The 288,358-nt window shown below is 42.5% G+C and overlaps 1 protein-coding gene across 1 annotated transcript; it reads right to left on the reverse strand.

Moving 5' to 3' along the window:
- Window positions 1-28,798: 28,798 nt before the first annotated feature.
- LOC124805307 (cytochrome P450 6a2-like) lies at window positions 28,799-148,289 on the reverse strand. The gene is made up of 7 exons (XM_047265823.1): window positions 148,226-148,289; window positions 96,071-96,421; window positions 85,449-85,791; window positions 65,754-65,990; window positions 51,993-52,214; window positions 37,851-38,102; window positions 28,799-29,198 (listed from the first exon to the last, which is right to left on the reverse strand). The coding sequence occupies exons 2-7, from the start codon at window positions 96,404-96,406 to the stop codon at window positions 29,017-29,019; spliced, it is 1,572 nt and encodes a 523-aa protein (XP_047121779.1). The 5' UTR covers window positions 96,407-96,421; window positions 148,226-148,289; the 3' UTR covers window positions 28,799-29,016.
- Window positions 148,290-288,358: the final 140,069 nt, after the last annotated feature.

The following is a 288,358-nucleotide window of genomic DNA, read 5'->3' on the forward strand; positions in this document are numbered from 1 at the left end:
TTCGCGTGGGATCATGAGCTAACTTCTCGAAATAATTTTCAGAGAATGTGTTTAGCCCAATTTCAGATGGTGTTTTGTGTGTACCTCCGGAATTAAAAATGTATTTTCGTAAACATATCAAGCGTACATTAAAGTCACGACCAACTATGATTGTATGAGTCGGGTACGCGTTTGAAATCATACTCGAGATTTATTCGAACATTCCAGCAATTGTGTACCTGAATTGGGAGGTCGGTAATAGGATCCAGTTATTGTTTTATTCTGGTTTCCTGCAGTGACCTCTGCCCATAATAATTCAGAGGAACCATCTACTTCTGTTTCGCGGCAAGATACACTACTTCCAACAGCAACATACACGCTACCGCTGAACTTTGTTTAGACTGTTCTTTCGGAACACCGCTAGGTTCTTCGCAGAGATTTCGGTTGAACTTATCTACGGCTTAAACACTAATTTTCGCAACCAAGTCTGTTTCTCTTTAAATGTTATTCTTTTACTTTTATGGACGAGTTCCATCGATTTCATATAATCCGCTCAGGTGAAGTCCTACGAGTATGGTGTTTAAAATCGGTAAGTCAGATTGGTTATACATTCCATGATCAACTAATAAGTCTATCGCAAGGTTTTCTGATGAAAATGAGAGAGAATACGTCCCGTTAAACGTCTTCTAGCGTATTACTTATTTCCACTTATATGCGAGAAATGACAACGACTAGACTATCTGAGTTCCATCTTATCCAGACTACATATATGAAATGATATTTTTCTTAAAGTTTTTAAGTGGGTTTCCTGAAACTGAATAGCTTTAAATTTTGAAGAAAGCGCATTTGATTCAGGTTTGTACTGTAAAACATACCCGTTCTATTAAGAATGTATTTCGCCACTCCCCTAAGCCACGGAAAAAAATCCACAGATAAAGATAGGTTCCAATCTCTTGTGCGTGCTCATTGACGAAAACTTAAATTGTAGGAAGATGGATGTACAGCACATTTGCTGAAACGTTCAGGTTTAACCGACTATTGCATTAAGAAAAACTGACAATATACTTTCATTCACTAATATCCTATGGAACAATATCCAAAGGTAACTAATCGATAGGCAAAAACAAGTCATTTCACAAGAGAAAGCAGTTATAAGCATACGTGGAGTTTATAAACATTCATCTTGCAGTAATGGGTTTAAAATATTGGGCTCAATGTAGATGAAAGCCGGAAGAAGAACACAAAAGGGAATTCAAGTGAGCGAACCTTACCTCGGCTGATCCCGGTGCTGCTTTGATGAAGTGCGGCTGCCTCCGCCGTACGCTATAGCAATTCCTCTCTCACGGCTCTTTAAGAACAATAAACAGCGTCTTTCGCGAATGTACTTTGGACTTGTTGATAAGGTGATATGCAGGCTTAGTACAGAGCTCTTATTGCAGATAAATGGCATCTGATTGTAGTGAGCACATAGTGGGCGTGACTATGCAGCTATCGCGATGTGTCACTGCTAAATAAAGAATTTCTCGCCAAGGCTGACATCTGCTTCCCAGATGAAGTGTGATTCGAAGGACTGTTGGCTTGATTTAAACCAAGTTCCGGATTCTAACATACATATAAGCAGTGGATTAGTTCCCTGAAATCACAAACTGTCACACAACTTTTTGTAAGAACCACCTCTTTTTGTTGCAGGTATGATCCTTGATTGATTGCAGAAGATACTGGACACAAATTACAGGACAGAGTATTCACTCAACATGTTTCATCAAAGCCTCCATTTACGCCGGGATCCAAAATATCTCTCCCCGGAAGCGATAAAAATGTCATTAGTGTGTTGTGTACTGACATAACAGTCGCAAAGCAAAGTTTACCTACATACCACAACGATATGTTGGAGCCATGTATGAGAAACTGAACGCAATATTAAAGAAAACCACAGTATGGTTTATATGTTGCACCGCGCACAACATCAAAACACAAACCCGGTCTGGAAAGACAAAACCACCAGAATGAGATTTTCACTCTGCAGCGGAGTGTGCGCTGATATGAAACTTCCTGGCAGATTAAAACTGTGTGCTGGACCGAGACTCGAACTCGGGACCTTTGCCTTTCGCGGGCAAGTGCTCTCCGCAATATCCTTTATTTCAGGAGTGCTAGTTCTGCAAGGTTTGCAGGAGAACTTATAACACTACCGTCTGCTACTGCTATACCATAACCTTAAAGCAGGAAGCAGGTCGTGAAATATTACTATCTAGTTAAAACAATTATGGTACAAAGCAACAGAGCAGTGTTACCCTCTGAGAGGAATTTTGTTGTGTTGACCGAGTTGTACCTAACAGGGGTGGCTTGTCGGAAATGAAAGTCAGAATTACGTAAATATTTGAACAGTAACAAACAAAAATTATTGCCTATCTGCACTGTTTAACGGATAAAGAAAACGGTCGCCAGCCTAATTGGCAAGAGAATGATTAACATTCTTGTTCAAGAAAATAGTTTTTAGTAACTTTAACGGATAAACACAACCTATACTTTGTCTGACACATACATACGTTTACGGTAATATTGAAGCTAACATCTAGAGCAGCACAAATTATTGGCAAAAATATAACAGATACCGAAACACACTATTACGTTCAGGCCATGGTCAAACTGAATGGTCTTTATAACATTACTATTAACATTCACTGCAGGATCATGAATTGGACATAGGTTAAGTCTCTCCCAGTTAAATACTTTACTATTTAAAATGAGAGTTAATTGGAATAGACTAACAGATTGCTTCTCACTATCTTTTGAATAAATAAATTATGGTTTTCATAAATAGTGGTCTTCCCGTTACTTGTTACCTAGCATTAGCACAATAGACGAACTGTGGATCCGGTTATACTGTTAATATGCACTTCCAATACACAAGACAGACAAACACTTAGCAATCATGAACATATAATTTTCTCCTATTGCAGTTTTCCACTTTTACTACAGTGAAACACAATGTTGACAAAATTGCAATAAACTGACTCGCCTTTAAGAATTTATTACAGGCAGAAATATGATCATTTACTAAGCAAAACATTATAAGCCTCAGTTTTAAGAGCTATTAATCTTTAAAAGAAACTGCAAATTGTCTTTATTGCCACAGTCTTCTACATGCAAGTAAATGATTAAATAGGAGACATTGAAACTCCACAAAACTTTAAATTTGACTGTTTCTATCTCTGGGCGGCTTTCACAAGACTACATTATTACCTCCCACAATTTCATTAAACCCACGGTAAATCTGAATACTCCATTCTGATTACCAAAGATCAAACATCATCATTTAATGTTTTTAGGCTTTCATTTTTTCCACAAACTAGGACGCTCGGTAATCGTAGTTCAAATGGAGAGGAACCTGAGAGGTGTAATAGGGAGAAAATCAAGGTAGGTACATGAATTCAGTTATAGGTTACCTTATGTTTGTGCACGCTAAAACATCCAATAAGCTGATCCTTCACTATTCATTATTATAGCATTCCGATACAGTGATTGCGCAATGTGGTGGCAATTGCATGTTGGTAGGTGGATTTGCAGGCAGAATTACTGGACTCTGCCCCATCTTGGTGGCGATGATGGATACCAATTCCAGAATCGTTCCAGCTATTTAGCCATCCATTCGAGGCATTGGTAAGCGGCAGGAAAAGCCTCTCTCGGAACCAGCACAATATACAACTTTTGCCTGGGAAGTGCACAGTTTGGTAGCTCGTCCCCGACTGACTCTTGGTTTCACCTTTCCTACCTAGGCCAACCACAATTTGCGCGCGCTACACTGTTCCGTTCCCGACGGGAACCACTATACTTTTACCATACGACATAATTAAGAACCCTAAGTGAAGGTCAGCAGTTTACATAACAGAGAACAACCATTTTCAATAAAACAGAACATTTGCATATATTGGTAGCTCTACACAAAATTATTTAAACAAATTCCAAACGTATACAGTAAGTTTTTGTCTCCCTCCAATTGGAACAAAGAATTTAAATGACAGATATACTACATTGCATAGAATCAAACCATGACATCAGAGTTTTAACAAAGACAGGAGTATACAATTTTGTGTAATCGATTCAATCAAACACATTTACCGAAGCTCAACGAAGTAACATTACATCAAAGCAAAAGGCAAAATAAAGCCGTACAGCATTAGAGTTATGATGTTACAAGCTTCTGTAAAGTATGGAAGATAGGTGACGAGGTAAAGTAAAGCTGTGAGGACGGGGCGTGCGTCGTGCTTGGGTAGCTCAGTTGGTAGAGCACTTGCTCGCGAAAGGCAAAGGTCTCGAGTTCGAGCCTCGGTCCGGTACACAGTTTTAACCTACCAGGAAGTAACAAAACCACCGGTCAAAAAATAGGCATGTCTATATAATACCAATAGTAACGATTGTGAAAAATTCTGCATAGGCCAAATGGCAAGTACTTCAACATAAAATATCAAGAACACTTAAGAAATAGTGAACGTTAACGAATAAAAAAGGCTATAGAAATGTTGCACATACCACCGAAGGGCGTCTATGTAAAACATGTACACAGTTTATGACTGATGACAATGTAATTGAAGAAGAAGCTAGTGAAGAGGAAGAACATAGTAGTGATGTTCTTCGTAGTACCTAGAAAAATAGTATGATGCAGTACGAGGGTGTAGGATCACTTCTGTGTGGGAGTTGGGTCACCGCGATGTGGCGCAGTCATGGGACTGACCGTTGACAGCTCAGGAAGATGTCATCAACAGTCAAGACATTTTGTTAACACTCTTTTGACTACAACTGATGGCGTCTCAGTGGCAGCGGCGATCACACCCTGTAAAGCCGGAAATGCATATGCTCCTATTTCCATTAATTGTACTGCAAATTTAGCAGGTGTGTTGAGTGCCGCTCCCGCGAGTTGCCGCGCTTTCGGGGTTTGGCAGCACGTAATTGCGCTCGACTTGCTACGATAGTTTCTGACACGGTGTCGCGGACGGGAAGCATTAGCTGGCGCACATCAAGAGCCCGTTTCGTCTGGTGACCGTGTCGAGAAGGAGGCGCGCCAATATCCAGCTTCTGCAACAGCGACGGCCGACAATGAGTGACTGTCGCCACCTCACCGATCGACGACTGCAAACCTCCAAGCAACCAACAAGGAAGACTGGAAGCACGTAAAGTTTTAGAACTGTATGGCAGACCTCAGCTTTTCAACCTGTTGCATCACAAAAATACAGCAACTTAGCATGAACCTTTGTTGCTCATTGTCACAATTGCATTACCAAGTAGGGTCCTTCCCTTTTCTGAAATGAACCCGAGTGTCGTTGAAATTCATACGCCAGCATTAAAGTAATATCATTCTATTTCATTGCTTTAATTTCGGAGTTCACTTAAAGTATTCATAGCTGGCTACAATATTTGGATTACACAAGCAGAAATTAAGAGTGCGAGTTTTGTTACCATATTTTAGCATACCTGTGACTGCAGCTAAGCTTGGTACGTACTAAATTTTACTATTGTTAATTGTTCAGAATCATTTAATTCAAGTTCAAAGTTAAATCTCTTATTTCTAAATCGCGTGGATTCAAGTAGCTTTTGAAATGATTGTTGCGGTAGCCCAAGACTAACTTTATTTTATTGAATTTCGTAGTGCTTCAGAAACAAAGTTCACTATTAATTTCAATTTTCCGCTTTTATTAATTCTTTTGCTAAATTAAGTCAGAGTGTAGCTAAATTCATACTTCTGACAAACATTCAGTTTTCACACAAAACGTGTCAACCTTCAGATGCCACGCTTTTAGTGATAATTATATGTGCAATAACCTTTCTTGTTCAGTTATTATAGTAGTTGTCCTTAGGACTGGCGACCGTAATTTTCCCCAAATCTCAAATATCTAATTAACGCCAATTAATTGCTAACGTGACGACCGCACATTTGCTTTCTTTATTAATTTTACCCTTTTCTCAAAATTGATTTCCACCAATTTCATTTGCATTTTTCGTTTAATTTAGATCAGGGCCGCACAAACACGGAAAACCGCACGCGTACAAAGCGAGGTGCAGCGAGTGCCTGCAAGTGCATCGGTTCAACTCGGCATACTTCGCCTCAACTCGGCTTGCTAGGTGAGGCCGACGCTGTGCGCTGCCAGACGGCTTAGTCAACATTGGAATACATAAGCGCAAGACAGTTACCGGAATAATGGAACCATCCGCTCCAAAAAAAGGGAAAATTGCCGGAAGTCAATTTAAACCGGAATGGTAACCCCCCTACTTTTTTGTACGTTGTGACGATAAAGCCAAATGTCTAATCTGCGGTACAATAATTACGTGTGTCAGAAAATCGTCTAATGAAAGGCACTACAGCAAATTGCATTCAGAAAAGCATAGTGATATAACAGGGGATACCAGAGAGGAAGAATTACGGAAGTTGCAAACTCTTGCAGAAGAGAATTCTGTATCTACAAACGAGGTTTGTTGCAAGTACTTTAGCATGTATATTTTGGTTAAAGGTCATGCGAAACGAAATAACATTTGTTTAGATTCCTTAGTTTTCGTTTTCGCATCAATTATTTCTAACGTATCTTTTTTTCTCTTCTTTAGGGTGAAGAAGATGAGGGGTGTTGCGAAAGGACTCTCAGAGCAAGTTACAAAGTTGCTCTACGTTTAGCAAGAGCTGGGAGGCCATTTATGGACGGGCCATTAATAAAAAACATTATGATGGACGTAGTAGGGACAATGAATCCCACATTAGCTCCCGCGTACAGCAGAATACCACTTTCCAGAATGACAATACATCGGAGAATCAACGACATTGCTGAGAATTTGCATGAACAACTGGCAGCCAAAATTGAAAACTTCCTAGCGTACTCCATCGCACTTGATGAGTCCACGGATATTAACGACACGGCTCAGTTAGCAATATTTTTGCGTGGCGTGGACGACGACCTACATGCAACGGAAGAGCCTCTGGATATGATTTCGTTGAAGGACACTGTTACAGGGGCGGATATCTTAGCAGCTGTTGAAATGGCAGCTGAAGGAATAGGACTCCCTTGGGAAAAGCTGTTTTCCGTAACCACAGACGGGGCACCAGCAATGTGCGGTAAAGCAAAAGGGTTTATTGGCCTACTGCGGAAGAAACTTAACATGCCGAATTAACCTTCCGTTCATTGTTTTGCACACCAAGAGGCTCTTTGTGCGAAAGTTATCGGTCTTCAAGATGTGATGAAGGTAGTGGTGCGTATCGTGAACTATATTCGTTCTCATTGACTCACTCATGGTCAATTGAAAGACTTTTTGATTTCCTTTGAAGAGGAGTATCCAGATATTCCCTACCACGCTGAGGTGCGCTGGCTGAGCAAAGGGAAAGTGATTTCCCGAATTTTTCGACTACGCCACACTGTGGCTCAGCTTTTGGAGAGCCAAGGACGTCCGGAGCCACTTTTTCATGACCCTGAATTGGTAGCTGATTTAGGATTTTTAGCAGACATTATGGCTCTCCTAAATGATTTAAGTCTGAAACTCCAGAAAGAAAACAATCTCATCAACGATATGATCAGCAGAATAAACGCTTTCCAGTATAAACTGAAGCTCCTCAAAAACAACCTTTCAGTGAAAAATACGCAACACTTTCCTGAACTAGGTAAGCGAGATATAAATTGTACATTTATTAAAACAGCCTGATTTTTATAACAGCTCTAATCAAAACGGTACTATGTTTTTGTTTGACTGCATCTGTGCAGGAAGGACCGCGCCTTGAAAAATACGTCGAGGTGCTACAATCTCTTGAAAATGCGTTTAACGACTGATTCCAGGTAATGTGCCGGTATATGACATACAGCTAAATAAAGGAAATTGCGTTACAAATGCAAGTGTAACATTACATTAAAACCAATAGTACGCATTACATGTTTATTAAAATCTATCAGCCGGCCGAAGTGCCCGTGAAGTTCTAGGCGCTGCAGTCAGGGACCGCGTGACCGCTACGGTCGCAGGTTCGAATCCTGCCTCGGGCATGGATGTGTGTGATGTCCTTAGGTCAGTTAGGTTTAACTAGTTCTAAGTTCTAGGGGACTAATGACCTCAGAAGTTGAGTCCCATTGTGCTCAGAGCCATTTGAACCATTTTAAAATCTATCGCATTTTAGTACTTCAAAACAACGGCTTACATTACTTTCATTTATTAACAAGGACTTTGTTATTGTTTCAGGAAATTACCTATCTGCAGCCAATTCTCGATGTTTTTGTGAAACCTTTTTCGATGGATATTCAAAGTGCGCCTTCAGATTTACATTTCGAACTAATTGATTTGCAAAGCGATGTCCACCGATAGGACGTGTATTACAATACAAAAGATTTGCTCCACTTCTACCAGAATTTGCCGAAGGAAGAATTTCCCAAGTTACACATAGAAGCAGCGAAGATTATTTCTACGCTTCTTTCCACTTATGTATGTGAAAGGTTTTTATCTGTTTTGTCTTGTACGAAAACTAGATTGTGTGCGAGTATTTCTAATTGTAATTTAAAAAATTCTCTCAGCATTGCTGTCAGCCAATCTCTTGTTCCAGATCTTAGTAGCATAATTGCAAATAAAATAAAGAGCACATAGGAAGATACATTTGTGTTGAAACCAAATTTAAAATTGTTACCATTACAGTTATTATATAAATCTCTTTTGTGCCGGTATACCAAACTAAGCTCTCCACTTAGTGTACATTAGTATTTGGCAATGACGAAGACAACAGGGTAAAGGCTTTGAGACAGGTCGAGACAGGCGGCGCGAGCGACACAAGCTAAGGAAGTGAGAGGCAGGGCTGTTGCGCAAAGCCGAGGAGTGGGGGGTCTACACCGTCGTCAACATAGCGCAGCCGCCTTCTGCACTCTGCACTGTGCGATGCACCGGTGCATGCACCTTGTGCGGCCCTGCTGTAGATGTAACCCTTTCCTCTCTCTTTACCGACAGATTAACTTCGGTGACGATTGCTTTTCCCAAATTTCCATTAGGTACACGCGGTTTAATTTTTCACTGGCATTAAGGTCGATAAGTGGGGGGGAGGTTACAACCCCTTCGAGCACGTGGTGAGGCGGGTCCTGGCGGTGGCAAACTTATAGCTGACTCCAGCATCTTATGAAGTAGCGAGCATCGCCATCACTGGCACGTGACCACCCGCGGATAGAGACGGCAGTGGGTGGCAGCCTCCGATGGTGGAACTCCTGCCAGCGAGTGACGGTATGTAGTGCCTAGGCAGCCGCACCATCGCAGAAGAGTGGCCGCCTCCATGAAGCTGTCGTGCCACTGCTGGAAGTGTGCCAGGAGCAGCATGCCGATGGAATAGTCGAAAGAGGAGGACCTGCACTGGCAGATGGTGGAGGCCTGAGCTTGTAACGGCTGCTTGCTGTCCCTTATTGCCTGGTCGTCAGAGTGACCCTACAATCTCCGTGGGCGCTTCTGGACTGTGTAACGGAACCTATTAAAGGCTTCACTTTACCGAAGTATGCGATACCCTCCAAATTCAACCAGTTTAACGAGTATTTATGATTATAAATAAGTTATTGTGTATGTTAACATTGATTGCATATCATGTCTCTATAAACAGTCAACCCATTAAATTATACTGAATGACTGACCCACACAAAAGTTAATATCACTTGATCACTGATACAGCAGATGTCATCATGTAAAAACACTAAGTTCATCTTAAATAATTAATATGAAGTACGAAAAATAGTGGTCAACTTACGTATTTTGGATCTCCTTAAATAAAAATCACCCAGTGGAACCTATTTGTTCACTAGGACCGTTTTCACTCAGTATTCACGTAAACACTCCTATTTTAGACAAAAACCAATGTAATTCTTAATAATTCGTGTTATTTACTTATTTATGCAAATTAGAGGAGTTAATTGACAAACTTCTAAAAAACGGTCTTTTTGTAACAAAGAATTATTCTGTCAAGTCAACAAATCTTTCTGTCATTTTAATAACCTGTTAAATTATGTCACTCGATATAAATTAATAACTTTTCTGCACAAATTACGATAACAGATGTACATGTGACTAATAAACTATATCTCTTTTTAGTAGTTCTTTGGCAAGGTTATAGATACAAGCAGCAAGAAGGGTCGGGAGCGGAGTCTGAATGTCACTTTGGTAACGTGTATGTGTGTTATTGTTCGAGGTGGATAAACATTGCAAAGAGCATGTAATAGAAGTGCTACTTTGTGTTGTGTCATTGTCTTTGGTGGCCAGTGGAATTAAGATGGCCACCAGAGTAATAAATATTTGAAGTTTAAATATTTGTTGGTTTCGCTCATTATTTATCATCAAAAGCACATCAAAAACACGGGACCTCGTATTTTTACCCCTAGACGACCAGATTTAGAGCCAGCATTACCATCGAGACACAGCAGCGATCCAGCAAGCAGCAGCGATTACCAGAATGCATTTCAATGGCGCCAACCTAACATCAAGTGCTAACAACCTCCGTAAATGTGAGTGAAACAGTGCGATTATAGCAATATCTACGACTAGGCGACCATTATAACTGCTAATCCATGACTCCCACGTGCAGTATCCCTGTTATGCGGACGTGATGTTTCTGCTTTCCATTCAAGTAATCTATAGCCTGGCAGCGTGGTAACGTTTCGCCTCGCCCTGGAAGAGCTTCCTTTTACCCCGGCGGTTGTAGTACGGTCGTGCTTGGCCTGGTCGCCTAGTGCTGCCTAGACAGACCCCAGCGATGCAACTTTGATTGCTGTGCACTACTGTGGGTGAATTTTTACTGTCTGTGGTAATGCAAAAAGAGTAGTAGTGGCGTTATTACATCTCCCCTCTTCGGAAGACCCGGCCCCTGGTTATCCTCTTCAAGCCAGTCTGCATCACAAGTCAACATGCATGGACAGAACTTGCAATATTCTAGAAGTTTCCATTGGATACAAGTGGCTTGAATCATAGCGTACACACGCTGTGAATTTACTGGTTTATCCTTTCGACACAACATATAAACACTCCATAATTGGGGTTGTAGAAAAATATCCGCTACCAGTCAGAGTAAAAGGTTGTTTATTCGTCACCCGACCGGTTTCGGGCTTGCGCCCATCTTCAGGTGTTTATACATTCATTTACCTGTTTGTACTGTTGGAAATCACTGTATAAATACAAAAAAATTATCTGCTGTGGCTACACAAATACAAGTGGGACAATTGTAAGTGGTAAGGCAAAATTTGTCGAAAATATATCTGTACTTAGAAAAAGATGAAGCACCATTATTACAGTTATGCTGTGGTGATAGTTCTGCTACTTAGTTACACACTTATGGTCATTTTCGTGTCCATATATCATATATAGCTCCATATTACCAGTGTAATATGGAGCTATACCTGCTACTTAGTTACACACTTATGGTCATTTTCGTGTCCATATATCATATATAGCTCCATATTACCAGTGTAATATGGAGCTATACCTGATATATGCACGTGAAAATGACCATAAGTGTGTAACTAAGTACCAGAACTATCACCACAGCATAACTGTAATAATGGTGCTTCATCTTTTTCTAAGTACAGATATATTTTCGTCAAATGTTGCCTTACCACTTACAATTGTCCCACTTGTATTTGTGTAGTCACCAGCAAATAATTTTTTTGTATCTATACAGTGATCTCCAACAGTACAAACATGTAAATGAATGTATAAACACCTGAAGATGGGCGCAAGCCCGAAACCGGTCGTGTGACGAAAAAACAACCTTTAATTGTGACTGGTAGCGGATATTTTCCTACAACCCCATAAAGGAACAGTCACGGAGTTCGACAGCATCCACTATGGATAAAATTCACTCCATAATTATCGTAAGTTCTCCTTTTCAGCTAGTAGTTTACATTTTCCACTCTCGCTCTCAACAATAGACGATTCCTCATGATCAATTTTTTTTACACACTTTACATCTGCTACTTTCTCTTATGCCTAGTCGTGTCATCTGGGCATCTCTCCTCATGTCGATTAACCATGGGCTGCATACCCTGTACGATGGTGCTTTGTGTCACCTTAAATATTAGTGAATGTGTCTCTTAATACTGTTTATACAAGGGTCACTCCAAATAGAAATACACACCATTTTTTTTAAAATCAATCTTTTATTCTACATGTTTGGAAGTTTTACAGTGTGTAGATACATCCTTTAGGAACAATATTTTAATTTCTCCTCATAATTTCCCTCCCTCTCAACTGCCTTACGCCATCTTGGAAACAACGCCTGTATACCCGTATGGTGAAATTCTGGACCAACCTGTTGGAGCCACTGTTTGGCAGCGTGCACAAGGGAGTCATCATCTTCAAACCCTGTTCCATGAATAGAGTCAGTTTCCCAAAGAGATGATAGTCACATGGAACCAGGCCAAGAAAGCAAGGCGGGTGTTTCAGTGTTGTCCATTCGATTTTTGTGATCGCTTCCATGGTTTTTTGACTGACATGTGGCCGTGCATTGTCGTGCAACAGCAAAACATCCTGCTTTTGCCGATGTGGTCGAACACGGCTCAGTCGAGCTTGAACTTTCTTCAGTGTCGTAACATATGCATCAGAATTTATGGTGGTTCCACTTGGCATGATATCCACAAGCAAGAGTCCTTTGGAATCGAAAAACACTGCAGCCATAACTTTTCCAGCAGAAGATGTGATTTTTTTTCTTGGATGAATTTGCATGATGCCACTCCATTGATTGCCTCTTCGTCTCTGGTGAAAAATGATGGAGCCATGTTTCATCACCTGTCACAATTCTTCCAAGAAATTCATCTCCACGATTCTCGTACTGTTCCTAAAGTTTGCTGCATACCGTTTTTCTTGTTTCTTTGTGAGCCACTGTCAACATACAGGGAACCCACCTGGCACAAACCTTTTCTGACGCCAACACTTTCAGTATTCTGCAAACACTTCCTTCCCCTATCCCAACGTAGCGTGATAATTCGTTCACTGTGATGCGTCTGTCAGCAGTCACTAATTCCTTAACTTTCTGCACATTGTCTCGAGTGTGTGCAGTACGAGGCCTGCCGCTGCGAGGACAATCCTCAATATTGCCGTGCCCGCTTTCATCACGTAACCTGCTTGCCCACTGGCTAACTGTACTGCGATCGACAGCAGCATCTCCGTACACCTTTTTGAACCTCTTGTGGATGTTTCCCACTGTCTCGTTTTCACAGCACAGGAATTCTATGACAGCACGTTGCTTCTGACGAACGTAAAGTGTATCAGCCATCTTGAAGACATGCTCTTACGGCGCCTCTTACGGGAACTTACTTGAACTAAGTTTGAAAACAAGCAGGAAGGATGTATCTACACACTGTGCGCTTTTCACACATGCAGAAGGAAAACTGTGTTTTTACAAAAATAGTGGGCATTTCTTTGGGAATGACCTTCGTATTACGATATTCATACACACAACAATATTCACTCTCTCAATTTCCACTCTCTGTCACTCACACACGATCGGCGATCCCATCTGCTGAGGTCTGTACTACCAGTGGTTCACTTGGTCGTTTGGCTCTACCCCACCGGCAGAAACAAAACAGCTTCAGAGCTACAAGGGTACCGTATATTGCGACATTCAAGATCACGACCATATGACGTTGTTTCTGTCGATACTGCTGCACAGTCTCCATCATCTGTTCTGAGGAGGTACGCCCTTCTTGGGTCGTTATTAGGTGATTCAGGGACTGCATTACGACGGGCGTCAGGTTGTCATTGAAAGAGCTCCAACTCCATGCTGCAAGGGGTTCTATCGCTTTTTCTGGCGTGTACTTCTGTGGCTGGGTTATGTTCACTCTGGTAGTGCCGATACATCGGCGGATGTGTGCAATGTCGTTCCCCGTGTGTCACAAGCTCTTTTGTTAATTGACAACCACTTCTGTGGAATTCTAGTCTCTTCACTTCGGTAAGCCAATTTACCGGGTAAGCAAGAGTTTTGGAACACCGAACTTTACGTGGCCACTTGTACCAAGCAATCAAAACGCACATGTAGCGATGCTTGGTCCGTCTGAAATTCTACTGTCGCTGTCTGATAGAACAGAGGTAAATTTTGCTTGCGTGGCTCCACAGTGATTTGCAATTTAGGTGGCCACTCCTTCTCCACTGTCTGAAACTCACTGTGATAGTGTTCTCGTGTCGACAAGGCTGAACTATGTTGTTAGTGTATGGCAGAGTGAATGGCTTGCTGCAGATTTTCCATAACCATTCCTGCACACAAGACAGCGTCAGCCAACAGTTGCAATAGATTACTATTTTCACCCTCGTATCGAACATATCCACTCGAGTCTGTACACTTCGTAGATCACAGTTCATGGTGTAAACCGTTGACTTACATATTCCGTCACGTCAGTCGTCAGTTTCCATTGCATGCTTGTTTTGTACATCACCTCCTTCTCCAGGCGTGTCAAGTGCATGGTATGCCAGTACACTACTGTGTGGTTAGCCATGCTCACTCTCCCATGATTCCGTTTTGCTCGCTTTCGTCTGCAGTACCACACATTTTTTTCAGTAGCCTTTGTCCAGCATCTAACCGACCTCATTGCACAGTTCGCGGCATCACGTCTATTGTTTGCTCCATCTGAACCTGTAGGGGCTCGTAAGATTCGTGGAATCTGTCATATTCCGCCATTAGCTTTCAAATATACCTGTGTTCTATGATTCGCATCGCAAGCCTGCAAACACGTCCCCCACTTTCCTCGTCTCGTTTCTAAATCCATATGGTGCCTGGCGCACATATCGAATGACAGTTTCACGCTCACACTCTTCGTCACACCCCTTGCCCTTTCTCTTCGTCGTGAATGGGGATCCCAGTGGCAAAGAATGTGGAGCACCTTTAATTGGTCGTAGGAGCCCAACATGAACTATCATTATTCCAGTCAGCAACTGATGCTCAGTATTTACAAGTGATCTTGTCTTTATCATCTAGGAAGGCCCCCAGTATTTGATCACGTTTTCGTTGTAACTGTTGACAACACTATCTGTTGAAATATTCTTTACTGTAGTAACCTCCCTTTGCACTTCGCCACTATCTGCTGCCATTCCATGGCTTTGGTATCTACTTTCTGCAATCGTTTCCCTACTCCCCTCAGTGTCTTGGAGACGCTTTTAGCTGGTTCTCTTTCTTCACCAATCTTCAGTGTGGTCGCTTCGGATGGTGAGGCATCTTCCTCCTGCACATCAGATAATAAGGGGATAACCGAGAACCAGTGTGCGGTGTGAACCCCAGTCTGGTCACTTCAGATGGTGAGGCATCTTCCTCCTACACATCACTTCATGAGGGGATAACCGAGAACCAGTGTGCAGTGTGAACCTTCGAGTTGTTAAGCTGCCACTCAGGTCGTTTTGGTGAGAGTTTACATGGTAACACAACATCGTATCGACAGTATGAGGCATATGGTCCATTCTACCAATAGCTTACTGATGCAGCTCACAAGTCCACAATTTTCAAACCCATAGCAAATGACACATATTTTTCACAAGAATTTAACATAGTATTTGTCCCTGGATCTATGGTGACCATCTAAGGTACACCAAACTTGAGCACTCAGTTGTTAACCATAGCTGGCACCACCATCGGTGCTTGCTGATTCAGGCTGGTGATGCTTCCCATGTACCATGAAATGAGATCAGTAATTGATGAAATGAAATGGTTTCCAAATATAGTATGGTTAAACAGACCTCTGACATCCATCCCTATGATTTCGAATGGTTTTCTTTCTTCTGGTATTCTTTGTAGTGGTATTTGTGTATGGCTCATCTCTGTGCACACACTGCACGCAATTCTTTATATGTTTCTCCACACTTTCTCTCCTCCCTTCCCAACAGTACTATTCTGCTACCCTCCACTTCATGGCCACCGAATTTCATAACCAAATAGCATGTGGTCATGCATTCCCATAAGACTTCTTTCCTACGCTTTTCTTGCACTAGGATATGTGGCCCTAACCTAGTTGTCTTACACAACAGTCCATCACACATACTGAACTGTAGCTCCATTATATACTGCTTGCAGCCAGAATTAGCATTTCTGCTGCTTGCCATACAGCAATGTTATGTCCCAGTGGTACCTTATGTGCTCAGTCGATCCACAGTTCCATACTCCTTGTGCAACTTCTGCACCACTTCGTAATCAAATCCACTCATCGTCAATGCTCATCTTGTGAGCTTTCTAGAAAGGTCGTTTAAACCCAAAAACCACTCCAGAACTGTAGGATCTGTAACCGCTTCCCATACATATCATTTAAGTACGTAACTCAATGGAATAATCTGAGTATCTCCTTCTCTATCATGGACTAGTTCTTCACGGCTTTACTCAATGCTTGTGAAGTGTCAAACAAAGGATATGCCTCACGATTTACCACCTAACTTAAAATAAACAATAATGACTGAACAGAACGGTCATGTGATAGTACAAACTGCTTTTGATAGTCTGGGAAAACCAGCACTGGGCTTGATGTCAAAGGTATTCTCAAATCCTGAAAAATGATTTGACACTTTTCATCCATTCAATTTTCATGCCCCTTTTCAACAGCGCGGAGAGTGACAGTACTTTATCTGTGAATACCATCACAAACAACCTATACTTCAGTGAGAGCCTAAAAACTGTTGCCACTCTTTACCTGACTAAAAAACTGGGAAAACCTGAACTGCTTCTAGAAATATTCTTATAAGCAAAAATGGCGCTTTCCCGTACTCAGTGTAAGAGGCATAGCTCACAGCCTTTCAAAAGCCTCTTTCAATCGCTTCATATCCCTCGAGAACACCATTATATAATTCAGGTACACTAAGTATTCTGACATTTTAACACTCTCACTAATCTGAAGTGTTGCTGGCGCATTCTTCAACATGAATTGCATCCACTGATATTGATGTTGACCCCAGGGGGCTGAATATTCCGTCTTTTGCCGGTCCCCTGGAGTCGCCTCTAACTGTTGGCATACACTCCTCAAATCCATAGCATATAAAATTCCGCTGTCCCAGATTATCAATTATCTTATTGATATTGAATATAGAGCACGGACTAGATACAGTCTTACTGTTACGATGTCGATAGTCACAGCTGAGTCTACATTTCTTACACCTAGCTGCCAGCTTTTTGCGCATAACCGTGACAACTCCTCCCCATAGACTACTGCTCTCTTCTGCTATTCCATCAGCTAAGTGCTGGCTAGTGTCATCGTCCATAATTGGTTCTAAATGCTGAGGTATACTATAGAGTTACCAACAGACCCACGTTTTGTTCTCTGTAAGAAACCCCTGTTGTATCACAGGTGTTGCCAGCAAAGGGTCCCAAAGACAAAATAGATCCTTAATCTCTAGGAGTAATTCACCCATCTTTAGTCCATCCAGTCGTTCCAGACGTTCAACAGTTTTATGTAACGCAGTTTCATTAATGGCTTGCGTCTTGTTATGATCTACATACGATGTTCTCCAATCATCTTCTTCCAGGATGTCTAAATGCATTACTAACAGTTATTTTGTTACTTTCTCTTTCACTGGCCCTATTAAACAGTAGATATCTACAGGCAGTTCAGTTTCTATACCCATCCAAACTGACTTCCCAGTGACCTCTAGCGCAGTACCCTGCGAATAATGTCTTAGTGTTTTTGTACAAAGTTATATCGATTTGTCCGTTGTTAGATGCGTCTCGCAATAGTATTTCGCTAGCGGCAGTTTCCTCTGGAAGGAATATCGCCCGTCTAAGTTCCAGCGTATGTCGCCGAAGGTCAGTTTTGGCATACCGGTAATGATTTAGTAGAAAGTCCAACCTGGTGATCACTCCTGTCTAGAGCCTGTGTATCGGGAGAATGACTCATGCGTGCACAGTGACCGATGGTCTGAAGCGGATTCAGTCGAGTACGTTGTTGTAATTTTCACCTGCTAGAGGACAGTAATACAGATTGAAATTGGAGAAACAGGTCAAGAGAATGTTTTAGTGGATTGTTCTGTTCATGTCTTGAAGGCTTTTTTGTTTATTTATGATTTTACAGATTTGTATACGCTTTTAGTAGTCTGAATGATGCGTGAATGTGGTCTAAAGTAAATACGTAGATCATTGTTCTACTGATAAACGCATTACATACCAGCGTGAGAAATTTTTAAGACAGTGTGAAAGCAGACGGCGGGGAACTTTCTATCACAATGTGTTAAGAAAGTTTATAGTTTAACGAAAGCTAATTCGAGTGCAAATGAAAATAGTTAATAACGTAAAGTATAAACAAAATACCAGAATGTTAAATAATTATTTCGGAAGAAAGCATAGGTCGAAAGTGTGTTATTTGTTGATTGGTTAGACATGAAAAGCGCGGACTAACGCTGGAGAATAATGTTCTTCTACTGACCTTAAAGAAAACTGACCAATCAGAATGGAGTATTCTTCGCTCATCTTTCCTCTTGGAGATAGAGAATGCTTACAGCAGTCTAAGTAGTAGGAGCCCAGCCTTTCAATGGTACGGTCTTGTGTTGTATGAGCTCCGAAGGAAGTTACAGTTTACCCGTTTTAGTTGCGCTACATGCCTCAAAAGTGCTTTAAAATGAAGGCATATTTATTCTGGCGTGTATTTTTAGAAAGTATGGATTTTGCGTACGAGAAAAGACAGTAATTCCGCGTGGCATATTGAGCAGATCGATGACTAAAAACTTGGGTGCATCAGACACCAATAAACTTAATAGTATGACGAGCAGTTTCATTTAAGAAACATCCGTGCTTAGTAGCTGTTCAGATTTCGGGAAATACGTTACCATAAACTTGCTAACGTGAATGAAAGGGTTTGTGCATGACTGTGTTAGGATTAGCACGGGCTTGGCAGTGAACGTGTAATTCTTGATTTAAGAACATACTGAAGTGTTGCCAGTATTTCCACCTTTCATTCAAAATAAAGATCTTTTCCCGATTCTTAGAATAGGTGCGTTGTGTGCTCCGTGGTGCGAGTTGCAGTACTGTAGGTTCCTGCTCGGCTTTCCTACCGGCGACCTGCTGCAACGAGTTCATAGGTAGGTGCAGGTAGAGGAATCCTGCAGCGGGACCATGCTGCAACCTTCACTTACAAGAGGCACAACCTCCACACATTGTTCAAACTGAGCGCCTAAACATAATTCAGTACTACTGATCCTAATGACTTTACATCATTTGATTCCTCTCCATGCAACCTGTAGCATTTGTGTTTAACCGCTTTCGACCTATGAGATCCCAATTTGGAAAAGCCACATGTGCACCGGTGTCAAATAAAAACATACATACTAGCTCTTACCAACCCAACTAAACGACATTTCGCCTCTACATACATATGTATAGCATCAAAGCATAACAGGAAGGCTGCTCGGTAAACTTGGAGACCCTTTTGCGTTTAAGCTTTGTCCGGTTCTGCATTGCCCATTCCCACCACCACTTCCATAACTTCATTAATAATGTCCACTCACACCATTCCTACCCCAGTAGGGCTGGCTACATTGCTTCTGAATAAGCTTTGAGCGTCCACACCTGTAATACTTAACGTTAGTGGGATACATATCTCGTTTGTCCTCCACCTCTGTTGCTGTATCAATTTCCTGAAACTCTGTAACTGACGTAACAGCTCTGTACAGGTGTCTGTGGCATCCATTCAATCTTGTCTATAAATATAAGATGACAATCCCCTCAAGATGGCAGTGAGTGCCTTAAGTTTAACTGCTTAGATAACCTTATTTGCCTCATCATTAGTGTTTGATTTTTTGCAGTATGCACCAGTACTTCGCACCGGTACCTCTGATGAAAAAGAAAATCAGAACGGCATATATGGAGATATATTAAGACAGAAATTTTTGGAAAAAAGATCTTGGAACACTTGCAGCTTACTTTGAGTTGAAAAACCCAGATGCGATTAAAGCATTTCTTGAGCATGTTTTTGACAGTTTGTAACACCATGGATCTAATGCTGTACTGATTTATTTTGCTTTTGTTTCATTTAATGTTACATCGTTGAACTTCTGTAAATGTTGTTTGATTGAATCGATGACACAAAACTGTATACTCCTTTCTTTGTAAGAACTTTGATGTCTTGGTTTGATTCTATGCAATGTAGTGTATCTGTCATCTAAATTCTTTGTCCCATTTGGAGGGAACAAAACTTACTATATATAATTGTAATTTCTGTGTGAATAATTTTTCATAGAAATGTCAATATGTGCAAATGTTTTGTTTTATTTAAAATGTTTGGTGGTTGTTATGTAAACTGCTGACCTTCACTTAGGATTCTTAGTTAGTCTGTATGTAAGAATTGTTGTGGTTCCCATCGGGAACGGAACTGTGTAGTGCGCGCAAATTGTGGTCGGCCTAGGTTGAAAAGGTGGAACAAGAGTCAGTCGGGGACGAGCTACCAAACTCTGCACTGCCATGTTAAAATTGCATATTGTGCCGGTTCCTAGAGAGGCTTTTTCTGCTACTTTCCAATGCCTCTGATGGATGGATAAATAGATGGAACGATTCTGGAATTGGTATTCATCATCGCCACCAAGAAGAGCCAGAATCCAGCAATTCCGCCTGCGAATCCACCTACCAACATGCAGTTGCCACCACATTGTGCAATCACTGTAACGGAATACTATAATGATGTACAGTGAAGGATCAGCTTACTGGATGTTTTAATGTGCACAAATATAACTTATAACTGAATTCATGTACTTACCTTGATTTTTTCCCTATCACAACACCTCTCAGGTTCCTCTCCATTTGAACTATGATTACCGAGTGTCCTAGTTTGTTTAAAAAAAAATGAAAGCCTCAGAACATTAAATAATGTTGTTTGATCTTTGGTAACAAGGGAGTGTTCAGATTTACTGTAGATTTAGTGAAATTGTGGGTGGTAGTAAATGTAGTCTCGTGAAAGCCTCCCAGTGATGGAAATAGTCTAATTTACAGTTTTGTGGAGTTTCAAAGTCACCTATTTAATCATTCACTTGCAAGTAGAAGACTGTGACTGTTTCTTTTAAAAATTAAAAGTTCATAAAACTGGGGCTTATAAAGTTTTGCTTAGTTAATGATCATTGTGCTGTCTGTATTAAATGCTAAAAGGTGATTCAGTTTCTTGTAAATTTGTCAACATAGTGTCTTACTGCAGCAAAAGCCGTGAATTGCATTTGTGGAAAGTTATATTGGCTTGCCAAGCACTTGTTTCTTTGGGTTATTGAAAGGGCATATTATTAGTGTAATAAGATCCACAGGTTATTCTTTACCACTATTTATGAAAACAATAATATCTTTATTCAAAAGACAGTGAGAAGTAACCTGTTAGTGAATTCCAATTAACTTTCATTTTAAATAGTAAAGTGTTTAACTGGAAGAGACTTAACCTATGTGCAATTTATGATCCTGCAGTGAATGTTAACAGTAATGTTATAAAGACCATTCAGTTTGAATAAGCCTTGAAAGCAATAGTGTGTCTCGGTATCTGTTATATTTTTGCAAATAGTTTGTGCTGCTCTAGTTGTTAGTTCCAACCTTACCGTTAACATAGGCAGGTGTCAGAGTTCATTGCATGGTAAATTATAGGTTGTGTTATCCGTTAAAGTTACTCATACCTAATTTCTTAAACAAGAATGTTAATCATTCTCTTGCCTAATTAGGCTGGCGACCGTTTTCTTTACTCTCCAAGCAGTATAGCTAAGTATAATATTATTTGATACTGTTTAAATGTATACGTAATTCTGACTTTCACTTTCGATAAGACACTTCCATTAGGTACAATACGGTCAACATAACAAAATTCCTCTCAGAGGGTAACACTGCTATGTTGCTTTATGACATAATTACTCTAACAAAATAATTCTGTTTTGCAAACTGACTCCAGCTTCGAGGTTATGGTATAGCAGTAGCGGACTGGAGTGTTATAAGTTGTGAGAACTTTGGTGGAAATTGTAGCAACAAAGCAGTGTATCCCACAAATTAGCTTCGATTGAAAAGTACCTTCAAGACATTTCCAGTGTTATCTAATAAATGTGAATCTGACCGTTACTGACAGCACAGCCTCTCTACTATCAATAACTGTTTCTTCATTTCTTAAAAGAGTAAACTCCCATATCACTTGTGAAGACATCGTTATTTTGCGATAGATATATGTATATTTATCTTGTTCTTTTTTTTCCCGTCTGTTCATATATCTTTGATGTTGTAGCGCATTTTTCTTTTGTCCTATAATATAGAGATAAAAGTTGTTTTCTAGATGTAATATGCAACTGGAAATTATTTCTTTTTTGTAAGTAGATAAATATGTTTAGAGTTTATTGATTGTGAAAAGCTTTAATTTTTTTTTGTGTTTATCGTTTACTGTAATAAGTTTGGTAGAAAAGAGTTGTGTGAGGATATATGTAATTTGCTTTGATGTTGTATAATCTGTGGGCGAGAGTATTGAGAAAGAGAGAGAGAGAGCAATATGATAGTCGATCCAACAAAGGGAGTGTGTGTTGTTGGGTAGCTAGAGAGGCGGACACATGTTTTACTGTGGGAGTTGTGACTTTTACGAACTGGTGAAGATTGAGTTTAGTGGCAAGCGTTGTACGTTTTGAATGACTGTTTTGTACCAGTACGTGATATGATAATAGTGAGTGTAGAAACTGGGCGAAGTAAATACTGAGACTGTGCCGTGAGACGAAGTAACTATGACAATGCAACCGAGAATGGGCGGTATTGTAGCTTTGTGTCAGTGAATTGAACTGCACTTGTATTTTGACTGTGTTTTCGTACACTCAGGTACTGTGAACTTACATATTTATTCGCCTTTCGATGAACTGTCGGACGCCTATAATCAGTAACAGTCGTTATGAAATTATGCGAACTGTCTATTGTGTGTGAGTACATTCCTGCCCAGGACGGTTTTTCGCGATCGCGGCATCATAAAACGAATTGACTTTCTATAGAATTCGCCGTCGGCAAGTTTTATAAACTGTGCGTGGCATAAGTAAACTTAAATAGTGTGTGCCAGAAACATTAATACTGTGCACATACGGACATCTGTAACAACTATTACATCGACCAACCTGTGGCCTGCAAAACGCTACTGTAATCAGATTTGCAGCTTAATGAATACCACCGCCCGCCCGATTACGAGGAAAAATCATCAGCTGCAATCACACGACCGTGGGAGCAGATCTCAGCGTTTCACCAGGACCAGCCAGCTGCCGTCGATATCGCGAATATCGTCGCAACACACAAGATGAGATTTAAAAGCAGCGCTCTCCTCTCGAAGACTCAAAATTATTGCAAACAATTTTAATTTCCTTTTGGCTGACATACACGTAATATTTGTCTTCTTTAGAATAAAAGTGTTCCCCACGAAGTTGACTTTCATTAGCAGTAGCCATTTCCCTTTTAATTATTTCCACTTTTATTGTTTTTTTTTTACATTTTAAATCCGCTGCCGCTGCATGTGTATTTTTTTATAACTTTTGGAGGGTATGTGTATAAATTCGTGTGCCGTAGCATTTACCAGAAGTATTGTAATGCTTTGCTACTTGGACAAGGGCGCCCGCCATTAATTTCTTAAACGTCGAGCAATGACAGTGAAGCTCACTTGCTGTTGGTGCTAACATTCTATAGTGGGTAATTCAAAGGTGGGTAGCTGTCAAACCACACGGGTTGTGATTACTTTGAATGAGAGTCGTATAAACTTGTGGGTTCATCACTCAAGTTTGGCTTTCTTTTGTTTATTGATGTTAGAAACAAATTTTTTTGTCAATGTCCTTAAATCATATTTAATATGGTTATTCTATGCTAAATTGGGATAAATGCACGGCCAGATATTGTGTTGGGAAGTAAAATTTGGAGAAACGTCTATTTAGATACGGCTTGATTTGGACTGCATTTGTTAACACGGTATTTTTCGGGTATTTTAGCGATACTTAGTGACAGGGTAGAATCGCAGTCGTCACACACTTTGCGTTACTATCTTTACCTTCTGTACCATTTAGATTTCAGCTTTTATGCCATTATCAAGTACTATACTAAAAGCTGTTAGTCCCTTATTATGTCATATCCTTTGGGGAAGTCCAAAGCACAATGAAAAGACCAACACTTGTCTTTAAGATGTACAAGTCGTTAAGATGTACCGTGTCTAATTCCGTGAAGTATGTTTCTGAGGCTCACCAGTGCTTTTCGCACAACAGCTGTAGATGGTGTACTGGTAATTGTCATGATATATCTGACGAATATCGTGCTACATTCCAGGGCAGCGCTGTATTGATTGGGACCTGAACAATAAGATGGTGTGTATATGAGACCATATGAACTCATATTACTGATAAAAGATATTTGAAAGCCTGTAAGTTTGAAGAATGGCGGAGTGAGACCGTGGAAACACTTGAAGGCTGGTATACAGCATATTTCCAAGCACGAGGAATGATCGTTAGCTACGTGATATTACGCCTACTCGAAGTATGGTGCGCCAATTAACACGTCACGGTTCACTTCCGAAACATCTGCATCGAGTGGCGTGTAGCAACACACCAACCTATCAATGCGGATATGAAGGCTCCGCTGATCGTGTCGTTTTCAGATGCACCCTTATTCAGGTAGAGAGAACCTGCAGATAATTAGACTACTGTCTGTATGGACTAAAGTTCATATATGTGTACACTGAATGTGTAAAAGGCAGCTCCTTAAATTTCAGTCTGCAAGACTAAGTGGGCGATGTGAATATCAGAATAACGTCAACAGATCACAAGAATCGTTACCCCCAGTATAGATAAAGAGAGGCATATATAAATTTAATGAAGAGAAACATTCCAGTGTGGGCAACGTAATATAGTGCAGCAACAACAAGTATAGAAGTAGGTACACGAGTAATTAGTCAACAAACCTCGAGTTATTTTCGGACTGCCAGAAACGTATCTAGTAATACCTCTTCAATTCTAACGTGAGTAAACTCCATTTATTTCATATTATTTTTAACTGATTCTTTTTTTCAATATTCTGCTTTATATCTTCATTCGTATTACAAATGGTCGTTATTAATATAATTCATTACTGTATAAATAATACAAAACATTGTATGTCACCCTGATTATTTAATTTGTACGACCTGCTTAGAATTTCCAGATAACAGGTCTAAAATTCGTGGTAATAAATTGAACTGAATTGAACTGAAATTGAGTCTATTTGTCGTGCTGATGAGCTGTTTCCTGCTGCGCTTGGTACAACAGTTTCGTGGCCTGGGAGGCTCGTCACAAATACTTTACGTAGTAATAGTTCCGTTTTGACCCTACAGTGGGAACATTGGAGTGCTTGGCCCGATCTACCTTGTGTTGCCCGAACAGTCCCGATGCTGCAATTCGCATCCCGGCTCGTAAGTACCTGCTGACTGCCCTCCATGGTTCTGGGTAAACTGCTAGTTTTGTGGTAACACCCATAATGAAGGAGTGACATTACAAGCGCCCAGGCAGACATTGACGTCAACTGGGTAGAACTCTAGATTCAGTTTCTGGAGATCTCAGGTTCAACCTGGGATATTGCGGAGATTTTTCTCATTCCAAATCGTCACCGGGACAAACCCGCGTTAAGTCGGCCTGTTATCAAACAAGGAGTGAGGGTCTGTCCTGTCAGAAAAACGTAGGCGGGGCGGTGGATCCGCCAATCTCCAGCTCCTAGTGCCATGGCGTAGAAAGACTGCATCCTGTCAGCCGTCAGGTCAATAGGCCGGTCACGGGCTTGGACCACAGACATTACCTTTTATCCCTCGCCAAATATTTTGAATTAACATAGTGGATAACATGGTAGCATTGTCCACAGCGTCTTCAAGTTAACTGTTTTGATAAACACACGACCTTCTGCAGCCATCGTCCTAGAAACCAACAACTCTCTTACCTGAACAGGAGCACTCTTCTTCTCTACCGGAAATCTTGACGTTCACGAGACACAGTCAGGCTGTCGTTGTCCAAAACACAAACCAGAGGCGTTACTGATTTCGTTGTCAGAAGTTCCACCAGCCGAACTGATCAAACGATCTTAAGTGGAAGCTATTGCCAGAGGTAGATTTGGAGAAAGGACGTCAGATGACTGTAGACAAACACGTTGTCGTCTGCTCAAACAGGACGGACTCTTATTTTCACTAAGTGGATCAACAGTGGACACTTAAAAAAAAGTATTGTTTCATCTCTTAGGAAAGAAAATAGGGAAGATTTAAGCAGTTTCTTCTTTAATGAAACGTAAAGATGGAGTACTCACAATACAAGAACTGCTTTTCACACAAATTAGAGGATATAGAGGCTGCCGAAGATACTGTTCGCAGGTTCGAATCCTGCCCCCGGCGTGGATGTGTGTGATGTCCTTAGGTTAGTTAGATTTCAGTACTTCTAAGTTCTAGGGGACTGATGACCTCAGATGTTAAAGCCCATAGTGCTCACAGCCATTTGAACCATTTTTTAACAATTATTTCTCAACACAACCTCCCTGCAATCCCACTGAAAGATTTTCAACCTGCTTATGACCACTCTGAACGCACAGATCAAAAAAATGGCTCTGAGCGCTATGGGACTTATCTTCTGAGGTCATCAGTCCCCTAGAACTTAGAACTACTTAAACCTAACTAACCTAAGGACATCACAAACACCCATGCCCGACGCAGGATTCGAACCTGCGACGTAGCGGTCGCGCAGTGCCAGCCTGTAGCGGCTAGAACCGCTAGGCCACCGCAACAGGCCGCACAGAACATTTCCCAAGGAAGTTTAAAGGTGACTGTTTCATTTGCTACGAAACTTTTCTAGTAATAAATGTGAATGACACTGTGAATTTGATAATGTAGTCAACCTCTGTAGTATCCTTTTAAGTCAGTTCCTGAGACCACGGATGTTTGTCAGATAAGTTAATTTTAGTTTGTCAGAGTAGCAGTCAGTGTTTGGTACAAAGTCTGGCTACGTACTTGGTTTGAAAACGATGGAAGCTGGCCTGCCGTGCAGTGGAGGTTGCAGCACTTTGGAAGGATTTTGTAGTAATGTTTTGATGACAGATACTGAGTAAGTGGAATTGTATTAATGGAGAAATTATGTAGTCCTCCATGTAAGGTAATACAGTTTTTTTATATTTGTAATTGTGTAGTTTCTTATTGTTGCCGCGCGGGGTAGCCGTGCGATCTCTGGCGCTTTGCCACGGTTCGGGCGGCTGCTTAACATCTGAGGTCATCAGACCCCTAGAACTTAGAACTAATTAAACCTAACTAATCTAAGGACATCACACACATCCATGCCCGAGGCAGGATTCGAACCTGCGACCGTAGCGGTCGCGCGGTTCCCGACTGAGGCGCCTAGAACCGCTCGGTCGGCTAATTTGTCTAGTTGTGAGAACTTTATGTAAGCGTGTATTATGGTTATAGCTTAATGAAGCATAGTTATAATTGGAGTCTTTGTCTTCAATTATCAGTCGTTAAGTTTTTTCCTCATTTTCCATTCTCTGCCTTTATGAATGTGTTTGCATACTCGCATTGCAGATCACGAGTTGTGTGCTGCAGAAACTCCTTTACGAAAAGTAATAAGATGCCTACAGTCTTGCATTGCACATTGCAAGTACGTTAAATGAAATTTGTGTTCTTGACAGTTTCATTATTATCTTAATAGTAACAGGTTGCTGAACAGACGAGCGTTCCTTGCGCACAGGTAGGATAACAAATTTAATTACCACCAAATTTCAAGTCTACTGTAAGGCACAGTGATCGTCAGTCTTATCTCTGAAAATAACATATTACTTCAAAGGCTTAATATTGGCAAATGATATCAAAATAAGGTTCTATCTTGTGCGTTTTCCAGCAGTTTTAGCAGCAAGTCAGATGGGTTAAATGTTACGTTCATTTTTAGTGTAATTGAGTTAGTAATTGTGGTACACTCATTGTTTGCAAGACTGAAGATGAAGACTGACAATATTCAGGACCAACATTTTAATCTGAGTCATTTCTTTTGCAGTTAAACAGCATATGTAAATTTCATTGAAAACGATTGCTCTCTCGCAGTTGACGTACTGGCTAGCTTGGATTTCGCATCGTACAGCGTTAGCTTCACATACTTTCGTTCAAAAAATTAATTTTAACGTAATTCTGTTGCCCTGCACTGATATTTACGTATTTCAATATCAAAATTAGTTTAGTACGAATTTTTCAGATGCCAGCCAGACGCGTACAAACATGAGTTTACAAAACTAACAATTAACTTTCAAAGTTACTGTTTCCATTATGCAGATTACACCTGAGATACCAAGAAGTCTCTCCTCACAACTAAAAAGAAGTGTGCCTGCTGCCGACCCAGTTTTCCACCACACTGATTTGGTTCCTTTTGTAGACATTACCCAACGCTTTTCAAAATGGATTTAGGAGACAAGTAGACAAGTGGCAAGATATATAATCTTCGCTTTATCTCTTCTTAGAGTTCTAACATTAACTGAAATTTTATCTTGATTCGGGCCGTTTAATCGCAGAATCGGTGTTCTGTTATATCGGACATTTTCCTTTCAAGTCGTACGAGCCGAAGTGGTCTACTATATTTCCATTTTGACTCCTGGACGAAAACTAACTTGTTCCTCATTCGTGCATCATTCCTAAGATCAAAACAGGTCTCGCTGATGCTGCGTTTTCTTCATACATATCCGTGCAGGATTGTCTGGAACACATCAGAGCGTGACTCATCTGGCTAACTAATCTGTAGCCATGTGTGTCAAGAATGAACTATCTTCTGCAGGTTTTTGTAGAGGGATTCACCCATATTTTACAAGTGAATTCCTAATGTTGTAAATACAAATACTATTTACAGGTTTTGTTAAAATATGCCACAAAATTATACGGTATGTAGTAGCAGATTTATTCATTTTTACAAGCGTGTGTTTTCCACATGCGGAGGTATAGACAACCACAAATCATATCCCCGTAGGCATATACATGGCATCCAGTGTCATTGTTGTGGGTGGAAAGACTTTTTACAGCCTTTGCACCGAACAAGGACAGACAACAGGAGTAGTGTACGTGTAGACGACACGCCAGGTCAGACTCGGCTCGGGGTCCTCATCCTGCGGCGAGTCTAGGCCGGTGCAGCCTCCCTGCGCCGCGTCACCCTGAGGAAGACGCCAGCCACGGGCGCCATGACGAATGACAGGGGTGCCAACCTGGGCGGCACTGCCGTCTCGTCGCACGTCTGGAAGCGGAACTTCTGCAGCATCGATGCCAGCCCCACCTTGGTCTGCAGTTGGCCGAACCGCATTCCTGTAGCAGGTAGACGAGACCGCGACCAAATTAGAACACAGCAGAACAAGAGCCAAAACGTTGAATTATATCTTAGAATATCCCTCAAGAACGTAAAATCATGGACTGTAACCATTACTCAATAGCTGTACCGCTGCTAATTAGGGAACCTCCCCATCGAACCCCCCTCAGATTTAGTTATAAGTTGGCACAGTGGATAGGCCTTGAAAAACTGAACACAGATCAATCGAGAAAACAGGAAGAAGTTGTGTGGAACTATGAAAAAAATAAGCAAAATATACAAACTGAGTGTCCATGTGCAAGATATGCAACATCAAGGACAGTGTGAGCTCAGGAGCGCCGTGGTCCTTCCTTTGAGTAATGCTGAATCATATCGACCCCAAGACTATATTATTCCCGGATGAGACGTATTACCCACGCACTAAAACTAATGCAATGACGTGGCTTCGTCGACATGCACTGCATTATTTGTTTCAAGACGGCACTAAGGACATTTTAGACTTTTGGAACTATTTGCAGGAACGACATTGCAAGATCTTCCGTAACACAAAGTATCGACAATATTTTTCCAATTATTTGTGGAGTGCGTTCCACGACCCTCCACGTAGCTGGAACATCACGGGTAAGAAAAGCTAAAATTACGAGACGATGATAGAACACTACACAGTACAACGTGGGATCAACCTTGGTCATTACGAGAAGTCATACCTGGATGATACAGCAGACGGAGAGTTTCTTCGAGAACCCTCACACTCTGTAGCAGTATTTGCCCCATTTCCTCTTTTTGTCCCCGGAGCGAAAAGGTCTTCGCAGTTTTTGTTTCCCATCCGGTGCAAGATGTAGCACTGGATAATGGTGGTATGGATTCCATCTTTCAGTTTTGTTTCATGGTTTCCTTAGCTCCGCACTTTGCTCTATTTCTTTATGCCTTTTCCTACATCTATTAGCATGTTTTTAGTTATGTGCGTCCCCAACTCGACGCAACGAGTGCACTTACTACTTTTCAGTTCCTTACTGTTAAAAAATAAATACAAATAATAAAAAAAATTAAAAATAAATAAATGAATAAATAGAATTAAAAAAATTCACAATAATACACCAATTGCATCCTTTGTACCATATCACCAGGGTGGGAGGGAGGAGACATCGTGGCCAGGTCTTCGGTCGCAACCCCTGCCCACCTTGCCTCCGCCACCTCACTCCACTACCTGATATATATATATATAATAAAAAAATAGAAAAAGCGGTCCAAAAAAAAGAAAAAAAATGGCCGCGTTGTTAGCGTGACGAGAGGTTCTTGGTTCAAGAGTGAAAAGTTTAATTTTTTATTTTCAGACAATTATCAAAGTTGAGGCACTCACACATAATAAACTTCGCTCTCCAAAATTCCAGGACATGTTCAGATTTGCTTGGACATATGCAGGATTTGACGGTCTACACACGGAAAAATTTGAAAACGTTAAAAACATATGTTTTGACAGAGCACAGAGAAAACTGTGCGACTGTGGAACTGTTGCATTCATTTGTTGCAGTTTGTGTGACAAACGCTTATGTTTTCATCACTTTTTTGGGAGTGATTATCACACCCACAAGAAAACCTAAATCGGGCAAGGTAGAAGAATCTTTTTACCCATTCGCCAAGTGTACAAGTTAGGTGGGTCGAGAACACATTCCTGTCATGTGACGCACATGCCGTCACCAGTGTCGTATAGAATATATCAGACGTGTTTTCCTGTGGAGGAATCGGTTGACCTATGACCTTGCGATCAAATGTTTTCGGTTCTCATTGGAGAGGCACGTCCTCTCGTCTACTAATCTCACGGTTTTGCGGTGCGGTCGCAAAACACAGACACTAAACTTATTACAATGAACAGAGAGGTCAATGAACGAACGGACAGACATAACTTTGCGAAAATAAAGAAAGTAATCTATTCACTCGAGGGAAGATTTGAACCAAGGTCCTCTGGTTTCACAGCTGCTCACGCTAACCACGGGACCACGGCGCTCCTGAGCTCCCACTATCCATGACGTTGCTTATCTTGCACGTGGATTACTCAGTTTGTATATTTTGCTTATTTTTTTCATAGTTCCACACAACATCTTCCTGTTTTCTCGATTGATCTGTGTTCAGTTTTTGAAGGCCTATCCACTGTGCCAACTTATAACTAAATCTGACGGGGGTGTGATGGGGAGGTTCCCTTGTAACATGAGTGATCTAGTGAGCAATATTAGTGGTGTTGAAAGGCAAATGAAATCTCTAACTCGATATAAGACATCAGGGTCTGACGGAGTACCACAACTACGGGTGTTAATGAAAAGTACGGCCATATGAGGTATCAAATCTCATTTGTGGCCAGACGACCGTTTCGTGGTTAAGACACTCACTGGATGTTATCACACATAAATATTCATTTTGAAACGTGGAATAACGTCTGGCTGTCTTTTTTATGTATTAACTATCTGTTGAACAGTGTTAATATCACTATAGATATTGTAGTTTGTAATGAAGTACTATCCGAAAACAGTTGCGCAAATGTTTAGCCTGGCTTTGATAACTGCACTAAATTTCGTGCGTACAGCCGCACAAATTCAGCTTCATCTTGTAGCATTACAGACGTGTGTCATTCAGTCATCTTAAGAGTGAGCCACTCCAGCACTCGTCCCGTCCTTTTAAACCCGCAGATCGCGCCACTGCGCATGGGGTCACAGGTACACAAGACGCCAGAGACGTTTGATCGGTGGCAAAGAGGTACAATATCTGCGTGAATTATGTTTGTGGCTCCCCGGTCGATCCACGCTGTGTTATCGATGTATCAGTGTGAGATACACTGTGGCGACGTCTTTTTAAGCTTATAAAAAACTGACAGATTCCACGATTTAGCAAAGCTGAAGCCGCTATATCTCTAAATCTATAAATTAAATTCGGTTCCAACCGAATTTCAGTTGCTTCTTTCGCTAGTGAGTCCCAGAAAGATGAAGTCGAGACTAATTTCGACGCCGTCGTACATCATACAGTGCCCAATGCCAATACAGTGCTCTGCTACCTATGGTGTTCTATGCATCTTTCAAGGACTCACGTGCCCTCAGTCCGCTGTATAATTGGCCACGCTCACACTGTGTCTTGTAAACCCCAGGCTTCCGAAGCACCAAATCGTTTTCAGTGGAACCCAGAAGTGCTGCTCTCTTGGGTGAAGGGCAAAAATCACTCTTGCCTTGTGTTTGCTGAAGTTACGTCCAATTATTGGTGGACCCCATTTTTTAGGAAGCAGTGGACTTCAAACTTTGAGTGTCTTCTTACGCATTTCTTGCGCCCACCGTTGGTTTCATGCATAGAGCCGTACGTATCAGCTGGGTAGAATCGGCATCGGTTTCAAAAACTCTGTTCAAGTGAAGACGCTCGTACTCCAAACTGCTCTCACCAGCAGTTATGTGTGCTCTGTGTAAGAGAGTCCTGAGAACACTCATCGTCTGGGAAAGACATAGCAACCATTTGCACTTAAATGTAAATCGGTATGCGTCATTTTTCGATATACTACATGTCTCAAAGTGGCATCATCTTTGCGTCGTACAAAAACATCAAAAATGGGAATCATTCCTCTTTTTCGATTTTCGTGTCTGTGTCTGGAATTCAGGTGTTTAAAAATTCTTGTAATTTATCTTCACCATAGAGCGACACTACAAATCTGTCATCAACATAAGAGTAAAATGCTCTGTGTTTCAAGCTTGCAGATTCCAGCGCCATTTCCCCGAAGCCCTCCATAAACAAGTTGGCCACAAGGGCAGACAAAACAGACTACCCTTGACGACATCAGTCTTTTTAAAAAAATTCTGATTAAATAAAAACTAGTTTCAAGTCTTGTTATGTTTAAACAAAGCTGAAATCCCTTTATCAGTCCGCAGCTCGTGGTCGTGCGGTAGCGTTCTCGCTTCCCGCGCCCGGGTTCCCGGGTTCGATTCCCGGCGGGGTCAGGGATTTTCTCTGCCTCGTGATGACTGGGTGTTGTGTGATGTCCTTAGGTTAGTTAGGTTTAAGTAGTTCTAGGTTCTAGGGGACTTATGACCAGAGATGTTGAGTCCCATAGTGCTCAGAGCCATTTGAACCATCCCTTTATCAAAGATTTTGCCGATAACAGATAATATTCCGAATGGGGAAACTTTGTGGACAAAAACAATACTCGTACATCGAAACTGACTAATATACCAGAACTGCTCACTCTCAGTGATTTTGGTTTTCCAATGAAGTCGGCAGAGTTACGTTTGTGATGAACACCTTTTCGCACAGTAGATCTTAATAACGACGACAACCGTCTGGCACAGTCATACGTTGAAGAGACAATGTTTCTCACTATCGGACACACATGAATTTCTTCCTTATGGATCTTTGGAAGACCATTAAGTGTCGGAGGAACTGCACCACTTGAAACATGAAGATGGACAGGTCTTGATACGACTGGAAATTGGGGTAAGTGTTCACACGTTTCTTTGGTTCAGTGAAAAGCATAACTGAGTTCCCAGATGCCTGACGACAGACATCAAATATCCAACGAAAGCCTACTTACAAAGTTTCCAGAACCAGTAGTAACGCTTAACAACGCCCATGATGAGCCCGGTGATTGTGTGGGAGCAGAGCTGTTGACACATCGACCACCATCGCAGACTATAAAGGCATATGTGGAAAGCAGTGGTCACAGCCATCTGGATCTCTCTCTCTCTCTCTCTGTCTCTCGCTCTCAAACACAAACACAAACACACACACACACATTCAGTTGTCACGCAGCTCAGTGTTTTACTGTCCATTAAAAGGAAACAACGAGTCAGATATATCCCATCTTGTTCTCTGCATCTCCTATCTGGTACGAGTAAAGGTCAATATTTGAACCCCATCTGGTTCAAGGCAAAATGGACGCTAAAATTAAATACTTTCATATCTAAATTATCCTTATTAATCAAAATACACGTAGAACTCAGGATCTAATTTGAAGGTTAATGCTCACTTGGTAACGAGCTATGTTTGATCTTTGCATGACGCGTATTTCAAAGTACAGTGGAGCCACAGATTAAATATTTCCACAATTAAATAGCTTGATTTGTTGTTGTTGTTCTATAACTGTACAAAACACTCGTCATCTAAAATATTACGCTATAAGCTAAGCAGGCAAGACTGTGGTAGTTGACAGATCCAAAGAAGTAAATGGGCATTCATAACTCAATTAGAACTCGAACACCAGAAGCTGACAGTGTATGAGTCATAATCTAATAGTAGGTATGGCCTGAAGCGTGCATTACTGTGTAATTTACAGCTTGAGACACACTTGATGCCTGAAACATGACTGTCGATTCTCAGATTAAGTGCCACAATGTTATTCCAAGTTTTAAATTATCTGTGTTATTATTCTGTATCAGTGCAGAGGATGTATGGTTAAAATAACATGCTAAACAGGCAATACAGTAATAGTTGAGTTAGGTACTTAGGCGTAAACGAGGCTCAGTTGCCGGATGTACTAAAACGAACTTTCATAATCTGTCCAGCACAATTTTAGCGGAGTTGAGGTTGATGCAACATATTCTGCACTTGAAAAGTGTAAATGTCGTCACTGACTCGCTAATAGTGTCTTTTATTGCTTTTGACCTTGAACTACATGCGACTGTGTTTCACTGGTGTACAGAAACGGACTATTGAGGAAGGCTACGACATTTACTAATAGGATCTATTGTGCCACGGTTCTCTAAGGGACTTAACTATATTCTCATAATCAAATGCTACATACTACCAGTATCCACATCACGTTTAGCCACCAAATTCCAATTTTCCGACGCATTAGACCAACAGGGTATAGTAAAAATGACGCATATTGGCGAGATAATACATTGTGGCATACAAACTGTATAATTTCGTAATACACAATTATTTGTTCAGAGTGCACTAGTTTGCTTATATGAAAGATAGTTATGGAGAATGTTCCACACACATATATGATCATGAACGAAAATTCAATCTTTGCACGAAAATAAAGTAGCGCTTGAAAGTTGCTATATTTCTTATCAAAATACGTGAAGATTTCTTCTATGCCTTTACAAAACACGCGCACGTCGTTTATTGTACTACCTACCTAAGCACTCCGTCTACAGGCCACAAGTGGCCCATCGGGACCATCCGACCACCGTGTCATCCGCAGTTGAGGATGTGGATAGGACGGGCGTGTGGTCAGCACACCGCTCTCCCGGTCGTTATGACGTTTTCTTTGACCGGAGCCGCTACTATTCGATCGAGTAGCTCCTCAATTGGCATCGCTAGGCAGAGTACAACCCGAAAATGGCAACAGCGCATGGCGGCCCAGATGGTCACCCATCCAAGTGCCGGCCACGCCCGACAGCGCTTAACTTCGGTCATCTGACGGGAACCGGTGTACCAATACTGCAATGCCGTTGCCTACTACCGACCTAGGTTCAGGTTAAATTGCCGTTGTCAACTGTTCTTCGACCTTTGTGGCACACTTTAGAGAACCAAAAATTGTATTATTTAACAAATCCGTTAGAACAATAAGTGGTTCGCGTATTGGCAGTATTCAGAAAAGACTTTCAAAGCGTTTACATCAGTCAACATTATCCAAAATGTTTTCTAAGTCTACAGACGCCATAAAAGTTGATTTATCCCTTACCTCTAGGACAAATTGCTAAATCAGTATTTTGTCACATTTTCCTACCATTTCCAGGAAATCAAACTGTGTTTACGTAATTAGTGGCCAAAAGATAGAAACTTCATACCGACTTACTCAAATATCTGCAATAAGAAATGTATCTCAGAGCACACTAAACTAAGACATTACATCAGTTTAATTTAATCAGAATGCTTCTATGAATCAGAAACACATATGTTGAACGGGAAAATAGGAATTGAATACCCTGAGAAAAAGGAGCGCATGATTGTAAGAAAAATTCTCAGACTGAAATTTGTAGACGAACAATACCGACTCAGAAGCACACAGGAAATGAATACACTAATATCTATGGTGACATTATAAGACAAATGTTAACGTTCAATGTGCACATTAAAAGAATGAACCGAGACTGACTTATAAAACAAATAATCGAATTCTTTGACAACTAAAGTAAGGCCATAACGGATGTGATAAAATGAGATCACAACTGATCTGAAATTGACAAGAGTGACACCAGACTATGTCCAACACCTTATTTCCAAGACCAAAATTCATAAATGGCAAGCTGACCAAGAGGGAAAATCAAAGATGGGAACTTGAACAAAATGATCTGGAGAGAGGAAAAAGGCCAGCAGAAAGAGAATGGAAAAAATGGAGGGAAAAACGAACCCAACGACAACCTCTATGTATTACGCGTAGTATTAATGTGCTCATTCCGAAGTTATAATAAAGCGACAACTTTGTTGGGGTGACTATTCTCTGCAGCAGTTACACAAATATTCGTTTTATAAGTTGAAACTAAATATTTTTGCTGCTGTCTGTCCTTTATTTATCTATTAAATTTATTTGCATGTTCATAAATAAATATAGATTGCACCAATGAAAAGGCGTTTTAATTTACATAACGAATATTTGTAAATTGCACATGAAGTTGTTATTACTATGACTTTACAGTATAATAGATGAATTTGTGAACGTTATTTAGTTTGTTTAGAAACTATGTTGTTAACTCAATATTAAGAGACTTGAAATTTTTATTTTAAATTAGTTAGATATTTGTGGAAAGTAACCACGTGAGTTCGAATAGCCTGTAGCCAGTGAGCAAAGAAACAAATAGAACTGAAAAAAATAGAAAGGACTTTACAATATAATAGATGATTTTGAATTTGTGCGCGTTATTTCGTTTTTTTGGAAACTATGTTGTTAACTCAATATTAAGAGACTTGAAATTTTATATTTTAAACTATTTAGATGTTAGTGGAAAGTAAACACATGAGTTCGAATAGCCTGTACGCAGCGACCAAAGAAACTAATATAATATAAAAAAATAGGAAAGCCTTTACTGCAACATGTTTTCCAGGTGTATATTACAGGTCCAAAATGGAAACTTCTCCGTACGTGAATAACTGGTACGTAAGTTTAAATTGATAATTGTCAAGTATTAAAGCTGAAATAAAATTCAGGGCTACTGTTAAGTCCACATATTTGGTCTTCATAATATTAATTTATAGCTTTATTTTATTGCGTATGTGTTCTGCTACGTGTTGCCTTACTTGAACTCTTGTAAAGCCAAATGGCTCTGAGCACTATGGAACTTAACTTCTGAGGTCATCAGTCCCCTAGAACTTAGAACTACTTAAACCTAACTCATCTAAGGACATCACGAACATCCATGCCGAGGCAGGATTCCAACCTGCGACCGTAGCAGTCGTGCGGTTCCAGACTGTAGCGCCTAGAACCGCTCGGCCACTCCGGCCGGCTGTAAAGCCAAATCGTCCATTTTCCAGTACTGTATTTTTCAGTTCTCTCGGACGGAAATACTCTTTAAAGGGTCATTTGGTGAGGAACATGTTTAGTGTGACGAATAAAAGTTATTGGCGCAGCCACATGTGTGTAAATCTTGTGTCATTTAATATTCCAAAACTGTCAAAAGTGAAAACAGTCTTCGAGAGCAGTAGGACAGAGTGTAGTACAGTTGCGGGCATAGACTTACCAATGCAGTTCCTCGGTCCCTCTCCGAAGGGAAGGTAGGCGTTGCGGTTGATGCTGGCTTTGTTCTGCTCGCTGAACCTTTCTGGGTCGAACTTGTCGGGCTCGGGAAAGTACCGGGGGTCGCTGTGCAGGCCGCACACCGGAATGAAGACCCTGGTGCCGGGTTCGATTACCGCGCCCGACCCCGGCAGCTTGTACGGCACTTCGCACACGCGGTCCAGGAACGGCAGCGGCGGGAACATGCGCAGCGTCTCTGCAAGGAGGATAGTGGGGCCTACTGAGAGCCACACAGAGACTCCACACAGAGAAAGACGCGCCCTTATTGCTAGGATCACATTGGGGTATTCTATTCCGCACAGCGTCTACCGTTATCTCCTTTTGTTGACCAGATTGTCACCATCCACATGTGTAATGGTAAACAGATGTGGCTGAACGGTCAGTTTACTACCATTTACCTGACATTACCATAGGACGAAAGTTCTTGAGCGGATGTAAGACAGCCGTCTACGAAATAAAATCAAAATTTTCTTCAGTGTCTCCACGTCAGAGAACTTAATACAGCAAATTCTCAAACAGACAGATCGTCTGCAGATAGTACAACGATAGGAGACCTGCAGTTGCACCTGTTATCCCTTCACAACAAGAGAGCTTTAGAAAGGCTCTCTTACGAACTTACCTGAAAAGATCTACGTCTCCGTGATATTGCAGAAATCCGTGAATGTCTTAACCGGAACTCCTCTGTATTTCGCTGTCCAGAATATGCATCTTATCTGGATAATTCTTTGATTCACTTCGTTTATTTGTAGACTCCACTCGACATTATTCGAAGGCTTTACATCTTTAAAACAGTCTAAGAACAATTTTTAATTTTAGATGAAGAAGAAGAAAGGGTGAATCACGCGTCCTTTGGATACGTCAAACATAAGTTTCGTTTCACTACTTGTCTTCCCGTCAGCTACTAGTTAATGTAATACCTCTGAAGGAAATCCACGAGTCTGGACGCGTGGCTGAGGTGATATCTCATATACATGAATTTTGATAGGAAGAAGAAAATTTTTAAGAAACTGAAAGTTTACTTTCCGCTTCGTTCGCGTGCGGCAGTGTGACCGAGACCCGGTAAATAATACCGGAACTTGGTGTGTTAATGCCCAAAAGAAGAGTTTCATTACCGCTAGGCCTACGGGGTACATAGAGCAACACTTACACGTCAGCATCTCTATTAATTTTTTGTAGTGTTATAATTTTTGTGTGAGCAAGTACTAACAAATAATGTGTGACCGAGCCAGAGCATTCTTTTTATAATGCTAACGTATTCCGGTTAGTAGAGCCTAGTGACGATGTCACAATTTCAATTTACTTTTTTTATAAAAGTAAATGTGCACGAATAAAAGCCAAACGTTGTGCTGACAGGCCAAACGATGGTACCAAATAATTATTTTATTAATGAAATTGCAGTTTGACTTATCTCTGCTTTACTAGCGTTCCGACAAGCTTCTCGTGCTTTAGCATGTATGAAAACATGTAATATAATTATACTCACAAAAGCAATAATTCTATAAACAGATAACTGATAATATTAAAAAATATTTCAGCTGAAGGCGTTATTTTCAATTTAAAACAATAATTTTCTGATTGTGAGATTTGTGTGACAGTCTTATTTGTTTTGTTTTGTATGCTTAAAAGTAACAAATTTTACGCATCTTAACAAATTTACGTACCGGTATATCCCTTTCACAATGGTCGTCGTCGTCGACGTCGTCGTCTTCATCATTTCCGCTTCCTCCGGCACCGAGCTAGGGTGGGACATTAATTGTACTTCTGCACTCTCCTCTGTCTTTCTATCAGTTCTTCTTCTAGAACTGTTTTGTTGCAGTTTATATTTATTCTTCTTAAACCCTCCTTCACTGACTCAATCCATCTTATACTCTACATCTTCCTCTATGCCCCCCTTGCCCTCCGACTTGATCTCCGTTATTGGTTCAAATGGCTCTGAGCACTATGGGACTTAACAGCTGTGGTCATCAGTCCCCTAGAACTTAGAACTACTTACACCTAACTAACCTAAGGACAGCACACAACACCCAGCCATCGCGAGGCAGAGAAAATCCCTGACCCCACCGGGAATCGAACCCGGGAATCCGGGCGTGGGAAGCGAGAACGCTACCGCACGACCACGAGATGCGGGCAATCTCCGTTATTCGTTTCGGCATTCTTCCATATTCCATTCCAAACCATTTTAACCAGTTCTTCCTAATTCTCTGAATCTTTTCTACTCCAGTTTCGTTCCTGACATTTTCATTGCTCACTCTTGTCTTTTCTCGGTTTCCCTAACATACTTCTTAAGGATTTCATTTCAAGATGATGATGTTGGGTTTGTGGGGCGCTCAACTGCGTGGTTATCAGCGCCCGTACAATGATCCAATCTGTGCTCAGTCCAATTTCGCCACTTTCCTGGATGATGAGGAAATGATGAGGACAACACAAACACCCAGTCATCTCGAGGCAGGTGAAAATCCCTGACCCCGCCGGGAATCGAACCCGGGACCCCGTGCTCGGGAAGCGAGAACGCTAACGCGAGACCACGAGCGGCGGACTTCATTTCAATGGGCCGGATTCTACTCCTCTCTTTTGTTATCACTGTCCAAGTCTACCCTTTTGCTAACTTCATTCTCTGTTCTTTCATTTTTCATTATCACAATACAAGTCTCTATACTTTTAGCATCATGTTCCGTAATGCTGATATGTCCATTTCCGTCTTTCTGTCCTGCGGGTACCAACATAGTCCCGATTTTCTGCACACTCCATTTAATTCCATATCTCGCAATTTTTTTCATTTAGGAAGACTATTATTTCTTGTATCTCCTTATTGTCGGCTGTTCACACCACAATATCATCGGCAAAAAGCAGTAACTTCATCTCATTTTCCTATGAGGTTCTTTTGTCTCTTTCAAAGTTTCATCCATCATCACCGTCAATAATAATGGTGACCCCAAACTTCCTTGTCTCAACCTCATAACATTCCTGAACCACTGACTTCTTCCAACGTGGGTCTGGACATAGGTAAAGCTTTAGTCATATATTGCTTGAAGGCTTTTAGTTGTTTGTATTCCAAATCAATTTTTCTCCAGGATTTCCTATCCCTTTCCTCTGAGGATTCTATCGTAGGCCATCATCAACATGTCAAGAAATGTCATCAACAGATCTTTCCCCTCCCTACGTCCTTCCATCAACTGTATCATACTAAAGATTTCATGCACTGTCGATATACCACGTCTAAATCCGTACTGATCCTCTTCTAAAAGACGTCCGCCGTATTTCTTCAATTTTCTTTCCCATATCGTTTCCATATCTTTTTCTGCTTATGCCATGAGTGCGAACCATCGATAGTTATCAAATACTTTCAGGTCTCCCTTTTTGGACACTACAATTATCATACCGTTTTCCCATTCTTCCGACAAACATTTATGAGTCCATATGCATCTTAACAACATTTAACAGTAGTTTTAAATATAATCTAACAATGATTATAGAATTCTGAAGCGGTTCACTCCATGTTTCCACTCTAATATAAGTCACAAGTCAGTCGGATTTAATTTACTGCGCGTCACACGTCTCTTATAACTTCTGAGACGCTTGAAGACTCACAGTGATGGCGTGATTTAAACTCTGTACGACAAACAGATACACGTCGTGTCTCTGCATATAGACTGTTGAAGGTTTTTAGTGAGTTGACCCTAAATAACGAAAAGTGTGAGGTCATCCACATGAGTGCTAAAAGGAACACGTTAAACTTAGGTTACAAGATAAATCAGGCTAATCTAAAAGCCTTAAATTCAACTAAAGAACTAGGTACTACAATAACGAACAACTTAAATTGGAAGGAACACATAGAAATTGTTGTGGGGAAGGCGAAACAAATACTGCGTTTTATTGGCACAACACTAAGAAACTGTAACAGATCTACTAAGGAGGCTGCCTACACTACCCTTGTCAGTCGTCTTTTAGAATACTGTTGCTTGGTGTGGGATCCTTACCAGATAGGACTGACGGAGTATATCTAAAACGTTCAAAGAAAGGCAGCACGCTTTCTATTATCGCAAAATATGGGAGAGAGTGTCACAGAAATGACACAGGATTTGAGCTGGGCGTCATTAAAACAGAGTCGTTTTTCGTTACTAGGGAATCTTTTCACGAAATTCCAATCACCAACTTTCTCCTCCGAATGGGAAATGATTTTGTTGACACCCACCTACATAGGGAGGAACGATCACCAAGATAAAATAAGGGGAATCAGAGCTCGTACGGAAAGATATAGGTGTTCGTTCTTTACGTGCGCTATACGAGATTGGAATAATAGAGAATTGTGAAGGTGGTTCGATGAACCCTCTGCCAGGCACTTAAATGTGATTTGCAGAGTATCCATGTAGATGTAGATGTAGATTTCATTATTACAGGCGAGTACTGTTTCAGGTAATAGCTAGCATGGGTGGTCAGCAACAGCCTGAAGAGGTTGTGAGGTCGTTGCATTGTAGGGTGTGCTGATGAATAATTCTTATTTTTTTTTTAAATTGGGTACGTTTACTATTTAATTAATACTAAAATTAAGTAACCAGGCCATAGCGTGAGCAAATTCATGTGGTCGATGAGAGACCTTGTCGCCGAATGTGATCTTTGTTTGATTTCCTAAAACCGATTGAGTGATCTGGGGTAGTGGTTAGCACACTGGACTCGCATTCGGAAGGACGACGATTCAAACCCGAGTCCGGCCGTCGTGATTTGGGTATTCGGTGATTTTCCTAAATCGCTTCAGGCAAATGCTGGGATGGTTCCTTAGAAACGACACGGCCGATTTTCTTTCCGATCATGCACTCATCCGAGCTTGTGTTTCGCCTGTAATGACCTCGTTGTCGACGGAACATTAAACACTAATCTTCTCCTCCTCTGCTCCTCCTAAAACTGAAGGCAATCAGCGACACAAAAATTGGATATGAGACGGTAGTAAGGTTCGACCTCGAACCGAAGTCACAGCAGTCTTGTGCGTTATACGCGATACTATGCGAACAACTAATTGTATGTGTCGGGCCACGTGAATTTGGTGCGCAATGGCCTGATTTGGATCTTCAGCACCAATTAACTCGTAACGGGCGTAACGTATCGATTTTTTTCTCTCAACGATTATTTCTTAGCACAACCTACTCTGGTAGTCGTGTACAAGCTTCCCAGACTGTTTCTGACCAGCCTGTATACACAATGACCGAGAAACGTTGCAACAACTCCAGGGGGTTGTAGAAGGTTTCTTGAGGAACAAATCGCAATCTGTGTACAGAAACGTTACCCAAAGACGATGCGGGGCGTCGAAGTTACAAACGCCGGCGCCTGCAACTAGCTCATTCCTTCAGCAATAAAGGTGCGCAGACAGATTGTATGCGAAATGTTTCGTAATGTTGTTTGTTGCTCAGTGAACACGACTGATTGCCTCGATCGCCATTGGAGAAGATTGGACTAGCTGCTGTACAGAAAGTCCATTTCTCCTATTGATGCGATGCTCTTCTGTCTTGGTGGACCATAGTCTCGTACATAGGTTTCTGTCCACTTGTAACGGAACTGAAATGATGGTGGGCTGACAGTAATTTGGAGCCCGCGCGTCGGAAACGGGCGCGCTGGTGTGAGACTGCCAGGGAGTGCACCCTGATGCCATCTATTGGCGAAACTGGGAATTAGCGCTGCCTCTCAGACAATGCACTAAGCTCTCGGAGTCAAATGTATTCTTTTTCTTGGTAATTATAAGTTATTACTGTATGATTTAATGTTATAAAGCGCTAGTAGTAAATTATTATGACTGGTATGAACTCCAGGGTAATAAATATAAATATTCTTAAATACTAAATGATTTCGGTGAAAAGGTGGTAGGGGAACGCCCCCACTCTTGGTGATACGAGCGTAGCTAGAGGTAGCTGGAGACACAGGGACTGAACAATGGAATGGCCTGGGGAGTGTTGACGTGACCGGACATGCGTAACTGTGCTCACGCAAAAGTGATTGTGCAACAGCGAAGAGGCGAATATCGTCGCCGTTTGTGGAGTAGAACGCGACGAATGGTTGTCGAAGCCGTCTCTATGCCACTGGGGCTGATTGTAAGAGTTCCTGCGCCCAGATTTTATGGCGGACGTGCAGTAGCTTATACGAGTGCTACAGCTCGTAGTTCCAGCCGCCATTGAGGGCATGAGGCGTGAAGAGCTGCGTTAGCCACATGCATCTCACCACCAGCACCGACACGTCTACCCAAGGCAAGACTGCTTGCAATTGTTAAGTCGAACTTTGTATAAATGTAAAAGGAGAATACCAGTTTTCTTTTGTGCAAGTGCAGAGGACAGAATATAGTAATGAGTAAAATTGCGACGCATGTTGTTCATTGTAAAGTGTAGTAACCTGAAACATAGTGTAGTGAAATCAGACTGAGGCCACCACCGCCTCTTTCATTTACAATTCTTTTGGGTGTAGAATACTTTAGCGTATAAGAATGTTGAAAAGAGCAATGGTCACACCAGAATGAGTCGCCTATTTATAGTTACTTAAATTTTTCTGAGTAACCTTTCAAGTAAAGTCACTTAACTAATTCTATATCAATTGTCCAAAGAGTAATATCCAAAATCATTAAATAAGTTGAAGGATAGAATTTTGTTAACCTAAGTTGCATAAGTTGTCTTGGTGGTAATTACCAAGCCAACTCACAGAAATTGAGAGAGTATTTGCTTTGTAGAATCACCTAGAATGATCAGAAATAGTAATATTCAGAATTAAGTTTAAATTCAACTCAAGCCATTTCACTTTGAAACGAGCCAAAAAACTGATTTATTCTTTTGCTCCTTCAGAGCTGGCGACCGTAGTTATAAGTATTTTCAGGAGGATTCGACGGTAAGTCTGCTGCTCTCGTCGTGCTGATAGGATTATCTACTGCTGCTAGCAGTGGTGATTGGATACATAAGCTCACTACCAAGTTAAGTGGGTCAGGTAGGCAGTGTTACCGTGTGAACTGTAGGGCACTGTAGGCCGTGGATCGAACCCGTTAAATCATCACAGCTCTTTGGGAAATAGTCCGGTTAGGAGTGTACTAATCATTAGGTAAATACTGGCGAGTAACGGTCAAAAATGTATACGCAAGTGAATTTAGCAAGGTCCATGTAGCACCTAATTAATGTGGTGCAATGGCGAGGGTAGGAGTGGAGTAAAAGTGAGCTGAGCTTGTGGCAGCTGTGCTGCCTTCAAAGATTAATAACGTGAATCCACTACTACCTCTTACCATTAGGGCTGAGCTATTTACGGTTAAAATACGTAGCAGTAAGCGCAAAGGCGTGACAGCTACAAGTCTGTATCGGCTTTATACATACGGAAGTAGGAAGCGGGTCATTCTGTCAGTGGAGGGGGTTAAAACAACCGAGTCAGTTGAGAACATACCCCATTTACTGATGGAAAGATTCGGCGGTTCGGTCGCACACTGTTTATTCTTCTTCTGGAAATCTCTAAGACCTCCAGTTCTTATGGGTACACGGAAGAAAAATAAACGACAGACGGAAAAATTTGTCCAAAACTGTCCACCAAGTCAACAGAGTGTCACATTCATAGGAGACGAAGCCTGTTTATGCCGCAGCTAGCTCCATCTTCTCCACTGTCGAAGGTGGCACTCAGTCCCAGTCACTGAATAAGAAACATCTTTGCTGGACCTTCCGCCTACTGTACCTAAGAGTACCAACTCAGATTTGTTGCGAAAGGGGTGGCCTAACCTCAGGCGCCGGCATCTATAAATACGACGCTCTCTAGCGTCGCTGGATGAAGTTCGCGGACGCTGGTCGCTACCCTCGACTTTTTCCTCAAGACACCTTCTAAAGCCCTTCTGAGTTTGTCTCAACAGTCCTGGGACACCCTTTATATACGAAAGCGTTCAATAAATGCCACACATTTATTTTTCCTGAAAGCGGGTTGGTTTTATTCACATTTCCAATACATCATATTATTCCCCATTGTTTTGACTACAAAATCCTATCTTTCAACATTTGGTTCTGCGCAACCACCTGAGTGATACCACTCCACTGGTGACCTCAGCACCAACTTGTTGTATCAATAACTTCCCCATCATCTGTATAATGCTTCCCACGGAGTGCACCCTTCATTGGGCAAAAAGTCGGGAGGTGCGAAATCCAGACTGCAGGGCGGATGAAGAAGAAAAGTCCAATGAAGTTTTGTGAGCTCCTCTCGGGTGTGCAGACGTGTGGGAGGCCAAGAAGTTCGTTTGCATTTTTGTGGCGACGAGCAGGCTGAAGTCGTTTCTTCAGTTTTATGAGTGTAGCATAGTAGACTTCGGAGCTGTTCGTTGCACCATGAGCAAAGACATCAAATGGAATAGCCCCTTCAGAGTCTCCGCGGAACGTCGACATCGCATTATTGGCTGAGAGTGAGGCAGTGATCATAAGGCCGTTGCAGCATCCCTGAATAAGGAAGTTAATAGGAATATAAAAAAAGGGAGGAAGGTTTATCTGTTTAGCAAGAGTAATAGAAGGCAGATTACAGACTACCTAACAGATCAAAACGAAAATTTCTGTTCCGACACTGACAATGTTGAGTGTTTATGGAAAAAGTTCAAGGCAATCGTAAAATGCGTTTTAGACAGGTACGTGCCGAGTAAAACTGTGAGGGACGGGAAAAACCCACCGTGGTACAACAACAAAGTTAGGAAACTACTGCGAAAGCAAAGAGAGCTCCACTCCAAGTTTAAACGCAGCCAAAACCTCTCAGACAAACAGAAGCTAAACGATGTCAAAGTTAGCGTAAGGAGGGCTATGCGTGAAGCGTTCAGTGAATTCGAAAGTAAAATTCTATGTACCGACTTGACAGAAAATCCTAGGAAGTTCTGGTCTTACGTTAAATCAGTAAGTGGCTCGAAACAGTATATCCAGACACTCCGGGATGATGATGGCATTGAAACAGAGGATGACACGCGTAAAGCTGAAATACTAAACACCTTTTTCCAAAGCTGTTTCACAGAGGAAGACCGCAATGCAATTCCTTCTCTAAATCCTCGCACAAACGAAAAAATGGCTGACATCGAAATAAGTGTCCAAGGAATAGAAAAGCAACTGGAATCACTCAATAGAGGAAAGTCCACTGGACCTGACGGGATACCAATTCGATTCTACACAGAGTACGCGAAAGAACTTGCCTCCCTTCTAACAGCCGTGTACCGCAAGTGTCTAGAGGAACGCAGAGTTCCAAATGATTGGAAAAGAGCACAGGTAGTCTCAGTCTTCAAGAAGGGTCGTCGAGCAGTTGCGCAAAACTATAGACCTATATCTCTGACGTCGATCTGTTGTAGAATTTTAGAACATGTTTATTGCTCTAGTATCATGTCGTTTTTGGAAACCCAGAATCTACTATGTAGGAATCAACATGGATTCCGGAAACAGCAATCCTGTGAGACCCAACTCGCTTTATTTGTTCATGAGACCCAGAAAATATTAGATACAGGCTCCCAGGTACATGCTATTTTTCTCGACTTCCGGAAGGCGTTCGATACAGTTCCGCACCGTCGCCTGATAAACAAAGTAAGAGCCTACGGAATATCAGACCAGCTGTGTGGCTGGATTGAAGAGTTTTTAGCAAACAGAACACAGCATGTTGTTATCAATGGAGAGACGTCTACAGACGTTAAAGTAACCTCTGGCGTGCCACAGGGGAGTGTTATGGGACCATTGCTTTTCACAATATATATAAATGACCTAGTAGATAGTGCCGGAAGTTCCATGCGGCTTTTCGCGGATGATGCTGTAGTATACAGAGAAGTTGCAGCATTATAAAATTGTAGCTAAATGCAGGAAGATCTGCAGCGGATAGGCACTTGGTGCAGGGAGTGGCAACTGTCCCTTAACATAGACAAATGTAATGTATTGCGAATACATAGAAAGAAGGATCCTTTATTGTATGATTATATGATAGTGGAACAAACACTGGTAGCAGTTACTTCTGTAAAATATCTGGGAGTATGCGTGCGGAACGATTTGAAGTGGAAGGATCATATAAAATTAATTGTTGATAAGGCGGGTACCAGGTTGAGATTCATTGGGAGAGTGCTTAGAAAATGTAGTCCATCAACAAAGGAGGTGGCTTACAAAACACTCGTTCTACCTATACTTGAGTATTGCTCATCAGTGTGGGATCCGTACCAGATCGGTTTGACGGAGGAGATAGAGAAGATCCAAAGAAGAGCGGCGCGTTTCGTCACAGGGTTATTTGGTAACCGTGAGAGCGTTACGGAGATGTTTAATAAACTCAAGTGGCAGACTCTGCAAGAGAGGCGCTCTGCATCGCGGTGTAGATTGCTCGCCAGGTTTCGAGAGGGTGCGTTTATGGATGAGGTATCGAATATATTGCTTCCCCCTACTTATACCTTCCGAGGAGATCACGAATGTAAAATTAGAGAGATTAGAGCGCGCACGGAGGCTTTCAGACAGTCGTTCTTCCCGCGAACCATACGCGACTGGAACAGGAAAGGGAGGTAATGACAGTGGCACGTAAAATGCCCTCCGCCACACACCTTTGGGTGGCTTGCGGAGTATAAATGTAGATGTAGATGTAAATGTAGATGTAGATGGTTTTTTTTCGGAGGAGAGACGGTGTGGAGCCACTCCATGAATTGCCATTTTGTTTCCTGTGGAAGTGAAGAATCTTGTCACGACCAGTCTCGTAATCGGCCACCAATTCCACATCGATGATCCTTCGTTGCTCTTGATGGTCTTTGGTCAGGTGGTGAGGAACTCAGTGGACACACCTTTCAGTGCCCCAGCTAACGGACGATTGTTTCAGCACTACCAACAGAGACGTGCAGTTGGACTGTGAGGTGTTTGATTGTGATTCCTCGACCACCTCGAACGAGAGTGTCCGCACCTTCTAACATTGTAGGAGTCACAGTTGTGGGTGGCCAGCCAGTGCGGGAGTGTTCGGACGGGTATGTGGACTTTATTGCGATGTCGGCAGACGCCTCACCCAACGTCTCACCTTGCGTTTGTGTACTGCCAGATCTCCTTAGACTTGCTGCAAGGGCCATAGAATATCTGCGATGCCCTGCTTTTCTGACAAAAGGAAAGTCAATGACAGCTCTCGGTTTGGAGCGCACCTTCATTACAGACGCCAATTTGAATGCTGCGACCGGCCGTAGTGGCCGAGCGGTTCTAGGCGCTACAGTCTGGAACCGCGCGACCGCTACGGTCGCAGGTTCGAATTCTGCCTCGGGAATGGATGTGTGTGATGTCCTTAGGTTAGTTAGGTTTAAGTATTTCTAAGTTCTATGGGACTGATGACGTCAGAAGTTAAGTCCCATAGTGCTCAGAGCCATTTGAATGCTACGAATAGCGATTATGCTATAGGGGCTGAAGATGGAATATTATATGATGACCCACAACAAATCCCACATTTTTTTCAACCGAAATTGGCCCAGGAAACCATGTTGCATTATTTATTTAACGCCCCTCGTATATTACCTAGTCCGACTATGATAGAGAGGACGTAAACGTAAAAAACAAACAGAAAATATACGAGACTCACTCTTCTAGCAGGTAACTGTTTCGTAATGCGATCTGGCTGTGTGGAACCAGTTCCAATAGTTTCGATGTTTTCACATTAGTGAACGGCACATACGCTAATTACCAAAATAACACTTCTAACAGGATTTATTGTGTACTGTGGTCACTGCCACAGACGATAGTAAAAAAAAATTTATTGATAATTTTACTTCAGGTAGTTCAAACCATATCGAATGGTGATGCATGTTTTGTCAGCTGCAGTCGTATATAGGTCTGACAAGCAACTTGAAATACAGTCTTAGGCTGGTGTCTTTGTTTAGCGTGGAGGGGTGTCGAATATCTTTGCAACTGATATGCTAAGTTCTGTTACAGATTTGTTTGCCAGGTTTGGCAACATGGTAAAAGCATTAACTACACTACTGGCCATTAAAATTGCTACACCACGAAGATGACGTGCTACAGACGCGAAATTTAACCGACAGGAAGAAGATGCTGTGATATGAAAATGATTAGCTTTTCAAAGCATTCACACAAGGTTGACGCCGGTGGTGCACCTACAACGTGATGACATGAGGAAAGTTTCCAACCGATTTCTCATACACAAACAGCAGTTGACCGGTGTTGCCTGGTTAAACGTTGTTGTGATGCCTCGTGTAAGGAGGAGAAATGCGTACCACCACGATTCCGACTTATAAAGGTCCGATTGTAGCCTATCGCGATTGCGGTTTATCGTATGGCGACATTGCTGCTCGCATTGGTTGAGATCCAATGACTGTTAGCAAAATATGGAATCGGTGGGTTCAGGAGGGTAATACAGGACCCCGTGCTGGATCCCAATGGCCTCGTGTCACTAGCAGTCGAGATGACAGGCTGTAACGGATCGTGTAGCCACGTCTCGAGCCCTGAGTGACCCGATGGAGACGTCTGCAAGACAACAACCATATGCACAGTTCGACGACGTTTGCAGCAGCATGGACTATCAGCTCGGAGATCATGGCTGTGGTTACCCTTGACGCTGCATCATAGGCAGGAGCGCCTGCGATGGTGTACTCAACACCGAACCTAGGTGCACAAATGGCGAAACGTCATTTTTTTGGATGAATTCAGGTTCTGTTTACAGTATCATGATGGTCGCATCCGTGTTAGGCGACATCGCGGTGAACGCACATTGGAAGCGTGTATTCGTCATCACCATACTGGCGTATCACCCGGCGTGATGGTTTGGGGTGCCATTGATTACACCTCTCGGTCACCTCTTGTACGCATTGACGGCATTTTGAACAGTGGACGTTACATTTCAGATGTGTTGCGACCCGTGGCTCTACCCTTAATTCGATCCCTGCGAAACCCTACATTTCAGCAGAATAATGCACAACCGCATGTTGCAGGTATTGTACCGGCTTTTCTGGATACAGAAAATGTTCGACTGCTGTCCTGGCCAGCACATTCTCCAGATCTCTTATCAACTGAAAATGTCTGGTCAATGGTGGCCGAGCAACTGGCTCGTCACAATATGCCAGTCACTACTCTTGATGAACTGTGGTATGGTGTTGAAGCTGCATGGGCAGTTGATCCCGTACACGCCATCCAAGCTTTGTTTGACTCATTGCCCACTCGTATCAAAGCCAGAGGTGGTTATTCTGGGTACTGGTTTCTCAGGATCTATGCACCGAAATAGTGTGGAAATGTAATGTCAGTTCTAGTATAATATATTTGTCCAATGAATACCCGTTTATCATCTGCATTTGTTCTTGGTGTAGCAATTTTAATGGCCAGTGGTGTATGATATGTAAGAGGTCTACCAGTCAGTTTCTAAATACTGTAATCTTTGTGGCAAGAAATTACGAGTTCATACTCATGTCCCTCTTAGACCCCACCAGAGTCTTTGACAATATGTCCTACTTTCCGAACTTAGTACCCTACATTTCTCGCCAAGTGAAGTGCAGTTGTTTCGCTCGCACCTGACGTCAACCAGCATGCGTCATTTTCGGCACTATAAAGTCACAATAGAGGCAGGTAGTTTCAGCTGTCCCCCAGGGTTCAGTGTTGGGTCCCAAAAGTATCTGAAATGTCATTAGTTTTGCACTACTGCAAATGCTACATGTACGCTGATGATCTCCAGTTCTCTCCGCGAAGGCAGCTACCGAGAATCTCAATGCCGACCTATGTGCACTATGAAAATTGCGGAACATATAGGGCGAAAGCTCAGCTCATCCAAAACCAGGAGGTACTGGTTGGTCATTAGCCAGAAATATCTCGAAATCCTACGTCTTTAACCCTAAACGGTAGAAATATCAACTACCCTCTTTCAGCAAATAGTGTAGGGGTAATAGTTCTTACGTAACTATGGTAAGGAAAGGTACTGTATATGTGAAACCCTGCTCCTATATAAGAGATGGCCTAATGGTCCTAATAAGATCAGGTCAAATAAAAAAAGTAAATGGAATTAGCACTGAGCTTGTACGCCGTGAGAATACATTAAAGTTAGTAGTCGCTTTTGGGGATCGCTAGCAAAAGATTTGTTTACTTTTTCGCTGCGATAGAGACCTCGTGTTTTGTGGTTGGAGACGCACCTGCCACGATCTGGTCGAGGTAGGTCATGTCCTGGATGGCGTCGTAGGTGATGGCGCCGCCGTGCTTGCGCACGACCGCGTCCACCTCCGCCCGGACCCGCTCCTGGACGTCCTGGTGTACCGCCAGCTCGTGCAGGCAGAAACTCATCGTCGTCGACGACGTCTCGAAGCCCGCCGCGAAGAACACGAAGCACTGCGCCGTCATCAGCTCGTGCGTGAACTCTGCAAACAGGAGGCGGCATCTGTATCGTACCAGGAAAACTCAGCTGCGACGATTGGTGGACTCCAGATAGAGGGATGCCAAAGGAGACACGTTTGGCTGACGAAGGTACAATATATGAAGTCTCCAGTGACAATCATAACTCAGTCTTAAAGAAATAAGTGTCAGAAAACCAAAACATATTGTGGTGATACCTATTAACGCTGTCAGTGGCAACGAATTTAGCTTCCAGACCCTCAAGGTTGACACAGGAGCTGCAAGTGGTTGTAGTGAAGCAAAAGCAGATACCCTAAATCCTGTTTTCAAACTTTCCTTTACTGAGGAAAATCCGAGAGCACTATTCAAGTCTGATCGCTACCCTGCTGCAGATATGATACACTCAAAAATGAATGCTTCCGTTTCTGGATGTTCTGGTGTACAGAAAGGATGATGGGACACTGGGACACAGTGTTTATCGAAAGCCTACGCACAGGGACTGTTACCTGCATGCTTCTAGCTGTCATCCATCGTTCCAGCGTACGGGGGTCCCGCAGACGTTGGCGAGAAGAGCTTATGCCATTTCAGACGGAGAAAGCTTGACACAAGAATTGGACCATCTCAAGGTTGTGTTCAAGCAAAGCGGCTATACAGATAAACAGATCCGTCGTGCTTTCCAGTTTGGACCTTCGCCTAAACCACCAAAAGATACCTGCAAATCGGTGGCTTTTCTACCTTTTGTTGGGAGCATTTCCTCGAGGGTAGGAAGAATTCTAAAAAGATATCATATCAAAAGTATTTTTCGTCCGCCAGAAATGATTAGAGCACGTCTTGGCTCTGTTAAGAATGACTCTTGTTTGAGTAAACCCGGTATGTACAAGATCCCTTGCCACTGTGGGAAGGCTTATATTGGTCAGGCTATCTGGACCATTCAGAACCAATGTGTTGAGCACCAGCGGCACACACGTTTGCTTCAGCCTGAGAAACCTGCAGTGACGGAGCACTACCTCACTGAGGGACACAGAATGCTGTACGACGAGACACAAATGGTTGCCCCTGCTTCTCGCTATTGTGACTGTGTTTTAAAAGAATCCATAGAGATTGGTTTATCTGATAATCTTATTAATAGCGACAAGGGCTACCTTTTAAGTAAGACTTGAAACCCGGTGTTATCAGACATTAAAAAACAACGGTCTGTGTTTCGATCGTCGGAATAATTATTAATTTTTGATAGCGATATCTCGATTTCGCCTCTTTCCACCACTGGTGGCACGGTATGTTTACTTGCGCTACAGGGCAGTTACGGCACCTTCTCACGCACGCGTTGTGGGTCTTCTGCGGCCTATATAGGGGCCGCCGCTTGCGCTGAGAAATCAGTTCCGGCGAGATCGTGTACCAGCACTCTCACCTGAAGATGGCGGCCAGTTGGAACGCTGAAATATTGTGTCAAGATGACGTTATGATCCGGCTGCACACCCGAGAAGAATATTATGAAATGTTCATATGGCAATGATCACTGGGAGACCCCCACCGAGTTACAGCTCTTTTCAGTTGACGCTACACTGGGCAGCTTGTACCTCGATAACGATGAAACAACAGTGAACACAATACAGTGTCCAGTCGGGAATCGAGCCCCCACCCCTTGCATGGCAGTCAAATGCGCTGACCAGCTAAGGCGATGTACAGTGATTTACTGTAGCTATTAGTGTCCCTGCAATTGAGCGACAGTTGAAATCTTTAAAATCCAACAAAGTTTCAAGACCGTTGGAGTCTCCTGAGATTCTATACAGTATTTTCCACTGCGTCGTTCTATCTTTTACCCATAATATACCGTAGACCCCTAGACCAAACAACACGCTACCAAGTGGTTGGAAGAAATTACAGTCCACACCCGCTTACAAGAAGGGTATCAGGGAATGCACAAAACTACCGTCAAAATGTTTGACATCTATCTGCACCAGAGACTTAGAACATATTCTAAGCTCCAACTACGTTTCATTAACAGAATGCCATTCCAGCCAATATGGATTGAGTAGGAACTGTTAATTCGAAACTAAACTCTAACTCTTAACACACAGCATCCTGGATAACGTGGATCAACGCTGGCAGGTAGATGCAGTACCTCTTAATATACGAAAAGCATCTGACACAGTACCACACCAACCTTTATTAACGAATGAACTGTAATGCTGTGAGAAGAGAATGGCCTGGGCTGGTGGTTCTACGCTGCAGGAGGATCGTGCCGTAGATGATGAAGGTTTTTTTTTTTTGGTCATCAGTCTACTGACTGGTTTGATGCGGCCCGCCACGAATTCCTTTCCTGTGTTAACCTCTTCATCTCAGAGTAGCACTTGCAACCTACGTCCTCAATTATTTGCTTGACGTATTCCAATCTCTGTCTTCCTCTACAGTTTTTGCCCTCTACAGGTCCCTCTAGTACCATGGAAGTTATTCCCTCATGTCTTAGCAGATGTCCTATCATCCTGTCCCTTCTCCTTATCAGTATTTTCCACATATTCCTTTCCTCTCCGATTCTGCGTAGAACCTCCTCATTCCTTACCTTATCTGCCCACCTAATTTTCAACATTCGTCTATAGCACCACATCTCAAATGCTTCTTTTCTCTTCTCTTCCGGTTTTCCCACAGTCCATGTTTCACTACCGTACAATGCTGTACTCCAGACGTACATCCTCAGAAATTTCTACCTCAAATTAAGGCCGGTATTTGATACTAGTAGACTTCTCTTGGCCAGAAATGCCTTTTTTGCCATAGCGAGTATGCTTTTGATGTCCTCCTTGTTCCGTCCGTCATTGGTTATTTTACTGCCTAGGTAGCAGAATTCCTTAACTTCATTGACTTCGTGACCATCAATCCTGATGTTAAGTTTCTCGCTGTTCTCATTTCTACTACTTCTCATTACGTTCGTCTTTCTCCGATTTACTCTCAAACCATACTGTGTACTCATTAGACTGTTCATTCCGTTCAGCAGATCATTTAATTCTTCTTCACTTTCACTCAGATTAGCAATGTCATCAGCGAATCGTATCATTGACATCATTTCACCTTGTATTTTAATTCCACTCCTGAACCTTTCTTTTATTTCCATCATTGCTTCCTCGATGTACAGATTGAAGAGTAGGAGCGAAAGGCTACAGCCTTGTCTTACACCCTTCTTAATACGAGCACTTCGTTCTTGATCGTCCACTCTTATTATTCCCTCTTGGTAGTTGTACATATTGTATATGACCCGTCTCTCCCTATAGCCTACCCCTACTTTTTTCAGAATCTCGAACAGTTTGCACCATTTTATATTGTCGAACGCTTTTTCCAGGTAGACAACTCCTATGAAAGTGTCTTGATTTTCCTTTAGCCTTGCTTCCATTATTAGCCGTAACGTCAGAATTGCCTCTCTCGTCCCTTTACTTTTCCTAAAGCCAAACTGATCGTCACCTAGCGCATTCTCAATTTTCTTTTCCATTCTTCTGTATATTATTCTTGTAAGCAGCTTCGATTCATGAGCTGTTAAGCTGATTGTGCGATAATTCTCGCACTTGTCAGCTCTTGCCGTCTTCGGAATTGTGTGGATGATGCTTTTCCGAAAGTCAGTTGGTATGTCGCCAGACTCATATAATCTACACACCAACGTGAATAGTCGTTTTGTTGGCACTTCCCCCAATGATTTTAGAAATTCTGATGGAATGTTATCTATCCCTTCTGCCTTATTTGACCGTAAGTCCTCCAAAGCTCTTTTAAATTCCGATTCTTATACTGGATCCCCTACCTCTTCTAAATCGACTCCTGTTTCTTCTTCTATCACATCAGACAAATCGTCACCCACATACAGGCTTTCAATTTATTCTTTCCACCTATCTGCTCTCTCCTCTGCATTTAACAGTGGAATTCCCGTTGCACTCTTAATGTTACCACCGTTGCTTTTAATGTCACCAAAGGTTGTTTTGACTTTCCTGTATGCTGAGTCTGTCCTTTCCGACAATCATATCATTTTCGATGTCTTCACCTTTTTCCTGCTCCCATTTCGTCTTAGCTTCCCTGCACTTCCTATTTATTTCATTCCTCAGCGACTTGTATTTCTGCATTCCTGATTTTCCCGGAACATGTTTGTACTTCCTCCTTTCATCAATCAACTGAAGTATTTCTTTTGTTACCCATGGTTTCTTCGCAGCTACCTTCTTTGTACCTATGTTTTCCTTCCCAACTTCTGGGATGGCCCTTTTTAGAGATATCCATTCCTCTTCAACTGTACTGCCTACTGCGCTATTACTTATTGCTGTATCTATAGCGTTAGAGAACTTCAAACGTATCTCGTCATTCCTTGGTACTTCCGTATCCCACTTCTTTGCGTATTGATCCTTCCTGACTAATGTCTTGAACTTCAGCCTACTCTTCATCACTACTATATTGTGATCTGAGTCTATATCTGCTCCTGGGTGCGCCTTACAATCCAGTATCTGATTTCGGAATCTCTGTCTGACCATGATGTAATCTAATTGAAATCTTCCCATATCTCCCGGCCTTTTCCAAGTATACCTCCTCCTCTTGTGATTCTTGAACAGGGTATTTGCTATTACTAGCTGAAACTTGTTACAGAACTCAATGAAGACGGTAGCCGAATATTTTGACTCTTGTTGACTGTTAACCAGAGACAGACAAAGCCTTCACAAGCTGCGATATAGCCCGCAAATGCCAGAATGCCATGTCATTACTGAGACCGGCCATAGTCGAAGGAATTTATATTGTGATCAAAGACTGGAATTAAAAAGAGAAACATTTCTACAACAGAGTTGTAGATGGTCATTACTGATTGAAACCGGTCATCTTCGAGGAACTTTATATACTGATCAGAGACTGAAATAAAAAAAAGATTTGAAGGAGTAGTGTGCCTGCAGTAAGCAGATGACGGGCTATAGTTGCACAACCCTCCAGCCAAGCGCACCAACGTGGACACACTGCTGTAAGTGCTTCTCGAAGAGGCAGTCCTATAGCAAGCAGGATTGGCCACTAGCGCATTCTGTTGTTATTGCCGAATTACGGTGTCGTGGTAGCGATCCAGCTCAGATGGCTGGAGCGGGGCAGGCTGGTGGCCGGCCTAACCAGAGCAGGCCGTGGTATCTGAGTGACGAACCCTGGACAGGTGGGTGGTGGGGTGCTCGGTCTGTCGACGTCAGACGGGAGCTTGGGGTACCGCACTTCGTACCTCGGATCATGAGGTGATGACAGGACATCTGCAGGTGGTCTCGTGGAGACGGTGACAGAGTGAAGCTGACCTTATGGTTAGGCCAACAGACAGTGTCGGTGGTTCGCCGCCTGGGTGCGTCCAAAGAGTATCGGCCACCCAGTGGCAGGGGCTCACATTGGTAGGCGTCGAAGTGTAGCCCACTTATGATGACGACGTGTTCGGTTGGCTCATATATATACAGGGTGTTACAAAAAGGTACGGCCAAACTTTCAGGAAACATTCCTCACACACAAATAAAGAAAAGATGTTATGTGGACATGTGTCCGGAAACGCTTAATTTCCATGTTATAGCTTATTTTAGTTTCGTTCTTCCACTTACGCTCAATGGAGCACGTTATCATGATTTCATACGGGATGCTCTACCTGTGCTGCTAGAACATGTGCCTTTACAAGTGCGACACAACATGTGGTTTATGCACGATGGAGCTCCTGCACATTTTAGTCGAAGTGTTCGTACGCTTCCCAACAACAGATTCGGTGACCGATGGATTGGTAGAGGCTGACCAATTCCATGGCCTCCACGCTCTCCTGACCTCAACCCTCTTGACTTTCATTTATGGGGGCATTTGAAAGCTCTTGTCTACGCAAGCCCGGTACCAAATGTAGAGACTCTTCGTGCTCGTATTGTGGACGGCTGTGATACAATACGCCATTCTCCAGGGCTGCATCAGCGCATCAGAAATTCCATGCGACGGAGGGTGGATGCATGTATCCTCGTTAACGGAGGACACTTTGAGCATTTGCTGTAACAAAGTGTTTGAAGTCACGCTGGTACGTTCTGTTGCTGTGTGTTTCCATTCCATGATTAATGTGATTTGAAGAGAAGTAATAAAACGACCTCTAACATGGAAAGTAAGCGTTTCCGGACACATTTCCACATAACATACACTCCTGGAAATTGAAATAAGAACACCGTGAATTCATTATCCCAGGAAGGGGAAACTTTATTGACACATTCCTGGGGTCAGAAACATCACATGATCACACTGACAGAACCACAGGCACATAGACACAGGCAACAGAGCATGCACAATGTCGGCACTAGTTTAGTGTATATCCACCTTTCGCAGCAATGCAGGCTGCTATTCGTAGAGATGCTGGATGTAGTCCTGTGGAACGGCTTGCCATGCCATTTCCACCTGGCGCCTCAGTTGGACCAGCGTTCGTGCTGGACGTGCAGACCGCGTGAGACGACGCTTCATCCAGTCCCAAACATGCTCAATGGGGGACAGATCCGGAGATCTTGCTGGCCAGGGTAGTTGACTTACACCTTCTAGAGCACGTTGGGTGGCACGGGATACATGCGGACGTGCATTGTCCTGTTGGAACAGCAAGTTCCCTTGCCGGTCTAGGAATGGTAGAACGATGGGTTCGATGACGGTTTGGATGTACCGTGCACTATTCAGTGTCCCCTCGACGATCACCAGTGGTGTACGGCCAGTGTAGGAGATCGCTCCCCACACCATGATGCCGGGTGTTGGCCCTGTGTGCCTCGGTCGTATGCAGTCCTGATTGTGGCGCTCACCTGCACGGCGCCAAACACGCATACGACCATCATTGGCACCAAGGCAGAAGCGACTCTCATCGCTGAAGACGACACGTCTCCATTCGTCCTTCCATTCACGCCTGTCGCGACACCACTGGAGGCGGGCTGCACGATGTTGGGGCGTGAGCGGAAGACGGCCTAACGGTGTGCGGGACCGTAGCCCAGCTTCATGGAGACGGTTGCGAATGGTCCTCGCCGATACCCCAGGAGCAACAGTGTCCCTAATTTGCTGCGAAGTGGCGGTGCGGTCCCCTACGGCACTGCGTAGGATCCTACGGTCTTGGCGTGCATCCGTGCGTCGCTGCGGTCCGGTCCCAGGTCGACGGGCACGTGCACCTTCCGCCGACCACTGGCGACAACATCGATGTACTGTGGAGACCTCACGCCCCACGTGTTGAGCAATTCGGCGGTACGTCCACCCGGCCTCCCGCATGCCCACTATACGCCCTCGCTCAAAGTCCGTCAACTGCACATACGGTTCACGTCCACGCTGTCGCGGCATGCTACCAGTGTTAAAGACTGCGATGGCGCTCCGTATGCCACGGCAAACTGGCTGACACTGACGGCGGCGGTGCACAAATGCTGCGCAGCTAGCGCCATTCGACGGCCAACACCGCGGTTCCTGGTGTGTCCGCTGTGCCGTGCGTGTGATCATTGCTTGTACAGCCCTCTCGCAGTGTCCGGAGCAAGTATGGTGGGTCTGACACACCGGTGTCAATGTGTTCTTTTTTCCATTTCCAGGAGTGTATTTTCTTTCTTTGTGTGTGAGGAATGTTTCCTGAAAGTTTGGCCGTACCTTTTCGTAACACCCTATATATATATATATATATATATATATATATATATATATATATATATATATATATATATATATATCTGGTAATTTCCCTGAGAACTGGATCACTGTCAGGAAACTGTTGGTATAACGAAATGCTGAATCTACTGGGTGTCATCGGTGTCCTGAAAATGCAACAGGTTCATGTCCAGACCTGTACCATTACAGTACGGTAGGTTTTCTTCCTGGCCAACAGAAGTCTACCGGTATCAAACTTAGGCCTTAATTTCAGGGAGATATTTCTGAGAATGTTCGTTCGAGGATGGCTCTGTATGGTAGCGAATCATGGACAGTAGGAGCACGGAATCGGAAGAGAAAGGGTCCAGATTTTGCAGAAGAACGTTGGGAGTGAGATGCAGCGATAACATAAATTAGGAGGTTCTCCGCAAAATTGGCGAAGAAATGGACGTATGTAGAACACTGATAAGGGGAAGGGACAGTATGACAAGATACGTGTAACGTCATCAGGGAATAACTTCCATGATACTAGAGGGAGCTGTCGAGGGGGAAGACATTTGAATACACCCAACAAATAGCTGGGGCTACTATGATATGAAGGTTTGAATTTTGGGGATGGCGCATCAAATCATGACTAAGAAAAGAGAAAAAGAAACGAAAAATAGTTATCAAACGGAATCTGTGTCTGGCTTGAAGATCTCTTGGCAGGGAGGAGGCAGTGTGTTATTTTGAATGGAGAGTAATTAATGTACGTAGAAGTAAATGAAGGCATAGCTCAAGGAAGTTTATTAGAGCCCTTGGCCCTATGAACAGGTGCTGCAGGAACCACTATAATAAGATCAGACTATTTGTAGTGCGCAAAGACGCAGTTAAGCAGTGATTCGTCGGAAGCATTAACGCAAATGCTGGTTAATGGAAAGTATCTCCTCCCATTTACATCACAGCTTGTTGAAGAAAATATATGTAGATTCTGAATGGTATGTCTCGCACTAGTTGAGGCACAATGAGGACACAATCCAGGTAAACAGTATATGACTGTGTATTTAAAAGCGCATAAACCAAAATAGTCCTCCTTTGGGGAAAAGTAAATCACTACAATAATTTGTGAAAGTTCGTGTTTAGCATTCAGCTTATACAAGTCTTAACATAGGGTGAAGGCCTTAAGGGAAAAACAGTAAGGGTTTAATTCACTCGTATGTATAAGAAAATAACACAGTGAAAATTGATACGAATTTCTTTGTCATCTCCGATATAGAAGCTGTGTTCTGCTGATTATGATGACCCTGGCGGGTGGTATTGTTTAGTGTTCCCTTAAGTCATTTTTCTGCAAACGCATTCAGAGACTTGGGGTTACTGACACATCTAATTTATTAGTTGCCTTTGAAACCTCTTTCTGGTATAACTAGTAACAAATTTCATTGTCGGGTAGACAAGAATCATATCTGTAATAAAAACTGACGTTCCTCCATAAGGTGAAGTTCATGAGCACTCTGTGCTCGTCTTGTCCAAGTTTTAACGTGTTGTTGTTGTTGTGGTCTTCAGTCCTGTGACTGGTTTGATGCAGCTCTCCATGCTACTCTAAACCGTGCAAGCTTCTTCATCTCCCAGTACCTACTGCAATCTACGTCCTTTTCAATCTGCTTACTGTATTCATCTCTTGGTCTCCCTCTACGATTTTTCCCTCCACGCTGCCCTTCAATACTAAATTGGTGATCCCTTGATGCCTCAGAACATGTCCTACCAACCGATACCTTCTTCTAGTCAAGTTGTGCCACAAACTTCTCTTCTCCCCAATCCTATTAAAGCTGCATGCCCTCGCGAAAAATTACTGCTGTAGTTTCCCCTTGCCTTCGCCTTTCGCAGTAGCAGCGCAGCAAGGCCGTTTTGGTTAGTGTTACAAGGCCAGATCAGTTAATCATCCAGACTGTTGCCCCTGCAACTGCTGAAAAGGCTGCTGCCCCTCTTCAGGAACCACGCGTTTATCTTGCGTCTCAACAGATACCCCTCCGTTGTGGTTGCACCTACGGTACGGCTATCTGTATCGCTGAGTCACGCAAGCCTCCTCACCAACGGCAAGGTCTGTGGTTCACGGGGAGGTTTTAACGGGTAAAGTAGTTTAATAGCAGGATACACTTCACTGCAGACTGAAATGGCTGTTCTGAAATTGATGAAATAATGCGTTAGGGAGGGGTACTGACTATCCCCATTACCATGCGATGCTGTTTCAAAGAAAGTGATAACAAAATGGCAAATGAAATTAATTGTTGCATCTGCCAGCAGATATCTCCAAAACTAAATTCACTCCCACTGCCGATCACATACTATGACATCGCATTCCCGACGAAGCAGTCTGAAAAGTAGATAAGCTATATCAAATAGTGACAATAAGTGAACTCCAAATAATGCACCAGAACTCGCAGAAATGGGATTAGATCGGAATTCAACAGGCGTCCTTTAATCACTCACTTCGAAACGAGACCATAAAAATTCTCTACCACACAGGTCAAACCGTTGGCATTGTAACATTCTTGTAAAGACAGAAGTATTCCATACGTCTGAAACTATGACAGTTACTGGCAGATCTCGAATCACAAACGTCGAAAGAAAGAGGAAATAATTACCAGAAAACTCCAAAGGCAGGACTTGAAACAGCCGATTGTCGCCACACGTAGAAAATGTGGAGGCCAGGAAACTCGCTCAACCATTCGAATCATTTATAGAGTTTGGACGACTGATAACAATGAAATGAGAAGGATTTCCAGTGTGCATAAAGTATATTTTTCCTTGCACTGGTTTTGGAACATTTTAATTTCAGCGTAGCTTGAGCGTCTTACATCTACAAATCGACTCACACAAAATATCTGGGTGTGAGCATTTGGTTTTGGAAGCTTTTTCGGAAACTTCTTGCTATAACTTTGCAACACACAAATATTCATTTATGAGCGGAAAAATGCTCCAGTCGGAGCAGAAATAAGGCGAATATCTTCCAGTTTAAAGGAGTCAGACAAAAAAGTGGGCAATCAGCTTCCTCAGTACTAATCCTGCCATCCTCACCAAAACTGTTGGCATGAGAATGTTGTCGCTCTCTTTTATCACATTACATTCTAAATCCTTTTACTCAGATTTTCTTTGTAGTTGAGCCTTCAATGCAGAATCTCCCTCTCACTGCCACTCTCCATGCGTGTATCTCCCATCATCTCCCTTTTCTCCCATTCCTTACTGGCGTATCCCACTGCCACTGTCTCCTGTCTCACTTACTCTGCCTACTTTTATGTTTCCTACCGACTACCATTATCTCCACTATATCTTAGCAGCTCAAAAATTCTGGTGAGACCAACATGTTTTTCATCTATGTGCACGTGGTTAAATTTCTTTCCAAATGTGGTCTTCCCTACACCTATACTTTGAAGTCTAGAAGGCACCAGACACCGGAATGACTGAATGGTCTCCACCCATCTGTATTTCTGGCTTCCAGTCTCTACTTTCTCTTTTCACGCCACTGCTTTTATCTTCATTCACATCTCTTTCTCCTTTACTGCCACCAACTCTCATTGACCATCAATAAATGCTCTCTCTTCTCCTTGAATCCCACCCCTGTTGTGCTCATCAATCTTCCTTTCATTTCACTATCACACTCTCTTGCCACCACTATCGCTGTCTCCGCTCTCTTTCTCTCCCACTGGCACTGCCTCCTCTCTCTTCCATCGTCGCTGTCTTTCTGCTTTCAGCACAAAAAAGGTCGAATATGTTAACATCCAAAAAATTTTGGTGAGGAAGACGAGATGGGAAGTGAAGAAGCTGATTCCTCGATTTTCTGTCAGGGTCTTGGACAGGAACACATTTGCCTTTTTTGTTCTCTGATAGAAGCATTCTTCAGCTTATTCCCTTCTTCTCCCTGCTACAATAGGGTTTTCAGATTATATAAAACGAGTTCTAGATGTCATTAAGAACCGCGCGGGATGAGCAGAGCGGTCTCAGGCGCTGCAGTCATGCACTGCGCGGCTGGTCCCGCCGGAGGTTCGAGTCCTCCCTCGGGCATGGGTGTGTGTGTTCGTCCTTAGGATACTTTAGATTAAGTGGTGTGTAAGCTTAGGGACTGATGACCTTAGCAGTTAAGTCCCATAGGATTTCACACAAATTTTAACATTTTGTCATTAGGATTTCGACAATTTATTTGTACATTAGACACATTTCTGTACTTTGCTACAAATAAACAACAAATAAGTACTCATAAATATATGGCTAACACAAAATGTTTTGCTTACCATTTTTTTCTGGACACTTTACTTACCGATGGCTATTGATTGAAACGGCTCAAATTATGATTTTTTTCTTAAAAGAGAAAAAAATATTATTAGGAGTATTTTACTGAATTTGTAACAGTTTTACATCACTTTTGGCAGTTATGTTCAGCTCTGTAAAGACATTTTAAGACCTTTTTACCCCTTTTTTGTCACTGCATTACCAGTTTTCACATATTTGTAAAGATACGAAGTGCCCATTACACAGGGACTGCGCATCATGAAGTTCTATTGGTGAAAATATTGTGACTAAAAACGTTGTGTGATGACTTCAGAACCCTTTCCATAGCTTCACTATGAGAGTTAAAACTACATTCATGCCTCAGACCGCATATTAATCTGAATTTTTTTAGTGTGTAAGTGCGGTACTTTTGTACCTCTTGATATGGGAAACGAGTAATGAACTGAAAAATGTTTCAAGATTCCACGACAATATCATTTCAAGAACATATGGCATAAAGTTCTACGGTTTACCATGAACAGAATTTACAAAAAATGACATCCCCACAATTGATACTTATGAAACCCAACGATATTGGTTTTTCTGGTGTATCTTGGTAACGGATAAGGATTTGTACTCAAGGTTTGAAGAACATATATTGAAGGTTTGAACCGTTTGCTACGGTTACGCATTGAAATAATTGCGCCTCAGAGAGCAAAAACGGCTAAAATTCGGTTTTTGCGGTCTTCTGCATATGTGCGGTAACTTTGAATCTCTGGATTTCGCTAATGGATGATCAAATCGGAAAAAGATTCGAAGGGCCCCGGGAATATCGCCTTCAGAACGTATGGTAACAATTTCGTCGATCAGTCATGAATAGGATTTATAGAAGTGATAATCCCCACAATTAGTACTTTTCGTATACAGAAATCGTGGTGTTTCTGGGTTTTCTCAGGAAACGCCAGTGAAAAAAATGCTGCTTTCATAAGCCGTCTAATGTCTACCCTTGAAATACACTTAAAACAGAATCAACACTAGACTTGTACAATTTGTCTCGGCTGGAGGAAGTGATGTTTAAATTTTGACCCTGTGCTGCAGGATAACTATAGATCGCCCGTTCTTTCAATATGTATACAAATAGTTGCTATGCCATGTAATGCCCAAAACACTTGCGTCATTATGTGTGTGATCAATAGAACCCGAGATAGGACCAGTTGAAACTCACATTTTCGTGAGCGGCTTTTTGGAACATGTTTGGCCGTACACTGTCGTGCACATACCAATTACAATTAGAGTTTTTCACCTTGGGGCAAAGACGTATGTAAATGTTACCTATACAAACTTTCATCAAGATCAGTGACGGGAATCGATAGTAGTACTTCCTCCTCGGCGTAGGATTTTGTCTTAACTGCAGCCACGCAAGGTTCAGATGGCCCCCGTAAGGGACACTGCAGAATGGCACAACCCCCTGTGTGACTGTGGCACAGACCACACCACGTCATTCTCGACGCCCCAGAGGTGGAACAGGACACCACATCGGGTGGCATGTATGAAATGGATCATAAGTACAGAGATGATAGTCCATAAAGGATCCGCAACCATTTTGAAGTAGAACGGTTGGCACTTCTTGAACACTTCTCGCTGTTAATGCAGTAGCTCTCAACAGAAAAACGTAATGAGAAGACTGAGCTATAAATTGCTACCAAGCAAAGTTTCACAGTGCTTACCAATCGATTCCTCGGTCTGCACAAGAGCGTGGGCGTCGCCGTCCAGGTGTCCCTTCTGCTTGAGCTGGATGAGCAGGTCGAGGAAGTCGTTCCTCTTGAGGTCTTTCTCCAGTCGCTCGTCGACTGTCTGGCGCACCAGCTCGAGGAAGAAGTCGGAGACGGCGTCGCCCGTGAACTTGGCTTTGAAGCGTTGCAGGAACGGCACGCCGCCGTAAAGGAAACGAAGGGCCATCGTACCTGAGGATGAATTCAAGTAAATAGTTCGACACCTTACGCAAGGCAAGGACATATCCGCGGGCTTGGACTTCACAACGCTAAACCTTGCGCAGTATCGATAAAAAGGGTTTGTAAGAAAATACACTGCTGGCCACCGTAAATGCAACACCAAGAAAGACAAGAGGTAGCACAACAAAATTTATTTTGTAGATAACATGTTGACCAAGTATCAAATGATTACGTTTACAGACGTCTGTGACACGTGGTTCCCGCCAGAATCAGTAGCCAGAGTAGCCGCCATCGTTGGAGATCACCGCTGCCACACGTCTCGGCATTGAGTCAAAGAGACGTTGGATGTGTTCCTGGGGTACAGCAGACCAAGCAGCTTCCACACGTTGCCAAAGATCATCTGGTGTGTCAGCCGGGGATGTAATCTGGGTCACTCGTTGAGCAAACATGGACCACATGTTTTCTATCGGCGAAAGATCCGGAGAGCGAGCCGGCCAGGGAAGCAATTCAATCTGGTTATTGACGAAGAACCTTTGGACAATGCGTGCCACGTGTGGTCGCGCATTATCATGTTGAAATATGGCTGTGGCCGAGCCCTGAAGGTAAGGAAGGACAACTGGCTCCAGCACCTCGGATATGTAGCGCCGGCTATTTAAAGTACCGGCAATGCGTACTAGAGGCGTGCGAGAGTAATATCCAATACCGCCCCATACCATAGTACCCGGTGCAAGACCAGTGTGGCGGTGCATAATGCAGCTGTCCAGCATCCTCTCTCCACGGTGTCTCCACACTCGAATCCGACCATCGTGGTGCTGCAGACAGAAGCGTGCCTCGTCAGTAAAGACAACGTCATTCCATTCTGCCGTCCACATCCGTCTGTCATCACACCATTGGCGACGGAGACGTCTGTGGTTCTGCGTCAATGGTAGACGAAGCAATGGACGTCTTGCGGACAGACCACTCTGCTGTAAACGGCGTCGAATGGTACGCGCAGACACTGGATGATGCGTTACAGACGCAGTGTGCTGTGCTATGGTTCGGGATGTCACTGAGCGATCCGTCACTGCCACGCGCACAATTTGCCTATCAGCACGTGCAGTGGTGCACCGAGGTGAATGCGATCGACGACGTCGGTCCGTCGTACCCTCCTGCATCCAACGGTCACATATCCGCATTACAGTTGTTTGGTTTCGTCCAACACCACTAGCGATTTCTCTGTATGATAATCCACAATCTCGCTAAGCCACTATCCTTCCTCTGTCGAACTCGGATACTTGATCAAACGATGTTCGCTGTTGTCTACGAGGCATAACTGATCGTCTTGTGAAACAACCACAAGGTAAACACACGTGCCGAACGTACACTCGTCGAAATCGCCAAGCCTTAAATGGCGCTATGAGGTGGCGCCACAGGCGCGCGTGATGTGCGTCTGCGCTGAAATTCTAATCAGTTGCATATCTCATCGCTGCAAACCCATGGCGTAAATTTCACTTGATTCGGATGCTTCCTTCAGGGTGTTGCATTTACGGTGGCCAGCAGTGTACTTTCGTGTGCACATTTACGACACATAACCGCCATACCGTTATCACATTTACGGCAAATAAAAGCACCAGACAAAAAATTTAAACCACCCGCCATAATAACGCGTAACATGTACCATAAGTACCTGTAGAAAATGACGATTATACGCCATAGACCTACTAGGTAGCTATGGTTCACAAGATATTCCAAATTGTCCTGAATATTTCCTTTGGGATTCTAGTTGGAGATTTAGTGCTCTAGTCAAGTACCGTAGAATGCCTGGGTGACTATCGAATCAGCGATAATGAAAAGTTTGAATCCTCACTGAGAACAAAACTTTACCACAAAGTGAAATTAAACTCTAGCCATAATTCCTTTATACACATGAAAATGTCTATGATCTTGAGAGTTAATATACATAAAGTAAGAATTAAGTACGCACAATGGGTAAAATCCAGACAGTGAAATTATCTTAAAAAAGAAATGGAAGGAACTTCTTCTGTAACAGGCAGGCTGGACAAAAAGCGGCACAAAATGCAATAACAGTACAGAAGTACATATAGAATCCACATTAAATACTGGTAGACGGGACATGCCGTCAGATCAGTGCAAACTTCGACAAAACAGAGAAGTGTCAATTAAACAGGCATGTTTCACTTGGGAAATCTTATGTACAGCACACATAGTACCAAGACACAGACACGGTCTGTGCACTCCATCCACAAGAATTCTCCAGGCACCAGGAAGAAAACCAAGTGGAACACCTCTGTCACCTTCCAACGTGTAGTCAGTACCGCTATCTCCCTGTTGTCTTCCTGACTCAATGACCACCGTGTTCGTCTGTTGCTGCCTAGCCCTCCCACTTACTGTTCGGTAAGTGCGAGAAGGACGCGCTTACAATAAAAGACTGCAACTTAACGAGACTTGGGAGAATCCCGAGGCTGTGGTATGTAACGTAGCATTGTACGATCTCTTTACAAATCTGTATCAATATGAAGAAAATCTTGCATTTGTTTCGGTTATCGTTTCGTAAATATCAAGCTACGTCGTGGCTTAGTGGTAAGCGCACAGGATTCGCATTTGGGAGGACGACGGGTCAAACCAGAGTCCGGTCATCTTGATTTAGGTCTTCCGTAATTTCCCTAAATCGCTTCAGGCAAATGACAGGATGATTATTTTGAAAGGGGGCGGCCGACTTCCTTCCCCATCCTTCCCTAATTCAATATAACCAATGACCTCGCTGTCTCGTCCTCTGTCCCCAATGAACCAGCCAACCAAGCGACGTCAGTTGTGAACGATTTGGTCCTAGTTAGGTAATTTGCGTATGATCTTTCTTGCCGTACTTCAGACTCAGCGTGGCGTGTTCCGTTGAACATCAAGGAACATTTGAGAGTAACTCGTGGATACCTGCGGGTCAGTGTGACTATGTAGAGTGTGAAAATCATTCTTGTCGGATTGGTGACTTCTGGATGCCTTCGTGTGGAGAACTTGTAGTAAAAACAGACGTTCACTACCAACAATATTATATTAACACTAAATACAGACCTGACAGCCATTTTGCAACGTGTTCAAGAAGCAATAAAGCCTAATTAATTGAACTTTGAATCATTTAAAGCCTGAAATGAGGCCAAAATGACTGATCCATCAAATGTAAGAGCACCGAGTCCATTAACACGACGCAGTACATTGCATCAAAAATTACCAGCTGCAGTCATAAATATAATTATAATCCAACACTTCATTCCACCACAAATGTCTACACTTACTGAGAGATAAATGATTTTATGTCACACAAGAAGCTATGTATCCACTACTGGCATTGAACTATAGCCATAGTCTAACAACTGAAATGTTGTTAAATACTCTATCATCTTATGTTTATACGTCTACGGCTGTCGAACCAGATCGTTATTAGTGAATCGATGTATTAACTGTGGTAACTGCTGATGAAGGTGTGCTAGAAGCACAAATATCTCGGCATTAATGAGATATCAAATAAAAAATTACAATAAGTGCTGTTGGGAGACATGACATGAACTGTCGATCACGATACGTATTTTAGTTATAAAATCATTGCTGTAGGTATAATGGTAGATTTGTTTGTAAGTCGAAGTGTTGTACGAAGTGTGTAACTTGGTGGGGAGATGCTGGAGCACCCACTGGCTCAAGTGTTATGACCTCGGTGTGTTGGTAGGGGAAAGGTGCTCTTGGGAACAGGAGAGATGGAAGGGAAGAAAGGACACGTCGGTCGAGGTGGAGAGACTCTAGTTTTCCGCCATCTGACAGCACGGAAGAGTGCGGTGATTTTATTTTAAGATGGGACACTTTGGATCGCTTATTTGATCTTAGTCAAATAATAAAGCAATTGTGGCTACATCTGTGATCTCAGATAAACGAGATGCATCCACTGACACAACAGTATTTTCAATATTTTTAAAACTTCAGAAGCTAATGTTTTAAAGTGACTAAATGTTTTCGCTATGAATATCTGAATTAACAACTTTTAGACGATTCATGTGGTTACAAGAAACGATATCTCAGACCATAGCATTTCACTGTCGCATTCATCCCACAAAACTACGTATCTGTAGCTATTTTATTTCTTGATTTATTACGTTTCTTTTTTATCTATTCATTATGCAAACGTCTGTCACACGCAATATTCTACCCAATAACACAACAAATTAATGCAGCATAAATACCTCGTATCATGCCATGCTTGTGTGGTTATTTAAGGAATATTTTACTATTTTTCTGGTAATTTTATTTAATTGTTGATTACAAATGCTATAAAAAACGGCGGTTATTAAAAGTGGTGAATTACTTGTGTTAGCTGACATAATTAGAGTGCCAAAAGAAGCTGTCAGGCAGCTAAAATAAGTATCTAAACACTGTTTAGTGACCATTCATTATCATCTAACATGAGTCCACTTGTGCAAGAATACTAACTTATTTATTCGTAAGCAGTTCTTTATTTCTTATTGTTGTGAATATTCTGAGTGTGTTTGAATATTCATAACATTTGTCTATCTAAATATTGTGGTAATATATTAGTTTAGTTCTAGAAGTGGTCAAGTTGAGTCAAAACGTGTCTGGAGAACTAAAGAGCGATGTACTTTTTTGGTGATGAAAGCCTTCAGGCGAAGGAAAAGTAGGCAGTGAGAGAACTGCTGAAGTCAAGTGGTCAGGTATTTTTCGAATGATGCACTCAGAGGAGTGATTCTGGACACTTTTCGTTTAGAAGACAGACCTGCCTGAGGTACCATGTGGTCTTTCATCGCGATCGATTATTGATTCTGGGTGGTGAAGAGCCCAGTAAGTACTGTAATAATTGAGAACACATAGAGTGTGAGTTGCTACTCATGTCTCGCTTGTGTTAATTTGTAAATTATTATGTTGAACACTGAAATATTTTGAGCTGGTGAATATTTTGTGTATTGTGATCACGAAATTGACTTAGTTTTCATGCGTCCTCGATTATTTACCCACGTGATTGTGCTAGCATTCTTGTAACACTATCAACGTAACTCTACTGCATTGTGTAAGTTTATTATCTGTCTGTATTTTACCTGGATATCATGGGACTACTTTCTGTTATTTGAGATATACTTTCATGAATAAAAAGTATTCGAATAGTTTATATTATCTACATCACTACAGATGTTAAAATAGAACCTTTTTTTATTAAATTATTCATTTTGCTATTATCTTATATTTCTATGTATTTGATTAATTCGCAATTCTAGCCGATGCATGGACTATTTGACTGCAGTATCACAGCTTCAGATGGTTATTTGCAGAGAGTTAACTGCTGGGCATAAAAGCAGACGTGAGTGGCTCGACCCCATAACTACACTGAGCTGCCCTTTGTAAACAGAGTCATGTATAACTCAGTTACCTACGTTATGAGGAATAACAGTTAAGGGCAAAACTGTTTGCTCATATGGAGAGCTGTTATGAGAGCAACCACTCAGGAGGAAACGGTTATGTAACAGCGCAGTTTGGGAATAATTTCATCCCTGTGGTCTCACTTAAGACCTTTTAAAAACGAGACAAAGCAGCACTAAATTCACAAGAAACATCTTTACATTCCCCGACAGAATTAATCATAAACAGCGCAAAACAATTATAAAACAGTCACCAGGAATATTAATTTGATCCCGTAAATACATTTGAACAATGTACACTCTCTTTTACAGATAACTAAAGGCATCTCAAGTCCCAATCAGAAATCTTGAAAGTCTAGAAGAGAATGTAAATCAATCTGCACTCCTCAGTCTTCTGTTGCCAATCATCACATTCTCCATGCAAAAATGTGAACAATCTTAATTTCTCTCAGCTGATGCGCCCTGGAAAACAAAAAAATTTCGTAAAATTCTGACTAAAGTGACAAATCGATTTAAGTTAATTATACACACGATGTTCCCTACGATAATCATTAATCTGTTACAACAATAACTTTACCCACAGGTAATAATCTACATCCCAAAATCTCAAGCAAAGTAAAGAGACTCCTTCATCATCAGTACACCACTCTATCCCCATATATTAATTACTGTTGTATAGGGCACAACGAAATCCATAATCAAAATTTAAAGTTGCTTACGCCCTTAATGCATGCAGTGAGGTGTGTGCACTCTGCACTGATGCGACCAGCCTCCTCTTTCTTTTTTTGGCAGCGACACTGCTACGAATGGTAATGAATCTGGCACACCAGAGAAGTCTGTATATGATCTACATGTAAAACTGTTGTGAGCATCAACAGCTATGGCTTAATGTTCATCAGTACGGTCATCTCAGATACCTGTTATGGAGCTTGATATTGGTGACGAATTTCTTAATTTTTTTCCTTCTGTGTGAAAGAGATTGCTAACAGTATCTGCTGACTTATGTGGTACTCCAGTAGTCTAGCACTGTGCTGTCCCATTCTCTCCTGTCCTTCGAGCATCTTCATACTGGCTTTCTGTATGTGCTTCCACTTTTATCATAATGTCCTAGGATAATTTCGCACTGGATCCCGATTGCTTACTACCTTATGTTTCAGCTTTTTCCGACCATATACCATGCCTTATGGTGGTAAACCTGTGTTCCCTGGAATCTTAGATTTACAAGATCCCAACCATTGTCATGGCTATTCACATAGTGGCTTGGTGTTCCTCCTATTGTTTAATGTGCATACTGCATTCTTCCATTTGTCTGTGAGGGTCATGGACTGCTCATCAACTTGCAGATATGCAATACATGACGCAACTGTGTCATCAGTTCCCTCATAATAGTGCTGCTCTGCTCCTTGACAAATTTATATTGAACACCATCTTTAGTAAGCAATTATTCACCATGGACCCTGCTGCCGTATTTGCTCACATATCATAATAAACAATCTATTATGACACGAATATAATGGTTCACTGATGGTGTTTGTGGAAAAGGCTCTAAAATATCCATTTCTATCATTTTAAAAGTCCTGCTATCTTCAAGCAACGTTTGCAGTGGAATATGTTGATAGCTTAATTCGGCCTGATTCACACAAGGTACTCAGTTTTTAACATACTTCCATTTGTATTCTTTGGACACAGCACCAGTACTTTTCAGTATTTTGTTGCTATATAGTTCTATGGATCCATAATAGCTAACAAACGATCATGTTCTTTTTTTAACACTTGTTCTCATAATACACAAAATGGACCTTAAGCCTTTGAAACAGTTTTATTGTCCCTGTTCATGGCATAATTCTTTTTTAAAGAAATGACTGCTTTCAGTTCAACATCAGTCATCTTCAGATCTGATTGTATCATTTACAAGAGTAAGCTGGCCAATTATCAGCTAAATTTACATGTTATATAGTATAATAAATTTTATACGACGTACCACGTAAATTTTGGTGATTGTTTCATGGATTACTCTTTTAGCTGCTGCAATAAGGGGTGAGGATTGTTCATCTTGAACCAAAAACTGTCATTTTTTTTAAAATTTAAAGCAGTCAAAATGGATAATAAGTCTGTTTTCATTCAGTGAATATAAGTTCTATCTCCAAGAATGTTATATGAATTTTTGCAAAGTTTATTGTCTTGCATTATACACCATCATTTGTGTAGAACAGTGGTTGTGTCTCATAGAGCTCACACTCCTTGTCAGTAGCTTGTGCTCCTTCTCACCCCACATTGGTGAGACCTACTGTCAGCAATACGCTAGTCACTATATCACCATGTCAGTTCATTCAACAACATGTTTTATCTTCATTCAATGCCACATCCATTCCATATGTAATTTGTTAGAAATAAGCCAGTATGGGAGGTTGCACTCATGGTCTAGGGGTAGCATATTTTAATAGCAATCAAAATATCCTCACTCCTGCATTCGAGCCCCACCACTACTTAGGTTTTGAATAATAATCATCAGCAATGGCGGCTGAAGACTTCTATCATATGCTGAGTGGTACTTAAGATACGTAAATAAATTAGTGAAATCAATGTGAAGTGAAGTAGAAATTAGAAAATAAATGAAATACGTAGTTTAGTTTAGAAGAGTTACACACTGGCAAATAGCGGGCAGAGCAGCAGAGGCATTGACCGTGAAGTCAGCATGTTCAGGAGAAGCCATCGCCCTCCCCACATAAGCGGAAGCTGTCGATTCAGCCGTAAGGGCATCGCCCCACCGTCTCACGTGTTTCTCAATTGTCACATGTGACCAAAGGCCCTCGCCTACATTCCAAGAGCCAATGATTGACGTTAAGAAAATTCTTTGACAAGCTTTCCAACGTGACGGAAGAGGCAATGACTGTGAAGTCGTTCACCTCCAGTGAACTGAAGTAAATAAATATGCGAGATGCAGTGGGCCCGACAGTAGTTCTCAGTTCCAGTACAGTTCAGTCGGTGCTGAAGGCCGTCATGCAGGAAGAGACTACATCGTACACAGAAGCACCAAGTCCGCCGCTGTAGTGGAATAGCAAGCAGCAGCCCCATCGCCAGAAGACAGAAGTTAGAAGGTATTTGAAGACTGGTTTTTACCTGCCTGGGTGACTCGTGAGGATGGGAAGGAGACAGCCTCACATCAGCAGTCACCTGTGAGCTGGTGATGAAGATCTGACAGCTGAAGACTGGCAAGCTGGAGTCCGTTGTTCGAGTCCGGGACACTGGTCTTCCCCCGCCACGCCGCTCCACTGGCCGACGCACAACACTGTCACACGTTGCCGCATAGAGAGAGAAACACTGTGACGCCACATCCAAGGTATCACCATCTGATTCACGACTTCGTTCTCAATAATGAAACGGGCCACCGCAAGATGCGCATCTCCAGTCAACTGGGCGAAATGGCGACACTAGATACACACTGCCAGGCGTAATCAGACGCCACCGCTGCCGCAGGATAAGGCTTCACAGACGACACAGCTGCCGCTCTCCCAGCCAGATCAATCCAGTAAGGAAACCATTGTACAAATCTTTCAATAAAAGTTATCTTATGTAAAAATGTTGTTTCACTCTACCTCATACCCGAGCCAAGGAAGAAACCACCCTACCCACGTGTTGTTACGAGAGAAAAAGTAATTTATTTAGTGTTTTTCACCCTGACATAATGCCTTAGAATCAAATGCCCTTTGCAGTAATGCCCATCCTGACAATTGACTAGCATCAAAAGAGGTCATACAGTTACACATAAGAGGTCACCATCGTTCAGCCAGCACAGAGGAGGCGGAGGAGCAGACAGAGGTTGAGGGCACTCTTTTGTCCTCTGGGTTGAAAACTACCCCTAAAGGCAGAAGAATCAGCAATGATCAACAGCATGAAGACGCAGAAGGCAATAGAAACCATTGCATTAAGGAACATCTACAGGACATGTGGCTTGTAACTGAGGAAGTGTTATGATGATCTCTCCATTGGCAAAAGATACCTGAATAGTCCCCTATTTGCATCTCTAGGAGAGGACACGAAGGGGGAGATGATTATGAGAAAAAGATTGAATACCTAACTAAAGATTAACGTCCTAACAGAAGGCGCATGGAATGTCGGAAGTCCAAATGTGGTAGGAAAGCTAGGAAGTCTGAAAAGGAAAATGCTTATGGTTTGCCTAGTGCTGGTAGCAATAATGTACAGAAGAATGGAAAAGAAAATTGAAATTGTGTTGGATGAGGATTAGTATAGCTTTAGAATAGGCAAAGGCCCCAGAGATACAATTCAGAAGATTCAGTTCAAAAAGGAAGTAAGACTAAAAAAAGAAAACCAAGACACATTCAAGGATTATCGACCTTGAAAAAGCGTTCGACAGTGTCAGATGGTGCAAGATGTTCGAAATTCTGAGGAAAATGTCGGTAAGCTATAGGGAGAGAGTGGTAAATACAACTTGTACAAGAGCCAAGAGAGAATAATAAGAGTGGAAGATCAATAACGAAGTGCACGGATTAAAAAGGGTATAATACTGGAATGTAGTCTTTCGCCCCTACTGTTCAATCCATACACCGAAGAAGAAATAATGAAAGTAAAACAAACGCTAAGGAATGGAATTAAAATTCAAGATGAAAGGATATCATTGAAATAATTCGTTAATGACATTGCCATCCTCCGTGAAAGGTAGCAAGAATTATATGACTTCCTGAATGGCTGAACAATGTAATGAGTACAAAATACGGACTGAGAGTAAATAGAAGAAACATGACAGTAATGGGAAGTATCAGAAATGAGAACAACGAGAAACTGAAAATGACGATTGTTGATCATGAAGTAGATGAAGTTAAGGAATTCTGCCACCTAAGCACCGAGATAACGAATGACGGATGGAGCAAGGAGGACATTAAAACACAGGCCTTCATTTGATGAGGAAATCTCTGATAATGTAAGCGTGGAGCACAGAATGGTGTATCAGTGAAACCAGAACTATGAGAAAAACAGGAAAGAAGAGAATCTAAGCATTTGAGATGTGGTACAACAAAAGAATTTTGAATGTTAGGTGGGTTGACAAGGCAAGGAATGATGAGGTTCTCCAGAGAATCGGCGAGAGAAGGCATATATGGAAAACACTAACAAGAAGAAGGCACGGGACGGTAGGACATCTATGAGGCATCACATAATAACTTTCATCGTACTAGAGAGTGCTGTAGAACATGAAAACTGTACAGAAAGACAGACAATGGGATACTGTACGGGTCTTCAGCCTGAAGACTGGTTTGATGTAGCTCTCCATGATACTCGGTCCTCCACGAGCCTCTTCACCTCTGGATAACTGTAGCATCCTGCATCCTCCTGAATGTTCTTACTGTCTTCATGTCTTGATCCCCCTCTACGATCTTTACCCCCCACACTTCAGCTGAACACTAAACTGGTTATCCCTTGATGTCCCAGAATGTGTTCTACCAACCAAACCCTTCCTAACGTTAAGTTGTGCCACAAGCATCTTGCCTCCCCAATTCTATTCAGTATCTTCTCATAATTTACGTGATGTACCCATTTAATCTTTAACATTCCTCTGTAGCACCACATTTCGAAAGTTTCTATTGTTTTGGTCTAAACTGTTCATCGTTCATGTTCCACTTCCATATATTCCTACACTCCCGACAAATACATCCAGAAAAGAACTTTTGAACACTTAAATCTGTATTCGATGTTAGCGAAATTCTCTTCTTCGAAATATTTTTCTTCATCCTGTGTCCTCCTTTCAAGACAATGTTCATTGTATTCAACAGCTCTTACAAGCGCTTCGCGATCTCTGACGAAATGACAATGTCATTAGCAAATTTTGAAGTTTCATTTTTTCCCAGAGCTTAAATTCCTACTCCAAATTTGCCTGTTGTTTCCATTACTGCTTGATCGATGTACAGATTGAATAATATTGGGGACAGGCTACAAACCTGTCCGCTCACTTCTCAACTGCTGTCCCTAGACTCTCATTACTGATTTTTTGTGTCTGTACAAGAAGTAAATAGTCAAATTTATAGCGAAACTACCAGCCACGTAGGTCTAAACTGTTTTTTATTTTATTTTAACGAAGTCTCAGCGTCCTATAGCCCGTTCGAAAACAATATACCCGCTTTGTTACGGAATATTAATAAACATTTGTGATCATATTTAGTGTTAAAACTAATTTACGAAGTCTCTATATGTATAGGCTAGTAACAACAGTGTCTTTCGACTATTGAAAAGTTTATAATTAATGTGAAATTAGAATCAGAACACTCTTTACTAGAAATTACTAATAAAGAGCAGATACTTAATGTTCTACACTCCCTGTTCCAACGCTTCATGACCCTCGGTATTATCATTTTCAATACACACATTAGGAGGCTTGAGGTTCATATACACTCCTGGAAATGGAAAAAAGAACACATTGACACCGGTGTGTCAGACCCACCATACTTGCTCCGGACACTGCGAGAGGGCTGTACAAGCAATGATCACACGCACGGCACAGCGGACACACCAGAAACCGCGGTGTTGGCCGTCGAATGGCGCTAGCTGCGCAGCATTTGTGCACCGCCGCCGTCAGTGTCAGCCAGTTTGCCGTGGCATACGGAGCTCCATCGCAGTCTTTAACACTGGTAGCATGCCACGACAGCGTGGACGTGAACCGTATGTGCAGTTGACAGACTTTGAGCGAGGGCGTATAGTGGGCATGCGGGAGGCCGGGTGGACGTACCGCCGAACTGCTCAACACGTGGGGCGTGAGGTCTCCACAGTACATCGATGTTGTCGCCAGTGGTCGGCGGAAGGTGCACGTGCCCGTCGACCTGGGACCGGACCGCAGCGACACACGGATGCACGCCAAGACCGTAGGATCCTACGCAGTGCCGTAGGGGACCGCACCACCACTTCCCAGCAAATTAGGGACACTGTTGCTCCTGGGGTATCGGCGAGGACCATTCGCAACCGTCTCCATGAAGCTGGGCTACGGTCCCGCACACCGTTAGGCCGTCTTCCGCTCACGCCCCAACATCGTACAGCCCGCCTCCAGTGGTGTCGCGACAGGCGTGAATGGAGGGACGAATGGAGACGCGCCGTCTTCAGCGATGAGAGTCGCTTCTGCCTTGGTGCCAATAATGGTCGTATGCGTGTTTGGCGCCGTGCAGGTGAGCGTCACAATCAGGACTGCATACGACCGAGGCACACAGGGCCAACACCCGGCATCATGGTGTGGAGAGCGATCTCCTACACTGGCCGTACACCACTGGTGATCGTCGAGGGGACACTGAATAGTGCACGGTACATCCAAACCGTCATCGAACCCATCGTTCTACCATTCCTAGACCGGCAAGGGAACTTGCTGTTCCAACAGGACAATGCACGTCCGCATGTATCCCGTGCCACCTCACGTGCTCTAGAAGGTGTAAGTCAACTACCCTGGCCAGCAAGATCTCCGGATCTGTCCCCCATTGAGCGTGTTTGGGACTGGATGAAGCGTCCTCTCACGCGGTCTGCACGTCCAGCACGAACGCTGGTCCAACTGAGGCGCCAGGTGGAAATGGCATGGCAAGCCGTTCCACAGGACTACATCCAGCATCTCTACGATCGTCTCCAAGGGAGAATAGCAGCCTGCATTGCTGCGAAAGGTGGATATACACTGTACTAGTGCCGACATTGTGCATGCTCTGTTGCCTGTGTCTATGTGCCTGTGGTTCTGTCAGTGTGATCATGTGATGTATCTGACCCCAGGAATGTGTCAATAAAGTTTCCCCTTCCTGGGACAATGAATTCACGGTGTTCTTATTTCAATTTCCAGGAGTGTAAAATTTCCGGTGCACCTACGATTGTGAAGTATTCCTTCTAACTATATGATCTAGTGGATGTCGATATGTATAGTGTAGGGATACAGATACAGATAAGCTGATTTACCATAAGATCAGCGGTCGTTATAAGAATGCATACATGCTACAATCTCAGCATCGATGACGATATGTTTTAGGCCCTTATGACTGTCTGAACCTCAATTGCTTATTTATTCCTAGACATGTTGTCAGTTTGTTATGTTTTAGGCTTTCATATTCCAGGATAAGACTGATTATTGTGAGTTCTCTCGTTTTTCTTTCACTGTTGTGATATTATTTTACGTGTAATACATCATGCATTCTTTATTGTAGGATTGGGGGAAATCAAACAGACAGATTAGTTTATCGTGTGTTCTATTGTGTTAGACATTAAGTTTGGAATTCACTTGTATCATGCTGTATATGCGCTGGGATTCGCTGAAATTGACTGAAATATGTATTTTAATGCTATTAAGAATTTATGCCCACAAAATCTCCAGCCACTGTCCTCTCTCATCGTTTCTTACACCACGGTATTAATGAGCAAAATGAGTAACGGTTGATTTACTTAGAATATACTACAGTTTTCTCCTATTAAGTCACTGTATGCCAAGGAAATACGCTAAATTTTGATGATACTGCTGTCTGCGAAGTGAGGATGAAACTGTTATTAAATATAATGTTCAAGGAATGGTGGGTACAAAACTCGAACATACACACTCATCGTTCGCCTGCTAAGACCAAAAGTCGATAGGACCTTCCCATTTACGGCTGTCCCATAAATTCTCAGCATTCTGTTGTCCAATGATGGTCCAGCCATTTTGGTTTGTTGCTTTGATAGTGATAAACCCAACACTACGACATGGTTAATATGAAACTGAGGAAGTAAGCTATACTGAGATGCCAGAGTTTCAACAATTGCGATGATGTTACCCCCATCTATTTGTATGCGTTGGCCGCTCTCAACAGTGACTCACTGATATTGTAATCATAGGATACTACGTTTTTTTCGTTTTGTGACGCGCATAGTAAGTCAAAACGCCAGTTAAAACAATGGACAAAGTCTGGTGCATGTGCACCGAAGAAGCCAAAGACCATGTTGTCAGAGGTGATGACCATAGCTTTTTGAGATTCCCAAGAAATAGTCCTCGCAGATTACTTGGAAAAAGCAGAACTAACGGACTCCTATTATGCTCCATTGCTGGATCGTTCGGAAGTTGCGTTGGCCGAAAAAAGACCAAGGTTGGCGCGCGTAAGAAAGCGCTCTTTTATCAGGATAATGCACCATCCCACACATCAGCGAAAGTGCATTAATTGGGCTCTGAATTGGTTCTTCATCCACCCAATTCGCCAGACTTAACCCTAAGTTGCTGTTCCTTATGTATATAAACGATTTGGGAGACAAACTGAGCAGCCGTCTTCGGTCGTTTGCAGATGACGCTGTCGTTTCTCGACTAATAAAGTCATCAGAAGATAAAAACAAAATGCAAAACGATTTAGAAAAGATATCTGAATGGTGCGAAAAGTGGCAGTTGACCCTACATAACGAAAAATGTGAGGTCATCCACATGAGTGCTAAAAGGAACTCTCTAAAATTCGGTTACACGATAAATCAGTCTAATCTAAAAGCCGTAAATTCAACTAAATACCTAGGTATTACAATTACGAACAACTTAAATTGGAAGGAACACAGGAAATGTTATGGGGAAGGCTAACCAAAGGCTGCGTTTTATTGGCAGGACACTTAGAAAATGTAACAGACATACTAAGGAGTCTGCCTACACTACGCTTTTCAGAAAATGTAACAGACATACTAAGGAGTCTGCCTACACTACGCTTTTCCGTCCTCTTTTAGAATACTGCTGCGCGGTGTGGGATCCTTGCCAGATAGGACTAACGGAGTACATCGAAAAAGTTCAAAGAAAGGCAGCACGTTTTGTATTATCGCGAAATATGGGAGAGAGTGTCACAGAAATGATACAGGATTTAGGCAGGACATCATTAATCGAAAGGCGTGTTTCGTTGCGACGGAACCTCCTCATGAAATTCCAATCACCTACTTTCTCCTCCGAATGCGAAAATATTTTGTTGACACCGTCCTACATAGGGAGGGACAATCACGGTGATAAAATACGGGAAATCAGAGCTCGTACGGAAAGATATAGGTGTTCATTCTTTCTGCGCGCTATACGAGATTGGTATAATAGAGAATTGTGAAGGCGGTTCGATGAAACCTCTGCCAGGCACTTAAATGTGATATGCAGAGTATCCATGTAGATGTAGATGTAGATGTAGAATGGATGTGAGCAGGTGCAGCACCTAGTTAGTCGTGACCTCTTTAATATTTGAACTGTTGAAATACACTCCTGGAAATTGAAATAAGAACACCGTGAATTCATTGTCCCAGGAAGGGGAAACTTTATTGACACATTCCTGGGGTCAGATACATCACATGATCACACTGACAGAACCACAGGCACATAGACACAGGCAACAGAGCATGCACAATGTCGGCACTAGTACAGTGTATATCCACCTTTCGCAGCAATGCAGGCTGCTATTCTCCCATGGAGACGATCGTAGAGATGCTGGATGTAGTCCTGTGGAACGGCTTGCCATGCCATTTCCACCTGGCGCCTCAGTTGGACCAGCGTTCGTGCTGGACGTGCAGACCGCGTGAGACGACGCTTCATCCAGTCCCAAACATGCTCAATGGGGGACAGATCCGAAGATCTTGCTGGCCAGGGTAGTTGATTTACACCTTCTAGAGCACGTTGGGTGGCACGGGATACATGCGGACGTGCATTGTCCTGTTGGAACAGCAAGTTCCCTTGCCGGTCTAGGAATGGTAGAACGATGGGTTCGATGACGGTTTGGATGTACCGTGCACTATTCAGTGTCCCCTCGACGATCACCAGTGGTGTACGGCCAGTGTAGGAGATCGCTCTCCACACCATGATGCCGGGTGTTGGCCCTGTGTGCCTCGGTCGAATGCAGTCCTGATTGTGGCGCTCACCTGCACGGCGCCAAACACGCATACGACCATCATTGGCACCAAGGCAGAAGCGACTCTCATCGCTGAAGACGACACGTCTCCATTCGTCCCTCCATTCACGCCTGTCGCGACACCACTGGAGGCGGGCTGCACGATGTTGGGGCGTGAGCGGAAGACGGCCTAACGGTGTGCGGGACCGTAGCCCAGCTTCATGGAGACGGTTGCGAATGGTCCTCGCCGATACCCCAGGATCAACAGTGTCCCTAATTTGCTGGGAAGTGGCGGTGCGGTCCCCTACGGCACTGCGTATGATCCTACGGTCTTGGCGTGCATCCGTGCGTCGCTGCGGTCCGGTCCCAGGTCGACGGGCACGTGTACCTTCCGCCGACCACTGGCGACAACATCGATGTACTGTGGAGACCTCATGCCCCACGTGTTGAGCAATTCGGCGGTACGTCCACCCGGCCTCCCGCATGCCCACTATACGCCCTCGCTCAAAGTCCGTCAACTGCACATACGGTTCAAGTCCACGCTGTCGCGGCATGCTACCAGTGTTAAAGACTGCGATGGAGCTCCGTATGCCACGGCAAACTGGCTGACACTGACGGCGGCGGTGCACAAATGCTGCGCAGCTAGCGCCATTCGACGGCCAACACCGCGGTTCCTGGTGTGTCCGCTGTGCCGTGCGTGTGATCATTGCTTGTACAGCCCTCTCGCAGTGTCCGGAGCAAGTATGGTGGGTCTGACACACCGGTGTCAATGTGTTCTTTTTTCCATTTCCAGGAGTGTATTACCGGTGACTGATTATAATTTTTTCCGATATCGCTTTGACTGTGATACACTCATCTTTGAGCAATACAGCCTTCGCTTCTTGTGCGATCACTAAATTTCGTGAGGTATCTGAACTCTGACCTAAGCTTTTAGACTGGAGATTTTAATGTGTTGCAGAGTGGCTGTTTCACACCTCTTTTTTCCAGTTATCAGCCAGCTGTTGGTGTCTGCTATCTTATTTTGATATCTTTCACTGTCTTTACTATTTCTTATCTTAGTTTAGAACTGACATTGAGATCTTCGTTACTTTTTTTGCAAGTTTGCATTATCTTGCCTTTCTGTACTCTCTTTACGTTTCTATTCGGAGTTCTCCTTTTAGTCATTTTATGAGATTCCTCTACCAATGTCTCATTACATTTTGCTACCGACGGTGAAGATGTTGCTTTTATGCGCCCTCAGAAAGTTAGCATCATAATCACCACTATCCTGCGATTACCGTTCCTTGACAAGGAGATGGAGTGCCACTTCGTCCGTAGACACTCGCACCTCGTACATCATACTGGAAACGTCTGCTGTGTCACACGATCTTCTATTGGTGTCACAGACTTCCTCCAACTTAGCATGGATTGATTCAGTGCTGAAAAAGACGGTCGTGCGAAACCCAGCTCGCGCTATTCGTCCACGAGACTCAGAGGGCCATAGACACGGGTTCCGAGGTAGATGCCGTGTTTCTTGACTTCCGCAAGGCGTTCGATACAGTTCCCCACAGACGTTTAATGAACAAAGTAAGAGCATATGGACTATCAGACCAATTGTGTGATTGGATGGAAGAGTTCCTAGATAACAGAACGCAACATGTCATTCTCAATGGACAGAAGTCTTCCGAAGTAAGAGTGATTTCAGTGTGCCGCAGGGGAGTATCGTGGGACCGTTGCTGTTCACAATATAAATAAATGACCTTGTGGATGACATCGGAAGTTCACTGAGGCTTTTTGCAGATGATGCTGTGGTGTATCGAGAGGTTGTAACAATGGAAAATTGTACTGAAATGCAGGAGGATCTGCAGCGAATAGACGCATGGTGCAGGGAATGGCAATTGAATCTCAATGTAGACAAGTGTAATGTGCTGCGGTTACATAGAAAGATAGATCCCTTATCATTTAGCTACAAAATAGCAGGTCAGCAACTGGAAGCAGTTAATTCCATAAATTATCTGGGAGTACGCATTAGGAGTGATTTAAAATGGAATGATCATATAAAGTTGATCGTTGGTAAAGCAGATGCCAGACTGAGATTCATTGGAAGAATCCTAATGAAATACAATCCGAAAACAACGGAAGTAGGTTACACTACACTCGTTCGCCCACTGCTTGAATACTGCTCAGCGGTGTGGGATCCATACCAGATAGGGTTGATAGAAGAGATAGAGAAGATCCAACGGAGAGCAGCGCGCTTCGTTACAGGATCATTTAGTAATCGCGAAAGCGTTACGGAGATCATAGATAAACTGCAGTGGAAGACTCTACAGGACAGACGCTCAGTAGCTCGGTACGGGCTTTTGTAAAAGTTTCGAGAACATACCTTCACCGAAGAGTCCAGCAGTATATTGCTCCCTTCTACGTATATCTCGCGAAGCGACCATGAGGATAAAATCAGAGAGATTAGAGCACACACAGAAGCATACAGACAATCCTTCTTTCCACGAACAATACGAGACTGGAATAGAATGGAGAACCGATAGAGGTACTCAGGGTACCCTCCGCCACACACCGTCAGGTGGCTTGCGGAGTATGGATGTAGATGTAGATGTAGAACTTCTGGTCAGATTAAAACTGTGAGCCGGACCGAGACTCGAACTCGGGACCTTTGCCTTTCGCGGGCAAGTGCTCTACCAACCGAACTACCCAAGCACGACTCACGCCCCGTCCTCACAGCTTCATTTCTGCCAGTACCTCGTCTCCTACCTTCCATACTTTACAGAAGCTCTCCTGCGAACCTGCAGAACTAGCACTCCTGAAAGAAAGGATATTGCGGAGACATGGCTTAGCCACAGCCTGGGGGAAATTTCCAGAATGACACTTTTACCCTGCACTGAGGTACTGGCAGAAGTGAAGCTGTGAGGACGGGGCGTGAGTCGTGCTTTGGTAGCTCAGTTGGTAGAGCACTTGCCCGCGAAAGACAAAAGTCCCGAGCTCGAGTCTCGGTCCGGCACACAGTTCTAATCGGCCAGGAAGTTTCATATCAGCGCACGCTCCGCTGCAGAGTGAAAATTTCATTCTGATTCAGTGTATTTTCCATTCAACAGCAGAAAAACGGAATATCGCACAATATTCTACTTTACCAATGGTCTCTGGCGTTTTGTCTGCCGGTGAGCTACGGTACTGGGGTACAGGAATTTTAACGTGTGCCTGGCCTGTAGACTTGGTGATGTCGACAAATATACGGTTCCACTTACTCTTTCTAGGCTTGAACATTTTTCTGCCGATTTCCCGAAACGTCGAGTCAGGGTCCTGGAGCGCGTTGCACTGCAGGCCGAAGGCGCAGGTGCCGATGACGTCAGTGGAGAACTTGGCGAGCGCGTCGCGCATCTCGAGGACGGCGCCGGCGCCGTGGGCGTCGGCCAGGGCGGCGTCGGTGCTGGCCTGCAGCTGGGCGGCGCACTCGGCCAGCAGCGGGAACATGGCCTTGATGCGGCCCGACGTGAATGTGGGCGACAGCTTGGTGCGCAGCGGCCGCCACGTGCGGCTGCCCACGTGGAACAGGTTCAGCGCCATCGGCGTCGTCCGCGCATCCGACACCTGGAAGCGAACAAAGAGTTGCGTGCGACTACAGTGGGCTGCGAGAGCGCTACAGGTTGTTGAGCCCCCTAATGGGTATGAGTTTTCTCCCCCTCGCGACTTATGCAATCCGCGTGTAAGCATATCTGTGGAGTGTAGGTATATGTCAGAGTTTTTTTTTTACATTTGTGATATTGTAGATGGATAGCTCCCTCACGAGCGTTGCATAGTTGGCAACGGAAACACAAGTTTCCGACAGACGCCGATACAGGCCGCACGATGACCCGGAGGAGCCAGTGACGCACACCTGCTGAGTCACAGCTTCAGAAGCTCCGATTACGAGTGCCCTATGCCGCCGCAAAATACGAGGGTCACTCCAAAAGAATTGCACACTATTTTTTAAAAAAATACATCTTTTATTCTACATGTTTGAAGGCTTTAAAGTGTGTAAATACATCCTTTAGGAACAATATTTTCATTTCTCCACATAATTTCCATCCCTCTCAACTGCCTTACGCCATCTTGGAACCAGCGCCTGTGTATCCGCACAGTGAAATTCTGGACCAACCTGTTGGAGCCACTCTTTGGCATTGTGCACAAGGGAGTCATCATCTTCAAAATGGTTCAAATGGCTCTGGGCACTATGTGACTTAACATCTAAGGTCATCAGTCCAATAGAACTTAGAACTACTTAAACCTAACTAACCTAAGGACATCACACACATCCATGCCTGAGGCAGGATTCGAACCTGCGACCGTAGCGGTCGCTCGGTTCCAGACTGAAGCGCCTACAAGCGCTCTGCCACACCGGCCAGCTCATCATCTTCAAACCTTGTTCCACGAAGAGAGTCTTTCAGTTTCCCAAAGAGATGATAGTCACATGGAGCCAGGTCAGGACTGTAAGGTTCGTGTTTCAGTGTTGTCTGTCCGAGTTTTGTGGTCGCTTCCATGGTTTTTTGACCGACATGTGGCCGTGCATTGTCGTGCAACAGCAAAACATCCTGCTTTTGCCGATGTGGTCGAACACGACTCAGTCGAGCTTGAAGTTTATTCAGTGTCATCACATATGCATCAGAACTTATGGTGGCTCCACTTGGCATGATGTCCACAAGCAAGAGTCCTTCAGAATCGAAAAAACACCGTACCCCTAACTTTTCCAGCAGATGGTGTGGTTTTGAAGTTTTTTTTTTCCTTGGGTGAATTTGCATGATGCCACTCCACTGATAGACTCTTCGTCTCTGGTAAAAAATGATGGAGTCATGTTTCATCTCCTGTCACAATTCTTCCAAGAAATTCATCTCCACCATTCTCGTACTGTTCCAAAAGTTCACTGCATACCGTCTTTCTTGTTTCTTTGTGAGCCACTGTCAACATCCTGGGAACCCACCTGACACAAACCTTTTTTAATGCCAACACTTTCAGTATTCTGCAAACACTTCCTTCCCCTATCCAAACGTAGCGTGACAATTCGTTCACTGTGATGCATCTGTCAGCAGTCACCAATTCGTTAACTCTCTGGACATTGTCTGGAGTGTGTGCGGTACGAAGCTTGCCGCTGAGAGGACAATCCTCAATATTGCCGTGCCCGCTTTCATCACGTAACCTGCTTGCGCAACGACTAACTGTACTGCGATCGACAGAAGCATCTCCATACACGTTTTTCAACCTCTTGTGGATGTTTCCCACTGTCTTATTTTCACAGCACAGGAATTCTATGACAGAACGTTGCTTCTGACGAACGTCAAGTGTAGCAGCCACCTTGAAGACATGCTGTGACGCCGCCACTCACGGGAACAGGTTGGACTAAGTTTGAAAACAAGAGGGAAGGATGCATCTACACACTGTAAAACTTCCACACATGCAGAATGAAAACTATTTTTACAAAAAGAGTGCACATTTCTTTTGGAGTGACCCTCGTAGTACGGCCGACGGTAGCTTCACGGTACAGTCTCAGTTGCAGTCTTCAACAGTGTCAGTCAGCCTTCGGCAGTTCACTCGCGCATTAGTATCGCGACCCTTACACTGCATGACGCTATGTAGTTTTCTTCCCATAGCAGCTGGACTTAATTCCTGTTTGTTCTTTTGTAAAGACTTTTCGCAATGCTTGGAGCACGTTACAAACTATGGCGTCCACACACTTTGTTTAACAGGTGAATGTAACTACGGATATTAGGGTTTAGATTATGATATGTTCTGCCATCATTGGGGATGCTGTGACGCAGACGGATAGCGAAATTCTGCATCAACCGCTGAAGTTTCAGAACATCGGTGTTGTCGATGGCCTTCTGAATGGCTGTTTTCAGCTCAACAGTGGTTTTGGGGTTATTGCTGTACACCTTGTCTTTAATATAGCCTCACAAAAAGGAGTCCAATGTGTTCAGATCCGGCCAGTGACCTCCGGGTACCCCAGAATCTGGTACCCAAATTGCTATTGCGCGACGTCGAGCACTCTTCAGCTTCTACGAGGTCAAGCTCCGTCTTGCATTAACCACATCTTGTCGAAACCTGAGCCACTTTGGATAATGGGTATGAAATCATCTTCCAAAACCTTCATGTACCGATAGGTAGTCACCGTGCCATCAAGGAATATCCCACCGATTATTCCATGAATAGGCACTGCACGCCACACAGTCACCATTGAGGCTGAAGAGACTTCTCAGTCCCCCAAATGCGCCAACTTTGCTTGTTGACGAACCCCTCCAAATGAAATTGGGCTTCGTCGGTTAACTTGACCATCCATACGCACACTAATTCCCAGCATGCTCTTCTGTCAGCCTTGCCGTTTGAACTCCTAAAGCAAACCGTTCAGAAGTTATGACAATTTTAGTTCATACAGTTCAATAATTGTCACCCTGTATGCTAATAATTTCTGCTTCTATCCAGCTTCCATGCGCTGACAGCTGCTGACCCGCTCTGTAGTCCATCTCTTCTTAGGGTTGTGTACAAAGTAGTATTCAGCAAAATCATTAGTCCATCCCACGAGATCCTGAAAGTTATCGTCAAACAAAACTTGCCCTTCAATAGATATGGTGAACATACGTTAACACTTGCATATATCAGAAGTCAAAAAGTAAATGTTGGTTCCTCAAAGCACAATTAGCTTAAACAAAAACTTTCAAATACCACAAACGGATCGTCACGGCTTCCGATGAAACCTGTACTGGTTTTAACTGAGAGATAATGTAACTGATTTCTTGGTTTCGAGTCCAGAATTTAGCACACAATCTTGACTACATCTCAGCTCTAGAACAACAGCGGCTCCATCTAGAAATATTGTTACCCATTTGATGAAATACACGTTCAGAGATTGTCACGGCTAAGCTGTCAAAGCCAGAAAGATTGCTGTATAATAAACAGAGCTCTGCAAATTCTGCTATGCTGCATTATATGGCCCAGATTGAGCGAAAATATATTGTTGGTCTCCTGAACACAGTTCCGTTTGTCGTATATTTATTTATTTATTTATTTATTTATTTAACCTGGCAAGATTAGGGCCATCAGGCCCTCTCTTACATCTAACCAGGCATTCTACTTATTTTACATTCGTATGTTTTAGTAGGCATCTTAAACTACATCTAGTACAAAAAGTGAAATAAACAATTTGAAAGGTACACCTGGAAAAATACATACATATAGAGTTTATATTCTTAGGTCACAAGTACTGTTATAATTAGACATTATTGAAGAGACAGATTTTAGATAGGAGTGCTGGCAGCAGGGAGTATGAGGGAGACTCATGGTGAAGGGAGGAGCAGAATAGAGACATGATGATACATAATTAAGGAAATATAAAGGAAAAGAAGATTGCGTGGCTAATAGAGATAGATGAAGAGGAAGGCATCTCAGGAGCAAGGTAGGAGACGCTAGCTTTGCTATTTGACAGATGAGGGCATTGTCCGTGTACATTAATTTTGTGGAGAACTTTGTGAGGATGGTAGTAGGAAATGCTTCAACTTCTTCTTAAAAGCAGCAGGAGATCGAATTTTGCGCAAGGTAAGGGGCAGTTTGTTCCAGAGGCGGACAGCGGCAACTGAGAAGGAGTTTGCAAAAGTTTTTGTTTTGTGAGTGGGCACCGTTAAGATACCAAATAAGAGTGACCTCGTGTTTCGATTATGATGACATGACAGGTTTTTAATCTCTGAAGCAAGGTACTGGGGTGCTTGCGCGACGAGGAGTCGGTGGAGTAGACATAGAGTGTGGTAGTCACGCAATTTGTCCGGCCGCAGCCACCCTAGCTCGGAGTATGAAGCACTAACATGATCATATCGGCGAATGTTGCAGGTGTAACGCACACAGGCATTCATGGTTAGCTCTAGCCGTCTTTTGTTTTCACTACTCATGCCTTGTTGAATCACGTCACAATTGTGGAGGTTCGGTAGAACGAGTGCTTGCACGAGCTGGCGTTTCAAGTCCTGTGGAAATATGTTCCGAAACTTTTTGAGAGCATAGAGACAAGCAGACGTCTTTCGGCACATTGCGACTGTATTCTCCGCCCAGTTGAGATGCTCATCCAAAGTTACACCCAGGTTCTTCACTGTTTTCTGATTTGGTATTGGAGTACCGTCGAGCAGATTAGGAGGTAGCCGTTCGCGGAAATCTGAACTTATTAATTTCTGATGGGCTATTAAGATTGCTTGCGTCTTTTCTGCATTTTGTTTAAGCCCCAGGTTTTTCGCCCATGTCACTACTGAAGACAGATCATCATTCATCTGAGCGATTGCAGTGTTTACATCTTCAGGTCTGACGCTTAGGTAGAGCTGGAGGTCGTCGGCATAGAAATGATATTTACAGGAGGACAGAACCGACGAAATATCGTTGACATACAGTCCTGGAAATTGAAATAAGAACACCGTGAATTCATTGTCCCAGGAAGGGGAAACTCTATTGACACATTCCTGGGGTCAGATACATCACATGATCACACTGACAGAACCACAGGCACATAGACACAGGCAACAGAGCATGCACAATGTCGGCGCTAGTGCAGTGTATATCCACCTTTCGTAGCAATGCAGGCTGCTATTCTCCCATGGAGACGATCGTAGAGATGCTGGATGTAGTCCTGTGGAACGGCTTGCCATGCCATTTCCACCTGGCGCCTCAGTTGGACCAGCGTTCGTGCTGGACGTGCAGACCGCGTGAGACGACGCTTCATCCAGTCCCAAACATGCTCATTGGGGGACAGATCCGGAGATCTTGCTGGCCAGGGTAGTTGACTTACACCTTCTAGAGCACGTTGGGTGGCACGGGATACATGCGGACGTGCATTGTCCTGTTGGAACAGCAAGTTCCCTTGCCGGTCTAGGAATGGTAGAACGATGGGTTCGATGACGGTTTGGATGTACCGTGCACTATTCAGTGTCCCCTCGACGATCACCAGTGGTGTACGGCCAGTGTAGGAGATCGCTCCCCACACCATGATGCCGGGTGTTGGCCCTGTGTGCCTCGGTCGTATGCAGTCCTGATTGTGGCGCTCACCTGCACGGCGCCAAACACGCATACGACCATCATTGGCACCAAGGCAGAAGCGACTCTCATCGTTGAAGACGACACGTCTCCATTCGTCCCTCCATTCACGCCTGTCGCGACACCACTGGAGGCGGGCTGCACGATGTTGGGGCGTGAGCGGAAGACGGCCTAACGGTGTGCGGGACCGTAGCCCAGCTTCATGGAGACGGTTGCGAATGGTCCTCGCCGATACCCCAGGAGCAACAGTGTCCCTAATTTGCTGGGAAGTGGCGGTGCGGTCCCCTACGGCACTGCGTAGGATCCTACGGTCTTGGCGTGCATCCGTGCGTCACTGCGGTCTGGTCCCAGGTCGACGGGCACGTGCACCTTCCGCCGACCACTGGCGACAACATCGATGTACTGTGGAGACCTCACGCCCCACGTGTTGAGCAATTCGGCGGTACGTCCACCCGGCCTCCCGCATGCCCACTGAACGCCCTCGCTCAAAGTCCGTCAACTGCACATACGGTTCACGTCCACGCTGTCACGGCATGCTACCAGTGTTAAAGACTGCGATGGAGCTCCGTATGCCACGGCAAACTGGCTGACACTGACGGCGGCGGCGCACAAATGCTGCGCAGCTAGCGCCATTCGACGGCCAACACCGCGGTTCCTGGTGTGTCCGCTGTGCCGTGCGTGTGATCATTGCTTGTACAGCCCTCTCGCAGTGTCCGGAGCAAGTATGGTGGGTCTGACACACCGGTGTCAATGTGTTCTTTTTTCCATTCCAGGAGTGTATAAAGAAAACAAAAGTGGTCCTAAGACTGATCCTTGTGACACCTCCGAGGAAACATGTTTCCAGGAAGATTTTTCATTTACGCAGACAACACATTGCTGTCTGTCTTTTAAGTAGCTTTCAAACCATCTCATTGCACTATCAGAGAAATTAAGCTGTTGCATTTTTCTGAGCAATATGTCAAAGTTAACAGTGTCAAAAGCTTTGCTGAAGTCCAGTAGCGTCAATAGGGATGATGAAGCTGCAAGAACGTGTGATTAGTAATCAGACCAAGTGGAAGATCTCGTGGGCTACGTGCTAAGGTGCTAACATCTCAATAGTAGCAAATGAATTTCCTGTAAGGAAAAAATTTGCTCTGCTAATTATTATGGTAAGGGAAGGGTTTAGCCAAGTATACCTGCATATCTGTTAAGCTCCATTTGCCAATATCACGATATTTCTACTTGGTGCGTCGGGAGGCGCCAGGAAAAGCTAGCTGCGCTGTGCATTATGTCATCTGATCCATTCCACCATACCACCATCCAGTACGACTAAGTGCCTATTGGCGGGTTTTCTTTCTGCTCCCTGAATTCACCTCTCTCGAACAAAGCGTTTGTCGTCTTACATATTTGTCAGTGTTATATACATAAGGAAATCAGGCATGTGTCGGGGTAATACTGTGACAAAGTGGGAGGAATGGAGTGCAGCGCATCATGTGAACTTGCAACAATTCTAATACAACTAGCATCACGGAGACTTTTTGAAGGCATAAAACAAGCAGAGCAGGACCACAATGGCTGTGCAGGCCAGCTCCTATCATAAAGTAAGAGATGCAAATAAAATTGTTTTCATAATACGCACCACAGCCTACAAAATTTCAAAGTTACTGATGATGATCCCAAACCAAACAGTTGATTAATTAAGAAGTCGTAAAATTTAATTGAAGCGTTTATACAGCTGATTAACTTTTCTCAAGCAACAAGTTCCACCGATGGATTGCGTACTAGAGGACATATTGAATGGAGAGGGTGACGTAATTTCGACATGTACCAATTGCTTAACGTAGGAAGTGCTCAAGATGGCGAAATATTTCTCATCGTTGCATTTTAATTTAAATTCAAAACATGCGGTGGCAGAGGCATACAGTTCCCCCAACGATTCGAAGATCTGGTGCCTAAACATATGTTCGAAACTGAGAGAGCCGGCCGGTGTGGCCGTGTGGTTCTAGGTGCTTCAGTCTGGAACCGCGTAACCGCTACAGTCGCAGGTTCGAATCGTGCCTCGGGCATGGATGCGTGTGATGTCCTTAGGTTAGTTAGGTTTAAGTAGTTCTAAGTTCTAGGGGACTGATGACCACAGATGTTAAGTCCCATAGTGCTCAGAACCATTTGAACCATTTTTGAACCTGAGAGTCAGATACACTGTGCCACCCGTTGTCGTGAGAACGGTTCCTTTGCCCCTGCGTGTCATGTTGGCTGGGGAGACCCACTTGTTGACTGTGGATGCACAATAAACTGCACCGCCTGAGTTTATAAATAGCACAGGGAGCCATTCACCAGGTGAATTCGGACTGACAAGTACACATCGCAGATAGTAGGAATGTGGCAGTTGCTGCCATTTTGGTACGCAGGCGTTGTCTTCCATCAGCTTGCGAGCGGCCTTATGTTAAGATCGTTGAGTTTGGTCAACAAGTGGATGTGGATACTCTCAGTTTTGTTTTTACATCGGATTTCCATTTTTATTTTTGTATTTTCGTTTTTTAAATTCTTTGTCCCGTGGCCCTGTCCCGTTGTACTATAGCTTTTCAACTGTCAGTTTTCTTTTAAATTAAAGTGTTAACTAGGTGATTTAAAAGCTGCCCCGAGAGGATTTCCGATGTCTTCCAAGTTCAAGGACATAATCTGAATTAATCCATTAGAAATGGTTTGTGGAAGCCTGCCACAGTGAAAATAATGGGGTCTTTTACAAGTAACTGTCCTGCTACCAGTCACGATGTTCCTTTGTTTATATTTTGCACAACATGTTTCAGAAAGTAATTCCCATTTTCAGTTTTGCTTTTCTTCGTGTACTACGCCACTTTTTCGTAAAGTCTTTCATGTTTGTAGTTCTGCATTGCACTGTTGACTTTATGTTTTCTTATGGTTCGTTTTTGCAGAGTCTCACAAGGATGTTAAACATCACACACGATTTTCTGTGCACAGTGTACACGAAGACAACCAAACTTATTCAAACAAACGTTAAGAAAGATTTTTCGTAACTATTTGTTCATGTCAGCAGCTGTTCTCAATGTACACTGTGCGCGGAATATTGTGTGCGATGTTTAATACGCGTTAGATTCTGGACCGTAAGAAAACTTAAAGTAAACAGAACAATCCAGAACCGCACACGTGGTATACAGAGAAAAATATACTTGAAAATAGAAAGCATTTTGCAAAACGCGTCGTGTAAAATATAAACAAAGGAATAACTTGGCTGGTAGGAAAATGTTATTTCTAAACGAACCTAGGAACAGAAGGTCAGAAGGTTAGTACTATCTGTCTGATAAGGGAACGGTGTTAGGTAGTGAATTCCAAAGTTTTATTCATATCATTCTTGAACTATCGACCAGTAGTTTCAAACTGACTGTGCTTTGTAAATTATCTGTCCACACGACGTGGTGTTCTCGCTGGTTTTGGTCATGCTTTGCTTCAGTATTAACGACACTGTTATGAAATTGTTGGTAAGTATCTAAATTACATTGACCAATTTGGATTTTCTCTTTAATATGTGCTCTTATTTGAGACATGAGGTCACCAAGGTTCTTATCTAATAATTTTACAACGGAAAGCCGGCCGGTGTGGCCGTGCGGTTTTAAGCGCTTCAGTTTGGAACCGCGTGACCGCTACGGTCGCAGGTTCGAATCCTGCCTCGGGCATGGATGTGTGTGTTGTCATTAGGTTAGTTAGGTTTAAGTAGTTCTAAGTTCTAGGGGACTGATGACCTCAGATGTTGAGTCCCATAGTGCTCAGAGCCATTTGAACCATTTTTTTACCACGAAAACGTTTGAAAACTGACATTGACGCAAAGCATGTTTGGCGACAAAAATAAAGGTTTAAATACCAGCCACAAGCGTTTGAATTGGTGTTGTTGTTGTTGTGGTCTTCAGTCCTGAGACTGGTTTGATGCAGCTCTCCATGCTACCCTATCCTGTGCAAGCTTCTTCATCCCCCAGTACTTACTGCAAACTACATCCTTCTGAATCTGCTTAGTGTATTCACCTCTTGGTCTCCCTCTACGATTTTTACCCTCCACGCTGCCCTCGAATGCTAAATTTGTGACTCCTTGATGCCTCAGAACATGTCCTACCAACCAGTCCCTTCTTCTTGTTAAGTTGTGCCACAGACTCCTCTTCTCACCAATTCTATTCAATACCTCCTCATTAGTTATGTGATCTACCCGTTTAATCTTCAGCATTCTTCTGCAGCACGACATTTCGAAAGCTTCTATTCTCTTCTTGTCCAAACTATTTATCGTCCATGTTTCACTTCCATACAGGGCTACACTCCATACAAATACTTTCAGAAACTACTTCCTGACACTTAAATCTATCCTCGATCTTAACAAATTTCTCTTCTTCACAAACGATTTCCTTGCCATTGCCAGTCTACATTTTATATCTCCTCTACTTCGACCATCATCAGTTATTTTGCTCCCCAAATAGCAAAACGTCTTTACTACTTTAAGTGTCTCATTTCCTAATCTAATTCCCTCAGCTTCGCCCGACTTAATTCGACTACATTCCATTATCCTCGTTTTGCTTTTGTTGATGTTCATCTCATATCCTCCTTTCGAGACACTGTCCATTCCGTTCAACTGCCCTTCCAAATCCTTTTCTGTCTCTGACAGAATTACAATGTCATTGGCGAACCTCAATGTTTTTATTTCTTCTCCATGGATTTTAATACCCACTCCGAATTTTTCTTTTGTTTCCTTTACTGCTTGCTCAATATACAGTTGAATAACATCGGGGAGAGGCTACGACCCTGTCTGGTTTGAATTAGGTATCAGTTAAACAGAATGAAAATTTGCTATGCAAACCTGATAGCGGCTGGGGAAGTGCGCGAAGTCCTTGATGAGGACCAGTTTGACCATCTCGGGGTCTCTGACGAGCAGAGCCGGCTTCGCCTGGAAGAAGAAGCCGACGACGGGGTGCGGATCACTGTCGTTGTAGAGACGGCCGAACACTTCGGCGTAGGACTTGCGCATGAGCACGAAGTCGCGCATGTTGCCGAAGAAGGGCTCCGGCTTCAGGTAGGGGACTCCCCGGCGCGCCCAGTAGTCGAACTGCGCCGTCACGTGACGGTAGACCACCAGTAGCAGCAGAGCCAGGCCCAGCAGGACCTCCGTGCTGCCGTCCTCCAGGAGCAGGCCCATGGTTGCTGGAGAACCCTGGAAAAAGGTCCGTTATGAAGTCAGTAGACGAGACCGTGCCAAATCTACATATACTAGCCTCATTACTCTATTATCTACCAGAAATGCTGAGAAACTAAGTGAAATACATGTTAATGTCAGTACAGCTTAGGAACCGCTGTGATGGCTAAAACAGCACCGAGGTCCCATATCAGATGTAATGCTTCAGACGGCATATGTCACGTAGGGCACAATTAGCCAATCGCAAGGTCGTAATATACCGCAGATACCTTGAACAAAATGCTATGCCTCCCAACTGAAAAAAAGCGCAGTTCACACCCAATGCGAAGGATGGCAGGAAAAGTGATTCACAAAACTACTGCCCAATACCTTATCCAATACCTTATCATTCTGTTGTGCGCTCAAACGTAGCAAAACTAATCTAACATTATGATCTCTCTCATGCCAACAAGGACATCAGCCATGTGAAACAATGTGGTATCGATAGCAACGATGCCACGGCGTAGGTGAAAGTTCTTAACGGCGGTAGGACGTCAAACGGTCCGACTTGGAGCAGGAGAGTCACCACAGGACATTTCAATTTCCACTGTCTATACTTTTAGAAATACATTTATAAAACCTTGTCAGCATGACCAGGAGGCATTCAGAATTCACACTCTTAGCATTTAAATGTCCAGGGTCTATACTTTTACAAATAAATTCATAAAAATTTGTCAGCATCATCAGGAAGGATTCAGGTTCAAATGGTTCAAATGGCTCTGAGCACTATGGGACTCAACTTCTGAGGTCATCAGTCCCATAGAACTTAGAACTACTTAAACCTAACTAACCTAAGGACAACACACATATCCATTCCCGAGGCAGGATTCGAACCTGCGACCGTAGCGGTCGCGCGGTTCGAAACTGTAGCGCCTAGAATCGCTCGGCCACCCCGGCCGGCGGAAGGATTCAGGATTCACACTCATTGCAGTGGAAGTTCTAAAACATAACAAAATAAATTTTTTTTTGCTAGTGAAAATTCATCCCCTTTCACTTACTAATGGCAGCATTTGTTGCTATAGGTACACTTTTCTTCATAAATAAGAGAAATTCTGCGATGGATTTTGCGCAGCATACAAACCATACTTAAAGATAAATGAAACTCTAGAATTTTCCAAATCTATTAAAAACTGTGGTAAAAGTTGAGGGAATTAACTACAAAATTTGTGTTTTTTATAAACATGAAGTTTAAAATACAATAGCTGATTGGTTTTTTCGTAAATTAAATAAATTCTAGAGTTTCATGCACCTGTAGGTATGGTATGTATGCTGTGCAAAATTCATCGAAGGATCTCTCTAACTTATGAAGAAAAGTGTACCTATAGCAACAAATGCAGCCATTAGTAAGTGAAAAAATAACGAATTTTCACACGCAAAAAATTTTTATTTTGCTATGTTTTCGAACTTCCACTGCAATGAGTGTGAATCCCGAATCCTTCCTGGTGATTCTGACAAAGTTTTGTGAATTTATTTCTAAAAGTATAGACCCTGGAAATTAAAATGTCCTGTGATGCCTCTGCTGCTCCAAGTAGGCCCGTTTGACGTCCTACCCCCCCTTAAGTTGGCACTGCGACAGACACCGACGGCAGCGCCACCTAGCCGGCTCTGGGGAGCTCTTCGAGCTCCGCTCCTGATTCATCCCATTTGATTCCGAGGAGCCGACCTAGCAATTTATAATTTTTCTATTTCACAGTGGGCGAACCACTACTTGTACGCAAAGTTAAGTAAAGGTGATTTTACTTCACACTGCAGTGCCGGGAGTTTTATCACACCTGCTCCTCCTAGCTTCGTACCTTCGGCCTACCTTTCAGTTTTCAGGAGCAGACCCACGCGCCGCCTTCCATGCTGGATACAAAAAACGTAACATGCGATTTTCTCATATGACGTCCTGAAAGCCATGGAACGAGGCAGCCATGTAGGTAAAGCATTTCTTGACTTGTAAAAAGCATTTGCCTCAGTACCACAAGTACCATTGCTGTTGAAAATTCGATCTTGTGGAATATCACTCGAAATTCATGACGCGATTGACGATTTATCGATATTGATGATGCAGCATGTTATCTAGGATGAGAAGTAATCGACAGATACAGAATCCACTTCTGATGTACACCAGCAATATATCTTGGAGTCCTTGCTTTTGGTATTGAATGTTATATACCAACCAGGCAGTATGGATAGTATCCACAGACTATAACTAAACAATGTGCACAAAAAATCAATCAGCTGCTGATGAGGTTTCAAACTGTTGCAAAGATTGGTGACTAGCTTGAATTATTCGGAAATAGAAAAAGTGTCCACTTCACAAAATGAGAAGTGACAGTTCTGTATGACTACAATATGATTGAGTCACAACTGGAAAGTATAATATGTTGTAGGTATATGAAATGAAACGATCACACAGGTACAGTTGGCTAAATTAGGTCGTATGTACTGCAAACATTGATATGGGAAACCCCTTAACACAGACGCAAACTATTCCATGGATGAGAACCTCAAAACTTTTCCCGGCGCAGTGTACTTTCCATGAAGTTTCAGGATTTCAGCAGGATAACTTCGACTTCTTGCCTCCTTATTTCGTCTAACAACCGTTCAGCCATCTTCATGTGAGTGTTTTGCACTAGAGAGGGACTGCCACGATTTTTTTTTATTTTTATTTGCAGCATCTGAATCCCATCGACGAGTCTGTAGTTGCCACTACGCATCACAAATTAAGGACGTCTTCCGGACGTTGTTGCATCGGGCACATTTTAAGTCTGATGGAGATACCCTCACAAAGCAGCTCGAACTCCTACAGTCATTACTCAACGGTAATGGATATTCTCCACAGCAGGTCAACATAGATTCAAAGAAGAAGAAACGTGTGCAACCACAAGATAAAGAGAAGGAGAAGGAGTCTCTCTACGTCAGGGCGTTCCACCTGTACGTCCGCCATATTTTGTCGAAATTAGGCAGAATCTGAAGTAAACATCGTGTCAAAGTAATCTTTCGCCAACCTGCAAGGGCTTGTGCTGTTCTTGTTTCGGCAAAGAACGAGGGAGGGCTGGAATCTACAGAATACATTGCCAATGTGGCAATGCCTACATTGGTCAGACGACAAGCACCGTGGGTGAAAGATGCACTGAACGTCAACGTAACGCTCGCTCTTCGCAGCCCATAAGTCAGACATAGCCGAGCATTGTACATCCACAGGACATTCCATGGGTTATTTTACCACGCCAATCTCTGTCTCAAGGAGATCTTCTGGTATTCAATTACTAAGGAATCAGTGGAAATAACTTTAGTGCATGATTTTATTATCGTGATGCCGATTTTCAACTGGAGAAGGGCTGGCACTCGGTGATTTCTATGATTTATTCACAATGAAAACATTTTATGACCAATGACATGTGTAGTGACAGCTAATTTTATTAATTTTGACATCTGAATTTCAACTCCGCGAGCACGCTCCCGAGCGTATGTGGTATCACCATTACGCATCTGCCCTCGTCTCAAAGATGGAGGACTATTTGAAGATAGTGTGAAAGTCGACAGAGGTCTGTTATGTAGTGGCTGCCTTGGCACATGCAAGTCCGCGCCACTTTTCAGCACAAAGTGAGCGATATGAACTAGCAAACTGCAGTGCAAAACACTCACCCGAAAATGGCTCAATTATTGTCAGCCGGAATATCTTGACTAGAAATAGAAGTTATCCGGCTGCAGTCCCGAAACCTCACGGAATGATTCGTGTATGAGTACTTGTAAAAGTTAAAAAAATAGTTTTAAATCAGGACTCCATGAATGTACTAAAGCCCCTCCCCCCACATTGCTCCTTTACATTTTAAGAAGGCAAGATTCTTCTAGTTTCAGCGTGGACAGAGGCATTTAGCAATTATTCTCCATGTACCCCGTATGTGAATGGAACTATATATATATACATATATATATATATATACACATATATATATATATATATATATATATATATATATATGTGTGTGTGTGTGTGTGTGTGTGTGTATGTGTGTGTGTGTGTGTGTGTGTGTGTTTGTGTGTGAATGTACGATCCATATCTCCTCCTAAATCATTTGTTGGATTTTAAACAAATTGGGTACGTATATATTTGGTAGCACACACCATCTAGACCAGGGCCGGCCAAACGCTGCACAGTGTGCAGACGTGCGGAAGTGCTGCACATGTGCGACAGCGACATCTGTTATTAGACATGTGTCCTAAATGAACGGCAGCGGCTCCACTTCCCTGTTTATGTGGTACAAGCAAGAGCGCAACATATCCAGTCTCGTTTACGCCTGGCGACCGTAACCTTAACAGAGAAGTAATGAGAAATGGCAGGTACTGTGAAAAAGCAAAGGACGGGAGATCTATGTTCTCAGTCGTTTAAAAATGACTGGGAACTGCGATTCGTTTTTGTAGTCGTTGGTGGAAACTCACAGTGTTTGCTGTGCTGCCGAATAATAGGCGTCCAGCGTAAGTGTTCAATTGAAAGAAATTACAATACATATCACAAAGACGAGTGTAGTGTACTCAACAGTGAAGAACGGCAAGCAAAATTAAATGCCCTTCAGAAAATGGATGAGACACATCAACTCGATTTTACTGTACGTCAAAGTAACTGATACTTCTTGAACTCTTAGTTTGTTGTGTTACATTTATGTCTGACTTACTGTACGCTGTACAATGTACTGTTTTCAATTTTCCCGAATGACAATCACACTAAATCTTCACTGCGAGCAAGTTTTAAAATCGCATTAAGAATTGCACAATCTGGGAAACCCTTTTCCGAAGGGGAGTTTGTGAAAGGGTATCTGATTAATGCTGCAGAACTTGTGTGTCCCACGAACGTTAGCAGGTTTCAAGAAATCGGTCTGTCCAAACAAACAGTGACAAGACGTATCAGTGCTATGGCCAGAGATCTGCACAGGCAGCTAATAAATGAGGCTAAATACTTTGTTGCTTTCTCTGTTGCCCTCGATGAAGCAACAGATCTTACAGTTACAGCCCAGGTTGTGATATACATACGAGGTGTCGATAACGCACTTTGTGTAACAGAGGAGCGACATCTGTGCGTAGAAACATGCACTACCTGAACGCTGACGGCTGCGCCGTGCGCGCTGTGACCTGGAAGTTGCACATGTGCAAGAGCACCGCACGCGTGCAGAATTTCTGGCCGGCCCTGATCTAGACTGTTCTGCATGAGTAGAATCTCGCACATGTAGTATCAGAATGTTTTCGAATGGGTATACGGCTGAGGAGGGAGAGGGGAGGATAGATGGATAACAAGATGGCGAGGGAAGAGATAAGTAGTGAGAGTGGAAGAATGAAATACGAAGGTAGGGGTGGAGACGGAGGAGAAGGGAGGAAAAGGGGTGGTGAGGGTGGAGATGGAGGTGGACAGATGGAGGTAGGTGGATGAGACAAACACAGAGAAGACAGGATGAGATGGGAAGATAATTTTATATAATTTGTTTACATTATTGCTTAGTACATAGCTTCACCATCGCACCCAAGAAAAGGTTTTGGCAAGAGTTTGAAAAGTATTTGTGTCACGTATTTGTTTTTAACATGTATAATAGCAACAAATTTCTCCCAAATTTAACAAGTTCGTAATTTATACGGCATAAAAGCGAAGGATGTTCTTTTTATTATTAGTAATAAACTTTAAAAACTACCGGCAGAAGTAAAGCTGTGAGTACCGGGCGTGAGTCGTGCTTCGGTAGCTCAGTTGGTAGAGCACTTGCCCGCGAAAGGCATAGGTCCCGAGTTCGAGTCTCGGTCGGGCACACAGTTTTAATCTGCCAGGAAGTTTCATATCAGCGCACACTCCGCTGCAGAGTGAAAATCTCATTCAGTAATTAACTTTGTTGTAATATTGTGAAACAGGTCTGCTGTTCATGCCTATAAATTAGGGATACAGTGTATCTTTCTGTCGTTTCCACCAGCATTGGGTAAGTCCGCCTCTCTGTTATTATTTTATTATTTCTTTGTGGAGTATCTCCCCCCTCATGTTATGCCTTCCTTCAACAGCCTTATCGTGTGTTGGTTCCATCTCTGCACTTACAAAACAGTGTCACGTTTGATTCTGGCAGCCTATGAATGACTGTCCTATCCTGGGTTGAATGTTTCCTAAAGCCAGTCAGACTGCAAACCAATCCACTTGGGGTGACCCTCAGGAACACGACTGAAAAGAAAATTTAATCCATGCCAAAACATAAACGCTTTTATTTAAATGCTGATTTGGGAAGGGGTGTCATAATGCCCCGTGCTCCTTCGCAATCTTGACCCCAGTTAGAACAGCGCTTGCCACTGGATGATATATCAATCGCTATGTGAGACTGTCACGATACGGCACTGCTCCGGCAACATACTTGTTTGCGATGATTCGCGATCGTCAGCCTGTAAAAGTACCGCGATCGATATTCCTGCTAGTGAGCTGCCTAGCAATAGTCAGTAGCTAGCGAGACTTAGCTTCTAGAATTTTCTGCTGTCTCCACCACAGGGCATTTTCGTGTCACTATGACAATGCGATTTAGTGACAAGCGCACCACTGAAGTAGTGGGGCAGACTCAGTCGAGTGGTCACGTAGTGAAGGAGCTGTTGATGATCAGTGCGAGAAGTTGGATTATGAAGTGTTTAGTAGCGCACTGAAGTTGCGTTGAAAATGTCAAACTGTACCTGGTCGTTTTAGAGTGCATCAGTTTTAACATTTGTCACTAATATCACAGTGAATGAGCGGTAGTGTTTGGCTGTTCCATTCTTTGAAGGTGAATAAATTAAGTTAAACGACATCGTCTTCTATTCCGTAGGAAGCTTACTATATTTTGTGTCTGATATTTTAGATAGCGATTACAGTTATGACAAGAATTGTCAGGCTATAGTTTCGTTCTTTTATGGCATCATGGCTCAATTCAGTCTCTCCAAGTTGCCAATCATTAGGAACGCCAAAGCTTAACATTTAGAAGTAAGGGCGGCATAGTTCTGCTTCTTATTGTTCACAACATTTGATAGGATACCTTACGTCATTTACTTTCCTTCTGTTGCATTCTTGTTCCCAATTAGTGAACAATTTGTAATCTAACCATCCTAGTGTGCGCAATACTAGAGCACAATAGGAATAGTGATTAAGTGAAGTTTTTTTCTGGAAATGTACATTAGATTGGCTGAGACAGAGTTAAAAAAATCAGTGTTCTGTTGACTCATTACTTTTTATTCCGGCTTGGGAGACCGATGGGGCCTAGTGCCTAATGGTGTTACTGTATATGCTATATGTGGTGCGTTCAATGCACTCGTTGTACGACTAGGCATAGATGTGAAGCTAGAGGTGAGTACTCACTGTGTTCGGGAAGTATAGAGCAGATCTCAAACCTACAGTTCCCACAGATAGCGAAATCCTCACGTTGAATAAGAGTATAATAATTCAGAAGTTACCACTGCGGTAAATTTAGTCAAAATATGAGTAGCTTTGTTTTCTGAAAATTTAAAGAGTCAAGCCTTCTGAAAATTAAAACTACTACGAATGTGAAGTGAATTATTTTAGTGTGTAAGGAGGAGACTCCTTCTATATGAGTTTGTTGACCATCATTCATTATCCACTTTGGTCAGGCAGGTAGGATGAACAAAGCAGTCAGATGGATATATGAAAGAAAATTATCGTCGAGGTAACTGTTTCGGGACTGTCAGCTGGTGCGCAAGGTGAAGAGACAGATGCTGCGTAGTTTCACTGTGCGGTTAACACTTGTGAAGGACAAGGCCACCTTGTGTACAGAGATAGCTCAACATACCTGTTTTATGACTATGCTATCTTATCTTTGAAAACTGTGACATAATCGACCGATCTCAGGTAACGACCAGCTATCAAAACCAGTGGTGCTGAGCCTATTGAAGGAAAATTGTAATTTTAACTGTGTTGCGTATCGATATTGCTGTAAGATTCTACACCTAGCCGGCCCCTGTTAATACTTAAAACCGAAACGAGATGTTATAAATATGGGCGAATTGTTGTAGGAATGGTGCTGTGTGAACGTTCATTTATTCAGTATTGGTAAGTAAATAATCTATTAAAATCAAATTATTACAAAGTTTATTGGACTTTAAATATAACAAACTAATCGTTTCTATGACTTCAGCTGGAGGGTTGTCTTCATTCACACGCTATATACCGTGCCTCAATGAAAAACATATGTTTTAATCTTACTTTAAAATCAATATGTGAAGCTTTCTGTAGTTAAAGACACACATTGCGCAAAAGAATTTTGTAAAAAACATTGTCGTTTTCTTCCGTTACGACGCGAAAATTTAAACTTTGGCACAAACCAAAAATACTGTAACTGTCTGCAGGAATTAGTGAATAGTTCTCTCTGTAGAGATACATTCTTCATGTGTTCAACAGAGATGCATCAGCACTTGCTGAACTGGGAAGGAGCAGGCCAGAGAGGGACAGTTTGCTGTTTTATTCAAGTATGTGTCAGTGTCACATAACGCCAGAGGAGGGTGCAAAACAGGAGGACTAAATAACCATAAACACACTTTCCTGCTTCGGATCACGTTGAAGCTTCGTTGAATGGTTTTGAATTGTCCCTAGCGGTTCCACCCTGTATCCCAGACCAAATATTGTGGTTATGCTACATTCAAAAGTGGCAGCAACCCCACTACGTCCTGTGGGAATGGGTGAAGAGTCTTCATGTTTGCATACTGCACTGCAAAATGTCGTTTCCGGCCGATAAAACGCCTAAGTGAATGTCACAAGTGAATCTTTGGCTTCATTAATGATTTTTATGCCACCTCCTGAGGATTTTTCGTGTAAATTCAGAGTGTCAGTGTGCCTGAAATGTTTCCCTCAGCCATCTACAAAAATCGCGTGAATTAAACATGTGCGTCACGGTTCTGACATCCATCGAAGAGCCGTCAAGAAATGGGGTGATATGCAGGTAAGGGGAGAGGGTGATGAATACCTTTATATCTTGTGACAACCTGGCAGAACTGTGGTGAGATTGGTGCCAAAGCGACACGAACTTCTGGTCTCTGGCCACTTTTCAATCATTTATGCTGTTTGAAGCGTCACCTAACCCGAGGAAGTCCTTTCAGGCGCTACGCTTTTGCATCATTACCGAGGAGGGCTGTAGGGACATTTCAAACTTTTGCATCGCAGCGTGGGAAAATGTCGGAATCTGAGAAAAGTGCCCTTTCAAGTCCTTTGCTCAGTGTTCTTAGTTTGCCAATAAATGAAACAGCTAGTCTGTGCTTCGGTGCAGAGCAATTCGCCAGATACCTTAATGCAAAGGAATGAGCCGAAATCATTTCGTATACGCCCATATTAGGTAAGAGCACTCTCTTTCGTGACAGGGGATGACGAAAGAGGCGCAAGATTGCTAAGGTCTGATTGTGACCATACGTTCTCCACATGGAAATTCCGCGCAGGACGCTGAGAATGCTCCAGAACTTATGACGACATCCAATTTCCAGAAAATATAAAACTCTACAAGTATGTGAAGGTACCTGTGAGCCTAGTGGATGAATTCCATAGGAGTTAGGTGACGACGAAAGAAACCGATCCTGATTCCGAGCCTAGTTTTAGCGAAAAAAATAGGTAGGAAAACATTTAAAGCTCTCATACTGCAGTACAAGCCTGTATATGAATCAGCCTATATTTGTGTGGTTACGAAAGACATCCTAAAGACTGTCCCAGTAGGCAAGGACTCGGACTACGGGCGTCACAATGTCTCGATTGTCTGTCAGGAGGACAGTGGTTCAAATTGACAGCCAGCCATCCAGATTTAGGTTTATGTGATTTCCCTGAATAGGTCCAGGCAAATGCCGCGATGGTTTCTTTGAAAACGCGCGGCCGATTTCCTGCTCCATCCTTCAAACATTCTGAGCGTCTTCTCCATCTATAATGACCTCAATGTCGACGGGACGTTAGACCCTAGTCTTTCTCTCTCCCTTCCTTCGACCGGCGGACGGCGGGGTAGGAAAGAGGCGTGCAGGGGGCGATGAGATATTCCAAACGTGAGCCACCCTTTAAGGTTTAGATAGCTTACTGAAGATTAAACTACAGCTAACCATAAACACCGGATAACGCAGTCAGAGCTTAATTTCTTGATAAACTGACGCGACAAAAAATTTGTCACACCAGTGCCCACGCATAGATGCATCGTTCAGCCGTTACAGTCGGCGCAGCGACAGAGTAACGTGCAACCTCGGTGCCCACACTGCCTCTACGTGAACACAAGACAATACCGGTCATTGCAGACATTTATTTTTCAAGTGGACATTGCACATATATCTGGGTAAATGTAAGAACGTGAGAGAGTCGCAAAAAGGGGAAGTTGTGTTTGACCATGGCCATGGCCGTACGATGTGTGACGTTGCTGGATTTGTTAGTATTTCGTGGCGAACTGTTCAACGTGTCGAGAAGCAGTGGTGTAACACATTCTCATTATAAACACGACGCCAGTAATTTGGACGGAAAAAGATCCTGACTGAAAGGGAATAGAGACGCGTTTCAGAGGTTGTGTATCAAAATCGCTTCCAAACTCGACGTTATTTGCTGCAGGCAGTGAATGAAGGTCCATCGCTACCTGTTAGCGAGAGACGGGAAGTGTACGAAATGAACATTTGGTGTCGGTCACCTCGCAAGAAGCCGTTTGTCACAAAAGGTACATAAAGGCGACAGTAAACTTCATCGGGCTGGAAGAATATGTGGTTTGTTTTCTGAACACACTCCCACCCTATCACATGTCTATTGGCTCGCAAAGCAACTGACTGGAACAAACAGATATTTTTGGGGTATGTTGGAACAGCGAGTAAAGCCCAGACATCAATCCTGTTGGGGGAACATCAGCAACTGAGAATTATACTAGAGGTGGAAAATAGCGATCCAGTTGTAAAGTTCTTTTATTATCGCACGACCGGTTTCGGGAACTTACAAGCCCATCTTCAGGTGTCGTAACTTGGTGCTGTGGCCCCCGAACGCGGGACTCCCTGTTCTGCGCTCATAGGTAGCACACCGCGCATAGTACACGTCCACCACGGCCACAGCACCAAGTTATGACACCTGAAGATGGGCTTAGACTGAAACCGGTCGTGTGATAATAAAAGAACTTTATAACTGATGCGCCATTGTCAACCTCTGGCAAGACATCAATATCTCCACAATTTGGTGAAACTGTGCTATAAAATCCCAAACGAATAGTTTGACCTCAATGCGACGTACCTGCAGAATGTTGTAGACTCACTCGCTAATTTAATACAGGTGGTTATCAAGTCCAGGGGCGGAATTGCGCGGTTAAATGGTGCTTGTAATGATCTCTCTATAGGTTATATTGTTGGCCGGTGAGTTTAGAAGGCTTTGCTTTTTCCCAGGGTCAGTACGCGCGAGTATGTCATATATATATCACTGTGTCTTTCACCCGTTTATCTCTGTGAATGTATTACTCCTGATTACGACACGGTAGATATAGTGCGGCTTTTGAATACGTAGTATTGTATCGATTTTCTGAAGACAGTTTGCTTAAGGTACTCATGATAACCAACGTCCTTAACGTCTGTTTGCTGCACATTTCTTGGGCACCCTTTGAGTTAGAATGTGACAAATTTTTTCGAGAAAGCAAAGCTCCTCTGCACAGACAAACACAGATTTAAGAAACATCGTTTACGCGAAACTCGGCTTGCCCTCCTCTCATACGATAGCCTGCGAATCATCAATGAAGGGTAACAGGTAGATCCCATATTCCTGGATCTCCAGAAAGCATTTGGCACAGTGCTACGCTGCAGATCGTTAATGGAGGTCCGTACATACAGAATAGGTTTTCAGATACGTGACCTGAGCAGTTTTAAAGTAATAGGACCCAGTACATCGTCCCGAACGAGGAGCGGTCCTCAGAGACAAGAGTGCTCCAGGGAAGTATGAAAGCAACGTTCTTGGTCTCTACATATGCAATGGTGAGCAAACCTTAAGAGCCATGGTAAATTCTTCATATTGTGTCACTAACTAGTAACATAGATTTATGGAACTTAAACCATATATGGAAAGCACTGAAGAGTAGTACAGAGGATAACTGAAAGCAAAACACAATGAGACGAACAGAGATGATATTTCATTCAAAGTGAATAATTACACTAACGTGGCCGAGTGGTTCTAGGCACTACAGTCTGGCAACGCGCGACCGCTACGGTGGAAGTTTCGAATCCTGCCTCGGGCATGGGTGTGTGTGATGTCCTTAGGTTAGTTAGGTTTAAGTAGTTCTAAGTTCTAGGGGACTGATGACCTCAGCAGTTAAGTCCCTAGTGCTCAGAGCCATTTGAACCAATTACACTAACGTCATCACGATTTATGATGATCCTCTGGACATTTCAAAAGCGAGAAATGGTTCTTAATAGGATGTGTGATGATCATGGGCGGAAATCCATTTTCTGCAACGTGCTTCTGCCGGTGGAAGTGAGGGAGGGGTGAGGGGAACATTAAGGGGCTTTTACTCGACTCATTAATGAACACCTGATGGCAAGAGGGATTTTACAGCCATAAATTTTGACTACAGTCAACCGACATATGCATTTTGTTACCTCAGGCAATAAGTTCACCAACTGTATTATCTTGAGAATAATCAATAATGTTAAGCTCAATGCTTTACGCTTTTAACAACAACATTTGTAAAAATTATATTAATTTTCTGCACAGGAAGGCTTCACGTAGCCCTAAGCCAAGAAACAGTTCTGGTTACGAAACAGTCACCTGGTGGCGGTCAAATTGGTAACTTCTGTATCCTCTCTCTCAGAACTACCGGGGCACAAAAAACTTTCAAACGAGCAAATAGCAGCTGGTTCTACCGCACAAAAACATCATATTTTCTTATATCAATCCAAACTTACATAATGAAGGAAAACGAAGTCAAAATTAATATTAATTAAAATTGGGGAGGAACGAGGAGACATCTTATCATTGCAACGAAACGCCAAACTTAATTAGGCACAATTCCTGTAACATATATAATAAAGAAGACACAAATCAACAGTAGAAGGAAACTCTAATGTGATGCAAACATGGCCAAAAGACACCACTCACGTGGACAACTGAACGATAGTCAACAAAACAACTTAAAGCCACATCACTCACGCAGTGATGAATCCAAGTACCTTGCATGCAACATGACTCAGTACTGTTGCACAACCACTGTCCACAGTGTTGCCTAGCGCTGTTAACATTCACTCTGGGTAAACGTCACAGCTGCAGCACCACACAGCAGTAAAGAGGAACACAGACCAAAATCCTCTCGCAGAAGGCATGACAGGTTCTGCGCAAAAACGTGACGTCACTCTGACAATCACTGGAGTGGTCGCTATTTGTTCACAAGTAACAACAGGCACAAATCATGCTAGTATCTTCCCACCACTTCCGTACACATCTGGATGTAACACGCATAGCACGAACCTGCATCCCCTACTTCGTACAGAGCAGTGCGAAGCTGGCAGGCAGAGGGGCTGCAATCATTATGAAGCAGGCCAAGCACTGTATCGTGTGTGAGATACAGAGGTGAGCTAGTGTGCCAGGACTGACCCCAGTTCACAGCTAGTAAGGCCACGTCACCTTAACGCGTCTGCGCGTAGCGCGCAAGTATTGTACCACAATTAAATAGGAAACTAAAAATCAAAATTTATGTTTAAAACTTTGTTACAATATAATTTAGTGCTATAATCTTCCAAATACCGAGTCTTTCTGTTCTAGACTTAATCGTTTACGTAAAAAAACCGTTTTAAGAGAAAAATAAGTTGCGCTATGTAATGAAGGTAGAAAGCCAGAATTTGGTCAGAAGGTACAGTTAGAGCTCATAAATGTAGTGTCGCGGAATAGTAAAGAGTTGGAAACCTGGAATATTGTCAAAGTTTCGTTGCCTATGCCGAGAGCCAGAGGCAGTAGGTTAGCCAAGAGGTAAGAGGATTGCACAGATATGGAATGTGTCGCCACGCAGGGGCAATGGCCTGGTTACACACAACAGGCGGGAGAGAATTGCTTAGCACGCGGCTATGTGTTAGATGGAGACTTTTGTAGAGTGCAAGACAGAGGTATAGCGTCAGCTGTACTGCATTTCACAACTTCGCGTAAGTCTGTCGCAACAACACGTGACACCTAAGGGGCGAGTGCGAAGGATGAATCAGCAGTATAAGTGGAACGAATGCGGTCATTACAAACGAGCATGTCGTCAGGACGTCGCTCGTGCTTCCTTTAAGCACGCCAGCTTCGAGAGCAACAGGACACTCGCACTCGCAGTCAGACTTGCAGTTAGATGTGTACTGGGTCGCTGCGTAGCGCTCAGCTCTGTGATCCACATGTTAATTTTTATTAAGGAGATGTTGCAGTAAGGGCGGCCCATCCAGCAACAGATGTGAGGGGACAGTGCCAACTCTGGCCCTCTCTGCTGCCGCTGTCAATCATCAACCCAGCATCAGCAGACATCGCAGCAGACTCGCTCGCCGCCAATGCTCACCACATCAGTGAGCCGTAGTCGAGATACCCGCCGTCACAACCGGGTGAGCCGGCGACACTGGGGGACTGCAGCCCATTCCACCCGTCCACTGCGGACATGCCACCAGGAGGAGTAGGGAAGAAGACGGGGTGGGATAGAGTACAATCCGCACTATGAGAACGCCTCTCGTGCCGACAGCGTCTGGACGCCAACCCGGAGCCTCCTGCTGTCTGCAGCCGAGCCAGCCGGCCAGCCAGCTGCCACCAGCCATGCGTGGCCGAAGTACGCAGTAAGGACATTCCGTCGCTACATCACAGCACGAGTTGCTGCCCTAGCAAGACTGTGCGGTCCGGAGCTGGCGTCATCACTACGAGTCAGCGAGGACTCGGGAAGGTCATTGATATCACCAAGCCACATTGTACTCGGCAGGAATAAAAGTGTTATGAATTAACAATGTTTCTTTCGCGTTTCTGACGCTTCTAAAACCATTTCCTAGCATCCTGACAACTGGAGAGGTCACCGCTCGGCCATCCAGTCCACCGTAGGCGACCAGGACCACCGGGGCGCCTACAGATTTGGTGTCAGAAGTCCTCGCACCCACTGCCTACAGATTTGGTGTCAGAAGTCCTCGCGCCCACCACCTACGGATTTGGTATCAGATGTGTTCGAACCGCCCACTACAGCACTGGCCTGCGGATCTGGTATCTGGAGTCGACACCGCCACTGCAAGACAGACACCACAGCGTTGGGGTCAGAACTGTCGACTCTATGGAGCCTTGTGGTAAGTGCACGAGGCGATTTTTGCTAATAACTATGGATGCACGTTGTTTGTTGGGAGTGCACTTCGTGAGACCTGCGGAAACAGCAGATTTATCTGAGTTTAAGGGAAACAGTTGGGAAACGTACTTGGTACCAATCAAATGTACTGTGTGTAATTTAACGGGGCGTGGGGAGCCGTGCACGAAGTTTGTACCAGTAGAACGTTCAATTTGTAGACGGTTTGGTCACGCAGCGCACAATTGTAGAGAGCGTTGCTGGGCAATAACAAGGCGGGAGGAGTAATTTTGTTTAGTTGTGCATTGTGATTCTTGTTTGTCTTCTTGTGTGCAGTGCTCAACTGTGAGAAAGGAGTTGAGTATCTAGTGTAGTTATTGTTCAGACGAGAAAATTCAGTATAGAGTAAGTCGTTGGCGATTTGCACAAATCATGCCCGAAATAAGATCCATTAGTATTGAAGTGGGTATAGCTGCTCTGACGAAGCAAGTCTCAAAATTGTTAGAAGAGAATGCACAGCATAAGTTACGTCATGAAGAATTAATGACGCAAATGGAGATCTTGCGTTCGGCGCAAGAGTCGCAAACGAGTTCAAGTGAGTGCAAGTCAGTAGCAATGACCAACCTTGCAATAAATATATCCTTCAGTAGCTAACCTGATCACACCTTTCTCGGGTAAAACAGCAGATAATGTCACAGCGTTCATTAACGATGTTTTGGCAACAGCTGCAATGAGGAATTGGTCGGACGTAACTACGTTACGTATGGCAAATTTGCGACTTGCGAGGGGAAGCCATAACGTTCGTGATGTACCGTGACACGCATAGTAATGTGAGCACTTTGGAAGAACTGGCAGATGGGTTACGACAAAGATATCGTAAGTAGAATAAAGCAAGATATTTTAGGGAGAAGTTAGCTAATTTGACACAGAAGGTCAATGAGACGGTGGAGTCTTTTTCAGATAGGAACCATGGACCTTGCCGTTGGTGGGGAGGCTTGCGTGCCTCAGCGATACAGATAGCCGTACCGTAGGTGCAACCACAACGGAGGGGTATCTGTTGAGAGGCCAGACAAACGTGTGGTTCCTGAAGAGGGGCAGCAGCCTTTTCAGTAGTTGCAAGGGCAACAGTCTGGATGATTGACTGATCTGGCCTTGTAACACTAACCAAAACGGCCTTGCTGTGCTGGTACTGCGAACGGCTGAAAGCAATGGGAAAGTACAGCCGTAATTTTTCCCGAGGGCATGCAGCTTTACTGTATGATTAAATGATGATGGCGTCCTCTTGGGTAAAATATTCCGGAGGTAAAATAGTCACCCATTCGGATCTCCGGGCGGGGACTACTCAAGAGGATGTCGTTATCAGGAGAAAGAAAACTGGCGTTCTACGGATCGGAGCGTGGAATGTCAGATCCCTTAATCGGGTAGGTAGGTTAGAAAATTTAAAAAGGGAAATGGATAGGTTGAAGTTAGATATAGTGGGAATTAGTGAAGTTCGGTGACAGGAGGAACAAGACTTCTGGTCAGGTGACTACAGGGTTATAAACACAAAATCAAATAGGGGTAATGCAGGAGTAGGTTTAATAATGAATAGGAAAATAGGAATGCGGGTAAGCTATTACAAACAGCATAGTGAACGCATTATTGTGGCCAAGATAGATACGAAGCCCACACCTACTACAGCAGTACAAGTTTATAAGCCAACTAGCTCTGCAGATGACGAAGAAATTGAAGAAATGTATGATGAATTAAAAGAAATTATTCAGATTGTGAAGGGAGACGAAAATGTAATAGTCATGGGTGACTGGAATTCGAGTGTAGGAAAAGGGAGAGAAGGAAACATAGTAGGTGAATATGGATTGGGGCTAAGAAATGAAAGAGGTAGCCGCCTGGTAGAATTTTGCACAGAGCACAACATAATCATAACTAACACTTGGTTTAAGAATCATGAAGGAAGGTTGTATACATGGAAGAACCCTGGAGATACTAAAAGTTATCAGATAGATTATATAATGGTAAGACAGAGATTTAGGAACCAGGTTTTAAATTGTAAGACATTTCCAGGGGCAGATGTGGACTCTGACCACAATCTATTGGTTATGACCTGTAGATTAAAACTGAAGAAACTGCAAAAGGTGGGAATTTAAGGAGTTGAGACCTGGATAAACTGAAAGAGCCAGAGGTTGTATAGAGTTTCAGAGAGAGCATAAGGGAACAATTGACAGGAATGGGGGAAAGAAATACAGTAGAAGAAGAATGGGTAGCTTTTAGGGACGAAGTAGCGAAGTCAGCAGAGGATCAAGTAGATAAAAAGACGAGGGCTAGTAGAAATCGTTGGGTAACAGAAGAAATATTGAACTTAATTGATGAAAGGAGAAAATATAAAAATGCAGTAAATGAAGCAGGCAAAAAGAAATACAAAGGTCTCAAAAATGAGATCGACAGGAAGTGCAAAATGGCTAAGCAGGGATGGTTAGAGGACAAATGTAAGGATGTAGAGGCCTATCTCACTAGGGGTAAGATAAATACTGCCTACAGGAAAATTAAAGAGACCTTTGGAGATAAGAGAACGACTTGTATGAATATCAAGAGCTCAGATGGAAACCCAGTTCTAAGCAAAGAAGGAAAAGCAGAAAGGTGGAACGAGTATATAGAGGGTCTATACAAGGGCGATCTACTTGAGGACAATATTATGGAAATGGAAGAGGATGTAGATGAAGATGAAATAAGAGATATGATACTGCGTGAAGAGTTTGACAGAGCACTGAAAGACCTGAGTCGAAACAAGGCCCCCGGAATAGACAACACTCCATTGGAACTACTGACGGCCTTGGGAGAGCCAGTCCTGACAAAACTCTACCATCTGGTGAGCAAGATGTATGAAGCAGGCGAAATACCCTCAGCCTTCAAGAAGAGTATAATAATTCCAATCCCAAAGAAAGCAGGTGTTGACAGATGTGAAAATTACCGAACTATCAGTTTAATAAGTCACAGCTGCAAAATACTAACACGAATTCTTTACAGACGAATGGAAAAACTAGTAGAAGCCAACCTCGGGGAAGATCAGTTTGGATTCCGTAGAAACACTGGAACACGTGAGGCAATACTGACCTTACGACTTATCTTAGAAGAAAGATTAAGGAAAGGCAAACCTACGTTTTTAGCATTTGTAGACTTAGAGAAAGCTTTTGACAATGTTGACTGGAATAATCTCTTTCAAATTGTAAAGGTGGCAGGGGTAAAATACAGGGAGCGAAAGGCTATTTACAATTTGTACAGAAACCAGATAGCAGTTATAAGAGTCGAGGGACATGAAAGGGAAGCAGTGGTTGGGAAGGGAGTAAGACAGGGTTGTAGCTTCTCCCCGATGTTGTTCAATCTGTATATTGAGCAAGCAGTAAAGGAAACAAAAGAAAAATTCGGAGTGGGTATTAAAATTCATGGAGAAGAAATAAAAACTTTGAGGTTCGCCGATGACATTGTAATTCTGTCAGAGACAGCAAAGGACTTGGAAGAGCAGTTGAATGGAATGGACAGTGTCTTGAAAGGAGGATATAAGATGAACATCAACAAAAGCAAAACAAGGATAATGGAATGTAGTCTAATTAAGTCGGGTGAGGGAATTAGATTAGAAAATGAGGCACTTAAAGTAGTAAAGGAGTTTTGCTATTAGGGGAGCAAAATAACTGATGATGGTCGGAGTAGAGAGGATATAAAATGTAGGCTGGCAATGGCAAGGAAAGCGTTTCTGAAGAAGAGAAATTTGTTAAAATCCGGTATTGATTTAAGTGTCACGAAGTCATTTCTGAAAGTATTAGTATGGAGTGTAGCCATGTATGGAAGTGAAACATGGACGATAAATAGTTTGGACAAGAAGAGAGTAGAAGCTTTCGAAATGTGGTGCTACAGAAGAATGCTGAAGATTAGATGGGTAGATCACATAACTAATGAGGAAGTATTGAATAGGATTGGGGAGAAGAGAAGTTTGTGGCACAACTTGACCAGAAGAAGGGATCGGTTGGTAGGGCATGTTCTGAGGCATCAAGGGATCACCAATTTAGTATTGGAGGGCAGCGTGGAGGGTAAAAATCGTAGAGGGAGACCAAGAGATGAATACATTAAGCAGATTCAGAAGGATGTAGGTTGCAGTAGGTACTGGGAGATGAAAAAGCTTGCACAGGATAGAGTAGCATGGAGAGCTGCATCAAACCAGTCTCAGGACTGAAGACCACAACAACAACAACAACAACGGAAAATTAATTCCCAGACCTATGAATTATCTGGTAATCCTGATGCTGATCGTATATTACTACGAGAGGCAGAAAACAGAGCCCTCGATGTATTCCTCAATGGAATTCCTGCAGAATTTCCTCGTAGGGTTAGGATGGGGAATCCTGGGGATTTAGCTGCAGCATTGCATATTGGAACGCCTCTGCAGGAGATAGACATTGCAACAAGGGTTCACAATGATAAACGCATCTTTGCGTCGGAGAGGAATTGTTACCCTTGTGGGAGGAAAGGTCACGTGAAGGCTGAATGTAGAGAGTGCTATGCTTGTAAACGCTACGGTTACAAGGCGAATGAGTTTCGTAGTAAGCAGAATGGTAACGGGAATAAACAGGAAAAAGCGTTAAACGGGAACGGGAGTGTTTCATCCGTCGGAAGACATTCCCAGTAAGCAGAAGTACGGTGAAAACTAGTACAGAGACAGATTGCTGCTTGATGGGTGTTGTATGGAATAACATATGTTAAGTTTTAGATTGATACAGGGGCACATGTATCTGTTGCTAGTCCAAACCTCGTGGGTATGAGAAGACTAAGTACTCCTAGGTATAGATGACGTGGGGTAGGGAATAATGAGTTGCAATCATTGGGTACAAAACAGCTCGTTTTTAAGATTGGAACTGTAGAGTTTTAAGAACAAATGGAAGTGTTTCCAACTGTGGGACAAGGGTATTCTGTGATTCTCGGACTGGACTTCTTCGATAAACACCACGCCAAAATTAATCTTTCACAGCGTACAGTTGAACTTAGTGGAAACTTGTTTTCAATGGGTACAACAGCTTTAAATTTTTCTACGTCGCGAGGTGCATCCGTTGCTAATATGTCACAAATTGAACCGCGTACAAGGGCATCACAGATGATTATGCAAGTCAAAGTGCCTTCGGGTGCAGGGAAGTTAGTTTGGCTGTCAGTAGGTACCGATGTACCACACCAGAGACTATGTGTGGTGGAGCCATTGCAGAGCAATGAAGCATTGGATGAAATGCATTGTTTTATTAGGAGGAGCGTTGCGCGAGTAACGGATGTAAATGGGGAACTGATGATTCCGGTCAGTGTAGATAATTTTGGGGCAGATGAAGTGGATCTCCCAAAGGGTTTAGTGGTGGCAAATTTGTAAATACTCGACGATGAGGATGTAGGTGAATCCCAAGGTGATTATAGCGGCATCTGTACTACGTGATAAGATTCGTCATTTGGAGAATGGTGATCGGAAAGCTATGGAAGCTTTGTTATTAGAGTATTTAGATTTGTTTAATTCAGAAGGTCCATTACCAGCAACTCCTATTACACATCAGCGTATACCGACTGGCGATAGTCCGCCGGTCTATAGAAAACCATACAGGATAGCGATACACCTACAACCACTAGTGGAAGAATTTATCAATCAACAGCTAAGGGACGGCATTATAGAGAACAGTGAAAGCCCGAGGTCTGTCAACATAGTGGTAGTTCCTAAGAAGTCATTGAACGGTACTAAAAAGGATAGGTTTTGTGCGTTTTTTGAACGCACGAACTGTAACAGATGCGTATCCAATACCGAATATCACGGAAACATTGGATAACCTAGGTCGGTGTAAATATTTTTCGACACTAGATCTAAAGAGTGGGTACCATCATATAGAAGTAAATCCCGAGGATAGATCGAAGAGAGCGTTTACAACAAGCCGTGGTCACTTTCAGTATCGCAGAATGCCATTTGGGTTGAAAAACGCTTCTGCTACTTTCCAGCGTCTGTTAGATGGTGTGCTTTGGGGACTGAAACCGAAGATTGCTATGGTATACCTTGATGATATTGTTACTTTTTCGCGTAATATAGAAGAGCATGTAGAACGACTGAACGAAGTATATAGTAGGCTAAGAACGGCAAATCTTACGCTTAATATCGAGAAATGTCAGTTAGCTCAGACGCAAGTGACTTATCTTGGGCATATTATCACTCAGGATGGGGTAAGAACGGATCCTCGTCTAACGTCGGCTGTGCGTGGTTTTCCAGTACCACAGACCACTAAACAAGTTCAGCAATATGTCGGTTTATGTAATTACTACAGACGATATTTAAAGGGGTTAGCGGAAATTGCACATCCATTAACGAGATTGTCAAAGAAAGGTGTTAAGTTTGAATGGACAGCACAGTGTCAGGAGGCATTCGAGAAGCTCAAAGAGATACTAACATCAGACCCAGTGTTGATACTTCCTGATTTGGAACAAGAGTTTATACTATCTTGTGATGCTAGTAATATTGCTGTAGGTTGTATTCTTTCTCAGAGGGTTAATGGACAGGAACATCCAGTGGCTTATGCATCCAGGCAACTGAATAAGGCAGAGAAGAATTATTCAACTACAGAGAATGAAATGTTAGCAGTGATTTACGATATCTCGTAATGTCGCTGTTATTTATATGGGCGTAAGTTCAAGGTGATTACAGATCACGCAGCATTGAAGTGGTTGTTGGGGTTGAAAGATCCTTCGAGTCGTTTAACGAGATGGGCACTGAAACTAAGTGAATTTGACTGCGAGGTAATTCACAAACCAGGGGTAAAACATACGAATGCAGATGCGCTTAGTAGAAAAATAGCAGCTGTACAAGTTGCGGGCACAAGTGAGAAGGAGTGGATAAAGGCGCAAGCCACTGAGAGAGAGTGTCAATTGTTCCGATCACAACCGCAGTTTGAAATGCAGGATGGGTTGCTTTTCAGGAAGACGATGTGCGGACTACGCGTCATAGTACTGGAGTCGCTCAGGGAAGAAGTGTTTAAACAGCGCACGACCATGTATTGTCGGGTCATGGTCGTAAAAGAACGACTGATAGACGGGTAGCTGAAAGGTTTTGGTGGAAGACACGTCGCAATGATGTAGAGCAGTATGTGCAAAATTGTATACCGTGTGCGCAGAGAGCAGATTTAAGTCATCAGACAATTCAGTTACAGAGATTACCTGAAGCGGATCGTCCGTTCGCATTCATCGGATTAGACGTAATCGGAGCATTTAAGAAGACCCAAGTGGGTAATCGATACGAATTAACAATATTAGATCATTTTTCCCGATACCTGATAATGGTAGCTATTCCAGATCAGAAGGCAAGCACTGTTGCGCAAGCCTTAGTAAATAACGGGCTGCTGAAGTATGGTGTGCCTGATACTATAATTATAGATCAGGGTAGTAACTTTATATCGGAGCTGATGAAGCAGTTATGCCGTTTATTGAATGTTAAGAAATTGCGGACAAGCCCATTTCATCCTCAGTCGAATGGACGAACAGAAAGGGTTCATAGGACGTTAGTTAAGATGATTAGTCATTATGTAAATTCAGAACACACGGATTGGGACGTGTATTTAAATCTGTTGACAAGCGCATATAACACGAAAGTTCATACAGGAACGGGGCTCTCGCCGTATGAGGTAATTTATGGTCGGAAAACGCCATCACCATTTGATGTGCTCAAACCTCAGGTAGGTTCACAGGATGAGTCAGTGAAGAATTTCGCAAAGAAATCGAGAGACAATTGGCAAAGGGTACGGCGAGCTAATACTAAAGCTTTGAAGAAACAAGAGAGTATTGGGCAAAGAACATGTAAACTGCCGCAATACAGAATTGGTCAATGGGTATTGTTGGCTAATCCTTATGTTCCGAAGGGTAAAACTAAGAAGTTTTTGACGAAATATTCTGGACCGTATCAGGTAAATGAAATAGTGTCTCCAGTGAACGTAAAGTTGCAGTTACCAACCAAGTCGTCAGTAGTTCATGTGAGTAGGATTAAGCCGTTTAAGGGAGCAATGGATGCGTTACCGTAGATTCCTCCAGCAGTAACAAAGGGTGTGAGGGTACCGAAGCTAAAAGAACAGCAGATGAACGTTGCTTACGCACTTAGGTCTAGGGATAAGTAGATTAAGTGTCCTCGGGGAGGAGACAAAGTCGAAAGTGGATTGGGAACGACACGTATAGGTAACATGGAACAGGGGATACTGAATGTCATTAGAACAGTGCGGGAGTTGACGTCAGACCTGGAACGGTATGCAGCAAATACCAGGAAAGTATTGAATGGGGATGTAGAGGCTATACAGGCGAGATTGAGCCGAATAGACGGGAAAATACAAGTAGCAGCTTTATTGAGGGCATTAGCAGACAGGATGGATGATGCGCGTGTCGAAATGGAAGCTTTATATGAAGCTATGTATCACGCAGTGCATAGGCAATTGAGTGCCACTTTGTTAGGTCCAGATCAGATGCTGAAGGCGTTGCTGAAAGCGCAGGAAGAATTCTCGGAAGGAGTGCGTCATGTCGTGCCTCTGGCGAAGCGGAATTTACCGTTACTCCTATCGCATGTCTAAAGTGAGAGTAATTACGGATCAGGCGAGTATACACGTATAAATGCAAATACCAGTGATGAGTATCAATTCGCGGTACCAGTGTTACACAGTACACCCATAACCAATTAGATAGGGTGCACTTGGAGAGTAATTACGGATCAGGCGAGTATACACGTATAAGTGTAAATACCAGTGATGGGTATCAATTCGCGGTACCAGTGTTATACAGTACACCTGTAACCAATTAGATGGGGTGCACTTGGGATGTGGGTGCAAGTGCAAACTCGGGAATTGTTGTTAGTGTCAAGACAGAGGAGTGATCATGTGGGAATATCTACGGAAGATTTGACAGACTGTGTCAGGGGATGTGTTTTTGTTTGTCCAGCAAAGGAGGTGGCAACCCACAATCATTCGTGTGAGATGCAGTTGTTCTTGGGGAATATGGGAACCTTAGAATGCGAAAAGAAGGTGTTACTTCCGAGACCGAAATTTCAGAAAGTTGGGCAACATTGGATTTACTCTGTGTTCGACCTAGAGACCGTAGTTGCCACTTGTTACAGAAATGGTAGATTGACAGATATATCAAAGCTTGAAATGCAGGGCAGTGGGTTATTGCTTAATGGCATTGGATGTGAAATAGTGGGGAAGCATTTTCACCTACCAGCTACTTTCACAGGTTCAACAATGATTAACGTGACACAGCCTATCTTGTATTTTCCAGAGGAACCGCCACACATATTGCCTCACCAGAACCTAACGTTTATTAACGAGTCCTTGGATCCCACATTGCTACAATCTCTAGATAGCCTGATTATCTCAGGAAAAGAGCAGATCTCAGTTAATCAACTACTGCAGCATGTGAAGCAATACGGTGAGAAACGTAAGCAAAACACAATTATATTTGGTGTGTCAACGACTAGCATAATCTTAGTTCTAGTGTTTATTTCTGCAACTTACTTTTATATACGGAAAAAGATGTCTCGTTCTGAAATAACAACTGTATATCAAATACCTATGGGATGGATTGGGAATAGTGGAACGTAATATAAATAGATAACCAATGATAAGATTGGAATCAGTATTAAATATAAATAGATTATTAGTGGACAAGAAAAGTTTGACAGTGTTGAAGGAGTAGTTGTAAGATAACTGTAGAGTATAAGGAAGTATGGCGTGCACAACCGGTAAGTCCAGGATTGTAAAATTCGGGACGAATTCTCTTAAAGGAGGGGAATGTGTAATGTCGCGGAATAGCAAATAGTTGGAAACGTGGAATATTGACAAAGTTTCGTTGCCTAAGCCGAGAGCCACAGGCAGTAGGTTAGCCAAGAGGTAAGAGGATTGCACAGATATAGAATGCGCCGCTACGCAGGGGCAATGGCCCGGTTGCACAAAACAGATGAGAGAGAATTGCTTAGCATTAGGGTTTGTGTTATACGGAGACTTTCATAGAGTGCAAGACAGAGGTATAGTGTCAGCTGTAATGCAGTTCACAACTTCACGTAAGTCTGTCGCAACAACACGTAACTCTGTCGCAAGAACACCTAAGGGGCGAGTACGACAGATGAATCAGCAGTATAAGTGGAACGGATGCGTTCATTACAAATGGGCATGACGTCAGGACGTCGCTCGTGCTTCATTTAAATACGCCAGCTTTGATAGCAACAAGGCACTCGCAGTTAGACTTGCAGTTAGATGTGTACTGGGCCGCTGCGTAGCGCTCAGCTCGGTGATCCACATGTTAATCTTTATTAAGGAGATGTTGCAGTAAGGGCGGCCCATCCAGCAGCAGACGTGAGGGGACAGTACCAGCTCTGGTCCTCTCTGCTGCCACTGTCAATCATCGACCCAGGATTAGCAGACATCGCGGCAGACTCACTCGCCACCAATGCTGACCACATCAGTGAGCCGTCGTCGAGATACTGTGGGGCCTAGGCCCTGTGCATCCACCGTCACAACCGGTTGAGCCGACGACACTGGAGGACTGCAGCCCGTTCTGACCGTCCACCGCGGACGAGCCACCAGGAGGAGCTGGGAAGAAGATGGGGTGGGATAGAGCACACTCCGCACTACGAGAACGCCTCCGGTGCCGACAGCGCCGGGACTCCAACCCGGAGCCTCCTGCTGTCCGCAGCCGAGCCGGCCGGCCAGTCGGGCGCCGCCAGCCACGCGCAGCCGAAGCACAAAGTAAGGACATTCCTTCGCTACATCACAGCACACTGCGCTGCGGTAGCAAGACTGTGCGACCTGGAGTTGGTGTCATCGCTACGAGTCAGTGAGGACTCGGGAAGGTCGTTGATATCACCAAGCCACATTGTACTCGGTAGGAGTAAAGGTGTTATGAATTAATAATGTTTCTTTGGCGTTTCTGACGCCTCCACAGCCATTTCCTAGCATCTTGACAACTGGAGAGGTCACCGCTCGGTCATCCAGTCCACCGTAGGTGACCAGGACCACCGGGGCGCCTACATAAATAAGGGGTGCAGGTTTCCAAAACCATATAACAAAAATTAACATCGGAATCCACGTTTTAGGGAAGAATCAGAGGCGCTAAGTAATTTCTTTTATGCTTCAGTTCACCCCATAAATAATAATTGAAAGTTGTTGAGTAATTGATTAAAACCAATTTTTTAATTAAAATGTGCCCAATTGTTGTAGATTAAGTACCTGTGATTTTAATGATAGAGAATTTTGGTTAAAGTGAATGATAAAACATACAGGGTGTTTCAAAAATGACCGGTATATTTGAAACGGCAATAAAAACTAAACGAGCAGAGATAGAAATACACCGTTTGTTGCAATGTGCTTGGGACAACAGTACATTTTCAGGCAGACAAACTTTCGAAATTACAGTAGTTACAATTTTCAACAACAGATGGGGCTGCAAGTGATGTGAAAGATATAGAAGACAACGCAGTCTGTGGGTGCGCCATTCTGTACGTCGTCTTTCTGCTGTAAGAGTGTGCTGTTCACAACGTGCGAGTGTGCTGTAGACAACATGGTTTATTCCTTAGAACAGAGAATTTTTCTGGTGTTGGAATTCCACCGCCTAGAACACAGTGTTGTTGCAACAAGACGAAGTTTTCAACGGAGGTTTAATGTAACCAAAGGACCGAAAAGCGATACAATAAAGGATCTGTTTGAAAAATTTCAACTGACTGGGAACGTGACGGATGAACGTGCTGGAAAGGTAGGGCGACTGCGTACGGCAACCACAGAGGGCAACGCGCAGCTAGTGCAGCAGGTGATCCAACAGCGGCCTCGGGTTTCCGTTCGCCGTGTTGCAGCTGCGGTCCAAATGACGCCAACGTCCACGTATCGTCTCATGCGCCAGAGTTTACACCTCTATCCATACAAAATTCAAACGCGGCAACCCCTCAGCGCCGCTACCATTGCTGCACGAGAGACATTCGCTAACGATATACTGCACAGGATTGATGACGGCGATATGCATGTGGGCAGCATTTGGTTTACTGACGAAGCTTATTTTTACCTGGACGGCTTCGTCAATAAACAGAACTGGCGCATATGGGCAACCAAAAAGCCCCATGTTGCAGTCCCATCGTCCCTGCATCCTCAAAAAGTACTGGTCTGGGTCGCCATTTCTTCCAAAGGAATCATTGGCCCTTTTTCAGATCCGAAACGATTACTGCATCACGCTATCTGGACATTCTTCGTGAATTTGTGGCGGTACAAACTGCCTTAGACGACACTGCGAACACCTCGTGGCTTATGCAAGATGGTGCCCGGCCACATCGCACGGCCGACGTCTTTAATTTCCTGAATGAATATTTCGATGATCGTGTGATTGCTTTGGGCTATCCGAAACATACAGGAGGCGGCGTGGATTGGCCTCGCTATTCGCCAGACATGAACCCCTGTGACTTCTTTCTGTGGGGACACTTGAAAGACCAGGTGTACCGCCAGAATCCAGAAACAATTGAACAGCTGAAGCAGTACATCTCATCTGCATGTGAAGCCATTCCGCCAGACACGTTGTCAAAGGTTTCGGGTAATTTCATTCAGAGACTACGCCATATTATTGCTACGCATGGTGGATATGTGGAAAATATCGTACTATAGAGTTTCCCAGACCGCAGCGCCATCTGTTGTTGAAAATTGTAACTACTGTAATTTCGAAAGTTTGTCTGCCTGAAAATGTACTGTTGTCCCAAGCATATTGCAACAAACGATGTATTTCTATCGCTGATCGTTTAGTTTTTATTGCCGTTTCAAATATACCGGTCATTTTTGAAACACCCTGTACCAAGTGATAGAGCTATACGAAATTTGAGACTTATAGTAGTAATAACTGCTGACACAAGTTCTCATAAAGATATGGTTCAGAGGTAACGATCTACCGTTAGTTTCACTCTAAAAATTCTAGAAGGCAAAATTTTCATTCAAGCGAGCTGAAACTTTTTCGGTAATTTCAAGCAGCTTAACTCAATACAAATAAAAATTGAGAGGTTTCTGAAGTAATTTGTAACTATATTATTAATGTTTAAGTGCCCGAGAAAGCGGTCGTTCGGAGGATGCTGCAGTATGCAAATAGCTGTAGACAACAGATGTTCTCTCGGCCGTCCGCTCCGGAACCTACATAAATGCAGCACGTGAGGCAGTTGCACAGTTCACTTCGCACTCAGCTACCCAAGATCGACGTCTGTCAAACGTCGGATCTCGCTGTGCCTCGGATGACGTCAGAGCCGAACTGTGTAAAATCGCTTATTTTACAAAAAAAATCGGATAGTGAACTTGCGAGGACTGTACAGCGTCCTGGATCGCTTAGAATTCGCCAAAGTAACTGATAGTGTGCCGTCCATGAGAATTACAACTCCGCGTGGCAAGTGGTGACTTTATTTCCACGCCGGCCGCGGTGGTCTCGCGGTTAAGGCGCTCAGTCCGGAACCGCGCGACCGCTACGGTCGCAGGTTCGAATCCTGCCTCGGGCATGGATGTGTGTGATGTCCTTAGGTTAGTTAGGTTTAGGTAGTTCTAAGTTCTAGGGGACTGATGACCACAGAAGTTAAGTCCCATAGTGCTCAGAGCCATTTATTTCCACTTTTATGGCGAGCATTAATTTGGAACATGTATTGCAAAGTTTCATTGAGTATATTAGAACATTTAAGCACTCGGTCACAAATATTGATATTATTTGTTCTAATATAATTCTGAGACGGTCACTGAACCTTAGCAGCTATGTTCAAAGTTTTCATTGAGTAATCTTAGTCAGGGCGAAAGACGATCTGGTAGGAACGTACCGTAGAGGTCGCCTCTGAACTGCTAAATGTGCTGTTAGAATAGAAAGACTTGCTTTGAAGTGAAAATAATGAATTTCCAAGTGTTGTGCTGGAGAAACTTTATGCAATATAATTTTGATTGGAACTTTATACTTTCATTTAAAATCAAAGGCCAGATCCCGCCAAGAAATAGGCGGATAGAAACTTTTCTTTCAGTGGGCTGGGCCAGAATGTGGCCGTGCATACTGTAAATTGAGGTCAGTATGTTTCCCTTCGCTTTCTGGCTGGCCACTAAATTAGTTGCCAGGCTCGCGTGAGATCAACGGCGAACAAACAAATAATGATTAGCTTCTACCCGCCGCCCAACAATTACTTGTAATTGCGCAGCATGTAATTGGGCATCGTATTCCATATACAGCAGCAAAAAATGGCAGGCACGTATTCTGCATTAATTGCCGGTGTCTGCACACCATCCATCGGGAGCCGTACTACGTACATGGAGGCGAGCAAATAACAAGTAGCCGCTGGGCCTCCGATGCTAGCGGCTCGACATCCCTATAGTGCTGATGGATCGTTCCTCAGTGACCGAGTAACTCACACCGCCCGACTGCTTCCCAGCTCCTCGTCCACAGGGCGACGCTGCTCCACTCCTGCTACGGGTACAGACAACACTCACCACATAGCAGTCACGGCAGGTCCCTCTGTTACTGACGGCAGGGACGTTCCTGGAACGCCTCTGTGTTCTCATGCTGATCACAAGTTTGGTCAGGAGCTCTTGAGGTGGGGCGTTCCATTCATCCTACAGTGAAGTTGGCGGCTGCTGGATAGCCTTTGTTGGACGTGGACACTCGGTAATACGTCTCACCGCCGCATCCCACATGTGTTCAATGGATTTTAAATGGGGGAATGTGCAGGACAGTCCATTCGCCGAACATCTCGTTCCAAGAGGTCCACCAACTGTGTTGTTAGATGCAGTCGTGTACTGTTATCCATAGAAATGAAACTATGACAAAATCACCCGTCCGAAGAGTCATGTAAGAAAGGAGTACAGTGAAACTTCCTGGCAGATTAAAACTGTGTGCCCGACCGAGACTCGAACTCGGAACCTTTGCACTTCGCGGGCAAGTGCTCTACCATCTGAGCTACCGAAGCACTGTGCTTCGGTAGCTCAGATGGTAGAGCACTTGCCCGCGAAATGCAAAGGTTCCGAGTTCGAGTCTCGGCCGGGCACACAGTTTTAATCTGCCAGGAAGTTTCATATCAGCGAACACTCCGCTGCAGAGTGAAAATCTCATTCTGGAAAGAGTACACTGTTTCCCTTTTTACCAAGACACGTTTCGCTGAAGCTACAGCATTATTAGTCACTTTTTTAATTTCTTTCTATTAAATAACAGGATGAAAAGTAATAACAAATCCTAAAATAGAAAAAAAATTATTCATGTCTTCAATCACATTAAGTGATAGTTTTGATTTCGTGTATTATGCATTGTAGCTCTCTTTGTTTCTCAGTTTGTCATCTGTAAACATAGAAAGCCTAACGTAGAAAGTTATTTACACCGACAATTTACGAATTTGAACCTTACAGTTAACATTAAGTAGTTGCAAATTTTTAAAACGGGATTACTACTTCCGAATAAGATATTTTTACAAGTGTCGAAACCACGGTGAAGCTCTAATAAACCTTTATTTGCAGCTGGTTAGCTGATTTTTTCAACCTCTTCAGATTTACATAGTTGGCGTTTCGCAGCCATGTTTAAGATTTTGAAATACGAGCCTGCCAAGGTATCAAAGTACATGGACATTAACTTTAAAATTTTGAAAACAGGGATACTAGCAATGAGGAAGATATTTCTACAAATATCGAAACCACGGTCACTGGCTAATAAACATTTAGTTGCAACTGGTTGGATGGTTTTTCAACCTTTTCATTGGGTGTGCTTGTATCTGTGTATGCAAAATGTATGCGCTTGATTTATTTGCTTTCTCCATTACCTTCACTGTAAAAACTGCACATACACACTTTTCAAAGGATACTGGGGCAATGAGAAAATGTAAGTGGATGTATATAGTATACAAGGCACAAGCACACCACACATGCATGTTCATCAGTAGATTACACGTTACCAGTTCTCACCAAAGAAGGTACTTCGGCATTATCGAATATTCAGTTTTTTTGGTCCAGTTGTTATGATGTGGAGAGTCATCAAGTTACATGGGTGGACTGACTTCCAAATCTTTGAACAAGGTACACTCACTGGTCACATGGCATGTTAAGGTTATTAAAAAAGTAGCTTCATTTTTAGCAGTAATGTATACAAACCAGTTCTATATGCTGCGCTTTTTGTGAGGGGTGGTCTAAGCAAATGCAGAAGCTTAAGTGAAATATGCAATAAATTTAAGTGGTAGATGCTACAAGAAGCACATTGAGATTCATGAAGTAGCTATAATTGAAACTCCTCCAATTATGTCAATACTAATTTTTCCCATTTTTCAAATGTCTGTAATGTGCAAAATTTATTTCCTTCTCGGCAAAAATTTTCATGATTCCTTAATATCAAACACGTTAAACATATTATATGTGTGAGAAAGATCTTCAGCTGTGACAGCAGATAAAATCTTAACGTTGCGTGGAAACATCTATCGGTGCAGAGAGATGTTCATCGCAATGTTTAGGCCACGGCGAGAATGGTGGCATCACCAGCGCAGGCGTTGACAGCATCTGCGACAGTATTACCTAATTACCGAAAAATTCAGAAGCTGTTTTCGGGCTGTACAAGGCCACCAAAGGCGATGGAGATAATCGTTAAAAGCTCGAGGTTTTACCCTGGATTGTTGCGCTAGAAGTCTGAAAAATTTTTGTGCAACAGTGCAGTAGCGAGAGACTTCGTTCTGGTATTGTATTAAGTTTTATCAGAGCATTAGCATAGGAACCCTTTACAAAATGTCTCGCGCGCCTGCGACACGTGTTTGAGCTATCTCCCCCACGCCTGCATAGTGTCATCAGCTTGAGCCACTTCGTCTGTATAGAAGGCGCGTCGTCAGCAATGGCATTAATATTTGTATTTAATTTTGAGATCTTATCTAAAATCAGTTGTTTCATTTATAGCCATAAATCTATTATTTTCCGTTTTTGAAAGTGGCTAATATGTTTTGTGAAACAAACTACGAAATAAAAAGATTGAGACAAAGTCTCGCAGATCGTCAAATTATGTTTCCAGCAACATTTCTTAAGCAAAAGCAGATGAATTTTTCGACATGACTCTGTTGATAAATTAAATTAAACGAATGGAGCTAATTTTGTTGACTAACAGAGATAAAGTTGCATGAAGCAAAATTGCGTACCCTATTATGTGTTTTATTTTATTTGTCTTGTTCTGTATAATATGAATTGTGATTTATCTGTGGTCGTCTGAAACAGAACTAGCTTTGCGAGTTATTGAACAGAAACAATCTTAATTACATCAACTGATTTGACAAGCATCTACCCTATGCCTTTGAAAAATCATAAATTCATATTTACTTACATAGTGCACAGAAGTTACTATAAGTCTTAACTGAAGCGCATATGTTTAATAATTTATTACCCACTAGGCTATCGACCGTATTGCACACTGACTTGCTGTTCTGACAAATTCTGAAGCTCACCTCATTGTTTATATATATTTTCTTGTACTTGTGTTTTGTCTCCGTCCCGTCGGTTTTTTACCGTCGATTGTGATGGAGTTGTATGCTGGTCTCGAGTGCAGCGCTTACACTGTGTTAACGTGCCCGCTTGCATCGTCAATTAACAAGAACATTCAAGCCCTTAGTGTTAAAAATGGGAGAGCGTTTGTTCAAAGAACACTCAGCCAACATATTACTTCTTTCCACGTGCAGTTCCCGAAATGACGTAGACGATAAACTTTGAGTTCACACAGAGATGTCCACATCTACCTCGGTACTCCGTAAGCCATCTTGCGGTGTGTGATAGAAGGTACTATGCGTCCACTGTCACTTAACCCCTCCTGTTCCAGTCGCCAACAGTTAGCGGGGTAACGATGGCCTGTAGGCCTCCGTGTGGGCTCGAATCTCTAATTTTATCTTCATTGTCTTCTCACGAGATACACGTAGGAGAAAGCATTATATTTCTTGACTCTTTTGGTAATCTGCGCTGTCGGAACTTTTAACAGTAGACCGTACCGTGATACAGAACGCCTTACAGCGTCTGCCACTGGGGTTTGATTATCATCTCCGTGTGAATCCCACACTGACGAGCAATATTCAAGAATTACTCCAACGATTGTTTTGTAATCTGCTTCCTTCGCTGACGGTATATATTTCCTGAGGATTCATCCAGTGGATCTCAGTATGGCGTTTCCCTTGCTGCGGTTATTTTTATATGGTCCTTAGACTTTAAACCGTTCCGTACAGACACTCTTAGACATTTTATGGAAGTAACTGCTTCCAGTGATTGTTCTGCGATCGTGTAATCTTTTTGTCTACGTATATGCAATACGACGAATTTGTTTGTATTGATGGTCAATCGACCCTCCCTGCACCAAACGTGAATTTTTGCAGATCCTCCTGCATTTCACTGCGACTTTTTTGTTTGTAAGAGCATCATCGGTAAAAATCGTCGTGGAAATTCCGAAGTTGTCTACAACGCTATTTATGTTCAGAGTGTTCCATAATAAGACAGGAATGACCATTCCAAGCAAAAATGTCAAGTTTACATGGGCCCTAAAATGTACCTACATCTACATACATACTCTGGAAGCCACCGTACGGGAGGTACCCCGTACCGCTACTAGTCACTTCCTTTTCTGTTCAACAAGCGTAAAGAGCATAAAGAGCAAAGAAAACACGCAAGGCTATATACCTCCATACGAGCCCATCTTACCCTCGTGGTAATTACGCGAAATGTACGCTGGGGGCAGTAGAAACGTTCTGCAGTCAACTTCAAATGCCGGTTCTCTAAATGTTCTCAATATTCGTCCTCGAAAAGATTAGATTAGATTAATACTAGTTCCATGGATCATGAATACGATATTTCGTAATGATGTGGAACAAGTCGAAGTTTCCAATACATGACATAATTATGTTAATTTAACAACATACTTAAGTTAATATAACAACTTTATCTTTTTTGTGTGTTTTTTTGTTTTTCTTTATTATTTATTTTTATTTTTTATTTATTTTTTAATATTTTTGTTTTTTTTCTTTTTTTCTTAATTTATATCTAAAAATTCCTCTATGGAGTAGAAGAAGTTGTCATTCAGAAATTCTTTTAATTTCTTCTTAAATAATTGTTGGTTATCTGTCAGAATTTTGATACTATTTGGTAAGTGACCAAAGACTTTAGTGCCAGTATAATTCACCCCTTTCTGTGCCAACGTTAGATTTAATCTTCAATAATGAAGATCATCCTTTCTCCTACTATTACTTTTGAATTGGGTTTGGTTGTTAATAACAAATTTCATAAGAGAATATATATGCTGAGAAGCTACTGTGAATATCCCTAGATCCTTAAATAAATGTCTGCTGGATGATCTTGGGTGGACTCGAGCTATTATCCTGATTACACGCTTTTGTGAAATAAATACTTTATTCCTCAGTGATGAATTACCCCAAGATATGATGCCATATGAAAGCAATGAGTGAAAATAGGCGTAATAAGCTAATTTACTAAGATGTTTATCACCAAAATTTGCAATGACCCTTATTGCATAAGTAGCTGAAGTCAAATGTTTCAGCAGATCATCAATGTGTTTCTTCCAATTTAATCTCTCATCAATGGACACACCTAAAAATTTGGAATATTCTACCTTAGCTATATGCTTCTGATTAAGGTCTATATTTATTAATGGCATCATACCATTCACTGTACGGAACTGTATGTACTGTGTCTTATCAAAATTCAGTGAGAGTCCGTTTACAAGGAACCACTTAGTAATTTTCTGAAAGACAGTATTGACAATTTCATCAGTTAATTCTTGTTTGTCAGGTGTGATTACTATACTTGTATCATCAGCAAAGATAGCTAACTTTGCCTCTTCATGAATATAGAATGGCAAGTCATTAATATATAATAAGAACAACAAAGGACCCAAGACTGATCCTTGTGGAACCCGATTCTTGAGAGTTCCCCAGTTTGAGGAATGTGCTGATCTTTGCATGTTATGAGAACTACTTATTTCAACTTTCTGCACTCTTCCAGTTAGGTATGAATTAAACCATTTGTTCACTGTCCCACTCATGCCACAATACTTGAGCTTGTCTAGCAGAATTTCATGATTAACACAATCAAAAGCCTTTGAGAGATCACAAAAAATCCCAATGGATGGTGTTCGGTTATTCAGATCATTCAAAATTTGACTGGTGAAAGAATATATATGGCATTTTCTGTTGAAAAACCTTTCTGGAAACCAAACTGACATTTTGTTAGTACTTCATTTTTACAGATATGTGAAGCTACTCTTGAATACATTACTTTCTCAAAAATTTTGGATAAAGCTGTTAGAAGGGAGATTGGACGGTAATTGTTGACATCAGATCTATCCCCCTTTTTATGCAAAAGTATAATAATAGCAGATTTCAGTCTATCAGGGAAAATGCCCTGTTCCAGAGAGCTATTACACAGGTGGCTGAGAATTGCATAGGTATGGCCTCTTCCATTAACAGCCTAGCATCTTCTAATGAAGAAGAACGTGGGCATCCCTCTGATGAGTCCCATTTGAGTTCCCGAAACATCTCTGTAATACTTCCGTGTTGTTCATCTCTAGCAGTCCACCTCTGAACTGCTACGATGACTTTCTTTAATCTGATCTGATGCGGATCCCAAACACTTCAAGACTATTCAACAGTTGGTCGCACTAATATCCTGTATGCGATCTCCTTTAAATTGAACCGTACTTTGCTAATATTCTCCCATTATACCAAAATAGATCATTCGCCTTCCCTGCTACGCCCCTTGTATGCTTATTCCACTTCACATTGAATTTCAACGTTAGTCCTAGATACCTAATTGATGTGACTTTATCAAACAGCACACTACTAGTACTGTATTCGAACATTATGCGTTTTTTTTTTTTTTGCTGTTGATCTGTCAACTTACATTTTTCTACGTTTACATACAACTAGTTGCCCTTCATCGCACAAAGTACAAGTTTTGTCTAAGTCATCTTGTATCCTCCTACACTTACAGTCAACGACGGCACTTTCTTGTACTCCACAGCATCATCTGATGCTGCTTTCCCTATTCGCAAGATTATTTGTACATACAGGGTGTTCCGAAATTCACGTTAAAAACTTCTAGGCTTTGTAGAGAGGAGAGAGTACACAACATTTTGAATAGTAACCTATGTCCGGAACCGCACCTTTTTCATACTACAGGATTTTGAAAACATGTTTGCTAGGTAGGTGTGCAACAGCTTAGTCATGGTGAGGGAGTGGTTACGTCGGATCGGCTGATGTCATTTAACGTTTTTCCTACCTCTCAAACGTCTTTTGACTCTCATCCGCGTGGCTCCGAATGTTAGAGCCACGTGGTTAGAATCACGTTTTGGTCTTATGTCAAAGCGGTAGATGGATCAAAACAAAATGTCCAGACACTCTGTGGCCAAAATAGTACTGTAACAGAGAATGACATACTAAAGGCCGAAATACTAAATGTCTTTTTCCAAGACTGTCTCACAGAGGAAGACTGCGCCATAGTTCCTTCTCTAGATCGTCACACAGATGACAAAATGGTAGATATGGAAATAGATGACACAGAGAAAAATAATTAAAATCGCTGAAAAGAGGAAAGGCCGCTGAACCTGAAGGGATACCACTTCGATTTTACACAGAGTACGCGAAGGAACTTGCCCCCCTTCTTGCAGCGGTGTACCGTAGGTCTCTAGAAGAGCGTAGCGTTCCAAAGGATTGGAAAACGGCACAGGTCATCCCCGTTTTCAAGAAGGGACGTCGAACAGATGTGCAGAACTATAGACCTATATCTCTAACGTCGATCAGTTGTAGAGTTTTGGAACACGTATTATGTTCGAGTATAATGACTTTTCTGGAGACTAGAAATCTGTTCTGTAGGAATCAGCGTGGGTTTCGTAAAAGACGATCGTGTGAAACCCAGCTCGCGCTATTCGTCCACGAGACTGAGACAGACACGGGTTCCCGGGTAGATGCCGTGTTTCTTGACTTCCCTAAGGCGTTCGATACAGTTCCCCATAGTCGTTAAATGAACGAAGTAAGAGCATATGGAATATCAGACCAATTGTGTGATTGGATTGAAGAGTTCCTAGATAACAGAACGCAGCATGTCATTCTCAATGGAGAGAAGTGTTCCGAAGTAAGAGTGATTTCAGGTGTGTCGTAGAGGAGTGTCGTAGGACTGTTGCTATTAACAATATATATAAATGACGTTGTGGATAACATTGGAAGTTCACTGTGGCTTTTTGCGGATGATGCTGTAGTATATCGAGAGGTTGTAACAATGGACAATTGTACTGAAATGCAGGAGGATCTGCAACGAATTGGAGCATGCTGCAGGGAATGGCAACTGAATCTCAATGTAGACAAGTGTGATGTGCTGCGAATACATAGAAAGAAAGCCCCTTTATCATTTAGTTACAATATAGCAGGTCAGCAACTGGAAGCAGTTAATTCCATAAATTATCTGAGAATAGGAATTAGGAGTGATCAAAAATCGAATGACCATATAAAATTTTTAGACGGTAAAGCAGATGCCAGACTGAGATTCATCGGTAGAATTCTAAGGAAATGCAGTCCTAAAACAAAGGAAGTAGGTTACAGTACACTTGTTCGCCCACTGCTTGAATACTGCTCACCGGTATGGGATCCGTACCAAACAGGGTTGATAGAAGAGGTAGAGAAGATCCAACGGAGAGCAGCGCGCTTCGTTACATGATCATTTAGTATTCGCGAAAGCGTTACGGAGATGATAAACTCCAGTGGAAGAATCTGCAAGGGAGACGCTCAGTAGCTCGGTACGGTGTTTTGTTGAAGTTCCGAGAACGTACCTTCACCGAGGAGTCAAGCAGAATATAGCTCCCTCCTACATGTATCTCGCTATAGAGACCACGAGGATAAAATCAGAGAGATTAGAGCCCACACAGAAGCGTACCGACGATCTTTCTTTCCACGGATAATACGAGACTGGAATAGAAGGGAGAACCAATGGAGGTACTCAAGGTACCCTCCGCCACACACCGTCAGGTGGCTTGCGGAGTATGGCTGTAGATGTAGAATACACGTATATCATCCTTCTGTATGGCGAAGCTCACGGTAATGGAAAGAGCTGCTCGTCGCCATTATCAAGACCGTTCTCCACAACCTCCGACTCCGTTACATAAACTTTTCGCCACAGTTACGCTACGACTTTGAGAAAGGGTACCTTAACAGTCAGCAGGCGTGACTGTTGTGTTTCAAGGAGACGCCACAATCCCGAATTCAAAGAGCTTCTGCTGTATCACGTCGAAGAGAACTCGTCATGAGTGGACGAGGAATTTCTTTGGCTATTAATGAGTAGAACTGTAAAACAGATTATTGTATGACATATGCGTTGCCGGCGATGGGCGAGGCATGGCAGAGTCTCTGACCAGAGAGTAGTATGTAGTTAGTTGTTGCTTGTCGCTAGTCGGCATTAGACTTCAGTTGTCTGCAGTAGTCTTGAGTAGCCTGCGTGAGTCGGCAGTAGTCGGCGCGTGCCTGCGCGTGTCGGCAGTCTGCTCTGGTCGGGACTTTGGACGATGAGTATTATTGTAGAAGGTAAAGAAGCAGCCTTGTACATGTCTAGTAATGTAAATTAACTGTCATTAATTTCTTTAAAAAAATGCACCAATAATAATTTTTATAATATAAAGTAATTTTTTTAAGATAAGCATTCATTTCAATTTAAAGAATATTTCCAATGCATGATCATTCCTTCCAAGAATCAAAAAAAAATATAGGCCAGCATTGCACGAAGCTGTGCCGAAAAGTTTTGACGTAAGAGCAGATATATTGGCAGTTTTTATTGAGGTAAGAATTTTTCCTTTTTTATTCAGAATAGAGGGGCGAGGCGCAGCGCTGTTGTTGTCATAAAATTTACCAGGTTACTGAATTTTTTTTTATTATTTCCGGGATTAGGAATTGAATTTTGTGGTTACATTAAATGTGAATGCATTTCAGCATGGAGATCATAAATGGGAGCCAATTTTGTTCAGAGGTTACATTAAAATTAGTTTTGTTCAGAGGTTACAATGCTTTAAAAATTCATTTAATTATTATTTTTGTGCGGAGGCTACACTTGGTTCTTGGTTCCTTTTAAATTATTTTGTGGGGAGGTTACACTTGGTTCATGGTTCATATTGTAAGATATAAATATTTTTGTGGGGAGGTTACATTATGTACGGGTGACTCCTAATCAATTACTTGTAACTGTGGTCTCGTTACCAACCTGTTTCAAATAGTTGTAGCACGGATTTGGTACGTTTTCGTACATAGGTTCCAATTGAAAATATTATCTGCGCACTGTCTTCTACAAGTTCTAGTAGTTTGTAGCGGGACTTTCCGAGCACATTACACAGAAAATAACGGTGGTCGTATCACACTTCCATGGAGCACTCCTGTTCTCTGATGAACACTCGCTGTCGAAGACAAATACTGCGTTTCTTTACTTATGAAGATTTCGTGCCACACACATACCTGGAAACCTAATCCGCATGCTTGTACCTTCGTCAACTGATAGTGTGACGCCGTATGAAAAGGAATATGGAAACTGTCTGTTGCATTTCATCCGTGTTCGCTTTGTCTCATGTGCGAAATGGGCAAGCTGAGTTTCGCACCAGCGATGCTTTTTAAAACTGTGTAGATTTGTCGACATAAACTTTTTCCCCTCAAAAAAATTTACTATACTTGAACTGAGATGATGACAAGGATGCTGCAGCAAACCGATGTTAAATACATCGGTCCTTAAATTCGCGGTCACGTTCTCTTGCCCTTTCTATTATACAACAGTCACTCACATTTTTTTTCCTTTCCATTTGCTTGAGACTTCGCGCTGGACTGGAGATTCGCGATAAATGAAAACTAAATAAGGGACCAATACTGGACAGTACTCTTTCTAAGAGCGAACTGCGATACCATCATGACTTGTCAACTTATTTACTTTCAACTCTTTCAGTTGTTTCTCTACACCAGCGATGCTTATTGCTGTGTCATCCATACAGAAGTCTGTGAGATGGCCAAACAGCGGTACGTTTGCGCAATTCTTGTATGTGAACGATTTCTTAAATGGGAAATTTGAAACTACAGCTTTACTTTTGCTGTCCTCTACTGCCACATCGGACTGGTCAACGACGGACTGTACAGAAGCCTCAGAGTCACTTAGCGATTTTACGTTTGACCAAAATTTTCTCGGATTCTCGGTAAGATCTTGTGAATTAACGAGCATTTCTCTCTCATTTAAGTATATGTCCGAAAGAGTCAGTCTTCAGGAAATATGAAACTCTATCGTCCAGAGCCGCGTGCCACAAAGAGTGCAGATTTGCCACAAGATGGGGAAATTCACAGGCACCTGTTGCCTATTGAGGCCTAAGCGAAGTAGTACGCAAGTGAGACAGACGAGAAAGTGCATCATAGGGAAACCCAGTAGAATCCGTTTGTGGCTGAGGAGATGTAGCAATGTGAAATATGGCGGACCTAAGATCGGCCGTAAAGGGAAACATTTATAGAAACTATTTAATTCTGTAGTAATACAGGGAATTAAGCCACAGTTATTTTAATCTACCATCCTTCATAAATTTTCGTGATGATCCCAATAAAACTTGAACATTGTTCATATCTATAATAGTTTTGTGAATAGTTTGGTAACAAAGACCTGAGTGCTAAAATCTAAACGCTTTGGTCGATCTTAATGATCGACATTTCACATAGATGTGCGTCATTAAAATGACAAATGCTGTAAATATCAACTCTGTAACTTTATTTCTTTAAAAGATACAGTGAATTTAAATTATCTGTATTTTCAGTTAAGTAACAGATCATCATTTCCTCCACACAAAACACATTGAACGATGACAGCATGACACCTTATTGAATCATTAGGTAATAGAATATCTGTTGTAAAGTTTACTGCAAAATAGTTACTTATGTTATTTATTTAAGCACATTGGTGCAACGCTATTGGCCATGACATTTAATGTTAAGGAGCAAATTGTATTGGTTTTATGTAAATGAATTTAACGTTTATTATGTAATGGATATTATCGTTACTTCATTTAGAACGTGAAAGTGGTAAAGCTTTGATTATTTAAATATGTTAAAATGTAAAATAATGTAGAATAAGCTGTAGCCAATCAGATGGACGGCTTCAGGAAATGGAATGGCCCTAGTCAGTTGAGCGAGGATATTCGGCGCGCGGAAAACGCGGCCGGCGACGGACACAGAGAGTGCCGTTGCAGACGCGAAAGCGGACAGTTCGGTTGAAGACACCAAAGTGAATGGCCCAGATTGAGACTTGAAAGCAGACAGTCGGTCTGTAGGCAGCTATGAAGTGAAACGGCTTAGAAAATTTCGCGTTGTGAGGTATCGCAGGACTCAGTCTCCGAACGCTGAGCAGCCGCGCGCCTGGCGTGAACTCAAACTTTTCGCATAAAAGACGAGGTGGAGTATCGGACTTGCGTTTCGTAATGAGATTGTGAATTATCGAACTGTGTCAAAGGGATATTCGTTCGAGTGTAACAGTAACTCTAAATACGACCACTTTCTCTATTAGTATGCTTTCTGAATAAATATTATTCTAACCAAATAGCAACTTTGTGGCCTATATCATTTATGTGTCTTTAATTTAGTTCCTGATATTATCATTACAGTTTTTATATGTTATGTTAACGTTATATCTCGCAAACTGGCCGTCAACCAGACAGTTTAACCAAAGGGTCACAACTGTCTAATTTAGGGCGATTAATGCGACACGTGGTGTTCAATAGCTAGACAAGTTTGTGCCAAGACATTTAGACGAAGAGGAATCGTATGTGAGCCCGAACATCTTTGGAATGTTAGCTCGCAATCTATTACTAACATATGACGGTGGTAGTTGTAAGACTCGTGTGTCTATCTTTTTACAGCCGTACGAATTTCTACTCATATTTTCCTGTCGTCTTTTGCAAGTTCTCGCTTCAACCGAGAGAGCAACAGCCTTTGTTTCTACAGCATTTTTCGAATTTCGTTGTTAAACCACGGTGGTTCTTTTCCGTTTTTAATCCACTTACTTAGCACATACTTCTCCAGAGTATGATTTGCTCATATTTCCTCTACGTCCCTTGCACTTGAACTAAATGATACTAATTAACTGTCTAAGTCGGATGGTAACAACGGTGTATCTTCTATTTCTACCCGAAATACTCCCCTGGCTTTCTGGATTGCTCTATTTAGCAACCAAAGTAGCTATGAAGACATCATGGTCACCAATTCCTGCGTCTGTATTGACGACGTCGGTGAGCTAGATCTAAAATATTTCCATTTCTTGTGGGCTGACAAACTATCTGCTGAAGACACTTTTCGGAAAAAACTGTTCAAAAGAACTTCGCAGGACTGTCTGTCTGAACCCCTTGCAATAAATCCATACACGTCCCGGTCGATACACAGTAGGTTGGAGTTACCCCCATCTAATATTGCATGATCTGGCAATTTCCGCACTGCTGACTGTAGAATTTCTTTCAGTGACTCTAAAACAGTCACAGCTGAATCGGGTGGCCTGTAAAAGTATTCAATAATTAACTTGATTTCACCTGGACCTTTTATACACGACCAGATTAAACTTGATTTCACTTGGACCTTTTATACATGACCATATATCTTTACTGTCACACTCAAATTCGACCTCTGTAGAGACAATAATTCTGTCCACTGCAATTTACGCACCCTCCTTTTATTGATACACGATCTATGAACCGCTTAATATCTCAGAGCTTCTTACGACGTATTCGGTATAGAAACAGGTGTTTGTAACCATGATGTCTTCATCCAGCTCTCAGTTCAGACAATAATTTGAGGACGAGAAGATTCCTGGCGGGCAGCAAATTTGGGAACTTTGTTACGAATATTTCAAGCATTTACTGATAAAATTTTGAGAGGCCAAATGTCTTCACTCTCAATGCGGTCTGTTTTCGCTGTCTGTGAGTCGTCTGGCGAATGTTCAATGCTTACTTTGTAAAGAACATCCCTGACCTATCAAGAGGAGTCCTACAATTCCCCATCTGATAAAGCAGGTCCAGAAATCTGCAGCCAAGACCCTCTCAGAGTCGACGAAGACTTGTTTGAGGCCGTCCACTTTCCTTCAAATCAAATGACCCCAATGGAATCTGGGTACAATGCTGCAAATTTCGAGCTCCGCTAGCACCCTGTGGGTGGGGCCAGCAGCCTTCACCACCTCTGCCAGCCGCCTGTACGAACTGAGGATGCCCTCAGAAGGGAAACGATAGGAGCCTTTGTTCCTGACGTGAGTCGTAACCTGCAGACGACTACACCGTGCTCGCTCGATAGTTGCAGGCAAAGCCTCCTCCACATCTCGGAAGAGGGCCCTGGGCAGACATTTCAAGTGCACAATTGCTTCTTTTGACGCTCTGTCTAAGGGGCTTTTTCTCCCAGCGCTAAGCCCGTAGATGACGAGGCCTATTTGGAAAATAAGGTCCTATCGGTAGCAAAATGGAAACCCTTGTGAAAATAAAAAATGTATTATTTTCAACAGTGAGGTACACCTTCGAGCTACTCCTCTACATAATCGACGCTCCTATTTAGGCATCTGCCGTAGCGTTGCACCAACTTTTCAAAACCCACTTCATAGAAGCAAGCCACCTGTTCTTCCTGCCAGTTCTCTACACTGGTCTACGGCTCGTTGTCTCTGCCAGCACGTGTCTTCATAGCTAGCGGCTCATGTGAGCAGAGGTGAAACTCAGGGAGAGTCAATTACTGGCTCTATTGTGGGTGGTCACACACTCCCCATCGAGAACGCTGCTGGAGCTTCTTCATTGCCTCTTCAGAGTGCGGCCGAGAATTGTCTTGCAAAAGGAAACGCATGACAGCCATGTTATGTGGGCTGCATGACATCAGGCATTATTTCACACCAGGCCCTCGTACTTGGTGGGAGACACCGTTGTTCTAGGCATCTTTACTTGCTCACTGTGCGCTCAGAACCGAAAAGAGCGACGTGTCGCAATCAACACACGTCTGTGCAAAGCTTCATAGGATTTTCGCTGCGGTTTCCATTTCAGCACCCTGTCGGACCTTACTTTCCAAATAGCCCTCATACTACGGGCCGCGCTCCGTTCCAAAAGCGCCAAGCCCGTAGGTTCTCCTGGACAGCGTATTTTGTTGATTGAAAAACGATGCGCTATGCTGAAGAAACTGCAAAGAGGTGGGAATTTAAGGAGATGAGACCTGGATAAACTGAAAGAACCAGAGGTTGTTCAGAGATTCAGGGAGAGCATAATGGAACAATTGCCAGGAATGGAGGAAAGAAATAGAGTAGAAGAAGAAAGGGGAGCTTTGAGGGATCAAATAGTGAAGTCTGGAGAGGATCAAATAGGTAAAAAGACGAGGGCTAGTAGAAATCCTTGGGTAACAGAAGAAATAATGAATTTAATTGATGAAAGGAGAAAATATAAAAATGCAGTAAATGAAGCAGGTCAAAAGGAATACAAACGTCTCAAAAATGATATCGACAGAAAGTGCAAAATGGCTAAGCAGGGACGGCTAGAGGACGAATGTAAGGGTGTAGAGGCTTACCTCTCTCGGGATAAGATAGATACTGCCTACAGGAAAATTAAAGAGATCTTTGGAGAAAGGAGAACCACTTGCATAAATATCAAGAGCTTTGATGTAAACCCAGTTCTACGCAAAGAAGGGAAAGCAGAAAAGTGGAAGGAGTATGTAGAGGGTCTGTACAAGGGCGATGTACTTGAGGACAATATTATGGAAATGGAAGAGGATGCAGATGAAAATGAAATGGGAGATATGATACTGCGTGAAGAGTTTGACAGAGCACTGAAAGACCTGAGTCGAAACAAGGCTCCCGGAGTAGACAACATTCCATTAGAACTACTGACAGCCTTGGGAGAGCCGGTCTTGACAAAACTCTACCATCTGGTGAGCAAGATGAATGAGACAAGCGAAATACCCTCAGACTTCAAGAAGAATATAATAATTCCAATCCCAAAGAAAGCAGGTGTTGACAGATGTGAAAATTACCGAACTATCAGTTTAATAAGTCACAGCTGCAAAATACTAACGCGACTTCTTTACAGACGAATGAAAAAACTGATAGAAGCCGACCTCGGGGAAGATCAGTTTGGATTCCGTAGAAATGTTGAAATACGTGAGGCAATACTGACCCTACGACGTATCTTAGAAAATAGATTAAGGAAAGGCAAACCTACGTTTCTAGCATTCATAGATTTAGAGAAAGCTTTTGACAATGTTGATTGGAATACTCTCTTTCAAATTCTGAAGGTGGCAGGGCTAAAATACAAGGAGCGAAAGGCTATTTACAATTTGTACAGAAACCAGATGGCAGTTATAAGAGTCGAGGGGTATGAAAGGGAAGCAGTGGTTGGGAAAGGAGTGAGACAGGGTTGTAGCCTCTCCCCGATGTTATTCAATCTGTATATTGAGCAAGCAGTAAAGGAAACAAAAGAAAAATTCGGAGTAGGTATTAAAATTCGTGGAGAAGAAGTAAAAACTTTGAGGTTCGCCGATGACATTGTAATTCTGTCAGAGACAGCAAAGGACTTGGAAGAGCAGTTGAACGGAATGTATAGTGTCTTGAAAGGAGGATATAAGATGAAAATCAACAAAAGCGAAACGAGGATAATGGAATGTAGTCGAATTAAGTCGGGTGATGCTGAGGGAATTAGATTAGGAAATGAGACACTTAAAGTAGTAAAGGAGTTTTGTTACTTGGGGAGCAAAATAACTGATGATGGTCGAAGTAGAGAAGATATAAAATGTAGACTGGCAATGGCAAGGAAAGCGTTACTGAAGAAGAGAAATTTGTTAACAACGAGTATAGATTTAAGTGTCAGGGAGTCGTTTCTGAAAGTATTTGTATGGAGTGTAGCCGTGTATGGAAGTGAAACATGGACGATAACTAGTTTGGACAAGAAGAGAATAGAAGCTTTCGAAATGTGGTGCTACAGGAGAATGCTGAAGATTAGATGGGTAAATCATATAATTAATGAGGAAGTATTGAATAGAATTGGGGAGAAGAGAAGTTCGTGGCACAACTTGACTAGAAGAAGGGATCGGTTGGTAGGACATGTTCTGAGGCATCAAGGGATCACCAATTTAGTATTGGAGGGCAGCGTGGAGGGTAAAAATCGTAGAGGGAGACCAAGAGATGAATACACTAAACAGATACAGAAGAATGTAGGTTGCAGTAGGGACTGGGAGATGAAGAAGCTTGCACAGGATAGAGTAGCATGGAGAGTTGCATCGAACCAGTCTCAGGACTGAAGACCACAACAACAACAACATGTTTCCGCACCTCTGACTATAGATATACGGTTTTTATATTGTTATTTAATAGTTTCAAGGAGAGACAATGTCAAAGCGCATTATTTTTTCGTGTTATTTCGTTTGTTATGTGTCACTTTTTTCCTGCAGATAGAGAATGTTCTTGGTATACTGTGTAAAAGAAATGGCAAGACGTCGTTTATCTAATGAAGAATTTGTCGATTTGCTGAATTTTGGAGACATTGTCTACGATGTATATAGTGAAGAAAACATGCACGACACAGGTGTATTTGAAAGCGGCCGCAAGTCAATGTGTTTAGGTAATGAATTGTAAAATGGTTTCGGAAACTGTTTTCTCAGTAGCAGTTACTAGAAATAGGGAATGCATTTTTACACAGTTCATTTAACACCAAGATAATGACAACAACAGACTTCATTACCAATCTTGCCAACAGCTCCTGAAACATTTACTACCTACAAAGAAAACAATATGCCTTCCGTGTACGTTACTTTAGTTTTTCAAAATCAAGATAAGGAAGCGACAAAGTATCTCACAAGGAGTCAAGTTATTAGTGCGGAAATTGCTGTGTGGCATTGTGTGTGGAAAGCTGTTTTAAAATATTTTGTCTGAAAATGCAGTGCTAGTCCATGCAGAGTGTGCTAAAGTATTTAAATACGACATTCAGCACAGACAATTATGTATTCATGAAGTCATTTACTCTACCTATATGAATGTACATGATCTTTTTTTTAATTTTACGAAAACAGTGTCATGTATACTCATATAATTTGTCCATGCAATACCAGACAGGATTTCGTTCAAAGCTGCATACTAAAGAAGACAAAATGGGTTTAAAATTGTGTTATATCTTACATATTTTCCAAGATGTAACCTTTTTAACACAGGTAAAATTGCCTGGGTTCTGCGGACATGGACAAATATTGGGCGAATACTTAGAGTGTTTCAAACGCCTAACGTTGGAATTCCTGATAACTAGTAACCCCCACCCCACCAGTGTACCTGCTCGGACCCTGCTGAAGGAGCCACCTGTCCGATCGCAGGATGGATGGGTGAGATCTGACGCCAGCCTCCAGATTGGCCCTCCGCTTCGAGCGACGAAAACGTGTTACACCCGCCACTCATCCTCGTGTAATCTGTAGAATTACAGGCCCATATCACTAAAGTCAAGTTGCAGTAGGGTGTTGGAACATATACTGTATTTCAACATTGTGAAGTACCTCGAAGAAAACGATTTATTGATATGTAGTCAGCAGGGATTCAGAAAATATGGTTCTTGCGAAATACAACAAGCTCTTTATACTCATGAAGTAATGAGTGCTATCGACAGGGGGTTTCATATTGATTCCATGTTTTTAGATTTCCAGAAGGCTTTCGACACCGTTCGTCACACGGATCTTCTAACCACGCTTATGGAATATCGCTTAAGTTGTGCCACTGGATTTGTGATTTCCTGTCAGAAAGGTCACAGTTCGTGGTAATAGACTGAAAGTCATCGAGTAGAACAGAAATACTATCCGCCGTTCCCCAAGGAAGTGTTATAGGCCCTTTGCTGTTCCTGATCTATATTAATGATATAGGAGACAATCTCAGTAGCCGTCTTAGATTGTTTGCATATGATTTACCTCCATGTAAAGTCATCAGATGACCAAAACGAATTGCAAAATAATTTGGATAAGATATCTGTATGGTGCGAAAAGTGGCAATTGACGCTGAATAAAGAAAAGTGAGAGATTATTCACATGAGTACCAAAAGAAACCCGCTAAATTTCGATTACGCTATAAGTCACACAAATCTGAAAGCTGTAAATTCAATTAAATACTTTGGGATTACAATTACAAATAACCATAAATTGGAACGATCACATAGATAATGTTGTGGGTAGAGCCAACCAAAGACTGCGATTCATTGGCAGAAAACTTAGAAGGTGCAACAGGTCTACTAAAGAAACTGCTTACACCGCGCTTGTGCGCCCTATTCGCGAGTACTGCTGTGCGGTGTGGGGTCCGCATGATGGGAGTGACGGATGACATCGAAAAAGTAAAAGGAAGCTCAGCTCGTTTGGTATTATGTCGAGGTGGGGCAGATAGTGCCACAGACATGATACGTGAATTGGAGTGGCAATCATTAAAACAAAGGCGTTTTTCGTTGCGACAGGGTCTTCTCATAAAATTTCAATCACCAATTTTCTCCTCCGATTGCGAAAACATGCTGTTGGTATCCACCTACATAGGGAGAAATGATCAGCTCGATAAAACAAGAGAAATCAGGGCCTGCACAGAAATAATTAAGTGCTCGTTTTTCCCGCCCGCCGGTCGAGAGTGGAACGGTAGAGAGACAGCTTGAAGGTGGTTTATTGAACGCTCTGCCAGGCACTTTGTAGTGAATGGCAGAGTAATCACGTAGATGTAGATGTAGATGTCTGAGGGTGGATCCACCGTGTCGGGTGCACTGGGAGGTGCCTCGACAGCAGAACCCGCGGGCGAAACAGGCGACAACTCAGATGTCTTGTGAAACGCGCCGTATTCTTCACCACTGCTACACCCAGAAGCTGCAGCCTGAAGACGACTGCCCATAGCCAAAAATGCGGCCGTCTGCTGCTGAGTTGGCACACAGCATGCACACATCTTACTCATGACAGTATTACTAACTTAAGAACTAACTCTAAAAGCACAGACAGAAACCGAGATAAGCAACTTCAGCATAAATGAAAACTGCACTATAGTCTGCCTGACAGCTTCTTAAATGCTGAAAAAAACACGCAACACAATTTAATAGGTAAACTTCTGTGAAAACAGAGAAGAATATCAATACGTAACCTGCTTATTTCTGGTGCGTACCAAATGGCAGCTGGAGTCCAGATACTTTAAGAGCTACGAGCAATTCTTCATTCTCGATACTGTGTTACTCTTATACTGCAAGCTCTTTGCTCTCCATATTTACAGAGGTGGTAATATGGACTAAAGTAAGAGAATATAGTCCAGTAAACATTGGCTCTTGAAGAGTGTGAGTGAAAGCACTTGTTGTCTTCGCTATTGTGAAACACATCTCTGTTACTCAACAAGTGATCGTAGGTATGGATTTTAGACGATACGTTTACTGAATGGTTCCTCCCCAAATATGGGAAGCAAAGAGCTTGTAATACAAGAAATTTGTTTCATTGTATTGAAGATGAAGAAGTTCTCGTAGGTCTTAAAGTATGCATTTTAGAGCCCGCAGTTATTTCACTTTTTGCGTTAATTGATCACATCGTGAAATGCTGACCATTCTTCCTGAGACACAATGTACACTCTTAAAAGTGATGTACGTATAATACTGTTTTGAGGTACGCGGGAAGTTATTTTCATGTCCGAAGAATTCTTTCCCTTCAGAATTACATGCTGTGTTCTGTTTGCTGGAAACTCTTGAATCTCACCACGGATGTCAGCAACTACCGCCCAATCTCTCTTCTGATAGCTCTATCAAAAATTTTTGAGAAAGTAATGTATTCAAGAGTAGCCTCCCATATTTGTAAAAATAAAGTACTAACAAAATGTCAGTTTGGTTTTCAGAAAGGCTTTTCAACAGAAAATGCTATATACGCTTTCACTGATCAAATATTAAATGCTCTGAATAACCGGACATCACCAATTGGTATTTTTTGTGATCTGTTAAAGGCCTTTGATTTTGTAAATCATGGAATTCTTTTAGATAAGCTAAATGATTATGGTTTTAGTGGGGCAGTGCACAAATGGTTTAATTCATACTTAACTGGAAGAATGCAGAAAGTTGAAATATGTGGTTCATGTAATGTTAAAACGACAGCTGATTCCTCAAACTGGGGGGGCTATCAAGTACAGGGTCCCACAGGGTTCGGTCATAGGTCCTTTACTGTTCTTGATATACATTAATGACTTACCATTCCAAATTGATGAAGATGCAAAGTCAGTTCTTTTTGCTGTGATACAAATATAGTAATAACATCCAAAAAGCAAGAACTAAGTGATGTAATTGTAAATGATGTTTTTCACAAAATTATTAAGTGGTTCTCAGCTAATGGACTCTTTTTAAATTTTGATAAAACACAGTATATACAGTTCTGTACAGTAAATGACACAGCTCCAGTAATAAAATATAGACTTTGAACAGAAGTCTGTAGCTAAGGTAGAATTTTCAAAATTTTTAGGTGTGTCGATTGATGAGAGGTTAAACTGGAAGAAACACATTGATGGTCTGCTGAAACGTCTGAATTCAGCTACGTATGCTATTAGGGTTATTGCAAATTTTGGTGATAAGAATCTCAGTAAATTAGCTTACTCTGCCAACTTTCATTCACTGCTTTCGTATGGCATCATATTCTGGGGTAATTCATCGTTGAGTAGAAAAGTATTCATTGCTCAAAAACGTGTAATCAGAATAACTGCTGGAGACCATCCACGGTCATCCTGCAGACATCTATTTAAGGATCTAGGGATCCTCACAGTAACCTCACAGTATATATATTCACTTATGAAATTTGTTGTTAATAATATAACCCAGTTCAAAAGTAATAGTGTGCATAGCTATAACACCAGGAGAAAGGATGATCTTCACTATGTAGGGTTAAATCTGACTTTGGCACAGAAAGGGGTAAATTATGCTGCCACAAAGGTCTTTGGTCACCTACCAAACAACATCAAAAGCCTGACAGATAGCCAACTAACAATTAAAAATAAAAGAATTTCTAGATGACAATTCCTTCTACTCATTGGCTGAATTTTTAGACATAAATTAAGGGAAAAAAATCAACAACTTAAACATTAGTGTCATGCAATATTTTGTGTACTTTAATATCCTGTGCAGACATCTTTTATTAACTTGACACGTTCCACATCATTACGAAGTGTCTTATTCATGATCTATGGAACAAGTATTAATCTAACTAATCTAATCTAATCTAATCGTAGTTGGTCTGATATTTCGTACGATCGTGTTTTGTTCATTAGGCGCCAGTGTGTATTACCTACAATCGTTCTGACCCGGGCTCCACTCACAAACTGAACAGAAAAGCGGCAAGGGAAAATAGTGCGGGTAGCAAAAGTATAGCCTCGCCACACACTGTAATGTGGATACCGGAATATAGGTGAAGATTAACGTCAACGCGTCTACATCGCCACAGTACACAGCTAGCGGGTAGATGAAGGTCAAAATTCTTTCTTCAAACCAACACAAGAGTGAATTTTGTGAGTGAAAGTGACTTTACCTGAATTGAGAACTGCTTTGCTGCGACGGCGCTCCCTCCGCTGTGTAAGGAAACAATGCGCCTCCAACTGTTCGTAAACAATTGTAAAGAACGCATCTTGCGGCTGTACTTTGGCCAGCGGAAACACGTATGTTGATAAGGCGGTATGCAGGCTCAGTTCAGACCTCTACGTGCAGATAACACGCAGTTGTTTGCAGTGCACGAAGGGCATGTCTAAGATGCGTTCGAGACACGTACTTCGCTAAGCACAAAATTCTCGTCGAAGACCAAGTCTACTGGCCAGATGAAGCGCAGTTCGAAGAACTGTTGGCGGCATGTGAATCACATTCAGATTCCACGAAATTTGTAGGCCGTGTATTAGTTCCCCGACATCGCAAAAGTGACGGAACCTCATTAAAAATCAGCATTTTCTATTGTATGTATGACTTTTGTTTACCTGTAGACAAAACGGGATTCAAACTACAGCAGCGACTATTTATCGTCTTGCAGTACATTTGACGCTCCGGAATACTTTGAAGGAAACATACACGAGCTTATTAGCGAGTTGGCTCACCTTTGGAAAGTATACGGCAATGATTCTGCGTGGCATGCATTGGACAAGTCATTAGCAGGTATCCGGAGGTACGTCGCACTAGATGTCTACGCTCAGGTCAGGCAGTTCCCATAAACTTCACGCACGAGGTTCGAGGACGCGGAATAGGTGCCGGACAGCGTCCCGTAAAAGTTGTGTCAGGTTCCAACGAGCTGAATCTGTTGGTGAAGATATGAGCGTTAGTCCATTATTAAGCATCTCGAACCACCTTAACACTAGCCTCGCCTTATGCCACGCACAGCAATGCTGGTGGACGATGCCGCCACCTTCTGGGAAGACTTCGAGTGTTGAGGGATGCAGGTGGTCCGCAACAATGGTCACGTAGTTCACATCTGTCATGGCACTTGTTATTACCACCACAATTCCCATGGGGTCTCAAGTGAACGTTATCCGTAGCATAAGGAAACAGGCCCGTAGTAGCTCGTTTCATGTTGTTTCAATTATTATGTTTCTCTATTTTGTCTCTAAAGTCTCGCAGGCAGAGTTTTCGTGTTGACTGGTTGAGCAGAGGTTACGAAATTTTGAGTAAGATTGCGTTGGAGTGGCTTTCTTTATTTTATTTCACTACCAGCATCCACTTCTACAACTACATACATACTCCGCAAGCCACCGTGTGGGACATGGCATAGCGTACCCTGTACCACTACCAGTTATTCCCTTCTCTGTTCCACTCGCAAACAGAGAGGAGGAAAAACGACTGCCTATATGCCTCTGTAAGAGCCCTAACCTCTACCTTTAATGCGACCTGCTGCGGATCCCAAACACTCGAAGAGTACTCAACAATGGGTTGCACTAGTATCCAATATGTGGACTCCTTTACAGATGAACCACAATTTCTTAGAATTGTCCCAGTAAGCTGAAGTAAAACATTCGCCTTCCCCACTACACTCCTTATATGCTCATTCCATTTCATATCGCTTTTCAGCGACACATTTAGATATTTAATCGACGTGACTGTGTCAAGCAACACGCCAGTAATACTTGATTCGAACGTTACAGGATTCTTTTCCCTACGGATCTCCATTAACTTACATTTTTCTACATTTAGAGCTAGCTGCCACTCTTCACACCAATTATAAAATTTGCCTACGTCGTCTTGTAGAATCCTACAGTCAATCAGCGACGACACCTTCCCATACACCACAGCATCATCGCCAAACAGCCGTAGACTGCAGCTTGCGCTATCCGCCTGACCATTTATGTGTAGAGAAAGGAATAGCTGTCCTATCTCACTTTCCTCGGGCACTCGTGTCAATACCCTCGTTGCTCCCTTTCTCTAGCATCTCCTGAATAGTTTTCCAAAGGGCGCAAGGGTCGTTGAAAGATTTTTAGGGTGCCGGTGGTACGCAGAGACATACATTTCGCAGCGGAAGTTGCTGAAACCGTCACTCTGTTCCCACCATAGGTATACAGTAGCGCATCTTGCTCTCCAGTCAGAGTTTCCCGCTATTCATGAAATGGAAGTTTTACGCACCATGCAAATATATAGTTAGGCACCGTCAAGTCACCATTGTTTGGATTCTGAGTCATAATGGGTCTTGTTGTTGAACTGTTAAACGCATTCGTTCCTAGAAACATAGGTAGGAACAAACTTGGACGTTCTTGGTAAGGCTTAATCGATAGAACCGGCTAAGGAACTAATTCGTTTAATTCAGTTACACGGTAGACAATAATTTATTTCAAGCTTCGAAAGTATTTCAGTAAAATTCGTATGTAAAAAGTGAATGTGTAAGTCTGCTATGTGTTTCTTCAAGATCCGACCAAGTATTTTCAATACATCCATTACATTGGATTTACAAATTTCCTCTGAACTCCCTAAACAAAACACATCATTTAGCGAACTATAAAACGAGCAGAGTAAAGGATTTGGTCATGGTTTTCTGACTCTGAGTTGATTTGTGATCTGTGAATGGTAGCAACTTGTGCATTTGTCCATACCTTGTTAAGTCGAGGAGGACCCTCAGGTGTTCATCAAATCAATCACCTACAGTAATTTTTCTATGACGTTTCCATGTGTGTTATGTCGAGTTTATTATGGTTTCATAGTTATTTCTTCGGTGAATTGGACAGGTTCATTACGTGGACACGTGGAAAAGTGCTGTCAGCTGCTTACAACACCAATAGAGGTAAGCTGAATTCAAAACCAAAGAGGACTGTGCATTGAACGGACATTTACATTTATAGAGAGATGCTGCTCATCATCTAGTTTTGGAATTTAATTAATGGTATGACGATCCCTTTGTGTGGGTGGGTATATATGTACAATCAAATCAAAATTTGGTTAGTAGTGAATAACTGCCTTCAGTACAGCAGTTCATTGTCAGTAAAAGGGAGTGTTACGCGAGAAACTGGTAAGGAAACGGAGAGTAAAATTTTCTGAGTTCGAACAGCGGCCGTTAATCAATAACGCGGAAGTATCAACAGTAGCCATCACTGAAGCGTCAACACTTCAGCAATTTCAACACTCTCCATCGAGACTGGAAGCGATCTCAACCGCAAATGATTAGAAGATGCAGTCCAGCAGGGGTTTCACTAAGCAGTGAAGACACTAACAAATTTTTAAGCAGATGTAGCGGAACTGAAGAGCTCCGGTGACCGCGGAAGAACAGAACCGATCCGGTCATTACGAATGACATCGTAGTGTGGAGTCTGTCCTCCATGACGTAAATACCCCACCCCCACTAGCCTAGATCACTGGGTCAGTAGGATCGTGATGGCGTTCATGTCGTTCGCACTCGATTCTCTGGTTATGGTATGCTAACATCTCATGTGTGAGATTGTTCAAGTGTTGGTCTTACGAGAAAGTTTAGCGATCGTATTGTTTTTTTAGTCATCACTCTTCTGTCTGATTTGATGCGGCCAGCCATGAATCACTCTCCTGTGCTAACCTCTTGATCTCTGGGTAGCAATTGCAATCTGCGTCCTCAATTATCTGTTGGATGTATTCCAATCTGCCTTCCCCTACAGTTTTTGCCCTCTGCAGCTCCCTCTAGTACGCTGGAAGTTATTCCCTGATGTCTTAACAGGCGTCCTATCAACCTGTCCCTTCTTCTTGTCTGTTTTCCAAATATTCTTTTCCTCTCTGATTGGGTGAGATCCTCCTCGTTCTTTGTCAGTCGACTTCATTTTCAACATTCCTCTGTAGCACCACATCTCAAATGCTTCGATTCTCTTCCTTTCCGTCCGTTCCGGTTTACCCACAGTCCATGGTTCAGTACCATACAATGCTGTGCTCCAAACGTACATCATTACAAATTTCTTCCTCAGACTGAGGTCTATGTTTCATACTAGGAGACCTGTCTTGGTCAGAAATTCCTTTTTGCCTGTGCTAGTCTGCTCTTGATGTCCTCCTTGCTTCGACCGTCATTGATTATTTTGCTGCCTAGATAATAGAATTTCTTAACTTCATCCACTTCGTTATGTTTCTCAATATTCTCATTCTGCTACTTCTCATTACTTTCGTCTTTCCTCCATTTGCTCTCAGTCCATATTCTGTACTCATTAGACTGTTCATTCCACTCAACAAATCATGCACTTCTTCTTAACTCTCACTCACGGATGCAGTGCCATCAGCGAATCGTATCAATGATACGCTATCACCTTGAATTTCAATTCCACTACTGAACATTACTTTTATTTCCATCATTCCTTCTTCGCTGTATAGAAGGAAGCACACCAGCCAGCACTAATGGGTCCACCGACACCTCTCCGGCCCAGACCAGAAGCTGCCCTGAAACTCCTGCACCGCACGAGTCTGACGGCCTGCCATACTGGGGGACAGGTTCAGCATTCAGTACGACATCATGGCATCCGTCATCGCGGTACACCTGATGGGACAACGTGGACAGTGATCTGGGAGGGACTGAGAAGATCTGGAAACCGCATGTGAATCGAAGACACACGTCGCCGTCTCGGTCTTCTCCAAGTAGGGACACCGTCAAGGGCTGCCTACCTCGCCACGGGGCGGCAAACCGCCTCACCAGGATGTCATCGACTTCCACTCCAAGTTGACGCAGCGTCCTCAGCAGCGTTGAGCAGTTGGAGTCAGAAATTTTCTTTCCGTGTTACGTGGCCACCAGCTATCGCCACAGACACGACAACGAATAATACTATTTCATGCGTCTAACGAAGCCACACAGGACCTCTGCCTGTATCCTAACAAAACGGTAGGTGTCCCTAGCCCTGCAGTGGGCGACCTGTACAGCTGTCTGAAGTTGACGTCGTGCGCGACCACCACACTTTGGGCTTTGTAGTTCTTAACTCTACAGGAAACGATTCTCGAATGAACCGAAAATCAATTTGCACCCAGTGTTATACCGTATGATTTGGGAATAACTGGCTCGGTTTCGTGTTTTCGCCATCGTGAAAGTTTGTAACGCTGCTAATTTAATTCACACTGGCCAGTCGTACTATTTAATCAAATGAAGACATGTTCTGAACAAGTACTACAATTCGTAGTCATCTCTGTGACATGGCTGCAATGGGGTCTGTGCAAACTTCACCCAATACGGCTATTTCGGTTTATATAGCAACAGCACTCACCCACTTTTCCACTTGATAAAATGTTAATAACGTAAGAGAGAGGTTCATGTTAAGAATTAATAAGACGAAAGTTCAAAATGGTTCAAATGGCTCTGAACACTACGGGACTTAACTTCAGAGGTCATCAGTCCCCTGGAACTTAGAACTAATTAAACCTAACTAACCTAAAGACTTCACAAACATCCATGCCCGAGGCAGGATTCGAACCTGTGACCGTAGCGGTCGCGCGGTTCCAGACTGTAGCGCCTAGTCATTACTGGTATAAAACAGATAATTATTCGCACCAATGCATTTACAACGACACATACAACCTTAGCCCACCTACACCAGGAGGAGGAAAGAGTGGAGAGGAAAGTGACAGGTGAAGGGTGCCAGAGAGAACACGAATATTAATTTTGCAAAGATCGTCCTTCGCTCACTCTATTCCTCTGGAGTTTAACTGACGCCAATTTTACGATTTTAAGTTTTAAACTTATAAGTTCTTTTCTTATTATAGCCAACATATGCTGTTGTTGTTGTGGTCTTCAGTCCTGAGACTGGTTTGATGCAGCTCTCCATGCTACTCTATCCTGTGCAAGCTTTTTCATCTCCCAGTACCTACTGCAACCTACATCCTTCTGAATCTGCTTAGTGTATTCGTCTCTTGGTCTCCCTCTACGATTTTTACCCTCCACGCTGCCCTCCAATACTAAATTGGTGATCCCTTGATGCCTCAGAACATGTCCTACCAACCGATCCCTTCGTCTGGTCAAGTTGTGCCACAAACTTCTCTTCTCCCCAATCCTATTCAATACTTCCTCATTAGTTACGTGATCTACCCATCTAATCTTCAGCATTCTTCTGTAGCACCACATTTCGAAAGCTTCTATTCTCTTCTTGTCCAAACTATTTATCGTCCATGTTTCACTTCCATACATGGCTACACTCCATACGAATACTTTCAGAAATGACTTCCTGACACTTAAATCAATACTGGATGTTAACAAATTTCTCTTCTTCTGAAACGCTTTCCTTGCCATTGCCAGCCTACATTTTATATCCTCCCCAAATAGCAAAACTCCTTTACTACTTTAAGTGCCTCATTTCCTAATCTAATTCCCTCAGCATCACCCGACTTAATTAGACTACATTCCATTATCCTTGTTTTGCTTTTGTTGATGTTCATCTTATATCCTCCTTTCAAGACACTATTAAATCTGTTCTAAAAGAAATAAATTTTGTCTCTATAACCTATAGCTATAATGATGTATGTGGTTAGAATCTCCTGTAGGTATCATTGCGTGTATCATTAATCGAATTACAATGCGCAATAATTAAGTCCGTGGAGACTTCCGTATCATGCTTGTGAGGCGTTCTTGCTGATAAATAGTTAAAAAAGCACTATTCGCCATCTCCGTGTGTGTTAAAGGGCCGGATTTAATTCATGTTTTCTTGATGAAAGACAACTTCTTAGCCTACATCACGTTTGTAAAACCTTTATGTATGATTTTAGATCTTGGTTGAGAAGCTTCAGGTTGAATATATGCAGATTGCCCTGTATTTCTCAGCATGACGAAGTCAGTCAGTGTTTTATTTGTGGAATTATTGACTTTATGAAGTGGTTAACATTTATTCATGCTAATAAACAGACACTCTTATCCATGCACAACTTTCTGTTTGGCCTCCCTCCATATGCCACCTCTCCTTATGCTCCTCATTAAATTCTCCCTGAATGAAAGCGTATTTAAATATCGGAGCTTGTTCTCAGCCATAACACTAAGAGAGAATGAATCGTCTGTTGCAGAACCATCTAGCGTTTACCCTTGCGTGTTTTCTTAAAACATATTAACTTTATTTAGGCCCGGTAAGGGAGATTATCCAAGGTTTCACCCAACATTGCATACTTTTGAACGTCGCCAAAAATAAATCATATAAACAATTTCCTCCCCCTCTCCCTCCTTCGCTCTCGACCTCTCTCTCTCTCTCTCTCTCTCTCTCTCTCTCTCTCTCTCTCTCTCTCTCTCTGAGATACTTTGGTAGACAACAAACCCCCGTAAGATGAGTATAAACACTACGCTACAAAATTAAAAGATCACTTTACCGAAACCCCATAACTGTCTCCCAGTCCGATGCACAAGTTTGAAATTTGGCACAATGATGCCTACAGGCTTCCTCTGCAGTGGTGAAAACGTTTCGTGCTCTACTACGTCACCTGTTGTCACGGAGACCCTTAGAACAGCAAGGTGTCGTCACATGCAAGAAAACAATGGCTCAGAGGTTCATGTGAGCTATAAGGGGGCGTAAGCCTGTCACACTGACAATAAATTCCACCACAATTCTGCCCAGTGCCACCATGGACATGGCATACAATGCTTACATGTCACACAATACAGAGGTCGTCTCACCCTCTCTTACGTACATTTCGCCCATTCTTCTGACGACTCAGTGAGCATGCGTCAGTTTTGCACGTTACGAACCTACCTGTCGGAAACTTCGACACACATTTAGCCTCGTGGCGCCTGAGGGTTAGGAAACCCCTTCGACACTCCTCTAGTGGTATTTGCCTAACCCAGGCGCTAGAGCAGCCGCGAGGCAGAATGGGTGTCGGAGTTTCTGACAGACACATATGTGGCCCGGTCACCTAAAGTGAGTGGCTGAAACCGAGGCTGTTGCCGAACTCAGAAGTGTTTGACGGACCGTTTGCCGTTTCATTCAGGAACATCGAATGGTTTTAAACGGTCTCTAGTGGTGCCAACGTAGATACCGGAGCAAAAAAAAAGTTCAAAAAGTTCAGGCTCTAGATGTCCTTAGAGTGGGGTTAAAGCGCCGAGAGGGTGGCAGCAATATCGAACGTTGTCAAGAATGTCGTTCTGTTACTTTTTGCACTGCGAACAGTCGTTTTCGCCCGCTAGATATATGGGAACCAACACCCCAACGGTAAGGGTGGTTTTATTAACACCCTTTATGCCACAAAGAAAAGAAAAATTTGGAGTAGGAATTAAAAACCATGGAGAAGAAATTAAAACTTTGAGGTTCACCGATGACATTGTAATTCTGTCAGAGACAGCAAAGGACCTGGAAGAGCAGCTGAACGGAGTGAACAGAGTCTTGAAAGGAGGATATAAGATGAACATCAACAAAAGCAAAACGACGATAATGGAATGTAGTCGAATTAAATCGGATGATGCCGAGGGTATTAGATTAGGAAATGATACGCTTAAAGTAGTAAATGAGTTTTGCTATTTGCGGAGAAAAATAACTGAGAATGGTCGAAGAATGGAGGATATAAATTGTAGTCTGGCAATGGCAAGGAAAGCGTTTCTGAAGAAGAGAAATTTGTTAACATCGAGTATAGATTTAAGTGTCAGGAAGTCTCTTCTGAAAGTATTTGTATGGAGTGTAGCCATGTACGGAAGTGAAACGTGGACGATAAATAGTTTGGACAAAAATAATAGAAGCTTTCGAAATATGGTGCTACAGAATAATGCTGAAGATTAGATGGGTAGATCATATAACTAGTGAGGAGGTATTGAACAGAACTGCGGAGAAGAGAAATATGTGGCAGAACTTGATTAGAAGAAGGGATCGGTTGGTAGGACATATTCTGAGGCATCAAGGGATCACCAGTTTAGTACCGGAGGGCAGCGTGGAGGGTAAAAATCGTAGAGGGAGACCAAGAGATGAATACACTAAACAGATTCAGAAGGATGTAGGTTGCAATAAGTACTGGGAGATGAAGAAGCCTGCACAGGATAGAGTGGCATGGGGAGCTGCAGCAAACCAATCTCAGGACTGAAGACCACAACAACAACATGCCACCCTCATGGAGCCTTTTCGTGTCGAGCGAAGGTGTGTCTGAAATGTTTGCCTCGGTCACCCACAAGAACACTTTCTGATTTCAACACTGCGTGTTGCGGTTCCGACCTTCATTGCAGAGGTGGCGAAATGTGGGAAAGAGAGGGTGTGACGACTTTATGATCGTACGACCCGTGAATGGAGGTGTTGGGCAGTATTTTGTCGAGACTTGGTGCCTATACGACGCTATTACCGCACCTTACATCTCACAAGAGCTTCTCAGAAGTGGTTTATTTTTTTAATGCGTCAACATCTGACTGAAGTGTGCCTGAACCCGTGTGTGATCTCTCAAGGCGTGACACTTTTGCATCGCTACAGAGCGAGGCTGTAGACATCTTTGAGCCAAAATTCAAAGTTGTACATCAGCACGGGAGACAATTATGAGTTTTCAAAAAAGTGACCCTTTAATTTTGTTGCGCAGCAGTTTTTCTTAACTACAGCTCACCACTTTTACTTAGAGACTCTGCTCATGATCTCTTTTGTGGCCAGTAGTCCAGATATCGTTAGCAAAACACGGATCTTTCAATAATAATGCCCGAACTTGCCTGCGTTCGTATGGTGCTTTTTGGACTAGGCGTTTGGTTGCGACTCATACGACGGCGAATCCAGACACGATCATCGATCTGGCATGACAGGAGTCGTGATCCATCCGACCAGGCGACACCTTTCAACTGATCCACGGTCCAGTCTCGATGATTCCGTGCACGCTGCAATCGTAACTGACGATGTACAATACTGGCCATTAAAATTGTTACACCAAAGAGAAATGCAGATGTTAAACGGGTATTCATTGGACATATATATTACACTAGAACTGACATGTGATTACAATTTCACGCAGTTTGGGTGCATAGATCCTGAGAAATCAGTACCCAGAACAATTACCTCTGGCCTTAATAACGGCCTTGATGCGCCTGGGCATTGAGTCAAATAGAGCTTGGGTTGCGTGTACAGGTACAGCTGCCCATGCAGCTTCAATACGATACCACAGTTCATCTAGAGTAATGACGGGCGTATTGTGACAAGCCAGTTGCAAGGCCACCATTGACCAAATTTTTCAGTTGGTGAGAGATGATAATATGCTGGCCAGGGCAGCAGTCGAACATTTTCTGTATCCAGAAAGGCACGTACAGAACCTACAACATGAGGTCGTACATTATCCTGCTGAAATGTAAGGTTTCGCAAGGTTCGAATGAAGGGTAGAGCCACAGGTCGTAACACATCTGAAATGTAACGTCCACTGTTCAAAGTGCCGTCAATGCGAACAAGAGGTGACCGAGATGTGTAACCAATGGCACCCCATACCATCACGCCGGGTGATACGCCAGTATGGCGATGACGAATACACGCTACCTATGTCGCCAAACACGGATGCGATCATCATGATGCTGCAAACAGAATCTGCATTCACCCGAAAAAAATTATGTTTTGCCATTCATGCACACAGGTTCGTCGTTGAGTAAACCACCGCAGGCGCTCCTGTCTGTGATGCAGCGTCAAGGGCAACCGCAGCATGGTCTCTGAGCTGATAGTCCATGCTACTGCAAACGTCGTCGTACTGTTCGTGCATATGGTTGTTGTCTTGCAAACGTCCCCATCTGTTGACTCAGGGATCGAGACGTGGCTGCACGATCCGTTACAGCCATGCGGATAAGGTGACTGTCATCTCTACTGCTAGTGATACGAGGCCGTTGGGATCCAGCACGGCGTTCCGTATTACCCTCCTGAACCCACCGATTCCATATTGTGCTAACAGTCATTGGATCTCGACCAACGCGAGCACCAATGTCGCGATACGATAAACCGTAACCGCGATAGGCTACAATCCGACCTTTATCAAAGTCGGAAACGTGATGGTACGCATTTCTCCTCCTTACACGAGGCAGCACAACAACGTTTCACCAGGCAACGCCGGTCAACTGCTGTTTGTTCGTATGAGAAATCGGTTGGAAACTTTCCTCATGTCAGCACGTTGTAGGTGTCGCCACCGGCTCCTACCTTATGTTAATACTCTGAAAAGCTAATCATTTGCATATCACGACATCTTCTTCCTGTCGGTTAAATTTCGCATCTGTAGCACGTCATCTTCGTGGTGTAGCAATTTTAATGACTAGTAGTGTAGTTGGGTCAGCATGGGGACACGTGCTAATCGTCTGCTGCGGAGCCGCTTGTTCAACAATGTGCGATGAACGATGTGTTCCGAAACACTTGTGCCTGCTGCAGCTACGCACTCTGCCATTAGATCTGCGGGAGATCGCTACCTATCGTGTTTCACAGAGCAGGCAGACCTCTGACCTCCATATTCTGTGACATGACGTGGAAGTCCTTCGATCTGTTTCTATACGGACCTGGACAGCAGCGCGCCAACTGCCGACCAGTTTCAGCACGGCCGTGGAGCCTGCTCCCAGACGCCGAAACAACCTGCTCTCTCTGTCACAGTCACTTATATCAGTGGCACGTTTCGCCGCTACAGTTACTTCCCAGTCGTTTTCGCTCGGCTTGTATGCCTATTTAACGTTTCACCTCATCAGTGTACAACTTGAAGATGTACGAGGCAAATTAACTATGAAGTGGTTTTACTGCATGATCGAGAGGATAGATAAAGTTTGTCTATCGAAAAGTAATCCAGAAAAGCTGATCGACGTGCAAGTGGCATATTTATTTATATTGTATTTTGCGTGTGTGTGTGAAGGTGCCCCCGTAAAGTTTTCATACCGTTCATAGCACGTTAAGTGGAAGAAACGTGTACGTATCAGTAACCGAAACTCGTCATTGTAGCGTCATATGAGGAAGCCCGCTACGATTACTTTTGGTTTCTCGAGCTATCGAACCACCTTTATTAACACAGTAATGCGTAGAAACCGTCATTTGGGCTACTGAGAATCGCATATCATTTTCAAGAGTCCGGTGTGGACTACAAAAGGTCTGTATTTGGCAAGCGAACCTATCATATTATTTCGTGGCAGAATGAACAGTAAGAGCTGCTTAAAGATGGTGCGACAATTTCACAAAGGTGACAGAAGTCGTGGTGTACCTCCTAACATCATGCCGGACCTCCTTTTCCCTGGTGTAGTGTAGAAACTCGACGGGGCGTGGACTCAACAAGTCGCTGGACGCCACCTGCAGAAATATTTAGCCAAGCTGCCTCTGCAGCCGCCCACAGTTGTAAAACGGCTACCGGTGCTGGATGTGCACGAACTGATCTCTCGCTTATGTCCCAGAAATGTCGATGGGATTCATGTCTGGGTGGTCAAAACCATTCGCTTCAATTATCCAGAACGCTCTTAAAATCAGTCACGAACAACTGTGGCCAGGTGACATGATGTACAGTCATCGATAAAAATTTCAGTGTTGTTTTGGAACATGAAGTCCATGAGTAGCTGCAAATGGTCTACAAGTAGGCATAATCAGTCCATTCAATGTAAATGCTACACTATTATGGATCCGCCACCAGCTTCCACATACCTTGTGAAAATTTAGATCCATAGCTTCACGAGGTCTGCGCCACACTCAAACCCTACCATCAGTTCATACTAACAGAAATCGGGAATCATCTGACGAGCCACGGTTTTTCGGTCTCGTCTAGGGTTAAACCGATACAGTCACTCTCACCAGAACCATATAAAGAACTTTAAATTGAGCCCACAACTACTCACGGACGTAGACCATACATTTTCAGACGAGGAGAAACAGAGATTTGTACAAACTCCTATGCATCTAATATGGAATGCTGACCCAAATTCTATCCAACATTCCTTCCATCAGGCCAGTTCTAAATTTGTGGCCAGCAACTTATTAAAGAATGACATAGAAAAAGTAATATTTTAAGATGTAATAATGGCTACATTATCCACTATCAACAGAAGCACACAGATGTCATAATGTCTATGGCAGATGAACCTCTGACCAAAATACGGTTATTACATGAAAACATAGAAGGCTAACACAACAACATAAAGCCTACAGTAGAAGACAATCAAAATAAAACTACCTGGATAAACCCTAGAAAAGAGACTCACAACTGAATCTCTGATATATACACACAGCTCACAGTAACAGGAAGTTGAATAAATCAAACCTCAGATTGCCTACAGAACCACAAAAACTAAAGGTCACATGTAATTATGAAGAACAGATTGAGTAAAATACGCCAAAACCCTTTATATCACCAAAACACTGGACACTAAAGCAGACAGTATTCTGATTTTTTACAAAGGAATAATACTATATATAATAAACCAGTCAATGAAGAACAAGAACCAGCCTAACACTTCAACAGTGTAAATATAGAAAAACACTTATAACACGAAAATGAAAGATGTTAAGAGTAAAACAAGCAACACAACTCCAAGGAAATGGCATGCAGTCACTTCTCACAATAAATTCACACACATAATATTCATGCATCATGAGAGATTATTCACGCATACAAACTAATAATTGAAAACACAAACACGTTCTGAAAGGGAGGGTTCACATACTAGCAATCTGAAACGTACAAGCAGAACTGCTAAATTATATCACAGAAACTGGTAGAAGCTGGGATGGACAGTATAAGAAACGTATCAGGATATGTCAGCACGCTACAAGCAATTCAGTATTTGTAGATCAGCTTAAACAAGAATATCACAAGCCAAGAAAAAACAGATAAATATTTAAATCAGTAAAAAAAGGCGTCTCCTCACTTTTACATGTATATCTACGTCCATACTCTGCAAATCATTGTGAAGTGCCTGCAGAGGAGAGGCTAGGTCCCATTGCATCAGTTATTAGGGCTTTTCCCCTTTCCATTCACGTATGGAGCGTGAGAAGAATGGCCATTTGCATGACTCTGTGTGTCCTGTAAGTAATCCAGTCCTGTCCTCACAATCCCTATGGAAGCGATAGTTAAAGGGTTGCGGTATATTTCTAGAGTCATCATTTAAAGCCGGTCCTCCAAACTTCGGAAGTAGGCATTCAGGGGATAGTACACCTCTATTTTCAAGTTTCTGAAGGTTCATTTCTTTCAACGTCTCGTGACATTCCCCCGCTTGTGAAACAAACCTATCAGTATTATTGCTGCCCTTCTCTGTATACATTCAACATACCACGTAAATCCTATCTCGAATGAGTCCCACACACTTTAGAAAATTTCTAGGATTGGTTGCACCAGTAGTTCGTAATCGATCTTCTTTGAAGACTTACTGCATTTCTCTAGTATTCTACCATTCCTTACCCAGTACTCAGTCTGTGTGTTTGTTCCATTCCACCTCCCTAGCAAGTGTTACACGAAGGTATTTGTACGAGTTGACCAGTTACAGCTGTCATTCACTGACATTGTGGTCATAGGTATTAAGTTTCTGAGAAGTGTCCAATTTTACGTTTCTCAATATTTCAAACAAGTTGCCAGTCTTTGCATCACATTGAAATGTTATCAAGATTTGACTGAATAATTGTGCGGCTTCTTTTAGATCGTACTGCATTATAGATAACTGCATCAACAGCGAAAAGACTGAAGTTACTATTAATATCGTTCGCAACACCTTTAACATGTGACATGTACAGCAAGGGACCCAACATACATCCTGCGGACTACCCCAAGTTACTGCTGTATCTATCGATGACTGTCCATCCAAGATAACTTTCTGCATTCTCCGTACCAAAAAGATCTGCAATTCAAATTTCACTTTATATCTCATGCAATCACACTTTTGGTAATGACCATTGATGTGGTATTGGGACAAATGCTTTTCGGAAATGGAGAATTTACCTGAATGGCTTAATCCAAGGCTTTCAGTAGGCCATACTACAAAAATGTGAGTAGGATTCCACATGATAGATTCTTTTAGGAACCCCTGCTGGTTGGGCAGGATGAAGCTATTCTGTTCGAGATGCCTCATTACATTCGAACTCAGAATATGTCCCAAAGGTTCTACGACATATGCATGAGAAGGATATTGGAAAGTAGTTTTGTGGATCGCTTCTGCTAAGCTTTCTTTAAGACTGGTGTGACCTGTACTTTGTTCCAAATACTGGGCTCGCTTATTTGTTCGAGGAACCTGCGACAAATTATTTTTGACAGAAGGGCCAACTCAGCCACAAAATCAGTATGGAATCTGATAGAGAGTCCATCAGCCTCTGAGGCTTTGTTCAGTTTCAACGATCTAATCTCCGTCGCATTAGTATCTATTTCACTCATGTTTTCGTTGGTACGAGAATCTAATTGGAATAATTATTCTGAGTTTTTCTTTGTAAAGGAACATTCTAAACCAGAGTTAAGCATTGGCTTTGGTGTGACTAGGAGCCTTTTACATACGACCAGAATTTCTTTGGGTTTTGTTTGAAATCATTAGACAATATTCTGGTATGATAGTCACTGACGGTGTCACATATTTGCTCTTTGGAGAGCCAAACGCGTTTCATTCAGCACCTCTCCATCTATAACCCTACGCTTTGTGTTATGTTTATTATGCAGTAGCCTTGTTTAGAAGTTTCTTTACGATGACTGTGTACCATGGAGGGTCCCTCCAATCATGAACTGTTTTACAGGGTACGTGTCTATCAAGTCGATAATCAAGTATCGCTATGAACTTAAGACGTAGTTCCTCTACATGCCCCTTTCCTGTGCTGCAAGTTTCAAGTTCCTCACTGATCAATGACTCAGCTGTTTTTTTTATCTAATTTACTTAACATATTATCTTTCTATTGGTCTTAGCTGTCTCATGTACTTTGGTAAACTTTGTTGCTACAACCTCGTCATGGTCACCGAAACCACTCTCTGTGTGAACATCTTCAAAGAGGCCATGTCTGTTTGTTTTCATTATATCAAATGTATTTACATCATGAGAGGGGCTTAGAACTATCTGTTCAAGCACTTTAGTAATGCGTGAGAGTATGTCTTGTCACGTCCATCACAAATAAAACTGTAACTGTCCCAGTTGATTGTTGGAAGACGAAATTCTCTTCCATTACGGATCTTACGTACAAGTTGTAACCTCCCCCTCGTTATCGACCTTAATGACAGTGAAAAATTAAACCGCGTGCACGTAATGGAAATCTGGGAAAAGCAATCGTCACCGAAGTTAATTTGTCGGTAAAGAGGGAGGAAAGGGTTACACCTAAATGAAAGGAAAAATGCAAATGAAATTGGTGGAAATTAATTTTGAGAAAGGGTAAAATTAATAAAGAAAGTAAATGTGCAGTCGTTACGGTAACAACTAATTGGCGTTAATTAGATATTTGAGATTTGGGGAAATTTACGGCGCCAGTCCTATGGACAACTACCATAATAACTGAAAATGAGAGATTAATGCACATATAATTAGCACTAAAAGCGTGGCAACTGAAGGTTGACACGTGTTGTGTGAAAACTGAATGTTTTTCAGAAGTAATAAATTTCGCTACAGTCTGACTTAATTTAGCAAAAGAATTAATAAAACCGGAAAATTGAAGGTTAATTTAGTGACTGAAATTAATAGTGAACTTTGTTTCTGAAGCACTACGAAATTCAATAAAATAAGGTTAGTCTTGGTCTACCTCAACAATCATTTCAAAAGCTACTTGAATCTATGCAATTTAGAAATAAGAGTTTTAACTTTGAACTTGAATTAAATGATTCTGAACAATTAACAATAGTAAAATTTAGTACGTATCAAGCTGAGCTGCAGTCACAGGTAAGCTAAAATATGGTAACAAAACTCGCACACTTAATTTGTGCTTGTGTAATCTAAATATTGTAGCCAGCTATGAATACTTTGAAATTAAAGCAGTGAAATGGAATGATATTACTTTAATGCTGGCGTTTGAATTTCAACGACACTCGGGTTCATTCCGGAAAAGGTAGTGACCCTGCTTGGTAATGCAATTGGGACAATGAGCAACAAAGGTTCATGCTAAGTTGCTGTATTTTTTGATGCAACAGTTTGAAAAGCTGAGGTCTGCCATACAGTTCTAAAACTTTACGTGCTTTTAGTCTTCCTTGTTGCTTGATTGAAGGTTTGAAGTCGTCGGTCGAGGAGGTGGCGACAGTCACTCATTGTCGGCTGTCGCTGTTGCAGAAGCTGGATGTTGGCGCGCCTTCTTCTCGACACGATCACCAGGCGAAACGGGCTCTTGATGTGCGCCAGCTAATGCTTCCCGTCCGCGACACCGTGTCAGAAACCATCATAGCCAGTCGAACGCAATTACATGCTGCCAAACCCTGAAAGCGCGGCAACTCGCTGGAGTGTCACACAACACACCTGCTCCACTGCACTACCCCAGCCAGACTCTGCTCTGCCCGCGCTCCACGCGGCCGAGTTCACACTACCAAAGATCCTAAACACTTTGGTTCTCCACACGAACTATCGATGTAGTTGTTCGTTAGCACAGCTTTCCCTAGGCAAGACCCAGCTTAAAAATACAAATAATATTTACATAGCAGACCTATTATACATCTACATAAATGCATAAATATATATATATATATATATATATATATATATATATATATATACACAAATAGTAAAATAATTACAATACATAAAGACACAGAAATGTCATACCTTCATGTAACAAAATTAGGAAGAAATTTGTAGTGAAATAGATGGAAATAGGAGGATATGCATTTCCGGCATTACAGAGTGATCTGAGGTTTTCTCTAAGGTTTTCGGTCATATCAGTTCAGTCTTTAATGTAACCCTCAGCGTACATACATACAGCAACAGTACACAATAATCATCGGGTTAATTAACAGGTAAACATTGTAAAGCTAACACCATACAGAATTATTGAACAAGTAATCGGAATGAAGTAAACAGAATCAACTCAAAAATTAATTGTTCTAGAGAGACAGTATAGCGTAAAATAGACATCTTCTATCTCTTTTCATTTTTGCCGCTTTCATACCGTTGCGTCTCAGTACCATTCCAGACTCCTTTCCTCCATTTTTGCCCTGCCTCTCGCCCCCGCTCTCCCTCATAAGTAACTACCAAATTACGTACTCATCCGGTCACTTCTTAATTAAATGCACATTAACATAAGAGAAAATATACGATACACGTGTAACAAACATGCAGCAAAATATTTTTTTTATAAAATGAACAGAGAGTTCAGCACACAAATAAACAACAGCACAGACACAAAAATACACATGCTTACCTTACGTCAAAAAAAGGTAAACAAACATTTATTTGTAGTAGTGGTGCAATACTTTGTCATGGAAGTGGATAACGTGGCAATGAAAACAGAAAATAAGTGGAAAATACCAGTGCCAAAAAAAGAAATACTTGACAAATGAGCGAGCAGACAACACTTCTGGGTGCATGCAGGAAACAAACAACATGTAATCTTACTTTAACCTGATGTAATATTATCCAGTAACCTGAAGTTGTCGCTCGAACGAAACTGATTGACTGTGAATGCAAACGCAACGTGGCTACAATTACACTTTCACTACTTGTGAGACCCCATGAAAAACGAGTGACAGCAGGACAACGAACCTTTATGGAAAGATTTATGACATGCGGAAGAGAAACGACGTATATACCACTGAAAGAAACAAATTTCAATTTGCACGTGAGAGAGTAACAATTTTCAATTGCATACCATGTTTACGTGTCAGGTTATAGCCGTTGCTCAGACTGACGAATGCATCCACGACAGACCGGACTCACACTAGGGACATCAATTCGCGATACTATTCGCAGCACTTTTCGAACGCTAGACTACATCCGCAGCACTTTTCGAACTGTAGACTATGTCGTGACATAGCTCGCACACTGACTGAAGATCGCTCACTGCGTCCAGAATCTTCAGTCCTGGCAGCAGTAACTACTTCAAAAATTTGCAGTACAGTTTGCCGCCGGCTTCTCCCGGGAGCAACTCTCAAGTCGGCACTAAATTCGAACTTCCGGATCCTGTTCGCTAACCCCGCGCACAAAGAGGACCTCTACGTATTCTTAAATGCTTCGATACTCGCGAAGAGCAGGTGAACAGTTGCCGTTGTTTTGATAAAACAGCGTTACGAGGAAAGCACTGCTCACTTTGTCCCGGCCCATGTTGACCGTTTACAACTGCATTTTTTAAATTTGGTTATTACATATAATTTTTTAGTCTTTGGCATTAACCATTTAGCCGGACAAGTAAGTACCTACAAATTTGGTATACAGTACCACATGTACAACATACACATTATAAATTATATCAATTTCAGATAAACTTCATGCTACCGTCTGTAAATTGACGCACTCAGCACTTTCCATGTATCACCACATCCCACGCTGGAAACTTTGAGTCTGACTTATAACTGGACATCCGCTTCTTGCAGAAACTGGGCAACACTGACATACTCCATTGTGGTGTCTGTAACTGTGATGCACATTGATGTTTGTCTTTCAAAGCTACAACGCCGTGTCAGTACCGGTGCCTATCAGCAAGTCATCACACTTATACTGCTAACAACGCAAATCCGGCATCCACAATCTGAACATGGTTCCCATAAAGTTTGGTACCATTATGGTGAATAGTTTTCCGTATATATTCGCTGCGGTACAGAACATTTAATTGTAACCATCATGCACATTCTACCCACAAATATTACTCTCAGTCGACAACGTTAACGAATTTTTTGGAGTAAATGAATGTCTACTTTTATTCAGTTACAAGGAGAAGAAGAAGAACGGCGAAGGTTGATCCACCTGATACCAAGCAGTTTCATTCGAATCTGAGAGGTATTTAGTAAATTACTGCGTATCACGTTATATATGCATCTGCTGTATAATAAATGTAGATGCGTTAAATGTTTCAACATGCTTATTAGAAATGTTAATACGAAGAATAATACTTAAACACGCTTTTTCATAGTTCAGCTACCTCATAAATGGGTGAAATAAATAAGGCATGTAACACCATAGCTCTAATGCTGTACTGATTTATTTTGATTTTGTTTTATTTAATGTTGCATTGCTGTGCTTCTGTAAATGTGTTTGTTTGAATAGATAACACAAAACTGTATATTCCTTTCTTTGTAAAAACTTTGAGTCATGGTCTGATTCTATGCGATGTAGTATATCTCACGTTTAAATGCTTTGACCCATTTGGAGGGAACAAAACTTACTGTATATGATTGTAATTTTGTGTGAATAATTTTTGGTAGAAACGTCAATATGTGTAAATGTTTTGTTTTATTTAATGTATTTGGTTGCTGTTATGTAAACTGCTGATCCTCACTTAGGATTCTTAGTTATTCTGTGTGTAAAAGTTGTTGTGGTTCCCCTCGGGAACGGAACTGTGTAGCGCGCGCAAATTGTGGTTGGCCTAGGTAGAAAAGGTGGAACTGATAGTCAGTCGGGGACGAGCTACGAGTCGGAGACGAGCTACGAGTCGGGGACGAGCTACCAAACTGTGCACTGTCATGTAAATGTTGCATATCGTGCTGGTTCCGAGAGAGGCTTTTCCTGCCGCTTTCCAATGCCTCGGATGGATGGATAAATAGCTGAAACTATTCTGGAATTTGTATCTATCATAGCCACCAAGAAATGACAGAATCCAGCAATTCTACCTGCAATTCCACCTAACAACATGCAATCGCCACCTTATTGCGCAGTCATTACATCGGAATGCTACAATGATGTACAGTGAAGGATCAGCTTAATGGATGTGTTAGTGTGCTCAAATATAAGGTAATTTATATCTGAATCTATGTACCTGCCTTGATTTTTTCCTTATCATAACACCTCTCAGGTTCCTCTCCGTTTGAGCTAAAGTGATATCCGAGTGTCCTTACTAAAAGAACATTAAAGCCCAGTATTTTGCTCATTAATGCCTCTTCAACATAGTAAAAAGAAAGTTAAAGTTACTGTGGCAAGAGAGTGAGTTGAAGTATATGTTGTTTGCTGAAAATATTCCTATTAAAACTGCTTATTAAAGTGCTGTTGCCAACTTCAAAATTAAAATTTCTCAAGACTGTGGCTTATAAAGTTTTGCTTAGTAAATGATCACATTGCTGTCTGTAGTAAATTCTAAAAGGTGAGTTAATTTCTTGCAATTTTGCCAACATTGTGTTTCACTGTAGTAAAAGTAGAAAACTGCAGTTATGAAACTTTATATACTCATGTTTGTTAAGTGTATGTCTCTCTTGTGTATAGGAAGTGCATATTAATAATATAACAGGATCCACAGTTTGTCTATTGTATTAATGCTGGGTAACAAGTAATGGGAAGACCGCTGATTATAAAAACCAGAATTCCTTTATTCAAATGATAATGAGAAGCAACCTGTGAGTAGATTCCAATTAACTTTCATTTTTAAATAGTAAAGTGTTTAACTGAGAGAGACTTAAACTATATCCAATTAATGATTCTGCAGTGTATAGTAACAATAACGTTATAAAGAACATTCAGTTTGTGTAAGCCCTGAAAGTAATAGTGTGTTTCGGTATCTGTTATAATTTTACAAATAGTTTGTGCTGCTCCAGTTGTTAGCTTCAATCTTAACGTAAACATATGTATGTGTCAGAGTTCATTGCACTCGCGTGTGACCAACTATAGGTTGTGTTTATCCATTAGAGTTACTAATAACTATTTTCTTGAACGAGAATGTTAATCATTCTCTTGCCTAGTTAGGCTGGCGACCGTTTTCTTTATTCGTTGAACAGTGCAGATAGGCAAAATTTTGTTTGTTACTGTTCAAATAATTACGTAATTCTGACTTTCATTTCCAATAAACCACATCCGTTAGGTACAACACGGTCAACATAGCAAACTTCCTCTCAGAGGGTAATACTGCTCTGTTGTTTTATACCATAAATGCTTTAACAAGATAGTTTTATTTCACGACCTGCCACAACTTTAAGGTTATGGTATAGCAGTAGCAGGTAGGAGTGTTATAGGCAGAAAAACGCGTCTACCAAAAGCGGACACACACCTGCGTCTTTTTAAATACACTGAAACTCTGCAGCACACTTTACAAAGAGTAATTTAGACGAAAACAAGGAGGAACAAAAACACACACTTCAACAGCTTATTAAATGAAATAGTTTATGTCCACAACTAAATCAGAAATGCAAATGCACTTGATTCCAGACCAGTGACCAAGATGGCCGCCGAGTAAGTGACGCCAGAAACCATTTCCAGAAAGTTAAGTGATTTAGACGGGAATATAATTTAGTTTAACGCTGACAACAAATTAAATACGTGCATTAGTGTATCGTTTAGTCTTGCCGTTAAAGGTTTGACTTTTATTTGCGTATTTTTTCAGAAAACACGAAAAGATCGTAACTTCGCGAAGTCGTGCTTAGGCTTAAATTTTGTAAACGTGTTTGTTTCTTGTTTCACGGTAATTTAACTAGTTTCTCGGTAACTAATAAGTAAACTACCGTAAATAGCGTATAACTTCATTGTTTTAATACAGATTTCAGAAAAACAGCGTAACTTTATATCAGAAACTTGCCTATATACATTTGTTTATAGGCCTATTCTCGTAACGTTTTTGGAGAATCTAAGTTAAAGTATCTCGTTTAATTGCCCTTTTTTCATTCCATCGAGTGAAATATATAATAAATAGCGTATACCTTCGTTGTTTTAATACAGATCTCAGAAAACCAGCGGAATTTTAAATCAGAAACTTGCTTATATACATTTGTGAATAGGCTTAATTCTTGTAACGTCTTTTTTGATTTTCGGTAATTTAATTGATTTATTCTAGCTAAAGTATTATTTTTGCCATGAGTGAGAAGTGCCTGACTTGCCGTAGAATTGTTAGTTCCGGGGTTTGGTATGATGGATGCAGTAGTTTTTTTCACTGGGGGGACTGCAGTGGCGTGGGTGTTGGGAAAGTGGATCAGGCTCATCAGTGGCTATGTAGGATTTGCAGCAGAGATAGGAAGATAGTGGAACAGGAGGGGAAAATTGCTGCCCTTCAGGCTGAGCTAGATCAGGCTAGGGAAGATCTGGACAGGTTAAGGAGGGAGAAGGGCAAAGAGAGGTGGGAAGTGGCAACAGGTAGCAGAAGGAACAGGCCTAGAACTAAGTCTGACAGTTTTGTGGTGAATGTCAAAAATAAGTTTGACCTGTTGCTTCAGTTAGAAACTGATGAGCCTCAAGCAGAGGTAGGTGTAGACAGGACACAACAAACTTTCAATAGGAAATTGAAAAAGAATGTAGGAAAGTCATCGAAAAGGAAGAAAGTTTTGTTGTTAGGCAGTTCTCATGCCAGAGGTGTAGGCCAACTTCTGCAGGAGGAATTAGGACCAGAATACCAGGTCACAAATTTTTTCAAACCAAGTGCTAGTCTGGATCAGATGACAGAGGATTTAGGTTCACTCTGTAAAGGATTTAGCAGGGAAGACACCGTGGTTATTGTGGGAGGGCCAGGGAACAGCATCGACAGAGATCCTGGGTACAGTATAGAGTGTGACCTGGAAAAGATTGCGTCGGCATCGAGACACACCTATGTTGAATTTGTATCTGTCCTGAGACGCCATGACCGGCCTCATTTGAACTCTTCTGTTGGGAGAGTTAATTTGGAGTTGGAACGGCTGCTTGTGTCGTGTGCGGGGGCTCATATTGGTGTGGTTCCTGTTGATTATCTCAGTAGGTGGGACTATACCACGCACGGCCTACATCTCAACAGGAAAGGGAAGGGGAAACTGGCTGGGGTAATAGCAGGAAATTTAAGGGGGGGAGGCACTGCCATGAATGGTAAAATACCAGTGGTTACAGGTGTTGGAGCAGCACCTTTTTTAGGATAGGTAAGACAGAAAGATGTCAAGTTCTACGAGAGGTCAGGATTGAAACAAATCTTCAGTTTAGGAAAGAAATTCAACAGCACAATTCTAGCACATTGGATCACCAATCACAGCTATCAATTATAAATTTTCACCAATCACCAGAAATTTTATCTCCACCAAGTTGTATCTCAGTCCTAGGTAATTGCATTGATGAACTAAAGTCACCCAACCCAATTGACATAATCTGCCTCTCGGAACACCATGTGACCACTGGTATAGGAACTAGGCCTAAGCACAATGAGAAACTCAGACAGGAGAGTACTGCAAATGTTAGAATAAGGAAAGGTTCTCATAAAAGTATAATTAAAAATAATGGAAGTATATTTCATCAAAATATTGGGAGTTTAAAGAATAAAGTAGATGAGCTTCTGGTTTGTTTGGAAGATTTAGAAGCTGAGAATGAAATAGATATACTATGCCTGTCTGAGCATCACATTGTTACTGATTTGGATAAGGTAAATGTAAGAGGTTATAAGCTCTCTTCACATGTAATGAGAGAAAATATGGAGAAAGGAGGAGTTGCCATATATGTCAAAAGTTATCATTGTGCAAAAAGTATAGAAACAAAAAAGTTTTGTGTAGAGAAACATACAGAAGCATGTGCCTGTGAGCTTAAATTAAATAAAGGCACATTTATAATTGTAACTGTATATAGGTCCCCATCAGGAAATTTTCATCTATTTCTGAAAAATTTGGACTCCTTGTTGTGCTATCTGTCAGACAGGGGGAAGCAAATTATTATTTGTGGGGACTTCAATGTAGATTCTCTGAAAGAGGGTAATAGGAAAAATGACCTTGAAGTATTACTCGGTTCTTTCAATTTGACACCCGTTATTGATTTTCCTACTCGGGTGGTAAAGGATAGCAGCTCACTGATAGATAACTTCTTTATAGACCAAGATAAGTTTAACCAGATAAATGCTCAGCCTGTTGAGAATGGTCTTTCTGATCATGGTGCACAGCTAGTTACAATATATGACATAGCTCCATTCAGCAATACTAAACAGTCCTCCAAAGTAGTACGTTCAGTCAACAATTTAACAATTGCAAATTTCAGGGAAAGCCTACAGCAGTTAGACTGGGATGAGGTGTACCGTGAACCTGATGCCAATTTAAAATATAATTTATTTCATGACATTTTTGTAAATGCATTTGAAAACTGCTTCCCCAAGAAAATAGTTAAATATACTCGTAAGAAACCTTGTAACAAACCATGGCTTACTAAAGGTATAAAAATATCTTGTAACCGGAAAAGGGAAATGTATCTGACAGCAAGAAAGAGTAGTGACCCAGAAACTATCAAAAATTATAAAAACTACTGTGTTATATTCAGAAAAGTTATTAAAAAATCCAGGAGTATGTGTATCATGTCTGAAATCAGCAACTCTGATAATAAAATTAAAACAATTTGGAATATTATTAAAAGAGAAACAGGTCAACCAAGAGCAGAGGAAGACAGTATTACCATCAAATTGAATGAAAACTTTACGAACAAAAAGTCAGAAGTTGAAAATATTTTTAATAATCATTTTCTAAATGTTGTGGATATAGTAGGATCCAGGTGTTCATTAGAAGATGCTAGGCTGTTAATGGAAGAGGCCATACCTATGCAATTTGATACAATTGAAATCTCACCCAGTTCTCCCTCTGAAATTAGGAAAATAATAAACTTGCTTAAAAGCAAAAACTCACATGGAATTGATGGCATTTCCAGCAAAATACTAAAAGCTTGTTCTCAACAGATAAGTAAGATTCTCAGCCACCTGTGTAATAGCTCTCTGGAACAGGGCATTTTCCCTGATAGACTGAAATATGCTGTTGTTATACCTTTGCATAAAAAGGGGGATAGATCTGATGTCAACAATTACCGTCCAATCTCCCTTCTAACAGCTTTATACAAAATTTTTGAGAAAGTAATGTATTCAAGAGTAGCTTCACATATCTGTAAAAATGAAGTACTAACAAAATGTCAGTTTGGTTTCCAGAAAGGTTTTTCAACAGAAAATGCCATATATGCTTTCACCAGTCAAATTTTGAATGATCTGAATAACCGAACACCACCCATTGGGATTTTTTGTGATCTCTCAAAGGCTTTTGAGTGTGTAAATCATGAAATTCTGCTAGACAAGCTCAAGTATTGTGGCATGAGTGGGACAGTGCACAAATGGTTTAATTCGTACCTAACTGGAAGAGTGCAGAAAGTTGAAATAAGTAGTTCTCGTAACATGCAAAGATCAGCACATTCCTCGAACTGGGGAACTATCGAGAATGGGGTTCCACAAGGGTCAGTCTTGGGTCCTTTGTTGTTCTTATTATATATTAATGACTTGCCATTCTATATTCATGAAGAGGCAAAGTTAGTTATCTTTGCTGATGATACAAGTATAGTAATCACACCTGAGAAACAAGAATTAACTGATGAAATTGTCAATACTGTCTTTCAGAAAATTACAAAGTGGTTCCTTGTAAACGGACTCTCACTGAATTTTGATAAGACACAGTACATACAGTTCCATACAGTGAATGGTATGACGCCATTAATAAATATAGTCCTTAATCAGAAGCATATAGCTAAGGTAGAATATTCCAAATGTTTAGGTATGTCCATTGATGAGAGTTTAAATTGGAAGAAACACATTGATGATCTGCTGAAACGTTTGAGTTCAGCTACTTATGCAATAAGGGTCATTGCAAATTTTGGTGATAAACATCTTAGTAAATTAGCTTACTACGCCTATTTTCACTCATTGCTTTCATATGGCATCATATTTTGGGGTAATTCATCACTGAGGAATAAAGTATTTATTGCACAAAAGTGTGTAATCAGAATAATAGCTGGAGTCCACCCAAGATCATCCTGCAGACATTTATTTAAGGATCTAGGGATATTCACAGTAGCTTCTCAGTATATATACTCTCTTATGAAATTTGTTATTAACAACCAAACCCAATGCAAAAGTAATAGCAGTGTGCATAACTACAATACTAGGAGAAAGGACGATCTTCACTATTCAAGATTAAATCTAACTTTGGCACAGAAAGGGGTGAATTATACTGGCACTAAAGTCTTTGGTCACTTACCAAATAGTATCAAAAGTCTGACAGATAACCAACAAGTATTTAAGAAGAAATTAAAAGAATTTCTGAATGATAACTCCTTCTACTCCATAGAGGAATTTTTAGATATAAATTAAGAAAAAAAGGAAAAAAAAAACAAAAATATTAAAAAAAATAAAAATAAAAAATAAAGAAAAACAAAAAAACACAAAAAAATAAAGTTGTTATATTAACTTAAGTATGTTGTTAAATTAACATAATTATGTCATGTATTGGAAAATTCGACTCGTTCCATATCATTACGAAATATCGTATTCATGATCCATGGAACTAGTATTAATCTAATCTAATCTAATCTAATCTGACGATGACTGAATTGAATAAAACTGGATACGTAAGTTTAAATAAATAACCACTTTCAGTAGCAGCATAAACGAATATAAAATACCTTTAGCAGACTTTTTATGTTTGTACGAAACTGTTGCCGTATGAGTCAATAAACGCAAGAGAAAATATTAAAAAAATCTTTAGATTCGGGACATGTAGCAGGAGTTTTGTCTCCATATTTCGTACTCAGAAAGAGAACTAGGCAGATGCAGTGTAGTGTTTGTTCACTGGTACGGTGGACGGCAGCCGTTGTAAAACCCAAAGAGGACACGATTGCAATAGGAATCACTGTTGATAGACATTTTACACTTTATTAAAGTTACTTTGATAGTATTTCCCAAAAATGGATTCCGCTGCAACAAATATCAATTCATTTCTTCGGCGTGTTTTTTTGCGTTTACCTTTCTGTTTATTATTTATTTCACGTACTTATGAGGCAGTTGAACCATGATAAAGTGTGAAACTTCCTGGCAGATTAAAACTGTGTGCCGGACCGAGTCTCGAACTCGGGACCTTTGCCTTTCACGGGCAAGTGCGCTACCAACTGAGCTACCCAAGCACGACTCACGCCCAGTCCTCACAGCTTTACTTCTGACAGTACCTTGTCTCCTACCTTCCAAACTTAACAGAAGCTCTCCTGCGAACCTTGCAGAACTAGCACTCCAGAAAGAAAGGATATTGCGGAGACATGGGTTAGCCACAGCCTGGGGGATGTTTCCAGAATGAGATTTTCACTCTGCAGCGGAGTGTGCGCTGATATGAAACTTCCTGGCAGATTAAAACTGTGTGCCGGACCGAGACTCGAACTCGGGAACTTTGCCTTCCGCGGGCAAGTGCTCTATCAGCTGAGCTACCCAAGCACGACTCAAGCTCCTTCCCATGATAAAGTGTGTTTGACTATTTTTCCTCCTTTTAACACATTTTTAATACGGATCGTGAAATATTTTACACATTGACTTTTAGTATACAAGAGATGTAAACGTAATGTGATAAGCAGGAACTTACTAGGTACCTCTAAGATTCCAATAAAGCATCTGAGGTATCAGGAGAATCAACATTGCTTCTTCGTCTTCTTGTTCCCGAATAAAGGTGGCTATCCATTTTTCCAAAAAATTCGTTAACGTAGTCAACTGAGAGTAATTGCCGGAGTATGCTGTTGATTTTTGTAGGGAAGAGATACTTCTGCTTTATTTAGTAGTCGTGTTCGTAGTACTAGCAGTAGTAGTAGTAGTAGTAGTAGTACATACAGGGTGTTTCAAAAATGACCGTTATATTTGAAACGGCAATAAAAACTAAACGAGCAGCGATAGAAATACACCGTTTGTTGCAATATGCTTGGGACAACAGTACATTTTCAGGCAGACAAACTTTCGAAATTACAGTAGTTACAATTTTCAACAACAGATGGCGCTGCGGTCTGGGAAACTCTATAGTACGATGTTTTCCACATATCCACCCTGCGTAGCAATAATATGGCGTAGTCTCTGAATGAAATTACCCGAAACCTTTGACAACGTGTCTGGCGGAATGGCTTCACATGCAGATGAGATGTACTGCTTCAGCTGTTCAATTGTTTCTGGATTCTGGCAGTACACCTGGTCTTTCAAGTGTCCCCACAGAAAGAAGTCACAGGGGTTCATGTCTGGCGAATAGGGAGGCCAATCCACGCCACCTCCTGTATGTTTCGGATAGCCCAAAGCAATCACACGATCATCGATATATTCATGCAGGAAATTAAAGACGTCGGCCGTGCGATGTGGCCGGGCACCATCTTGCATAGACCACGAGGTGTTCGCAGTGTCGTCTAAGGCAGTTTGTACCGCCACAAATTCACGAAGAATGTCCAGATAGCGTGATGCAGTAATCGTTTCGGATCTGAAAAATGGGCGAATGATTCCTTTGGAAGAAATGGCGGCCCAGACCAGTACTTTTTGAGGATGCAGGGACGATGGGACTGCAACATGGGGCTTTTCGGTTCCCCATATGCGCCAGTTCTGTTTATTGACGAAGCCGTCCAGGTAAAAATAAGCTTCGTCAGTAAACCAAATGCTGCCCACATGCATATCGCCGTCATCAATCCTGTGCACTATATCGTTAGCGAATGTCTCTCGTGCAGCAATGGTAGCGGCGCTGAGGGGTTGCCGCGTTTGAATTTTGTATGGATAGAGGTGTAAACTCTGGCGCATGAGACGATTCGTGGACGTTGGCGTCATTTGGACCGCAGCTGCAACACGGCGAACGGAAACCCGAGGCCGCTGTTGGATCACCTGCTGCACTAGCTGCACGTTTCCCTCTGTGGTTGCCGTACGCGGTCGCTCTACCTTTCCAGCACGTTCATCCGTCACGTTCCCAGTCCGTTGAAATTTTTCAAACAGATCCTTTATTGTATCGCTTTTCGGTCCTTTGGTTACATTAAACCTCCGTTGAAAACTTCGTCTTGTTGCAACAAGACTGTGTTCTAGGCGGTGGAATTCCAACACCAGAAGAATCCTCTGTTCTAAGGAATAAACCATGTTGTCTACAGCACACTTGCACGTTGTGAACAGCACACGCTTACAGCAGAAAGACGACGTACAGAATGGCGCACCCACAGACTGCGTTGTCTTCTATATCTTTCACATCACTTGCAGCGCCATCTGTTGTTGAAAATTGTAACTACTGTAATTTCGAAAGTTTGTCCGCCTGAAAATATACTGTTGTCCCAAGCATATTGCAACAAACGGTGTATTTCTATCGCTGCTCGTTTAGTTTTTATTGCCGTTTCAAATATACTAGTCATTTTTGAAACACCCTGTATTATAGAAGTATTATTGATTCGCGTCCCGAACTTGCAAAATATTGAACATGAAGTGGTAATGTACTGTGAGCACAAAAAATCTAATTCAGAAATGCTGGTACATTCATAGTTACCAGTACGGTTTACGGGAATGAGACAGGCTGTAGGCTGTGTTCTTATAGGAAGAACCATACCAGGATTCGACCGAAGAACTTAGGAAGACCACAGGAAACGTGTATCAGGACGACCGGATGGATACTGGAGCCTCCAGCTTCCGAAGTATAAGTCCAGTCTGTTAATAACAGTTCAACGCCACTCTTTATATCCCTGGCGTTCCTGCTATATTCGAAGAACTCGTTTCATTTAATAAAAGACTAGTTTGATTCACACCACCCGTCACTGCACAAACCCACACTCTACCAGCGGACGTCAGCAGCACGGCTGTGAATTTCAGTCTGCCTTTTACGCTCAATAATTTCGCGTCCGGTTGCACGAAAAACTGACAAGGCATCCGTCCATAACGAGTATGAAGCTGAGCTCAGAAGACGATTCAGATTTTGATTTTACCCGTTGTAGAGCTGTGGTGTAAAGTTCTCCAAAATATAAAAAAAAACAATAATTAAGTTTACTGCGCAATAACAGTTTTTTTTATACAGGTTGTAACTAAATTCGTTTTATAAATTCTAAGGACACGTTTCTTACACCAAAACAAGAAAAAAAAAGTGTGGTTAACATTGGCTCTAAGATGCATAGTCTAAGACATATGAGCACTTGCTCATCTTCTCTGCTGTGAAATACAACTCTTCTACTGAACAAATGCCCACAGGTTCTGGCGTGCATTTTAGAGCCCGTGCTTAGTGGACTTGTTTCCTTGTTTTGACAGGTTTCACTGCGTCGGAGATGAACGCGTAGTCATTACTTTTGAGGCAGGCACTTTAGGGTCCACGTTTACTACACTAGACATTTTCGTCTTGTTATGGTGTAAGGAACCTGTGCTGTACTCAAAGTGTGTGATGGAAATTTAGTTACACCCGGTATTTACTTGTGTGACGTTATTTATTAAACCTCCACTCTCTATTATGTAAGCAGACTTACAGTACATATAATGTGTTGGTAAAAAGGTATTTTTAACTACTTTTTAAATAGGTTTCCTTTAGACATGAAATGAAATGTCAGTTTGACATTATAGATCAGGAAGCATTATAGATCAGGAAGCATTATAGATCAGGAAGCACAGTCTGTTGGTTCGGAGTCCTGGTGCAAGTCTTACTATCAGCCATCACTTCTGTGATTTAAATTTTTTTGTGACGAAGATGAGGAGAAATGGTTAGGCAAACCCAAACATCCAATCTTCGAGAGAGGAAAATCCTTGAATCCCCTGGGAATCGAAACTGGTCCCCGCGATGTAGAGGGAATAATGCACTAGACCACGACCAAGGCAATGTATTAGTGATAAGACTCATGGTACGTGGGGCTTCGGCCTGTCACTGCTGTGATAAAATGAAGCACTTACAGCTTTGCTTGCGATGTGATTTGTTATATAGTAACCAGTTTCGGTGACTTAAATTGACGACAGGATGGAGAGGGGGAGGGGTTGTAACGTCTCCTGGCCAATCGTCATAAAAAGCGTGTGACAGAATTTTTTCCGCGTGTGTAAGACCAGTTAACACGTATCGATATAGTGCCACGCACACGGTGAAAGAGAAATAATTTAAACACTAATAAACATTACCAAGTGAAGCAATAAAGCAAGACTGTGTAAACATTTCACAATTATATTATGCGTGTATGTAGAACATTCATAATTATTTGACGTTTTATGCATTTTTTTAACTTTGAATCCATGACATATCATTATCTTTGAAAATCGTATTCTTGTTAAATGAATTAGTGATTATGATCTGTGCCTCAGATAAAAAGGACAAATCAGTACATGTATAAATAGCAAAAAAGGCATTGTAATAATCTCTCTGTTCTCTTTGGGTTCCGTTACGATTAACACTCGCGTGTTAAGCAAATGTATATGCTAGACGTGAGTCTTTTGTTCACGAAGCTTGAGATCCGCCATTAGGCGAGTTGTTGTAAAAAAGGTGTGCAAAATTAATGCATTTCTGTTTGAATATATAGAGTTTGAGCAAATATAATTTGTAAAGTTGCCAGCCGTTCTTCCCGTAAATAATTTAGACATTTTCTGCATTTAATTTAGCGGAAGCCACTGTACCAATCTGCGAGGGCAACGGCCGCAGACGCGGCACATTTAAAAAATATTTATTTCAGGCATCGCAGTCGTCTCGCCGGTCAAGCGAGGTAACATAATAATATTTAACATTTTCTTACAGCTTCCACCAGTGCCGGCAATTATATTATTTAGTGCATTTCTCAGTTTTATTTGGAAGGTACTGTGCGACATGTTCTATGCGGACACAAAAATATAACGAATAACTGTGTTATGACTTTATCATTTTCACATTTTGTGGCAAGGTCTGCTCTGCGAAATTAAAGCAGTATTTTACATTTTTTCTCTGAGATTAAGAGAACGCGGTCTAGCCGCGCGCCTGTTCTAATTAACAGTATTCAAAAATCCACTGCATAACGTATCCAACATTCAGTGCTGTAACGATCATTTGAATTTCATTACTGACTTTTCTGAATACGATGCAAGGTAGTGAGTTCAGATGCAGTTTTCTTTCTCTCTTGATTACGTTACAGTAGCAAGTAAATGTTCCCTATATGATTATCCAGGGCAGATGTAGAAAATCAATAATTTGATCCACGGTGTGCCACATTTATGATAAAAAGTGTTTATTCCCTCTCCCTATCCATGTCTGAACTTAACATATGTGTACTAGTGTGACTCACACAGCCAAAGTGAAATATTTACTGTACATTACACAAAGTTAGTTACTTTTATGAAGAAAGAATTACCAAGTAAAGACAGTGTAATAACATTGAATCAAAACCATAGAAACTTGTTACAAATAATTTCGTGTACTGCCATCAGCTCTCAGTTTCAGTTTTATATCGGTCTGAACATTGTAAATCAAAACTTTAATATCGTAAAGCAAAGTTACTAGTTACCATGTACCAACTTACTTGCTGCTACACATATGTAATCATATCTAAATAAATAAAACCACACGCCGAATAAAATTAACTCCAGTTGTAAAAAAGTGAGAAATGGAGTGAGGGAGACGGAATGGAGTGAACCTCAATGGTATACACGATCCCATCAATGGCCAACATCTCTAATGTGGCTTCCGTAGACTACTATAACAGCGATATTGTACCTGCAGCCACCAGCTACCAACTGACTGGTAGCTGGTGGCTGCAGTCATAACGTCGCTGTTACAGTAGTCTACGGAACGCATTTCACAGATGCTGACCACTGATGGGATCGTGTATACAATCGGAGTTCATCCTTCAGCGTCTCCTAAGGCCCGAAGATGGTTTACTGTCACCGAAACTGGTTGCTATGTAATAAATAACATCAAAAGAACAGCTGCAAGTATTTCATTTTATTACATGCGTTGGTAATACGTTTGTTTTATTAATCTCTTTAATTTCCTTGAATAGTTTATTGCACATTTTGATTTCTTACTAGTAAACACAGTTTAAGATGTGATTTTTTTAGTTTCTCCCGGCGTTTTTCTTGCCCGCACAGTCCACGCGTGTACTGCCGGTCCATAGTGTCCAAGGGGCACAATATTTCGGCGTTCAGACATGCCGCCATCGTCAAGTGCGCTAACTTAGTACGTCAGTGCACCTGACGATGGCGACATGTCTGATCGCCGAAATATTGTGCCCGTTGGACACTTTGGACCGGAAGTACACGCGTGGACTGTTCGAACAGTTTTAGATTTTCATTTTATCAATCCCTGGTAACAGTTCAACCTAGGTCTTGCTCCATGGTGACGGATGACTTGTTTTTGAAGTACCTATTGGAAAGTCTCTGTTGGTTCAACCACCCTTCGGTTCGACAACGTATTTTTGCATTTCGGTTACAAGGAAGTTATCTGGTGTATTTTCCGACTGGTCCATTTCGATGTCTCACTGCTACATGGGATGTACACACATCGAAAAATTTTCGCAACACCCCAGTTCCCAGAACTCCTGAAGATAGACGTTGACCTAGATATTGTATCACCGACACAGTCCTTTGACTGTTTAGAGATGTCACTAAACTCGCCCAAAGATGTCAACAACCACGCAAGACCTGCGCCTATTAGGCGGAGGAGGTCCGACATCCGATCAGTTCCAGTCATTCCACAAGGATCGAGGTACACGGCTCGTGTTGTCTGTACTTCAACCATACCTAGACGTTCAATACCGCGATCCGATTGCTTCTGCATTGTTACTCTATGTCAGTAAGGTCTGTCAACAAGGGAAGTGCCCAGGAATCTCGGAGTGAGCCAAAGCGATGTCGTTCACTCACGGAGGAGATACAGAGAGTCAGAAACTGTCAATGACATGCCTCGCTAAGGCCGCCCAAGGGCTACTACTGAGGTGGATGACCACTGCCTACGGATTATGACTCGGAACCCTGACAGCAACGCCACCAGGTTGAATAATGCTTTATCGTGCAGCCACAGCGCACCGTGTTACTACTCAAAATGTACGCAATAGGCTGCATGATGCGCAACTTCACTCCCGAAGTCCATGGCGACGTATATCTTTGCAATCACGACACCATGCAGCGAGGTACAGATGGGCCCAACAACATGCCGAACGGATAGCTCAGGATTGGCAGCATCACGTTCTCTTCACCGATGAGTGTCGCACATGCCTTCAACCAGACAATCGTCGGAGACGTGTTTGGAGTCAACATGGGCTGGCTGAACGCCTCAGGTACACTGTGCAGAGAGTGCAGGGAGGTGGAAGTTCCCTTCTCTTTAGGGGTGGCTTTATGTGGGGCCGACGTACGCCGATGGTGGTCAAGGAAGGCGCCGTAACTGCTGTACGACGCGTAAATGCCATCCTCCGACCCATAGTTCAACTTTAACGGTTGCATATTGACGAGGTGTTCGTCTTCATGGACGACAATTCGCACTCCTATCGTGCACATCCTGCGAATGACTTCCTTCAGGATAACGATATCGCTCGACTAGAGTGGTCAGCATGTTCTCCAGACATGAAACCTATCGAACATGCCTGGGGTAGATTTAAAGACGACGTGGCCCACCAACCACACTGACGGATCTACGGCGAATCAATGCAAGAGGACGTGTTACTGGGTATTAGAGGTACCGGTGTTTACAGCAATCTGGACCACCACCTCTGAAGGTCTTGCTGTATGGTGGTACAACATGCAATGTGTGGTTTACATGAGCAACAAAAATGGTGGAAATGATGTTGATGTTGGTGTTGATCCCCATTCCAATTTTCAGCGCAGGTGCCGGAACTCTCGGAACCGAGATGATGCTAAACATTTTTTGATGTGTGTAATTCGGTTTCAGTGCAGATCTTTGGCGTGTGTATGTCAGCCAATGATCGCCTGTGGTGCGGCGGTGTACACGTGAGTGCGTCGTATTTCAAGGAAGGAAAAGAGGCAGTTGCATTGAGGCAGTTGTAAAGAGTCAGTTGTATGTGAGTATTTGTACTGAGGCAGTCAGCCTGTTGCCAAATGTGCGCGTCCTAAGTGGGCCTGTTACTATGAGGTTGTTAGTGCGCGGCAGGTTTGCGATTTAACTTCATGTCATTGAGCGTTGGTGCAAACAGGTAGTGCTGCGCCGATACGGGCCGTTTGGAAGTGGTTTGTATCCGATAATCTGTGGTGTGGTAATTCTGTTGCTTTTTTTTGGTCATCAGTCTACTGACTGGTTTGATGCTGCCCGCCACAAATTCCTTTCCTGTGCTAACCTCTTCATTTCAGAGTAGCACTTGCAACCTACGTCCTCAATTATTTGCTTGACGTATTCCGATCTCTGTCTTCCTCTACAGTTTTTGCCCTCTACAGCTCCCTCTAGTACCATGGAAGTCATTCCCTCATGTCTTAGCAGACGTCCTATCATCCTGTCCCTTCTCCTTTTCAGTGTTTTCTACATATTCCTTTCCTCTCCGATTCTGCGTAGAACCTCCTCATTCCTTACCTTATCAGTCCACCTAATTTTCAACATTCGTCTATAGCACCACATCTCAAATGCTTCGATTCTCTTCTGTTCCGATTTTCCCACAGTCCATGTTTCGCTACCATACAATGCTGTACTCCAGACGTACATCCTCAGAAATTTCTTCCTCAAATTAAGGCCGGTATTTGATAGTAGTAGAATTCTCTTGGCCAGAAATGCCTTTTTGCCATAGCGAGTCTGCTTTTGATGTCCTCCTTGCTCCGTCCGTCATTGGTTATTTTACTGCCTAGGTAGCAGAATTCCTTAACTCCATTGACTTCGTGACCATCAATCCTGATGTTAAGTTTCTCGCTGTTCTCATTTCTACTACTTCTCATTACGTTCGTCTTTCTCCGATTTACTCTCAAACCATACTGTGTACTCATTAGGCTGTTCATTCCGTTCAGCAGATCATTTAATTCTTCTTCACTTTCACTCAGGATAGCAATGTCATCAGCGAATCGTATCATTGATATCCTTTCACCTTGTATTTTAATTCCACTCCTGAACCTTTCTTTTATTTCCATCATTGCTTCCTCGATGTACAGATTGAAGAGTATGGGCGAAAGGCTACAGCCTTGTCTTACACCCTTCTTAATACGAGCACTTCGTTCTTGATCGTCCACTCTTATTATTCCCTCTTGGTTGTTGTACATATTGTATATGACCCGTCTCTCCCTATAGCTTACCCCTACTTTTTTCAGAATCTCGAACAGCTTGCACCATTTTATATTGTCGATCGCTTTTTCCAGGTCGACAAATCCTATGAAAGTGTCTTGATTTTTCTTTAGCCTTGCTTCCATTATTAGCCGTAACGTCAGAATTGCCTCTCTCGTACCTTTACTTTTCCTAAAGCCAAACTGATCGTCACCTAGCACATTCTCAATTTCCTTTTCCATTCTTCTGTATATTATTGTTGTAAGCAGCTTCGATGCATGAGCTGTTAAGCTGATTGTGCGATAATTCTCGCACTTGTCAGCTCTTGCCGTCTTCGGAATTGTGTGAATGATGCTTTTCCGAAAGTCAGATGGTATATCGCCAGACTCATATATTCTACACACCAACGTGAATAGTCGTTTTGTTGCCACTTTCCCCAATGATTTTAGAAATTCTGATGGAATGTTATCTATCCCTTCTGCCTTATTTGACCGAAAGTCCTCCAAAGCTCTTTTCAATTCCGATTCTGTTGCTACTCAGTTGAATATAAGGGATGCTTGTAGTTGGTATCAGAACAGAGAGTCGCTGCAGTATTAGTTTTGAGAGAACAATTTATCCTTTTTGAACTGGCTTGGATAAGCACATGTTGCTCCTATATGCGCGTTCTGCTCAGCTGTCCGATGTAAAGTGTTATTGTCTTCATGTCATATGACTTGGCGTGCGTCTAGTGGCAGTGTGACTGACAGGGCTTTCAGACGAAACACGTGGCACAGTGACCTTTGGCTGAACTTAATACTAAGCACTAGGTACGTTTAACCTGTTATCTAGAGATAGTAAATTTTTGTTTTCAGTCACCAAACAGATTTGAAATATTTCTTTATGTTTTTAACACTGCCGTTTCAGAAATCGAGCGAAACTGAACTATATGTACACAGATGCCAGGTGTTGCATTAATTTACGCGATGGTTTCTTGTAGTAATTATTTTAATAAATCGGAAGTTCATTTGAATTTTCCAGTTTCCTTACTTTCGTCAAACTAGTGCTCCCATCTCGTGATTTTTCTTATGTCTTAATTAATAAATATTTTATAATTAATGTTAGTGTGGGTTATTAACTTTTGGTGCCTGAGCGCGATGCCTATGAGGGTATATAAAACAAACTTGTGCAGATACAGAAAAAATATTTATTGTACAAAAATCTACAACTGTTAAAATACTTTTCTACATAGCTTCCGAAATTTTGTAGGCACTTGTTATAGCGTGGCACTAGTTCATAGAAGGTTGCCGCCTGTGTATTCAACCATGTAGTAACATGTTCTTTCAGCTCGTCATCATGTTTGAAGTGTTGACAACCAAGGACAGATTTTATATGTAAGAAGAAATGAAAGTCGCTAGGAGCAGGTCCGGGCTGTACGGAGGATGATCAAACGCGTCCCAGCGAAATTCCTGTAAGAGTTGTTCGGTCACATTAGCCGTGTGAGGTCGGGCATTGTCGTGAAAAAAAGCAACACCTTTTGACAGTAATCCTCGGCGTTTGTTCTGTACTGCGTGGCGCAATTTCTTAATGGTCTCTCAGTAAGCAAGTGCATTGCTTGTTAGGCCTCGTGGTAAGAAATCAATCAGAAAAATGCCTTTTCTCTCCCAAAAAACGGTGCACGTGACTTTTGGAGGTGTAAAAATTTGCTTAGGCATAACCTTCGTTAATGAGGTGTGCCTCCATTCCATTGATTGCCGTTTTGTGTCAGGGGTACGACACCCAAGTTTCATCCCCCGTGACTATCCGAGAAAGAAAACCATCGCCTCCTTCATTGTAGCGGGTCAAAAACTGAAGTGCACTGCACATCCGTTGCTTTTTGTGTTATTCAGTAAGAATTTTGGGTACCAAACGTGAGCAAAGTTTTCGAACTTTCAGTGTTTCAGCCACAATTTAATGAATTAGTGATCATGAGATTTGCAGAACTTCCATAGCAAGGGCACTAATTGTAAGTGTAAACTTACGGTTGGGCTTAATTCTTCTCTTCAGTTGTGTGAATCAGTCCATCAGTAACCACAGACGGGTGTCCACTTCGTTCTTCATCGTGCACTTGATCGCGTCCTTCATTGAACAGTCTGACCCATCTTCTAACCATTGAATCACTCATAGCATTTTGCCCGTAAACCACGCAGATTTGCCGATGAATTTCCTTTGGTTTAACTTTCTTTGCATTTAGAAAACGAATCACAGATCTTATTCCACACGCGGCGGCATTTTCAATTACTGCTGACATTATGAAGAAGCACTACAAAGCACACGTTTGCAGCAGCGATCTGAAAATGGCGTAGATGAGGTGTCGATTTTCTGAGTCAGAGTAACTGCAGCACATGCTCGGAACTGCGATCATAGCGCTGCCGCGGATAGAAGTAGAAACGGAACTTACTTTGTGGACGACCGTCGTATGGCATATTAGGGTCAATTTTATAAAATTTAGTTAAGTCACGCTGTCGAGTTCCTAGTTTTCTCAAGCGTTGTAGCTTTGTCAGTCCATGTACGAGTAATTGTACCCGTGATTTAATTGTTTATTCTCTTACGTAAGAATAGAAACGGGCCGTTAGTAACATACAGACGACGTTCATTAATCGATTTACACCAGAACATCCCTAAAATACTGGTAGACTGTACCATTACTTAATGTATGTGTTACTGTCTGTCGACCGGCGCTTGGATTCGATTAGATGCTTATCATCTAAGCGGATACCTCCTTCTAACAGACGCCATACACTAGCAAGGTTTCTTATAAAGTTTAGCGTTAGATGAGGCTTGTGTTATCTCTACTCTTTGTACCCTGTCTGCTAGGTAAGAATAGATAAAGTCATTAGTTAAAAACATTATTCCTATTGATGCTAGCTCATTTATTAGAATCTTATGGTCAGTAGCATCAAGATGAGCGAGAACGATAGAGACGTCAGTGAGAAGTGACAACAGAACATGACTATGGTGACAGTATACACATATAACTGTAGATACGGTGCAGGGGTTCACCTGACAATCATACATTCATGAAAATAATAATAAATGATATTCCCTCTGTTAAATGCTCTTGCTATTCCTCTGAGAACGTGAGCTCTCAGTCTAAGACTTCCGCCGACGTCTTTCATGAGGCTATGGCCGATGGTGAATGGTAGGTGCCGGTGGTTCCAGAAAGTTGGAAAAAGTGGGAGTAACTGACGTTACTGCGTTCTGTTCAAAGACTCAGAGGTCACATCCATAACTTATTTCTAAACAAAGCCAACAGATCAGTTAGGCTGCCATTACCTGGATGGTCCGATGCGCAGAATACCTCCCAGAAGAGGCGTCCTAGCGCATACGGAAATATGCTTCATGTAAATGAACCTATGTAACGGTCACCGCCTCTTGGTGAGTCTTAATGACTACAAATTCATTGCAGTTACATTAAAATCATCATAAACCACTAATACTTCAAGGCCTAAAAACTTTAATTAACAAACTTCAGTCTCCTCTTTGGTCTCTGGAATTTATTAACTATTTCAAAACATTTTCGAATACATTAATTAATGTCTTGTTTGCTAAACAAAATATCAAATATCAGTTTGGCTAAATGTCTACGAAATGAGACGCAGCGAAGTATTAGAATATTTTTCCCTTTAGATGTCACAAAGTAGTTCTCTAAACGGTAAGGAATTCCTTAATTAATAATCAGCAAATATCCGAAAAGTGTTTTATAATATCAAAGACTCTGAAATGTTCGCTTTTAAGCCACAGGTTTCTTTCTACTTTTGCACTAGTTTCGAAGAACCGAGCTGCAGAACTAATTTACTTGCTACCGATTTACCCAGGAATTTAATCAACAGACTTCCTTTTATAGCTGCATCTCGGTGATATTACATTCAGTCGCGGCAAGTTGTGGATCAGTTGGCGCGGCCTGTTAAGTTGCGAGACCTACCTGTGGGCGGTGTTGCCGCCGCGGGATCAATTACGCCAACTTCATAACTGCGCGGCAGGTCTGCGGCGACCCGCCGGCAACTTCTAAACTACGTCCGCCGCTTCCCTCCCCCCCCCCCCCCCCCACCCGCCCGTCGTGATGCAGGCAGACTGGACTGATCACCCTGTCATTTGCCATCACAGCAGGCGCACAGCTATGATGCACCTTAGGTGAGATTAATATGCCTAACATTTTCACATCAAATAACTTCCTACTCATTAACAATATTTCACAACTGAACATCTCCACGAAATTATTTAGGTGAAATATTAACGTTGGCTATCAGTAGTGGGACAACAGGAATTCTGGACCAAAGCTGAACTTTGAATGTTCAGTTGCACGCATGCAACGGAAGATGCAAACAAATGGAAACCCAGAATCTACTCTGGAGGAATCGACATGGATTCCAGGAAACAGCGATCGTGTGAGACCCAACTCACTTTATTTGTTCATGACACTCAGAAAATATTACATACAGGCTCCCAGGTAGATGACATTTTCCTTGACTTCTGGAAGGCTTTCCATACAGTTCCACACTGTCGCCCGATGAACAAAGTAAGAGCCCACGGAATGTCAGACCAGCTGTGGGGCTGGATTGAAGAGTTTTTAGCAAACAGAACACAGCACGTTGTTCTCAATGGAGAGACGTCTACAGACGTTAAAGTAATCTCTCGCGTGGCACAGGGGAGTCTTATGGGACCATTTCTTTTCACAATATTTATAAATGACCTAGTAGATACTGTAGGAAGTTCCATGCGGCTTTTTGTGAATGATGCTGTAGTGTACAGAGAAGAACCAGCATTAGAAAATTGCAGTGAAATGCAGGAAGATCTGCAGCGGATAGGCTCTTGGTGCAGGGAGTGGCAACTGACCCTTATTTTATTTATTTATTTATTTATTTATTTATTGTTCCGTGGGACCACATTTAGGAGAAGTCTCCATGGTCATGGAACGAGTCAATACATGAAATTATAACACGATTGTAGAAACAGATAAAATGAAATATAAGAAACATATTCAGGCGACAAGTCGTTTGATTAAATAAAGAAAATCAAGAATGTAACACTGGAATTTGCTTAATTTTTTAGCTCTTCCAGGAGCTCCTCGACAGAATAGAAGGAGTGAGCCATGAGGAAACTCTTCAGTTTAGACTTAAAAGTGTTTGGGCTACTGCTAAGATTTTTGAGTTCTTGTGGTAGCTTATTGAAAATGGATGCAGCAGAATACTGCACTCCTTTCTGCACAAGAGTCAAGGAAGTGCATTCCACATGCAGATTTGATTTCTGCCTAGTATTAACTGAGTGATAGCTGCTAACTCTTGGGAATAAGCTAATATTGCTAACAACAAACGACATTAAAGAAAATACATACTGTGAGGGCAATGTCAAAATTCCCAGACTATTGAATAGGGGTCGACAAGAGGTTTTCGAACTTAACACCATACATAGCTCGAACAGCCCGTTTTTGAGCCAAAAATACCCTTTTTGAATCAGAAGAATTACCCCAAAAAATAATACCATATGACATAAGCGTATGAAAATATGCGAAGTAGACTACTTTTCATGTTGAAGTGTCACTTATTTCAGATACTGTTCTAATGGTAAATAAAGCGGCATTTAGTTTCTGAACAAGATCCTGAACATGGGCTTTCCACAACAGCTTACTATCTATCTGTACGCCTAGGAACTTGAACTGTTCCGTCTCGCTTATAACATGCCCATTCCGTCTGATTAAAATGTCAGTTCTTGTTGAATTGTGGGTTAGAAACTGTAAAAACTGAGTCTTACTGTGATTTAGCATCAAATTATTTTCCACAAGCCACGAACGTATATCATGAACTACATTATTTGATAATGTTTCAATATTACACACAAGAACCTTCACTACCAAGGTGGTGCCATCAGCAAACAGAAATATTTTTGAATCACCTGTAATTAACACAGACAAATGTAATGTATCGCGAATATATAGAAATAAGGATCCTTTATTGTATGATTATATGATAGCGGAACAAAAACTGTTGGCAGTTACTTCTGTAAAATATCTGGGAGTATGCGTACAAAACGATTTGAAGTGGAGTGATCATATAAAATTAATTGTGAGTAAGGTGTGTGCCAGGTTGAGATTCATTGGGAGAGTCCTTAGAAAATGTAGTCCATCAACAAAGGAGGTGGTTTACAAAACACTCGTTCGACCTATACTTGAGTATTGCTCATCAGTGTGTGATCCGTACCAGGTCGGATTGACAGAGGAGATAGAGAAGGTCCAAAGAAGAGAGGTGTGTGTCGTCACAGGGTTATTTGGTAACCGTGATAGCGTTGTGGAGATGTTTAGCAAACTCAGATGGGAGACTCTGCAAGAGAGGCGCTTTGCATTGCCGTGTAGCTTGCTGTCCGGGTTACTAGAGGGTGCGTTTCTGGATGAGGTATCGAATATATTGCTTCCCCCTACTTATACCTCCTGAGGAGATCACAAATGTAAAATTAGAGAGATTCGAGTGTGCATGGAGGCTTTCTGGCAGTTGTTCTTCCCGTGAACCATACGCGACTGGAACAAGAAAAGGAGGTAATGCAGTGTCACGTAATGTGCCCTCCGCCACACACCATTGGGTGGCTTGCGGAGTGTAAATGTAGATGTAGATGTATGACATCATCATGGCTCCCCTCCCCTCTCAAGCAATGCCCACTTCCTAGGTCATACGCTTTCCCTCACACTTCACTTTAGCCATCTCCCCTTGAACGCATCCATCACCACTCCACTCCACCTTCTTAGGCCATCCGCTTCCATTCCTCTCCTGTTTCCTGGACCTTCCCCATTTCTCGAAAATAAGCAAATCAGAGATGATCTACACCAACTGTGTTACACATACATAGCCTTAGCACTCACACATCAGTATTTACTGCCATATCGGCTTCTGAAATGACATTTTACAACCATGTCTTAAGATTCCCTTTTCTTGGCAATATAAGAATCAGAGAGCTTCCTGTCATGAGAATACGTGGGTATGACATCATAATTGTCTAACTGCAGGTACATGACATTGTATATATCCATGTCATCGGCAGTGCTTACCCAGGGGCCTAAACCTGTTAAACAACATACTTTGAGCAGTTCCAAGGGAGTATTTTTGGCTCATTTGCTGGATTTTCTATTTCAGATACATGTACTGTGAGCAGTGGGAGCTAACATCCCATAGATGTTGGGGCTCACATGTGGTTCCTCTTCGTCGAAGTGTGTTGGCTCAAACTCGTCTAGGAGTTGAACAGCACGTGTCGGATTACACGCCCTAAATTAGACACTTGTGACCCTTTGGGTAACTGGTCTGAGAGATGGCAAGTTTGCCAAATACAAAGTTGACGAAACACATAATAACAGAGGTAATAATATCGGGAACTAAATTAACGACCCATAAATTATATAGGCCGCACATTTACGATTTGGTTAGAATAATGTTTATTCAGAAAGCAAACTAATAGCGAAGAACTACTATTACACTCGAGCGCATATCCATTTGACACTGTTTGATCATTCACAATCTCATCGTTAGATGAGTCCAACACTCCACCTTCACACCAGGCGCGCGGCTGCTCACAAATGTTTCAAAAATTTCACGAAAATGTCTTCTACGAGTTAGAGGCATTTCTTGCAAGAGACCAGAAATTTGTTCGTTAATCAGTTCACAACAATAAACTAACTGAATGACAGCAGAATACAAACTTTAAAATGGCTATTACATTGATGTAGGGCCTACACAGTATTGTTATTATTATTATTAATGGTAGTAACCAGAGATAAAGCACTGGCAGCCTGCATTCTCCCAATTTTTTCCATTTCAGATCTAAGGAGTCCAGCCGTCAAATGAATTACAAACATTAAGAAAAGTCCATACAGTTTATCTTAGTTGATTTTGGATGGAGTGCATGGTAAGGGTGCAGCAAATATCACTAGGGAGAGGAACAGTGCAGCAGAAGCGTGTTTTTTAGCAAGTGTCTGCTTTCAACGTCTTTTCTGAGGAAGAGCTGTAGGTTGCAGTGAGAATTGCTTTATAATTCGGTAAGAAAAAGTTGTTAAATATAAGCAATACGAAATGTCTCATTAGATCATGGCTTAATAAAACACCTTCAAAACAAAATATAGTTTACCTTCCATCACTTTAAAAGTAAAAGTGTTCAGAGAAAACTATTTCTCATTTTAAAGTTTTTAGCACTGATGTTGATGGCGGTGTGGGAAGAGGGGGAGGGGGCATTACTAGCTAATGTCTGATTTCACTCAGGGATAATGGTATAAGACTTGGGAACCACTGTAATAATCAGAGAAAATGAACACAGAGCCAGTGGTTAATAAATCTTTTAGTAGTTCCAATGCTGCTTCATCTGTCCATGGCTGTTAGCAGCGATGGCAGCATGCTTATAGCACTGGACTGTGGCAGAATTTCATGCCTTTTAAACATTCTTAGATAGAAATGTCAACATAATTGTATTTTAGACATGAGGATGTGTGACAATTCTGACCATTTCGAGCTGTTTACAGGGCCCTGCCCATAATGCTCCAAACGTTCTCACTCAGGGAGAGCTGGTGATCTTGCTGGCCAAGGTAGGGTTTGGTAAGCATGAAGACACGCGGTAAAAACTCTCGCCTTGTGTGGATGGGCATTATCTTGCTGGAATGTAAGCCCAGGATGGGTTGCTATGAAGGGAAAGAAACTAGGTGTAGAATATCGTCGTCGTACTGCTATGCAGTAAGGATGCCGCTGATGACAACCAAAGCGGTCCTGTTACGAAGGGAAATGGTATTCCAGAGCATTACTCCTCGTTGTCAGGCGACAGTCAGGTTTGTATTGCACCACTGTCTGGGGCATCTCTAGAGACGTCTTCACTGGTTACTTGGGCTCAGTTCGAAAGGGGACGCGTCACTAGTCCATTCAGTGAGATTCCAGGCCCAAGATGTGTTTGGAGATGCCCAGACAGCAGTGGGATGCCAAACTAGCTGTCGCCTTCTGACAACCCTACCACAACAAAGGTCTAAAATTAATTATGATTGTAGTGTTGCTCACGCTGCTAAATATTGCATTTTCGGGCAACAACAAAGTAATATTATGTGGCAGGTGTCATTAGAGCACAGATAATAAAGTCATTTCATGAAATAATGGATAAACCAGGTGTGGTGTCACCGCCAGACACCACACTTGCTAGGTGGTAGCCTTTAAATCGGCCGCGGTCCGTTAGTATACATCGGACCCGTGTCTCGCCACTGTCAGTGATTGCAGACCGAGCGCCGCCACACGGCAGGTCTAGAGAGACTTCCTAGCATTCGCCCCAGTTGTACAGCTGACTTTGCTAGCGATGGTTCACTGACAAATTACGCTCTCATTTGCCGAGACGATAGTTAGCATAGCCTTCCGCTACGTCATTTGCTACGACCTAGCAAGGCGCCATTATCATTTGCTATTTATCTTGTGATGCATGTACCGTCAGACCGATGTTCACCAATTATGGATTAAAGTTAAGTATTCCAGAAGGTACGTACTATTTTTGCTACTATAAAGACCTTGTGCTGTTCCAGACCTCACGCCATCCTGCGTGAGCTTAAACGCGTGCCCTTTGGGCTCCCGTCGTAGTGGATTGGCTGTCTTGCCAGTCCACAAAACCAGGCACTCATCTTTTCGTGTTTCCCACGCTGGTCTCGTTGTGAACTCATGGCACAATCGTCGAAAATCTAGGTAGTGATGATTCCAAGCTCGGATGCAAAGAGGCCTAGGTGTTATTCTGCAATATTCAAAAGTTTTATAGATGTGTTTCATAAACCATTCTTGAAGATTAAACTTTTGCAAGTTAGAACAATGGTGATGTAAAAAAGTAATCAGCACTCCGAATTTAAGTTACACTTCTTTTTTATTACTTTTGTTGCAACATCCCTTCACAATATAGAATATACTTGAAAATATCTTCCTCACTGTTAAAGTTCACATTTCATAAACTGACTACAATTTGTGTCTTTTCAACATGACGTCCAAGACTTGACTCTCTAATAACCGCTTACGCGCCCAAAAATCAGAGTTACAAGTACGTCAAAGATCATAGTGACAAAAGAAAGAATACACATAAGAATAATATCATTGCAATATAAACATATCGATGCATCAAAGTACCTCTACATTAATGAAATCAAATCTGAATGTCGTCACAGAAATATGTTAACTATTTTACAGAGAAAAAAATGGTTCAAATGGCTCTGAGCACTATGCGACTAAACTTCTGAGGTCATCAGTCGCCTAGAACTTAGAACTAATTAAACCTAACTAACCTAAAGACATCACACACATCCATGCCCGAGGCAGGATTCGAACCTGCGACCGTAGCGGTCGCTCGGTTCCAGACAGTAGCGCCTAGAGCCGCACGGCCACTCCGGCCGGCTTTTACAGAGACACAGTAGAATATTGCTGGTATGGAGAGATTGAGGTGAGGTGCCGTAATGCTTACGTAATTCAAGTACCATTACAGCCTGCTATTCAGCCTTATGACTAGGAGTGATGGTCAGGGGCGCCATTTCTTTTCTTAGCAGGATCACTCTGGTTCTTATCGACGGTACACTCATAGCACAGTAGTACGCCAGCGTTATTCTAGGCATTACTCCGTTGCTCTCCGTGGCAAGCCATCCTGGGCTTACGTCTCAGCAAGATAATGCCCGTCCGCACGCCGCGATAGTTCCTGCCGCTTGCGTTAGTGCTTACCAAATCCTACTTTGGCCAGAATGGCAGCAGGATCTCTCCCCAATTGAGAGCGTTCATAGCATTATGAGCAGGACTCTCAAACAACTCGGGATTTTTGACCACCTAAAGCGCCATTTCGATAGAATTTTGCACAATATCTCTTAGGGGGATATCTAATAGCTCTATCGGTCTGTGCCAACTGAATAACTGTGTGCATGAGGTCCAGAAGTGGACCAGCGCGTTACTGACTTTCGCTATTGTGAAGCTTTTTCTCATGAATAAATCATCCGGTTTTTCTGCAACTGTTATCATTTGTTTTTCTGTAAACGCACATCACACCTACCGATTTCGTTCCCATTCGAATAATTCCTTTATGATACGTCCGTTTCTCTCATTCTTTCTTTTATGAACAAAACTATTTTCAGAGTTGATCCCTTCAGGACTGGCGACAGTGTTTAGAAGGCAGAATTATTTTATCTTTAGAAGAAAAATACCCAAAGTGAATTTATACTATTTCCTAGCACAGATGTAAATACTGATAATGTTTTTAGCGAGACAATAAATTTATCCAAATGATAATTAAGAGTGAAATGAAATGTCACATATTGTTTCGCGAGAATACAACGCATCTAAATTTCCACTAAATGCTCCGGAAAATTACCTTAGCTTTAATGATAACTAAACAGGTTTACGAGTGGTTAACATTTATAAAAGAGTTCAGTTTAAGTAGAAACAGTTAAAAAACGCGATATTTAAAAATAGAGTATAGCTGAAGGGTCGTTACAAACCGGCTTTGCGTTAATCACTGGCGATTACACAGTGGTACGCTGCTGGCTGAAGAATTTAGAATCTGCTTACTCGATTAAATCATCTGCTACCACTGTTCTACTTATGACTTTAGCTGAACCACCTGATGAAGCTGTGTTTACTTTTCATTTATTCCACAGAAATATCTGATGTTAAGTTCCGCCACGAGGTTTAGTAATCTGCTGGTTGGCAACCGTGGCTAACTGGCTCTTGCGTGCACCACACAGATGCTGAAAAGAAGGTGCCAATTAATTCTGTTAATCACTGTGACACCCGTAGCTGACATTGCCAGTACGCCTTTGTACTGCAGCGCTCGATGTGGAGGGTACCGTCTCGAAACCAGGTGGTGGAAGCAAGTTTCGTTGCCTGTGTTTGATCGGTAAGTAGAGAGAAGATCGTAGCTTACAGATTCTGCTCATCAGACACTCCAGAAAAGCACTGGGCTAAATTTCAAAGCTCTACGCAGGGTCTCATGGAGTGACGTCATGTGATACTGTTGTCGCATGCGCGGCGGTCACTATTGTTCTCTAAGAGAGGAGTAGGCTTTGCGGCGGCACTGGTGTTCACCCTCTGTCTTCCATTCATCTATGAGAACACAAGAACGACTCTACGCTTTACAAGCTCATACGAATCATTCACACGCCATAGATAGACACTTGACACTTCACACACCAAGCAGGGAGAAGCAGTCTGCAAACCACCTTTCTCAATTCGGCAGTGGGAGATTCCCGCGTTTGCCCCCAAAGCTCTTCTCCTGAATGTTGGGCTTAAACTAAATTGTCTGTGGCAGCCGTGTTATTGTTATTCCACTCTCCACCTCTTTTCGTAGTATAACACTGCAACACCATTTACGTAGCTTATGTAATCAAATACCAAATTTGGTCTATTACGCACTATGCCCCAACAGAACAACTAGTCCTGTCACGGAAAAGCCACGTATAACACTGCCGTTAACTACTGCTATACCATAACCTTCAAGCTGGAGGAAGGTCGTGAAATAAAAACTATCTTGTTAAAGTAATTATGGTGTAAAGCAACAGGGCAGTGTTATACTCTGAGAGGAATTTTGTTATGTTGACCGTGTTGTACCTAACGGAGGTGGCTTATCGGAAGTGAAAGTTAGAATTACGTAAATATTCAAATAGTAACAAATAATATTTTCGGTCGCAGGTTCGAATCCTGCCTCGGGCATGGATGTGTGTGATGTCCTTAGGTTAGTTAGGTTTAAGTAGTTCTAAGTTCTAGGGGACTGATGGCCTCAGAAGTTAAGTCCCATAGTGCTCAGAGCCTTTTTTGAATAATATCTTACCTAGCTACACTGTTTAAAGAATAAAGGAAACGGTCGCCAGCCTAATTAGGCAAGAGAAAGATTAACGTTCTTGTTTAAGAAAGTATGTATGAGTAACTTTAACGGACAAACACAACCTATATTTTGCCACACGCGAGTGCAATGAACTCTGACACCTGCATGTGTTCACGGTTAAGATTGGAAGCTGACAGAGCAGGACAGACTATTTGCCTAAATATAACAGATAACGGAACACACTGTTACTTTCAGGGCTTATTCCAACTGAATGGTCTTGATAACACTACTATTACTAGTAATATTCACTGCAGGATCATTAATTGGACATAGGTTAAGTATTATTTCGCAAACACTTTCCTAATTGACATAGAATTATAAATGTTGTTCACTGCAAAATTATGAGATGGTAACAGGTTAAGTCTCTCTCAGTTAAATAGTTTACTATTTAAAATGAAAGTTAAATGGAATTCAATAACAGGTTACTTTTCACTGTCTTTTGAATAAAGAAATTATTGTTTTCATAAATAGTGGTAAAGGATGACCTGTGGATCTTATTACACTATTAATATGCACTTTCAATACCCAAAAGAAATAAGTGCTTAGCAAGTATGATTATATAACTTTCCACAACTGCAATTCTCGACTTTTACTGCAGTGAGACACAATGTTCACAAATTTGCAAGAAACTGACTCACCTTTTAAAATTTACTAGAGGCAGCACTATGATCATTAACTAAGCAAAACTTTATAAGTCTCAGTTTTAAGAACTTTTAATTTTTAAAAGAAACAGCAAATTGTCTTTATTACCACAGTCTTCTACTTTCAAGTAAATGATTAAATAGGTAACTTTGAGACTCCACAAAACTTTAAATTAGACTGTCTCCATCCCTGGGAGGCTTTCACAAGACTACATTTACTACCTCCCACAATTTCACTAAATCCACAGTAAATCTGATCACTCCCTTCTTACCAAAGATCAAACAACATTAATGTTCTGAAGCTTTCATTTTTTTCCACAAACTAGGACACTCGGTAATCATAGTTTAAATAGAGAGGAACCTGAGAGGTGTTGTGATAGGGGAAAAAATCAAGGTAGGTACATAAATTCAGTTATAAGTTACCTTATATTTGAGCACACTAAAACATCCAATAAGCTGATTCTTCACTGTACATTATTATCGTGTTCCGTTACAGTGATTGTTCAATGTGGTGGCAACTGCATGCTGGTAGATGGATTTGCAGGCAGAATTGCTGGACTCTGTCCCTTCTTGGTAGCGATGATGGATGCCAATTCCAGAATCGTTCCACCTATTTATCCATCCGAGGCATTGGATAGTGGCAGAAAAAGGCTCTCTCGGAACCAGCCCAATATACAACTTTTACCAGTGCACAGTTTGGTAGCTCGTCCCCGACTGACTCTTGTTCCACCTTTTATACCTAGGCCAACCACGACTTCTGCGCGCTACACAGTTCCGTTCCCGAGGGGAACTACCAAGCCTTTTACACAAATAACTAAGAACCCTAAGTGAGGATCAGCAGTTTACGTGACAGCAACCAAACGCATGAAATAAAACAGAACATTTGCACATATTGACATTTCTACAAAAACTTATTCACACAGAAATTACAATTATATGCAGTAAGTTTTGTTCCCTCCAAATGGGACAAAGAATTTAGATGACAGATATACTACATTGCATAGAATCAAACCACGACATCAAACTTTTAACAAAGAAAGGAGTATACAATTTTATGTTATCGATTCAAACACATTTACAGATACTCTATGATGTAACATTAAATGAAACAAAAGCAAAATAAATCAGTAGAGTACTAGAGTTATGGTCTTACAGTAGTAACAATGTTTGTTACGTAAATATTCAGCATTTTCCGAGACTTGACAAGCACGATTGTGTACAGATGGCTACGACCGTCTGAGTAGACGCCGCTCTCCCATTTGCTTCAAAAATGCAGCACGAAGTCCTGTTACTTGCGCAAGGTGTATATAACAGAAATATCTCTTAGGTATGTGTCATAAGATGCTATTGTTGGTCGCGAATGACACTATAAAACAGAGGTTCAAAGTCTTGTGCGTCACGATAGCGATTGATTGTTAATGTCATTTGCAGCTTATTGGCAGCTTCCCGTGCTGACTACACTTCTGCCGTGAAGTACAATACGTGCACGATGTAACTTTCGAATAACCCTTCGATGAATGCTCTCAGACTTAACAGCGTGCACATGCCAATGGTTCATCCACGATTCGAGACATAATGAGCAGAGTACACTGAGCCTGAAGATTAACCTTGTAGTGAAAAGAGTACTAGGAAGGAATTTTCCATATAATGAGGCTAATGCAATTTTTCTTTTTTTAGTAAGTACACTCAAAGGAAAGAACAAAACGAAACACCGTGAAGGAATTGTCTGAATGGCATTGAAATAGGTAAATATGATGTACATGTACACACAAACAAACAACAACACTTACAGAACATTTGGATGACTTCTTCAACTTTTGTGGTCCTGTCCTCCTCAGTTGCGCGTAATACTACGGTATATTGATAAGTTTCACTTGCATTAATTGCATTGAAACAAGCGTTCAGTGCATAGTGCTGTGGAATGTGGAAAAAACAGCAAACTGGCGCTCATAGGAAGAAGAACAACACCAAAAATGCAACAGAAGTGTAATATGTAAGAAACTGTCTACGCAACCTGCCACTGATGATGCCTTGCAGAAAATAAAGGCGAAACGCGTATGGCACTAAAATTGTGTTTTATTCAGTTGCTGTCAGACGGTCCATAAGTGAAACTTATCAATATACCGTAGTATTCGGATGACTTTTTGAAGAGAAACAGCTTCACCAATTCAGCAAATCAATAACGCTCGGTCCACCTTCTAGCAACCCTACCACAACAAAGGTCAGCATTTTAATAACGATTGTGGTGTTGCTCACGCTGCTAAATACTGCATTTTGGGGCAACAACAGTCATATTATGTGGCAGGTGTCATTAGAGCACAGTTAATAAAGTCATTGCATTGTAATAATCAAACAAACTAGGCACTCATCTTTTTTTGCTTCCCACGCTGGTCTCGTCTTAAAATCATGGCTCAATCGTTCAAAATCTAGGCGGTTATGATTCCAAGCTCGGATGCAAAGAGGCCTAGGTTTTATTCTGCTTTATTCAAAAGTTATGTAGATGAACTTCACAAACCATCCTTGAAGATTATACTTTTGCAGGACAATGGTGATGTAAAAGTATAATCAGCACTCCGATATTAAGTTACGCTTCCTTTTAATTGCTTTTATTGCAATATCACGTAAACACAAAACATCACTTCACAATACAAAACATACTTGAAAACATCTCCCTCACAGTCACTGTTAAAGTTCACATATTATAAGCGGACTACGTTATGCGTCTTTCCAACATGACGTCCGACACTTGACCTTCTCAACGTCCGACTCTCTAACAACTTAAAAACTAACTGACAACCGCTTAGGCGCCCAAAAATCAGAGTTACAAGTACGTCAAAGATCATAGTGACAAAAGAAAGAATACATATAAGAATAATATCATTGCAATATAAACATATCGATATTTCACAAATGAAATCAAATCTGAATGTTGTCTCATAAATATGTTAACTACTACTACAGAAACACAGTAGAATATTACTGGTAACGAGAGGTTCAGGTGAGCTGCCGTAATGGTTGCGTAATTCAAGTACCATTACGAGGTGCATTCAAGTTCTAGGGCCTCCAATTTTTTTTCCAATTAACTACTCACCCGAAATCGATGAAACTGGCGTTACTTCTCGACGTAATCGCCCTGCAGACGTACACATTTTTCACAACGCTGACGCCATGATTCCATGGCAGCGGCGAAGGCTTCTTTAGGAGTCTGTTTTGACCACTGGAAAATCGCTGAGGCAATAGCAGCACAGCTGGTGAATGTGCGGCCACGGAGAGTGTCTTTCATTGTTGGAAACACCGAAAGTCACTAGGAGCCAGGTCAGGTGAGTAGGGAGCATGAGGAATCACTTCAAAGTTGTTATCACGAAGAAACTGTTGCGTAACGTTAGCTCGATGTGCGGGTGCGTTGTCTTGGTAAAACAGCACACGCGCAGCCCTTCCCGGACGTTTTTGTTGCAGTGCAGGAAGGAATTTGTTCTTCAAAACATATTCGTAGGATGCACCTGTTACCGTAGTGCCCTTTGGAACGCAATGGGTAAGGATTACGCCCTCGCTGTCCCAGAACATGGACACCATCATTTTTTCAGCACTGGCGGTTACCCGAAATTTTTTGGTGGCGGTGAATCTGAGTGCTTCTATTGAGCTGACTGGCGCTTTGTTTCTGGATTGAAAAATGGCATCCACGTCTCATCCATTGTCACAACCGACGAAAAGAAATTCCCATTCATGCTGTCATTGCGCGTCAACATTGCTTGGAAACAGGCCACACGGGCAGCCATGTGGTCGTCCGTCAGCATTCGTGGCGCCCACCTGGATGACACTTTTCGCATTTTCAGGTCGTCATGCAGGATTGTGTGCACAGAACCCACAGTAATGCCAACTCTCGATGCGATCTGTTCAACAGTCATTCGGCGATCCCCCAAAACCTCTCCACTTTCTCGATCATGTCGTCAGACCGGCTTGTGCGAGCCTGAGGTTGTTTCGGTTTGTCACACGATGTTCTGCCTTCATTAAACTGTCGCACCCACGAACGCACTTTCGACACATCCATAACTCCATCACCACATGTCTCCTTCAACTGTCGATGAATTTCAATTGGTTCCACACCACGCAAATTCAGAAAACGAATGATTGCACGCTGTTCAATTAAGGAAAACGTCGCCATTTTAAGTATTTAAAACAGTTCTCATTCTCGCCGCTGGCGGTAAAATTCCATCTGCCGTACCGTGCTGCCATCTCTGGGACGTATTGACAATGAACGCGGCCTTATTTTAAAACAATGCGCATGTTTCTATCTCTTTCCAGTCCGGAGAAAAAAAATCGGAGGCCTTAGAACTTGAATGCACCTCGTACAACCTCTGACCCTTATGCAAGTAGTTATTCGTCTTGGCACTGACTGATTGAGTTGTTGGAAGCCCTCCTGAGTGATACTTGGAAAATTCTGTCTAACTGGCGCATTAGATCGTCAAAATTCTTAACCGATTGGAGGATGCTGTCCATTATTCTCCAAACGTTCTCATCTGGGAAGAGATTCGGTGACTTTGTTGGCAAAAGCACAGTACAAGCAGTATTAACTCTCGCCGAGTGCAGGCGGGCATTACCTCGCTGAAATATAAGTCCAGAATGGCTTGCCATGAAAGGCAACAATATCAGGTTGGCATACTTGGTTGCTGGGCCGTTTATCAGGCGACAGTCACAGCGGGGTTTGCGCGCGGTGTGAGGCGCTTTACCCCGTCAGAGGTTCGAGTCCTCCTTCGGGCATGGGTGTGTGTCTTGTCCTCAGCGTCGTATGTTAGTTTAAGTGAAATTAAGTAGTGTGTAAGCCTAGGGACCGATGACCTCAGCAGTTTGGTCACATAGGAACTTAACACAAATTTCCAAATTTTCAGACGACTGTCAGATTGGTATCGTGCTACTGTCCAGTGCGTCTATAGACGCGTTTTCGGCCTGGAATCTCATTCACTGGGGTACACAATTGTCTTCAGAGTTGCGTTCCGCTTCGAACGCAGTCAGGATGATTAGCGAAGACGAATGTGGAGACGCAGTGAAGTCGTGAGATGCCAATCTGTCACCAGCCGTCCGGTCTGACAATCAGGAGTCGTGTTCTGGGGTGCCCTTTCATTTGAAAGGAGAACACCTTTGGTTGTCATCCGAGGCACTGTTATAGCGGTACGTCGACGATCTTCTATGCCCATTTTGTTGCCCTTAATGGCAAGCCATCCTGAGCTTACGTTGCTGCAAGATATTGCCCACCCGCACGCGACGAGAGTTTACACTGCTCATCTTTGTCCTTGCCAAACTCTAACTTAGACAAATCTTTCGCAAATTTAGAACATTTGGAGCGTTATGGCAGGGACCTCCGACCAGCTCGGAATTTTGATTATCAAACGCGGCAATTGGACAGAATTTGGCACGGTAGCCCTCAGGAGGACGTTCAACAACTCAATCAACTAGAATGAAATTTTCCCTCTACAGCGGAGTGTGCACTGATGTGAATTTTCTCGGCAGATTAAAATTGAAGCTGCCAGGAAGTTTCATTTCAGTGCACACTCCGCTCTAGAGTGAAAACTTCATTCTAGGAACAACCCCCAGCCTGTGGCTAAGCCATGTCTCCGGAATATCCTTTCTTCCAGGAGTGCTAGTTCTGCAAGTTTCGCAGGAGAGCTTCTGTGAAGTTCGGAAGGTAGGAGACGAGGTACTGGCGGAATTGAAGCTGTGAGGACGGGGCGTGAGTCATGCTTAGGTAGCTCAGTTGGTAGAGTACTTTCCCGCGAAAGGCAAAGGTCGCGAGTTCGAGTCTCGGTCCGGCACACAGTTCTAATCCGCCAGGAAGTTTCAACTCTATCAACCATTGCCATGCCGAGTAAGTGCTTTCATAGGGGCTACAGGTAGAGCATCGTGCTACTGAATTGCTCTTTCTGTTGCATAATTCAACTAACTTTCCTTATATTGATATCATTTGTTTATCTACGTCTACTGATTTTCGTTCGATTAGGAAAATTCCTTCGTGGTGGAAGGATTTTCTTAATTCTTCCTTTATGTGTGCATCCAGAACAAGTCAATGTACGAATGTGTGGACTTAAGCAATGTATAACGGACAATGCGCCGAGTTTTGTTACTCAGGAAAGTTATAATTGTCGTTTCCCGCTGCCCGACTATGACATCTACTACATGTACGAGCGACCAAAAGCATTATTAACACCTAATTAATAGTGTAATAGCCCACCTATGGAACGTAATAAAACAGTGAGTTCCCGGAGATAAAGGAGTTAGTACCGAATTGTGAAACTTAAGTAGAGGTAGGTGGCACTTGTATATTCATTTATGCAACTTATTTGTTACTTGTGGTAACATCGACTTCTTTGTCGTTGCTTAGAAGCATGCTTACATTTTCGCTATAAGCATGCCATATGGTCTTGGTACCAAATACACTGATGTGCGCCGGCCGGAGTGGCCGTGCGGTTCTAGGCGCTACAGTCTGGAGCCGAGCGACCGCTCCAGTCGCAGGTTCGAATCCTGCCTCGGGCATGGATGTGTGTATTGTCCTTAGGTTAGTTAGGTTTAATTAGTTCAAAGTTCTAGGCGACTGATGACCTCAGAAATTAAGTCGCATAGTGCTCAGAGCCATTTCAACCATATTTGAACACTGATGTGCTAAACATAAGAACAAAAGTAACTTTTTCATGATGTACCACCGCCAAGTAACATATCCCGATGAACTTCGCACTTTACACAGGAAAAGCTGCTACAGTACAGTACAATACACTACAGATAGTAAGTGAAAGAAATAAACAATGAACGAACACCAATTCCACATTTATTCGAAGATAATAATTACATTGAAACCGGTATGATTGCGATTTATGACCGACTGACCGTATCCAGTCAGATATTCAGAATCGTATACAATGCATCGCAATGGAATGTGCTTATACAAATCTATCTTTCGAGTCCGAATGCCGTTATCGACGTTAAAATACTAATTACTGAGCGAATTATCTGTTTGTTCCTGTATTACCTTGCCCCTGGGAACCAGCACTTGTTGAATTCGGTAGCGGTGAGCTTCAAGCGCACGCAAATCACGACCTGCTTTGGTGATCGTAGCTTTAGAAATTTCTCCGTTAGATCGTGCAAAATTACCTGTTCCATTTGTAACGTTCATTACTCGTAAACATTATTGATCGTCTACTGCCTTTAGATACATCGGCTTCGAGAGAAAATCGTACTGAAGCTCAAACATATCTGAATCCTGTTAACCTACCTCTCGTGCTATCTATGTCAGTTATCTTGGGATGTTCTCGAACGAATCGATACGTACACCACCGAACATCTGTCTCTATATTTAGCAAAGCACACTGTACTCACAGTTTCGTGGACAGTATGCGTGTGGCTGTGGTGCATGGAAGCACTCACTGAGGCGACTAAAACGGGCGACTTGATGCGGGTGTCTGGATAGACGAGGAGGAATGAACAGCAGCAATGCGCAGAATACCCACGTGGCAAACGCCATACGCTGTTGAGACATCGGGAAATCGAGCTGTTTACAGCTCCAGCTGTTCGTGACATGAGACTGGTCACCATGTTATTGTCAGCACCGTGTGATTCCAAAGTTCCCGTACAAGACTGCTCGCACTCTTCGGAAAGTATGTTTTCATATCTTCCGCGCACAACCTGACAAGAATCAGGAATTTTGTGTGTCCCAAGATTAATCTGCGGGAGAATAACATGTAATAACGGGAAGTAAGGACGAATTTGAATTTTGCGTCATTTTGCCACATGACGGTCGGCAGCCGTAGTTTTTCATTGTTTGTTATCTGTGCGATACTTCCCATTAGTAGCCTGATAGCTTTTGTGTGGTGAGCATTGTTGTTTCACGTTTACTTTCGCCAAAGAGCAGATGACAACTTAGCATCATATCCAAGTGATAAAAAGTGATTACAAAAACAATAGTAGTCCCACGGCAACCGCTCGCGAATTGCGTGTGACACTCGGACGTAATGCTACTCCAACCGGACCATCAGTTCGGAAGTTTGAGACCACAGGTTCTGTTTCAAACGTTAAGAAAACAGGACAATCGCGCTCTGTTCGAACACAGGAAAACATTGCTGTCGTGACCGACAATGTGACCGTTGTTGTTGTTGTTGTTGTTGTGGTCTTCAGTCCTGAGACTGGTTTGATGCAGCTCTCCATGCTACTCTATCCTGTGAAAGCTTCTTCATCTCCCACTACCTACTGCAACCTGCATCCTTCTGAATCTGCTTAGTGTACTCATCTCTTGGTCTCCCTCTACGATTTTTACCCTCCACGCTGCCCTCCAATGCTAAATTTATGATTCCTTGATGCCTCAAAACATGTCCTACCAACGATCGCCGGCCGCGGTGGTCTCGCGGTTCTAGGCGCGCAGTCCGGAACCGTGCGACTGCTACAGTCGTAGGTTCGAATTCTGCCTCGGGCGTGGATGTGTGTGATGTCCTTAGGTTAGTTAGGTTTAAGTAGTTCTAAGTTCTAGGGGACTGATAACCACAGCAGTTGAGTCCCATAGTGCTCAGAGCCATTTTTTACCAACCGATCCTTTCTTCTAGTCAAGTTGTGCCACAAACTTATCTTCTCCCCAATCCTATTCAATACCTCCTCATTAGCTACGTGATCTACCCACTTTATCTTCAGCATTCTTCTGCAGCACCACATTTCGAAAGCTTCTATTCTCTTCTTGTCCATGTTTCACTTCCATACATGGCTACACTCCATACAAATACTTTCAGAAACGACTTCCTGACACTTAAATCTATACTCGATGTTAACAAATTTCTCTTCTTCAGAAACGATTTCCTTACCATTGCCAGTCTACATTTTGTATCCTCTCTACTTCGACCATCATCAGTTATTTTACTCCCTAAATAGCAAAACTCCTTTACTACTTTACGTGTCTTATTTCCTAATCTAATTCCCTCAGCATCACCCGATTTAATTTGAGTACATTCCATTATCCTTTTTTTCGCTTTTGTTGATGTTCATCTGATATCCTCCTTTCAAGACACTGTTCATTCCGTTCAACTGCTCTTCCAAGTCCTTTGCTGCCTCTGACAGAATTACAATGTCATCGGCGAACCTCAAAGTTTTTACTTCTTCTCCATGAATTTTAATACCTACTCCGAATTTTTCTTTTGTTTCCTTTACTGCTTGCTCAATATACAGATTGAATAACATCGGGGAGAGGATACAGCCCTGTCTCACTCCTTTCCCAACCACTGCTTCCCTTTCATGCCCCCCGACTCTTATAACTGCCATCTGGTTTCTGTAAAAAATGTAAATAGCCCTTAGCTCCCTGTATTTTACCCCTGCCACCTTCAGAATTTGAAAGAGAGTATTCCAGTTAACATTGTCAAAAGCTTTCTCTAAGTCTACAAATGCTAGAAACGTAGGTTTGCCTTTTCTTAATCTTTCTTCTAAGATAAGTCGTAAGGTTAGTATTGCCTCACGTATTCCAACATTTCTACGTAATCCAAACTGATCTTCCCCGAGGTCCGCTTCTACCAGTTTTTCCATTCGTCTGTAAAGAATTCGCGTTAGTATTTTGCAGCTGTGACTTATTAAACTGATAGTTCGGTAATTTTCACGTCTGTCAACACCTGCTTTCTTTGGGATTGGAATTATTATATTCTTCTTGAAGTCTGAGGGTATTTCGCCTGTCTCATACATCTTGCTCACCAGATGGTAGAGTTTTGTTATGTTGTCTATTCGCGGGGCCTTGTTTCGACTCAGGTTTTTCAGTGCTCTGTCAAACTCTTCACGCAGTATCTTATCTCCCATTTCGTCTTCATCTACCGTAAGACCGACAAAATCGGTTAGCCGACGACGAGCTCAGCAATTGAATTTATCACCAAGTTCATTGCATGAAATCCTTTCAGAAGATCTGAATAATGCATGCCTACAAGATTCAACGTACACAGGAGTTGAAGCCTGCAGATTACGGAAAGAGACATCGATTTCCTCAGAGGGTCTTGGCTCGACAAGTGGAGAAAGAAAAATTCACAAAAACAATAATTTTCCCAGATGAGGGGCATTTCTATCTCAGAGGGTGCGTCAATAAGCAGAACTGCACAATTTTCGACAGCGAAAATCCGCGAGTGACTGTGGAAGATGAGATGCATCCACAGTGCACGATTGTATGTTGCGGGTTCTGGGCAGGGTTAGTGATCGGCCCGTACATTTTTGAAAATGATGAGGGAGTTGCCGTCACTGCGACCGTTACCGAAACATGCCGTCTTGTTGGTTGTTCCATTTTATTGATGAAAATGACGATTTTTGGTTTCAGCAAGACGGTGTGACATGTCACACATCCCGTGAAACGATTGCTCTGCTGAATGGAAAGTTTGCTCAGTAATTATCTTCTTGCGTGGTAACGGGCATGGCATGAAGCTTATGTTATCTTACACGTTTTGACTTTTTCGTGGGGATTTGTGGAAACCGTAGTGCACGTGAACAAACCACAAACAACCACGAACTGAACGACAAAATTAAAAGGCTTATTAACGCATTCCCACCAGATGTTTGTGAACGTGTCATCGAGAAGTTCAGTGGAAGCATTTCTCTCTGCCGCGCGGTCATGGGTGGTCGTATGGAGGATATAATTTTTCATACATAAATGGGAGAAGTTACTTAATGTGTTTGTAAAGAAACATTACATTTCCAATAAATTTTATGTGTTCTACAGCATCTTAATATTCGTCTCTACTTCCCAGACCCAAACTATTTTCTAATTGCACAGAATCTTGTTAAGTAGTTAACTCGTGCAGGTATCATAATTATGCACTGTCTCATGAAGTAATGAAGTTTTCCTCTTCGTTCTGTGAACAATAAAATCAGGAGACAAGCGGGGGAATATAACGGTTCTTGATTTGGACGGTATGCAGTCCTCATTATACTTCTAATATACAGGGTGTTACAAAAAGGTACGGCCAAACTTTCAAGAAACATTCATCACACACAAATAAAGAAAATATGTTATGTGGACATGTGTCCGGAAACGCTTAATTTCCATGTTAGAGCTCATTTTAGCTTCGTCAGTATGTACTGTACTTCCTCGATTCACCGCCAGTTAGCCCTATTGAAGGAACGTAATGTTGACTTCGGTGCTTGTGTTGACACGCGACTCATTGCTCTACAGTGCTAGCATCAAGCACATCAGTACGTAGCATCAACAGGTTAGTGTTCATCACGAACGTGGTTTTGCAGTCAGTGCAATGTTTAAAAATGCGGAGTTGGCAAATGCCCATTTGATGTATGGATTAGCACAGGGCAATAGCTGTGGCGCGGTACGTTTTTATCGAGACAGATTTCCAGAACGAAGGTGTCCCGACAGGAAGGCGTTCGAAGCAATTGATCGGCGTCTTAGGGAGCACGGAACATTCCAGCCTGTGACTCGCGACTGGGGAAGACCTAGAACGACGAGGACACCTGCAATGGACGAGGCAATTCTTCGTGCAGTTGACGATAACCCCAATGTCAGCCACAGAGAGGTTCCTGCTGTGCAAGGTAACGTTGAAAACGTCACTGTATGGAGAGTGCTACGGGAGAACCAGTTGTTTCCGTACCATTTACAGCGTGTGCAGGCACTATCAGCAGCTTATTGGTCTCCACGGGTACACTTCTGCGAATGGTTCATCCAATAATGTGTCAATACTCATTTCAGTGCAAATGTTCTCTTTACGAATGAGGTTTCATTCCAACGTGATCAAATTTTAAATTTTTACAATCAAAATGTGTGGGCTGACGAGAATCCGCACGCAATTGTGCAATCACGTCATCAACACAGATTTTCTGTGAACGTGTGGGCAGGCATTGTTGGTGATGTCTTGATTGGGCGCCATGTTCTTCCACCTACGCTCAATGGAGCACGTTATCATGATTTCATGCGGGATAATCTACCTGTGCTGCTAGGACATGTACCTTTACAAGTACGACACAATATGTGGTTCACGCACGATGGAGCTCCTGCACATTTCAGTCGAAGTGTTCGTACGCTTCTCAACAACAGATTCGGTGACCGATGGATTGGTAGAGGCGGACCAATTCCATGGCCTCCACGCTCTCCTGACCTCAACCCTCTTGACTTTCATTTATGGAGGCATTTGAAAGCTCTCGTCTACGCAAGCCCGGTACCAAATGTAGAGACTCTTCGTGCTCGTATTGTGGACGTGTGGGATACAATACGCCATTCTCCACGGCTGCATCAGGGATCCATGCGACGGAGGGTGGGTGCATGTATCCTCGCTAACGGAGGACATTTTGAACATTTCCTGTAGCAAAGTGTTTGAAGTCACGCTGGTACGTTCTGTTGCTGTGCGTTTCCATTCCATGATTAATGTGATTTGAAGAGAAGAAATAAAATGAGCTCTAACATGGAAAGTAAGCGTTTCCGGACACATGTCCACATAACATATTTTCTTTCTTTGTGTGTGAGGAATGTTTTCTGAAAGTTTGGCCGTACCTTTTTGTAACACCCTGTATAGCGATGGTTCGGTATAACTGAACCTTGGGATTAAGTGGGACTTTAAAACTACAAACAATTCAAGAGACAAAATATTTTTTTATCTTAAATGTGTTTCCTTGAGTTAGCTGTAGTATGTGACAGTATATGGCGGCTGAATGTAAATTCGAGGATGTATATAAACTGAAGCGCCAAAGAAACTGGTACAGGCATGCGTTTTCAAATAGAGAGACACATAAACAGGCTGAATACGGTGCTGCAGTCAGCAACGCCTATGTAGGACAACGAGTGTCTGGCGCAGTTGTTAGATCGGTTTCTGCGTTGCAATGCCACGTTATCAAGATTTTAGACAGTTAGAACGTGGTGTCATAGTCGGCGCGCCAGCTACGGAACACAGCATCTCCGAAGTAGCGATGAGGTGGGGATTCTCCCGTACGAGTATTTCGCGAGTGTGCCGTGAATATCAGACATCGGGTAAAACATCAACTCTCTGACGTCGCTGCGGCCGGAAAATGATGCTGCAAGAACGAGACCAACGACGACTGAAGAGAACCGTTCAACGTGACAGGCGTGCAACCCTTCCGCAGATTGCTGCAGATTTCAATGCTGGGCCATCAACAAGAATCAACTTGCGAACCATTCAGCGAAACATCATCGACATGGGCTTTCGTTGCCGAAGGCCCACTCGTACACCCTTGATGAGTGCACGAGACAAAGATTTACGCCTCGCCTGGGCCCGCCAACATAGACATTGGACTGGAGATGACTGAAAACATGTTGCTTGGTCGGACGAGTCTCGTTTCAAATTCTATCGATCGGATGGACGTGTACGGGTATGAAGATAACCTCAAGAATCCATGGACCCTGTATGTCAGCACGGGACTGTTCAAGCTGTTGGAGGCTCTGTAATGGTGTGCGGTATGTGCAGGTAGAGTGATATGGGACCCCTGATACGTCTAAATACCTCTGACAGGTCACACGTATGTAAACATCCTGTCTAATCACCTGCATTCATGTCCATTGTGCATTCCAACGGACTGGGCAATTCCATCAGGACGGTGCGGCACCGCACACGTCCAGGATTGCTACAGAGTGCTTCCAGGAACACTCTTCTGAGTCTAAACACTTCTGCTGTCCACAAAACTCCCCAGACATGAACATTATTGAGCATATGTGGGATGCCTTGCAACGTGCTTTTCAGAAGAGATCTCCACCCCCTCGTACTCTAACAGGTTTATTGACAGCCTTGCAGGATACATAGCGCCAGTTCGCTCCAGCACTACAACAGACATTAGCCGAGTCATGCTACGTCGTGTTTTGGCGCTTCCGCGTACTCGCAGGGGTCCTACACGATATAAGGCAGGTGTACCAGTCTCTTTGGCTCTTCAGTTGATGCATATATAAAGTGAAAACCACTGGTAAGGGTAATTGTTTTCTCATCTAACAAATTCCCCTAAGGTTTTAATTACTTGTAGTACACAAATTTGTTTGTTTGAGTTAAATTATTGTTTCTTGCGCTATGATACTGTACGAAATTGAAGTTGTGGATAGAGCCGTTTTCCCGGAATTTTGACGATTGTTGGTAAAGTGATGGTGGGGTTAACTGGACCAGTAAAGTTTTGAGTTAAGTGGACTTGTTCATTAACCTCAGAAAGCTGATGATGAATTTACATAATGAGGAATTATACAGGAACGCGTGCCAGTACTCCTAAAACTTCAATATAAAACAACTGCAGACGTTGTGGGAATAGCATTTCTTTTGATATTTACGGTCTCCGAGTCCTCAAAAGGCTTTAGTGTCTTTGGTACTGAACCTTTCAATTCAGACGTATTTCCCAACCAATACGTTTTGTCATCTTTTTTTACGTACAGAGCTCTTCCAATTTAGAAGCCACTACCGCGGAATGCGTCAATTTTTAAGTAAATACCTGCAACAGAGACTTTCTTTTTATTTCAATACTGCCGTGCTGTATTTTCAGTAAGGGAATGCTGAGGATCACAACGGGCACAAGGGACTTTGACAGCGGAATTTCCGCGGATTTTTCCATCTCAGTACCGCCATCAGTCTGCAATCCATCATTGTATTTGTTTCTTGCATGTCCGACATAATTTGTACCATAGTTTTTTCAGTTGTCCTCCACTTTTCCGATACCTGGTGCCGTCCACACCGCCTCTTTAGCCTTCACAGCTGCGTTTTGGCAGTGTCACTGATGGAATCCTTGTGGATTAATTTAGTTATACGATCTGTGATTGGAAAGTTTTAAGAATGGGATTGTAATTGTTCAGTGGTGGTACTTACACGCTTCTGTGATGCATCTCCTTCAAAATAGTCCTCTTCTGACTGAACACAACTACTCCAACGGTGTTTCCATTTTTGGAAACACTACTGGAAATCTTTTTCCTGGAGTATGTTAAGGACGCCCTCTGCATTGGCCAGGACGTCTTCGGTCGAGTCAAATCGCTCCCCCTTTCAGTGAAAATTTCACTTTAAGAAACAAGTATAAGTCCGCAGGGCCAAATAAGAGGAATATGGCGGTTGTGGAAGCACAGGAATTTTCAATTTGGTCAAAAATTCAACAATGGAGAAGGCACGATGACCCGGAGCATTGCCATGTTGTAGCAGCCAACTCCTATCTCTGCACAATTCAGGCCTTTTCTTCCGCACCTTTTCGCGTAAACGCTCAAGGACACATTTGTAGTATTCCTGGTTAATTTTCTGTCCTCCAGGGGTAAATTCATGATGCACAATACCGGTAGGGTCGAAAAAAATCACGAACATTATCTTCACCTTCGACCGACTTTGCTGTGATTTTTTCGGCCGTGGCGAACCTGAAGCCTTCCACTGCGACGACCACTTTGGCTTCAGGATCATATCCATATACCCACTATTTGGCAACTGAAATTGCCCTATTTAACAAATCTGGGTCATTTCTAGCCCGATTTATCAGTTCTTGGCACACTTCAAATCTCTTTTTTCTCTATAGCCACTTGTCAACACTTCTGGAATGAATTTTGCGGACACTCGACGCATGTTCATATCTTCAGTTATAATTGTCTGAACTGCATTGAAACTTAAATTAAGTTCATCAGCCATCTCCCTAATTGTAAGTCTATGATGAGAGCGCACTACGTCGCGAACTTTCACAACATTTTCATTTGTTTTTGATGTGGAAGGACGGCCGGACTGTGGTTCAACAACAAATGATATGCGGAGATTTTTAAATCTGTTGAACGAGATAAAAACATTTGACAGGCTCATACAGTTATCTCCACAAGCTGTTTTTAATAGTTCGTCTATGAAGCTGATTTCTCGGTTTTAAAACATAATTTCACACAAACTCTTTGCTCCGTTCTTACCTTCATTTTCACGCAGACAGAATCCGCCAACAAGCCCTAACAGACCCGCACTCAAGCAGCTGTCACAACTAACTGAATAAAAGAAACACACTTTCCTGTCGGAGGGAGTTCAATGACAAGGCAACGACTCAATCTCAACCCTCCATGTACCTACCGGCCTAACTCGTAAGCAGAAGCGGATCCATTCTTCAATCTTTCCAATCGCACCTCGTACTATACCGATCTACATTTCGTCCCCTTGCTCTAAGGAGATAATTTCTATGGATTCCTCATTCACACTAACTGAATTTCCAGGACGTGATATTCAAATAGTACACTATTGGGCATTAAAATTGCAACACCACGAAGATGACGTGCTACAGACGCGAAATTTAACCGACAGGAAGTAGATGCTGTGATATGCCAGTGATCAGCTTTTCAGAGCATTCACACAAGGTTCGCGCCGGTGGCGACACCTACAACGTGCTGACACGAGGAAAGTTTCCAAACGATTTCTCATATACAAACAGCAGTTGACTGGCGGTGCCTGGTGAAACGTTGTTGCGATGCCTCGTGTAAGGAGGAGGAATGCGTACCATCACGTTTCCGACTCTGATAAAGGTCGGGTTTTAGCCTATCGCGATTGCGGTTTATCGTATCGCGACATTGCTGCTCGCGTTGGTCGAGATCCAATGACTGTTAGCAGAATATGTAATCGGTGGGTTCAAGACGGTAACACGGAACGCCGTGCTCGATCCCAACTGCCTCGTATCACTAGCAGTCAAGATGACAGGCATCTTATCCGCGTGGCTGTAACGGATCGTGCAGCCACGTCTCGATCCCTGAGTCAACAGATGGGGACGTTTGCAAGACAACAACCATCTGCACGAACAGTTCGACGACGTTTCCAGCAGCGTGGACTGTCAGCTCGGAGACCATGGCTGCGGTTACCATTGACGATGCATCACAGACAGGAGCGCCTGCGACGGTGTACTCAACGACGAACCTGGGTGCACGAATGGCAAAACGTCATTTTTTCGGGTGGATCCAGGTTCTGTTTACAGCATCATGATGGTCGCATCCGTGTTTGGCGACATTGCGGTGAACGCACATTGGAAGCGTGTATTCGCCATCGTCATACTGGCGTATCACCCGGCTTGATGGTATGGATTGCCATTGGTTACACGTCCCGATCAGCTGTTGTTCGCATTTACGGCACTTTGAACAGTGGACTTTGCATTTCAGATGTGTTATGACCCGTGGCTCTACCCTTCATTCGACCCCTGCGAAACCCTACATTTCAGCAGGATAATGCACGACCACATGTTGCAGGTCGTGTACGGACGTTTCTGGATACTGAAAATGTTCGACTGCTGCCCTGGCCAGCACATTCTCCAGATCTCTCACCAATTGAAATCGTCTGGTCAATGGTGACCGAGCAACTGGCTTGTCACAACACGCCAGTCACTACTCTTGATGAACTGTGGCATCGTGTTGAAGCTGCATGGGCATCTGTACCTGTACACGCCATTCAAGCTCTGCTTGACTCAATGCCTAGGCGTATCAAGGCCGTTATTACACCAGAGGTGGTTGTTCTGGGTACTGATTTCTCAGGATCTGTGCACCCAAATTGCGTGAAAATGTAATCACATGTCAGTTCTAGTATAATATATTTGTCCAAGGAATACCCGTTTATCATCTTCTTCTTGGTGTAGCAATTTTAATGGCCAGTAGTGTATACAGACTGAAGCGGCGAGTGAAAATTTGTACCGAGACCGATTGTTGAACACGGAATTCCTGCTTTGTAGGCCTGGGTTCGATTCCCGGAATAGGTGCAAATTTTCACTCACCGCTTCAGTCTATATAAATAAAATCATATCTGTTTGACACCAGTAAAGTCTCATAAATTGTGTCATTTCATTTGAACATACTATTTATTGGTCATATCCGAAGATTAAGGGGGTTAGGCTTTTCAAGATGATTTCAATAACGAAAGTAAAGGTCCTCACCTCGAGAACGGCAGATTAAGTCCTGTTGGCTGTTTGGCTGTTACCTGGAGCACAAGGAACACTCATCAGGAAAATATGCTCTCCGGTGCAGCTAAATCTTTCGCACCGTTCGGCGTCCAAACACGGACAATAACTACCAAGGCAGGATTAACCAACCGCCTTCACGACTTCACTTCTGTCAGAACCGGTCCCCTACTTTCTATTTCAGTGTTGAAATTTCTGTCCAGAAGAGAGTTTCAGCTGCTAGGAAGCTTCGAAAGAACCAACCCATTACCTGAGAAAAAGCTGTAACCCTATTTCATTATTCTGCCGGCGGTGTCTGGTACATTTGTGTTCCAGACATTTATCACTATATTCATGTCTTCAGCAGACATCACTGTTTTTTCAACAACCCTCCAGCATTGTGTGTCCACTCTGAATAGAATCGGAATCGAAAGGTTTGCCGGAAGATTAAAACTACACTGCATGTAGAGCTTAAGGACGAAAGTAACCGTCGCATTATGTGTCATTGTCAAGTGACATAGTTCAGATAGCCGCAACATATAAATATTCTTCTATTGGTTGTACGCGTAAGTTCAAACCGTTTTATGAGTTTGTAATACCGAAAATGCAGGTAAAATACCTTCTGCATCTTATAAATTTTTTCCATACAATATCCGTTGAAAACTTGTACTGTAGTTGTGATTCTCAATCTGTAAGCTTTATCACAGAAACTATATTTAATACGTAATCGATGTAATGGCTTATTTATTTGTGACTGCATTTCTGACTGAGCTGCATCAAACCAGTCTCAGGACTGAAGACCACAACAACAACAATAATTAATTGTAATTATAATGAAAACATTGTAAATTGCTGAGTAATAGCTAAGGGAACTTTATTTAAATGTATCGATAGCAACGACGAAATGGCAGTAGCTGTGCAGTTGTTTATCTTTGCGTGTGGATAATCTCTGTCGCGTTGCCCCCAGAGAGGAGGCAGAGCAGCCTGGGCCATGAAAGAGTGCGTTAAGTGTTTGCTGGGCGCTCCAGCAGAAGCGGGGTGCAGCTATGTTCGCGCCAGTGGAGACGCGCCTGCTTTGTTAATCCGTCAGTATTGAGAGCACGGTAGGAGTGGACAGGTGAAGGAAGCTGCAGTTGTATCTCTTGCCTGTCCCACAATAATCCGTGACTCTGGAGACTATTCGAGATTCTCAACCAGCAGCAGCAACAGCGGCAGTTCAGCATTGTGGTCGGCTGCATTCTTCGTCGTCTGCACAGTTACAACATTGTAATACTGTTAAGTAAAAATTTATAAACTGAAGTAGCCATTACCCAGCGACATTTCTTTAGCAAAGTATGACTAACCTGAATAATAACCTGCAACAGGTAAAACTTGTAGGGCACGTGTGTTGTCACCGTCCTCAGAACGTATCAGCAAACTGGGCTCCTTTTCCTTTCCATGCAATCACCGAGGGTCGTAAGAATACGAAAATTGATGAACTATTTACTGCCAGTTTTGTGTGTTGACTAATGACCAGTTTCAGTTTAAATTTCTGGCTCTGTTACGTTCATTCTTGTATTGCATAACAGAGGTTTAAGTAATTTGCTATTTTATTTAATAACTTCCTTCACTTAAATTAATGTTAACTTTCACTGGCCAAACTAATAAATGAAGATACAGCACAGAATAACAGTACACATTTCATTTATTCTGTATTTAGCTTAACGAATAACTTCATAACTTCTGTTGGTATATATATATATATATATATATATATATATATATATATATATATATATATATATATATATATTGTTATTTAAAAGTAAAGTCAGTTCTTCATTTGCTCATTTGCTTAAAGTAAATCCAATTCAGTCTTTCAATAATCCAAAGTAAATTGCTTGCCTTTTTCTAAATTTTGCATTACATTGCACTAATGTTGTCGAAAGTCATTTTCTTACTCAACAGAATTTAAGCTAAGCCAGTCATTTATTTAACCAGTGACTCCATTTAATTTTACTTTCAAAATTTATTGTTTCAGAATAAGTAACTGCAAACTCAGTGACTTCTGATTCATTTATTTTCTGGTGAACTGTTGTGTTGTGGAAAAGCGTGACAACTTTCTGTTGCCACGCCAGTGGTTATTGCTTAAATTTCTTCGCCATTTCTTTTCTTAAGATTCTGGAAATTCATTGCGCTAGCGGGCTGGCGACCTTTAATTATCCCCCTTTCAGCTAATCAGTGTTTTCTTTGTATTATCATTAACGTTTGTAGCAAATATTACCTTGTACCCTTTTCCCGCCAGTGTAGTTCGTGAGCGATTGCACTGTATTCCACCCGTTTGAAACTTGTCATCAGTATGTAGCTTAAGTTTAGAATTGATTCTTCGTTCTGAAGAGTCTGTTGTGCACTTACCTCCAACTAACAGGAGTTATTTTCTTTCGGTAACGATAGTCTTACCCATTTCATTAGGCATTTGCGATCACGGTCAGTTGTACCGCAATTCAGTAGGCTGATTAGGAAGGGGGAGGTTATAAGGTGATACAATTGATCATCGCATCGCACAATTAGACCGACAGATCAGCCAGCTAATCTGCATTGTGCATGTACTGGTACCAAGCAGACTCCATTTTCTTGGGAGTGTCGCACAGTGAGAAGGGGTTAGTGATATAATACCATTGAGGGAACGCTCGTAAAAAAATGGTTCAAATGACTCTGAGCACTATGGGACTTAACATCTGAGGTCATGAGTCCCCTAGAACTTAGAACTACTTAAACCTAACTAACCTAAGGACATTACACTCATCCATGCCCGAGGCAGGATTCGAACGTGCGACCGAAGCGGTCGCGCGGTTCCGGACTGTAGCGTCTAGAACCGCTCGGCCACAAGGCCAGCGAACGCTCGTCATAAAAGGCCGAGTAAGCTAGGAACACATTGCGTTTGCTCAAAATGGTAGAGATTTACAGCCTACATAAAAGACGAAATAATAGTATTTTGTTCAAACTCGACAAACGCAGAAGACCATTATGGTTAAATCTCATATACCTCAACCGCAGTATAGATAAGTATGCACGAAGTGAAATAATAAATGATGGAATGAATTGTACATGGCGTGTGACTTTTGTTTTGTACTCGTACAACTTACACCGACGATGTTTCCATGCCTATTGTACACCTGAGAATGAACAAAACTCGAAACTATCTACAACTGTTTCCTAAAATACTATTTTGCAACAACAACTTTGTGGAACTCGTGGCATTCTCACCATAAACTTTGCTGAGAAGCAAGCTATTCTGAAATTGTGTGTAATTTGACTGGAATCCAAATCTTCACAAATTACCTTCCTCAACTGAAATAAATTTACACTTCGCTTAGCAGTTTTGGCTTAAAAGAATGAAGCTTGGATAATATTGTCCGAGGGAAGAAAATAAACAATATACCTTCTGCGTTTTAACTGTGACTGTCAGCCTAGAGCTTGCAGTAAAGGTAACTGTTGGTGGTGGCATAGTTACCCATACATAAGCGTCGCTCATAAAATTAGTTTCCGAGGTGAATAAAGGTAGCAAGTTCTACTAACTTCTCGAAACGGCGTATGTCCAGATAGGAAATCAGTATTCGTGCCAGAATAGCTACTGCCGGACGATTTTGCTCTGTTTATTATTTGCTGCCACACGACCTATACAACTTTATCCTCAGTTCCGATGCCTGGTCTATAATTTGTTCCTAGGATTAATTATGCATCTTTAATGTGTTTTATGCTTCGACAGCTACTTCAGTAGCACAGGGCGTACTTTTACTTTTGACAGTGATCTGCACTTCCTGAGCGCCAGCGCCTCCTAAAGCTCTTTACTTTGTTCGTCCCATTAAATGTTTAAGAGACTAATTCGGGCGCTGAAGAAGTTTTAAGAGTTAGTGCGGAAACTCAGAAGCCCCGGCGCCGCAGGCTACGGTCCCTGTTGATTCCAGAATAACGTCCGCGGCGAGTTTCCGAAACTAACTCTTCGCAGATGCCGTAACTGAATTCCGTTTCCATTAAAAACGAGTTAATTTACGAAACTGCTCGTAGGGCTGAAGTTAACTGAATGATCAAGCCTCGCAGTTTTCGAAGCTAATTCATCATCATTTCTCCTGATAAATAGTTATTAAAACTCTAGACATATCTTATTTTTCAAACCAAAATATAGAGAGAAATGTCGGAAAATACCACCAAGTAAGTCCCATATTTGTTAGAAATTAATAAATGGCAAACACTCAACGATCACAAAATACGCCGTATGGATACTGATGTATGGAAGCTAGACCAGGACAATAATGAAAAAGAGGAAATGACGTATAGAAAAATTCGAAAAAAGATTCCTAGAAAGGCTTCGTCGACAGAGATACCAAGATATCAGAAAATGACTGTGCACAACTGCAATTAATGACATGGTAGCGTAGACAAAAGCTGTTGGCACCTCTGACACAGACAAAAAAATCATACGACTAGAGCTAATGATGAACTAAAAACCTCAAAAGGAGAAAAAGGGCGAACACTGATGCTACATTGAATGTAACAGGCTAAGTCATAAACTATGACTGACGATGATGATAATGATGATGATGAACTCTAGTTATACACAGGGAAACGCTGTTAAATGAGTTGTTCACTCAATTTACATGTTTCTAAATACATTTCTCTCTCTTGTAATTTACTTTTTTGGGGCATTTCATAGGGAATGTAGTGATTACATATGGCTGTAACACGTAAAATGGTGTTCTATGTGATTCCCATTCGCCACATGGACAAAATAAAGCAATAATTCCTATCAAGTAATACATTGGGAAACAATTGTGAAGTCACCAATGTAAGCACGCTATAATGCACATTTTGAGTTATGGGATTGTTTTTGGCGGATCAGACTATCAGACTCAGGCCTTTCACATCTGTTATATATGCAAAGTACTATATATATATATATATATATATATATATATATATATATTCCTGGAAATTGAAATAAGAACACCGTGAATTCATTGTCCCAGGAAGGGGAAACTTTATTGACACATTCCTGGGGTCAGATACATCACATGATCACACTGGCAGAACCACAGGCACATAGACACAGGCAACAGAGCATGCACAATGTCGGCACTAGTACAGTGTATACCCACCTTTCGCAGCAATGCAGGCTGCTATTCTCCCATGGAGACGATCGTAGAGATGCTGGATGCAGTCCTGTGGAACGGCTTGCCATGCCATTTCCATCTGGCGCCTCAGTTGGACCAGCGTTCGTGCTGGACGTGCAGACCGCGTGAGACGACGCTTCATCCAGTCCCAAACATGCTCAATGGGGGACAGATCCGGAGATCTTGCTGGCCAGGGTAGTTGACTTACACCTTCTAGAGCACGTTGGGTGGCACGGGATACATGCGGACGTGCATTGTCCTGTTGGAACAGCAAGTTCCCTTGCCAGTCTAAGAATGGTAGAACGATGGGTTCGATGACGGTTTGGATGTACCGTGCACTATTCAGTGTCCCCTCGATGATCACCAGTGGTGTACGGCCAGTGTAGGAGATCGCTCCCCACACCATGATGCCGGGTGTTGGCCCTGTGTGCCTCGGTCGTATGCAGTCCTGAATGTGGCGCTCACCTGCACGGCGCCAAACACGCATACGACCATCATTGGCACCAAGGCAGAAGCGACTCTCATCGCTGAAGACGACACGTCTCCATTCGTCCCTCCATTCACGCCTGTCGCGACACCACTGGAGGTGGGCTGCACGATGTTGGGGCGTGAGCGGAAGACGGCCTAACGGTGTGCGGGACCGCGTAGCCCAGCTTCATGGAGACGGTTGCGAATGGTCCTCGCCGATACCCCAGGAGCAACAGTGTCCCTAATTTGCTGGGAAGTGGCGGTGCGGTCCCCTACGGCACTGCGTAGGATCCTACGGTCTTGGCGTGCATCCGTGCGTCGCTGCGGTCCCGTCCCAGGTCGACGGGCACGTGCACCTTCCGCCGACCACTGGCGACAACATCGATGTACTGTGGAGACCTCACGCCCCACGTGTTGAGCAATTCGGCGGTACGTCCACCCGGCCTCTCGCATGCCCACTATACGCCCTCGCTCAAAGTCCGTCAACTGCACATACGGCTCACGTCCACGCTGTCGCGGCATGCTACCAGTGTTAAAGACTGCGATGGAGCTCCGTATGCCACGGCAAACTGGCTGGCACTGACGGCGGCGGTGCACAAATGCTGCGCAGCTAGCGCCATTCGACGGCCAACACCGCGGTTCCTGGTGTGTCCGTTGTGCCGTGCGTGTGATCATTGCTTGTACAGCCCTCTCGCAGTGTCCGGAGCAAGTATGGTGGGTCTGACACACCGGTGTCAATGTGTTCTTTTTTCCATTTCCAGGAGTATATATATATATATATATATATATATATATATATATATATATATATATATATATATATGGTGAGTCACGTAACATTACCGCTGGATGTATTTCGTAAACCACATCAAATATCAAATACTGACAAATCGATTCCACAGACCGAACGTGAGGAGAGGGGCTAGTGTAATTGGTTAATACAAACCATAAAAAAATGCACGGAAGTATGTTTTTTAACGCAAACCTACGTTTTTTTTTTAATGGAACCCTGTTAGTTTTGTTAGCACATCTGAACATATAAACAAATACGTAATCAGTGCCGTTTGTTGCATTGTAAAATGTTAATTACATCCCGAGATATAGTAACCTAAAGTTGACGCGTGAGTACCACTCCTCCGCTGTTCGATCGTGTGTATCGGAGAGCACCGAATTACATATGGATGGAAAGGGAACGGTGATGGACCTTAGGTACAGAAGAGACTGGAACAGCACATTGGGTCCACATGCTAACACCTTTTTATTGGTCTTTTTCACTGACGCACATGTACATTACCACGAGGGGTGAGGTACACGTACACACGTGGTTTCCGTTTTCAATTACGGAGTGGAATAGAGTGTGTCCCGACATGTCAGGCCAATAGATGTTCAATGTGGTGGCAATCATTTGCTGCACACAACTGCAATCTCGGGCGTAATGAATGTCGTACACGCCGCAGTACATCTGGTGTAATGTCGCCGCAGGCTGCCACAATACGTTGTTTCATATCCTCTGGGGTTGTTGGCACATCACGGTACACATTCTCCTTTAACGTACCCCACAGAAAGAAGTCCAGAGATGTAAGATCAGGCGCCCGCATCTCGTGGTCGTGCGGTAGCGTTCTCGCTTCCCACGCCCGGGTTCCCGGGTTCGATTCCCGGCGGGGTCAGGGATTTTCTCTGCCTCGTGATGGCTGGGTGTTGTGTGATGTCCTTAGGTTAGTTAGGTTTAAGTAGTTCTAAGTTCTAGGGGACTTATGACCACAGCAGTTGAGTCCCATAGTGCTCCGAGCCATTTTTTTTTGTAAGATCAGGAGAACGGGCTGGCAAATTTATACGTCCTCCACGTCCTATGAAACGCCTTTCGAACGTGTACCTCACCCTTCATGGTAATGTTCATGTACGTCAGTGAAAAAGACCAATAAAAAGGTGTTAGCATGTGGACGTAATGTGCTGTTCCAGTCTCTTCTGTACCTAAGGTCCATCACCGTTCCCTTTGGATCCCTACGTAATTCGATGCTCTCCGATACACACGATCGAACAGCGGAGGAGTGGTACTCAAGTGTCAACTATAGGTTACAATATCTCCGGATGTAATTAACATTTTACAATGCAACAAACGGCACTGGTTACGTATTTGTTTATATGTTCAGATGTGCTAACAAAACTAACGGGGTTCCATTTAAAAAACGTAGGTTTGCGTTAAAAAACGTACTTCCGTGCATTTTTTTACGGTTTGTATTAACCAATTACACTAGCCCCTCTCCTCACGTTCGGTCTGTGGAATATATATATATATATATGAGCGTGTGTGTGTGTGTGTGTGTGTGTGTGTGTGTGTGTGTGTGTGTGTATGTGTGTGTGTCAAGGATCTCATCCATAACTCCTGTATTTCATCCATTTGACACAGATCCAACAGGTCTCACGAGTTAATAATGTCCTAGCTCTTATAGGACTGGAGTTGTGAGGAAAAAAGTATTTTTCTAGCCCCTGGTTTATAGGCCACCCTTCATGACCAGTATTTAGTGTAGAAACAGAATCGGCCAGCCAAATCAACCTGCTGTGCTGTGCAGTCTACACGTCAAGGCCAAGAAACGGTTTTCTGGTTCCTGACATGTAGGCTGCCTTTTGTGTTAGGCTTATTGTGTTGGACTACACTCCTGGAAATGGAAAAAAGAACACATTGACACCGGTGTGTCAGACCCACCATACTTGCTCCGGACACTGCGAGAGGGCTGTACAAGCAATGATCACACGCACGGCACAGCGGACACACCAGGAACCGCGGTGTTGGCCGTCGAATGGCGCTAGCTGTGCAACATTTGTGCACCGCCGCCGTCAGTGTCAGCCAGTTTACCGTGGCATACGGAGCTCCATCGCAGTCTTTAACACTGGTAGCATGCCGCGACAGCGTGGACGTGAACCGTATGTGCAGTTGACGGACTTTGAGCGAGGGCGTATAGTGGGCATGCGGGAGGCCGGGTGGACGTACCGCCGAATTGCTCAACACGTGGGGCGTGAGGTCTCCACAGTACATCGATGTTGTCGCCAGTGGTCGGCGGAAGGTGCACGTGCCCGTCGATCTGGGACCGGACCGCAGCGACGCACGGATGCACGCCAAGACCGTAGGATCCTACGCAGTGCTGTAGGGGACCGCACCGCCACTTCCCAGCAAATTAGTGACACTGTTGCTCCTGGGATGTCGGCGAGGACCATTCGCAACCATCTCCATGAAGCTGGGCTACGGTCCCGCACACCGTTAGGTCGTCTTCCGCTCACGCCCCAACATCGTGCAGCCCGCCTCCAGTGGTGTCGCGACAGGCGTGAATGGAGGGACGAATGGAGACGTGTCGTCTTCAGCGATGAGAGTCGCTTCTGCCTTGGTGCCAATGATGGTCGTATGCGTGTTTGGCGCCGTGCAGGTGAGCGCCACAATCAGGACTGCATACAACCGAGGCACACAGGGCCAACACCCGGCATCATGGTGTGTGGAGCGATCTCCTACACTGGCCGTACACCACTGGTGATCGTCGAGGGGACACTGAATAGTGCACGGTACATCCAAACCGTCATCGAACCCATCGTTCTACCATTCCTAGACCGGCAAGGGAACTTGCTGTTCCAACAGGACAATGCACGTCCGCATGTATCCCGTGCCACCCAACGTGCTCTAGAAGGTGTAAGTCAACTACCCTGGCCAGCAAGATCCCCGGATCTGTCCCCCATTGAGCATGTTTGGGACTGGATGAAGCGTCGTCTCACGCGGTCTGCACGTCCAGCACGAACGCTGGTCCAACTGAGGCGCCAGGTGGAAATGGCATGGCAAGCCGTTCCACAGGCCTACATCCAGGATCTCTACGACCGTCTCCATGGGAGAATAGCAGCCTGCATTGCTGCGAAAGGTGGGTATACACTGTACTAGTGCCGACATTGTGCATGCTCTGTTGCCTGTGTCTATGTGCCTGTGGTTCTGTCAGTGTGATCATGTGATGTATCTGACCCCAGGAATGTGTCAATAAAGTTTCCCCTTCCTGGGACAATGAATTCACGGTGTTCTTATTTCAATTTCCAGGAGTGTAGTATCAGCCTGTTTCATCAACCACCCTTGCATAGTGGCCTGAACATCAAGAACAAATAAATGCTATTCGAATCCCTGATGTGTAACCTGCCCAGTATAACAGATGTGCTGTAGGAGTAATATCTTCTTGCTTTACTGAACTGTGTTGTAGGCGATAATGTCTGGGGTTAGGTTGGCATGTATAGCAGTGGGAGTGGACAGAGTGAGTGGGAGAAGGGAATTAATGAGGTGTGGTGAGGGAGATGCATGAGGCAGGTAGAAGGTGTAGAGGGGTGGTGGGCAGCTAGAAAGGAAGAGCAGCAGCTAGAGATGAAAAGAGAGAGGGGGAGGAGGGTACAATCAAATGAGGTTGGACGAAGATATGGTCAGAGAGAGGGAGTGGAGGAAATGGTGAAAGAGAGGAGGAGGAAGACTCTAAGAAACAGAGACAATGGGGAGAAGGAGATAGAAAGAGGTGAGAGGATGAGGCGAACTCACAGAGGGAGGAAGAGGTGGACACTTAGAGGGTGAGGTGGAGGTGTGTTCAAAATACACGTCGAACACATATACAGACAAGGCAATGGGGAAAAGCTAGTAACTGAATAAAATCAAATCCACCTGTACTAGGATCGGAGATCTAAGTGGCCAATAGCAGATCACAGCATACTCATGTCCAGTTACACCAGTTCAACAGTTTGGAAGAATTTCCTTCACAAATTAGTGGACCTCCATTATCCGCTGCAGTGGTGTGAAATCTTATGGGACTTAACTGCTAAGGTCATCAGTCCCTAAGCTTACACACTACTTAACCTAAATTATCCTAAGGACAAACACACACACACCCATGCCCGAGGGAGGACTCGAACCTCCGCCGGGACTAGTCGCACACACGCTGCAGTGGTGTTCCATCTTTCCGTGAGACTTAGTCCGTGGAATCAGTATCAACCAGTGGCATCTCCCATTGCTCAAGAGATCGAAGAGTGTTCATTTACACATGGACATATATATATGTATATTGTTTGGGAACAACTTTTGTTAGAGATTAAGTGTTCGCTGATAGTTCCCGGCATCACTGGGTGTCTTTTATGATTGCTTATGCCCCTGAGAGGCAACAGGGCATAGTGCATAGGCGCGCTGCTGTAGACCTATGCAGTGCCTGTTGGCTTTAGTTGAGTCATATGCTACTTCTGAAAGAGGCAAGCCGAGTTTGTGATTCCCTTCTATAGTAGCTTTCTCTGCCTAGAAACTCCCATTCTTAAGATATTTCTAGTTGACAATCACTCTAGCAGTTTAAAGGGGTAGGTAGTGTGCAGCACACCTGGTAGTATGCAACACACACAGGCCTTGCTAGTGCGATGAAATCTCGTCATCTAAGGGCCAGGGAATTCAATTAACAGACGTCTACAGTCGCCAGGAAGCGCTAGCGAATATTTAATCGCAAATAGAAGTTGTTACCTATGAAAAAAATCTATCACTCTTGTATGTCTGTTTGTTAGATCATCAAACTCCTTATATAATCAGAAATATGGAGCGTATTTGATGCAAATGTTTTCAATTTTGCGATCTATTTCATTCGCATATAAAGAAACACAAAAATATCAACGCGCTTCCGTACAGGGTGTAGTGTATCTATATAATTTCCATTGCCTGTAAACGTGATATAAAATGTTAACAGTTATACGGTGCCTATTTTATTTACAAATAATTGTATTTCGTTTTGTACAAAGAGACTTATTTAAATGAATACACCTTACACAAAGCAAACATCCTCTACAAGTTTCCCTGCAATTGGTAACAATTTTCTTGACTTGTAACTTTCTTATATACAACATACTCTGTGAACAGTCTTAAGAAGCTCGCAAGTGAAGCCATCACCCAGTTAACGTTAACTCGTCTTAAAAAGTCAGTTTACGTCACAAGATTAATGCAGTTGTCGTCACTTAAGTGATAATAACCATACGGAAGAATAATCAGATACATAAGGATTGTGGCTGCTTTTATAGAATCATCATGTACCGGAAACACTAAATGTGAATAAATAGCGCATTCACTTCAGTTCTCCATGCTTTAATTAAAGGATTAAGCATCAACTCGTTTCAAGCCATTTGTTTACTAATTCTCAACATATTGCATGTGCCATAAACCTTCATTACCAAGTGGAATCTTTGACATTTACCTCACCTGGACAAAAAGTAAGAATGAAGGTAAATTACGGTTTAACGTCCCGCTGACGACAAAGTCACTAGAAGTGTATCAGATCCTTGCATTCAGGAAGAACATCGGCCATGCATCCATTTGGCCGTTACGGCCTTAATACTGATCCCACACCATGTGTGTGCGAGGCACCATGAAGAATTGGTGCAGTTATGCCCTTACTAACAAAAGATCAAAACCTTGCTTTACTACACAATCTTCATTATGCAATTCTTTATTATTTTTAATAGATATTAGAAATAATTTACTGCATGCATCAATTTTTTCAATGGCAATTTCAAGAATATATTAGCAGTAAGTAACCTTTTTACTTGTGCGTAGTGCTGTCGCGTTTATAGGACACCGAAAACAAAGTATATTGTCTAGTTCTGCTTGAAAGTTTCCTCTCTCACATAACTGGACTTAACAAGTCACTAAAGTTGCAGCGTTGTGAGTGAGTCACTTGGAAGTCACTCTCATGAGCTGTGCTGATGATCACAGTATACACGTTCACAGTTGGGGGTAATTTTATGATACCACTTTTCCCATAAATCCGGTTGTATGTAATTATCTGAGGAATCTAATTTGGCAGTTAGTCTTAATGAGTCTGTCATCGTGATTTCCATTCAAGTACTGTTCGTCCTATTCGTGGAGTTTAATAACATTCAGGGCCATATCTATTATCAGCGGCCAGGTATTTGCCTCCAGTTGTCCATAGAGAGCACCAAGGTGGGATCTGTTCTCCAGAAAAGTCATCGGAGAGATAGGCATAATTAAATGCCTACATCGCTGTCGTCTCTCTATTGTAGAAGAGTGGGACATAATTTAAGCTTACGCGCTACGTTACTTTTGAGGGACGAATGTAAACTCTCGAAAAAGCTATATGGAATCCTCTAACACAGATATAGCGAAAAGCAGCTTGTTCATTTCAGTCCTCAGGTCCTGGCCCCGGGACACCGTACATAAATCGCACACAGGCTCCCTCCGAGGCCTTCACGTGCGTCCGCAGCTCGTCGTCGTGCGGTAGCGTTCTCGTTTCCCACGCCCGGGTTCCCGGGTTCGATTCCCGGCGGGGTCAGGGATTTTCTCTGCCTCGTGATGACTGGATGTTGTGTGATGTCCTTAGGTTAGTTAGGTTTAAGTAGTTCTAAGTTCTAGGGGACTGATGACCATAGATGTTAAGTCCCATAGTGCTCAGAGCCATTTGAACCATTTTGAACCTTCGCTTGGTGGGCGGAGTTCGGTACAGCTATGCACTCTTGTTTACTGAACATACTTCGAGCTTACTAATATGAGATGAGATTCGTGATAGCGTTCAAGACTTTGTACAGGGTTGCCACAAGTTACCCAAGTGAAACTCACTGCTATTTCACTGATTTCCAGACAAGTTTTAGCAATTTTCTCTGACAAATTTTGAGATATCAAGGGTAGGTACAGACTTAAGTTGACAATCCGTCATTGCAGACACCGTTGAGAAACAATCATTAATACTCACATCAAAAACGTTTTGCATCATCTCGGTTCCTAGAGTTCCGAAATCTGTACAGAAAATTGGAATAGACATAAACAGCATTTCCGTCCTTTTAATTGCTCACGAAAATCACACATTGCATGTTGTACCACCACACAGCGAGATCCTCACAGGAGATGGTCCAGATTGCTGTACACACCGGTACCTCTAATAACCAGTAGCAAGATAATGTTAGTGAACTGCTTATAGATGTTGACTCTGAAATTATTGGTATATCTGAACACTTCTTAAATAAGGAGATAATTCAGAGGCTTCCTTTACCAGGATACTGGTTGGCTGGCAGCTTTTCTAGGAGCTCTTTGCAGTGTGGGGGAGTAGCCATGTATGTGAAAAACGGTATCCCATTTGAGTCAATTGATGTTTCAAAGTACTGCACTGAAAAGGTGTTTGAATGTTGTGCAGGTGTGGCTAAATTTAGTGGAGCCAAACTTCTTACTGTTGTTATTTATAGATCCCCAGACTCCGATTTCACAGCATTTTTGCTAAAGCTAGAGGAGGTTCTTGGTTCACTTTATAGGAAATACAAAAAGTTAGTCATATGTGGTGACTTCAATGTTAATTGTATAAGTGATTGTGCAAGGAAAAGGATGCTGGTAGACCTCCTTAATTCATATAATCTTATGCAAACCGTATTCTTTCCAACGAGAGTGCAAGGGAACAGTAGAACAACCATAGACAATATTTTTGTTCATTCGTCATTATTAGAAGGGAATTCTGCTAGCAAAAAGGTGAATGGCCTTTCAGATTGTAACGCCGGAAATGCATATCCTCCTATTTTCATCTATTGTACTATTATTTTTTTCCTTGTTTTGTTACCTCAAGATATGACATTTCTGTCTCTTTATATATTGTAATTGTTTTACTGTTTGTATATATATATTTATGCACTCATGTCGATGTATAATTGGTTTGTTTCGTAAATATTATTTGTATTTTTACGCTGGGTCTTGCCTAGGGAAAACTGCTATCGAACGATTACGTCGATAGGTCCTGTGACGAATCAAAGTGTGTAGGATCTTTGGTAGTGTTAACTCTGCCGCGTGGAGCGCGGGCAGAACAGTCGGAGTCTGGCGGGAGTAGCGAGTGGAGCAGGTGTTGTGTGACGCTCCCGCGAGTTGCCGCGCTTTCGGGGTTTGGCAGCATGTAATTGCGCTCGACTCGCGATGGTAGTTTCTGACATGGTGTCGCGGACGGGAAGCATTAGCTGGCGCACATCAAGAGCCCGTTTCGCCTGGTGACCGTGTCGAGAAGAAGGCGCGCCAACATCCAGCTTCTGCAACAGCGACGGCCGACAATGAGTGACTGTCGCCACCTCCTCGATCGACGGCTTCAAACCTTCAATCAACCAACAAGGAAGACTAAAAGCACGTAAAGTTTCAGAACTGTATGGCAGACCTCAGCTTTTCAAATTGTTCCATTTGCCTCGCAAAATTACAGCAACTTAGCATGAACCTTTGTTGCTCATTGTCCCAATTGCATTGCCAAGCAGGGTCCCTTCCTTTTCCGAAATGAACCCGAGTGTCATTGAAATTCAAACGCCAGCATTAAAGTAATATTCTATTTCGCTGCTTTAATTTCAAAGTTCAGTTAAAGTCTCAGAGCTGGCTACAATATTCAGATTACACAAGCACGAATTAAGAGTGCGAGCTTTGTTACCGTATTTTAGCTTACCTGTGACTGCAGCTCAGCTTGGTACGTACTAAATTTTACTATTGTTAATAGTTCAGAATCATTTAATTCAAGTTCAAAGTAAAATCTCTTGTTTCTAAATTGCGTAGAGTCAAGTTGCTTTTGAAATGATTGTTGAGGTAGTCCAAGACTAACCGTATTTTACTGGATTTCGATGTGCTTCAGAAAGAAAGCTCACTATTAACTTCAGTCACTAAATAAATTTTCGATTTTCCGGTTTAATTAATTCTTTTGCTAAATTAAGTCAGAGTGTAGCGAAATTTATTACTTCTGACAAACTTTCAGTTTTCACACTACACGTGTCAACCTTCAGTTGCCACGCTTCTAGTGCTAATTATATGTGTAATAACCTTTCTTTTTCAGTTACTATAGTAATTGTCCTTAGGACTGGCGACCGTGATTTCCCCCAAATCTCAAATATCTAATTACCGCTAGTTAATTGTTAACGTAACGGCCGCACATTTACTTTCTTTATTGACTTTACCCCTTTTCGAAATTAATTTCCACCAGTTTCATTTGCATTTTTCCTTTCATTTAGATGTAACCCTTTCCTCCCTCTTTACCGATAGATTAACTTCGGTGACGATTGCTTTTCCCAAATTTCCATTAGGTACACGCGGTTTAATTTTTCACTGTCATTAAGGTCGATAAGTGAGGGAGGAGGTTACACGTGGCGACCTGGTGACAGGACGATCTTCAAATTTGAGGTTGTTCTGGACACGAATTTTGCATTGTGCAAATCTCGTAACAAAGCACTGGTTACGAAATGGTCGATACGTCGGCGAGAATATTAGTGTGAGGAATCCTAATTAGATTTGAGATTTGGCATTTATATTGAAAAATATTAAAATGAGTGAAGGCAACAATTGCCAAAATTTGGTAGACTTGGATACGGAACAATCGGTCGAACAGTGGGAAACGCGCACAGCGGTACCCATTGTTCCGGGGCAGGCGGCTAGCATGAAAGATGCGACCGCCGAAACGCAACAAAGAGCAGAAATGGAATTCCAGACTTTAGAAAATGTTTCAGAATCGGAAGTGAAAATCAAATCTGAATCCCTTGATGACGAATACGGGGGGACAATGAAAGAGGAAGCCGCTACGGAAGTAAAACCGGTGGTTTCCGGGAATTTAACTGATTTATTGAATGTTTTGATTAACGAAATCAAGAGTCAATCGGCAGAAATTAAAGATCAGGCTGCCAAGCAAGAAGCTCAGGCTGCCGAGCAAGCAGCTCAGGCTGCCAAGCAAGTAGCTCAGTCTGAAAAAATTGAACGAATGCTAGACAATCAGAACAAAGCTATTAATGTTGTTAACAACAATGTTGAAGTTGTTAACACAAAAGTTGATAAAATCAAAGACGATATTGTCGTGATTAATAGCGAAATCGGTAATCTTAAACAGGAAATGATAGGCGTTCAGGCGGAAATTGCGAGCATAAATACTCGTTTTGATTCCGAAATTAGCAGAATCGAGAAAAGTGTAGGAGACGCAGTTGCTCCGATCATCGAGAATAAGGTGACGGAACAAATTCAATTAGTGAGAAAAGAGGATCAACAGAAGGTGGAAACTTTAAAGGCTTTAGTATCCGAAGTAGATACCAAAGTGACGAAGCAGGCTAACACCTGCGAAGAGAAAAAGAGGGAAGTGGAAACGCTTGCGACAACCACTTGCCAAGTGATTACGAGGGTGTCGGAATTAGAAAGGAAACTTGACGAAAAACAGAGCTATGTGCCAATCTGTGCACATAGTTCGGAGTTGTTGACGAAAGAGGAGCGGTTCGACCCCTTGAAAAAAGGCGGTATACACCCGACGGATTTCATTAAAAATTGTGAAAGAGTTTTACCCAGATCATGGACTGATGAGAGAAAAATTAATGCGATTATTGATGTGTTGGCTGGTGATGCCAAGCGTTGGGGCTTAAACCTCAACATTACGAACCTGACTTTTGACGAATTTAAAAATTTGTTTCTGGCTGAATACTGGTCAGAGCAAAAACAGCAAAGTGTCTGGCGCGAATTTGTCGTATCGAGGCCTTTCGATGCGAATTCGCGCGGTTCGATGAAGGAGTTTTGTGAGGGCTGGATCCGCAAGTTGGAATATTTGCGTGACCGCCGCTCGGAATCCGAAATAGTCTGGGAACTCTACAAGAAGCTTCCAGATGATACAAAACGATACGTAGGAAGCAATTACAGGACAATCAATGATTTCCTGGAAAGAGTGGAGGACGAGGACAATTGGCGCAATAATCGCGACAGTGGCAGAGGCCGTGGTAACAACAACGGGTACCACAGCAACCACAACAACGATAACCACGGGAATAATGCATACCGCAACCATGGCAGCAATAACAATAATGGTTCGGACCGTAATAACAATCGGTACAATGCAAATAATAACAGGAATGACGGAAACCAGTATCATACTAACGTGATACGGGCTTCACAGAATAGTAATAACGCCAGAGGGTGTGATCAGCCGCCTCAGCAGCATCCGGGGAGCGTATCTGCTGGGACGAGACAGGGAAACCATTAGCCGCGCCGGTGAGGGGCCGACCGGGCGTGGAGAAATTTTGGCGGCCCAATAACAGTAGAAAACTCAGGTGTCGTCGTTATGAAAATTCCGTATGGAATAATCAACGGCGGGAGAGTGTGCCAGCGTTAAGAGAAAGGAGTGCGCCCACAAGTAGTAGATCAGCTGTATACACGGCAGTAGAAGGTACATTCACTGTCTGTGAGAACAATTTAAGTAGTGTTCCGGAAATCGATTATAAGGTGCCAGCTGTAATACCCACAGCGGAACTGGAGATTGAGTTTAAGAATGATTCGCAATTGTTGAGAGAAGATCAGATGTCGGATAAAACGTCCGTCATCGAGCGAGGGGATGCAGAGAGGGATGAGGTCTGGTTAAGGCAGTTCGGTCGCTTATACGACGAACTAAGAGATTATAGGGGTCTGTATGGGAGAAGTGTTTATGGGGAGCGCGTGCAGTATTTGCCGCGTCTCGTCCCACAGGAAGATAGTATTTGTGAAGTGATTGAAAGTTCTGGCCCTAACCGGCAGACTTTACCAGAAATAGTTGATGTTAATGGGGAGCACGAGCAAGATTCGTCGTGTTTCGTCCCGCAGGAGTTAGATGTTGAAGGAGTAACGGAAAGTTCTGGCCCTAACCGGCAGACTTTACCGAAAGTTATAGTGGTAGAAGTAGCCGACCCATCCGACGCAAACCTCCAGTTTAAACATTGCGAGAGTATTAAGGGGAAAGATTACGAAAATTTTAGTGATAGCCGGACACAATTGGTAGAAAAGCACATAGATTTCAGCGTGTATGAGGTTAGAGCTGACGTTATGCGGTCAGACGGTAGCAGTGTGGGTTGCGCAGATCCAGAGGAAGTAATTTCAGATGCTACTGGGCACATTCCTCCAGGTAGATTGGCAGATGAGATCAATCTGACCAAAGTGGAATCAACGAAGGTGACAATTAGTGAATTGATAGCAATGCAACACTCACTAGTTGACGAGTTACAGGAAAAGGTTTCGGTATTGGAGGCGAAGCTACAGACTAAGCCTCAGGACAGACGTGTTGAAATTAAAACTGTATGTGAACAGAGGCTGAAAAAGCCGCCAGATAAACCGGATTTAGGATCAAAGCCGGATGGTTTTTTCTGGAATGACCTGGATATAGACGAGGATTTACTGTGGGAAAATAAAGAAACAGTCGAGGACAAGTGTAGACAGATAGTAGTGTCGGTTAATATGCACGACCTACAACTAAACGTGTTGATTGACACCGGTGCAGAATTGAGTGCTGTATCTGGGAAAATATTTGAGTTACTGAAAGACAGACCTGGCATCGTAGTTATGCCAGTAGCAGGAGTGAAAATTATCGGTGCTACTGGGAAGGCCAGTAAACCGGTCACAAAACAGATTTTTGTCCACTTCGAGATATGTGGGGCACGATTTGAACAAGAGTTTGTCATCGTGCCAGACTTGACTACGGGAGTAATTATCGGGTTAGATTGGCTATTAAAGTACCGTGCAGTGATTAATTGCGAAAGCAAAACTTTGACATGTATGTCACAAGATAAAACAATAGTAGTTAGTTTTGACGAGGCAGGAGACTGCGTGCATAGGCAATACCAGCCTATACACATTGTTAACTGGCCGGATGACATTGATGTAGGAATGAATTTGAACTGCCGTGACGTGAGGAATTTCGGCATTGACAGAAGTAAAAGTTTAGTGGAAGAGATAATCAAATTCCCTCCACGGATTGACATTAGTATTGGTGTGAAAAAAGATCGTTTGCCAGAAATAATGAAGCTAAGAACTGATGCTCGCATACGTCGTCATGGCGCTAAAGCGCGTTTTGCTAAGTTTGCAATCGGAGACTTAGTACTTGTAAAAGCTCATGAGAAATCGAGCGAGATAGACAATGAAATCTCTAAATTTAAGTTTGTTTATAATGGACCATATAAAGTCATTGGTATACCTCACACAAATGCTTACGGAATATTGTAGACTTGAAATTGTACCAACCAAGGATTGATTAGTACCACAGATAGGGTAATTTGCACAGTATGTAGATAGAGAGTGTAAGATTTAAGAATGTGCCATGTGGCGATGCTTTTGCCTGACCTAGAGGTCATTAAAGAAGTTGTAATTAATAAGTAATATATGTTGATTAAATGATTTAAGAGTTACTGAATATTAATCAATTTAAAAATCCAAGCTGCTAGTTTAAGTTTTCAGCTGAGTCACAGTAGATTAAGGAATGTAAATATGATTTTGTAAATAGCTGTAAGATTCCATAAATATGTGATTTACTAGTCATTGCCGATGTACTTAGACGCTGTTTTAAGTTTCAGGCTAGTACATGCGTGTGATGATGGACAGTGTTGAGTTATCCACTGTGATAGTGTTTATGGACTCCTTGAGATTACTCGGGAGTGAGTTTTTCCGAAAGAATTCAGTGAAACGGACGTTCTGGAAATGCCGTTACACAGGCGAGTGAGATCAAGCGTGCCGCACAGGCGGGCGCAACAATATTGGCGAGGCGGTGCCGCTGCCGGCTCTTGTGCCGCTGTCGGCATTCTTTGTACTTGCGAGTACGGAAGGCGGAATTGTTTTTCTTCCTGGACAGCTGAAAGAATTCTACTGTCAATATATATGTTTTTTTCGATCTGATGTGTGTTATTTTCTTGTTTAGCGTTTAATGGACTCCCATGACGAGAATATTAATTATGAAAAGGTTATATAAAATGTGTATTCTATTTAATTATTTATTTGCGTATTTTGATCCACCTGTTTTTATGACCATGCAATCTGATTAATTTGGTAAATAGTATTCCATTTCTTGATACTGTTAGGAATTTAGATTTTTAGAATAGCTAAACCATTTTCTATGTTTTCTATGAATTTTGATATGTTGTCAACCTGTTTTATTTTGTGCAAGATGACAGAGTGGAATACGATTAGGAGTGTCTCCACTCAATTATTATGGTCTAAAAATTGATTTATGGTTAATTAGACGAATGCTAAATTTTGTTGATGTTTGAGCATATGCATTTCCGCTGTTTTTTTTTTTGGGACATTTTCTGAGTCTGTTTACGTTACACGAACATCCTCAGACAATGTGGGGCACGTGTAACGCCGGAAATGCATATCCTCCTATTTTCATCTATTGTACTATTATTTTTTTCCTTGTTTTGTTACCTCAAGATATGACATTTCTGTCTCTTTATATATTGTAATTGTTTTACTGTTTGTATATATATATTTATGCACTCATGTCGATGTATAATTGGTTTGTTTCGTAAATATTATTTGTATTTTTACGCTGGGTCTTGCCTAGGGAAAACTGCTATCGAACGATTACGTCGATAGGTCCTGTGACGAATCAAAGTGTGTAGGATCTTTGGTAGTGTTAACTCTGCCGCGTGGAGCGCGGGCAGAACAGTCGGAGTCTGGCGGGAGTAGCGAGTGGAGCAGGTGTTGTGTGACGCTCCCGCGAGTTGCCGCGCTTTCGGGGTTTGGCAGCATGTAATTGCGCTCGACTCGCGATGGTAGTTTCTGACATGGTGTCGCGGACGGGAAGCATTAGCTGGCGCACATCAAGAGCCCGTTTCGCCTGGTGACCGTGTCGAGAAGAAGGCGCGCCAACATCCAGCTTCTGCAACAGCGACGGCCGACAATGAGTGACTGTCGCCACCTCCTCGATCGACGGCTTCAAACCTTCAATCAACCAACAAGGAAGACTAAAAGCACGTAAAGTTTCAGAACTGTATGGCAGACCTCAGCTTTTCAAATTGTTCCATTTGCCTCGCAAAATTACAGCAACTTAGCATGAACCTTTGTTGCTCATTGTCCCAATTGCATTGCCAAGCAGGGTCCCTTCCTTTTCCGAAATGAACCCGAGTGTCATTGAAATTCAAACGCCAGCATTAAAGTAATATTCTATTTCGCTGCTTTAATTTCAAAGTTCAGTTAAAGTCTCAGAGCTGGCTACAATATTCAGATTACACAAGCACGAATTAAGAGTGCGAGCTTTGTTACCGTATTTTAGCTTACCTGTGACTGCAGCTCAGCTTGGTACGTACTAAATTTTACTATTGTTAATAGTTCAGAATCATTTAATTCAAGTTCAAAGTAAAATCTCTTGTTTCTAAATTGCGTAGAGTCAAGTTGCTTTTGAAATGATTGTTGAGGTAGTCCAAGACTAACCGTATTTTACTGGATTTCGATGTGCTTCAGAAAGAAAGCTCACTATTAACTTCAGTCACTAAATAAATTTTCGATTTTCCGGTTTAATTAATTCTTTTGCTAAATTAAGTCAGAGTGTAGCGAAATTTATTACTTCTGACAAACTTTCAGTTTTCACACTACACGTGTCAACCTTCAGTTGCCACGCTTCTAGTGCTAATTATATGTGTAATAACCTTTCTTTTTCAGTTACTATAGTAATTGTCCTTAGGACTGGCGACCGTGATTTCCCCCAAATCTCAAATATCTAATTACCGCTAGTTAATTGTTAACGTAACGGCCGCACATTTACTTTCTTTATTGACTTTACCCCTTTTCGAAATTAATTTCCACCAGTTTCATTTGCATTTTTCCTTTCATTTAGATGTAACCCTTTCCTCCCTCTTTACCGATAGATTAACTTCGGTGACGATTGCTTTTCCCAAATTTCCATTAGGTACACGCGGTTTAATTTTTCACTGTCATTAAGGTCGATAAGTGAGTGGGGAGGTTACAAGATCATGATGCACAAATTTTAAGTCTAAAAGATTTTTGTGCTGCAACACATGTTAAATATAGTTACCAACTTTTTAGGAAAGCTGAACCAGTTGCTATACAGACTTTGGTAAACCTTATCAAGGAACAAGAGTGGCAAGATGTTTATAGTGCTGATACAGTAGACGATAAATATAATGCTTTCCTCAAGACTTTTCTCGTGCTCTTTGAAAGTTGCTTTCCGTTAGAACGTTCAAAACAGGGTACTAGCACAAACAGGCAGCCTGGGTGGCTGACTAAAGGGATAAGAATATCTTGTAGAACAAAGTGGCAATTATATCAAAACGTTAGAAACAGTCAAAATCTAAATGCAGCAGCCCATTACAAACAGTATTGTAAGGTGCTTAAAAAAGTTATTAGGAAGGCAAAAAGTATGTGGTATGCAGATAGAATAGCTAAGTCTCAGGATAAAATTAAAACCATATGGTCAGTCGTAAAGGAAGTGGCTGGTCTGCAGAGACAGGTCGAGAATATAGAATCAGTGCGTAGTGGGGATGTCCGTGTTACTGATAAGTCGCATATATGTACAGTACTTAATAATCACTTTCTGAATATAGCAGGTGAACTAAATAGAAACCTAGTCCCAACAGGGAATCATATAGCGCTCTTGGAAAAAAGTGTTCCGAGACTGTTACCTGAAATGCTCCTCCATGATACTGACATGGGGGAGATTGAGTTAATAATTAAATCACTAAAGACCAAGAACTCTCATGGATATGACGGGGTATCTAGCAGAATACTGAAGTATTGTTCCATATATGTTAGCTCAGTACTTAGCCATATCTGTAACTTTTCCTTTAGGAGTGGTCGGTTTCCTGACCGATTAAAGTACTCGGTAGTGAAGCCACTTTATAAAAAGGGAGACAGGGATAATTTTGACAATTATAGACCTATTTCTATGCCATCGGTGTTTGCTAAAGTTATCGAGAGGTTTGTATATACAAGGTTACTGCAGCATTTAAATTCACATAAATTGCTGTCAAATGTACAGTTTGGTTTTAGAAATGGCTTAACAACTGAAAATGCTATAGTCTCTTTTCTCTGTGAGGTTTTGGACGGATTAAATAAAAGGTTGCGAACGTTAGGTGTTTTCTTTGATTTAACGAAGGCTTTTGACTGTGTTGACCACAAAATATTACTGCAGAAGTTGGAACATTATGGAGTAATGGGAGTAGCTTACAATTGGTTCGCCTCCTACTTTAAGAACAGAAAGCAGAAGGTAATCCTCCGCAATATTGAGAGTGGTAATGATGTTCAGTCCCAATGGGGCACTGTTAAATGGGGCGTTCCCCAAGGGTCGGTGCTGGGGCCACTGCTGTTTCTTATTTATGTAAATGATATGCCTTCTAGTATTACAGGTGATTCAAAAATATTTCTGTTTGCTGATGACACCACCTTGGTAGTGAAGGATCTTGTGTGTAATATTGAAACATTATCAAATAATGTAGTTCACGATATAAGTTCGTGGCTTGTGGAAAATAATTTGATGCTAAATCACAGTAAGACTCAGTTTTTACAGTTTCTAACCCATAATTCAACAAGAACTGACATTTTAATCAGACAGAATGGGCATGTTATAAGCGAGACGGAACAGTTCAAGTTCCTAGGCGTACAGATAGATAGTAAGCTGTTGTGGAAAGCCCATGTTCAGGATCTTGTTCAGAAACTAAATGCCGCTTTATTTACCATTAGAACAGTATCTGAAATAAGTGACATTTCAACACGAAAAGTAGTATACTTCGAATATTTTCATACGCTTATGTCATATGGTATTATTTTTTGGGGTAATTCTTCTGATTCAAAAAGGGTATTTTTGGCTCAAAAACGGGCTGTTCGAGCTATGTATGGTGTAAGTTCGAAAACCTCTTGTCGACCCCTATTCAATAGTCTGGGAATTTTGACATTGCCCTCACAGTATGTATTTTCTTTAATGTCGTTTGTTGTTAGCAATATTAGCTTATTCCCAAAAGTTAGCAGCTTTCACTCAGTTAATACTAGGCAGAAATCAAATCTGCATGTGGAATGCACTTCCTTGACTCTGGTGCAGAAAGGAGTGTAGTATTCTGCTGCATCCATTTTCAATAAGCTACCACAAGAACTCAAAAATCTTAGCAGTAGCCCAAACACTTTTAAGTCTAAACTGAAGAGTTTCCTCACGGCTCACTCCTTCTATTCTGTCGAGGAGCTCCTGGAAGAGCTAAAAAATTAAGCAAATTCCAGTGTTACATTCTTGATTTTCTTTATTTAAACTAACGACTTGTCGCCTGAATATGTTTCTTGTATTTCATTTTATCTGTTTCTACAATCGTGTTATAATTTCATGTATTGACTCGTTCCATGACCATGGAGACTTCTCCTAAATGTGGTCCCACGGAACAATAAATAAATAAATAAATAAATAAAAGTCCTCTTGCATTGCGATTCGGCGTAGATCCCTTAGAGTGATTGGTGGGTCACGTCGTCGATAAACAGTCCTTTTCAGTCTATCCCAGACGTGTTCGATTGGGTTCATGTCTGTAGAACATTCTGGCCACTCTAGTCGAGCGCTGTCGTTATCCTGTAGGAAGTCATTCACAAGATGTGCACGACGAGGACGCGAAATGTCGTCTATAAAGACCATGCATCGCCAATATGCTGCCGACATGGTTGCACTATCGGTCGTAAGATGGCATTCACGCATCGTACAGCCGTTACGGCGCCTTCCATGACCACCAGCGGCGAACGTCGGCACCACATAATACCGCCTAAAAACATCAGGGAACCTCCACCTTGCTGCACTCGCTGGACAGTGTTTCTAAGGCGTTCAACCTGACCGGGTTGCTTCCAAACACGTCTCCGACGATTGTCTGGTTGAGGGCATATGCGACACTCATCGGTGAAGAGAACGTGATGTCAATCCTGAGCCGGCCGGGGTGGCCGAGCGGTTCTAGGCGCTTCAGTCTGCAACCGCGTGACCGCTACTGTCGCAGGTTCGAATCCTGCCACGGACATGGATGTGTGTGATATCCTTAGGTTAGTTAGGTTTAAGTAGTTCTAAGTTCTAGGCGACTGATGACCTCAGATGTTAAGTCCCATAGTACTCAGAGCCATTTGAACCATTTTGAGCCAATCCTGAGCGGTCCATTCGGCTTGTTGTTGTGCCCACCTGTACCGCGCAGCATGGTGTCGTGGTTTCAAAGATGGACCTCGCCATTGACGTCGAAAGTGAAGTTGCACATCATGCAGCCTATTGCGCTCAGTTTGTCATAACACGACGTCCTGTGGCTGCACGAAAATCATCGTTCAACATGGTAGCGTTGGTGTCAGGGTCCCTCCGACCCATAATCCGTAGGTAGCGGTCATCCACTGCAGTAGTAGCCCTTGGGCGGCCTGAGCGAGGCACGTCATTGACAGTTCCTGTCACTCTGTATCTTCTCCATGTCCGAACAACATCGCTTTGCTTCACTCAGAGACGCCTGGACAGTCCTCTGGTTGAGAGGCCTTCTTGGCAGAAGGTAACAATGCGGACGCGATCGATCCCCGGTATTGACCGTTGTGACGTCCCTTCCTACCTTCTGTACTCTCCTGGAGGAGACGCGACTCGTAACGATGTTCATCCACGTCTGCATGACGTGGAACAGCAACTGTAACTCTCGTAAGAACACAACTTTTCTCGTGGTTTAGAAATATTATGTTATCTGTCCGCAACAGTCTTCTCAGCTTGTCCGAACAGGTAAAATGCAATCCTTTATTTTTATTTTATGCCCGGTTAGTTCCGTGATGAAATAAAATCTTAAGTTCATCGTTAGGGTCGTTTTTCACATCATACATAGCGAGGAAGAAATTTCGCTGTCTACTATTCCGTTGCTATGCCGTAGCTACGTCCAGTTATTAACAACGGTCCGACGCAACTCCAGAGATAACTTGTTGTTGTTGTTGTTGTGGTCTTCGGTCCTGAGACTGGTTTGATGCAGCTCTCCATGCTACTCTATCCTGTGCAAGCTTCTTCATCTCCCAGTACCTACCGCAACCTACATCCCTCTGAATATGTTTAGTGTATTCATCTCTTGGTCTCCCTCTACGATTTTTACCCTCCACGCTGCCCTCCAATACTAAACTGGTGATCCCTCGATGTCTCAGAACATGTCCTACCAACCGATCCTTTCTTCTAGTCAAGTAGTGCCACGAACTTCTCTTCTCCCCAATCCTATTCAATACCTCCTCATTTGTTTTGTGATCTACCCATCTAATCTTCAGCATTCTTCTGTAGCACCACATTTCGAAAGCTTCCATTCTCTTCTTGGCCAAACTAATTATCGTCCATGTTTCTCTTCCATACATGGCTACACTCCATACAAATAGTTTCGGAAACGACTTCCTGACACTTAAATCTATACCCGATGTTAACAAATTTCTCTTCTTCAGAAACGCTTTCCTTGCCATTGCCAGTCTACATGTCATATCCTCTCTACTTCAACCATCATCAGTTATTTTGCTCCCCAAATAGCAAATCTCCTTTACGACTTTAAGTGTCTCATTTCCTAATCTAATTCCCTCAGCATCACCCGACTTAATTCGACTACATTTCATTATCCTCTTTTTGCTTTTGTTGATGTTCATCTTATATCCTCCTTTACAGACACTATCCATTCCGTTCAAATGCTCTTCCAAGTCCTTTGCTGTCTCTGACAGAATTACAATGTCATCGGCGAACCTCAAACTTTTTATTTCTTCTCCACTGATTTTAATACCTACTCCGAATTTTTCTTTTGTTTCCTTCACTGCTTGTTCAATATACAGATTGAATAACATCGGGGATAGGCTGCAACCCTGTGTCACTGCCTTCCTAACCACTGGTTCCCTTTCATGTTCCTCGACTCTTATAACTGCCATCTGGTGCCTGTACTTTCGCTCCCTGTATTTTACCCCTGCCACCTTCAGAATTTGAAAGAGAGTATTCCAGTCAACATGTTCAAAAACTTTCTCTAAGTCTACAAATGCTAGAAACGTAGGTTTGCCTTTCCTTAATCTAGCTTCTAAGATACGTCGTAGTGTCAGTATTGCCTCACGTGTTCCAATTTTCTACGGAATCCAAACTGATCTTCCCTGAGGTCAGCTTCTACCAGTTTTTCCATTCGTCTGTAGAGAATACGCGTTAGTATTTTGCAACCGTGACTTATTAAACTGATTGTTCGGTAATTTTGACATCTGTCAGCACCTGCTTTCTTTGGGATCGGAATTAATATATTCTCCTTGAAGTCTGAGGGTATTTCGCCTGTCTCATACACCTTGCTCACCAGGTGGTAGAGTTTTGTCATGACTGGCTCTCCCAAGGCCGTCAGTAGTTCTAATGAAATGTTGTCTCCCCCGGGGCCTTGTTTCGACTCAGGTCTTTCAGTGCTCTGTCAAACTCTTCACGCAGTATCGTATCTCCCATTTCATCTTCATCTACATCCTCTTCCATTTCCATAATATTGTCCTCAAGTACATTGCCCTTGTATAGACCCTCTATATTTATCCCTCCACGTTTCTGCTTTCCCCTCTTTGCTTAGAACTGGGTTTCCATCTGAGCTCTTGATATTCATACAAGTGGTTGTCTTTTCTCCAAAGGTCTCTTTAATTTTCCTTTTGGCAGTATCTACCTTACTCTTAGTGAGATAAGCCTCTACATCCTTACATTTGTCCTCTAGCCATCCCTGCTTAGTCATTTTGCACTTCCTGTCGATGTCGTTTTTGAGACGTTTGTATTCCTTTTTGCCTGCTTTATTTACTGCATTTTTATATTTTCTTCTTTCATCAATTAAATTCAATATTTCTTCTGTTACCCAAGGATTTCTACTAGACCTCGTCTTTTTACCAACTGCTGCCCTCATTACTACATCTCTCAAAGTTACCTACTCTTCTTCTACTGTATTTCTTTCCCCCATTCCTGTCAATTGTTCCCTTATCCTCTCCCTGAAACTCTGTACAACCTCTGGTTCTTTCAGTTTATCCAGGTCCCATCTCCTTAAATTCCCACCTTTTTGCAGTTTCTTCAGTTTTAATCTACAGTTCATAACCAATAGATTGCGATCAGAGTCCACATTTGCCCCTGGAAATGTCTTACAATTTAAAACCTGGTTCCTAAATCTCTGTCTTACCATTATGTGATCTATCTGAAATCTGTCAGTTTCTCCAGGCTTCTTCCATGTATACAACCTTCTTTAATGATTCTTGAACCAAGTGTTAGCTAGATAACATGTGTTGGAGTAAATGCTTTTTTAATACGTCGTAAGACTCGTTTAAACTAATCACTCTTCACTGTCCACTATTCATGTACTTACTTATTCACTTAAAAGCGTTTAAAGAGTCAATCAACTTGCATTAATACACATTGTATTGTCCGTTTAATGAGTTACGCGACACGTAAGATCTACCTTTTGACTCGAATTTTATTTTTGTTTCTATAATTAATTGTTTGTTCCTACAACATACGCACACCGATATGTCATTGGAGATTATAGTTATACATCTATATCCATACTCCGCAAGCCACCTGACAGTGTGTGGCGGAGGGTACCTTGAGTACCTCTATCGGTTCTCCCTTCTATTCCAGTCTCATATTGTTCGTGGAAAGAATGATTGCTGTTTGCCTCTGTGTTCTCTCTAATCTCTCTGATTGTACCCTCGTGGTCTCTTCGCGAGATATACGTAGGAGGGAGCAATATACTGTTTGACTCTCGGGTGAAGGTATGTTCTCGTAACTTTAACAAAAGCTGTCCTGTAATCGTGACGCTGACGACAACTTTTGACTAATCGGCGTACTTGTGTTTTTTCGTGTCTTCGTTTTATTGTGTATGACTCAAGACTAGGAATTGTTTTTCTGTCGTTGATCCATTGCTCTCAAGGTTTGAAACTGTTCATTAGTACGAAGGCTATGTCCGATAAACCAGTATCACGCAATTGAAGTCTTACACTCGTCTTACTATACTGTCGCTTTGAGAACGGTAAAGATAAACTTTCTTCAGTCGAATGTCTCACCAATACTTCAATCTCTATCTCACAAATTATCAAACTGCCAAAACTGAAACAATCTGATAGCGTTTTGCATCCAGACAACTATCGCAAAAGTACTCTAGGGCGACTCAAGAGCAACTAACATACTGAATATTTCCATATCTTTTCGATGCGGCTACAACTCTCTTTTTTGGATTTAACCTACGTTCATATGATTCTGAATTTATTATATACAGGGCTATTACAAATGATTGAAGCGATTTCATAAATTCACTGTAGCTCCATTCATTGACATATGGTCACGACACACTACAGATACGTAGAAAAACTCATAAAGTTTTGTTCGGCTGAAGCCGCACTTCAGGTTTCTGCCGCCAGAGCGCTCGAGAGCGCAGTGAGACAAAATGGCGACAGGAGCCGAGAAAGCGTATGTCGTGCTTGAAATGCACTCACATCAGTCAGTCATAACAGTGCAACGACACTTCAGGACGAAGTTCAACAAAGATCCACCAACTGCTAACTCCATTCGGCGATGGTATGCGCAGTTTAAAGCTTCTGGATGCCTCTGTAAGGGGAAACCAACGGGTCGGCCTGCAGTGAGCGAAGAAACGGTTGAACGCGTGCAGGCAAGTTTCACGCGTAGCCCGCGGAAATTGGCTCATGCCACAACTGGAGACCGACAGCGCCGACTTCATCTTTCAACAGGATGGTGCTCCACCACACTTCCTTCATGATGTTCGGCATTTCTTAAACAGGAGATTGGAAAACCGATGGATCGGTCGTGGTGGAGATCATGATCAGCAATTCATGTGATGGCCTCCACGCTCTCCCGACTTAACCCCATGTGATTTCTTTCTGTGGGGTTATGTGAAAGATTCAGTGTTTAAACCTCCTCTACCAAGAAACGTGCCAGAACTGCGAGCTCGTATCAACGATGCTTTCGAACTCATTGATGGGGACATGCTGCGCCGAGTGTGGGAGGAACTTGATTATCGGCTTGATGTCTGCCGAATCACTAAAGTGGCACATATCGAACATTTGTGAATGCCTAAAAAAAACTTTTTGAGTTTTTGTATGTGTGTGCAAAGCATTGTGAAAATATCTCAAACAGTAAAGTTATTGTAGAGCTGTGAAATCGCTTCAATCATTTGTAATAACCCTGTAGATGTTTGATAAAGAATCCATTATAACCCTTCAATTTTATCTCCCCTTTTTGTATGCTATTCTCAGTATTTGAATGATATAGGTGTTAATCAAAATATTACCAGTGTAGATTTTATCGTCAATAGTTGCCATCACTGTCAAGATGACTCACTTCTTTACTTTGAGTTTCCACAAAGTTTGTAAATTGGGGTTTTCTGTCCTTGGGGCGTTACACCCTCTAAGCATGGTTGAACTACAGGCAACACGAGCCGTGTTGTAGGCCCCACACGATGTAATAGGTGCTGCTCATGCATTATTGCACACATCTTTGGTCAGGTTTAGTGTCATCTCTGAACAGTCAAAGAGACTGTGTCAGTTACCCATAGTCAAAGTCTATCTTCAGGAGTTCTGGGAACCGGGGTGATGCAAAATTTCTTTGATATGTGTAGTAACATCAACATCTTTAGGAATGAACGGTTTTTAGATAGAGAAAGCAAGCCAAATGGTACATATGCTTCATTAAGACCACTGATGGTATTTTATTTCAATAAAACGAAACACATTTGGTGACAAAAATAGACATTTTCTTCTAGTTACAAGACATTTAAAATATCTTCACTGATTTCAGAAATAATTTCAGAAAAAAGCAGGCCTCTTCAAAGAAATGTGTAAGGACGCAAATAATTGTGTAAAGCTATAAAGTTGATGACCGCAAATAAAACTTTGGTTCCGCTATCTTCGTTATTGTCGGTTATTACCCACTGTGTTATGTCTATTATTTTACAGGGATTGTGTGATTTGTCTTTCGAGAAATATACGAGTGCAAGGAGTAAAAACCGACAGCGACTGACGTAATTTTCTTCTTCCTATCGTCCATACTTTCTAATATATAAACTACATTTGAAGTGCCAATAAGTACCAGAATAAATATAGTGTCTATGAAACGGCACAGTGTACAACGTACTTGCAGATCGATGAGACTAGATCCGACGGCCAGGGAATGTACATTAGTGGTAAACAAAAGGCTTAAAATCAGTAGGTCCAATCCATTAGAGGTACCTGCAGAAATGGCCTGCGGTTTTGGCCCGTCGCGGAAATCCATTGATGCGGGCAGCTGTTCTGGAGCCACAGACTGGACGTTGATGAAATGAGACCGCTGTGATCAATCCATGAAACGGATAACTTGTTCAAATATTCTCAGAATCACGATAAATGGCAACTCGCCATAAAGATGATTGCTGAGCCGCAGCCAGGTACATAGAAAAGTTAATCACATTCTCACAACTAAATTTTCTGCCACAGCTTTTGTCAGAAAATGAGAGCTCCCACAAATTCACACGATCGCTCAGACGCTACTAATGCACGGGTGAGCACCTGCCCCAGCCGCTGCGTCTACAGTCGCTGAGAATCAGATCCAAACAAACAACTCCTTACGCCCCCATGCCTCTTCGTCGGCAGCTGCTAGGCTAGTTGCTATAAGTGGTGGCAGCACTGTGTGGAGGCTGAGGGGAGAGATAGGAAGGAGAGAAGCAGTGGGGCTGAGGGAGTAGGTAAGCTGCACCCAGCCAGCGACGATGCATTACACATCAGTAAACACACCATTTCATCTGTTGTTGTTGTTGTTGTGGTCTTCAGTCCTGAGACTGGTTTGATGCAGCTCTCCATGCTACTCTATCCTGTGCAAGCTTCTTCATCTCCCAGTACCTACTGCAGCCTACATCCTTCTGAATCTGCTTAGTGTACTCATCACTTGGTCTCCCTCTACGATTTCTACCCTCTACGCTGCCCTCCATTACTAAATTTGTGATCCCTTGATGCCTCAGAACATGTCCTACCAACCGATCCCTTCTTCTTGTCAAGTTGTGCCACAAACTCCTCTTCTCCCCAGTTCTATCCAATACCTCCTCATTTGTTATGTGATCTACCCATCTAATCTTCAGCATTATTTTGTAGCACCACATATGGAAAGCTTCTATTCTCTTCTTGTCTAAACTATTTATCGTCCACGTTTCACTTCCATACATGGCTACACTCCATACAAATACTTTCAGAGAGGACTTCCTGACATTTAAATCTATGCTCGATGTTAACAAATTTTTCTTCTTCGGAAACGCTTTCCTTGCCATTGCCAGTCTACATTTTATAACCTCTCTACTTCGGCCATCATCAGTTATTTTGCTCCCCAAATAGCAAAACTCCTTTACTACTTTAAGTGTCTCATTTCCTAATCTAATTCCCTCAGCATCACCCGATTTAATTCGACTACATTCCATTATCGTCGTTTTGCTTTTATCGATGTTTATCTTATATCCTCCTTTCAAGACACTGTCCATTCCGTTCAAGTGCTCTTCCAAGTCCTTTGCTGTCTCTGACAGAATTACAATGTCATCGGCGAACATCAAAGTTTTTATTTCTTCTCCACAGATTTTAATATCTACTCCGAATTTTTCTTTTGTTTCCTTTACTGCTTGCTCAATATACAGATTGAATAACATCGGGGAGAGGATACAACCCTGTCTCACTCCCTTCCCAATCACTGCTTCCCTTTCATGTCCCTCGACTCTTATAAGTGCCATCTGCTTTCTGTACAAATTGTAAATAGCCTTTCGCTCCCTGTATTTTACCCCTGCCACCTTGATAATTTGAAAGAGAGTATTCCAGTCAACATCGTCAAAAGCTTTCTCTAACTCTACAAATGCGAGAAACGTAGGTTTGCCTTTCCTTAATGTTGCTTCTAAGATAAGTCGTAGGGTCAGTATTTCTCACGTGTTCCAACATTTCTACGAAATCCAAACTGATCTTCCCCGAGGTCGGCTTCAATCAGTTTTTCCATTCGTCTGTAAAGAATTCGCGTTAGTATTTTGCAGCTGTGACTTATTAAACTGATAGTTCGGTCATTTTCACATCTACTGAGACAAAAACGACATTTTTCGGAGTTTTTTTATCAAATTTCCCTGTATTTCCCTGAAATGTTCTAAATTTCCTGATATTCCCTGATTTCCAGGACCTGTTGGGGCCCTAGTCTGCTGGGACTATAAAATCGAAGTGAAATCATGCTACGTCAGAAACTAAGCTTTTGATAATCTACGGTTAAAGCTGACAAGGAGTTTTATAAAGATGTAAACACGTAAGCCAGAAGTGTACCATCGACATCATTGCATTATTCCGGATAACATATGGTTTTATTTGTTTTGCAGAATACGTAAGCACCAGAAATGAAATCAATGACAACCACATATGAAAGTTAGGAACCGTGTAGTAGTAGGAAAAGTGGAGGAATTGTGTTATCTTGGAGGAAAATAGCACATTATGTAGGAATAGTCCATATCAATTCAGGCAGGGTAGGAAAAAACTTTCTTGACCTTCATAGTCTCGGATGTTATTGAATTTAGCATATTTTACAATGAATGACTAAGTAAGGAACACGTATTTTTTTTGTGTTCTCCAAAAAAAAAAAAAAGTTCTGCTCTGAGGTACAGCCCTCCAAAGAGGACACTACGCGAAGATGCTAATTTGGGAAAAAATTTTTAATGCTGTATCTCGGGAGCAGTTTTAGATATTTTGTTGTTTTTTTAATTGAAAGACAATTGCTTTACGCACTCCGACTTCAGGCCAGAAACGGCCCATCGGTACCATCCGACCGCCTTGTCATCCTCAGGAGAGGATGCGTATAGGAGGGGCTTGTGGTCAGCATACCGCTCTCCCGGTTGTTACGATGGCTTTCGTTGACCGGAGCCGCTACTATTCGGTCGAGTAGCTCCTCAGTTGGCATCAAGAGGCTGAGAGCACCCCGAAAAATGGCAACAGCGCATGGCGGTCTGGATGGTCACCCAACCAAGTGCCGGCCACACCCGGCAGCGCTTAACTTTTGTGATCTAGCGATAACCGGTGTGCCGACTACGGCAAGGTCATTGCCAAAATTGCTTTATAATTACAAAGAAATCCTCCATTTGGACTTATCTGTCAAAGTTATTCTACTATATTGGTCTGAACTTTATTTATAATTTATCGAAAAATAGCTTTCTTTAAAAACTGCCAATCCCAAAAATTTTGGTTTTTTTTCTGTTGATTGGTACCATACCGTTCTACATTCCCTGAAAAGGAGAGCTTCCACTTTTAGGCTGAACAGGTTTTGTGAACAATTGAATTTTTTGCCATACATAAAACCTGTTTTATTATCACATCATTACATAACCGGCTCTTAAAAGTCAAAACCTTGTCTCATTTAGCATAATTTTAGTTTTAAAAGAAGAGTAAGAGACTCATTTTTCAAGCGTTTCAAATTGTTCCAAAATGTATGTGAAAGGTCCGAAGACTTAAAAGTTTCAATTTATATAACTTCTGTGCACTCCGTTTTGTACAGAAATTAGCCAGTCAATGCACTAAAATTGTGTTGCACGGCTTCAGTACCTTCCTTTCATATAGAGTGATGCCTTCCTGTTGAACCAATACGAAATGGAGCACTTCCAATCTTCAAAATATTGTGAACAGGAAGTGGGCGCTCATGGCATTGTTGGTGTCCTTCAGCAGGAAGCCTACATCCAGCATCGGGTCCATGTGGTAGCATGAAGTTCACTACAGTTTCGTTTAACTCATAACTGGTGTCTATAATCTCTGTAAATCACCAGTCACAGTCATACACACACGCCGCAAACATCCCCCATCTCCGGTTGATAATCTGAATATTATTCTGCTGTTTCTGAGGTGTTGGCTGAACGACCGAAATTTCGTCTTTCTTGCTCTTTAAAGTGCGTGCAATATGAGTTCGCCCATCACTTTCAGTCCGTAAATGGGTCTTATGAATTCTTTTCACAGGAGTAATTTGTTTGGACCATTCTTCTTTTTCCTACTCACGGAATTCCTCGATTTCCTTTTGGACAACAGAACAATGGCTGTGGATATTTAAGATTTCACGACTTTCGTAAAATCTTCAGCGTTCTGAATCGCAGCTGTATTTGACTAGGCAAGATTATGTTTTGTAGCATGGTGCTCCAGCAGGCCTCCTACACCATCACAAGGCCCTTCCCGTGACCAGTAACACTGTATACCCAGTCAGTTGGCACAGGCAACTCAATCGATTCAAACAGCTGGTAAGTGATTTTTAAAATGACTAGGAGCACAATCAGAAAGTAAGAAACAACTGCATTGAAGACATACGTTAGCGCTGAATGTTAAAAAAAAGATGTTTTAAAATAAAATCTGTCCTATTGGTACTAATCAACAGAAAAAAAATTAACTTTCCTGGATTGGAATTTTTAAATTTTTTTTTGTAAATTATAAAAAAAAATTCAAAAAGTGACAGTAAAAAAACCTTGACAGATATGTCGAAACGGTGGATATGTTTGTGATCATAATGAAAATATCTTTTAAATAAAAAAAGCTCTAACAAAATATCTAGAATTCTTACAGAGATACAGAATTTTAAAACAATTTCTAGATTCGCATCTTCATCTTTGGAGGCCTGTATCTCGAGCAGAAAGTTTTTTGGAGAAAATAAAAAAATACGTGTTTCTTACTTACTCTTGAATTTTAAGATATGCCAAATTCAATAACATCCTAGACTATGAAGGTAAGCCCTCTGCCTGAAGTGATACGTATTATGAATGGAAAAAGAAAGGGGAACGTGTAAATTCGACGCCCAGAGGCAAAGGGAACATTCTTCGAAAAAGAAATCTAAAAGCATTAAACACAGACGTTTATTTGATAAATAAAACCACGCAAATATTTATGGAATAATCATTCGTTTCTTTGGAGAACATAGGCATATTAATAGCTTGAATACGAAATATTAATATTCCACAATAGTTGTGGAATATTAATACTTTGTATTCAAGTTATTAAAACTATGCAAAACGATTTTTAATATTTGTCTGATATTTGCTCTTTTTAAAGTATTTTTTCGCCCTGGTTTTAGATGTGTCACTGACTTTTTTTTTATCACTTACAGTTTTCTCACAAATCAGGCAAACTCATTTCTCACTTAAGCCTATGTCACATAGACACACATTTATTGCAAGTAAGAAAAACTGTACTTTCGTAAGATGGTGTAGTTGACCACATCTGTCACACCCATCTGGCTGTTAGAAACCTGAGTTTATTGTGGATATGCTGTAGTGCTGTCAAGTTAAATATCATTTCGCAGTTTCTTAGAAATGAGTTCCACAAGTATTTGCATAACACAAACATATTATGCTACGTTTGTGACAGCTACGTAACTGCTATGCAAAGATAGGACAGTAATCGTTTCACGACAAATGTGTATTATGCGTACTTGGTATAGAGCTTGGTGATCCAGAGAAAAGTTGGGCACTGCACAACGTGTACGGGACGTATGTTGAGAAACACAGATTTTGGAAAAATGGGAAGAAGCCAGTACCTTTTTCTATTCCAATGATTTGGAGGAGGCCGCAAAATCATGTATAAGATTATTATCTTAGTATGGTCAACCTTGAAGGCCATAAAGCAAAACGTAAGAGGACCAGTTCCACCTTGCATTCTTGAAGGTTTGCTGCACGAGAGCAGCTCAGAAAATCAGTATGGTGATGGTGGCGATTACAAGCCAGAAATCGATTCTGCACCAGACGAATTTGGTCAAAATGAACGAAATAATTTAACTCGTGGCATGTATATGACAAAAATGCCGCCGCATTGCTTGGGCCAAGACTGAAGGCAAGATGTCTTCTACTACCTAGAGAATCATTTTCTTGGCACATGAACAGAAAAATCTAATTAATAAAATTCTTTAAAGAAGGAGACCATATGGGATTTTGTTATGTGTTCAGGGTTTACTGAATTTCTATATCGTCACATACGATTCAAATCAGTGGTAGCTCTTTTCAGACTTTCAAAAAGTCGTCTGAAAGATGCTTTTTTACATAATGGAAATTTGTTTGGCTCAATACCTGTTGCCCATTCAGTAAAACATAAGCAGACATATGTAAACTTCAAAGCTTCAATCAAATATGTAGACTATCAAAAATAATATTTTAGTGCGTGTGTGAGGAACGGGAAGTAGCTACTCTGCAAACAATCCAGCTACAGTATAATTCAGGGTGAGTGGGGCAGGTGATCAAAGGATAAGCATTGGAAGGTGACTGTGTGGCGTAAAATAAGAACCCTTCTACCTAGCTCACAGAATACAATAAATGGACCAGTTTTTTATCAAGGAACATAGTATTACCGTTTCTTTACTTCAAGTGTCGATTAATTAAAACAGTTGACTAAAGCACTTCCAAAAGATGGTGACTGCCTCCTGCACTTGGTAACAAGATTTCCAATAATATGTTACGAAAAACTTAAAGAAGGGATATTTGTGGAGTTGCAGATCAAAAGTTTAATGAAAGAGAATTTCAAGTAAAGCTCCCTGGTTTTCAACCAGGTGGCAGTGTTACAGTACCGTGACGTTTCGGTGGGTGTCACTGGCGAAGATAATGAATGTGACACTCTTCAAAACATTGGGGTACTTCATCAGTGCCATATGACTTTAAACACGAGAGTATTTCATCAACAGTATACTAAAGGAGAGACTACATGCACTTGTAGGACAATTTGTTGGAAAGTACAAAGAAGCCAATGGAAAAAAGGAATTGAGTTTCGTTTAATGAAGTAGTGGCGAACTTTCTGGCCGACAAATTTCCAATTTATATAATCAAGATGGAGACAATTTCGTAAAACTAGAATATAAAGCGACACAGCAAGATGGAAGGCAAATGTGATGGCTGACTACCGTTTTCGCTAAAGATATATGGCACTGGTGAGGGGATACAATTAAGGAAGATAAGTTTCGCTCTGTGTCATAAAAAGCTTGATGCGGTGAAACCATCAAAGGGAATTTAAACTGTTATACATGTGTTGTGCTATTATAGTAACTATTAGCAGTTTCAAGTGAACATATACCAATGCCTACACGAATGCAATGTGTAATGGTTCCATTGAAAATTACAAAACAAATGAAAAATTCTATGTTAGAAAAAAATGTGATTTCCACTAAAACTTCAGTAGTGATTCGTACTAAAATCCGACATGATATAGGAAAACAATAATCAGACGGGAAATCCGAATGAAAAATTCTGTAGATAACACCAAACAGTCATAAAACGTAGTTCCACAAGTTTTAAAACTCGGCACAGTATAGTTTTTTTTAACATCTGGAGCACAGAAATCTCTGAAAACGAATGATACGCTGTGGGAAAATCAGTTGTGCAGTGAATGGAAGCGTTTGAGATATAGTGTTACAGAAGTACGTTGAAAGTTATGTAGTACGATAAAGTAAGATGAAAGATGACCGCCAGTTTAGTGAGAAAAATAGTCTGTGGGAAAAACGTTGAAGAATAAGAAGCCGCGCGGGATTAGCCGAGCGGTCTTAGGCGCTGCAGTCATGGACTGTGCGGCTGGTCCAGGCGGAGGTTCGAGTCCTCCCTCGGGCATGGGTGTGTGTGTTTGCCCTTAGGATAATTTAGGTTAAGTAGTGCGTAAGCTTAGGGACTGATGACATTAGCAGTTAAGTGCCATAAGATTTCACACACAACTGAACATTTTGAAGAAGAAGACTCCTGGGATTATATTTCATTGAATCAGAGGGCAAAATTTGTTGGGGAAGGCAGAGACTAGGACATGAGAACAGTTCAGCTGTAAACATTGGACATGATGTGCTTTTGTAAGAAAGCTGTCCTTTTGTTGTGATTTATTGAGTAGCTACCAGTTTCGGCGCTTTAATGCACCATCTTCCGGCCTTAGTTGATGCTGAAGAGGTTATCACGACCCATATGTATGATGCATCAGTGGCCAACACAGACTACTTGTAACTGTGATGTCGTCTCTCCAGTCGTTCGAGGATGATGTGCATAATTATTACTGAAATGAAGGTCCTGAAAAATGTTCCTGAACGCAAATTCCCTTCGAAGACTGTTGCTAATCAAGTAAACCCGAATAAATATTTAAGCTACTCAGCTATGTTAAGTCGTGTACCTTACCATTGTTTGCCTTAATTTATGTGACAATATCGTGGCAGAAATGTTAAGCGCCACCATTAACATTGTTTACGTGCTCTAGTAAGGCGAAGTTAGAATTAGTTTTGTCTTACGCTGTATCACTGGTTAATTTTCGAGTTTGTTATACCTTATTATTGCAAAACCTGGTAACGCAAATCTTCGTCGCATAAGTTGAAGCAGTTCGGGTCTTGTTATCCGTATTTCAAATGTTGAAATTTGTGTGAATTCCCAAGGGACCAAACTGTTGAGTTCATCGGTCCCTAGACTTACACACTACTTAAAGTAACTTACACTATGAACAACACACACACCCATGCTGGAGAGAGGACTTGAACCACCGGCGGGAGGGGCCTCGCAATCCGTGACATGGCGACTTAAACCACGCAGCCACTTCGCGCGGAAATCCGTATTTTTGAGAAGTGTCACAGTAATGTTCCGTTAACTCACCCAGCAAGTAAACAGTAAATCAATGCTAACCCGTGTTACGTTCACTCATTCTGAATGGAAACAATGTAAAGTACTACCTCCTCCCGTCTGCTCCACTGGCGAATAGATCGTGAGAAGAACCAGCATCTACTGACGGTAGGCCTCCGTCTGAGTCATGATTCCTCTCATTTTCTGACACTTGTCATTTCGTTAGTTTCATGTGCGAGGAAGTAATACTTTTCCTGAACGTACACTTCACGAGTTTAATTCACTGTGATGCACTGCACCACTTTGGTTCAGTTTGCCGTTGTACTTCATCGAGCACCTATATACCGCTCGGTACGAAACGCACCCTCTTTCTCTCGCTCTTTCTCTCTCTCTCTCTCTCTCTCTCTCTCTCTCTCATATGTGATCAGCCCACGAGGTCTATTTGATCGCTGCATGCAGCTGAGTGTCGAGCAATTACTCGTGGCGCCGCAGTAGTTAAAAACAATCCGATTACTGAAATTGGTTTCTACAGTGGTTATTATTTTGATTACGGATTTGTATGTAGGATGTATAAGTACCCCATAAGCTGGAGTAACGTGCTCTTGTGAGCAATAGTTCGAGAATTTTTAACGTTTTATCGAAGTTTAATTGGTAGTTAGATCTGTCAGGTTAAAGTCACTAACACTAGGTTTCGTATGAGAGTCACTAACACCAAATTCCGTATGAGATGTTACATACACCTTACTAACTGTGCCGGACAGGCGTAGCTACAAGCGTTTATAAGCACAAAATAAATAAAAGAATGAAGGGCAACAATATTTTCTCCATTAAATTAATTCTGAAAGAAGTTTATTCAAGTGATTTCGGATATACAATATTTGTGGTCATTAAATCTTCTGAAAACAAAGTTCCTGCTGTCCCGCTCGTGAGCATGCAACATACGACGGGACGTTCAATAAGTAATGCAAAACTTTTTTTCTCAACTAGTTCCTGTTCAAAAAAAAAAAAAAAAAAAAAAAAATTCTCAACTAGTTCCTGTTCAAAAAAAAAAAAAAAAAAAAAAAATTAAAAAGTTCAGAATTTGTTACTAGACATCGTGGAACATTCCACCTTCAGTCCGTATAGTTTCTTGAAGTTATGATAGATGGAGGCACAGGTGCGTAGCCTTCAAAATGGCGTCTGCAGGTGTGTTCCAAGCAGAAAGCTGCGACTGAGTTTCTCTTGGCGAAAATCCAGAGCATCGCAGATATTTTTAGGCGCTTCCAGACCTGGGAATGAATAAAAGCACGGAGAGTTGGTGGTGGAGGCGTCTGTTATCAAAGCAAACATGTTGACGCAAACACGTCCGATGTTCCGCGTGCTGGCCAGACACACACAGCCCTGACTCCTGTATTCTTGGTACTCGCGTACACTGTCATTGGAGGTGATCGACGTATCATAATCCATCAACTCGCTGCACAATGCGATGTCTCTGTTTGTAGTGCTGACAGACTCGTCCACCAGTTCTGGTGCTCAAAGGTGGGGGTCATCTGGATTCCTCGCCACCTAACACAAGACCATAAACAGCAACGAAGGACCAGCTGTGCGGAAGTGCTTGCGTATTACGAGGTTGATCGTGAAAATTTGATGTGTAACATAGTCACAAGCGACGAAATATGTGTCCATCGCATCCAACCGGCAAGAAAATGGAAATCTACACTATTGGCCATTAAAATTGCTACACCAAGAAGATATGCAGATGATAAATGGGTATTCATTGGACAAATATATTATGCTAGAACTGACATGTGATTACATTTTCACGCAATTTGGGTGCACAGATCCTGAGAAATCAGTACCCAGAACAACCACCTCTGGCCGTAACAACGACCTCGGTACGCCTGGGCTTTGAGTCACACAGATCTTGGATGGCGTGTACAGGTACAGCTACCCATGCAGCTTCAACACGGTACCTCGGTTCATGAAGAGTAGTGACTGGCGTATTGTGACGAGTCAGTTGCTCGGCCACCATTGCCCAGAGATCTGGAGAATGCTGGCCAGGGCATCAGTCGAACATTTTCTGTATCCAGAAAGGCCCGTACAGGACCTGCAACAAGCGGTCGTCCATTTCCTGCTGAAATGTAGGGTTTCGCAGCGATCGAACGAAGGGTAGAGCCGCCGGTCTAACACATCTGAAATGTAACGTCCACTGTTCAAAGTTCCGTCAATGCGAACAAGAGGTGACCGAGACGTGTAACCAGTGGCATCCCATACCATCACGCCGGATGATACGCCACTATAGCGGTGATGAATACACGCTTCCAATGTGCGTTCACCGGGATGTCGCTAATCACGGATGCGACCATCATGATGCTTTAAACAGAACCTGGATTCATCCGAAAAAATTACGTTTTACCATTCGTGCACCCAGGTTCGTCGTTGAGTACACCATCGCAGGCGCTCCTGTCTGTGATGCAGCGTCAAGGATAACCGCAGCCATGGTCTCCGAGCTGATAGTCCATTCTGCTGCAAACGTCGTTGAACTGTTCGTGCAGATGGTTGTTGTCTTGCAAACGTCCCCATCTGTTGACTCATGGTTCGAGACGTGGCTGCACGATCGGTAACAGCCATGCGGATAAGATGCTTGTCATCTCGACTGCTAGTGATACGAGTGATCTAGCACGGCGTTCCGTATTACCCTCCTGAACCCACCGATTCCATATTCTGCCAGTAGTCATTGGATCTCGACCACCGCGAGCAGCAATGTCGCGATACGATAAACCGCAATTGCGATAGGCTACAATCCGACCTTTATCAAAATCGGAAACGGGATGGTACGCATTTCTCCCCCTTACACGAGGCATCACAACAACGTTACACCAGGCAACACCGGTCCACTGCTGTTCATGTATGTCAGCACGTTGTAGGTGTCTCCACCGGTGCCAACCTTGTGTGAGTGCTCTGTAAAGCTAATCATTTGCATATCACAGCATCTTCTTCCTGTCGGTTAAACTTCACGTCTGTAGCACGCCATCTTCGTGGTTTAGCAGTTTTAATTGCCAATAGTGTACGTAGTAGTGACATGAGCTCAAAGCCACATTCTCAGCCGGAAAAGTCATGGCGACGGCCTTCTGAGACTCAGATGCAACGATCGACTGTGAACTGTACTGTGCTGGCCGAACTTCTCCTTGAGAACGTAAGTCTCATGTCTGTGCGTCTCATTAACAGTCATTGGACAGTTCTTCCTCATCCAACCTACAGCCTGGGTCTCAAACCTTCCGACTTCCACTTGTCTGGCTCAGTGAATGACGCACACGCCGGGAAGCTCTACGTGGATAATGGGGAGGATATTAATGCAGCGAGACATTTACTCCGACATCGACCAATACAGTGATACGATGCGGGCAACCAGGACTCCCCAGTAACCTGGCGTAAGGCCGTCGCATTGGACGGGCATTATGTCGAAAAAGAAGATTTTGTAGCCAAAAGAGTGGTTTATTGGAATCCTGAGTGAAACCAGATTTCCATCAGAAAAATATGTGTTGCATTACTTACTTAACGTCTTTCACATAACTGAAAAGGCCTGGAATTCATAGATTAAATTTTTCGAACATTTTCACAAATCCTACATTTTATCCGCATCCACCCGTAAGGGTGGAGCAATACCCCATAGTAGTTTTATACAAATAATGGCTCGGACGCATACCAAATTTGGTTGAAATTGCTCCAGACATCCCTTAGTGACAGTGCAACGTCACCAACTTTTCACCCCCACACCAAACCCAGTGAGGTCGGTAGTTATCACCCCCTAAGAATCCTTTGAGGGCGCGCGCACAATAATTCTCCAGAGTGTCACCACAATGAAATTAAGGGTATAAGATTGCACAGAAGACGCACAAAGAAATACTCATTTTTATGTGTTGTAACATACAGTTAAATTAAATCGAGACAGCTGAAAAAAAGGAAGTAATCTGTTTATTATTTCAAAGGCAATCGCTATAGATGCTAATACATTGATCCCACTGTGAGAGAAGACAGTCATTACATCCGAGGGAAATTGTCTGCAGTTACCTACATCTACATCTACATCATACTCCGCAAGCCACCTATTGGTGTGTGGTGGATGGTACTTTGGGTACCATTATCTCATCCCTCCAATCCTGTTCCACTCGCTAATAGTGCGTGGGAAGAATGATTTTCGGTAAGCCTCTTTATTGGCTCCAATTTCTCGAATTTTCTCTTTGTGGGCAATAAGCGAGATTTACGTGCGGGGAAGTAATATGATGTCCGACTCCTGAAAAGTTCTGTCCCGAAATTTCAATAGTAAATCTCTCTGTGATGCATAACTCCTGTCTTGTACGTCTGTCAGTGGAGTTTATTTAGCATCTCCGTAACGCTCTCTCACCAGCTAAACGATTCCGTGACGAAACGCGCTGCTCTTCGTTGGATCTTCTCTATCTCCTCTGTCAGTCCTACCTGATAGGGTGCGCAGACAGATGAACAATACTCAAGAATCGGTCGAGCAAGCGCCTTACAAGCCCCTTCTTCATGGATGAGTTACATTTCTTTAACATTCTTCCGATGAATCTGAGTCTGGTATCTGCTTTTTCCACTACCTGTTTTATATGTTCATTCCACTTAAGGTCTCTCTGGATAGTTACGCCTGGATATTTTAATACACGCTGTCTCCAGCTGTTTGTCATAAATAGTGTAGTTGTACAGTAGTGGATTTCTTTTCCTATGTACTCGCAATATGTTACGTTTATTTACTTTCAGGGTCAACTGCCAGAGACTGCACCGTTCATCAATTCTCTGCAGGTCCTTCCGCAAATTCTTACTATCTTCTGGCGTCGCTACTTTGGTACAGACAACTGCATCACCTGCAAATAGCTTTAAAGAGCATCCGACGCATTCTGATAGATCGTTTATATATTTATTGTAAACAGCTACAGTCCTATCACACCGCTCTGGTACTCCTGATATTAGCTTTACATCTGTCGATATTGTTCCGTTGAGAGCTACGTGTTGAGTTCTGTCTGCAAGGAAGGCTCGAATCCAATAGCAGGTCTTCTCCGATACTCCGTAAGCTCGTATTTTTTTCCGTTAAACGGCAATGCGGGACTGTGTCAAATGCCTCACTGAAATCAAGGAACACGGCATCAGCCTGAGCGCCGTTGTCCACTGGGCTGTGGATCTAGTGGAGGAACAGAGCCGAGTTTCCCAGGATATCTGTTCGCAAAATATCTGTTGGTTTTTATAGAGGAGATGTTCATTCTCCAAAAACGTCATAATTCTTGAGCGTAAAACGTGTTCCATAATTGTACAACAGTTTGACGTCAACGATATAGGTCTATAATTGTGTGGATCTGTCTTACGGCCTTTCTTAAAAACGGGGATGACCTGCGCTATTTTCCAGTCTTTAAGTACCTTTCGTTGCTCAAACGAGCTGCGTTAAGTTACTGTTAGAAGGAGAGAGAATCTTATAGGTATCTTATCTGCTCCTGACGCCTTTCCACTGCTAAGGGATTGTAGTTGCTTTTCTGCGTTTCAGTTCCGTGGTCGATTAGCTAAATATCCGTCATTACGACGGTCGTACGACGATTCAAAGGAGGTGCAGTGTTACGATCTTCCTACGTGAAACAACTTCGAAAGACCGAATTCAGAATTTCGGTCTTCTCTCTGTTACCTTCGATTTCGGTGCCGGTATGGTCGCTGAGAGAATTAATAGATGATTTTGACCCACTTACTCATTTTACACACCGAGCGAGGTAGCGCAGTGGCTAGCTCACTGGACTCGCATTCGAGAGGACGACGGTTCAATCTCGCGTCCCGCCATTCTGATTTAGGTTTTCCGTGATTTACCTAAATCGCTCCAGGCAAATGCCAGGATGGTTCGTTTGGAAGGGCACGGCCGACTTCCTTCACCGTCCTTCCCTAATCCGATGAGACCGCTGACCTCGCTGTCTGGTCTCCTTCCCCAAACAACCCAACCCAACTCATTTTACATACGGCCAAAACCTCTCACGGCTTTTACTCGAAACTATGTTGTTTGCAGGTGTGCATCTCTTCTTCCGAAGCAAATCAACGGCCACTAATGTCTTTCTTGGGGACACTAAAACTAAGGAAATCAAACGGTGAGGGACCGGGACTGTATGAAGGACGCGAAAGGGTTTCGCAACGAAACTTCTGCAGCGTACTCGAAACAACAGGTAGCATAATTGCGAGTTTTGAGGTTCAGCGTAGTACCGAAGTGTGGGAAAAAGTACTTTAAAAATTTTACAGCGCATTTTATACTTTGTGTCTGGAGAGTTGGACTGCATAGATTCCAGTAAGTCTGTTGTGCGAACTACGCAGTTAAGATTAGGCTTTTACGAGTGTACTGGGCTTTGACTCTTTTGTCTTTTTTTTTGCATTTACATCGAGTAGGGACTTAAAATAATTTGGAGAGGTGGATTTATGTGTGGCTCTCAGAACATTTTCTTAAGCGAACCATTCCGTGCCCTAAAAGCTGTTCGTCAGCACTAATAAATTTCGGATGTTCACGATAGTGGATGTTTGAACTAGGGCTAACATTTTATGAACTTCTGCTACATTTCATTCTTGAAGTTAAGCGATTTTTATTTTCTGGTAGTTTTGTATCCTGTGATAACTGCTGATTTACTGCAAAAGTTTATCAGCTACTGATCATAAACTGTGTTTTCAATTACAATCTATATCATTATCTCAATCATTATGAACGAATTTCAGTGCAAGCGCGGATTTCCTGACAAAGCATAGTGATTTACCAATTCATCACAATTATGTTCTTGTTGTAAATTAGGCAGAATGCATCGTAGATTTATAGGGAATAAGAAAGTAATAGAGAGAGACGTTTATAAACATTTATACCAAACTAGAAAGTTAGTTGCAAACCCACTCATGGAGTATGAGGTTGTGTTTAATATTCCACATGAATTAAACAAACAGCTGCAATATTTACATGTGTGGATCCTTTACAAAGATTCAATCATCTTCTTTTGTGAAAAGAAAGCCTTTTCCCCAACTGAGGAGGTGGTTGACAATGTTGTCCCTTATACTGTCGGCACATGAAAATCTGTCAGACCTCATAAGTTGCTAGAGTTTAGTGTCATTCACATGTCTGATACTACTCTTAACCCAGAGGAAGATGAAAAGAAATGTTTTAGTAGGTTCTACGACACTTAAAGTTTTCATCACTATGCACACTCAGTAACTTAGAACTTTCTATCTTCTTTATTAGTTTTTATTTGCACACTAGTCCTAGAAAGGGATCTACTTTTGACGTAACAAATTTGTATGAATCGATTTTTTTCCGAATGTAAAACTAGTTACTTTGTGAAAAACCAGTTAATTTCTTTAATAAAATCAATAATGTTCCCTATTTTTCCTGTAGATGCTTCTTCATGTAGCTTGACGGTGATACTTGCTTATCTGCAGAAAAGGATTCCTGATCCAATTAAATTTGGTTGTTGTTGTTGTTGTGGTCTTCAGTCCAGGGACTGGCTTGCTGCAGCTCTCCGTGCTACTCTATCCTGGGCAGTGTTCTTCATCTCCCAGTACCTACTGCAACCTACATCCTTCTGAATCTGTTTAGTATATTCCTCTCTAGGTCTCCCTCTACGATTTTTACCCTCCACGCTGTCCTCCAATACTAAACTGGTGATCCCTTGATGCCTCAGAATATGCCCTACCAACTGATCCCTTCTTCTAGTCGTGCTACAAACTCCTCTTCTCCCCAATTCTATTCAATACCTCTTCATTAGTTTTGTGATGTACCCATCTAACCCTCAGCATTCTTCTGCAGCACTACATTTCTTGTCTAAACTAAATTTGGTAAAACAGTTATTTAAGACACCAATAATAAAAGACCGAAGATTGAGCCCTGCGGAAGTCCCACAGCGATAAACCTCTCTTCCTGGGCTACCCTCTGCGACCTTGTTCACGCGCAGTGGAGTGTACCTGTGTGGTTAGCGCCCTCAGGTTCTCGCAGCACCTACCGTATTTTTATCCCGCATTCGGGAACGGCGACCCTGAGAAACCTGCCCTCGCAGCAGACTTTGGGGTCTGACAGTTTAATATGGCGGCCGCCTGTCTGCGCGCTCGCTAATGTGACGTCTGCGGGAAAACAGCAGCCGAACGCAGACTAACGGCGCTGCTGGGGGCCGCCCCTGCTGCTGGCTGGCGGCAAGTTTTTCAATTTCAACTTATGACGCCCGTCCGCCGGGAGTCGGGGTCCGCGGATTTCCTCAGCGAGGTACTGGCTGGCTGGCTGGCTGGCCGGCGCTTTGCCTCTGATAGAGTTGGCGCCTTGTTTCGTGGGCGATAGAGCGCGTTTATTCGCATATTGAGTTGTTTTCTGCGTGACTGGCCGCAAAACATCTTTCCGGGATCGAACCACTAGCGATACACCGCAGACCTATGGGAGAATTTCTGCAACAGTCATACCCGAACTAGCGAATTTGTTTTTCTGTCTGGATCCACTCTGATTTCATCCACCTTCACGAGACTATATCTCCTACACCCATGATGATACAGAGTGGCCCACGGGAAATAGCACTTCTTTTGATTATTACGTGGTTTAGCGTATATTTACACCAAAATAATTGAGAAATAACAGACTGACGACCCAAAGAAACTCGTGTACCTGCATAATATCGCGTAGGTCCTCCGTGAGCACGCATAAGTACCGTGACACGAAGTGGAATTGACTCGACTAATGTCTGCAGTAGAGATGGAGCGAACTGACACTATGAACTGACCTAGTAAATAGTGTCGGAAGTGCCATGCGGCTTTTCGCGGATGATGCTGTAGTATACAGACAAGTTGCAGCATTAGAAAATTGCAGCGAAATGCAGGAAGATCTGCAGCAGATAGGCACTTGGTGCAGGAAATGGCAACTGACCCTTAACATAGACAAATGTAATATATTGCGAATACATAGAAAGAAGCATCCTATATTGTATGATTACATGATAGCGGAACAAACACTGGTAGCAGTTACTTCTGTAAAATATCTGGGAGTATGCGTACGGAACGATTTGAAGTGGAATGATCATATAAAATTCATTGTTGGTAATGCGGGTACCAGGTTGAGATTCATTGGGAGAGTCCTTAGAAAATGTAGTCCATCAACAAAGGAGGTGGCTTACAAAACACTCGTTCGACCTATACTTGAGTATTGCTCATCAGTGTGGGATCCGTACCAGGTAGGGTTGAAGGAGGAAATCTAAAGAAGAGCGGCGCCTTTCGTCACAGGGTTATTTGGTAAGCGTGATAGCGTTACGGAGATGTTTAGCAAACTCAAGTGGCAGACTCTGCAAGAGAGGCGGTCTGCATCGCGGTGTAGTAGCTTGCTGTCCAGGTTTCGAGAGGGTGCGTTTCTGGATGAGGTATCGAATATAATGCTTCCCCCTTCTTATAACTCCCGAGGAGATCACGAATGTAAAATTAGAGAGATTAGAGCGCGCACGGAGGCTTTCCGGCAGTCGTTCTTCCCGCGAACCATACGCGACTGGAACAGGAAAGGGAGGTGAAGACAGTGGCACTTAATGTGCCCTCCGCCACACACCGTTGGGTGGCTTGCGGAGTATAAATGTAGATATAGATATGAACCTTGCAGGGCTGTCCATAAATCCATAGGAGTACGAGGAGGTGGAGATCTGAACAGCACGTTGCAAGGCATCCCACATACGCTCGATAATGTTCATGTCTGCGGAGTTTGGTGGCCAGCGGAAATGTTTAAATTCAGAAGAGTGGTCCTGGAGTCACTCTGTAGCAATTCTAGACGTTTGGGGTGTGGTATTGTCCTGCTGGAATTACCCACGTCCGTCGGAATGCACAATGGACGTGAATGGATTCAAGTTATCAGACAGGATGTTTAGGTACGTGTCAACTGTCAGATGCGTATCTAGATGCATCAAGGGCCCCATACCACTCCAACCGCACACGCCCCACACCATTGCAGAGCCTCCAACAGCTTGAACAGTCCCTTGCTGACGTTCATGATCCATGGATTCATGAGAGTGTCTCCGTACCCGTACATGTTCATACGCTCGATACAATTTTAATCGACACTCGTCCTACCGGGCCACACGTTTCCAGTCTTCAACAGTCCAGAGATGTCGAAGATGTGATATTTTATTGGATTCCTGTTGTTCATAGTACACTAGTGGAATGGTCGCACAGGAACGTACCCCTTTCATCGCTACCTCGGAGACGCTGTGTCCCATCGCTCGTGCGCTGACTATAATGCCACGTTTAAACTCACTAAAATCTTGATAACATGTCATTGTAGCTGCAGTAAACGAGCTAGCAACTGCGCCAGACGCTTGTTGTCTTATACAGGTGTTGCCGACCGCAGCGTCAATTTTGCCTGGTTTTGACTAAGTATACCTGTACCAGTTTTCTCGGCGCTTCAGTGAAGTTCTACCGATAGTGCCATTACTGGAAAGTCGAAAAAAATGACTCAAATGCCTCTAAGCACTATGGGACTTAACATCTGTGGTCATCAGTCCCCTAGACTTAGAACTACTTAAACCTAACTAACCTAAGGACATAACACAGATCCATGCCCGAGGCAGGACTCGAACCTGTGACCGTAGCAGCAGCGCGGCTCCGGACTGAAGCGCCTAGAACAGCTTGGCCACAGCGGCCGGCCTTGAAAAGTCGATTCCATATTACTTTCTTAAATGCTACACCACACACAAATGGCCACCGATGTAGAAGATGAATTGTTGAAGACGTTTCCGAAGCCTATCATTACGTTCTCAATCATTTATTGAGTTCCAGATTGCTGCTTTCAACACATCGGTACTGTGGAGTCGCCGTGGATAAACTTTGTTACACAGAAACTTCGCATACTCGCTTTAACTTCCGGTTTAAGCTATTGGGCCACTTCCAGCTTGTCAGGTTAGAACCTTAACTTGTGTTTCACACTCCACTAAAAAGACTTGCGAAGGATTTGCAATGTTCTGGAATGGCAAGGGACTACTCTTGTGAGCGTCGTTGCTAAGCTGCGAGACTTTTTCTGATGTTTACCAGTGTTCCATCTGCGACTTACTGTCTTATGGAATTCACGACATCGTTTTATCCACCTGGATATTGCCCTTTCGTCTGGAATAAGCAAGTGGCGCTCTCTTCGACGACAGAACTACTTCACTGCCCCGATACGCAACTGTGTGTGTCAACTTTTCATACTAAGCTCAACGATATACTATGTGGATGGCATTAAATGCTGTAAAGGCGCGAGCACGTCTGCATCTTAACTGGAAATGGTGGGCCACTCTGCATTGACCAGCGCTTAAGCGTTACACTACAAAGATTTTATTCTCTTAGAAAGCATTCGATTTTAAAAGGGAATATCTCTTACCTCCATGCAGATTCAACCTTGGTGTCCTTTACGTAATTACTTTTAGGACAAAAGTTTTCTTTTGCCTACCAGATACATTCAATGTGTCCACTAACTGACTCACGACATAATCCAGACGACAATCAGATTCGCACTAAACCGCAGCCAACAAGTCGGTTGTTATTACAGTCACCGTTGATCCTATGTGGCGACGCTGTTCGCCCAATGGTGTTACAAGAGGTGTCACATAGAGGAAGTCTTTCAGAAAGTCACAGCTACATATGCGTCTACGTGATAACTCTACAATTCACAATGAAGTGGTTGGTAGAGTGCTAATCGAACCTCCTTTTTGCTATTAGCCTACCATTCAATTCTCAAACAGTGCGGGGAAGAAACGAATACTTAGATCTGTGCATGTGAGCAGTGATTTCTCTTGTTTTATTATGGTGATCATTTCTTCTTATGTTCGTGGGCGCAAAACATTATTTTCCCATTCGGAAGAGAAAGATGGCGACTGAAATTTCACGAGAATATGCAGCCGCAACGAGAAACGCCTTTTCAGTTTAACTATTGCCACCCCAATACGCGTATCGTATTCCTGGCACTCTTTCCCTTATTTAGCGATAATAAAAAACGGGCTGCCCTTCTTTGAACTATTTCGATGACCTCCGTCCATCCCATTTGATACGGATCACACACCACACGGCAGTACTCCAGAACGGTTTGGGAAAACGCAATGTAATGAGTCAAGACCTGTTGTATTTTCTAAGTGTTCTGACAATAAATACCAGTCTTTGATTCGCCTTGTCTACTACATTATATCTGTGATCGTTCAAATTCAAGAAATTCGTAACTGTAATCTCCAGCCGGCCGGGGTGGCCGTGCAGTTAAAGGCGCTTCAGTCTGGAACCGCGTGACCGCTACGGTCGCAGGTTCGAATCCTGCCTCGGGGATGGATGTGTGTGATGTCCTTAGGTTAGTTAGGTTTAAGTAGTTCTAAGATGTAGGGTACTGATGGCCTCAGCAGTTAAGTCCCATAGTGGACAGGGCCATTTGAGCCATTAGAGCCTATAACACTTCCTTGTGGATCGACAATAATACTTCTGTTTTATTCGATGACTTCCCGTCAATTACTACGAACTGTAACCTTTCCGACATGAAGTCACGAGAGCAGTTGCACAAGTCAGTGATAACCTGCAAGCAAGCAGTTAGATCAGAAGTTGCCTGTGAGAAATGTCGTCAAAAGCCTGTGGGAAATCAGATAGTATGGAATCATTTGGACCTCACCTGTCGATATCACTCAATAGTTGTGTTTTACTAGAATATGTAATGAAAGATTAGACGGCCTCAGAGGCTGAATAGGATCAATGGTCCGTGATTCAGAGGTAATATTTCGTTTGCACAGGTCGAGGGTAGGTAAAGAATCGATTACAAAGTGTCGGGACTGGCAACTGAGTGAAGAATATTGTCAGTAGTTGTATGTAGTTGTGGTTGTGATGTCATGACGGGCTGTTGCGGACTGAAGTTCCCTATTAGCTAAGTGTTTCCCCAACTCCGTGAATCGATCCCCACTATATCGTTAAATGTACTGACTAGTGAAAAACAGTATCTGATATTATCGATAAATAAATATTTGCTTCATGTCTACTGCGACTGCCGATGGTTTGAAGTGAAGATGATGTGTACAGATTACTTACTATAAAAGCATGCTGAGATATTTCGATGTGATGGATCTGTGTTGAGTTTAGGCCTGGACAGATGTGTATGACAAACGTAATGACTGAAACTGCCTGGCGAATTAAAACTGAGTGTTGGCCGCAGATTCGAGCTCGGGACCTATGTTTTTTGTGGGCAGTTGCTCTACCTGTAAGGTACATGATTATGTGCAATTGTACGAATTTTATTCGTATTCAGGTCTAATAATTAGTTAGTGAGTATAAACCACTAACACTCACACTAGTAATTGCGTGGAAGTAATTTCTGCGACCTCAGCTACGAGATGTAGCTCTGAAGGAAGGAGAATTTAACAATGGCAATGCCCACCCCATTCCCATGTAGGCCCATACCTTCACAGCGGGATGTACAGTAAAAAAATGGTTCAAATGGATCTGAGCACTATGGGACTTAACATCTATGGTCATCAGTCGCTTAGAACTTAGAACTACTTAAACCTCACTAACCTAAGGACATCACACAACACCCAGTCATCACGAGGCAGAGAAAATCTCTGACCCCGCCGGGAATCGAACCCGGGAACCCGGACGTAGAGTATAGTGGACACAATGAGACGCTGGAGCCACTGCGTACGCTGTCGAAAAAAAAGCCGCCTCTTGTCCCTGCAACGACCCTTAGGAAAGCATTTCTACACGCACACGACTGGTGATGGAAGATAAACGTCGGGAGAAACTCAACTGAAACCATTGGTGACTCACTGTAGCCACCTGTGTTAAAAACTTGCATGAAAGAGAAAGTTGTTTATCTCAGTATTACGTAGCAGAAGTTAAACTCTGCCCATCGAAAGAAACTGTGCTTGTGACAAGCTACAAAAACGTTAGTGGGTGAAGTTATAAGAAGTACAAACGCTCTGATTGGCCAGAAAGAAAACACGTGGCCACCAGCTTCGATATTGTCAAATTGCAGACACAGTAATTCGCTTCTTCTCTTGCAGAAAATCGTTGAGTGTTTGAGCAAGGCTAGTCGTGGCGTGCTGACACGGTTGCGAGAGTCATTACGTCAACACTTGTTCACAGGCTCGTCTTAACTCGTAAGGACTTAAACTGCAAAGTCTGCTAGTACAGATAATCCCATCGAGCACTAACAGTTGTCTAGGGCGCCTTGCAACGGTTCCCTCGGCTCCCCCCGTCGGAGGTTTCACTCCCCCCCTCGGGCATAGGTGTGTGTGTGTGTTGTACTTAGCCTAAATTAGTTTCAGTTAGATTAAGTAGTGTGTAAGCCTAGTGATCGATGACTTTAGCAGTTTGGTCCGAATGGAACTTACCACAAATTTCCAAATTTTCCACTAACAGTTAGCGCTTGCGAGCAATTTGAGGGCAACAACACACGTACTATTTATTCCCTCTAAATATTAGAATCTAACTTAGCTACGGAATAACTAGGAATCTCGGCTTTACCAAAGACGCAGGAAATGTATCAGACTGTTCTGTAACACTGGAGAGAGAGTTAGAACAGATTCTCAGGTTCACAGCTCTCGCTGACAGCCACCACTGCCGCCACTGACCAGCAAGTAATATTCAATTAACCGTCAGAATTGCGGTCGTCTCCATCTCTCCTAATTTTTGTACATTCAACCATGATCTGCAGTTAAACAAATTTTCGATTGTTTGGCTTAAATGAAGCAGCAAAAACTTGTAAATTTGTGGTAAGGTCTTATGGAACCAAACTACTCAGGTCACGGGTCCCTGAGCTTACACGCTACTTAATCTACCTTAAACTATCCTACGGTAATGGCGACACACACACCCCTGCCCGAAGGAGGACTCGAACCTCCGACGGGGGTAGCCGCGCGGACCGTGGTGACAAGACGCCTGAGACCGCACTGCTACACAGCGAGGAATTGAAGCAGACATGCAATACATCCAATTTAACGAACTGATCAGCCACCGTAGAGTGCTTTATACACTTAAGTTATTACAGTGTTTTAAATGTGATCTTTTTTTTATGGATCTTTAATGGCCCCAGTTCAAATTTGGTTATTATCATTGCGCATTTTTAACTTAACTGATTTCTGTGGCCCCAACTGTATTTCATCTTACTATTACAGAACCTTAGAAATGTTAGGAATTTCGCTCCACAGTTGTGAAACCCCAATATCAATATTTTACCATCCTGTACTTAATTTTGCTAACATTGCTGTGTCACGAAGTTATACTTAGAGTAAAAGTAAACCTTAATAACGATAATCTAAGATTTTCATTTTTGCCAAGATATTGTTACGTCTGAACCCATACCTAATTTCTGTTATCGAAAACGTTTCCTTTACAGCGAGTGTACTGGAACCGACATTGAGATCATTGTCTCATTACATCACTGTCCGTACTGCAGCAGTCTTCTGAATTGTGCATGTGTGAGATGGTAACTTCTTACCTTGCAGGCCGTAGGTTCAACACCAAATTCCTAAAACACTCACAGAGCGTCCTTGTGCAACTGTGGTAGGAAGATAGATCAGAACCAGTTCACACAAGTTAGATACCAACTGAGCTACCCAAGGATCATTCATCCTTACGGCCTTACTTCTGCCGGTACCTTGTCTCCTCACATGAAGTTAGTGACTCTCTCCTATTGTGTTTCATGATAATACATTATGTAGCGAGAACTTAACAGTAACCTTGATTGTTGAGAATACCTATATCCCATGTGTTCCATGTTACTGAGCAGCCTTGAAACATCTCCCGTAGCAGATAAAAGCAACCATTAGGTCAGTTTCACATAGATGAGAGTTTATGCGGCAAGATTATTCTGTGGGAACAATCTAAATTTAAACAGGAGTATTTGAAGCCCAGTACTGCTAACTGAAATCCGCACACCGCTTACGCAGAGGGTGCAATGTTTTACTTTCGAAGAGAAAAACGCTCTGTGCTTGGTACTGGGTTTCAACTACTTCAAACAGAAAACGCTAAACGCTTCATTTTCAATATCACAGCTAGCTCTATTCAACGCAAACTTGGTAATGTAAGGCCGAAGTGGCCGTGCGGTTAAAGGCGCTGCAGTCTGGAACCGCAAGACCGCTACGGTCGCAGGTTCGAATCCTGCCGCGGGCATGGATGTTTGTGATGTCCTTAGGTTAGTTAGGTTTAACTAGTTCTAAGTTCTAGGGGACTAATGACCTCAGCAGTTGAGTCCCCTAGTGCTCAGAGCCATTTGAACCATTTTTTTTGGTAATGTAATGGCCAAGGGAGTCAGAGAGCTATTAGTAGACCACAATATTATTACATCTGGGAGTGACTGCGTGCTTCAATAATGTTTAACGTTAACGCGCCTTGGAGAATGTCGTCTGAAAATGTCTCGTTTCAGATCTCAAGGTGTTATTAAAATCTCGTGGTATGACTTCACTATTTCGATTTCAAAAACGTCGTCTACTGGGGCATTAACAAATAAACAGTTGCTTCTTAGCTCTTCTACATTCTGTACTTCGTCCACTTGTAATTAACAGTTATTAATTAGTCGACAATTGCTGTGTGCGTTACGTGTTCCCAGCCCTCGTCATATGAAGGTGCGTCGAGACTCATGTTGAATATGTGACTCTTCAAGCTTTCCCGGCGGATATGTTGTAAACAATCTTCATGTGTTTGCCGCCGGATGACTTTGTGTAAATTTGCACATCATCCAGTGGCAAATTCGTGAAGACTATTTACATAATTTTTAACATGATCGTTTTGGTGGTTTAGATGTTATACTGTGTTAGCTCATTATCCTGCATGGGCCTTCAAACCTTTGAACACGGTATGCTCACCCGTCAATGTATTGTCACACTGTACTTCTTCCCCATGTGCGTCTTTTCAGTGGTGCATTCGATGTGTCAGTATGTTTGTGTGTGTGTGTGTGAGTGTGTGTGTGTGTGTGAGTGAGTGTGTGTGTGTGTGTGTGTGTGTGTGCGTGTATGTAAACAGAACAATATTCCCTGGTAATCAATCACAGGCATATAATAATCGCCGGCCGATGTGGCCGAGCGGTTCTAGGCGCTACAGTCTGGAACCGCGCGACCGCTACGGTCGCAGGTTCGAATCCTGCCTCGGGCATGGATGTGTGTGATGTCCTTAGGTTAGTTAGGTTTAAGTAGTTCTAAGTTCTAGGGGACTGATGTCAACAGATGTTAAGTCCCATAGTGCTCAGAGCCATTTGAACCATATACACTCCTGGAAATTGAAATATGAACACCGTGAATTCATTGTCCCAGGAAGTGGAAACTTTATTGACACATTCCTGGGGTCAGATACATCACAAGATCACACTGACAGAACCACAGGCACATAGACACAGGCAACAGAAGATGCACAATGTCGGCACTAGTACAGTGTATATCCACCTTTCGCAGCAATGCAGGCTGCTATTCTCCCATGGAGACGATCGTAGAGATGCTGGATGTAGTCCTGTGGAACGGCTTGCCATGCCATTTCCACATGGCGCCTCGGTTGGACCAGCGTTCGTGCTGGACGTGCAGACCGCGTGAGACGACGCTTCATCCAGTCCCAAACATGCTCAATGGGGGACAGATCCGGAGATCTTGCTGGCCAGGGTAGTTGACTTACACCTTCTAGAGCACGTTGGGTGGCACGGGATACATGCGGACGTGCATTGTCCTGTTGGAACAGCAAGTTCCCTTGCCGGTCTAGGAATGGTAGAACGATGGGTTCGATGACGGTTTGGATGTACCGTGCACTATTCAGTGTCCCCTCGACGATCACCAGTGGTGTACGGCCAGTGTAGGAGATCGCTCCCCACACCATGATGCCGGGTGTTGGCCCTGTGTGCCTCGGTCGTATGCAGTCCTGATTGTGGCGTTCACCTGCACGGCGCCAAACACGCATACGGCCATCATTGGCACCAAGGCAGAAGCGACTCTCATCGCTGAAGACGACACGTCTCCATTCGTCCCTCCATTCACGCCTGTCGCGACACCACTGGAGGCGGGCTGCACGATGTTGGGGCGTGAGCGGAACACGGCCTAACGGTGTGCGGGACCGTAGCCCAGCTTCATGGAGACGGTTGCGAATGGTCCTCGCCGATACCCCAGGAGCAACAGTGCTGGGAAGTGGCGGTGCGGTCCCCTACGGCACTGCGTAGGATCCTACGGTCTTGGCGTGCATCCGTGCGTCGCTGCGGTCCGGTCCCAGGTCGACGGGCAAGTGCACCTTCCGCCGACCACTGGCGACAACATCGATGTACTGTGGAGACCTCACGCCCCACGTGTTGAGCAATTCGGCGGTACGTCCACCCGGCCTCCCGCATGTCCACTATACGCCCTCGCTCAAAGTCCGTCAACTGCACCTACGGTTCACGTCCACGCTGTCGCGGCATGCTACCAAAGACTGCGATGGAGCTCCATATGCCACGGCAAACTGGCTGACACTGACGGCGGCGGTGCACAAATGCTGCGCAGCTAGTGCCATTCGACGGCCAACACCGCGGTTCCTGGTGTGTCCGCTGTGCCGTGCGTGTGATCATTGCTTGTACAGCCCTCTCGCAGTGTCCGGAACAAGTATGGTGGGTCTGACACACCGGTGTCAATGTGTTCTTTTTTCCATTTCCAGGAGTGTAATAATCGTCATGACCAACGCTTATATAAAACTAAAATCCGGCCGAACAGGCCATGAACTCCCAACGGTACCGACCGACAGCCTTGTCGTCCTCAGCCCACAGGCGTCACTGCATGCAAATACCAAGAGTCATGTGGTTAGCACACCGCTCTCCCGACCGTATATCCGTTTGCGAGGCCGCCAACGCTTACATACGTAGTGGCAATGATGCAAGTGGTCGGTTGTGCTTGTGAATCCATGTACATTGCTCTCCTTCCTATGCTGCTATAGTTCATTTGTACCAGACATGACTGTGGTGGACTGTAGATCGTCAGTTGCCACTACAAATGTTGTTGAAGGAGGGGATGAAGCTGCAAAGGGCGTAAACGATAGAGCTGCAATACCTGCGGTAGCCTAGCATCTCACTGAATCGGTGCCAAATCGCATCATTCAAAGGATAAGAAATAGCAACTTTGTCTAGAGGCTCACACTCACACATTAAATATACTACTATATGCTGTAGCCGCTGAAACTACTTTGGAAAGAATTATCCGCAATGAACACGAACTCAAAAGAGCTTTGGTGGAACATTGGTAAGAATCTCATCAGCTGCTACAGACGCCAGCCTTATTCAGCTGCCGCCTCATCAGGAGGTGGAGGGCAGGACGGCTACAGTTTAGTAGAGTGGAGTACCGATGCCTTCATAGACAGTTGGCTCCGGTGCTTCCTCTTTGGTGCGTAGGTTCGTACCCTCTTCCAGACTTTGATAATTTTACTGTCCCTCCTCCATCAAACTTTTTACAGATAAATGACGAGTCCAGTATCGGCTCATAGTTAGGGCTAACAATATTTCCTTTTTCCACTCGATCTTGTGGCAGTAAAAATAAAGAGGCAGAAATATTTTGGACGCAAGATGTTCTAGTTTTTCCCATCGGTTCTCTGGTAGAAAATCTACTCTATATCTCCCCCCCCCCCCCCCACCTTGTACGATAAACAGGCATTCAAATAGCCGTCCTTGCCATTTGTTCATTCGATCTACCCTGATACGTTGGACAGTAAATGTTGGTCAATTAATATACGCATGGTCTCCTTGTTGTCCATTAAAACGCTTCCTTTCAAAATTTACAATACGCCTCATATTAAAATATTGTCGTTGTTGTCTTTATTTCTAAGACTGGTTTGATGCAGCTCTCCGTGCTACCCTATCTCGCGCAAGACTCTTCATCTACGAATAACTACCGCAACGCACATCCATTTTATCCGTCTTACTGTATTCATCTCTTGATCTCCGTTTATAATTATCCCCCCCCCCCCCACTTCCCTCCAGGACTAAACTGGTGATTCATTGATGGCTCAAAATGTGTCCTCTTAGGTAATTCCTTCTTTTAGTCAAGTTATGCGCAAATTTCTTTCCTCCTTCTAACCTACACCTTCCTAACAGGCCCACTGGATTGCGGTATAACTGACCGTGATCGCATATCCCTAATGAAATTTTACAGTGAATAAGGCTATCGTTACTGAAATAAAATAACACTGGTTAGTTAGGGGAAAGTGCACAACAGACTCTTCTGAAGGTAGAAACTATTCTAAACTTAAGCTAAATTTAGACGATAACTTTGAAATGGGTGGAATATAGTGAAACCGCTCACGAATCACACATGGGCGAGAAAGGGTACCACGTAATATTTACTACAAAAATCACTGCTAACACAAAGAAAACACTGATTAACTAAAAATGGATAATTAAACGGTCGCCAGTCCGTTAGGGCAACGAATCTCCAGAATGTTGAGAGAGGTAATGGCAAAGAAATTTAAGCAAATAATCAATGGGGTTGCAACAGAAGGTTTTCGCGCATTTTCACAGCACAACAGTTGCAGTCACTTATTCTGAAATATTTAAATTTTGAAAGTAACGTTAAATGAAATTACTGGTTAAATAAATGACTGGCTTAACTTGAACTTTGTTATGTAAAAAAAGTTACTTTCCGTAGCCTCAGTGTAATGTAACACAAAATTTAGAAAAAGGCAAGCAATTTACTTTTGATTATTGAAAGATTGGACTGAATTTACTTTAAGCAAATGATCATTACGTTTACTTTTAAAATAACAGCAATAAAATACATACGAAGACAGCAGAAGTCACTCGCTAAGCTAAATACAGGATAAGTGAAAGTGCGCACTCTTCATTTGTGCTGCATCTTTACTTACTAGTTTTGTCAGTTAAATTTTTCTTTACGTTAAGTAGGCTCTATCATGCAGTACAAGAATGAACAGTTACTGAGGCAGCAAATGTAGACTGAAACTAGTCAGTACCAAATACAAGAAACTGGCACTATATAATTAATAAATATTCATATTATTACGAAACTCGGTGATGGTATGGCAATGAAAGGGACCTTGCTTGGTAACGATCTCTGAGGACAACGACAGCACAGGTGCCCTACGAATTTTAACTGCTTCAAGTTATTATTCTAGTTATTGATACTTTGCGAAAGAAATGTTGCTGGGGAAAGCCTCTACACTACTATGTTTGACAGTTCACAGTCTTACGATGTTGTAGCTCTGCGGACGACGAAGAATGTAGCCGACGACAGTGCTGGGGTGCCGTTGTTGTTGCTGTTGCTGTACGATCAGAAAAATCCCCGAGTTGTTTCAGAGCCACGGATAATTATGCGACAGGCAATAGTTAGAACTGCAGCTTCTTGCGCCTGTCCACTACTACCGTGCTCGCAATACTAGAATGTTAACGAATCAGGCGCGCCTGCACTGGTGCTAGCATAACCGCACACCGCGTCGGCCGGAGCGCCCAACAAACACGTCCACACCCTTCCATAACTCAAGCTGCTCTACCTCCTCTCTGCTCGCAGCGCGACAGACAATCTCCATTCGCAAAGATAAACAATGGCACAACTACTACCATTTCGTCGTTGCTACCGATAAATATCAATAAAGTTCCCTTGGCTATTACCCAGCAATTTACAATAGTTACATTATAATTACAATCAGTTATATACATTCACAAATAAATACACTAAAACTTCGGTTACGTATTAAATATAGTTTCTGCAATACAGCTTACAGCTTCAGAATCAAAAGTACAGTGCAAGTTATCGACGGATATTAAACGGCGAAAATTTTGGATGGTGCAGAAGGTATTTTATCTGCATTTTCGGTGTTACATCCTCATTAGTTACGCGCTTTACCGATCGAATCTTCTGCACTTTTGTAGTGGCACATTTCAAACGTTTCTATTTTCATTTTGTTTCAACTGCTTATGGGTCACGTTTCACTTCAGTACAAGGCCACACTCCAGAGAAATACCTTCATAATGGACATCCTCGCTCTTACACTTATATTAGATGTTAACAAATTCCATTCTCCAGAACTGCTTTCCTCGCTACAGCCATTCTGCGTCTATATTCGCCCTACTTCAATAATCACGTTATTTTGCTGTCCAAATAGCTACGCTTGTCTATTACTTTTAGTGTCTCGCTCCCCAATCTACTTCTCTCAGCACAGTCTGATTTAATTCGACTGCATTCCATTATCCTCGACTTGCTTTTGTTGATGTACCTCTTATATTCTCATTTCAACATACTACTAATTCCACTGAATTGCTTTTCCCATTCCTTTGCCGTTTCTGACAAAATTACGACGTCATCGGCGAACCTCAAAGTTTTAATTTTTTCTCTCTGAACTTTGATTTCTCCTTCCAATTATTCTTTGGTTTCCTTTACATCTTGCTCAATGTACGTAGTGAATAACATTTGGGATAAAAATCCTGTCTCACTTCCTTCTTAACTACTCCTTGCTCTTCGACTTTTATAACTCCCTTCTATTTACTTTACAAGCTGTAAATAATCTTTCGCTTCTTCCATTTTGGCCCTGTGTTATACTGTCTTATACTTTATGATCTATTAAGAAATATATATATATATATATATATATATGCAGAATAAGGCACACACACACACACACACACACACACACACACATATATATATATATATATATATATATATATATATATATATATATATATATATATTGGCATCGAAAATGGTTACGGATAAATAACAAATACTGATTTACTCTGTAAATTTTGATTCACTAAAACTATAACTATCCCTCTCTTCCTATAGGGTAGGGTGTCAGAGAGAGATTTAGAGTTTTACAAATGTTGACTCACGTATTAATTTTTTCCATGAGAACATGGATTTTCCTGGATTACAGCGCCAACTACCAAGAATAAAAAATGTTTAAGACAAAATGTACGTAGTTATTTTATGTAGAATCTGATTCTGCAATAAAAAATGGGGGTTCCCATTTGAAATTATAAAGTTGCCTGCCGCCCCACACCCGGGGGGCTGAGGTGTTGGGCTAATTTTAGCACCAGCAGATGTCACCCTCGAAAATAATCAGCTTCGGATTCTACACATTTTTTCGTGTGAAGCTTATTTTTCGAGTTATTCTCGTTTGTAAACTTAAAATTTACATCCTGTATGTGCATAAATTTATGAAAAATCTCGATGTCAGTAACGATCCAGTATTATGTTGGTTTATTATCGCGTTTAAAGTGTTGCGTGAGGTTTAAGTGGAGCATAATGTAGTAACAGCATTGGCTTTGAAAGGAACGCTACTTCTTTCGACGCATGTTAAACTATTCGTTTAATACACGGTCAGAGAGTTTCATTGGCTGGTGCTGATTTCGCGAGACAGTTCGAAGAGTTTGGCGTATCCACTGCTACACACAAAGGATTTCCGACTTTTAACTGCTCATTTCCAAATATGAGCTGAACGTCAAAATAAACGTCACAGCTGAATCGGATTACTATGCTTATCTAAAATGGCGCCAAATGACTGGCATATCCCTTCAGCACTCATTCAGCTCTGAATTTAAAAGCTCATTATGCATTTTAAGCTGCAGTTTAGTGGCAGGAAAGAAGCTTATTGCATTTTTAACTGATTTATAATTTATTACAAATTCTCATTAGTGATGTACGTTTGAAGATCAAATCAGACACATGGAAACGGAAACATATGTACTCAAATAACGAGTGTGTCGCGGATGACACATAACCTGAACTTATATAAACCAGGAAAAACATTCCTAACTATTTTTCAAAGTCCACCTCTAGCGACATTTTTCACTTTTTCATTTAAACAGGTCTCCATCGATTTTAACTTGCTTCTCTTCATTCGGAAAGACAGTTAATCAACAGGAAAATATCTCCGAGCCGTATAACATTAACAAAAAAGAAAGTGGAATAAGAAAAGCTACTGACTAGGAACTGACCTTCTTAGCAATTTTATTTCTTCATTTTGTAATACAATGTAGATCGCAGAGAGTACATGTGACGTGTGTTTCTTTTCGTCGATACAACTTCAGATTGAACTTACAAGCAGAGATCACACCTCTGCTGTGTTCATATGACTGGTACGGATAGGAAAATCAAGGATTAATTTGCAGACTATAGACCCAAAGCTTTGTAGCTCTATCGCTGGTCGTTTACGAATTTCTTCTGTCACTTATAAAACGTTTCATCTCTGCTGTCAATATGACATATGCCAAATAGTACCATGGTTCGCATTCCACGTCAGACAATATGCCCCTCTATAAATGAGGGGGTGAATTCAGATACGACCAAACCTAGTAAAAGACTGTGGTGTTCAAGTCAGCCATAGGTAGTGGTGATGTCTTGTCCTTTTTGTGATCCAAAATAGACACAAACTTTACAATTCACTAGATGAATGACGTTGATTCCTTTGCAACATGTTATCAGTGGCACAATTTGCACTGATTCTACAACTACTTCTCTTCTTTGAGGAATGAAATAACGAGTTATTTCCAGTCACTTAGCTCGTGTAACTCTACTACATAGGAAGTGATTGATTTCTAACTTAAAAACGATAAAGGTTTAGGAGACAGCTTCGGTTCAGTTTTCATATCAACGTAGGACAAATGATATGCTTTTAGGAGCAAGGGCAGAATCACTGTAACGAAGGTAAGGAGGAATACTTCAAATATGGCTACGTTTCGTCACTAAATTTGCTCCATGGTGTCCTCCCATATGGAAATGGAAATGAGCGTTTGGCGTCAGTGGCCGGGATGCCAGTTACGGGGCAGGTTCGGCCCCCATGGTGCAGGTCTTATTACATTCGATGCCACATTGGACGATCTGCACGCCGGATGGGGCTGAAATGATGATGAAAACATAGCGGAGAAAATCCCCAACCCGGCCGGGAATCGAACCCGGGCCCGTAGGATGGCAATCCGTCACGCTGACCACTTCATTTTTTTTTTTTTTTTTACCAGCCGGGCAGCCGGGAATCGAACCCTGGCCCTTAGGATTTACATTCTGTGGCTCTGACCACACCTCTTTCTTTTTCTTTTCTTTTTGCGCTGACTACTTTTTTTTAATTTGCTTCTAGTATTTTTTTAATATATAAGACGATGACCATAAAATAAAATATTTCTGGGAAGCGTAAATAAGTGAACTTTTTTTTGACATAATGGTAACAATAACAAACATAAACTGCTTCTATCATTTTTTTAATGTATAAGACGATGACTTTTATAAAATAAAATATTTCTGGGAAACGTAAATAACTGGACTTTCTTTTTACGTAATAGTGAAAGAAATATCCTGCTTCTGTCAGTACAAAACAATAACGGACCACGTTCCTCTTTTGGGCGCGTACCTTTCTAATCCCGTTATACCTCGAGTTGGTGTCGGTTACGTCTTTACGTGGGGTGGTGGATCCTCTCCACTGTTCTGGTCCTTCCTTGTTCTGATACTTACAGACAATAATTACATTCTCCTACCCGGGACACCCCAACTGGGTGGAGGATCAAGCAAGGCACTCCTTAAAAAATTTTGGTGTAATATGTTCGATATCTCGGATGTCTCACAAACTGTGAGTGATGTTCTTGTAGTAAGGCCCAAAAGTCGCGTACATTCTTACTGCCGTCTCGGAAAAGTTAACGCGCACCACTCCGCTATCGCGGCGGACGTCCTTCCATTGACTATATCATATTAATTCCTCCTCTGAACTGTCTTTGATTACTGGACTATAAGTACGATAATGGAAGCCCCATAAAAATTCAAACTCTTCTCATTTTGATATTTTGTTGCCATTCTACGTAGTTGCCTCTGAAGCGCCGGATCATAGATAAATAATGACTGATGGTGAATTCCATTGATAACATCCACCTCCATTTCGCCAGTCACAAAAAAAGACAACTTCCATCAATTTGTGAAAATCAAGGGATATCCGTATCAAATCACAAGTACTTTATTCTTTTGGACACTGCGGCCAAACTCGAATTACGTGATCTACCTTTGATATCTCTGGTGTTTTGGCAATGTAGATTTAGATTTAATTTATGAGTATGCCATAAGTGTGAATATGTAGATCAGCAAATCCACAGTTTTTGCGTCTGAGGCTGCTGATTTTTGTAGAGGTAGTAGTCCATGGCTTTTATTTTGGTTCTGAGTTTTGATTGCGATGTTTCCAAATAAATACAACGGTAATTGTTTTTTTATCACCTGCAGATCAAAAACATGCTGATACAGAAATTTCCGTAAGATTGAAAGATCGCTGGAATCCGTGCCGACACCATCAAATTGTTCCACACGAATAGACCTAGCGTAACACGTGCCAGTATGCTGTTCACTATGCCTCCACCAGTCCTTGACAAAGACTGTATTCCCCAACCTGCCTCTTAAGAGACAGGTTCATTTGACATAGTGACCCTAGACGTTATTCTTAGTGCGTCATGTGAGGTTTAAGTCAAAATGTTGTATATTTCGCGAGGCCTCATAGCCAAAGATATGTTGCCTCAGTTTTCTTCAAACTTAATGTCTCGCAGGGCTAACACCAAATTTCTCCACGAAGCACAATATCGCGGTCAGACCTCACTGTAGTAGGATGGGAATCCGTATGCTCTCACACTGATTAAATTCACATACTAAATTCGCGAGATGTTATGGTCTTCTTTAGCTCATCTCTATCTCGCCTAATAATGGGCCCACAATGACGATCAATAGTAATCAATCTGACGAGGGTTTTGTAGAGACATAGTTCGATGCGTGAATTACATTTCGTTAGGACCCTCCCAATGGATGTCGGTCTGTCGTTTGCAATTCTCACAAGTAGATTCATATGGTCATTTCTGCTTAGATCATTGTGAGTGGTAGCTGCTAGGTGTTCTACTGCCGTTATCATTTGCAACTAACTGTTGAAAAGTGCACATTACAGTACGGATCAAACATCAAATCTCTTATTTCGGTACAGTTGCAAACATGACGATCACAGCAGAAAAACTCTATTCTAAACAGAAGCTCATATATTGTCATTCCGCTTTTTCTGTACTTTGATTCTGTTGAATTTTTAACCCTTTCGTAAGGCAAACCATCTGACCATCTAGTCTGCTCCTACTCGATTGCTTCAAGGGGAACCCTTGCCTTAAGAACACCTAGTTTTTGGTGTCGTGACTGATGACCACAGAAGTTAAGTCCCATAGTGCTCAGAGCCATTTTGGTGTCGTAAACATTTGTTCTGACGGAACATGACACTGACTCTCAGCTACAACGTAAAATTTCTTGACATTGTTCGTTACTCTCCACTTCAGTATTTTCATTTATATTTCCTTCATGATCTTCCTTCATGTATACGGTTTCCCTTTTAAAAACTTTTCCCAGAAATACTATATTTGGCTTGTAAGTTGCAACCACCTCCTATGTACAGCGACATAATAGGCTTTGCAAGGCCTAGCTTCCGTGAAATAATCATACCAAGCAGCACTGCTCAACTTACCTATTGGCAGGTTACTTGAAAAGGATTCTCACGTAACTAATGTATCACAACCGATGTACAACGGTCGAAATACTCCGAAACAGATAATTTGTTTTATCTGAACAACGATGTTGTAATTAATTAATACACTGATACAGATGCATAGATAATTTCGAAGGTGCTTTGTCCTGTAATAATTCTAGTCCAGACTTGTGTTCCATTACTAAAATTGCGCCATATAGGCAGATCTGTCGTTGCGGTTGATTATGGAAGCGTGACTAAAGAAAAATCAAAACACTTTCTTAGGATTTGTCGAACTAGAAGAAGCGTTCGACCTAGTAAAATGGTGCAAAATGTTCGAAATTCTGAGAAAAATGGGGGTACGCTATAGGCAGTGACAGGCAATTAACAATATGTACAAGAGCCAAGGGGAACAATAAGAGTGGACGACCAAGAACGAAGTACTCCCATTGAAACGGGTGTAGTCTTTCGCCCCTAATGCTCAGTCTGTTCACCGAAGATGCGCTGATGGAAACAAAAGAAAGGCTCAAGAGTCGAATTATAATTCAAGGATAGCAATGATGAAGTGTGTGTGAGTTCTTAAGGGACCAAACTGCAGAGGTCATCGGTCCCTAGGCTTACACACTACTTAAACTAACTTAAAGTAACCTATGCTAAGAACAACACTCACACCCATGCACGAGGGAGGACTCGAACCTTCGGCGGGAGGGGCCGCGCAGTCCGTGACATGCCGCCTTTGACTGCGCGGCCATTCCGCGCGGCTATTAATGATAGGACTCACTAATGATACTGCTATACTTAGTAAAAGCGAAGAAGAATTACATGATCTTCTGAATGTAATGAACACTCTAATGGGTTCAGAATACGGATTGAGAGTAAATCGAAGAAGGACGAAAGTAATTAGAAGTAGCAGGAATGAGAACAGCAGCAACTTGACATCACGACTGATGTTCACAAAGTAGATGAATTTAAGGAATTACACTATCTAGGCAGCAAAATAACGAATGACGGACGGAGGATGGAGGACATCAAAAGCATACTATCACTGGCAAAAAGGGCATTGCTGGTCAAGAGAAGTCTACCAGTCACAAACATAGGCCTTAATTTGAGGGTGAAATTTCTGAGAATGTACATTCGAGCGCAGTATTGTATGGTAGAGAAACACGGACTATGGGAAAACCCGAACAGAAGAGAATCGAAGCGCTTGAGATGTGGTGCTACAGGCGAATGTTGTAAATGAGGTGGACTGATGAGGTAAGGAATGAGGAGGTTCTCTGCAGAATCGGAGAGGAAAGGAAAATGTGGAAAACACTGACAAAGAGAAGGGACAGGATGACGGGACATCTGTTAAGATATCAAGGAATGATTTCCATGGTACTGGAGGGAGCTGTAGAGGGCACAATATGTAGAGGATGACAGAGATTGGAATACATTCCGCAAATAATTGAGGACGGTAGTTACGAGTCGTACTCTGAGATGAGGAGTTTGGCAGAGATGAAGAATTCGTGGCAGGCTGCATCAAACTATTCAGAAGAATGATGACTAAAAGAAAATAAATAAAAACCTAAATTTTAGTCTTCTGATATGTGCGTACGTAGGCGACAAAAGTCAAGGAATAGCGCTATGCGCATATACGTAGGTTGAAACTTAAATAGTGGCAACACTGCTGTGGAGACACTATGCAATGGAATCTACTATTGTCGCTAACAGCACACGTTGTTGACAAACCTACCTTACCTCCGAGCAAATGGACACTCCCGTCCCACGTCACCGGCGTGCGCACAGTCTAGGGAAGCGCAGTCACTTGTGAGCAAGTGGTCTATCGTAACGGCGTCACTATGTTTTCGACAGTGATGGTGTTATCATAACGCATTACGTTCCTCCACGGCAGACCGTCAATGCACAGTATTACTGTTCGTTTTTGTAGCATCACATGCGACCAGCTTTGCGAAAGAAGTGGTGACACTACCTGCGCAACCCACCCATCATTTTGCACGACAAAGCGAGGGCGCATACAGCGCAAGTTGTGGCTGCTCTGTTCGTTCGATGCGACTGGGAAGTACGGTACCATCCGCCATACTCCCCGGACTTACGTCCTTGTGACTTTGATCTGATTCCGAAGATGAAGGAACCACTTAGTGGCGTTCGATTCACAACTGTTTCAGAGATTTTAAAAGCGGTAAACCGCTCCAATAGCACAATCATCGGCACAGGCTCTGCTAACGGTATACTACGCCTTCCATATCGCTGGCAACTGGTTCTACACAACGCTGGTGATTACTTTGAAGGACAGTAGCAGGTGCAAACATGTAACTCTTTTTGTATCGGTTGTCAATAAATGAACCACGAAATTCTTACGTTTCACTGCATAGTACAATAAGAAGCGCTTTGTGTGCAAACATTTCCGGCCGAAATACGCTCCTGGAAATTGAAAAAAGAACACATTGACACCGGTGTGTCAGATCCACCATACTTGCTCCGGACACTGCGAGAGGGCTGTACAAGCAATGATCACACGCACGGCACAGCGGACACACCAGGAACCGCGGTGTTGGCCGTCGAATGGTGCTAGCTGCGCAGCATTTGTGCACCGCCGCCGTCAGTGTCAGCCAGTTTGCCGTGGCATACGGAGCTCCATCGCAGTCTTTAACACTGGTAGCATGCCGCGACAGCGTGGACGTGAACCGTATGTGCAGTTGACGGACTTTGAGCGAGGGCGTATAGTGGGCATGCGGGAGGCCGGGTGGACGTACCGCCGAATTGCTCAACACGTGGGGCGTGAGGTCTCCACAGTACATCGATGTTGTCACCAGTGGTCGGCGGAAGGTGCACGTGCCCGTCGACCTGGGACCGGACCGCAGCGACGCACGGATGCACGCCAAGACCGTAGGATCCTACGCAGTGCCGTAGGGGACCGCACCGCCACTTCCCAGCAAATTAGGGACACTGTTTCTCCTGGGGTATCGGCGAGGACCATTCGCAACCGTCTCCATGAAGCTGGGCTACGGTCCCGCACACCGTTAGGCCGTCTTTCGCTCACGCCCCAACATCGTGCAGCCCGCCTCCAGTGGTGTCGCGACAGGCGTGAATGGAGGGACGAATGAAGACGTGTCGTCTTCAGCGATGAGAGTCGCTTCTGCCTTGGTGCCAATGATGGTCGTATGCGTGTTTGGCGCCGTGCAGGTGAGCGCCACAATCAGGACTGCATACGACCGAGGCACACAGGGCCAACACCCGGCATCATGGTGTGGGGAGCGATCTCCTACACTGGCCGTACACCACTGGTGATCGTCGAGGGGACACTGAATAGTGCACGGTACATCCAAACCGTCATCGAACCTATCGTTCTACCATTCCTAGACCGGCAAGGGAACTTGCTGTTCCAACAGGACAATGCACGTCCGCATGTATCCCGTGCCACCCAACGTGCTCTAGAAGGTGTAAGTCAACTACCCTGGCCAGCAAGATCTCCGGATCTGTCCCCCATTGAGCATGATTGGGACTGGATGAAGCGTCGTCTCACGCGGTCTGCACGTCCAGCACGAACGCTGGTCCAACTGAGGCGCCAGGTGGAAATGGCATGGCAAGCCGTTCCACAGGACTACATCCAGCATCTCTACGATCGTCTCCATGGGAGAATAGCAGCCTGCATTGCTGCGAAAGGTGGATATACACTGTACTAGTGCCGACATTGTGCATGCTCTGTTGCCTGTGTCTATGTGCCTGTGGTTCTGTCAGTGTGATCATGTGATGTATCTGACCCCAGGAACGTGTCAATAAAGTTTCCCCTTCCTGGGACAATGAATTCACGGTGTTCTTATTTCAATTTCCAGGAGTGTAGTTGAGGTCATGAATTTGGTAATCAAGATTGTTAACAGCATCTTGTCAAAAGCACTCTACCATCGTCAGTTTAAAGAATTCTTAAACGAAATGGAGACTCACTATTCCGACCTCCTCGTTCACAATAAAGTGCGATGGCTGTCCGAGGGTAAGGTGTTGAAACGTTTTGCTTTGTACTTGAATGAAGTAAATTCATTCCTCAGTGAAAAAGGCATTAATCGACCTGAATTAGAGAACAGCGAATGGCTGCAAAAATTTTACTTTATGGTGGATATCACGGCGAAATTAAATGAGCTGAATCTAAAACTGCAAGGCAAGGGAAACCCAGCCCACGTTTTGGTAGAAGAATTGGTTTGTTTCGAAGAAAAATTAATTATTTTTGCAGAAGATATTCAGAGGAGTAAACTACTTCATTTTCAATTTCTAAAGCAATATCGCGATAAAACCAGTGCAACTGTTGACTCGAGTTACTTCAGCACAGTTATTAAAAAAATGAAAGATGAATTTGCTGACAGATTTCAGCAATTCAAAGCCAACAAATCTACTCTAGAATTCACAATAAATTCTCTCAACGTAAATAGTAACGAAATCCACATTGAGCCATTTGGAGTTGACAGTGGATCTCTAGAAATGCAACTGATCGATTTAAAAAGTAAAGTTTTTTGGAGTGGAAAATTCACAGAGTCGAAAAGAAAACCGGAAGAGTTGGAAGTCCAGAAATGTATGTACGTAACACAACAAAAGTGGACAGCTTTAAAGAAATGCCGCGATTTGAGGCACTTATATTCGACGCATGAAATAGTCTTCCAGATTGCTACAGTGAGGTGAAGAAGTTGGCATGTGGAGTGCTGACTATCCTCGGATCGACATATTCGTGCGAGCCAGCGTTCTCTTGCATGAATATAATTAAAAGTAAAATAAGGAGCCAACTAACGAATGAAAATT

This window comes from Schistocerca piceifrons, chromosome 7 (assembly GCF_021461385.2).
Source record: "Schistocerca piceifrons isolate TAMUIC-IGC-003096 chromosome 7, iqSchPice1.1, whole genome shotgun sequence".
Classification (NCBI taxonomy): domain Eukaryota; kingdom Metazoa; phylum Arthropoda; class Insecta; order Orthoptera; family Acrididae; genus Schistocerca; species Schistocerca piceifrons.

What these genes read in the sequence shown, in the direction of transcription:
- LOC124805307 (XM_047265823.1), bottom strand. Translation starts at nt 96,406, where the DNA reads ATGGGCCTGCTCCTGGAGGACGGCAGCACGGAGGTCCTGCTGGGCCTG. An exon ending in ACTTCCCCAGCCGCTATCAG is followed by an intron (nt 85,792 to 96,070) that starts GTTTGCATAGCA and finishes GTTCGCTTCCAG; the next exon opens with GTGTCGGATGCGCGGACGAC. An exon ending in GCAGACCGAGGAATCGATTG is followed by an intron (nt 52,215 to 65,753) that starts GTAAGCACTGTG and finishes TCCTGTTTGCAG; the next exon opens with AGTTCACGCACGAGCTGATG.